General features: G+C 40.6%; 1 pseudogene; it reads right to left on the bottom strand.

The window, feature by feature from the left end:
- Nucleotides 1–16,321: 16,321 nt before the first annotated feature.
- LOC121828223 (60 kDa heat shock protein, mitochondrial pseudogene) lies at nt 16,322–147,570 on the bottom strand (annotated as a pseudogene).
- Between the last annotated feature and the right edge of the window lie 85,402 nt (nt 147,571–232,972).

Genomic DNA, 232,972 nt, shown 5'->3' with positions numbered 1-232,972 from the left:
GAACCAAGATTTTATGCACACTACATATGCACTCTACCAACCTTTTAGCCCTGACATTTCATTTTTAGGAATCAGTAAAACAGAAAAATAGGCTTTCAGTTTTCTCTGACTTTTTTTTTTGTGTATGAATGTGTGTGTGTGATGTGTACACATTTATGTGTGCATGTTTGTCTATGTGTAGACATACTATGTGCACCGGTAGACTGGAAGTTGATGTGGGATGACAGCCTTGATCACTCCCCACCTTCTATATAAGTCAGGGTCTCTCAATCAGCTAGTCTAGCTAGTCAGATTGCTGGGATGGGGGCATTTCCATCTGGGCCTCCCAGGAGGACTCCAGTATGCTAGCATTACACGCAGATCACCACACCCACCCAGCATTTATGTGACAGCAGGAGACCCAGACACTGGTCCTCAGGCTTACATGAAAACCACTTATCCACAGAGCCCTCTTCCCAAACCATTGTCATTTTTTTTTAAATGTAGCTCACAGCGGGCCTCAAACATGCTACATGGCCAAGGGGATCTTGAACTTCTGACTTTCTCACTTTCTGAGTGCTGGGATATAGTCATACCCTGCTTAACTGGCTTTCTTTGACATTTTTTGGTAGGCTGGATTCAATGATGAAATTAGAATTCAGTAAGTAAGGAATAAGGCATTGTCCTATGCCTCCCCACCTTTTGTTACCAGACGAGGCCAGCAGGACTCAAGTTACAAGTTGTTTAGTATACCTGAGAATTATCAAACACATCTTAAAGGGGATGTAAGTCATGGTCAGCATTTGGTAGTATAGGATCAGCATCCTACCTAGTCATGTGATTGTATAGGACCAGCCATCTGCTATCCTCTGGATTATCAGTTACCTAGACAATATCTATCTATCTATCTATCTATCTATCTATCTATCTATCTATCTATCTATCTATCTATCTATCTATCAATCATAAACTACTCATCCATCCATATTCTATTTATCAATCATCTATGCTTCTATACAGCCATACATCTATGTGTGTATGTGTGTGCAGGTGCACGTGTGTGTGTGTGTGTGTGTGTGTGTGTGTGTGTGTGTGTGTGAGCACATGGATGTATGCATGGACCAAGGACAGACAACAACTTTGGGCACCATTTTTGTTGTTATCTCATTGAACTGTAACTCAGCAAGTAAGCTAGCTGGCCCAGGAGCCCCAGGGATCTGCTTGTCTTTGCCCCCTCAGTGCTAAGATTCAAGTGCATACCACCACACCTACACCTGGATTTTGAAGATGTAGGTTCTGGGAATCAAATCAAGGACCTCATGTTTGCAAGACAAGTACTTCACTGACTGAGCCATATTTACAGCCTTTTCATACCTTTATTTTTCTTAAAAAAAATTTTTTTTTGAGACAGAGTCTGACTATGTAGTCCTGGCTGGCCTGGAACTCATTATGCATACCAGAGTAGCTAGGAACATCTGCTGTCCCCACTCCCAGAGAACTGAGATTAAAGGCATGCACCATATTCAGCCCAAGGCCCAAGATGTATTATATTATTTGTGTGTATGTGTGTGTGGGTGTATGTGTAGGTGCCTGTGGAGTCCAGAAGAAGGCATCTGCTCACCTGATGCTGGACTTACTCTTGGCTGTGAGTCACCCAATGTGGGTGCTGATACTCAATTTAGGTCTTCTTCACGAGCAGCAAGTGTTTTTAATTGCTGAGCCATATTTCCACTCTTTTCTCGTTTTAAAGAAGAGGTCTCATTATATAGTTCAAATTGGCTTAGAACTTACTGCACAGCACAGGCTAGAAATGAACCCACAGCAACCCTCCAGTTTCAGCCTCCTGAATGGGGGAATCACAAGCATATGGTCTCACACTCAGTTCATATGTTCTGAGGAACAGTTTTCAGCTACCTCTCTTACTGTAATGAAATAAAAATTCCTTCTCCAGCCTTGTTCTCTGTCTCCCTGTCTGTCTGTTTGTCTGTCTCCCTGTCTGTCCATCTGTCTCTCTCTCTCTGTATCTGTCTCTATTTTTCTCTCTCTGTCTCTCTGTAACTGACAAAATAGACTATACTTGTTGATTCCTTTTGGATAAAATATTTCTATATGGGAGGAAAATATTTAAAATATCTTCAACCTAAATTGCCTTAATTGATCAGTCTATATCTATAGCAGGAAACTGTCAAAAAATTCCCGTTATTTCATAGTTTCCCTAATATAAAATATTGTTAAGGATTCTTGTCTGAGAAACTTAATCAGTGTCTGATAACTGTTTGAAAAAGACCCAAAGATGCAGATCAGCTAAGGTGTGGCTTGTGAGATGGTCTTAGACCAACAAAGCTAGATTGTGCCTGCTGCCTCTGACCAGAGGACAGAGTACATTGGGGGAGTGTGTGTTTTTGTGTGCACTTTCAGAGTTTATACCAATAGCCTATGTCTATTTATAGGTGAAGGACAGCCACAGACCAGATCACAAACACAAAACAGGACAAAAGTTTCTTTCTTTATCTAAACATTGTTCTTAAGAAAAGATAATATAATCTACTGTAACTTGTTTCCATTGGATTTGAACAATATACTTATTCTGCTTTCATAGACACCAAAGTCTTATTTTCAAGGACAGTTTCTCAGAAAGAAACACATAGAAATTGCCTAGAGAAAAACTGTAACAGTCAACATAGTTGAGCATTCAGAATGTGCACTGAACAATAGGAATACAACTTGCATCATCTCAGCATGGAAGAGAATGATGAGCTATGTCCTCTTTTTATAATTTAGATCCAAGAGATAAATGCATGGTGGTCAAGATTAGGAAAAGTTTGTGTCTAGATTCTGTTGTAGATTGTGGGTGTTGGGAGCCATGTTTTATGTCTTGGTATACTGCTATTCTTCAGCAATCAAAAATCTTAAGAAAAAATTGCATTCAATCCTCCTAGAATTTAGAAATAGTAATAGAACATTATTATTTATTTGCATGTATATGTGTCTGTCTGAGTGTGTGTTTGTGTATGCATACACATGTGTGCACCTGAGTGCTGTGTCCAAGGAGGCCAGGAGAGGGCATCAGATACCTGGAACTGGAGTTATAAGAAGTTATGAGCTGCCTGACATTGACCCTGAGAACTGCTTTTCGGTTCTGAGAGAGAACAGTGTGAACTCCTAACTGGTAAACCATCTCTCCAGTCCCATCAGTATGATATTTAAATAAATAATAGACCCAAGTTGGATGTAAGTAGTGTTATTATTTTTGTTATAGCTTTGAATAAATTATATAAGATTAGAATAATTATACTTATCACATTTATTGCCACTTGACCTATTTTTTCTTTTTTAAAAGATTTATTTTTTTTACATTTTTTCCTTTTATTTTATTTTACAATACCGTTCAGTTCTACATATCAGCCACGGGTTCCCCTGTTCTCCCCCTCCCACACCCTCCCCTTACCCCTAGACCACCCCCCATTCCCACCTCCTCCAGGGCAAAGCCTCCCCCGAGGACTGAGATCGACCTGGTAGACTCAGTCCAGGCAGGTCCAGTCCCTTCCTCCCAGATTGAGCCAAGTGTCCCTGCATAAGCTCCAGGTTTCAAACAGCCAACTCATGCAATGAGCACAGGACTTGGTCCCACTGCCTATTTGCCTTCCAGACTGATCAAGCCAATCAACTGTCTCACCTATTCAGAGGGCCTGATCCAGCTGGGGGACCCTCAGCCTTTGGTTCATAGTTCATGTGTTTCCATTCATTTGGCTAATTTTTTTTGTGATATATATTTTTTATTTTACAATACCATTCAGTTCTACATATCAGCCATGGGTTCGCCTATTCTCCCCGCTCCCACGCCCTCCCCTTACCCCCAGCCCACCCTCAATTCCCACCTCCTCCAGGACAAGTCCTCCCCCGAGGACTGCGATCAACCTGGTAGACTCAGTCCAGGGAGGTCCAGTCCCTTCCTACCAGACTAAGCCAAGTGTCCCTGCATAAGTTCCTGGTTTCAAACAGCCAGCTCATGCAATGAGCACAGGACTTGGTCCTACTGCCTAGATGCCTCCCAAACTGATCAAGCCAATCAACTGTCTCACATATTCAGAGGGCCTGATCCAGCTGGGGGACCCTCAGCCTTTGGTTCATAGTTCATGTGTTTCCATTCATTTGGCTATTTTTTTTTTTTTCGAGACAGGGTTTCTCTGTGTAGCTTTGCGCCTTTTCCTGGAACTCACTTGGTAGCCCAGGCTGGCCTCGAACTCACAGAGATCTGCCTGCCTCTGCCTCCTGAGTGCTGGGATTAAAGGCGTGCACCACCACCGCCCGGCTCATTTGGCTATTTTTTTTCAATAATTGAATAAAACCGACATTTATTATAAGCCACAGTCATCCTAGGGACCTCCATGCTATATATATAGCCTCCATGGTTCCATGGGTTGTGGTCTGATTGTTCTTCATTTTATATATCTAGAATCCACTTATGAGTGAGTACATACCATGACTGTCTTTCTGGGTTTGGGTTACCTCACTCAGGATGATTTTTTCTAGTTCCATCCATTTGCCTGCAAATTTCATGCTTTCATTGTTTTTCTCTGCTGAGTAGTACTCCATTGTGTATATGTACTACATTTTTTTCATCCATTCTTCCATTGACGGGCATCTAGGTTGTTTCCAGGTTCTGGCTATTACAAATAGTGCTGCTATGAACATAGCTGAGCATGTATCTTTATGGTATGAATCAGCATTCCTTGGGTATGTGCCTAAGAGTGGGATGGCTGCATCTTGAGGTAGTTCGATTCCTAATTTTCTGAGAAACCACCATACTGATTTCCACAGTGGTTGTACAAGTTTACATTCCCACCAACAGTGGAGGAGTGTTCCCTTTGCTCCACATCCTCTCCAACATTGACTGTCATTGGTGTTTTTGATCGTAGCCATTCTGCCACTTTACCTCTTACACGTATTCCCACTCAGGCCTTTGAGAAGGTGAGAAAGAACTTAGACATTCTTTTTTTTTTTTTTTTTTTTTTTTTTTCGAAACAGGGTTTCCCTGTGTAGCTTTGCACCTTTCCTGGAACTCACTTGGTAGCCCAGGCTGGCCTCAAACTCACAGAGATCCGCCTGGCTCTGCCTCCCGAGTGCTGGGATTAAAGGCATGCGCCACCACCGCCCGGCTGAACTTAGACATTCTTAAAGGTCTTTCTATCTCCTTTGGTGATGGAAGGGGATGGATATTGGTTGCTTAGATGACTTTCTGCATTGTTGCATTGTTTGTCTTTTCCTTTCCCTGTTTACACCATTCTTGCTTCCCAACCAAGCAACAGAGGCAGCAAAATACTACATAGGAAATGGCCAAACAGAAACTAGGTCTCCAAGCAAGTCTCCAAGCAGTCCGCCCTTTGGTTTAACTCAAGCTTGCTTTTATCTTTTAAGATCACTACTGGTCATCAGCTGAAGGCAAGAAGGCAATTTATCTCATTTGCACTCTAGGGCAATGACAAATTTATCCCAAGCAATGCCTTGTCACGAAGGGCAATTTCATTAGTTCTTCAAGACATGTGTCGATGAATGTGGACATCATGGGGACACACTCACATTCCTTATGCCATCACCTTTACTTTTGTTGTGTTTTGATTGTGGTTGTTGTTTGTTTCCCTCCTGAGACAGGTCTTGCTGTGTAGTTCAAGCTGGCCTGGAACTCATTCTGTAGCCCAGGTTGGCTTTGAACTCTAGGTGATCCTCCTGCTTTAGTCTCCTGAGTGCTCAAATTATAGACATGAACTCTCTTACCTGATTGGAGAAAAACAATGTTTAAATTAGGTACTATAGACATTTCTTAAGAAGACAAAGATTTTTAGAGAGTTGAAGAATTAAAAAAAAAATCTCTGTATTTCACTAACTATAAAGAAATGATCCTTTATCAAAAGCCATTTCATAAAACAAAGCTCTGGAGACTCAGTGGCTTCACTGAAGTCTTACAACACTGAAGAAAAATGCATGTATGAGGTCAGGGGTTCAATCCCCTGCACTACATTATTTTTGTTTTTCAGTGTACAGAAATCAAGGTTTAAATGCATTTAAAATTATTTTATTTATCATTATGCATGTGTGTAGATGATGTCAGGGGGGCATGCCTGTCAAGCATGCCATGGAGTACATGTCAAGGCATACCTGTGGAGGTCAGAGGACAGCTTTGTGGAGGGTATTCTCTCCTTCAACTTTAAGTGATTTGGGGGATCAAACATAGGAGGCCTCATGCTTGCATTGCTGGCTGAGCCATCCTGCTGGCCCTTGAATGCATTTTTACACTTAGTTTCAACAAAAGTTAAGTGAAAAAAAGCACCATCATGCCAAATAAAATCCTTGTTCATTTCTACATGAATTCCAAGCAAATACTAAGTTGGAATAATCACTCCTGGCACAAATTAACCAGCCACATCCTTTACATGTTAAAGGCACTGTAGTCACACATACACTGGACTCCAGCCTCATCTTTGACATGTTAACGGCACTGTAGTCACATATACACTGGGCCCCAGTCTCATCCTTTACATGTTAAGGGCACTGGAGTTACACACACACTGGGTCTTGGGCTGGCCGTTGATTCTTTCCTTTCCCCCCAGATTTACGTTTTGAACTTATGACTATCCAGTGCGATGGTTTTAGGGGAGCAAGGCTTTAGGAAGTCATTAGTTCATGAGGCTGAAGCCCTTTTGAATGGACTGGGAGCCTTATAAGAAGGGGCACAAAGCTGGCCCTCTCTGCGTCCTCCATCGTGCGAGGCTCTAATGAGAATGTGATTTGCAAACCAGAAAGGAGGTCTTCACCACAACCCAACTGTACCCTGGCACCACAATCTGTCAGTTTTCAGCTTATCGTCTTTTCTGTGGTTTGAACCATCCAATTTATGACATTCTATTAGAGCAGCCAGAGATAAGATCAAATATAACCTCTGTTCCTAACTGGCATCATTCCCACGGATGTCCTTCGGGTAGTACATTAGTTACTTTTTGTGTTGTTGCTGTGATAAAACACCATGACCAAGGCAACTTATAGGAGGTTGGGCTCTTGATTCCAGAGGGATCAGAGTCCATCACGGAGTGGGGACATGGTGACAAGTGACAGCCATGGCAGTAGGAGCAGGGAGCTGAGTTCACACCTTTAACCGCAAGCTCAAAGCAGAGAGAACAAACTGGAAATGGCAAGAGGCTTTTCCCCCCCAAGGCTCTCCACCGGTGATGTGCTTCCTCTAGCAAACCTCTCCAAAGAGCACCATCAACTGAAGACCAAGTGTTCACATGCTCATGACTATGGGGGACATTCCTCTCTCAGACCACTACAGATAGTGAGGGTAGATGAACACAAGAACGCTGATTTCCAGACAGGAAATGTCCTTGAAGTAGATTGCAAAGTAGTTACAAATCCTTTCCCTCAGGTGACACATGTTTCTTTCTCTCAGTCAGCATGTTCTCCTGTTAGAGGTCATTTATTTCATTGCTGAACCTGGTCCGGATGACTCACCTTGAACCTTAGGAAGATAGTAAATATGACTGGAAATAGACATTTGGCTCATTTGGACTTGCCTCTCTTATTGCTCTTCAGAACTCTGCCTTTACTACTGTTTGAATACACCTGGGCAAGCCTACTGTGGTGGCCATATTTGTGTTTCACTTACTGTGTTGCATAGCAGAAGTGTAGCTTTAAATACCATCTGACCATAGGAACATTCGGGGTCAACAGCTTTTCAGTGAGCATGCCCAGTGGTCTCACTAAAGTTTCTAGGTCCCAAGAACATCCTTACTCCCTGGAAAACCAAGATGACTGGTTATGTTAGACACATGACTGAGTCTAATCCAACAGGTAGAGGAATCACCATGTAAACTCAGCCCAGATTTCTCATGCACAAAATCATGACTACCTTGTTTGTAAGTAGCAGAGTTTTGAGATAGTTTGTTATGCAGCACAAGCTATGTAATACAGACTCTGAGAGACTTAGTTCATTTATCTCATTTTGGAGATGAGAAATAAGATTTTAAGAGATTAAAAGACCTCCCTGTTTGGTTGGAACCTCAAGCTGGCCCCTGTATGATCTGGAAAACCCCATGCTTGTCTGTTTGTCTGTCTCTGTCTCTCTCCAAACCCCACCCTCTCAGAGAATCTCCAATAAAGAAAAGGCACCAAAAAGCCCAGTTCCTCATCCCTGGAGACTATTGCAGCTTCCTACCCTGTTGCCACCAGCAGCTCAAGTCCCTGCCTAAGCATTCCAACTCTTGACCATACTTGGGCACAAACCCAGCTTGTGGTGGACACATCATCACCCCTTGCCTACAGGCTATATAATCTCCCTGCTATAGTTTGGGCATGTGGCTTCTCCAACCTCAATCTCTGGGACTGGAGAACCCATCTGAGAGTTGCTTTGCTCAAATAAACCGGTTGTTACACTTTTTCAATTCGGCTTCATCTAGCTTACTGCATTGGTGGAGAAACCTATCGTTGGGGTACAGAAAACCTATTACTACCCAACATCAACTATCTAGTAAGTATTGATTGTCAAGAAAAATCAAAGTTAATATGAAGAAATGTCAGGAGAGACTGTCTAAAGGACATTTGAATTGTAGTATATAAACACACCCACAGTTCATGCATGTTCTGTTGTACATATAAATAGGGGAAGGCTGTACAATATAGCACACAAGAACAAGATGGTTTAAGTCAAGAGGATGTGAATTCAAATCTTATTTGATTGCCTTAGATGTTAAGTAGTCTGTGTAGCCAACTTTATCTGTATGGTATGCACGTTTACAAACACCTCATGGGTATAATAAGGAAAGAATTAAAATGATGCCTAAAGTATTATGTACAGTGTCTAGCATGTAGTAAAGTCTTCATTATTGGTTACCATTGATATTATAAACATACAGGTTATAGATTTATTAAAAATGCTCAAGTTCATGGTGTTTCGATGTCTAGTTTTGAACAATCCTGGTACTGACCTGGAAGCAGGGAGCCCAGTTCTAGTTATTTTATGCCACATCTTTTCTAACTCCTTTGTAAATGTAATAGACATTTACAGCTGCAGTATCTAGAAACTACCTTTAGTGAGTAATTCCATTTTAATAATTTTTTCCTTTTGAGAAGCATCTCATGTAGCTGAGGCTGGCCTTGAACTCCCAAAACTTCACCTGTCAAGTACTGGAGTTACAGGTGTTGGTAGTCAGTTTGGAAAGAAGCATTCTTTAAACACAGATCTGTTAAAAAAAATTTCAGTTATTTTTATTTCTAACTATTTTACTCACTACTCTATCTATCATGTGAGTCTCGGCTCTATCTCAAGGAAAGCAATTAAGGGCTTCAACAAGAACATAACAAAACCAGCTTTCAAACTGTTTCAAAGGAGAAAGGTAGCATAGAAGCCCAAAGATACTAAAATATTCTGACTGCTCCTTTTGCCACAATGGAAAGCTAGCTGGTACAGTTAAGAAGCGGAAATCTATTCAGGTAACTGAAAAAAGAAAAAGCCACCAGCTGTAAACCCCCAGCTGCAGATGGAAGAAAGAAGCATCGCAGAAGAGGCATCTCCAACTTCTCCGTACTGTAGTTTTTGTGAATGACCATTGTCATGTGTCTGGTATGGGATCACATTAAGAAGAAAGGACGAGATCATCACCGTGACCACACCGCAAGCCTCAGGAAAGCCATTGTCTGTTTCTTGTTGGAGGCACATTGTTCAACATTTCACCGAGGAAAATATCCCTTGGCATTTCAGGGGCCGAGCCACATCTCTGAAGCTCCCTCAGCTTACAGTTATCTGCTTGTGAATCCCATGGTTATCAGCTCAACTCTCAAAAGGTGGCACCTCCCTGGACATCTGCTTTCAATGATTAGCATGTACAATCCATGCATGGGAGTTATTTGAAGTGAGAACTTATAATGTGAACATTTAGCATTAGCTGATTTCATACTGTGGAATAAGACCCTATTTGGAAAATTTAGACAGGATTTCATCTCAGATCTCTCAGTAACTCCCCACTCCCTACCCTGAGACAGAGCGTCCTGTTGCTCTGGCTGGCCTCCGACACCCTATGTAGCCAAGAATGACCTTGAACTTCTGACACACCTCCTGAGTAGGTCTTTGTTTACAGGTGTGTACCACCATGCCTGGTCTCTGCTGAGCCAGGGGCAGAACCCAGAGTTTTGTCTGCTAGGCAAACACTCTACAAGCTGAGTTATCCCCAACCTAGGAGCGGAATTAAATGTTACCAGAGAAGATAATGTAGTTTAGAGTGAAAACTAGGTTCTTTGAAATCTAGTCAATATATTTAATTTTAATTAAAAAGATTTTATCTCTTTGTATGTGGGTGTTTTGGCTATGTGTTTGTCTGTCTACCACGTGTGACTGGTTTCCATAGAGGCCAGGAGAGGGTGTCAGATACTCTAGAACTAGAGTTAGAAATGGTTGTGAACTGCCATGGAGTGCTGGGGAAATGAACTTAGGTTCTCTGCAGGAGCGGCAAGTGCTGCTAACCGCTAAGCCATCCCTCGAGCCCATATATATATTGAGATAGGGCCTTAATTTGTGGCTCTGACTGATTTGGAATTTGCTATGATTCCTAGACAGCCTTAAAATTCACATGTATCTTTCTGATTTGTCCTCCCAAGGGCTAGAATTGCAGGCATGAGCCATCATGACACACTCCCTCTGCCTGTCTGTCTCTCTCTTTCTCTATCCATCTGTCTGTTTCTCTGTCTCTGTCTCTGTTCCTCTGTCTCCCTCCCTCCCTCCCCCTGCCCCCCCATGTGTGTGTGTGTGTGTGTGTGAGAGAGAGAGAGAGAGAGAGAGAGAGAGAGAGAGAGAGAGAGAGAGAGAGCGAGCGAGAGAGTGAGAGAGAGCGAGAGTGAGATTACTATCATACAGATAAAATAAAATAAATAAAGAAGCTCATGTACATTTTTTTCAAGGAGACCATAAAGGAGAATTGCTTTACTAGGATCCTTGTAGTACAAATGACTTGGTGTTTTTAAGTTGCTCAAGTGTGAAGTGTACAGAGGGAAGCTCTCTGTAGATCTGTGGGACAGATGTAAAGCACAGTAGTTTCTCCCAAGAGCCATCTCTAGCCCTGATGAGGGAGACCAGAGTGAGGTGGCAGTTCAAATTCCGTTGCTCAGCCAATCTCCTGAGACTTCAGGCAGGGAGCCGCCGTTTTTGACAGTGGGTGCTGTTGTGGACTTATGTCTACGATTAACACAGATGAGGTTGTGTCCCTTTGACGGTGCATACTCCAGCAAGGGACATTCAGGGGACGAGGCCTTCAGTCACTAGCTCAGCTTCTCCAGTTCCCTGAGTTGCTCTGAAGCCATAAACTACTTCCTTGGAGGACAGCCTACCCACATTTCTTATGGCTTTTTAAAAAAGAGGGAGTAATATTTGTAAAAAACAAACAACTAAAAAAAACCCAAAGTCTCATGATATCTAAGAACTTCAGTGCACATGGCTAAAGAATGGTATGTTTTCTGGATGAGATGATGACGAAGTCTTATTTTTTTTCAAACAACACACACACACACACACACACACATACACACACACACACATACACACACACGATTTAACTAAATGAAAAGTAGTTATAAGTTTAGAGTTGTAAGAGAGTTCCATTTCAGTAAAGCCCAACCGTGAATGTCACTTAGTTACCTCATGCTTAGTTGTTACTGAAAATCTATATTAATTAGAAAGTATCCCCAGAGATGCTTGCACACCATGGAAAACTGTAATTCAACATTAAGTTATTGCCTCCCTTTAAAGGGAATAGAGTAAGAAGATTTTGTCTTAAGCCTTTCCAGTAATTTATTCTAAAACTCTTTTGATTTCAAGTTATTTTTTTTAGATTGATTAAAAAAAAAAAGAAAAGAAAAACAGGGGAGAAAGAAATCTGGTTCACAGCCTGAATTATGCTAAAATAAACTAGTAATTTAAACACAGTGTTTTTTTCCGAAGCCTGATTAGTGCTGGCCTAACTTTTGCTCCTAAAGTGTATGCGTGCATTTCATGTATTGATGACTCTTTTAATCTTGTAAGAACCACATCCAGCAATGAATCACATTCTTCGAGTGAATAATTCAGTCCTGACGCCAACCTCAGAGGGGGAATATTGTGGTCATGCTGTCTGAACAGTGTGGTAGCTATGGCTACCTATATAATTCTTCCCAATGGAAAAAAAAAGTGACAATGACATTAAATTTAATCAGGTTTCCCTTTTCTGTGGTTCCCACTGGGATGAGCCACTAGTGTCCTGCCTTAAATATTCAAAGGCCTTCCTGAGTAGTTTGCATGTGTTCATGTACCGGGACAATGTCCTGCTACTGCAGAACAATAGATCTGTCACATAGTGCCCTTGCAACTGGGTGTGAGGCTGGCTAGCACCGCTGAGCACTAGGTTTAAGGGCTGGGCTTTAATCCAGGGGACATCTTAAGTCTCAGCAAACACCAGTAAGGAAATGTACATAGACACTGAGTGTCCTTGCGTAAAAATCTGCAGGTGCTAAATGAGGATGCCACTCAGTTTTTCAGCCTCAGGGCGGTGGAGGACCTGGTGCTGAAGCTCTCACGGTTGAAAACCTTTGGAAAACAAACTAAGCAAGTATTTAGGAACTGAACTCACATCTATGCCCCTGTACTTCTGCAGAACACTCAATAGAGAGCACTTACTTTTAAATTACAAGCATAACTTAAAAATATTTTATATCCATTGTGTGTATCTAGGAGGATTTTAAGCTGGATGCTAATTTTCAAAGGATGAAAAATACCCAGACAGCCTGACTTCAGTCTTAGTAAATGTTCACATTGGACCTGTGACATTCATCTAAAATATCCCTGTTTGCTCATAACTTTGGTACTTGCAGATACAAAGGAAAGCACAAATTAATTTCTATCTTTGCCCCCACCACCCACAGGAGCATAAAACCAATTGACCATTAAAAACAAAAACCAATAAGCACAATTCTGTATTTCTAGGAAAGAATTAAGAATTGTACTTGATACTTTCTGCTTTGTAGACAGAGTAAGCCCATCTTGGGCTATGTTTAATTCTAAAACCTGGCCAGGAAAGTTTTTGAATAGTGTTAATGTCCTTGGGCATCGTATTATATAACTAAATGCAGTGTTTAAGTGTTGTACAGTTATAATATAATAAGATACTTACATATTACTTTCTACAAATATATATAACAAAATATGTACTGGAGGTAGAAATGGAATGTGTGGTAAATAAAACGTTTCTTTGTTTCTTGTATTTCTAACCTTATTTTAAATTACAAGCATAACTTAAAAATATTTTATATCCATTGTGTGTATCTAGGAGGATTTGTTTATTTTTTATCTTTTGCTAAGTGTTGTTAGGTTGCATTGAAATCAGCTCTTTGTCTCAATCAATAGGCATGTTTAATTTCTACTAACATCAATTTCAAGACATGAAAATTATTAGTTCATTGCATAGTTAAGAGGAAGATTCTTTTGCAGATTTGTGTTTTTATTCACAAGGTAGTTGTTTGAAGATGGATAATTTGAAATTGTTTCGAATGTCAAGATCATAGTCAAAGAAGCAAGCATCTCATGCATGGATGTATCAGAAAATCTTTTTCTAATGACATATCAGTGACCTCAGAGTCATGGAGGAGTTCAAGGTCAGCCAGTGAGATGCTCACGGTGGTCAGCTATTTTTGACTGACTGACACTTGTTTTTTAATCTTTGAGAATGTGATTTCATGTTTATCAAACTTTGACATAAGGCATTGTGTACAATATAGAAATGGGGACCCTGTGCTATGGCTTTCCAAAATAAACTTGACACACAATATATTGGCATCCTCTTTAGGACAGATCAATGTCAAAGGGCAGGAGGTCAGGAACGAATGGTCTTACTGAATAGGTTTCAATCAGAGAAGTCAGGGTCCCCAGGAGAAATGCCCTTCCAGAGAGCCTCATTTGTGGACTCCAGGCACCGCAGCTCAGCTCTCTCCACTTCTATTATTTGGTGGCAGGATGTTAGAGTGAATCAGTAACTAGTGCATCTATACAAGGGTGGCGTGAAGTCATTATTTTGTGTAGAATGGAAAGGAGTCCAGAGAGTTTCACCAAACCTAGAAAAGATAGTAGTAGGTAAAGTTTATCCATTTCCATGTTTCTTTCTTTCTTTTTATGTTTTGAGACAGAATCTCACTATGTAGCCCTGGCTAACCTGCAACTTCCCATGTAGGCCAGGCTGGCTTCACACTCACTAAGATCTGCCTTGTACCATCATACCTAGTCGCGTTTTAATTTTTGTTTGATTGTTTAATTTATTTTGGAAATTTTCTCAAGGACCCTAGCTGGCCTTGAACTTGCTGTGTGGCAGAAACTGGCCATGAACTCCTGATTATCTTGTCTCTGCTTCCCAAGTGCTGGTATGGCAGGATTGTGACACCCACTGCGCCTGACAAAAGTTTGTCTTTATGTCACCTTGAGCCTCCTTCTGATTCCTCTTGACTCTTTCATGCATTTTGACCACAAGGTGATAGATAAATATTTAGTGTATAGTCCAGTACACAATGTCAGAAAGTGTCTTGAAATTTCTTTTTTTTTTTTTTCTTTTTGAGTTTAAAGCCAGCTTTATTGGTTGTAGTATTAAGGCAAGTCCGCGTAGTTAAAAGGGAGGTTTATTTTGTGGGGTAACTTACAAGTGAAGGGATAGGTTACAGGGTCCAGGAAAGGTGTAGCTCAATCCAGCGGTGTTCTCTGGAAAACTCTGTTTGGTCTACCTCCAGCGTCCAGGGTCCAGGAACCAAAAACGGAATTTCTTAATTTAGTTTGAAGATGCACTGGCTGCTGACTCTTTAGATTTTGTTTGTTCCTCTCAATCCTTATTTGGATGATAGAAACCACAGTCTGAAGAAAGCAAGTTACTTCACTTGTCTGGCTTATTACTGGATTTGATTGCACAAAATCCTTGACTAACAAGGAAGAGACCAATAAGAAATTGGAATGTTGCCCTGCACACTTCCAGATTTGTGCACTAGGTTGGCATTTCTTTGCTACGTCTTACACTGCAAAGAAGTCATTTTAAAATTATTTCACTTTGAGAAAGCAAGTTTTTGAAAAAGGTCACCTTACATAAAACATATTCTCTGGACAATAGTATGATCAAAAGTCTAAGGATATTATAATGTCCATTCTGGTTGCCAGACATTTACACCCAGAATATTTAGAACACAACTATTTTCTTCTTGTTTACTAATGGTTTAGTTAATGTCTCATTCAAGAGTGTGTTGTTACTGTTGTCCTGAACATTTAGAATAAGTGTTGTCATGAACATTTATGCTCCCCTGTCCTAGCATGTATCTTAGAAATGCAAGAACATTCTTCTACAAAACCTCAATACTGTCTTCTCAATCATTAAGCATTACTATAACAATGGGCTCAAATGTATAGTTTATATTCAAGTTTCCTCAATTGACCTCCAAATGACCTTATAGAGCTATATAGCTTCCTGGTGTGCCTTCTCCCTCTGTCCCCTCCCTTCCCTTCATCGCTTCCTTGGTGTCTTTAAAGCCAGGATCTAATCAAGTATTATACACTGCATACATTTATCATGAAATTATTTAAAAATTACATCATTTATTTATTTTGTATGTACATGTGAGGGTGTACCTGTACTGTGGTGTATGTGTGGAGGTGGAGGACAATTTATAGGAGTTGGTTTTTTTTTCCTTCAACCATGTGGGTCCTGGGGGCAGAACTCAGGTTGTCAGGCTTAGTGGCAAGTGTCTTTACCCATACAGTCATCTTGATAGTGTTCATTAAGTTAAAAAGGAATATTTAATTTTCTTTAACCTAGAACACTCCCATTCTCAGTATTCTCTTTTATAATTTTTTTTTTGTGATAAATTCTTCTTGCTCAGGGATAATACTTTGGGTATTATGGCCTTGCCCTCATAGCCCTGCTTATGTATTTATTTTTGCTTTTTGTAAAACTTAAACAAAATTTTCTTACAGAGGTCACAAAATTGGATACTTCTTTATTTTGTACATAATTGTTCTTCCTCTCTATAGAGATTTGCTCCTGAACTTTTCATCTAGTGGCAGCAGGCACAAAAATCCTGACTGTAACAGAACTGCAGTAGAATTGCCTCAGTGATTTAAGTTGAAAGTAGGACCCTGGGGTATGGTTCTTGCCCCTAGTACCAGGAATGTACAAATGTATTCATTAAAAAATACAAAACAAATTATCTATAGGCATGGACAATGACAACAGTAAACAATTGTACACTGTCAACTGAAACCAGTAACTGATGGATGGACCAGTCCTTCCTTCAGGCATTTTTTTCAACTGAATTCTTGGAAGTTATTCTTGGTGATCAGTTTGTTTTGAGCTTCCTTAAGTTTCCTGCTACAGTTACAGGGAATGACAGAGCATTGTTCTGAGAATTCAGATATGTCATCTCCCATGGTGCCCATCCTCGGTTCCTTCTCGTAGGTATTTCTGTCACTGCAGATTCTGCTATAGTCAATAGAGAGGCTTCCCCACAGCAGCCAGTAAAGCAGCTCTTATAGTCTTTGTTGGATCAATGATTTCCTTTCCTACCTGCTGTGGGATGTCTTTCTGTATGTTGTGAATATGTGTTGCTCCCATTGGCTAATAAACAAAGCTGCATTGGCCTATGGCAGGACAGGATGGAGCCAGGCAGGATATCCAAGAGAGACAGAGAGAAGAAAGTCAGGGTCAGAGCAGATGCTGTGAGCTGCTGCCAGGAGAAGCAAGATGTGAGAGAACAGGCAATACCACGAAGCCACGTGGCAAAACACAGAATAATAGGAATGGGTAGAGTTAAGATGTAAGAGCTGGGTAGTAAGAAGTCTGAGCTATAGGACATACAGTTTGTAATTAATATAAGCCTCTGAGTAATTATTTTATGATCGGCTGCTAGAGCCTGGGTGAGAAAGATTCATCTGGAGTGTGGGGCTAGGCGGGACTGAGAAACTTCTCCCTACACCTACCATGTTCACAAAACTTCCAAGAATGGCACCATAACCAATTCTGAGAAACTGCAGAATTTTCTCAACTATCAAATATCCTTCAACACCCAATTCTTTGCAATAGACACTATAGGACTTTTCAGGACTCTTTGAATAATTTACACACCAAGTTTCTGGTCTTCATTAGCAGGCTTTAATGAGTAGAAGGCTGGAATACATCAAGGCAGAGTGCAGCCCCCTCCTAGAACAATGCCTTCTCCAACAGCAGCTAGTGTAGCGCTCAGGGCATCTATAACTCTTCCTTCTCATTCATGGCAATATCACTTGTTCCTTCCGCCTTCAGCACAGCTATTTCAGCTATTCATTCAGCTTTTCCTCTTCATATTCACTAGCTGTATCATCGCCCAGTGATTTCTTCAATGCGGTTTTCAATTTGAGCATTGTCATCTTTGGTGGCAATGACCTCTCTGACTTTTCCTAAGTCCTGAGCTTGACAATCTTTAAGATTTAGATTCAATCCATCTTCTCCAAGTACTGCACCACCAGTAGCAACAGACATATATTTAAGCTGGTTCTTTCTATTGTCCCCAAGTCCTGATGCTTTGCTGCAACCTGAAGACCAACTTAACCTGTTCAAAACCAGTGTACTTAGAGCTTTTCTTTTTAACATTCCTAGCAATTCCTAGAACAAGGTCTTCCAGTGAGTACTGGAAATTTCTAGAGGAGGTACAATGGACAGAACACTAGAAATATTCTTTCACTCAACTGAAGGTAGGCATCTTGGGATTCACATTTCTGACCTTTTACTGTGTTAGCAAAATATGGGGAACTAGGACTTTTGTGGCATAAGAATGACCTCCATAGGCTCATACATTTGAATACTTAATCATCAGGGGGCAGCACTACTTGAAAAAGATTAGGAGGTGTGGCTTTGCTGGAGGAAGTGTGTCACTGGAGGTGGGCTTTGAGATTTCAAAAGCCAAAGCCAGCCCCACCTAGCATGTCCTTTTCCCCTGATGTTTGTGGATCTGGATGTAGAACTCTCAGCTACTTCCCCAGCACCATGTCTGCCTGAATGCTGCCATGTTCCCCTCCATCATGATAATGGACTAAAGCTTTGAAATTCTAAGCAAGTCTGAGTTAAATGTTTTCTTTTATATGAGTTGCCATGATCATGGTGTTTCTTCACAGCAATAGAACAGTGACCAAGACATCCTCTATAAAACTTCATGCCTTCAATAACTTCTAATTTATTATCCAGTGTTTTTTCATCTTTCACTGTGATGAAACCCTTCCTTCTGACCTTTTTCAATGCATCAGAAATGGTGTTCCCATTTCTTGATCTCCCTTTGCAGAAAATTTAGCAATCTGAACAATTTGTTGCAGGTTTAGACTGCTTTTCAAGTTTAGCAGTTACAGCATCACTAGCTAGCATGGTGCATATTCTGATTCCCACTGCATTAGCTGCTTCACTGTGTTGTGGATATTGCTCTGTATGCTGTGTTGTGTTGCTCTGATTGGTTAATAAATAAAGTGCTGATTGACCATTAGCCAGGCAGGAAGTATAGGTGGGACAAAGAGAGAGGAGAATTCTGGGAAGAGGAAGGTTGAGTCAGGAGTCACCAGCCAGACACAGAGGAAGCAAGATGTGAAGGCAGAACTGGGAAAAGGTACCAAGCCACGTGGCTAAACATAAATAAGAATTATGGGTTAATTTAAGTGTAAGATCTAGCTAGCAAGAAGCCTGAGCCATTAGACCAAACAGTTTAAATAATATAAGCATCTATGTGTTTATCTGGGCCTGGGCGGGACTGGAGATAACTCCAGCTACATTACTGGTCCTTTCAAAGCACTCCTTGCAGTGGAGTGTGCCACATCAGTAGCAATGTTGTGTCAGCCCTAGGCTCTTTATTTGTTCATTTCAGGAACACTCACACTATCTTTTCTTACTTTGGGACTTCTCCAGCTCTGTTCATAATCACTGCTTTCCCCTTTGACCCCACTCTCAAGGCTACAGCATCACCTAAAAGGTTTACACCTTGAAGTGTCAGGGCAGAGCTGTCCATACCAAGTTTTATATCTTTGGCCTGAGCCTGAGTGAGATGATGAGCCAGTGCTTGGGTGATACTAGTCTCATCAGGTAAAACAGTGAGGCAAGCCTTTGGCAGCTGGTGTTTGCTTTCTTTGACACAGGGTCTTCTGTAGACCAGTCTGCTCTAGTGGTGTTTACATAGCTGAGGATGACTCTGAACTCCGGTCTTCCTTTTCCCATGTTCCCGGGTGCTAAGGTGACCGGTGTGTGCCACCACCTCTAGCTTCCTTGTTCCCTGTTTTAAAAGCCTGACTCTTACCTCTTCAGGCCTGTCGCTTTGCAGATAAGCTTCTGTTAACGTCAATCAGAGTCAATTTCTGGGGCTGGAAGCCAAGAACCATGAATTCTGCAAAAATAGTAACTTCTTTTCGTTTCATTTTTGAAACAGTCATTCTCAGTGTAGACCTGGCAGATCTGGAACTTGCTTTGTAGATCAAGCTGGCCTCAAACTCAGAGATCCATCTGCCTCTGTCTCCTGAGTGCTGGGACTAAGAGTGTGTGACACTACATCCAGTTCCAAAATGATAACTTCTTCGTGTTCTAAAAAATGAGAGCTAGTCTCTGAATATATTTCTGTTGAAGAAAGTAGAAAAATATTAAAGTTTACATAAGTTGCAGAGCTAAAGAGAGAGCTTAGTAGACAGCGGCATTTGCTGCCAAGCCTCATGACCTGAGCTTAGTTCCTGGAACCCACATGGTGGAGGGAGAGAGTTGACTCCCTCAAGCAGTCTTTCGGTCTCCACTTGCATGTTGTGATACATGTTCTCTCCCACACCTCTTTCTTTCAGTAAATAAACAACAAATTTCATAAAAATAAAAAAAAAATCAATCCAAGGATGAGGATAAAGCTCCATACTTAGGAGAAAAGAACACAGCCCTGTGAAAATCACTCATCTAATCTAATCATAATTATATCAACCAACAGTATAAATATTTGGAATAAGCACTGCATACCCAGTGCTGGGTTTTTATTTGTTGTTGTTGTTTTGTAGTGGCAGGGCTTTTTTTTGGACACAGGCTCTTAACTGTCTTATGATGGTCCCTGATTATCCTCTGCGTCAGCCTCCTGAGTAAGCTAGAATCACAGTCTTCTGTGACTGAACTTCACTCCCCTCTATGTCGATACCTAACTGTCTCATAACTATTTATTGAAGAGACTGTTTTTCTCCATTGAATAGTTTGGACACACACCTCCAATCCCAGCACTCCGGAGTCTGATGCAAAAGAATCAGTTCAAGTTCCAAGTCAGCCTGGGCTCCATAGCAACACTGGTTATTTATAGCTGTGTTAGTTACATTTCTACTGCTCTGATGATATCCATTCTCTAAGTCTAAGGTAGTTCCAGGGTGGGGCTTGGAGGTGTTGGTATGTGGTGATGGTGATAGTGAGCTGTGTGAGTGTGTGTGGTTTGGGGACATCCGAGAGACTGAGACACAAGGAAGAGGAGGATTTTGAGTTTGAGATCAACCTGGCTACGTAGCCACATCTGGGTGCAATGACTTGTGTCTGTAATTTCAACCCCTGGAAAAGAACCTAACGCAGGCCTACTGTGAAGGGAAGGCCATCTTGGTAAGTTCTCATTACAGAGAGCTCAAACTGCCTCATACTTGCTGTGTAGACCAAGCTGGATTTTGGATTTTCAGGAGGTGATCTTCCTGCCTCTGCCTCCCCAGTGCTGGAACTGCAGCCATGTGCTACCATGCCATGCTTTGCACTGAGTTTACTTGTGAAACTGCCATGTTAGCAGCAAAGTCCACAAGGAATAGTAGAGGTGACTTTCTCCATGGAAGACCTCACCAATTGATTGTCTAGTGCCCAACAGTCAGCTTTGAGGTTTCGGAAGCCCATGCCATGCCCATTCTCTCTCCGCCTGAAGATCAGGATGTACAGCTATTAGTTACTCTTCCAGTGCCATACCTGCTTGCTTTCCACCATGATGATCTTGAACTCATCCTCTGAAACTGTAAGCAGGCTCCCAACTAAATGCTTTTTTAAAAATAATAGTTGTGTTGGCCATTGTGTCTCTTCACAGAAACAGAGTAGTGATTAAAACAGGTATCTTTCTATTTTTCTAGTGTCTTTCTGTATTGCTTCCTTCTTAGGACTGAAGTTTTCATTGTAGGAGTCTTTCCCTTTCTTGGATAAGTTTGTTCCTAGATGATTTGTTATTGTTGTTGTTGTTGAGGCTGTTGTGAATGGAAATGTGCCTATGATCTCCTCTGTGTGTTTTTTGTTGGTGGATAGAAAAGCTATTGATTTGTGTAAGTTGATTCTGTGTTTTGCCAAAGGGCTGAATTTGTTTATCATTTCTAGAATTTTTCCGATAGGATTTTTGGAATCTGTATAGCACGATGTCATCTGCAAATAATAGTTTGACTCCTTTCCCCATATCTGTCCCTTTAATATCCACCTCTTGCCTTATTGCTCCCCCTAGTACTTTGGTTACAATGTTGAAAAAGAGTGTGGATAGTGACCGACCCTTTCTTATTCCTGACTTCAGTAATATTGCTAAAAACTTTCCTCCATTTGGGATGATGTTGGCTATGGGTTTCTCATATATAGCTCTTATCACTCTGGCCATATATCTAGGACTTTTATTATAAAGTTATGTTGGATTTTGTCAAAGATTTTTTTCTGCATCTGTTGAGGTGATTATGTGATTTTTTTTTTTTTTTTTTTTTTTTTTTGGTTTTTCGAGACAGGGTTTCTCTGTGTAGCTTTGCGCCTTTCCTGGAGCTCACTTGGTAGTTCAGGCTGGCCTCAAACTCACAGAGATCCACCTGGCTCTGCCTCCCGAGTGCTGGGATTAAAGGCGTGCGCCACCAACACCCGGCTGTGATTTTTGTTTTTAAGTATGTTAATGAAGTTTATTATGTTGAACCATCGCATATGTTGAACTATCCCTGCATTTCAGGGATAAAGGCAACTTGGTCATGTGGATAATCTTTTCCAGAGTATATCTGTATTCTGTTTGAAAGTATTTTAATAAGCAATTTTGATTCTATGCTCGCCAGGCATATTTGGCTGTAGTTTTCCCTTTTTGCTGTGTCTTTAACTGGTGTTGGTACTGGACTGGTACTGGCTTCATGAAAGGAGTTTGGGATTGTTTCTTCTCCTCCTCCCCCTCCTCTTCCTCCTTTTTCTTTTGAATAGTTTAAGGAGAAGGATTGACTATAGATTTTCTTTGAAAGTCTGGTAAAATTTTCCTGTGAACCCATCGGGCTCTGGACTGTTATTAACTGGAAGGATTTTTATTACTACTTCAATCTTATTTGCTATGGGTCTGTTTAGGTTGCTGACTTTTTTGTTTAAGTTTAGAGGTTTGGCTAAATCTATAAATTCATTCATTTGCTTTAGATTTTCCAGCTTAATGGGGTATGGGTTTTAAGAGTATTCCCCTATATTATTCTGAATTTCTTTAGTGTTTATTGCAATGTTTCTCTCTTCATTTCTGATTCTGGTAATTTGAGTCCGTTCTTTCTTACTTTTGCTTAGTTGGGCCAAGAGTGTGTCAGTCTTGTTTATCATCTCAAAAAAGAAAAGAAAGAAAGAAAGAAAAAAAAAACCAGCTTTTAGATTTATTGATTCTTTGTATTGTTTTCATTGTTTCTATTTTATTGATTTCTGCTCTGATTTTTATTATTTCTGGACTTAGACTAGGTTTGGATTTGGTTTGTCCTTGTGTTTTCAAATTTTTGAATTGTATCATTTGGCCATTTATTTGTTTTCTTCCTGATTGTTTAATGTAGGCAATTAGAGCTATAAATTTCCCTCATAAGACTGCTTTCAATGTATACCAGAGGCTTTATTTTGTTTTGTTTTCACTTTCACTTAGTTCCTGAAAGTTTTTTTTTCTTGATTTCTTCTCTGACCCAGTCATCAGTCAGTGATAAGTAGTTTAATCTCCATAAGTTTGTGCATTTACTAGAGATTTGTTTGTTGTCAATTGTAAGTTTTATTGCACCATGGTCAGATAGGATACAAGGATTTCTATCTTTTTGATTCTGCAAAAATTTGTTTTGTGTCCCAGGATGTGGCCTAATTTAGAAAACCTTCCTTGTACTATTAAGTAGATTGTGGAATTTTGTTTGTTTGTTTTGGTGTTTGAGTGGGAATATTCTATAGATATCCGTTAGATCCATTTGATGTATGATGTCAATTAATTCTGATGTTTTTCTGTTTATTTTTTGTCCAGAAGACCTGTGTATTGGAGAAAGTGGTTTTTAAGTCACCTAATATTGATGGAATGATATTAATTTGTGTCTTCAAATTCAGCAGTATATTTTTAGATAAAACATAGCACCCCTAAGTTTGATGGATATATGCTTAGGATAGTAATGACTCCTTAGCTAACTCTTTCTCTGATTAGAATGAAGTGTCCCTCTCTCTTTTCTGATTAGTTTTAGTTGAAGTCTATTTAGTTAGATATTAGGATAGTGATGCCTGCTTGCTTCCTGGTCCCATTTGTTGGGAGAACTTTTGCCCATCCTTTTACTCTAAGGTGGTGCCTGTCTTTAAAACTAAGATGCGTTTCTTATAGACAACAGATAGATGAATTTGGATTCTTGACTCACTCATTTAGCCTGTGTTTTTTGAAGGAAGAATTGAGGTCATTGATGTCTAAAGCTATTATTGAAATGTGTGTATTAATTGTGGTCACTATTCTGTTGATTTTTGTGTTATTCGTGTTCTAGTGGTACTTTGTGTTTTAATAAGGATGGTTTCGTATCTCTTTCCACAGTCTCTCTGCCATGCTCATTCCTTCTTTTGGCTAGAAATAATGCTTCCTGTGTTTTCTAAAGTTTGGTTTGGTTATCCATTTCTTAGACTGCTTATACTATGAAATTTTTTCTTCTTTAATTATGGTAGATAGTTTTGCTGGATATATTAGTCTAGGCTGGTCATCATAGTCTTCTAGGACTTGAAATGCATTGCTCCAGGCTCTCTGGCTTTCAGAGTTTCCATGAGAAGTCACCTATTATTCTGAATGGGTTTTCCTTTATATGGGACTTTATATATTTTTTTCTCTTCTACCTTTCAATACACTTTCTTTATCATGCATACTTACTGTATATTTATGATATGCTGTGGAGATTTTCTTTTCTGATCTTGTCTATTTGGTGTTCTGTGTGCTTCTTTGTATCTATATAGGTGTTTCTTTCCTTAGTTTAGGAAAGTTTTCCTATGATCTTGTTGTGAGATATTAGCTGAGGATGTGTTACATTTATTTTTGCTGTGGAAAATTTGTTTAATGATGCAAAGATGTGTTTCATTCTTTTATGTCTCATTTGCTAAACTCTGTGTTACTTTGCCTGTCTAAAACACCTAATTGGTCTAATAAAGAGCTGAATGGCCAATAGCTATGCAGGAGAAAGGATAGTTGGGGCTGGCAGGCAGAGAGAATAAATAGGCGGAGAAATTTGGGAAGAGAGGATTGAGTAATGAGAAAAGGAGGCAGAGTCAAGCAAAGGCCTGAAAGTTATAAGTAAGAAAAAGCCTCTGGTGTGATTATTTGGGAGCTATGTGGAGCCCCCCCAAAAGGCAAAGGGCCAAAGACTACAGAATAAAAACAACCAACTACATTTAATCTAGTCCATGGTAGTGAGTTGGGAGTCTTCTTCCTCATCTGTGCCTATTTGAAGGTTTGATCTTTTTGCATGGTGATCCACATTTCCTGAATATTCCTTTCCTGTTTTTTGCTTTAATTTTTATATTCCTTGCTTATTTCATCTAGGTCTTCTACTGTTCTTCAAGCCCTGACATTCTATCTTCTGTTTGATTCTTCCTACTTGTAAGGCTTTCCTTTGAATTTTCAAGTTAAGTTATTGGGGTTTTCAATGCCAACTTCATTTTAGCTTGAGTCCTCTTCAATGATTCTATATCTTTATTGAATTCTCTTCTCAAATCTGGACTGTGTTTGCCATTTCCATCAGCTTTATGTTTATGTTTTCTTGGGTATCACTCAGCTGTTTGTTCTCCTTAAGCTCTTTCTCAAGTTCCTTGAGTTGTTTCTTTGAATCTTCTTCAAACTCCTTGAATTATTTGATGAAGTTTATGATTCTTCTTTTAATTTCTATGTCCTGGGATTCATCTAGGTATTTCTCATAGGCAAACATTCTACAGGACTGGTCAACTTTAGAAATAAGATACTGGCTTGGTCTTTCATATTGTTGGTATTTTTGTGATAAGATCTGGGCATGTGGCCGAGCGGTGGTGGCGGCGCACGCCTTTAACCCCAGCACTCGGGAGGCAGAGGCAGGCGGATCTCTGTGAGTTTGAGGCCAGCCTGGGCTACCAAGTGAGTTCCAGGAAAGGCGCAAAGCTACACAGAGAAACCCTGTCTCAGAAAACCAAAAAAAAAAAAAAAAAAAAAAAAAAAAAAAAAAAAAAAAGATCTGGGATCTGGGCATGTGTTCTTTTATTAGCTCTGAGTCTGATATTGACTGAAAAGGTTGGGAAAGAAGAGAGCATCTGAAGACTGGGCCTAGAGGTTGGAAATGGCTTGGGTGGGATGCAGTCAGGTGGACAGAGGGGGCTGAGCTGGTGTATAGGATGTGCCTTCTGGTCCAAGCCTGGAGTGTGGGGATAGGTCTGGTTGGGTGGCAAGTATTGATGTGGCATGGGAGGGGCTTGTAGGTTGGGAGATAGGTAGTGAGGAGCCTGGCAGAAGCCTAGAGATGAGTTGGGATTCAGGCAGGGGAGGCCTGGCTAAGCTACTGCACTGTAGGACCTAGGCTAGACATGGTGGGCTGGAGAACAGGTATGGATGGGAGGTTAGGGACACTAACTACCTGGACTGGACCCCAGAAAAGGAAATAGGAAGTCTGGCTGGATGGAGGAGTTGGATGCTGTGAACATGGGACCTGTGGGTGGTGGCAGGTAGGATGGGTCTGGGCTAGACGCTGGAGAAGGAAATTTATTTACTTTCTGAGCATAAGCATGTAAGTATGTGTGTGGGTAAGCATATTTGAATATCAGCCAACTTTCAGAATTCAGTTTCTTTTCCATCATTCAGGCTTTGGGAATTGAACTCAGATCATCAGGCTTGATGACAAATGCCATTACACACTGAGCCCTCTCACCAGTCCAGAAAGTTCTCAAATTTCTGTAGAAGAATGAACTCTAATGTTTGGAGTAAAATGTGCAGTGCGAAAGATAATGGCAGACTAAACTCATCTGAAGAAAACAGTGAACTGGAGACAAAGAAATTGTCCAAAATGACACATGGGCACACTTAAAGGAAAAAAAGTGCTCCTGAGATCAGTTCATTACAGCACAACTTCAGACAACCTATCATCCTTATAATTTAAGTCCTTAAAGGAAAGAGTGGAGAAAAAACATCTAATAACAGTGGCTGGATTTTCTCCGTTTTATGAAAACCGTTTGAGAGCTCTAAGAAGCTTGACAATCCATAGTCCCAGGAAACAAGAAGAAAATAACAGTGAGGCACACCATAGTCAAGTTGCTCAAAATGAGTGATAAGAAGAAAATCTGAAAATCAGCCAGAACAACAGCAAAAAATGATGGCTGATTCTTTTTAAAACCCACTGCATGTGAGACTGACTGCAACAAGGTAGCATCATTGAGGGAGATAAAAAAAGAACATAATTAGACTTCCATACCTAGTAAAAATGTCTTTCCAAAATTGAAGAAAGGAGGTTGGAGCTGTGGCCAGAGAGAGGGATCATCCGTTGAGCGTATTTGCTGCTGGTTGGTGGTGCATGCCTTTAACACTAACACTCGGAAGGGAGATGGGTCTTGAGGCCAGCCAGGTCTACACAATGAGCTACATAGTGAGGCTCTATCTTAAAAACAAAGAGCAACAGCAGCAACAACGACAAAAGAACACTTGCTGTTCTTGTGGAAGACCTGGGTTCTGAACTGAGGGCTCTCCTTGTGGCTCACAAGCATCTGTAACTCCAGTTCTGGAGGATCTGCTGCCCCCTTCTGGCCTCTCTGGGCACCAGGCATGTTATTGGTATATACATAATCTTACTAATTTTTTGTTTGTTCTCTGTGTGTGTGTGTGTGTGTGTGTGTGTGTGTGTGTGTTAGAGAGAGAGACGGACAGATGGAGGGAGGGAGGGAGGGAGGGAGGGAGAGAGAGAGAGAGAGAGAGAGAGAGAGAGAGAGAGAGAGAGAGAGAGAGAGAGAGAGAGAATGAAGTTGGAGTAGCGAGGGAGGATCTGGGAGGCACTGGGGAAGGGGAAAACATGATCAAAATATGTGGTACGAAAATATTTAAAATAAATATTTACAATAAAACAATAAAAATTAAAACAATCTCCTCAAACAAAATACATCTTTAAAAAAAAAACGGAAAAGAGAGAAATTTTTGTTTTAAGGATGTACACATTGGAAGAATTAGTTACAAATCTGCAGACCAAGAAATACTATGGGTCGTGCTCCATGATGTGTCAAAACTATACCACACAAGAAGTAGATCCAAAATTGCCCACTGCATGGGTAATACACGATCTACTAGGATTTTGTAAAGCTTTGAAAAGGTAATTGACTAGTAAGAAAACAGCAATGTCTGTGGAGGTCCACATGCATGGAGAAGGACAGCAGAGAGGTCGGAAGGGAAGACATGGAAGCCCTGGCTTCTGGTGACATCATCGTGGTTAAAGGTTGATAGCCGGAAGTGGACAGTTAAGGGTGAGTGCTCTAGGCCCTTCTGCCATGCTACCACACTGCAACAAGCTCCTGCCACAGAAAGAGGCGGGATAGGAAAATAACCTGAAAGCATTCGGAGACAAAGAGAACCAAGAATAGTGGGCCGAATAGAAAGCCAGTGCGAAATTGGTCACTTAAACCGGCCCTAGTAATAACTATGTTTCAGTGATGTACAACTGTTGCTGAAGTTCCCAGCAGCTGGCGGGGATGCTGAGATATGTACCAATTGACTTTCTTATTGTTGGGTGAGTTTCTTTTCTCCCTTTCCCCTCCCCTCTTCCCTTCTTCCTCTTTTAGCAGTACTGAAGATCAAACCCAGGGCCCTGTGAATGCCAGGCAAGTACTCTATGGATTGAGTTTTATTTCCAGTCTCTCTCTTCCATTTTGTATTTGTTTTATTTTGAGACAGTGTATTACTAAGTTCTTCAAGCTAGCCTTGGATTTACTCTGTACTCCATGCAGGCTTTGAACTTGTGATATCTTGCCTCAGTTTTCCTAGCAGCTTGGAATGTAATCATTGTTTGTAGGACACGTCCTTCCATTCCTTGTTAATGTTCTGGAAGTTATTGTTCATTGTGCACTGTTTATGGTGAAGAACTCTGGGATGTAGCATGTCAGCCATGAAGTCTGAATGATATACTACTATTGTCTTTTATTTTTATTTGTATGTATGTGTGTGTATCCTGTGGGTGTATGCCACATATGTGTGTATCCAACGAGGACAGGAAGAGGGTGTTGAATCTCCTCAAGCTGGAATTACAGGTGGTGCTGCAAACTGAACTCCTGTACTCTGCAAGAGCAGTGTATGCTTTTAACCTCGGAGCCATCTCTCCAGTCACTAGTATTACTCTTACAAGCATATTTTCCCCAAATATGAGTCATTCAATTACTAATAAAGAAGTCATCATTGTTTGCTATTTTGATACTGACAAATAGGATTCCTTTCCACAAAACACACACAACATCAAAATGCTGCTTTAGAGAAAGAACAATCATTATACAGTATTTTATTTTAGCCATAAAGTCTTACTTATTGATGTCAACTATACTTGAAAAAGTTGGTGTGGAAGCATTTAACTTGTGGCATTTATAATTTCAGCAATTCACAGCTGTTCTGTTATCTGTCTACCTACTGTTTTCAAGGGGACCAGTTCACTGTCTGTTGGAGACATTCTGGCCTCATACATCATCTAACCAACCATACTAAAAAAAAAAAAAAAAAAATCTCAGGCTTTCATTTGTCCTGCTGCAAATCCTCAGGCACCGTGATTTAAAGTTTTGACTAGCAAGCACAAAATCTGGTCAGGTTCCAGTGGAAGTTGCATGCCTAGGCTCGGCCTTTGGCTTCTAATTGAGCGGCCCAGTGGGTGTAAATTAATACATCCCAGCAGAGCTCTGCTGGGGGTGTAACTCCCCTGTGTCCGCAGCTGGTTTGCAGAGGGAAAATTCTTTCTCGTGGAGCCACCACTTGGTGCTTGGGCCTAAATTGTGAAGATTCCTTCCCCGGCTGCAGCCTGTGTTCCACTTCCAGATTCTTTGTAGGAGCTTTTAAGAGAGGTCCGATGCTTGGTTCCAGGTAAGAAGTCATTGACGGATTGATTTTTACATTGCTAATCATTAGGTAACTTTTGTTACTGAGGTTTGAAAATTTGTATTTGGGGGAGGTATTGGCCGAAGGTCTGGCAAATATCTTGAAGTTATTTTAAGGAATATGAGGAAGTGCTAAAAGGTTCTTTGATTCTATATTTAGGAAAAAAAGAATGAAAGTGGAAATCGATGAATATTACTAGAACCAATAGCAACCTATTTTCTAAAAAATTGTCTTTAATGGCTGCATCTATGTGTGTGTGTCAACCAAGCCATTCTAGCAAGTCACCATAGAGTCTGAAAATTAGAATTTACAGCCGTCCTGTTCAATATAATGGGGTGACAAAAGTCCAGTTGTTATAAATGCCATAGTTAATGCTCAAGTTGTACCTTATTGTCCAGGGTTCACATCTCAAATATTCAGTACTTAAATATCAGCTATTCAACAAAGGAAACATTTCCGGTAGGAAGGATAACATGAGCAGACTCACGACCAAGGTGCATGGTGGTGGAGCTGAAGAGGAAAGGGTGCTTGCTTCTGTTTGCACGTCTGTCAAGGTGAGGTTGTATGAGACGAATTATTTCTCCATACTATCCATGGAAGTACCAACTGGGGCAAACTTACATCTGGAGTGACTTAGTAATATCTTCAAGAATTAGCTTGCACGTGCTGTTGGCTAGGGTATGCCAATGTTGCAATTTTATCTGCCAGGAGCTAACTCTCAAGAAAATATATGCACAGATGTTGTTTTCAGTTAAGTTACAAGGAGAAAGCTGGAAGCAACTTACACATGCATCAGTAGAGATCTGCTAAATAAATTATGGTGCAGTCATACATGCAATAATAAAATAATATTGCAAAGAATGAAGTTTAGTTTTATAAGAGGCAACTGAAGTTTCTCACCCTGTATATCTTAAGTGCAATGATGACTCAGAATAGTAAGCACATTATGTTTTTATATGGCAAAATAAATGTCCACATGTGTATCTGTGTGTCTATGTATTGGTATTTTGTAAATCTTTCCCAGATTTTTGTGACAAGATTCAGTTCAGGGTGTAAGACGGAAAGTTGAAGTGGAGAGAGATATCTGTGGTTTATTTTATTTATTGGTCGATGGTGCTCACCGTTGATCCCAGTACTCAGGAGGCAGAGGCCAGCTTGGTCTACATAGCAAATTCCAGGACAGCCAGAGCTACAAAGTGAGACCCAGTCTCAGAAAAACAAAAATAAATAAAAAACTTAAAGTAAAAAATAATAAAATAAAAATATTTGTTTCCTTTTTTTAAATAAACAATTATAATCAAATGAAAAAATTGAGCTATTTTTATACAACACAGTGATAAAAGAAGTCAGGAGAAACATAGACACACAAATTCACTAATATTTTATTCGAACATAGGACCTTAATGGTGAGGCAGGTAAACTGAGACTTGACAATTTTCTGCTGTGACTGGGATCTTTTAAATTAGCTTGATCTTATTGTTTATTTTCGTTTTCTGAAGACAAAAAACCATTTGTTCTGATCTGTTACAAAATACTTCTGCTTCACTAAGGAAATCTTATATGTTGCTATCAAAGTGAGAAGAATTGATTTAGTACTTTTTCATCATGTTAAGTTGTTGAAAAATGATAAATGATTAAAAAGTGACAGTCACGTTTAATCTGGGAAATACCACCACTATTTGTGCAATTAGATGGAGAGTGGATGGGGTACCGCAGGATGCTGGCCATTGTCCTGAGGGACACGGGTGGGAGGAGAAGTCCTCCTTTCTTACTGAACTTATCCTCCGAAGATGGAGCCCAGGATGCTGTGATTTACATAAACATTCTTCACTTTTGGTTATTAGAGTAAATTCAATTCAAAATGAGCAAGCCCATTTATACTTATATTTATTATAATGAATGCCTCCATAACCCTTGTTATTTACATAACCCATGTTACAGTCTTGATTATTATTTTATTTCTTATCATCTTTTTCATTGTATTTATTCATATTCTTCATCTTTTCATTTTGGAATTGTGTTTAGTCATTCTAGAATGGCTAGGGTTAAAGTGAAGGAGCATCTATAATAATCCTGAGTGTTCATAGGTGAAATGTCTACCAGTTGTTCTTAACTAGAAGCCATTTTTATTCTCTTTCCTTTCTGCCCAACCAAAAACATGTAAGAATCCCTCCTCTTTCCTTCATCCCTCCTCCCTCCTCCACCTCCCCTCCCTCCTCCCTTCGTCCTTCTCTTCCTTTCTTCTTTCTTTCCCTTCCTTCCTTTCATTGCTGGTATCAAACCCAGGACATGACATGAACTATGATGTCCTTCTCCTCTTGAACTTCATACCCAGTTCCTTAGGTCATTTTTGGTTATAAAGACTCTGGAGTGGTGCCTGCTGCTCTGACCGAGTGGGTGGAAGCCGGGGACGTTGTTCAACCCATTCTACTGCACAAGAACAATTCTAACAAAGAATTAATCAGTCCTGACACTTTACATTAGTTCTGAGTTTGAGACCCTACTAATTGTGTGTGGATATGTGTGTGTGTGTGTGTGTGTGTGTGTGTGTGTGTGTGTGTGTGTGTGTGAGAGAGAGAGAGAGAGAGAGAGAGAGAGAGAGAGAGAGAGAGAGAGAGAGAGAGAGAGAATAAAGTTTCGAGGTGAGACTTAAATTTTTTTTTGAAGGTCATTGCATAAGTATCTAACCAGGCTGACTAGACATCTCAGTTGAATTGACAAGGTTTCAGAACTTCCCAGGATCACTTCAACTGAGTGTATCTGCAGTGATTTTTCTGTGTTTATCTGAGTGATGATTATAAGACAGGAAATGACCTGAATGTGGAAACTCAAGAGACCATATTCTCATGAACAGGTACCAAGTCTTAAATTCCCCACTAATCAGATATAAGGAAAGGCACTTTAAGAGGAATTCTCATTGACTGTTAGAAATTGTTGCCTTTCAGGTTTCATTGGTGTAAAAGTCTGACTGTTTAAAACTTGGTGAAGGACCGTTAAAATGAAATTTGACTGACATATAACAGTGTTTAGTTTTTTTTTTAAACAATAAAACCTGGCTCATTATTTATGTTATTTGCCTCACAAGTCACAAAGAAAGCCTTTTTAAAGGGGATCAGGGAATAGTAGTACATACTTAAGATCTAGCGTTCAGGAGAATGTTAGGGTCATGAGTGCAAGGTCAGTCTACCCTATCAAGCAAGATTCCATTTTATAATAAATCCACAAAACAGAATAAAGGAGGGGACAGAGTACTTACCCAGTTTCCACACATGTAGGTTATCTTATTTTTAAAGTTTAATTTAATGTTTACGAATTTTTTTCCTGTATGAGTATCTGTGCATCATGTGCATGCCTGCTGTCCTTGGAGGCCAGAAGAGGGCATCAGACCCCCTGGGACTGAAGTTATAAGAGTCTATGAACAGCTATGTGGGTGCTGAGAATTGAACCTGGGTCCTCTGGAAGAGTAGCCAGCTCTCTTAACCACTAAGCCATGATCCAACTTCTGGTTTTCTCATTCATATACAAGCAGTTCTGACGTTGTATTGTAGCAGGATAGTAAATGTGCAAAATGATCTTCATGTTCAATGGACAGTGGCTGTGCTGTGATCTGCTGGTGTTTCATCCCGTCTTCAGCATCTGTCTACTGGTTATACATGCACTACACATATGGTTGTGAGGTATACGGCTGTACAGATACATGGGTATACACATAAAAAGGCAACACACAGTAAGATTAAAATTTAGCACACAAGCTTAATACATTGGAAATATCGTCGAGAACTGAGATGTTTGGTTTGTTTCTAAAAACTTGCCAAGTTTTAGGACTGGGCAGATGGCTCAGTAGGTAAGAGCGCTTGTTATGTGAGCATGAGGACCTGTCTTCAAAATCCTCAGCATGCATGCAGACGCCCAACATTGCCCATAGCCATGCATGCCTGTAACCCCAGCACTGTGGGAAGCAGAGATGGGAGGACCACTGGGGCTTGCTGGACACCAGACTAGCTTCACATCCAGTGAGAGCTCCTGTCATAGGGGGGTGAGGCAGAGTGACAGAGCAGGACACCCAATGTTCTACTCTGTCCTCTGTGTGCACATGCACTTGCAAATCTGTGAGTACTTCCCACCCCACCCCTGATTACCAAGTGCAGCTTACACCATGCTTGTATTCTTTGGTGACTTCTAATAAGGGATAAACGTCCTTTTTATGCCATGTGAACAATTACACTCTTTTAAAACTTGAGTTAGCTATTAACGTGTTATCTATCCCATATACTCGAAGTGTTTCCAAATCTCTCTGAGGACTACCTTTATGTGAAATATTTAATGGATTTATTCTCTCTGGGACATGCACTCCACGTGTTTTGTGTGTGTGTGTGTGTGTGTGTGTGTGTGTGTGTGTGTGTGTGTGTGTGTGTGTGTGTTTCTAGTGCCAATGTCTCACTATGAAGCTGAGGCTGGTTATAAAGTTAACCTTGAATTTGTCTTCATCTTCCTGCCTCAGTCTCTGTGATATAATTCATGGCATAAGCCACCATGTTCGGCTTGTGCATGTTATTTTTTTGATGTGATATCAGGGTCAAATGTTTTGGCTTATATACTATCTACAATTTGTGTGACTCACTGCTGTGAGAGTTCTTTAAATATGAAGTATCGAACAGATAGCACTGAGAAATAATCAAATAATACTAAAAGATTTTGTACTTTTCTTTAAATACTTTATTTTTGTCTTTAACTATGTAGATATGTGTGTATCTGTGTAGGGATTTGAGCATGAGAGTGCATTGCCCTTGGAGGGAAAGTGATGATATAAAACCCGTGGATTTGGAGTTCTGCGCAGTTGCCAGTGCGGGGACCTGAACTTGTGGCCATGCAGGTAGTGCTTTTAACCCCTGAGACATCTTTCTAGTTCCTACTTTTCTACTTATATCTTTAGTAAAACCAAGACTAGCATTTAAAAAATGAAACCATTTGTTTTGAGATACAGATCTACAATATGTAGGAAGTCATAAAAAGATAGGATAGAGTTCATGCCTTTTCATTTCCCACCCCTTCCTCTTCAGTATTTACTACTCCAGAAACTAATGCAATGGCAAAACATTGAACATGCATTGCTACCATGTACATATGTAGTTTAGGCACTGAAAAACATTCTAAATTACATTCACGTATTTAAAGTTTTATATGTATGCACACACTGGTGCACCCGTGTAGGTCAGAGGAGAACCTGCAGGAGTCCTAGGAAAAGAACTCAGCTCATCAGGTTTGGTGGGAAGCTCCAGTATTTCAAGAGTGATCTAGCTGGCTATGTTGTCTCATTTTTGCTATGTGTGTAGATTGATGTCACCACTGCTGAGATCAAGAAGTAGCACTCATTCCTCATGCCACCAGTACCCTCTTGCCTTCCTTCTAATCACATCCAACACCCTTCCACACCAAATCCCTGGCAACTAGTGATCTGTGGTTTTGTCTTTTCAAAAATGACTAGAAATTGTCTCTCTCTCTCTCTCTTTTTTTTTTTTGCTGGATGTATCCCGTGCTAAGAGTTAGTCTAAATGTGTGATAAAAGCTTATGTAAAATGTATCATGCTATTTTTGCTACTTTGTAACTCTTAGAAAATTCAGCATCCACAAAGTACATACATAATTTTGAGATATGGTTTCACTGTGTAGTCCTGGCTGCACTAGAACATAGAGATCTGCCTGTCTCCATCTCTTGGGTGAGATTAAAAGGGAAGCTGCAGAGGTGGGATGTGATGGCATGGTTGCTGGGACTCGAATTCTTGTCCTTTAGAAGTACGAGATTTAGCCTTTAATGACTGAGCTGTCTCCAGCCCTCAGTATATTTTTGAGATTTTTTTCATATACATAGATGTTACCTATTTCATAAGTAGCATCTAGAGTCAGTGTTTTCCTTTTCTTCCTTTCCTCTCCTTCCTTCTTTCCTGTTCCTTTCTTCCTTTCTCTCTCTCCCTCCCTCTTCTTTCTGCCTTCTCTCTCTTTTTTTTTTTCTGAGCACATCTTACTATATAGTCTAAACTGGCTTTATAATCCTTTTGCCTCAGATTTCCAAGTGCTACAATTCTATGTGTCAGTCATGTGGCTTGACAAGGGGTGACACAGACTTTTGTTTCATAAATACTGTAAACTGAAAAAACTATTTAATATATAATGCTGAAAACAAGGTGCTAAGCCAGGTGGTGGTGGTGCATGCTTTTAATCCCAGTACTCCTGAGGCAGAGGCATAGGCAGGCAGATCTCTGTTTCTGATTTTGAGCTGAGTTTGAGGCCAGCCCAGTCTACAGAGTGAGTTCCAGGACAGCCAGAGATACACAGAGAAACCCCAGGGATACACAACAAAACCCCAAACCAAACCATACTAAAACCAAACCCAGAAAACAAGGGCTGTGTCTTTCAGAATTAGAGAAATATAGATGACATTTTTCATTGCTTTTGAGATAAGGTCTTACTGTGCAGCCCAAGATGACCTAGAACTCATCTTAGAGCCCAAACTGTCCCCAAACTCATGGCACTCTTCCGTCGCTGCCCCCTGCATGCTAGGATACAGATGCAAGCCACCACATCTGACTACCAATGTAGTTCTTTATATTTAATTCTAGGAAATGAGAAAGCGGTTGAGTGACCGCTATTGCCATCAGTCTTTCTGATCCAGTGTCGTGGTTGGAGATGTAATGACAAGAACGCAGATGCTTGCTGATGTAACTGTGGACCTTGTTACTTTTCTTCCTTTGACAATTATGACCTGACCTAATTTTCTGGGTTGGAGATGCATGCAGGTCCCCTGGAAGGAAAATGTTTCACTTTCTTTCTGGGGAGGAACAGGTACACGAGGATGAGACCGACCTCATTTCTAGGAAAAGAAAACCAGATAAAAATACTGCTTTATCAAATTTGACATTTTAAAAGCAGCTATATAATGGGATGTTCTAGAAAAATGAAATGAATTACCATGTGAAAGAAATTAGATTGTTTCAAAAATATAGCCTAAAAATGAGTCAGAGAAAAATGCCTCAGCTTTTGATTTTAAGAGAGCAGTCATATAGATACAAATTTATCAGCACATGCTTTCACATTATAGTCACTCAGACTGAACAACAAGTGTATACTTTCACATCACAGTAGTTCAAGTTGTACAACAAGAGTGCACTTTCAGTACTGGAGAGATGGCTCAGTGGTAAAGAGTACACACTGCTCTTCCAGAGGACCTGAGTCCAATTCCCAGCACCTGCATCAGGCTGCTTACAGCTGCCTGTAACCCCAGTTCCAGGAGGTCTCACATCTCTGACCTCTGTGGGCACTTGCATTCATGTGCATATACTCCAGCCCACACACATATACATAATTAAAATAATAAAAACAAGTAAAAAAAAAAGGGTGTACTTTCGCATGACAGCCATCCAGATTGAACAACAACTCAGCTACCTAGTTAGCTCTGTTGCATTTGAGCAGATCACATTGTGTCCAACCCTCAGCTTATCGATAAGGTAGCTTTATAAGCACTCAGGCCATGAGCAATGATCACCGATGCAAAAATAGCTACATTTATGAAGCCAATACAGAGATCTCCTGAGTCCCCAAAGTGAAGAGGATCCAAAAGACGGGGAACTAACTGGCTCAGAGTCTGGGTTGTCTAAAGACATAATGACAAAGACATTATCTCTGGAGCTTGAGCAGCTTGTGGGGACTGTTCCCATTCCGCAGGTCCGAACTTACAGCACAATAGCACTGCTGAGGCGTGCCTTTGCTAGCTAGGGAAGCACCCGCCCTCTCTCTGTTGTGTGTTAATGTGCTGGCCGCAACAAACATGTCTACTGGCAGAAATACTTTTACCTGTAAATGAAAAGAATGTATTAGGGCGGAAAAAAAAAAACCCTCTTTTTGAGTTTGAATAAATCTCCTCTCTTTCCCTTCATCAAAAATTTCAGAATGATTGTAACATATTCCCAATGAGAAAAATACTTTATTCTTCACTTTCAACTTTTCTACCCGTTTTTTTTCCTAAGAAAATTTGCATTATCTCTGTGAGGCTTGGGAAACACATAACTATCCTATTCTTTGAAACAACCGCTGGTAATTGCGTCGGGTTACCTGAGTCCCTGCCCTGAGTAGCAGTGACAAATGGTCACTCTCAGTGCAAAGATCAAGTACTGAGTGCAGGAGGTCAGCTTCTTTACACGACACCTAATGGAACTGTCATTTCTCAGGGTCCCCAGCCAAAGTCAGGGTGGCGACAGGGTGTGCTCATCACTAAGGGGCCATGTCTGGCATCTAAATAGAACCCAGTAGTTCTGGTGGAGCCAAGTTATTAGAGTCTAATTGCCACTGTCTCGTAAATTCTTTTGAGGTCTTTGTGTATTGGTTCTCTTAAATATTCAATGTATCTAGCTAGAGGCAGTTATTATAATGTAATCATCTTATAAATTTTTATTTTCAATTCCAAAACACTCTCATGCATTAATAAACAGCATTGAGATAGAATACTAATACGCATGAATAATGCAAGATTTTTCTGTGCTCTTGGGGGTATAAATCCGACACTGTTGCTCAAGAGCTCTGGGGAAATAAGGAATCTCCTCTCTTTACACAGTAGCTCATGTTCATCTGGAGAATTTGTACTTTGAGCAAAAATGTTTTTATTAATATGTTCTTTGCAATAGAGTTATTTGAACTCATCATCATCCTAAGTTTATTTCACGTTATTACTTTCTGGCTTGCCTTCCCAAAGCGAGCTATGAATACACAGTGGACTCCCAATGAGCAAAGCTCGTTTTTGCTGGAAGGCTGCAATGATGCTCTTGTCCCCAGCTCAGGAACACAGCATGGCCGGCCCTCCCAAGACATTTAGACGCTGCTCGGAAAACGGACACAGAGTCAACAACCAGAGAAATCCACACACTTTCCTTGAGGGGTTAGTGCTTCCTTAAGTCTCCTGATTGACAGCTCTGGACTTGCCCAGTGACACTGTCATCTGAGGAGTCCTGCACTTTCTTTCCCAGGTTTTCTGAAGTCTCTTTGGTGTCAGAAGGGGACAAACCCCTGTGGTACTGCCAGGCCCCTCTCTGTCAGAAGGCGAAGACCTGGACTAATTCATTGCAGTGCGGTTTAATTAAACTGCACCGGAGTTGTTTCCCTGGTAAAGTAAGTGTGGGAAGAGAATGTGTGTCAAAAGGGACATGCCCCTCACTGTGTGTGCTTTATTGTCACACCGAAGCTAATATATTGTGGGAATTCCACGGAGTCGATGATAAACTGTATTACAGAGTGCCATAAAATAGCATTCTACTAGTGCAGGCTACTGTAGCTCCCAATTCAATTAATCCTTCTAACTTATTATATTTGAGCTGTATGTGAGGTCTCATAAATTTATTATACTCCCTTTCATCTAAAATAAGCTGCACGATTGTTTCTCCTCTCAAATAAAGCTCTTATTACTTGTTGTGTCTGTCTCTAAAAATGTAATAGCCACTTGTAAGAAATATAGTTACTGGCTGAGAAATGTAAACTGCATTTGACATGTCGTCTACTCGAAAATTAAAAAATTTGATTAAGCCTTGTATGAGTGCAAATCCTGGAACATGAAGACCCATTGGATTTTTATCTCCAGGTTTCTGGAGCTACTAAGGTCATGTCAACAATGTCCTTATACTTTTCACTTTTTATATCTTGTGCATGATAAAAAGAATTTACTTATAACACTCTTTCCCTTTATCACTTATGTAGGAAGGCAGAGGTAACATTGTATTTTTAAGGCCAAATGCACTTGATACATAGTGGAGGTATATAAGTATGTGTTAAGTAAGTTGGAAGATGAGGACAATAAAAAGTTATTTCCTTGGTGTATATCCTTCATAATCTCCACAAATACATTTATGGGCATGTTGACAGACTGAAGCTTTGAATAATTAGTAATAGTAGCACAAAGATTTATGTTTCTACTCAAAAGGGTAACATCTAGAAATACACAAGAGCAGTTTCATCAGGTTGGGAGGTTTTATCTATTGTCTGTTTTTGCAATAGAGAGACTTGAACCTGGATCCTTGCACAGAGTAAGCAAGTGCTTCATTATGGAGTGCACTCAGCTCTCAGGATATCTTAACTACTGCCTACAGGTTGCAGTTCTGCTTAGTTTCAGAAACCGAGGTACCCCAAAAAGTGAGAGCTGGGATGTTAATACTCTAGAGATTCTATGTGCTGACACTTTTATAAAAGGAGTTTTATGAAACTGAGCGGAGACCACTTATCTTGGGGGTCAGAGTGGTACCTATGCATTCATCAGTGACTTGAAACATTCTTTCTCTAAGAGATGTGAGCATCAAACACTTAGTTCTTTAACCTGATTTTTAAAGGATGGTGCTGAATGGAACAGGAAAGCAGGATGGACATGGAATAGAAAACCATCAACTTGACATTTCTCCCTAAATATGAATGACTCGAAGTGGCTTTGGTCAGTTCTTCTTCAGAATCTGTGGGATGAAGGGACATAATTAGCTTCAGTGTGCATGGTCACAATCAAAATGATGGAAAGAGCAGGTCAAGCTTGTAAATGGGACTGCTGATTTCTCTTGTCACAGTTGGGTGACAATGAGACAGGTTAATTTTCTGATATTGACTAAATTTCCAATGTTTCTGTTTGGAAATGAAGACAAATATTTTCTTCCATATTGCTCTGTTTTTTTTTTAATTAAAAAAATCAGTAAACGCTTTAAGATAGGGTCTATAAGTTTGCCACAGCTGACAGCATGGGTGGCCCAGTGCCCTTGCTGTATTACCTTGATTCCCAGCACCAGGTGAGTATTTGTCATGCAGAAGATTAAAGTTGTTCAGTTTCCACCAGGGAGTTATGTGGTATTGTGGAAAGAATATGATTTGGGAACTCACTGAGCCTAGATTTGGATTCCTGTATTTCTTTTTAATAACTGCAAATTCAAAAAAAATTACTTGTTTTTTTTTCTGAGTCTCCATCATAGGATTTTAATAAAAATTATGCTGCCTAACATATGCTGTATGCTTAGCAGAGGTCTCTCTACACTGTACCACTCAGAAAGCCATTGTAATCGCCGTTATTATCTGTGTTGCTCGTGTCTAAAGAGCGACCCTGCAGATCTGCCCCTGAGGCACTGTTAGGCTAACACAACTTTCTCAGCACTGGATTCTCAGTTGGCTTGCATTGGTTTGGTCTTGCGCGTTGTATTTCCAGACAATGGTCAAGTAAATAGGTTCTAAGTTGAGGGACCTGACCCTGCTGCCTAACTTGCTCTGGGATTAGACCAACTTGTTCCTCTCTTCACTTGGTCCAGAAAGCACGATGAAAACATGCTTCTATCCCTAGTCACTAGAGATACAGCACTAAGGAGAGCGTGGTTACTCATTTTCTGCTGATGGAATTGTGTCCAGAGAGATAAAAAGGGATAGCTAAAAAGGGCCTGAGACTCTTCTTTCTCACATCTCTCCTACTGGGTATCATAATTTATTGTAAGTGCTGCATAAAGTATATAGTACAAGAACTAACTTGCTGAGTCTTTACAATAGACCCAAGGAGTGCGCCATTATCACCTCCCACCAGTGGTTGAGGATGCTGATGGTGAGAGATGTTAAGTGACTTGTTCTAGATTATATATGTGGCAAGTACTCAAGCAGGCATCAAACGTGGGGATCACTTTATGTTAGGCTTCTGATTGCAATAGCTGCATCCCTCAATACACACACCCACACACACACACACCCCACAGCTCTTTCTATGTTTCTAGATAGAGCTAGACAATATATGCTTTTGGATAACTCAAAGCACAAAAAGGTACATGGGAAGTTGGTTAGTCTTGGTCATAGAGCTGAGGTTGATTTTACTTTTAGAACCATCTTCCTAAAATTTCCTTGAAGATGAAAGTGCACATACTAGACAAACATGCCCCCTTTTTTTGTTTTTTGTTTGTCGAGACAGGGTATCTCTGTGTAGTTCTGGTGCCTGTCCTGGATCTCGCTCTGAAGAACAGGCTGGCCCTGAACTCACAGAGATCCACCTGGCTCTGCCTCCTGAGTGCTGGGATTAAAGGCGTGTGCCACCATCATCTGGACAAACATTCACTTTTAAGTTTTTATTGAAGTATAATATGGTAAATTAAACACACGAGTGATTTCTCCTGCATTTTGAAGTGTCATTGGAAATCTATAAAATGCATTTATTATTACTGATGTGGTGTGTGTGTTTGTGTGTGTGTGTATGGATATGTAATTGTGGGCATGTGGGTGCTACAATACTTAAGTGGAAGTCAAACGATAACTTTTGGGAATTGGTTCTTTCGTTCCACTGTGGGTTCCAGTTTTTGCACTCAAGTTATTTTGAATTATCTCACCAGACCTATAAATCTTTTAAAAGTATCAAGTGGACTGTGACAATATATAAAGAAAAAAAGAAAAACAAACAACTAAGTAACTTAATAGGCTTGAGTCATTAAAATTATAGATGATAATATGTTTGTAGTTTAGAAATACAGGGAACATTTCAATATTGGAAAAAGTCTTCATAAAAAATCCATTGTTTTAGTTTTTGCAAGAAATATAAGGTAAAATTAACTGATTTTATAGTGTTATGTTTCATTTAGGTGGTAAAACAGAATCTCTGGAAGAGTATACTACACAAAAGAGGCTTCATCATACTCTTATTAGTACCCCAGCAAACACTGATTTTGTAGAAGTATATGTGAGAAAAATTCCTACAACAAAGGAATAAAGCAATTTTTACCCCCTAGATACAAATGTCACTGAGATGTGGACTAAGTGCTGTAACTGAACTTTTCTCCAGTTCTGAAGAGCCCCAGAGACCCTGCATCCACTTAAAAAATAATCACTCAGAAGCTTATATTAATTAGAACTGTTGGCCATCAGCTCAGGCTAACTACTGACTAGCTCTCACATTTAAACTCACCCATAATTCTTATTTATGTTTAGCCATGTGGCTTGGTACCTTTTCTCAGTTCTGCCTTCACATCTTGCTTCCTCTGTGGCTGGCTGGTGCCTCCTGACTCTTCCCTGCATTCTCTTCTCTGCTTGTTCTGCCTATACTTCCTGCATGGCTCCTGGCCAATCAGCACTTTATTTATTAACCAATCAGAGAAACACATTCACAGCATACAGCGTGATATCCATAGCACTCCCCCTCCTTTTTTTAAGAAGGAAGGTTTTAATTTTAACATTGTAAAATTATATCTAACAAAACAATTATCAAGCAAGAATTACAGTTACAATATCCAGTCTATTTATAATATCTAGTCTATTTGTATTTGGCAAAATTAAAGAATATATCTTATCTATCCTATATTTGTGAGTCTAAGGTTTCATATCTAACTTATCTTTTATCATAACTAAGGAAATTATAACTATCTAGTCTTTAACTACATCAAAGATCTCAGAAAGATATAATATTACCTAAGTAAACAGGAAGTGCATTATAAGCAACTTTCAAAAATCTAGAATGACAGAGACAGCTGGCTGCCTGGACAGTCATCCAAAGTTTTAATTAATATAAGCCTCTGTGTGTTTACTTGGGTCCAAGTGGCTGCAGGACTGGCAGGTGAGAGAGAGTTGTCCTGATCATGGGCCAGGTAGGACACAGGAAAACCTCAGCTACAAAGTGCTTGTCATATTTCAGAAAGTGTTGTGTGACATTCAGCAGGTATATGAAAACATTAAGCAACTTTTTTTCAATGCTTAGGACAAGAGTAGCTATTATTTGGAAATATACTGAAAGTGGTTCAGGATTTTTTTTTTTTAGTTGTGGAGAAAAATAAGATTGATAAATGCCAAATTCTTTTTTATTTTTTTATTTTTTTAGTGGCAATGCTCATTTCTAAATAACATCAAGGCATGAGGTTTTTGGTCTAATTCTTGTAATTTTTTTTGGGAGGGAGATATCTCATGGGGTCACATTAAAACAGAACCCCATAGGAACAACAGTAATGTTTAGAAAGTACAGAAACCTTGTGTTATTCCTGCCTCCTTATTTGGCTGAATGAATGTATTGTTCTCCAATGATAAAGAGTCAACTACATGGAATTCTGCACATTACCCCGTTAAGGAGGTCCACATTGACTGACTTTTGCCTTTCTGTTATTTATGTCTCAATTGCTTTTTACTTGCTATATAATGCTATGTAGTTAGACAAAATTACAGCTGCAACTCAGAACTTTGTTTTCATGCACCAGAGTTATGTTGAAGCTCTGGCACACTTCTGTCTTCTGGTCCATAGTGCAGACTGTGAGGAGCATCTATGGAATGAGAACTGGCAGAAGAGTAATGCAATCTTTGACCTGTTTGTGACATATTGTACAAAGATTTGGGAAAATGCTGTCTAGGATAATCCATCATTGAGTAACTTAGTATAACCTTGATGACCTTGTTCTTCTAATACATGGCAAACAGTACTGTGAGTATTCTAAAAGAATGTAGTATGTGAAGACTCATACCTTAAAGAGTAACAAAAACATGCAGTGAGTGTTTGTTAAGCAAATTAAAGAGTGTGTACATGAAAATTGATGATTCCTATAAAAGTTGCTCAGTGTGGTAGTTTAAATGTAATTGGGTCCCATAATTTCATAGGGAGTAGCACTATTAGGTTGTGTGGCTTTGTTGGAGTGAGTATGGCCTTGTGGAGGAAGTGTGTCACTGTGGAGGTGGGCTTTGAGGTCTCCTATGTTTAAGTTATGTTCATTGTGGACACAATTTACTTCCTTTTGCCTGAAGATCAAGATGTAAAACTCTTAGCTCCTTCTCCAGCACTATGTCTTCCTGCATGCTGCTCTGTCCTGCCATGATGATAATAGATTGAACCTCTGAAATGGTAAGCCACCCTAATAAATATTTTCCTTTGTAAGAGTTGTGAGGTCATGGTATATCTTCATACCCATAAAACCTTAATTAAGACAAAAGTTGGTACCAGGGACTGAGGTATTGCTGTGATAGGCCTGATCAAGTTTTTGTTTGGACTTTGGGAGATTGGGTTAGGAAAGCACTGCTTAATGGGCCATTCTAGTAGGAGCATAGAAGACAGTGGTGCTGAATGTGATTTGATGAACTGTAGGGACCAAGAAGTTTCAGAAAAAAAAGAATGTTACTATGTGGCCTATAGACTGGTCTTGTGATATGTTGGTGAAGAAAGTGGCTGAATTTTGCCCTTTTCTGAAGAGTCTGCCTGAGGCTAAAGTGAACAGCCTAGTATAGACTCTATTTGTGGCTTTTAGTGTTAATATTGATGAAGATTTATAATGAGAAGGAGCAAAGTGAGCAGAATAATTATAGAAAGTAAATTTTGAGGAGAAAAATAAGTAGAATGGAGCTAAATCCTAGGTTCAAGGAGATAAGCAGCTTAAGAAATGGAATAAAGGGAGTGCTGACCTCAGGGCAAGATCCCACCCAGCTAAGTTTCCAACTTGTGAATTAAAAAGAGCTTAGAGTCAGGTATGGTGATGCATGCCTTTAATCACAGCACTGGGAAGGCAGAGGCTGGTGGATCTCTGAGTTTGAGGCCAGCTTGATCTACAGAGAAAGTTTCAGGACAGGTAAGTTTAGGCAGTGAGGAACAGAAAGCTAGTGAAGATGTAATTGAATGAGAGGTCCATGTTCCAGCCCCAGTAAGGAACAGAATTTGACAGCTTTGGCCATGTGGTTCTTTGGCCATGTGGCTTTTGAGCTAAGGATAGAAGAAATGGATTATGTACCTTGTCTTTGTACCTAAAGAAAGCCACTGAGGCCAGACATGTGTCAGGGATGTCCCTGAACGGAGGCCTAGTAGAGAGGTCATTGTGTGAAGCTGTGAAGTAGAAACCTGGATTGCCTTGGAGGATCCAAGATGTTAGAGATGCCAGAGTCATGGATTACCTGCTGAGGAGAGGTGCTAATATGGAGTGGAACCTTCCCTAGAGAAAGAAATATGTTGCAGTCAACAAAGCTGAATGGAATTGGAGATGTGAAGAGTGTTTTGACATCAGACATAAAGATGCAGAGTCTGGAGTTTGCCAGCTGGATTTCAGTCTTATTTTGGTCTCATGTTTCCTCATTATGCCCCTTTCCCTATGTTTTGGAATGGTAATGTATATCCTATGCCATTCATTATATGTTGGAAGTATGTGATCTGTTGTTTGATTTTGATTTTACAGGGCATTATAGTTAAGAGATTGTGTGGATCTCAGAAGAGACTTTGAACTTTGGACTTTAAAACCCTGTTGGGACAGTTGTAGGCTATAGGTGTCAGCATTTAGGCATTTGTACTGGCCTGCCCTTAGGATCCTGACAGGATATATCCTCAGCTACAGCTACTATGAGCACCCCCTGTGTGCATTTGCTACATTTCCCATCTCTTTCTCTTTCTCCTCCTTCTCTCTTGTCCTCAGGGACTGGTCTCTGCCCCTTCTCTCCCCTCCCCTCAGTAAACCTCCCACATGAGCCTGTTGTGTGGTATGACCCCTTCCTGCTGCTGAGCCTTTTTAAAATTACAACAATGGGAACTTTTGAAGTTGGACTGAATGCATTTTTGCATTATGATATTGTTACAAGCTTATAGGGGCTAGGGAGTGGAATGTGGTGGTTTGAATGTAATTGGCTCCCATAATCTCATAAGGAATGGCACTATTAGGAGATGTGGTTTTGTTGGAATGGGTATGGCTTTGTTGGAGGAAGTGTGTCACTGCGGGGAATGGCTTTGAGATTTCTGATGCTCAGGATACTGCTTAGTGTCACAGTCAACTTCCTGTTTTCTGCAAGATGTAGAACTCTCAGCTCCAGCTCCAGCACCATGTCTGCCTGCACTCTGCCATGTCCCACCATGATGATAGCAGACTGAACCTCTGAACTGTATGTAAGCAAGCCACCCCAATTAAATGTTTTCCTTTATAAGAGTTGCCATGGTCATGGTGTCTCTTCACAGCAATAGAAGCCCTAACTAAGACAGACACTTAGTAACTATTGAAGTCTACAGACACTGGGAATAACTTTCCCAAACTTATCAACCATATCTTGCAAGTGAGGTTTATGCCAGTTTCCTCTAGACTGTCAATGCATTCATGCATATACACAACTCAAATATACTAATATCTAAGAGATATTTATAACCATTTCCCACTTGGATGGGAAAGGTACTTAGAGCACATTAAACATGAATCTATGGGAAAAGAAGACACAGAAGCTGCAATGTGGTATGGAAGCATGTAGCAGGTGAACAAGAAGGCAGGACATAAAGAAAAAGAGAAAGCAAAGGGGAAGAGGAGGAGTTTGGGGGAGAGAGGTGCAGGAGGAGACCTATCTACAGTTTTAATCTTAGGGTAAATTGTGTGTCCTACTACTGATCCCTAGATAACCAGTGGCTTCAGATCCTTTAGTGCTTTATTTCTGTTTGAAAATCATCTGCTGTGATCAGGAAAGGTGCCACAGAACAAACAGTAGAAACAGTGCCCACCTTCAATGTGCTCAAGTCTTGTTGAAAAGATGAGGATGTAGCAGGAAAGAGACTTAAGACTGAAATCTATGGTACTACAATGAAGAGCACATGAAATCCAGTAGCAAATCCCCCTCCTGATGGTTCTGCACACTGTGCCTGTAAGCATTGTTGCCAAGTAATGCTCTTCATCGCTTCAGTATTTTGAGGTCACTATGGGCTGTGGGAGGAACATCAGTATAGATCGATTTGTTAGGAGCAAAAGTCATGTTTAGGAGACCATTATACTAGGGACAGGATGTTACAAAAGTTTAGGAAACCAGTTTTAAGCAGACAATGCTCAGGTCCAATGGACAAAATTGGTGTGGCGAACTCACTCTGAGGAAGCCAGGATCATGGTGAAATTTGGTGACAAAGCCAAAATTTCTCTCCTCACTGCTTAAACCTCACTAATTTTAGTGACACAATAAAACTACTAATAAGCCACTCAACATAAACTTATTTGGTGCTCATTCATGTTCAGAGTATGGTGACAGAGCAGAAACACACAGTTAAACATATTAGTGCACAGTCTGTTGGGAGAGCTGAACAGCGCACAGGGCACAGTGAGAAGAAAAAAGTGAACCATCTAGATGAAGGCAGATGCACTACACCATTCTTTTGATTATTAAAAAAATGGCAAATCTTAAAAATTATTTATGTGTATCTGTATGAGTATATGCACACATACATGCTCACACTTTGTGCACTTACAGATGAGAAGAAGACCTTGATATCCTCTACCTGCCTCTGCCTATTCCTTTGAGGCAAAGTCTTTCCCTGAACCTGGAGCTCATGCTTTCTTCCCTAGGCTGTTGGGCAGCAAGATGATGATCCTCCAGTCTCTGCCCTGCATGAAGCTAGGATTGCAGGTATGTGGAGGACATGTATTTTCTTATGGATATTTTCAAATAATGTGAACATCTTTGAGGCAAAATATTAAGGTGTTGCAAAAAATCCTTCTTTGGGAGAAATGTGAACATCCCTCTCCCTAAGATCCCAAAGACAAAGTGAGGTTCAATTCTACCAAAGTTCACCTAGAGAAACAAGAAGTTTACTAGACTTTCTTTCAGATCACAGGGGGAGGGGTATGGGCAAGAACATTATAGGAGCCATGCTGGAAGGTCTGCATCCAGAGGGGTGATGGCTTCCCCATGGCTATGTAGATTGAACCCCCTCCCCTTATCCTTCCCCGAATACATCCTCTATCCCCCTCTCCCAAACCAAGTTCAATTAGGGCAGAACTGCATGCAACTGGTTGGAAGGAGTGAGTGGATACTCAGGTGAGGGCCCAATGATCATCCCTCTTAGAAGGAGGTGTCTGTTCCATTTATGAGGGATGGTAAATGGCCAATGGGTTTTGCTATGAGAAGCTTTTATGAGCAGCCCCCAGATGAACTCCTGAAGATGGCAATTTGGCTTGGAGGACAGTCCTGTACAACAAAGGGTCTCACAAAGGAGATTCTACAACTCAAAGTGCCTGGTGAGCATGCCTGCAGGGTAAAAGCAAGAAGGGCAACCAGACCCTGTGACAGCAGCACACGAGGAGAGGATTTTTATTCTCAGTAAGTGGTAAATAATTTGAGTGATTAAACGGGACCTTGGAAAGCAAGCTGAGAGTTGAAGTTGGATTCTGTAGGCTGGTAAGTGCTATTATTTGGAAGGAGTGTCACTTTATAAATAGTGTTAGACATATTGCTTTAGTTAGGTTTCTTTTGCTGTGAAAAGACACCATGACCACAGTAACTCTTATAAAGAAAACATTTAATTGAGGTGGCTCGCTTACAGTTTCAGAGGTTCAGTATACTCTCATCATGGTAGGCACCATGGCAGTGTGCAGGTAAACATGGTGCGGGAGCTGTGAGTCCTTGACTCAGAGGCAACAGGAAGTTGACTGATTGTCATACTGAAGGAAGCTTGAGAAAAAGAGACCTCAAAGCCTTATCCACAGTGACACACTTTCTCCAACAAGACTACACCTATCCCAACAGGGCCACATCTCCTAATAGTACCAGTTCCTTTGAGGGGGGGCATTTTCTTTTGAACCACCATATTCCACTCCCTGGCCTCCAAGGCTTATAGCCATATCATAATGCAACTTCATAGTCTATAGCAGTTTCAAACTTGTTTTAAAGACCAAAGTCCAAAATTTCTTCCAAGATTAATGTAATCCCTATAAAATTAAAATAAAAAGCAGATGACATACAATATACAATGTCACAGGATATACATTACCATTCCAAAATGCAGGGAAAGGAGCATAGAGAAGAAATACTGGACCAAAGTAAAACTGAAAACAAGCTGGGCAAACTCCAAATTTTGCATTGAAAAATTCTTCAGATCTCCAACTCTGTTCAGCTTTGTTGAATGCAACATACTTCTTTCTCTTGGGCTGGTTCCACTCCTTGTTAGCAGCTCTCCTTGACAGGTATCCCATGACTCTGACATCTCTATCATCCTGGGTTCTCCAAGGCAATCCAGGCTTCAACTTCACCACTTTATGCAACGGACTCTTTACTAGGCTTCCATTCAGGGACATGCCCAACACATGTCTGGCCTCAATGGCTTTCTTTAGGCACAGAGGCAAATTCCACAATCTGTTTCTTCTATCCTTATTAGCTCTAAAACCAGAACCACATGACTGAAGCTGTCAAGTTCTGATGCTTACTGGGGCTGGAACATGGACCATTCACTCAATTACATCTTCATCAGCTTTCTGTCCTTCACTTGGCTATCCTGAAACTTGCTCTGTAGACCAGGCTGACCTCAAATTCAGAGATCTGCCAGCCTCTGCCTTCCAGTGCAGGGATTAAAGGTGTGCCCCACCACATCCAGCTCAAAACTTAGGTTTAGTTTCTTTCCACAAGTTGGAAACTTAGCTGGGTGGGATCTTGCCCTGAGGTCAGCACTTCCTTTATTCCATTTCTTAATCTCTTTATCTCCGCGAACACATGATTTAGCTCTAATTCCACTTCTGGGTGCTCTTTTTCTCAAAATTTACTTTTTATAATTTACCCTACTCAGCTTGCTCCTTTTCATTATAAATCTCCACTAGAGTTAGCACTAATATCTGCACAACAGAGTCTATACTAGGCTGTTTTGAAATTTCTTCTCCTGACAGAATTAATCTAAAACTCTTTACTTTAGCCTCAAGCATCCTCTTCAGACAACCTATATGTAATTCTTCACAAGACCCATGGGGTTTCAGGCATCATCTGGGTATACAGATTGTGGATGATTGACTGACAGGACTCTCTCTATGCAACCATGGGGAAGTTGTCTTTGCTGGAGTGAGATTTTTCAAATGAGGTGTTTGCTTTAGAATCACCTGTAGCAATAACGCTGCGATACCACCACTGTTCACCATGTCCAAGTGAGGGGCTGTGGATCGAAAAACAGAGACAAAAGACAGCAGGTCATTCGCCTCAGCAGAATGCTGAATGCTGTTTATTGAAAGAGGGAGGAAACCTTAAATACAGGCTTACAGCACAATGGGAGAACCCCAGAGGGCAGAAGTTCGCTACTGATGTTCACAATCTTGCATCTAAGCTGTTAAACGCCCAATATGCAGGATACACAGACAAGGAACTTCCCTTAAGCATTCAGGAGGGTGGAAACAGGCAGGGAATCAGCATAGGGAGGACACCTGGTCAAGGTCGGCAAGCAAGGCGGCAGTTACCCAAAATTGGGGGGCCAGAGTCCTACAGTCACCCACACCTCTGTAAGTTATCCCTCATTTACACTCTGTTAGTAAGCCAAATAAAGCCATTGGTTCACCAAATTGGATTTTGATGAACTCTTTGGTCTGTTGTTCATGCCCTGTATGGGGTATGTAGACATCTATTTACATCTTCCAGAAAAAGTTCCATGACATGTATGGTGGTTGGTTTTAAATGCCAACTTGCCACAGAGAACAAGCAGGGAGCATCAGCCGAAGAACTGTGTATATCAGGTTGGCTGGGGTGGATTCTCTTGATGGCCTTAATTGCGGTGGGAAGACACACTCCAAATGTGGCTAGCACCTTCGGGTAGCAGCCCAGACAAAAAAGGATACAGATGCCGGGCGGTGGTGGTGCATGCCTTTAATCCCAGCACTCGGGAGGCAGAGCCAGGCGGATCTCTGTGAGTTCGAGGCCAGCCTGGGCTACCAAGTGAGTTCCAGGAAAGGCACAAAGCTACACAGGGAAACCCTGTCTTGAAAAAACAAAAACAAAAAAACAAAAACAAAAACAAAACAAAACAAAAAAAGGATACAGAGAAAAGACTACCTCACCTAGTCCTTGCTCAGCCTTCCCTCTTGCTGCTGAATTAATTTAGCTTGCTGCTGCTGTTGATTCCCTAACTAAAATCAGAACCAGCTTTTCCAGTCTCCCACTGGAGACTGGGGACCAGCAGTTCTCTAGGAGTCATTTAGGATTTTGGCACCGGATTAGGATTGCTGAGGTATCCAGCCTTGTGGACTAGGTTACTACTGGGTCTTAGCCTGTAGGTGCGAGACAATGTATTGCATATGCTGACTGAATATGGTTGCTACTAATATACATTTGTTCTATTGCTTCTGCTCCTCTAGAGAACTCTAATGAGTAAAACCTGTTAATCTATCAGAACACTGACCTCTCAGCCCTTCACAGTTCCTGTGTTTCCTCTGTATCGTCTAAGTATTTTCTTGTGTCTTTTAAGTTGCACATTTACATTTAAAATGTTTATTTACTTAATTTTATGTTTTTGAACGTTTTCCTGAATGTATGCGTGTGTACCATGTGTGCTCCTGGTGTTCAAGGAGGTCAGAAGAGGGCATTAGGTCCTCTGGAGCTGGAGTTATGGACTTTAAAGAGAGCAAATTGAGTCACTGGTCCTTGCTATGGGTGGAAGCGAAGGGAATATAAACAGAGTTTAAAAACACCCTGGAAACCTGGAAGCCTTGTTAGTCACAATGTCTCCCCAGACAACTTTTATGGAGGATCTATGGACAAGATACATTTTGTTTTAGTCACTTTTTAATCCTCTACAGCAACATTCTGAAAGGCAAGGATTTAACAGAATATGAGCTTGTCCCAAGACATGACAATTCACATGTGGACAGGCGAGTGAGTTCTTGGATGGTTGGATATATGGACAGTTGTTAACCATCATTTGGATGCTGGGAATTGAACTCAGATCCTCTGTAAAAGCAGCAAGTGCTCTTACTACTGAGCCATCTCCGCATCCCACATTTTAATTTATAAAGCTGGCTTCCAGTTCCCCTTCCCCAGAAAAGGCCCTTCTTCAATAGCTGTGGTTCCTCTGCAGCTGTTTCCAGAATGTCCTGTTAAACATTATGGCCTTTACCAAGGAAGACTGGCAAACTCCGAGAAACAGACTTGTCCAGTGTGTTGCAGCTATGAAATATCAGAGCCCGTCTGTTACATGACAGACACTATTCCTTGAGAAACACAAACAGGGAGGTTCCAGTCTAGCCTGAGCCCTATGAGCTCCTTTCTCAAAAACAACACAACAAAGCCTTGCACAAAAGAAAAGCAAGCAAGCAAACAAACAAACAAAAAACCAACCAACCAAACAAACCAAAGATGACACCAAAAACAAGTAAGGAACGCCAGATTGGAGCAGCATTAAAGCGGTCGATCATTAGATTCAACAAAGGGCTGGAAACCAGCATATTCTTCTCTGACTAGCAAATCTATTATAGAATTCACATTTTTTTTTTTTTTTTGAGAACAACCCAAACATGACAAATGGAATTCAAGGAAGCAGCCTGACCAGGCGTTTCTTGGTGTGACTTAAAAATTAACTCCTTGGAAACGGCAGCTATCTCTCCAGTCAGAAATGGGAAAGTGCTATCAGTTAGCAGAAGCTGTCCTCCTGGGAGCTTCCTGATTGTGTCTGGTCCCAGATAGAGGATAAGGCACTCCTCCCGCCCAGAGGCCATCCTCCTAAGTACCCACTTGGCAGGCATCCTGGAAAATGGCAATGCTGTGCCGGCTAAGTTACTCTTCTCAGAGATCTCTATTGGACTCGATAAAGGGAAAAAACCCTCTGAAAGCGCAAGCTGTATACTGTTCAATGTACACTTTAAAAGATGTGCTAGCGGGTATTTACACAGTGGGTCAGATTTTTGTTCTGAGAGACTCGAGAGAAGAAAAGGCCCCTTTGAGTGGAGAATCTGCCTTTTTGTTTTCAGTGAGGGCACATAAAGACAGGTGATCCAGAAGGCATCGCTTTCAAAGACGAACATTTTATAAGCAGTGGAAGTTTCAGGTGTTGCACCGAGGGTAGCGTGTCACACTGGCTCCCAGCAACTGTTGACAATTATTTCAGAGCCCCTTATCTGTTGTTGGTAGAAAGCAAATCTGAAGCAAGCTGTTGCTGCAAACAAGCCCTTGGCGAATCACAGAGAGAGAATGTCTGTTGTCAGAGAACTGGCAACAGAAGAAAAACCAAGAAGAACCCAGCCTTCCTCTCCGGCTAGCTGGACAGTTTGTATCTTCACACTAAGATTGGGCAAGCGAATATGGTTAGTGTAAAAGCTTCCTGAAGGAGTAACTACAAACTGTTTCAACAGTAAAAGCTGTGCTAGGTCACATAGCTGATCAATTTACTTTGGACCTTTTTAAACTAAAAACAAAACAAAACAAAACACTATTATGATTAATGACTAGAATAAAAAAGCTTATATCTTTGCAGGCTTATTATTTTTCAGATTGATGTTGTCATGGAAGGTTTCAATACTTTTCAGATGATGTAGAACATAAATTAGATGCTTTCAAGAATGGTTATTCTTTTAAACAGGGCTCATGTATTTTTGTTTTAGAAAGATATTGATACAATGGCACGTTTTTTGTCACAGAGTTGTAAACTTAAACACCTCCCCTGTGAGAGCTGGTGAGATAGTTTAGTGGGTAAAGGCCCCTGCTGCCAAGCCTGACGACCTTCAGGTCAATCCTGTAAACCCCGTGGTGGAAGGACAGTGAAGACTCCTGAAAGTGCTCCCTGACTGCTCCCTCATGCCACTCCCTCGTTGCCATAAGTTCATATAAAAGATATTTTTTTAATTAAAAGACTCTCCCCGTAGGGACATTTTGGTGTGCTTACAAGTATGGATAATATTTACTATTATCTTTTTAAGTTCTGCTCTACATGTGCCTAGAATTGTTAGTCACATGTTACTATTATTGAAAAGGGCCTTACTATTTCCTGGAAGTATTTGTCTCCTGAGCCACTGGAGACAAATGGTCACACCATTCAGAGCAAGAGAGCCTCTGATGAGGACTGCGGTTGTTCCTGGCTAGAGAGAGAGAGAGAGACATTTGCTCTGGAAAGCAGGTTTGCTGCCTGCCTGTTACATCATGACTAAGAAATAGAGTTGCCATAACTAAAACTTAACTCAGAGGCACACAGGTGGTAGTGGACAAGCTTCCATGCCCCAGCCCTGAGTTTTACTTTGAGTAAACACTGTGCATACGGATCTGGCATCTGGAAATTTAAGAGTCCTTTAAAGGAAAGTGTCTATCTGGGTGTGGTGGCTTATACCTATGATGCCAGTGCTACAGGGGCCAAGACAAAAGGATGGCTGTGAAATTGGGGCCACCTTTGACAACACAGTGAATACCAGGACAGTCAGGGCTGCATAGCAGGATCCTGTCTCACTGGACCTATCAACTACCAGTCACATATTTTAGAGGGGCTCGTAGGGCGAAACCCCTCCTTTCTGAGCTATGGACTTACTGATGGATTCTGGGGCATGAGAAATCAGTATCTTCAGATGTGCACCCGCTGCTGATGCTACCCCATTCTGCCATCACACAGGGGACCTGGGTTATACTAACTGGGTCACAAAATGAGAAAAAGACATGAACAGACACTGAGAAGGAGATGTGGAGAGGGGTACTGACAGGGTAGGAAGGGAGGTAAAAGAGGGTAGAGAGGCAAGAGCAATCAAAATTAAGGACATGTTCAAAATTGAACACCTAAAGCAGATAAAGAATGACTGAATGCGGACAATGGACACGAGTCATGAAAGAGGACACGGGGCTAGCTGTTTCTCTTCTAACTCTGGTGGAGTGCTCTGTGTTGTTCTCAGTCCATAACTTCATCATACTATCCCATGGCTCACAATGTATTCTTTTTCCTTTGAAGAGGAGGTGATCATTTGAAATTTCAGTTTAATTCATAGATTCAGACCATATTTTGTCTCAGGAAAATTCTATCTATTTAGCAGGGAAACAGATAAGAAGAAAACGCAGCAGCCATGAGAAAGAGGAAAGGACAATGATATACACAGGGTGGGAATCTGGTGTCAGTTCAGGGCCCCGCTCTGTCCAAGTCTAAATACACTTAGGTGGAGAAACAGAAATGACTGAGGACTATTTTACTATAAGATCACATTAAGACATGCACCATTGCTGTGCATTTAATGATAGCACAGACATTAGAAGTCTCTGTCGTTTGTTTTCATTTCCCTGAGACACAGAAGAGACCCTGGTGTAGTCAGAAGATTACACAAGCTTATCAGAGTTTTCTTTTCTCTTTTTTTGAGAGCATCTCCATGTGCAGCCTTGGTTGGTCTAGTACTCAGTGTGTAATCCACGCTGGCTTCATACGTAAAGTTATCCTCCGGCCTCTGCCTCTCTAGTGCTGGGACCACAGATATTGGCCACTACACCAAGCTTTACTTCTCTCAGGGTTTAAAATTTACATTTGCTTATTTTATTTGTGTGTGTGTGTGTGTGTGTGCATGTGTGCATATGTATGTGTGTGTGCATGCATGTGTATGTGCATATGTGTATGTGTGTGCATGTATGTATGCACATGTGTGTGTGCATGCATGTGTATGTGCATATGTGTGTGTGCATGTGCGTATACACATGTATGTGTATGTGCCTTCACGCGTGCATGTGTGTGTGTGTGTGTTCTTACAGGTAATTATGAGCATGTGAATGTCTGAGGTATCTGCTCTCTCCTTTCACTGTGTAAGTCCCTGAGACTGAGCCATCTCACTAACCTTTCTTTCAATTTTCATTTGTATCATCACATACTTTGCTCTACTAAATAAGACACTATCTAAAGTATGACTAGTTACAGTTTGTGAGGAAACTAAAAAAATAGTACAAAGCAGTTATTTTATTATTGTTGGGTCTCAGGTCCAAGATTAAAAATAAATCCATAGACATAAATCTTAAGTCTGTGTATGTGGGGTTGTGAAATTAAAAAAAAATTAAGTTCTACTTTGAATAACTCCCTTTAAAAAAGAATAATGAGAATCCCAGGCTTTGCTGACTCCCCATGGGAAGTCTTACTTTTTTGGAGGAGAGGATGATGGGTGGACTGGGGGAGAAGGCTGTGCGGGGAGCAGGAGGAGGGATTAGAGGGGGAATCTGTAGTTGGTATGTACAATGAATAAAAAATTTCATAATTAAAAAAGTGAGAATTGCATATGCTAGAAAACAATGCATTTCTATGAGCACAGTCCTTCCATTCAGAAAGGCTTCATCAGGATTCAAAGGAAGGACACAATTGTGAGCCACTGTGACCCACATGAAGTAAAGACTTCAGGAGGATACAAACCTGAGGGCAGGCAGCTGCCACAGGGACCTTGAGGAGAGGCATGTTGGAGCCTGGTGGCTGGATGGGACAGAAGAAAGAGTCTGTCTTTGATGGAGACTTTCTCCTCCACCTTCACTTATCCCAGTGGTTTATGTTTACAAAATCAGTTCTAGTTCTCGTTCTTACCAGGTAGGGGCGAGCCAAGATTTTGTCCTTTGTTTTACTTTTGTGTGCTCTTTTCACTACACTTCTGGATTGACCAAGAGAAAGAGAAACTGGGCTGTGCTTAGTTCCAACCTGTTTTTTTTAAAAATGAGCCTGACCCACAGATAAGCATAGTCTTCACCCCTTATCAAGGGAACATCACTTTTCAACAGTGGGAGACCACGACAGAAAACCACAACTAATCAAAATGCCACGTGGTAGAGCCCAGTCCCAGTGGACACATCTACAAAATACTTCTGTACCTAAGGTTCAGGGGACACTGGGAAAGGAGTGAAGACTGTAAGCACCAGAGGAATGGGGGTTTTGCTAGAGCTATGTCTCCAAGTGACATCCAAAGCTACACTCTTAAAGTCTTACCAACACAACCATGTAAATATGAGCTGAACAAGGATGACACCAAGTGACATGCCAAACCCGACGGAGAAAGGCTGTGAGGCCGGAGCCCTACACAGAGAACTCTAAGTAACTGAGTAAAGCTGGGAGCGGGAGGGGAGGTCTTCCCTAGGGCACACCAATTGGTTATCCACCGCCAAAAGGTCCGTCCTGAAAAATACATACAAGTAACATTATACTTACCGAGCAAGTTGCATTTAAGAATATGTATGCATGTACACATTCTCATAAGTATGCAGCAGCAAATAATGAAAACAGAGGCCGTGAATTTTAAGGAGAGTAGGGAGGAGTATATGGGAGGGTTTAGAGCAAGGAAAGAGAAGGGAGAAATATAATTACATTATAATCTTAAAAATTAAAAAAAAATGTTGCCTCAAAAGAAAGTAAAAAAAAAAAAAATAGTTCTAGTCTCTTTTCACCGTCTTGGTACCTGTTAAGCCTGCTGGGAACAGCCCTCTAAAAGGCAAATAGTCTGGAAGGCGGTGCTGCAAGGCCATTTTGCTGGCTATCAGTGAGGTCCTCAGAACCAAAGAGAACAAACAGCTCTTCTCAAAAGGGAAGGTGGTTGTGCTGGAGATGAAACTGAATTCTACTTAGGCAAGAGATGTGCTTATGTGTGTAAAGCAAAAAAAAAACAACATGGTGACTCCTGGAGATAAACCAGACAAAACCAGATTATTTTGGGGAAATGTAACTCAGGCCCATGGACACAGGCATGGTTCATGACAAATTCCAAAGCAACTTCCTGCAAAGGCTGTTGGATACAGAATCGGTGTGATGCTGTACCCCTCATGAATTTAAACTAACGAAAAGCAAACAAATAGGAATGGTAAGAGAAAGCTATTTCAACTAATGAAATGTAAATAAATAAATGCTCTCATTAAAAAATGAAATCATCAGAGGGCTGGAGAGATGGCTCAGTGGTTAAGAGCAGTGGCTGTTCTTCCGGAGGACTCTGGTTCACTCCCCAGGACCCACATGGCAGTTCAAAACTCTCTGTAACTCCAGGTCCAGAGGCTCTGGTACCCTTGCATAGACATATATGCAAGCAAAATACCATGCACATAAAAATCAATTTAAAAAATTTCAGTTCTGTGTTGGTAAAGAGAATCAGTATGGGATACCCCTCAAGTCATCCAGCCACTCAGTGACTTTGTGTCCTACTCACAGAAGGCTCTGGCCGGAAGGTCAGTGCTTTTATTTATTTATTTTTAAACTAGCTATCACCAGGCAGGGACCTTATCAATGCCAAGTCTTTCTGAAATGGTGAGTAAAGAATAGGAGCAGCTGGAGTGTGTTAAAAAAAAAAAAAAGGAAGATTCTCAGGAAGATCTAGCTTAGGATGGAGAGAAAAGGGAATTCACTCCTTCACTCTGTAAGCAACTGTCTTTCAAAAAAGTTCAGGCAGTGTTTTATTCAAGAGGTAAGATGACAAAGTTTTATTTGATTTCACTAGTATGAAAATTGCAATGACATCACTAATTGCTCAGTGCATGAAGACTGAATGTAGGTGTTTTTGAAATGAGGAACCCCTGAGTCCTACACCACCCTCCAAACACTGCAGCTTTGGAAGTCCACCTACTCGCTCACTGGATTTTGGGCAGGGACAAAAGCATGCAGGATCTGGCTAAACCAGAGAAATATCTGCAATGTTCCTCTTTTTTAATTAATTAATTTTTCTTTATTAAGAAAATTTTTATTCATTTTACATACCAACCACAGATCCCCCTTTCTTCCTTCCTCCTGCTCTCCCACTCAGCCTTCTCTCTGAACTCACTCCCCATTCCCTCCTCCGAAAAGATAAGGCCTCCCATGAGGATTCAGCAAAGCCTGGTACATTCAGTTGAGGCAGGTCCAAGCCCCTTCCCTTGCATCAAGGCTGTGCAAGGTGTCCCACCATAAGTAATGGGCTCTAAAAAGCCAGCTCATGCACCAGTGATGGATCCTGATCCTACTGCCAGGGGGGGCCCTTAAGCAGACCAAACTACACAACTGTCTCGCTTATACAGAGGGCCTACCTAGTCCAGTCCCATGGAGGTTCCACAGTTGTTGGTCTAAAGTTCATGAGTTCCCACTAGCTTGGTTCAGTTTGTCTCTATAGGTTTCCTCATCATGATCTTGATGCCCCTTGCTCATAGAATCCCTCATCCCTCTCTTCGACTGGACTCCTGGAGTTCAGCCTGGTGCTTGGCTGTGTATCGCTGTATCTGCTCCCATCAGTTACTGGATGAAGGTACTATGATAACAGGGTATTCACCAATCTAATTACTGGGGTAAGTTAGCTCAGGCACCCTCTCCACTATTGCTAGTAGTCTAAGCTGGGATCATCTTTGTGGATTCCTGGGAACTTCCTATCGCCAGGTTTCTCCCTATCCCCATGATGTCTCCCTCTATTAAGATATCACTTTCAGCCGGGCGGTGGTGGCACACACCTTTAATCCCAGCACTCGGGAGGCAGAGCCAGGCGGATCTCTGTGAGTTCGAGGCCAGCCTGGGCTACCAAGTGAGCACCAGGAAAGGCGCAAAGCTACACAGAGAAACCCTGTCTCGAAAAAGCCAAAAAACAAAACAAAACAAAAAGATATCATTTTCACTGTTCTCCCACTCTATTCCTGCTACAGGTTGACCATCCCATTCCCTTACATTCTCATCTCCCATCCCTTAACTTCCATTGCCTCCTTCACCCCCAGTTTACTCAGGAGATCTCATCTATTTCCCCTTCCCAGGGTGATCCATGTGTCCCTCTTAGGGTCCTCCTTGTTAACTAACTTCTCTGCAGCTGTGGGTTATAGTCTGGTTATCCTTGGCTTTACATCTAGTATCCACTTATGAAAGAGTGCATACCATGTTTGTCTTTCTGAGTCTGGATTACTTCACTCAGGATGATATTTTCTAGTTCCATCCATTTGCCTGCAAATTTCATGATATTATTGTTTTTTACTGCTGAGTAGTACTTCATTGTGTGTATGTACCACATTTCCTTTATCTATTCTTCGGTTGAAGGGCATCTAGGTTGTTTCCAGGTTCTGGCTACTATGAATAATGCTGCTTTGAATGTAGTTGGCAATGCTCCTTCCTCTTTTGACCCCAACATGGTCTTGACAAATGAAAAGTTCATGTAGTAGACTTCTTCATTGTTCTACTTTCTAAGCAAAACAAAAAAGAGAAGCTGTAAAACATGAAAAGGAGGGAAGAGAAGACAGCCAATTTGTTAGCAGGAAAAACAACCAATATGTTAGCAAATGTTCTCACTGAATCGTTTCCTGGACAGTCATGCTTTTCAAGCCAATTAGGGAAGCAGAAATATCCTCTTCAACAGCAAATAAAGAGAAACAGTGATGTTGGGGAGAGAGGGACCTAGAAAGATTAATCCTTTTAAAAGTCATCTTCACTGCTTTTCTCTCTTGTCCCCCTCAACAATCTGTTTACCCCAAGGGATATAAAACACATTGAACAGTGCAAGGGAAATAGCTTCACTAGTTAATACAGAGGACCCACTGTTAGCCGGTGTTGCTATGTGTAGTCTTTCCTCATTAGTTTAAGCTTAGTTCTTTCAAAATAGCTCTGACAGCAAAGCATGTTCTGAAGATCTGAGACCCTGAAGGGAAAAATGCCAATAAAACACACCTGAGTGCTGACCTGAAGTGAACATATACCATAAGAAAAGTTTTAAGTAGATGTTTAAAACTCTTATCTTCATAGTATCCACAAACTAAGCAATGTGTTAGAAAAAAATTAAAATTATTTCCTTATTAATTGCATCCTAATTGGGGCCTAACTCCAAGAATACTACTACTTCGTGTGCCTTAGGAAGCAGTAGGAAGTGGGTCCTGGGGCTGGTTGTATTTTGCAGAGAACAGTCAGGCATTGGTAGTTTAATTACCATGTTCCTTGTTTCATAGCTAGTTACTGGAGGGTAAGGCAGATCTGAACACAGGCAGGCTGGCTCTAGAGCTTAGGGCAACCACTATATAGCAATTATAAAGAGCCTATGCTAACCACTACACAGCAATTAAATGCACACTTCATTCGAACTTTGGAAAAGCCATTCGGTCTTGATTCATTATTCAAATAGTTATATCAGTTAGACAGAGTGGCCCATGCCTAAAAATCCAGTGTTTGGTAGGCAGAAGCAGGAGGATTGCCACAAGTTAGGGGCCAGTTAAATCACAGTGAGTTCCAGGCCACCCAAGACTGCACAGTAAGAGCCTGTCTCAAAATACACACACACACACACACACACACACACACACACACACACACACACACACACACACAGGAGAGAGAGAGAGAGAGAGAGAGAGAGAGAGAGAGAGAGAGAGAGAGAGAGAGAGAGAGAGAGAGAGAGAGAGGACACGAGCAGATGTACAACAAGCATGGGAATCTGAACTGAACAAAACAACAAACCAAATACAAACTAGCCCATCAAAAAGTTTCTGGGTGTGAAGAGTCTCAAGAACTCTCCATCCTCTTGACTGTCTTCCACGGGGGTGGTGGGCTTGCTGGTCTTAGTAACAGCTCTCAGGAAAAGAGCTACCCAGGAAAGGAGCATGGCGGGTGGGGTTGGGGTTGGGGGTAGGTTCTGTTTGTCTTTCAGTCAGTGTATCGGTCCATAGCAGTCTTCAGCAGTCTTCCGCTCTCAATGTGAATAATAAAGTGTGGAATTAACTAAGCAATTGTTGGGATTTGAGAGGTGCAAAGGGGGCAAAGGTTACAGTGAGTAAATCTGGTAAATTACAAAGGGAAATGAGTCTTTCCCTCAATTCTAACACACTTCATCGTCTTTCAGGTACTTCATAGTGATGCCCACGTCAGACAACAGAACATTCTGTGTCAGTATCTGCTTGGACCCCCACCCACTAGGGTTAATGAGAATCCATCTGAGCAGTAATTTCCTATGAAAAAGAAACCCTAGCAGGCCCAGGTCTGGGTCTGTGCAGCTGATGGATTGCTTCTTTTTTTATAGAGCCAAACCATCTTCATAGGAATCAGCTTTCAAGTATATAAATTTCAGCTTGGAAATTATTTCTCTTGATGCTGCTTTCAGCCATTCTTTTTTAAAAAGAGACATTAATTAGCTGAATAAATCCACCAAGGAACACAAAGTGTTTCTGCAAAATAATACGATAATTTGTATTGAAGATGTGATTGAAGGTTGGAAGAAATAAAAGAAGCATGAAAATGGCAAAGTTATAGTTATTGGGAATCTGGGGTAAGTCACTTTCCTCTATTTGATCTAATGTATCTGATTTTCATCTCCTTCCCCCACCCTCCTTTCCACAATTTAGACTGTGTCTCCTCTGTTAATTTGTCACAAAAATTGTGACTCACAGTTTAAAATAAACACTGACAGCATACAGAAAAAAAAATTCTCAACTGTGAGACGAATTTCAACGTTTATAAAAAATAGGTCTTTTCCTATTGTTATGTGTTGGCTCATCATTAAAGGTGCAGGCAGGACTCTTCTTTATAGACCAAGCAATTTTTATGTCAGATGTTCCTTTTATCATGCATTTGTGACTTAAGGAACATGCCAAGATAAATGTAAATCTATTCCACTAGGATACGAAGAACGCCATTTGCTTCACTTTGTTGTTGCTTTGAGAAAGAGTCTTACTATGTGGCCTGGCTGCCCTGGATCTCCTATGTAGACCAGGCTGGAATTCTGGAGTTACAGAGAGTTGTAAGCTGCCGTGTGGGTACTGGGAATTGAACATGGATCTTCTGCAAGATCAGCCCATGCTCTTAACCACTGGGCCATCTCTTCAGCCTCCTTCCCGTTACCATTAGTTTCATATTAAAGAATTGATATTTTACATCAAGAGAGAAATTGAGGCCAATTAGCAGTCAGATGTTTTCTCAACTTGTTTTGCTGGTTATGCTAACAGATCTTCAGGGATATAAATTCATTAGTTAATTCATCCACTAGTAGGGTGGCAGTGGAGCTATGGCTAAGTGGGCAGGACAGCAGCAGAGCTGGGATGTTACTGTTTAGATTTGGATCTGCTAATTTACCCATTGCTATCAATGCCTTACTGGAGTAGCTGCCCATGCTCTTTTTCCTTTCCTGTTCAGTGACCGAATCCTCACAGGGCTCATATGTGTGCATTAAATGTCACAACACACACATTAATGTATTACTATGAATTTTAAAGATGTGGTAGCTGAATCAATGTCCATATACCTCTAAAATATTTTCTGAGTCAGATAAAAAAAAAAAGACACTGAAATGGTTTATCAGAATGGAAGTAGAATTTTTTTTAACTTTTATTGATTCTTTGTGGATTTCCCATCATGCATTCCAATCCCACTTATCTCCCTGTTCCCTCACATCCACCCTCTGCCCTTGCAACCTCTCCGAAACAAAACAAATTTTTTTTTTAGATTCCTTTTTTTTTTTTTTTTTTTTTTTTGGTTTTTCGAGACAGGGTTTCTCTGTGTAGCTTTGCGCCTTTCCTGGAGCTCACTTGGTAGTCCAGGCTGGCCTCAAACTCACAGAGATCTGCCTGGCTCTGCCTCCCAAGTGCTGGGATTAAAGGTGTGTGCCAACAATGCCTGGCCAAAAACAATTTTAAAAGAAAATAAAAAAAACCAAACAAAACGAAGAAACAAAACAGAAATCAACACAAAACAAAACAAAAAACAACAAGAAAAAAGAAAAGGAAAAGAATCTTGTTTAGGAAGCTGTAGTGTGGCCCATTATGTCACACAATTTACCCTTAGTCCATTCATCTTTACTTGTAAGTGTTCATTGGTCTGGCTGGAGGCCTCTGGCTTCTGCTACACCACCCAATGGCTCTCATTGGGACTCCTCTTAGATAGCCTGCTGTTGTCCTGTGTCATGGAGATCCTGCTGTTTTACATCTGTAGGTGCCTCCTCTTCACATGCTCCAACAGTTCATGGATGGGTTGGGTGTTGGGGTGGGCCAACTCATAGCCCTGGTTCTCGGCCTGAGTGGAAGCTGGGTTGGTCAGCCCTCCAGCTTTCTCTCATTGTCAGTACCTGGGCGAGCTCTCCAGCATTGCCTTGGCTAGCTCACTCATTGCAGCCCACAACAAGGTGCAGGGCCAGTTCTCCTGCTCTCAGGTCCTCAGAGCTGGGTCATCCACACTCATACTGTCAGGGCCAGCTCTACTGTTTTGCCCAGTCGTGGTATAGGGTCCTCTCTCCTGATCGCTGTAGGAGGCATACAAGATAGGGTGTGTGTGTGTGTGTGTGTGTGTGTGTGTGTGTGTGTGTGTGTGACCTGCGGTCCCAGACAACAGGGTTAGCTATAGTGTGCTGCCCAGACAAGGTGCAGGGCCTGCTCTCCTGTGTACTGCAGCTGGCGAGGGGCAGGGATGGTCCTCTCATTCTTGTGTCCCCATGGCTAGCTCTCACAGGTGATATAAGCAAGGGAGGAGGGCATCTTTCTCTCACCCATGCCACCACATGGCAGATAAAGGGAGGTGGGGTCAGCTCTCCTGTTCTTAATAGTCAGGGATAAATTCCCGGAAGTCTAAGTACTGGGTCATAGAGTAAGAGCAGTTGTGATTTATATTGAGACCGATAAACTTTTTCAGAACTACTCAAATCAAGATTTACTGCTAGCAACAAAGAGGCTTCTGGGAGTTTGTTCTAGTTTTCTTCAGATTTTTTTTATAGTTTTAATTTTGCATTTAGATTTATAACTCATTTTGAGTTAATTTTTATATAACCCATGTGTTAGATTGAAAGGTCCCTTTCTGCATATTGGCTCTTCACTAACTCAAGAAACACACTACGATATTGCTGTTACCAGGTTCATCTGTATTTTGGGATGTGGAAGAAAGGCTTTATTTCATCTCACAACTCTCAGGTCACCATCCATCACAGTGGAAAGTCAGAGCAGGAACTCAAGGCAGGAATCTGGAGGCAGGAACTGAAGCAGAAGCCCTGGAGGGAACATTGCTTTCTGGCTTGCTCTTCATGACTTGCTCAGTCTGCTTTCTTTCTTTCTTTCAATGTATTTTTAAATTTTAAGATAATAATATAATTACATCAGTTCCTCCTTCCCTTTCTACCTCCAAATCCTCCCATATAAAACCCCTTGGTCTCTTTCAAGTTCACAGTCTCTTTTTTTTTTTTCATTAGTTGTTGTTACATTTATATAATGTATGTATTCCTAGATACATAAATACAACCTGGTCAGTCTGTATAATATAATATGTATGTTTTCAGAGCTCACCACTTGGTGCTGGATAACCAACTGGTGTGATTTTACCTGGGGAAGACTGTTTCTCCCACTCTAAGTATACCTTAGTTGCCTGTAGTTCTTTATGTAGGGTTGAGGCCTTGTGAGTTATCATCCCCCCCTTCCCACATGTCCTTAGCATGTCTATTTGTGTTATCTTCATCCAGCTCATGGTTAGGCAGCCATGTTGGTGAGACTTTAATGTGCAGCTTCTGACATTTTGTAGATACACAATCTCAGCAAACTCCCTGATACTTTGGCTTTTACACTCTTTCCTCCTCCTCTTCCACAATGATTCCTGAGCCTTAGGTGTGGGAGTTATTTTGTAGATGTATCCACTGGGACTGGGATCCACAATTCTGCATTTTGAACTCAGATCCACCTGCCTCTGCCTCTACAGCATATCCTACCGGCCTGAGCCACCAGAGCTGGCAACTCTTCATTTTGAATGGTTGTGGATTTCTGGATTAGCCTCCTTCTTTGACAAAGAAACATTCCTTTGATGAGGCATGAAGACTAAGTTACTCTGCTAGTCACTGGAGAAAGAGGTGCAGGATCTGGCTGGATAGAGAAGTTGGAAGTCACACTTGCATCATTGTGAAGAAGAAGAAGAGGAAGAGGAGGAGGAAGAGGAAGAGGAAGGGGAAGGAGGAGGAGGAGGAGGAGAAGGAGAAGGAGAAGGAGAAGGAGAAGGAGGAGAAGAAGAAGAAGAAGAAGAAGAAGAAGAAGAAGAAGAAGAAAAAGAAGAAGAAGAAGAAGAAGAAGAAGAAGAAGAAGAAGAAGAAGAAGAAGAAGAAGAAGAAGAAGAAGAAGAAGAAAAAGAAGGCAGCTCAGTGTGTAAAGGCATTTGCTGCCAATTCTAGTGACTCTGGGAGCTATACAGTGGAAGTGGAGAACTGAAAATCTTTTTTTTTTTTTTTTTTTTTTCACATGTACTATTTTATAACAAGTGTAAATCATTTAACAAACCCTTTCAATGAACAGTGTTTTAAGAGAACAGAGAACTGAAAATCTTATAAGCTGTCCTTTGATTTCTGCACACACACACACACACACACACACACACACACACACACGAGAGAGAGAGAGAGAGAGAGAGAGAGAGAGAGAGAGAGAGAGAGAGAGAGAGAGAGAGAGAGAGGAGAAGAAAGAGATACTAAATAAACAAAAATAATTGTGAATATTTTATACAAACACCTTTCTGGATTAAGACTTTATTTCTGTATTGATTTTTTTGTGCCTATCTCTTCACTAATACTATTGTCTTGATAAATACAGCTTGATATAAAGTCTTAAAATAGGGTAGTATGATTCTTTCAACTATAATATTCTTATAAAATGGCTTAAGGTCTTCTATTTATTTTTTAGAGCTGAGTTTTTAAAATGTATAAAAATTCCTTATGGGGTCAAACAAGGTGGCACATACTGTCAGTCATCGAGGTACTTGGGAGGATGGAGCAGGAGGATGCTGTGTGTGAGATCAGCCTAGGCCATCTAGCAAGTACTAAGCCGGCTTGGACAATACTATTTATTTATCTTTTTTTGACATGAGGTCTCACTGTGTTGCCCAGGCTGGCATCAGTCTCTCATAGTTAACACGATCCTCAGACCTAATGCTGCATCCTCCTGAGAGCTGGGACAAAAAGCAAAAGGTACCCATCACCATTCCTGGGCCTTTTATTTTAATTAATTATTTATTTTGAGACAGCATATTATGTAACCTAGGCTGGCCTTGAATTCACTCTGTAGCTGAGGCTGACTTTGAACTCCTGACCCTTCTGCCTCCATCTCCAAGTGGTGAGTAGACTAACATGTTTTTGACCTGTCAATCCTCTGGCCTCAGCCTCCAAATGTTTGATACAAATTGAAGATCTGGCTTCTCTGGTACCTTCACTCCTATCCTCTCAGGCACAGAACTCTTTAGAATTTTGAAAGGTAATACATTGAATCTGTAAACCAACTCAGGGGACATGTCATCTTAAACATATTATTTTTAACTACATGGACACAGATGTCTCCCATATATTCAGATCTTTAAATTGTCTTTCAATGAGATTATGTCATTTTCAAAATATATCACTTATGCTTCTGTAATTAAATTTATTCCCAAATATTATACTCTTTTTGATGAGTAGATTTTTTTATTCTATATAAAATTATAACTGATTTTTGTGTATTGAGCTTGGATTTTGAAACTTAGTTTGTTAAACTTCTGATGTGAGGTCAATAATTTTAAAAGAATGTTTTATTTTTTCTTTGACAATTTTATACAAGTGTAAATTTTTCTTGATCATAATCACCCCAAACTTCTCTGGCTATCCCTCAATACACCCCCTTCCCACTTTCATGTCTCTCTCTCTTTTTATAACTACTGAGTTCAATGCATGCTGTCCACATATGTGTGAGTAGGGGGTGAAAGACAGACAACATTCTAGGAGCCACAGAAAAAAATGACTCAATTTGTAGACTTAATTTTTTTTTTGAGACAGAGTTTTGTGCTTGCCAAGCTGTCTTCTAAATCCATATGTAGCCAAGGATGACTATATTTCTCATCCTACTGACTCTAACTCTTGATTCTTATCAACTAAGCCATATCCAACCCCACCCCCTATTGTTTAGTCTTTCTCTCCCTCTCTTTACATATAGATATATTTACACAGGGTATTATGTATTCTAGGATGGCTTAAAGGTACAGCCAGGAAGGTGCTTCAAACTCTCTCTGTTTTTTTCTTTTGAGACAGGGTTTCTCTGTGTAGCCCTGGCTGTCCTGGAACTTGCTCTGTAGATCAAGTTGATCAGGCTGGCTTTGAACTCACAGAGAGGCTTCTGCCTCTTGAGTGCTGGGACTAAAGGGGTGTACCATCATTGCCTGGCTTGCCTCGAACTCTTGAACTTCCTGTCTATATCTCTTAAAGGCTAGAATTTAGAATTGCAAGAATGTGCTAGCACACCTGAATTTATTTGTTTGTTTGTTTGTTTAGTGTGTGTGTGTGTGTGTGTGTGTGTGTGTGTGTGTGTGTGTGTGTGTGTACAGATGCAAGCATGTGGAAGTTAGATGAGAATGAGAACTTCTGGCAGTTGACTGTCCTTTCACTGCGTGTTCTGATGACTGAACTCGGATAATCAGCCTTGCACAGCAAGTGCTTTTATTCGCTGAGCCATCTATCTCTCCAGCCCCTTTGTAGATTTTATAAAAGGGGTTCAGCCAGGCATGGCGATGTATGTCTGTAATCCTAGCACTTAGGGGGCAGAAGTAGTATGATTGAAGCAATTTCGGGCATCCTGGTCTATGTAGAGAGTTTCAGGCCAGCTAGGGCTACACAGTGAAACACTTCCTCAAAAACAAAACTGTTTTGTTTAGGTCTCATATGGAAGATCATATCGCCTTTGAATCAAGACAGCTTTAGTTTTTCTTTTTTCCTTTCAACCTAGATATCTTTTTCCTTCTTTTTATTGTCTAATGGCCTTGGTCAGAACCTCTAACAGAATGTTGATTAGAAATGACAAGGGTGGACTGCCTGTTCTTTCTGCTCTTAGTGAAGGCATTCAGTTCTTCACCATTAGGTGTGATGTTAACTGTAGGGTTTTTGTTTGTTGGATGGTACATGATCTTTATTTATCAGGTTGAGAAAGTTCCCTTGTCTGCCCAGTTTGTTGAGTGTTTTAATAGTAAAAGGGAGATGGATTTTGCCAAATTCTGTTGAGCACAGTAGAGCACTGCATGCATTCTCGCTTTGTTTCCATTGAACTAGTCCATTATGCTGATTGATTCTGATATGTTGAAACAAGAATGTATGTTGGACAAGCCTCACTCAATCTGGATGCACTCTCTGTGCAGCTGGATTAGGTTTGCAGCATTTTGTGAGGACTTCTGATTCACATTTGTAGGGGATGTTTTCCCTCCGTATTATGTCTTTACTTGGCTTTGGGGTGAAGGCAGTATTAGCCTTATAGAGTGAGTTAGAAAGTCTTCCACCCTCTTCTATTTTTTGAATAAAATTGAGAGGGTTGAAGTTAATTGATACTAAATTTTCTTTAAATATTTGAGAGAACTTGCCAAGAAAGTCCAGGCTTTCTTTGTCCAATGTTTTCAAATTACAGATTTTCTTTACGTGTTACAAGTCTGCTTTCTTAGTTAGGGTTTTATTGCTGTGAAGAGACACCGTGATCGCAGCAACTCTTACAAAGGAAAACATTTAATTGAAGCTGGCTTCCAGTTTCAGAGGTTTAGTCCATTATCGCCATGGTGAGAAACCTGGTGATGTGCAGACAGACATGATGCTGAGGGGTTTATTTTGAACTGCAGGCAGCAGAAGGAGACTGGGTTCCACCCTGGGCATAGCTTGAGCATATGAGATCTCAAAGCCTGCCCCCATAGTGACACGCTTTCTCCAACAAGACCACCCCTCCTAATAGTGCCACTCCCTAAGAGCTGAGCATTCAAGCACATGAGTAAAACCACCACATCTGCTTATACTTGTTATTTCTTCTGGAATTAGTGTTGGTAATTTGAACGTCTTTGGAATTCATTAATAGTATCCAGGTTATAGGAATACTGTTTTTCAGAGTAGTTTCTTTTTGTTTGTTTTTTGAGACTGTATCTTGCTCTTGATGATGCAAGATGACCTTGATCCCCCAGTCCACCTACCTCAGTTTCCTCAGTGCTGGTGTTACAGGCGTGTGCTACCACACTCAGCTAATCCTCTCATACAGTTAGCAGTAATGCCCCTGTAGCATGAATCTTAAAAGGTCTTATTAATAAAAACAAACCTGGAGCCAGGTATTCGGGTGAATGCTGGAAGATCAGGGAAACAGAACAAGCCACAGCTAACCTCACCTCACCAACTCCTCAGCTGATCTCGTTTCCTCAAACTGGAAGCCTCTGTGTCCTCATCCAGAATGAATCTCAGCTGAACTGCTGCTAAAAGCCTAAAAGCTTAACAGGCTCTAGTTCCTGGTTCTCAAGCCTTATATACCTTTCTGCTTCCTGCCATCACTTCCTGGGATTAAAGGCGTGTCTTCACCCTGCCTGGCTGTTTCCAGTGTGGCTTTGAATTCACAGAGATCCAGACAGATCTCTGCCTTCTGAATGCTAGGATTAAAGGTGTGTGTGCCACCATTTTCTGGCCTCTATATCTAGTGGTTGTCCTGTTCTCTGACCCCAGATAAGTTTATTAAGGTGCACAATATATTGGGAAACACAATATCACCACACGTCCCTACTTCCATTCCTGATTTTAGCTCTTTTTCTTTCCTTAAAATAAGTAAGTCAGGTTGAAAGTCTGCCAATTTTGTCAATATGAGAAAAAATTAACTATTTTTCAATGCTTTCTTTCTTTTTCCTTTTCTTTTTTTCTTTCTTCCTTCTTTTTTCTTTCTTACTTTTTTTTTGTTCTGTGGATTGAATTCAGGACCTTACATATATTAGGTAATTATTTTTGCAACACAAGAGCCAATTAATCAATTTTCCTCTGTTATTTTTATATAAGGACGATTGGTCTAGAATCATCTTTTCTTACAATTTCTTCTGCCATATACTTCTTGCTCCCCCCCCCAACTTCTATTTTTGTAATGAAATAGAATGAAATGAATAGTGGGCAAGCAAAGGGTCTGACAGTGGGAGCTATTCACCCACTGAAGTCTATTGGCCAAAGCTTTTGGGATTCTATTTAAGGAGCACATTAGGGAGTTCACAAACTAAGTGACTGCCCTCTTGAGTTCCTCCCTCTTCTCCATCTTCCAACACACAAGGCTCCCACAGTGCTCCTTTCTTGGTTTCTGTGTTTGTCAGTCCGTGTCATGGTGAGGAACACGCTGAGCCAATGAGCTTACGGTAAGAAAAGGTTTATTTTTGCTCATAAATTTGGAGATCCGGAATGCCCCACTGCTTTGAGACAGTTTGTGAACATCTTGGCTGGGGCCCATGGCAGAGCAAAACAACTGCTCTGACCAGCCATCCTGGTGGCTGGTCAGCACTCAGGAGGCTGAGGCAGGATGACTATAAGTTTGAGACAGGCCTGGGCTACAGTGAGGCTCAGTCTACAAGGCAAGATGACTAATCATAAAAACAGAAATGAGCAAACCAACAAAACCTTTGCTCACCTCACTTGCCAGCTACAAGAATAAGAAGACTGACTACGATCCCTCATTTCTTTTCCAAGGCACTTTCTGTGTCTTATGGACATCCCATAAATTCTTCCTTTTCAAAGTGTACCAGTTCCTGTAGTACTACCCTGTAGATCAGTGGTTCCAACTTCCCCAGTGCTGTGATCCTTTAATACAGTTCTTCATGCTGTGGTGACTCACAACCATAAAATTACTTTTGTTGCTACTTGATAACTGTAATTTTGCTATCGTTATGAATGATAATGTGTAGCTAGAGTTTTCCTGCCTTGCCCACAGTCAGGACAAATCTTTGTCACCTGCCAGTCCCATAGCCGATCAGACCCAACCAAGTAAACACAGAGACTTATATTGCTTATAAACTGTATGGCCATGGCAGGCTTCTTGCTAACTGTTCTTATATCTTAAATTGACCCATTTCTATAAATCTATACCTTGCCACATGGCTTGTAGGTTACCGGAGTCTTCACATGCTGCTTGTCATGGCGGCGGCTGGCAGTGTCTCCCTCCTCAGCCTTCTGCTTCCCAGAATTCTCCTCTCTCCTTGTCCCACCTACTTCCTGCCTGGCCACTGGCCAATCAGTGTTTTATTTATTGACCAATCAGAGCAATTTGACATACAGACCATCCCACAGCAATAATGTAAATATTTTTGGAGACAGGTTTTTTCAAAAGGGTCAAGACCCACAGGTTGAAAACCAGTGCTGTAGATCAAGGCTTTGACTTGACTTGTCTGGGAGACACACAGCACTCCTTTTGCTAGAATGTTGGCTATGGTTATGTGCAATATCTCATAACTGTTTCTTCCAAGGGCAAGTGAAGAAATGGGAGTGTGGGTGGCGGGTGTGACTTGATAGTTCCAATCAGTTCCAGTCCCTGTCACCTTTCCGTGGGGAGAGGTGGACACCTGCTGTTGCAGCCATTTCTGTTGCTTCCCGGCATGTGGTTCTGGGTTGATGCCTCAGTATCCCCATTAGTAGATGTTAGAAGAAAAAAAATTTGTGGGCTCAAATCTGGTTTAAAGGACTTTGATTTATAATTTCTTTTCCACTCTATGTATCTGTTTAAGGTTTTGATCTGCTTTCAGTGGGTAGGACACAGTAGAATGTTTATTTCCCCTTGAATTGAGCTGAACTTTTCTCTTCCACTTACTTTAATGAATACATTTTTAGTAATTCTTTGGAGTGGTGATAGGCTAGATTCAGGGTTAAATAGAAGTAAATCTGTGTCTTAGTCAGTGTTCCCTTGTTGTGAAGAGACACTATGACCACAGCAATGATTATAAAAGAAAACCTTTTACTGGGGCTTGCTTAAGTTTCAAAGGTTTAGTTCATTGTCATCAATGGTGAGAGCATGGCAGCATGCAGGCTGACATGGTGCTCGAGAAGTAGCTGAGAGTTCTACATCCAGATCTACAGGCACCAGGAAGAGAGCCACTGGGTCTGGCTTGGGATTTTTTGAAAACCTCAAAGCCCACTCCTAAAGTGACACACTTCCTCCCACAAGGCCACACCCACCCCAACAAGGTCACACCTCCTAATCCTTCTCAAGTAGTACCACCTCCTGATAACTAAGCATTCAAATTTATGAGACTATGGGGATCATTCTTATTCAAACCACCACAGTGTAGAAGAAGTAAAAAAAAGTCCAAATATTATTGGATTTTATCATACCATTAACAGAAGGTTTTGCAGAGAAACTATTAGTGTAAAGTAACATGATATGGGCAGCTGTGGTGACAATACTTTTAATCCAAGAACTTGGGAGGCACAGGGAGGCAGCTCTCTCTGAGTTTGAGGCCAGCCTGCTCTGCACAGTGACTTCTAGGCTAGCCAGGACTATATAATAATACTCTATCTAAAGATAAAATACATGTAGTAATAATAAATAATCCTTAAATAAACAAATAAATAACATGGTTTACATTTTAGAAACATTTTTACAGTGCTTTATTGAGAATGTATCGGTAGAGGGAGAAAAAATTAGAAGAAAAAGTGGGTGAGGACTGTCTTGGTCTTTGTGAGAGAACAAATTATACATGGGTGTAGTTTTATGGGACCCCTTTTTAAATGTGTCACTTTGACCTTAAAAATGTTGACTTTGGGCTGTGGGTATAGTTCAGCAACGAAGCATTACCCTAACATGGAAGAGACCCTGGATTTGAAGCCAGTGCTGAAATACAAGTTTAACTTTATATTTAATTAAATGTCAAAATGTCAACGAACTTGTAATGTGTATATTTTTTGAAGCAGACAAGTAAGGAAAATTAATTTTTTAATTATTTTGCAGAGGTGCTGGATTGTGTCATTTCCTTTATAGCTGAACTTTGGCTATAATTTTTAACAATTAGTTTTTTTTATGTGAATTTTAAAGGGGGGATTGAGATTTGTTTCCTTTTTTTGGATTTTGAAATTTAAAATGTATATTCTTACTATGTCATTTGGCTCTGACTTGGAACTTGATATATAGACTAGGCTCTTTTCAAACACAAAGATCTACTGGCTCTGCCTTCTGAATTCTGGGCACGTATCTCATGGCCAGTTATGGACATCAATTTTTTAAGATTAGCCAATGTAAGGTTTCATCTGAAATTATTTCCTATTTTAAAAAAAAGAGTGATTTTTTTTCTCTATGAAGTTTTGGTGCCTGTACTGGATCTCATTCTGTAGACCAGGCTGGTAGTGATTTTTTTCCTTTGAGTGGGGGCAGTAGCAGGCTGGGAAGTACTTGCTGTATAAGCACTGAGTTCAAATCCTCTGTGCCCATGAACATGCCCATGACTCTGACACTATGAGGAGCAGAGACAAGAGGATTGCTTTGGCTTCCTGGCCCTCATTGTCACTCCAGGTTCAGTCAGAGACCTTGACTCAAGATAGTAAGGTGGAAAGTGATAGAGTAGGACACAACATCTTTTTCTGAGCTCTCCACGTGCATGCAGACACGTGTCCACAAACTCATTGGCAAACATCACAAACATGTATACCACACTCATATATAAAATTAAATAAATAATAAAATGCCCTTAAAATTTTTGACAAGATTTATGCTATTTACTGTGTATTATATAATAAGGTGCTTTACAAATTGTGGAGATGGCTATCAAGATGGTCAGCAGGTAAGGGTGAAGCAAGCAAGCATAGGACACAGTGTAGCACCCTGGGACGCCCATTTGTTTTAGGGTTATGCACATCCCCCTTGAAATAATGGCTTGGCAGCCTAGTTGCTTCACTTGTATGTACTCTCTGTGTGTGCACACACAGACACACACAGACACACACACACACACAGACACACACGCACACACGCACACACGCACACACGCACACACGCACATACACACACTCCTTTCCAAACAATGCACCTTACTACCTCTTGACTTCCCATAGACTCCCATATTTGAACAACAGTATGATTTCCTGCCCTGGTAACAATCAAATTTAGACAGGTTTTACTTAAGTATGTTCCCAATGTCTCTGTGTATGAAGAATAGAAAGACTGATCTTGCCTAAACCAGTTTGGGGTATGTCTGCAGTAAAGCAAAATGGTGCCCTCCAGTAACCTTTTAGGGAGAATCTCCTATTTACCATCTTTGGTAGTTTGAATGCAATTGACCCCCATAATCTCATAGGGAGTGGCACTATTAGGAGGTAGGGCCTTGTTGGAGGAAGTGTGCCACTGTGGGGGTGGGCTTTGAGGTCTCCTATGCTCAAACTACTCCTTGTATCACAGTCTATTTCTTGTTGCCTTCTGATCAAGATGTAGCCAGCACCATGTCTGCCCACATGCTGCCATACTCCCCACCATGATGATAATGGACTGAACCTCTGAAACTATAAGCTGCCACCTCAACTAAATGTTTTCCTTCATAAGAGCTGCTGTGGGCAAGGTGTCTCTTCACAGTAACACAAACCCTAGGACACCATCTTAGGCCTATGCATGATTGGGTATGCATATAATTAAAATTAGATACATTATGGAAAGGCCTATGTACAGAAGAAAAAAATGAATGTGTAAGCTAGCCTATCAATTAAAACAGAGAACCACACAAACTATCCCCCTTAGTAACAACTTGTCCTTCTCTTGAGCCCATGAAAGGAAGCCCTGAATAATAAATAATTGGGCTGTAGAGTGCTCTCACTCATGTGACCTGCTGTCAGTCTTGACAGTATATCTTCATCCTCCTGTATTTTAAACTATCTCTTTGCACCAAGGAAAGTTACTTTGCTTCTTTTGCAAATTTGTGTGAATGCTCGTTTTCAGTTCTTTACAAATGAGACCAAGAACCTGGAAACACCTGGGCTCCTGGGTAGGACCTGGGCTCCTATCACTGATAGCAAAGGCACTTGCTACCAAATCTCACAACCTGTGTTCTCTCCACAGGGCACACATTGTGTAAGGAGAGAACGAACTCCCTCAACATGTCCTCTGGTCTACACACACACACACACACACACACACACACACACACACACACACACACACAGAGTAAATTGAAAGTGGGGTGAAATATGCATTACTTGGCATTTTTAGCCATTTTGAAGGAACTGAAGTTCAGTGCCATTTAAGCGCATCCACAATGCATAAAATGTTACAAGTGATATCAATAATAATAATATTTCTATATCTATTCAATAATATTTCAGTAAGTTATGTTTTACATTAAGACTTATAGATCAGTTTTTACTACATATAGATTAAATTATTGTTAGTCATACTTCTACAAAGTGGAATAGTTAAAAATGAGTAGAAGATGATTTAGTTATTTTTTAGCTAACCCATGGCAGACTCTGAGTAACTACCTTTGGATTTCACATGCTCAGGATGTTGTAATGTCTTACTGCTTCTTCAGGACACTTCAGACCACAGCTGAAGATGATGTTAAGATGGCCATGCTGCTAAAACAGAGCTCCCAGGAAATTCCAGGGTAGAAACAACAAGGTCAAATGCTTTGAAGTCATAGGCTAGAAGTCTTCAAAATACATTTTCAGAATTCTAGCACTTGGAAGGTGGAGACAGCAGGATAAGAAATTCAAGGTCATTCCTCACTGGAATTCAAGGTCATTCCCCACTGCATAATGAGTCTGTGGCCAGTCTGGGTTACACTAGACCTTGTTTCAGTTCCCTCACTCTCCACAAAAACCCCATCTCAAACACCAAAGTGCCATTTTGCTTAGACTTCATCTTCATTTTGGCAGGAATTTTTATGAGACTTGATCTCTCCTCTGAAAACTGGCAGTTTGGTGCTGCAGAGACTCTCTGCAAGCTGCTGTCATTGTGGAGAAACAAACAGCAGCAGGCTGGTTAGCTGCAGCAGAAGGATGGTCAAGGCCTGGGGCTGTTGGAAAAGCTTTCATTATTTGTCAGTATCGACAGTCACCATTGGGTCCATTTTACATACCACAGGGGCACATATACTTTGACAGAGGTGTATATTTTTTTTTTGGTTGTTGCAGCCAACCCACTCACGAAACCTGAAGTACAAGTCTTAGATCCCACACTCTGGGCTTCAATTATTAATTCCAGGCAGAAAGAGCAACATGATGTTATCTTGGTAGTTAATATTATCTCCTGTTAAATAATAACTGAAATGCAAAATTCATTTATTCTCTCAACAGATAAATAGGGTCACTTATTATTTAGTAAGAACTACATTAAATAAGTTGAATAGAAGAGTGTATAAGGCAGCATTTATGATTACAAAGCTAATTCTCTGGAAGGAGAACAGACAGGAAATTCAAACCCCAACACAATTTCAGATAATGAATGTGGTGATATAAATAAAACACACCCACTGGATCAACGTGTCTGGAGGCTAAATTCTGTTAGGTAGATTAGGAATGATGGCTAACTTAATGGTTAGGAGGATAGCTATGGGGAGAGCCAGTAGAAGATGCTAAGCAGGATGAAAAGCAGCTTCAAAAGCTCTGAACTGAGGAGTTGGTGGTTTGAAAAACAACACAGGCCAGCCGTTAGGATCACAGTGAGGAAGGATGACTGGGTATGTGGTAGTCATAGAGACAGTTTGTGATAGATAATAAAAGGGCACCTTGGTGAGCAAAGATAACAATGTTGATTCAGTCTCTCTCCCCTCTCCCCAGGTTAAACCTAGGGCCTCATAATGTTTTACACAAACATTCCACCTCCAAGCTATACCCCCAACTCTCTCTTACTTTTTTTTTTTTTTTAAAACAATTTCTCACAAAATTGCCCAGGCCTCAAAGTATTTCTATAGTCCAGGCAGGCCTCAAACTTGTGATCTTTTTGCCTCAACCTCTGAAGTCATTGGGATTACAAGCCTATGCCACCTGGCTAGGCTTGAAAAAAAATTTTTTTTTTCTACATGCAAAAAGAAACAATTGGCAAGCTTTAAGAAACAGGATGTTCTGTATATTTCAGAAAGTCTCCTAGGGTTTCTGTCTGGGGAATGGATTTGGGGGTTCCATGTGGGAAATAGGAAGTTGTGAGGCTTTTGTAAAAGGTGCCAGTGGCAAGGACAGTGCTGGCAGCAACCCAGCCGAGAAGTGGGCCACTCACAGGTCTATTTCTATGCCAGGGTTTATCGACTTCATTCATATTGTGAAGATGGTGTAGGGGGCACAGAAGATAGTGGGGACATAAGGCAGACCTTGGGGAAGTCTCTTTGAGCATTTAAGTCAAAAGAGGCGTGTTCTATCCGTGAGGGAGGACAAGAAGAAATCCAAGTTATCTTGGATGGAGAGGTCAAGACAAGAGATTCAGATGGAGAACCAGGGTCACACAGTAAAGCCGTGGACTGGGAGACACCCCAGCTGACAGGCTAGCTAGCTAAAGAAATGAAGGACAGCCTGGCTGAGGCAGAAGAGGAGAAGAAAGTTCACTCTGATGGAATATATATCAATATAAAAGTATTGATAAGGTTTTCCCTGAGGGGTTAGGGAATGAGGAAATAATTGGAGGGTGGTATAAATGTTAGCTAAGCTGTTATGGATAGCTTGTATGTTTATGCCTACAAGAATGATCCAGTAGTCAGCGTCTAATGAGACAAGGGTAATTGCTGGCTTAAATTTCTTTGACACAGGGAGAGGAGATAAGATCCAGAAAGTCAGGAGATGGACTGGTATTTTTTTAGGCATAGGGAAGCTTTTTCACGGCAGGTAGAAGGCAGAGAGGGAGAGTGAGACGAGACACGGAGCCAGCTTGGTGCTGGGAAGTTGAGGCGTTTCCCAACTGAGTGCTATGCTTTTCTCAGAGGAGAATGAGGCAGGTGCCCGAGCTCTGGAAAGCTTTTGGAGGTTTGAGGAGAGAAAGGAAACTCACTCTTCTCTGAGGATGAGAAATGCAGTGAGTTTCCTGGAGACTGCTGAGTGCAGAAAATTACAGAAAGAGGAGAGGAGGATGGGGGAGTTAAAGGAAAGTTGATCATAACGACGACGACCTAGTCACAGAATCCAGACTGGGAGAGATGGAATGAGTATGCCCACAGTAAGAAGGGAAAGCTCTTTCTCTCTACTCCACTGAGTAATTGCTGACATTTCAAGTGGAGAAGGGAAGAACTAGGGAGGAAATGAAGCACAAAGAGGTGCTCTTGCAGTGGTGGTTTTCTCTACTGTGGTGTCTGCATTAGTGATTGCCACGTTACCCATGGTATTGGGTATGGCTGAGTGAGACAGATAGAAGCAAAGATTGGAAAACTGATCTAGCAACTGAGAAGATAAGGGATTGAGAAAAGCGATGCCCGCCCCCACACACCGTGAGACTGTCTCTGAGCAAACAGTGTTCTGGCCGCTTCTGACTCCTACAGGAGCCATTGCTCTGGGCACAGAACAACATCATCCTCCCCATTATCATGACGTCAGTCAGTGCTCAGGGACTTCACTGAACTTGCAGATAGTGTACAACAGGGATCAGAGTATATTGTTTCCTCAAGCCTACCCCTCAAGGTCCAATGTTCTAGGCAAAAACTTAGGACCAATAATCCTACAGGTGTTAATTATGAAAAATGATAATTTTAAACCTTCAAATGGTAAGGGTTGTAAGATCCGAAGATGTGTTCTATTAAACACAGCTGATCTTTGACTTTTCTCCAGGAAAGCTGTTGAGCTTCAGATGCTCTTATTTTAAGTACATCTTGGGAATTTGGAAGAAGAAATATTTGTTGGAGCAGACCTAAATTATTTTTTGGAAAAAAGAAATTTTCTCTAAATTATAGTACCTTTTGTGGGTGATCAGTAGCATTATTTAACATTTTTTGAAAACTCTGAAGATTCATTTTTCTGTCTTCTAATATAGAGAAATTAAAAAAAACATTAAATGTGGAAAATGGAATAGGTTTTTTTGTGTGTGTGTATGTGTGTGGGTCTTTGGTTACACTGCCAGAAAAGTCCCATGAATGTGAGTTCCAATCTATATCATCCTGCAAACAGAGGGAATGGGAATTCTCCTTACTTCACCCTTCCACTGTTCTGTTTCAAACTTCTATGTCTAGAGAAAGGTTCCTTTGCTATTACTTATTTATTGTATTTATGTACCTTTCTCCTAGGCATTAGGATCCTGGAAAGGGGAATTGCAGCCTGTTAATGTTTGTAACTTTTATCATTTATCACAGACTCGAAATATAGGTTTTAAGAATCTTTCAAATAAAAAAGCAACTTATGGTCATAGCCATGTATAGATAAGGGAGAATCTTAAAGGCATTTTTGCAATGGAGGAAGCCAACCTGAAAAGGATCATGTGAACTATAATTTCAATTATAAGCTATTTTGAAAGCAACAAAACTATAGAGATAGTGAAGAGATCTGTGGTTGCAGGAGGTTAGATGATGGATGTGAAGGAGCGGGAACAGGAGAGGCACAGACAATCTTTAAGATGCTGCTGCTGTAATTGAGGATATTGGTGCATTTGACACCAGCAATAAATGTACACTTTGAAGGCCCTTACTTACACTGCAGAGTACAGGTAAGAATAAACTGCCATTATTAGTTCATCAACTGTAAGAATGTGCAACTTGAATGCAAAGTGCTAATAGCTGTAGACACTGCAGTAGCAGAGGGAGCAGCTATCGGGAATGCTCTGTGCTATTTGATCAATTATTCTGTCATCCAACCCTGTAACAAAAAGGTCTACACTTTTTAAGAAGAATGAAATTTGTCATTAAAAGTAAGGCTCAATGTGGGAATCAGGCAATATGCTACATTTTCTGAAAATAAATGCTGTAACACATGCTACTAATACAGATAGAAAGTAGAAATGGAATCCTTGAGGACAAAGTGGTATCAATAGATCTTTCCTGAGGTCCATGACCCCACTGGCACTGGGAAGCTGGCTAGGTTTCCAGTGCCAGGCATGATTTACTTCCCATTGAATGGCCCTTAATTGCAATTAGACAGTTGTTGGTTTCTAACAAAACATGAGTGCCACGTATCTGTTTACGCATTTCTTACCATGTTCATAATTGCCATGGTTCATAGGTGGTGAAGGACTGCTAATTCCCCCCCCCCCCTTGGCAGCTTGCATAGTATTTTCTGGAACCATGGAAACTAGACTGCAGGAAAGAGGCTTTCTGGTAGGATCTAGCTTGAGTCATCCAAGTTGAGTGTCCAAAGTGCATGATGTCTTCAGCAATAGGGGCCACCCTCAAGCTCCGAGAGGCAACTAAGGGCCTACGTCTATAATATACATTGTTTTAGGAGTCACTTGGACTATCTGACTAACCCTTCAAAGGGAAGTTTCTTGTCCTTGGTACTGGAGATTTTGTTAGGGAACTAAGCAAAGCATTATCAATAAGAGAAACGGAAACAGTGAAAAAATACCACAAAAAGTGTTCATCATCACTAGCCATCAGGGAAATGCAAACCAGGACAACTTTGAGATTTCATCTCACCACTCTTAGAATGGGCAAGATCAACATAACAACTGACAACAAAGGTTGGTGAGTGTGTAGAGAAAGGACCCTCATTCACTGTTGGTGGGAACACAAACTGGTGTAGCCACCATGGAAATAGTCTGGAAAACCCTCAGGAAACTAAAAACAAATCTACCATAGGACCCAGCTCTACCACTCTTTCTTTGGCAATGCCCGAAGAACTCAGCAACCTCTCTTACAGAACCTGTTCCGCAATGTTTATAGCCACCCTATTCACAATAGCCAGGAAATGGAAAATGACCTAAACATCTTGTGGTGTAAATAGCCCCCATAGGCTCATAGGAAGTGGAACTATTAGGTATATCCTTGTTGGAGTAGGTGTAACTTTGTTGGAGGAAGGGAGTCACTCAGGGGTGTGCTTTGTGCTCTCAAATGCTTAAGCTAGGTCAACTATGACATTCACTTCCTGCTGCCTGCACATGCATCAAGATGTATTTTCAGCTCCTTCTCCAGCACCATGTCTGCCTTCATACCACCACGCTTCCTGCCATTGTGATAGTGGACTAAACCTCTGAAGTGTAAGCCAGTAAATGTTTTCTTTCATAAGAGTTGCTGTGGTCATGGTGTCTCTTCACAGAAACAAATTCTAAGACACAACCTTCAACAGATGAACGGATAATGAAAATATGGTACAGATACACAACGGAATACTATTCAGTAGTGAAGAAAAATGAAATCATGAAAGTTGCAGACAAATGGATGGACCTGAAAAAGATCATATTGATAGACCCCAGACCCAGGGTACTACCTTCTCGAGGGGGTGCCCCGCCCCAAGAACCCAGACTCTGATCCAGTTGATGCAACAGCAAGAGGTGTTTATTAATGCGGCTGTACAGTCGGGCAAACTCTGCTCCAAAGAGCAAGAGTTGCATCTTATTGCAGCCATATGAGTGCTTTTAAAGGAAAAACCCACAAAAGCCATAAGATTACAATTCCCATACAATTTCGTTTCACAAGATCATGGTCTGATCACAGAGTGGGTACAGTCACGTCCACAGGTACATTCTTCTTGAAACCTCAAGGGGGGTATCAGGGCAGGAGTGGAGTTTACACAAAGGTCACAGTGGTCCTTCCTGGAACACTTGCAACTATCCCAGTCACAGTTGAGCACCTCTCTCTCTCTCTCTCTCTCTCTCTCTCTCCTTTTTTTTTAGAGACAGGGTTTCTCTGTGTAGCTTTGTGCCTTTCCTGGAGCTCACTTGGTAGCCCAGGCTGGCCTCGAACTCACAGAGATCCGCCTGGCTCTGCCTCCCGAGTGCTGGGATTAAAGGTGTGCGCCACCAACGCCCGGTGAGCACATCTCTTAACAGAAATCTTTTTACATTGTTACATTACAGGGGTGATTGAGTAGTGGCTGAGTCAGGTGGCCCTTGGAACTAGTTCCCTTTTTAGTTCCTTATTCTCCTGGGGCTTGGGGGGATGTAAGCCTGAAGGGTTAGGGTCTTTCAATATTAAGTGAGGTAACCTAGACCCAGAAAGACAAATGCCACATTTTCTCTTTAATCTCCAGTTTCTAGCTCAAAATCCTCAGATGTGAGTACACAACACAGAACAACTGAAGAGACCAGGAAAGTGTGAAGGGATCACAGATAAGGGGAGGGGCTGTGAAGGAGATACCATGATGCAGGTGACAGGAAGTGAGAAACAGGAACATGGGAAGGGCTCTGACTGAGGGTTTGCGGGGAGGTAGATCAGGATAGAGGGAGGAGGGGACAAACAACACCTAGGTTGTTCGATAAAGCCTCAGAAAATCATATTATTTTATATTTAAAAATTATATAAAGTACATATATGTACACAGAGAGAGAGTGAGAGACAGAGAGAGAGAGAGAGAGAGAGAGATTAAAGCAAGTCAAGTCAGTTAGTCATTAGATTGACACTGTTCCCAACAAGAACTAACAACAACAACAAAAATTCTTAAAAAATGTTTTCCTAAAGGAACACCCTGGAAGCTCCTTAGTGGGAAGCATGGCACGGCTTTGATAACAATACATGCACACATTTTCATTGTTTGGCTACCCATCTTAATCACCATACCATCTGTCTGCCATCCTTTGCTCTGACTTTTCCCCTTGTAGTCTAAGCTTGAGCCCTGGGTACTAAAAAAGTATTTTTTTTGAATTGAGAGTTACACAGTTCTTGATGAAAAAAAAAAATCCATGGTTTATATAAAACCAAACCAAACCAAACCAAACCAAGGAAACTTGCCCGATAGATCCTCGGCTATCCAGACAAGACCGACAGAGGTAGGAGCCACACAGCTCAGTTAGCAGCATGTGTCCCCACAGACACACAGGTAAAACTAAAGTGTTAATCTGGGAACATATTTTTCAACTGTCTTTTGTCAGTTTGCTTTGGACAGCACAGCCAAGCATCTGCAGGTTTAAAGTCAGTTCATAGTGGGCATAGAAAGAAATTAGCTTTTACGCCTCTCAGCCCGGTGCCCATCCTTCGCCCCGGAGCCTCAGAGAGGAATGTGGAGTCCATGATGCCGGGTTGTACAGGAGGGCGGGAATGTTACAGTGAAATGCGAGACTGAAGCAGGTCATTCCCCATTGTTGAGCGTCTCCTTCTTGTCAAGCCACCGGGCTGCACGTTGTAGCTCTTGCTTGTCACTGGGAGCCTATCACAAAGCCCCCTCTGTTACGACACCACACCTGAAACTCCCACCAGCCAGCCGAGCATAAACAGTAAGGTGGAGCCAGGGTCCCAAAGCTCCCGTGCACAATGGCCTCTGCTGTCACAGAGCCACAATTCCTGGCTCTTAGGGTGGTATATTTTTCCCCATCATATGCATGACAGAAAGTCTAATGGAGCCTGGAGTAGCTTTTAAGATCCTATAAAATGGGCTGTTATCAGTTTCATCGCTGTCCCAAGATGTCTCCCTGGATGTCAGAGAGCCCACAGCCGCTGTATTTTCAGTCCTGGGGTCAGCAGGGAGCAAAAAAATAATTAGTTGGAAGAATCAGGGAGAGCGGTGGGAGCAATGGGGAGGGGCCGTTTGCAAACCAGAATACAAGCGCGCTACACACTGCGTTCAGAGATGAATGAGCGCTTCTTCAATTCCCTTTTGATTATACTTTATTTCAGTCTTCACAGCTGAAACATAAAATGTACTGTTATGTCCGTGTCTTTCTTTTCTTTTTTCTTTTTTTGGTTTCTTGAAACAGGGTTTCACTGTGTAGAACTGGCTCTGTAGCCCAGGCTGGCCTCAAACTCACAGAGATCCACCTGGCTCTGCCTCCTGAGTGCTGGGATTAAAGGCTGCACTGCCCAGTATGGATGTGTCTTAACCAACAGTTTGATCTCTGTTCTTAATGACAAAAATCTTAAAAACCTGAAAATATTTTATGTCCAAGTTTGGAATACATAATTTTTAAATTACACTGTGGTATTGGGGAAAATATAAAACGTGAAAGAACATTGAAACACCAGATAGTCATGCCTGCCATTTTCTAAGATTTAAATGTTGTAGTAAAATCGCAAAGACATTTTTGGTGTTTTAAATTTTTATTTAATTTATTGTTCAGATAAGATCTCACTCTGTATAGTCCAGGCTTGATGGGAACTCACTGTCCAGCACATGTGGTCTCAAACTCATGGTATTCATTTTAGGAGGCCTCAACCTCCCAAGTACTGAGCTCAGAATGAGCCACCATGTTGAGCTGGAAAGGCCTGTAAAATTTCTTTAAACCCTTATTTCTTTTTTATTTTATGTGTATGAGAGTTCTGCTGGCATGTATATCTGTGCACCACACACATGCTGTGCCCACAGAGTCCAGAAGAGAGTGTTGAATCCCCTGGAGCTGGACTTACAGGCAGTTGTGAGCTACCAGGTGTGCATCTAGGAACCAGACATGGGTCCTCTGCAAGAGCAGCCAGCTCCCTGAACCATGGAGCCACTTTTCCAGTCCTCTGGAAAGGACTTTGATATGTAGAAAGTAGCACTCTATCTGACCTAGATATTATAGTCTAGTACGAAGTTAAACTACAATGTTCACATGCTGGTTCCTAATAGCATTCCCAAAGTTCCCAAAATCTTTGTCTTTTCTCTTGAGGTGATAAATAATATTTAGGACTCACCGAGTGCATGAGCTTGGGGTTCTTTCTTATTTTAGGTTATTATTGAACATAGTTCTCTGCCCACAAGGTCAGCTGTACAAACAATTTTGTGGACCATTTCCACCTAATCTAATGATCCTATTATCTTGCAGGGAAGGTGTTAAAGTCGGACAGAATCGCATCATCTAAGGCATTTGAGTAAGATACATCTGACCAAGGTGTTATTTGTGGGTGATAGCATTCTCCACATCACCCTTAGAAGCTACTAACCACTTGCCTCTCATGCACAGTCCCTGTCATACAAATGGTCCTTCCCTTGGCTTCTCTTCTCACTGTATGCAGGTCTTTATGAGCATCCTAAGGGGCATGAATGTGGAGGCTTCTGAGGTGCCAATGGCCCAGCTTCTCAGGTTCAGGGTACAGCATTTCCTTTCTGGCTGTTCAGAGATCTCTCTAGGAACACAGGGATCAGCACCTCTTTCCATGAACACAGATCTCTGCTTCCACAGCCTTCTTCTGAGGTTTCAGCCTCCCACACTGAGGGACTCCTTTGTGAGCCTTGGGAAAAAGGCCTTCCTCATTCCATGACTTTCCCCTTGCTTTTTCCCAAGGGGATAGACTTCAAGACACCATAGTGGTATAATTAGCCACTTTCTTTTTATCATGCCTTTCCCTTTCTTCTGGTGAGTGAATTGAGCACAGACCTGGCTATCTGATTGGATAGGGGAAAGAAAGGTGAGATTCAAAGTGGAGGAGGGTAATTTATACTTCAAATCTATTATTCTGCCTTTCATGACCAATTACTTTTTACTCAGAATAATGCCCAACAATTTAGCATTAACTTATATAATGCTCAAATGTTTGTCTGTTCTCTTAAATAAAACCCAGAAATCCAAGCACATAAGCTCGGATTTCTCTATTAAAGCAGATTCTCTGTGTTAGCTTGGAGAATTTCTCTTCTTAGTATCTGGCTCTTTCTGTAAATGTTGGTGGGCACTTTGCAGTCACCTTCTCTGTATAGCTAGACAGCCTGCTTGCATTAATGTTACATTTATTTATTTGTGTGTGAGGGCCATACGTGGAAGCCAGGACAGCTTGTGAGACTTGGCTCACTCCCTCATATAAGTTCTGAGGATAGAACTCAGGTCTTTAGGCTTTCGCGGAAAGTCTTTTAACCCCACTAAGTTATCTAACTGGCTTTTAAATAACATTTCTTAAATTTATGAGTAGACATTATGATCAGGGGTCTGTGATGCCCAGCTGTTTGGGCACAGAGCAATGAAATAGTGCATGACCTTAGGTTGTGATGAGGAATTGAAAGTGCACAGCATAGGACTGTAGGCTGAGCTTTGGATTGAGGAATGTTGTACCTAGACTATTAAGAGAACCACTGGGAAGTTACTAGCTATGCATGAACCCCAGAAATGCTAAGATAATATGACATAAACATGGTTGTACTCTCACAAACTTTCAGTATAACTCTGATGTGTATTAAAGTCTGGGAACTTCTGAACTTAAGCAAGTGATGCTGGACAGTGGAATTTGCCCCTAAGACTCAGTTTTTTCATTTAGGATTAAGGAACAATCTCTACTTAATCTGGATGGAAGTTGTGTGCCCAGGGAGCTTTGCACAGTTTTATGATTATGACATAGCTCCTTGATCCTTTCTCTGTAGAACACAGACACACCCAAGTGTTTGGAGACATCATATGTCCCCTGAGAGGTAAGAGAACAAGATGAATACGGCTCTGCCTCTCTGAAAGTCAGCCTGCAGTCGAAAGCTGAGCTCCATTTCTTACTAAGTTTTGTTCCATTTCTTACTCCATTTCTGACTTATGCTGAGCTCTCAATTTCTCAGTGCCTTGGTTTTGTCACCTGTGACATTAAGATCATGCAGTAAGAACTGCTGTGCCACAGAGACAGAATGAGATAACATTCATGTGAGAATGAGGCTGCACAGGGTGGATGCTTAAGAAGGGCACACTGTGTTGGTGTGCAAGAATTGGCCATAAATTTTTAGTTAAGCACATTTCTAAGGGTCAGGGCCAAAGGACACTATTTCTGCCTCGAGGGGCCTTCTAATAAGTACTAGACTTGTAAATTTATAATCTCAGAGGCACTTGAGACTTCATAGTACTATTCTAAAAAATACATAATAACAGATAATTCACAGCTGAGGATATAGCTCTGTAGCTAGAGCTTTCCTGCCTTGCCCACAGTCAGGACAAGTCTCTGTCACCTGCCAGTCCCACAGCCGCCCAGACCCAACCAAGTAAACACAGAAACTTATATTGCCAAACAAACTGTTTGGCCGTGGCAGGCTTCTTGCTAACCGTTCTTATAGCTTAAATTAATCCATTTCCATAAATCTATACCTTGCCATGTGGCGTGTGGCTTACCGGTATCTTCACATGCTGCTTGTCATGGCGGTGGCTGGCAGTGTCTCTCCCTGCCTTCCTGTTCTCTCAATTCTCCTCTCTGTTAGTCCCACCTATACTTCCTGCCTGGCCACTGGCCAATCAGTTTTTTATTTATTGACCAATCAGAGTAATTTAACATACAGACCATCCCACAGCATAGTTCAGTGGTATAGGGATTACCTAACAAATGAGAGATACTGGGTTCAGTCTCTAGCACTGACAAAAAAGAGGCAAACAATTAATTGGTATGGGAAACATACTTTAAAAATGAAAGAAAGGGCAAAGAAATGATCAGATAGCAAAGAAAAGTTGTTTTATTCAACATAATGTCACAAACTGAAAAATGTCCTATTAGTTAGGCATGGCAGCTAATACTGAGTAATGGTGCTCTAGTCCCAGCACTTGGCCAGCATGGGAGGTGTGTATGTGTGTGTGTGTTGGGGGGGAGGAGGTCACTGAAGCAGGAGGATTGCTAAGAGTCTGAGGCCTGCCTAGGCCACAGTGGGTTCCAGGCCAGTAGGGGCTATGCAGAACTATACCTCAAACTAAAAAAAAAAAAAAAAAATCAAAGCAAACAACAAGAAGAAAATAAAACCAAAACAAACAAAAAGCTAAGACCCCAAAAGTTTTATTTAACATAATTTTTAGAGGAATAAATCCTTGAGCAGCCTTTCATAAAAGCCTGTTTTTGAAAGCACACACAAATGGTGCGGTTTGTAGCTTATAACGAAGGCCTGAAGCCTGTCAGAAGGTGGACACCACCTTGGAAATGCAGACTGTTGCACTCGGGATGAAAAATATGTGGACACTCTGTATTCCCCTTTGATTTCGAGAGTGTCACGATACATAGGTCACCCAAGTGAACAATATCTAAAGTGTTCTAAGATTCCCCAAGTCTCCTGGGAATGGTAAAACAGGATACAGCCTTTTATTCTCATTTCCCTCTGTGAAATGCTCTCTCCTCTTCTTGGAACACAGGTTGGTTGCTGTGCATGCAGATAGGTGCTCACAATGGGGAATGACATTTAAGCATCTCACCTTCTATGGTGTACAGCCTCTCTGTCCTTTTAAACCTTGCTGCTGGGCCAAATGCAAAGGAGCCTCTGTGTGACTTTCTGTTTATCTTCTGTACCCAAGCTACAAAGTTAGTGCTCAAGTGTGTCAGGTATCACCTGGGGACTTGAGAGCGAGGCTTTTTACAGTGAACCCAATCCCATGACCTGTACCACATTGCCTTTGATTTGAAGGCGGGTTAGTTGACTACCAAGACAGCCTACTACATTAATCAGAATCAAGTTCACCTGAAATGTGGGCACACAGTAATTACTAGTTTGCCACATGATAGCTTTCGGCATACTCTGTTACACGCTGGGTACATGCACCAGTGGGAAATGGGGATGCCTTCCTCCTGTGTGTGCTGGTTGGGCAAGGCTTTCAATTCCCAACATTAGCAAATCAGAAACTGAAAGAGTAAGAACGGTTCATATAACACCTTCATTTTTTTTAAATCCATGTTCCCGCTTCTCATTTTTCTCATAGTTCATTTTCTGTTTCTGTATGTGCAATGAAGTCTCAAAAACAGATTTTGAACTGTTTTAAGGTAAGTCATCCATATGTTGCCTTGCCTCTTAATACTTTAATGGCTATTACCCTTTCACTTTCTGCTTTTGTATTGCTTATTGAGACAAGTTCTCATTATGTAACCCAGGCTGCCCCCCTACTCCTGATCCTCCTGCCTCAGCCTTTCAAGTACTAGGGTTACAGGCACGTGCCACCATGCCTGGCTTTCAGAGATGTTTCTTAAGAATAAGATACTATCTTACATACTACAGTTCATTTATTTCCTTTACTGTGTTTTTCATTTTTAATATTTATTGTTATTTTTAATATTTAAAACTATTTTTAAATTTAAATATATTTTCAAATATTCTTACCCTCCTCCAATTCCTTCTAGATCTTCTGCCTATCCCCACCCAGCCAACTTTAAGTTCTTTCTTAAAAAACAAACAAAACTCCAATACAAGAATAAAACCCCCCAAACCAAAAAAAAAAAAAACCAAAACAACAACAAAAAAAAAACAGCACTCAAAAAGAAAGAAGAAAGAGAGCAAAAAACGAAAGAAAACAAAACAAAAAACCAAACTGTAACAAAATAAAAGCACACACACAAAAACCTATGGAGTCCATTTTAAGGTTTTTCACCTACTCCTGAATATGAGGTCTGCCCTGGAGTGGTTGATAACCCAATGTAACTCCACCAGAGAAAAATGATGTTCCCTCTCCCAGCAGGTGTGACAACAGTTCAATTGTTAACCTTTACCCTAGTGGCTAGGTTTTTGTCCATCCATCCATCCATCCATCCATCCATCCATCCATCCATCCATCCATCCATCCATCATAAAGATAACAAAATAGAAACCATTTATATTGAAGATGGACAAGACAAACAAACAGAGAGAAAAAAGCCCAAGAGAAGGCATAAGAATCAGAGACCTACTCTTACAAACACTCAGGAATCTCATAAAAACACTAACCTGAAAGCTATAATATATATGCAGCGGACCTGGTGCAGACACATGCAGTGCCTGTGCATGCTGCTTCAGTCTCTGGGAGTTCATATGAGCTCTGCTTATGTTGGTTTAGAGGGCCTTGTTTTCTTGGTGTCCTCCATCCCCTGTGGCTCTTACACTCTTTCTGCCTCCTCTTCCATGGGGTTCCCTCAGCCCTGAGGGGAGGGATTTGATGGAGCTTCCCATTTAGGGTTGAGTGTTCTAAGGTCTTTCACTGTGTAATATCTGGCTGTGGGTCTCTATATTTGTTCCCATCTGCTGCAGGAGAAAGTTTCTCTGACGATAGCTGAACAAGGTATTGATTTACGAGTATAGCAGAATATTCTTAGGAGTTATTTTATCACTGTTTTTTTTTTTTTGAGCAGTATTACTTGGTTTTTACCATAGGTCCCTGGTCTATCTAGTCTCAGGTTCATGGTCACCTATGTAGTGTTGGGTATGGGTTCCTTCTCAAGGAGTGAGCCTTACATCAAATGAGTTAATGGTTGGTTACTCCCACAAGCTTTGTGCCACCATTGTCCTAGCATATCTAGGAGGCAGTACACCATTGTAGATAAAGGGTTGTGGCTGGCTTCATGTTTATGTTTGTCTTTTGGTAGCATATGGAGTCTCTCCTTGTACCAAAGATGCTGGAATGTAGGGGTGAAAACTCTATGTAGGCACCAGCTCAACTTCTCCATGTTCAATGGGTTCTGTAGGTGTCTTCAGCCTTGCGTCAGTTGGTGGAGAGCAACCTATAGTCTTGACAACACCCTGGGTTGTTGGGGGATTCCTGTAGGGCCCTTTTGGCCAACAATTCTATTAGATGTAGTCCAATCCTAGTACTGGAAGTTTCATTTGGTGACAAGAGATGGCCACTTGGGCCTCACTCTCCCCCATTATTTGGCCTTTTTTTAGATTGCTCTCCTATATGTATATATTTTAGGATGCTTCTACTGTGTTAGATTTCCATACTACCCCTCAGATGACCCTTACTTTTAACTACCTCTCCCTATCTTCCCTCCCTTGTCTTCCTTTTCCCTCCTCCTCCTTACTTGTTCTTCATGTTCAATACCACCCATGGTTCATCCATAACTCCATATTCCATTTCTCTTTTTTAAGGAGATCAATCTGCCTCTTCCTAGTTCCTTACTTCTATGGTTCTATACTTTACAGCTTGCTTACCATTGACTTGAAAGCTAATATCCACATAAAAGCAAATACATGCCATATTTGTCTTTCTGGGTTTGGGTTATCTCACTAAGGATATTTTTTCCAAGTTCTAACCATTTACCTGTAAATTTTATGATTTTATTTTTCTTATAGCTGAGCAATACTCCAATGTGTAAACGTACCACATTTTCTTCATCTATTCTTCTGTTGAGGTTGTTTCCAATTTCTGTCTATTATAAACAGAGCAGCAATGAACATCATTGAGCAAGTGTCTCTGTGGTAGTATGAAACATCCTTTGGAAATATGCCTAAGAGCAGTATAGCTGGATCTTTCCCCACATTCCTGAGATACTGTCACACCTATTTCTATAGTAGCTGTATGAGTTGGCACTCTAACCAGCAATGTATAAGTGTTCCGTTTATTCCATATCCTCACCAGCATGAACTGTCACGTGTTTTGTTGATCTTAGACCTTCTGACATATGTAAAATGAAATCTCAGAGTAGTTTTGAATTGCATTTCCCTGATGCTAAGGATGTTGAACATTTCCTCAAGTGTTTCTCAGCCATTTGAGTTTCCTCTATTGAGAATTCTGTTTAGATCTGTATCCCATGTTTAATTGGGTTATTTGCTTTCTTGATATCTAGTTTCTTAAGTTCTTGATATATTTGGGTTATTAGCCCTCTATTGGATGCATAGTTGGTAAAAAATCTTTTCCCATTCTGTTGGCGGCTGCTTTGTCCAAATGACAGTGTCCTTTGTCTTACAGAAGTTCCTCAGTTTCATGAGGTCTCAGTTTATTAATTGTTGTTCTTATTGTCTGTGCTAATTGTGTTCTGTTCAGTAAGTCTTCTCCTGCACCAACAAGTTCAAGGATATTACCCACATTCTCCTCTTTCGGGTTCAGTGTATCAGGTTTTATGTTGAGGTCTTTGATTCACTTAGAGTTGAGTTTTGTACAGGGTGATAACTATGGATTCATTTGAATTCTTTTACATGCAGACATCCAGTTTGACCAGCAAATTTTCTCCCAATTTGTAGGCTACCTTTTGCAGCATTAATTCACTTTATTTTCAGCAGTATTTCTTTTTATTGAATTCACTTTCATATCCTGAATTGACTTCCTTATTTCATCCAGCTCTTTGTGTGTGTTCTTTTGTAATTCATTTATTATGTTTCCACATCCTCTCCTTTTCTTTGAATATGTTTATCTCCTTCCTTCCTTCCTTTTTTCCTTCCTCTCTTTCCACAAAATCTTACTATGTAGCTCCATCTGGCCTGGAACTTACTGTACGTACCAGACTGATTTCCAACTCAGAGATCCATTTGCCTCTGCTTCCCAAGTGCTGAGATTAAAGGTGTGAGCCTTCCGTTAGAGAGTTTTTACAAGTTGGTGTCATATGTTTATTGGCTTTTCTCAGTAGAGACATTTTAGTAGCTTCCTAAGGAAATGAGACTTATTTTTAGTTTGAATGTTTGGTGGAGAATTACAAATAAAAACACTTTCAACTATAGGTAAACTAGAATTTTTCTATCTGTAATTGGACAATCCATCTCTTTGTATTAATACCAATAGTCATTTAAATAACAGCAGCCTTCATTGCTACACAAGTAAATAGGCTTCCAGTGCATGAGCTCATAAACTCATATCAATTTAGATTACAACAGAATTGTGAATACTGCCTTGGATTACTAAAGACATATAGATAATGAATTTGGGGGAAAGTAGTGTTCTTCTATGAACTACAGTGTGTTCACAGAATAAAGAGCAGTAAGCCAGTTCCTACATGACTTAGCTTACTTTTTGTGTATGTGACAAACAACACCATGTCAGAAGCAACCTGGAGACAGAAGAGTTTATATCCTCTTGTACTTCCTGGTACCAGCTCATCACTGAGGGAAATCTGGGTGGGGAACCTTTAGGCGGGAACCTGGAGGCAGGAACTATATAGCAAGGATCATGGAGGAGTGCTGCTTACTGGCTCATTCTGCATGACTTGCTCAGCTCCTTTTCTTATTCATCTCAGGCCAGCTTGTCCAGGGATGGTACTGTCCACCATGGGCTGGTCCCTCCTATATCATTCAGCAATCATGAAAATGCCCCCACACAGGCCCACAGGCCAATCTCAGAGAGGCAATCTGATACCCTCTCTTCTTCCCAGATACATCCAAATTTGTGTCAAATTGACAAGAACTAACCAGCACTGTTCAGTCATGAGCTACATTAAAGCATCAAAAATATGAATAAATTCACAAAATCATAATCGAGTATTAGTAATTCTCATTTCCTTGGAAACAGAACTATTTAGCCTTATAATACATAGACAGTTCTTGATAAATAGTTGAATTCCCCAGGGTATTATAAATCACCAGGAGAAATGAACACATACAATATGCCATGCCATAAGAGGAGTTATGAAATGAGGGACTTGCATCTGAACTGCTTAGGAATTGATTCATAGATTTTTCTCAACATAGTTTAACAGTCAAGCAAACACTAACAATTGTATAGTTATATTGCAGGAAACTGTAACTAAGAACCATATAGCTATATTAGATATGAATAATATTTTAGCAGAAAGACAATTTTAATTTATAACATTTTGAATTTTAAAGATTTCTTAAGCCTCTTTTATTTTTATATATTTAAAAATGCTATTAGATTTTGAATTTTTGTTCACTCAGTGTTTTTGATCATCATTTACTTAGTACTTTATTTTACTGTTGTATTGAGTGGGTATGAGCATGCCACATTGTGTATGTGGACATCAGAGGACAACTTGCAATTGTCAATTCCCTCTTTCCATCATGTGGGTCAAAGGGGTCGAACTTAGGTCATCAGACTTGTCAATAGGCACCATGACCCATTTATTTAGTATTTTAAGTCAAATAATTGAGCTAATAGGAGGGAGTTTTAATTATCAATTTAAATTAAACTTTAATGATGATATTTTTCCAAAACACATGGCTGACTCAACATATTTCACAGCCTGCTTAAATTATGACAGAAAGCGTTTTTCAAATATTATGGTGTAGGCTGAATGCTAATAGGAACTGGATATGGTTTAACTAGGTTTCATGTGTTATGCAGTTGATCCCCAGTTTGGAGAGATTATAAAGTGATGGGACTATTTTTTTTTTTAAGAGCAAAAACGTTTTTATGTCTGAATCTTTTGCCTGCATGTATGTGTGTATACCACATGCGTGCCCTGTGCCCATGGAGGCCAGAAGGGGGCATTAGCTCCCACGGAACTGGAGTTACAGATGGTTGTGAGCTACCCTCTGGATGCTGGGAACAGAACCTGGGTCCTCTGCAAGAGCACCAAGTGCTCTTAACTGCTAAGCCACGTCTGCAGAGTTAAGAGGCTGGGACCTGTAGAATGGGGCGTCTGTTGGGAGGTTTCTGGGTAGTTGGGGACACTGCTGTTCGAGGGACTGCCGCAGCTCTTTTGTGACCCTGCTTAGTTCTCAGTAAAGGGTTCTCAGAACATCGTGGTACCATTACTTTTGCTCTGACTTCTTGTCTCACCGGGCTTCCTCTCCTTTTTGCAGTGCTGTGATCCTGTTGGCTTTTCTCTGTGACCAAAAGGTCTTCAGTGGAGCTGAGCCAGTACCAGCTCTGTGCCTTGAATGCCAGAATTGTGTCCATAAATAATCCCCTTTCAAACAAAACATCTAGCCCCAGGCATTTTATTTTAATAACAGCAAATAGAACACTGTTTATGTCACTCTCCCCAATGGATGTTGCGTACTAGGGTGTTAGTATTAGGAAACGGGGCCTTTGGAGGCAATTAGGTCATGAAGACTCTGCTCTCACAAATGGACCTAATGCCCTTATAAGGTGGATGGAGGGAAGCAGCTTGGCTCATTCGTTCTTGAATCTCTTTTGTCCTGTGAGGTCATGGCATTTGCTGCTTTCGGAGGTCCAGTGATGGTGCACCAGGACACCATCTTACAAGACACCGTGAGCCTGTATCAGACAGTTTACCAGTGGCTTGATCTTGGACTTTCCAATTTCTAGAAGTGTGTGAATAAACTGTTATTAACTATGTCTTGGGTATTTTCTTTTAGAAGCCCAAGCAAAGGAGATAGTGATGAGTGTATAACTTTGTGTCCACGCCCTTGCCCAGCTACACTACCTGCTTGTCTCCCGCTACTGTGTGATGCATTTTCTCTATCTTCTTGAAGATTTACGATCTCCATGACTGCTTTAACCATCACAGCATATCTGAGTAGTACCATGAAGCTTCTCTTGAAGTGTTTAAGTGGCCTTGTAGTCTCTGCATATGTCTACTGTAATGGAAGTGTGAATCCCTGAGATTATCAGGCTACGGAAACCCAAATTATTTGAGAGACTCTGGAAGATGAAAACTTAAGTAAAAGGGAAGTGATGGAAAGAAAGAAGGGAGAACGGAGGGAGGGAGGGAGGGAGGGAGGGAGGGAGGGAGGGAGGAGAGAGAGAGAGAGAGAGAGAGAGAGAGAGAGAGAGAGAGAGAGAGAGAGAGAGAGAGAATAGAGAGAGTTGCATGAAGTGTGACAATAGATGCTGTCTCAGAAGAGGCAACAGTACCCTCTGCCACTCTGGCTAAAACAAGTCTTGCAGTTCAGAGATAAACTGCTGTGCTAAGCCCCTTTGAGATTTCTGAGTCACAAAATCATGAACAAAGTAAGCATTGCTCCAAGCAATTAAGTTTTGAGTGACTTTCTTCGGCAGTAATCCATAACCAAAATGTAAATATTGAACATGTTCAAGTTTTATTACCTCCAAACTGTAACGTATGTTTGTCTCTTCCTCTGGGGCACAGAGCCAGGCTGTGTCACAAGTGCTGGCCATAAATGTTTTTAAAGGCAAATTTTCCCTGGTCCTTAGTAGTCAAAAACTAGACACAGAAACAACTCCCTAGTGTCCATGTGACAAGGGAAATTATAAGATAATGTAAGAATATAAAAGGAACAATTAATTATTACATTAGAAATTAGACACTGCGGGGGGGAAAAAGAATTCTTTATGTCACATACCAAGTACCATGAAACGTTAGATGCATCTGGAATCAGATTCTGTTTCTCCCATCTGTCTGTCTGTCTTTGTATTGTGTGTGTGTGTGTGTGTGTGTGTGTGTGTGTGTACAGTGCTGGGGATTAAACATGGCCTTGGGCATATTAGGAAAGTGATCTACACTCTCCAACAAACCCTTGTTGAATTAATAAGATAATGAATGAGGGAAATGATGAACTGTGAGCTATGGACTTGGAAAAGACCCCTGAAAGAATCAAGAAAGGACACGATGTGAACCAAATATCAATGAATGTTTAGAATTTGGTGAGGAAGGATAGTAGGAGAAAAAAGAGAGTGGCTCCAACATGATAGGAACTGAGGCTGTCTATCACACACCATCAAAGAACACTTCATGGTCAGCAGTGGAGAAAGAGAGCAGTGAGGCTGGATGGGATCTCTAAATGGAAAAAAATCTTGGCATCCTACCCAAATGGTTTGAATGGAGTTAATTCCTGAACAGAGACATCCTCCTTCACATTCAGGATCCCAGACATCCCTTAGACCCAGTACTACTGTTATTCAAAATTGATTCTTAAAGATAATTACCACATTTCACCCACTTTTAAAAGCCCCTGGGCTTGTTTTATGGACAGTCTTACCTTTATCAATAAAATAAGGTAAAGCTTACATCTCATTTTGCCTTCAAGAAGTCCAAAATAATTTTTTTTCTTTCATTTTTCTGATCCCAGGTCTGTGTATTCCAGGTCTGTGTACCCATGCCTCTGTAATCCAGGTCTGTGTACCCAGGTCTCTGTATCCCAGGTCTGTGTATCCCAGGCCTCTGTAATCCAGGTCTGTGTACCCCAGGCCTCTGTATTCCAGACTGGCATTGGATTCTGTGTATAGCAGAGCATGATCTTGATTTTCTGGTCCTTCTGGCCCTACTTCCTAAATGCTTGGATCACAGGCATTTACCACATCACACCCAGTTTATTGGATGAGTCCTGAGACTTCAACCTCGGGAACCCTACAGCTAGACAAGGACCCTCTCAACTGAGCTGTCTCAGTCCAAGACCATTATTCTTGGTGACTGGAACTCCTAGCTTTCCTCAGTTGCCTGTAATTCATGGGAGCACCCTGGGATGCCCTATACATCCTAGTTCATTAATTCACTGGCATATTTGCTCATATTTGCCATGGGTAGTATATGAAAATATACCCAAGTAAGTTACTAATTCCTCAAAGATTTTGACCCCTATTGAAATCCCAACAAATAAGAACAGGTAGACTCCAGCCAGGAAGCAGATCAGTGCATTGCTCAGCTATCATTTAGAGGAGCTTCCTACTACAGCAGATGGGAACAAATACAGAGACCCACAGGCAGATACTACACACAGATATCTTGGAACACTCAGCCTTAAAGGGGATGTATCCATCAGATCTCTTCCCTTAGGTATCAGGGAACCCTGCAGAAGAGGAGACAGAAAGAGTGTAAGAGCCAGAGAGGATGGAGGACACCAAGGAAACAAGGCCCCCTAACTCAACATGATCAGCACACACAAGAACTCACAGAGACTGAGGTAGCATGCACAGGGCCTGCATGGTCTGCACCCGGTGGGGCCCTAGGGCTGAAAGAAGTGGACATGAGTCCCCATCCCTAACCCAGAAGCTATCTCCAAGTGAAAACCATTTGAAAATGAACATTTAGTTTCCTCCAAAGAAGTCTCACTGGGAAAACAAACTACTCTTGAGGGTGGGGTGCATGTCCAGCTGCGGATGGTCAACAGAAAACGAACTCAATGGCATCTTTGTCTTACAATGCCATGCCAGTGCTTTTCTTTTGCTTTTTAAATTTTTTAAAAAAGATTTATTTATTTATTATGTACACAGAAGAGGGTGCCAGATCTCATTACAGATGGTTGTGAGCCACCATGTGGGGGCTGGGAATTGAACTCAGGACCTCTGGAGGAATAGTCAGTGCTCTTAACCTCTGAGCCATCTCTCCAGCCCCCTTGCTTTTTAAATTTTATCTCATTTTTTTTTCTTTTTTTTTAAAGATTTATTTATTTATTATTTATACAGAAGAGGGTGCCAGATCTCATTACAGATGGTTGTGAGCCACCATGTGGGTGCTGGGAATTGAACTCAGGACCTCTGGAAGAACAGTCAGTGCTCTTAACCTCTGAGCCATCTCTCCAGCCCCTCATTATTTTTAATATATTTTTCTTCTTTCTTTCTACTCTACATGTCTTTGCATGTATATTATGACTTCTAGTTTTTTTGTCTTTATGGAATTTCTGAGTGTGTGAATGAATGGGCCTCTGCTTCTTATGCTTTCTCTTGGGCTTTTTTCCTCTGTTTGTTTTGTTCAATTTTGATGAGTTAGTTTTTGTTTTACCTTATTGTATATTATTATTATTTATTAGAAGTCTATTTGTTTTCTAATGGGAGACAGAAAGGGGTGGATCTGGGTGGGAGGGGAGGTCAGGAGGCTCTGGGGAGAGTAGAGGAAGGGGAATATATTATGTGAGGAAAAATGTTTTTAATAAAAGGGAAAAATAAAAAATAGATTGGTAGAGAAAAAATGAGACTATTGATCTTGAAATGGAATTTGCACAAATCACTTGAAGAAACAGGGTAAAAGGTGGACTACATGGATTCTATTTGTGTTATTTAAAGAAAAGCATACAGAATAAGCCCAAATAAATACATATAAATGCAAATCAAATGAGGAAATAGATATTAAATATAACATGAATGTACTGATCGTATTAACTTTGGACTATTTCCAAGCTATGCACAGAATTAGAATTGTTCTTATTACTTTTTCCTTTCAGACATGGTCTCCCTAGAACCTACTGTCCTGGGACTTGCTGTGTGCCTAGAACTCGAACTTGTATTCTCCTGCCTCTGCCTTCTAAGTGCTGGCATTCCAGACACTTGCTACCAGGCCTGGCTACAATTGTTCTGCTTAGATGTTTGTGGCAACCCATCTGAAATGGTGAAAAGATGGCATGCCTCTGTGAGATGCAGGAAAGTGAGCGGGAAAGCTAAAGGCCTTTGCTAGGGCTTTACCCATTAATTACTACCCAGCCACATTCCTAAAGAAAGCTTAAGAATTAAACTGGCAAGTTTCAATATTAAATGAAAATCTAGGAAATTATGATTTTTGTTTCAAATTTCATAGCATGATCTATTTATTTTCTAAAATGTCTTCATAAGGTACTTTTTTCCTATGAATTATCTCTCCCAATAAGCATAATTTTATGAACTTTAATAAAAATATGGATGAGCTAGAAATCATTACAGTGTTTTATCCTTATTGAGAATTTTATGGGTGTCTTACCTGCATGTATGTCTGTATACCAAGTGTGTACAGTATTCACAGAGGCCAGAAGAGGGTGTTGGATCCCCTAGGACAGAAGTTACTGATAGTTTTCGGTCATCTTCTGTGTCCTGGGAATTGAACTTGAGTCCTCTAGAAGAAAAACTTGTGCTCTTCACAGCTGAACAATCTCTCCAGTCTCCATTATGATTTTTTGATAATCCAAGACTGAAGTTATCAAAGGAAATGGTGCCAGACTCTTGTAAGAGTTAATTTTGTATGGAAACTTGAGTGGGGTACAAGATACCCACTGTTCTGGAAGTGTTTGTAAGTATTTCTGGTAGAGATCAGCATTTGAATTGGTGAACTTTGTAAAACAGATGGGCACCTCCAGCATGGGTGGGCATCCTCAGCTTGTTGAAAGCCTGAAGCAAGACTAAAAAGGTAGAAGGAGGCTGAGATTTCCCTGTTGGCACTTTGGCCTTCTATTGCTCTGTCTCAGCCTGTGAACTCTATCACTAGCTTGCCTGGGCCTTCAGCTTGCACATGGAAGATTAGGAAATGTTTCATCCTCCATAGTTGTGTCAGCCCATTCTATATAATAAATGTATCTCTTTGTCTCTCTATCTTCCTTATTAGTTCTTGAGAATTCTAACTAATAGCATACTATGTGCTAAAACACTCCCTGGGTTAATATGCCCTTCAAAGCAGATCTTGGAAGTACTATACATATGGCTTCATACGATAACAGATAGTCATTAACATTAAATTTTATATCAGTCCTTGGAAAAACTCTTAAAATCAGCAGGTGACTTGATTCAATCCTCAGACTCGTCCAGCCTAGAATGAACTGCCTTGTGACTGTTAGCTGTTTAGAATGATTACTCACTCAATGGCATTTGGTATCAGTCCCACTACTGTTAGGAGACAGGTGTTGGACTATAATCTGTGCACAACAGCCAACCTTTTTATTTTGTTTTATCATAGCCAATGGACCTATGGTTGAGTAAAAGACTTTATGACACTGACTGGAAGGCTGCAGATTACTAGAGCTCTTGATGGCGGTGCATTTTCCTAATAAGAGTAGGTGATGTTGTTTGATTAAATGCTATATGCCATAGTACTGGGAATTTCATAAGGAATATGTAATTTCATGTTTAAAATAATCATAAATGATATATACCACACACACACACACACACACACACACACACACACACACACACACACACTTGCACACACATGCACACACACACACATTTGCTACCTCCTTTTTATGGAACTGAAACTGAAGACTAGTCTCACCACTACTAACTAGTTGCTCAAAACTTTAAACCTAGGTTTTTGCTCCAGAATATCTACCTATTGTTTTAACCACTATGTTGACATTTATCAATTTTTGAGGCTCCTTTTATATGAGATTAGAATCAAACATTATTTAAAGATTACCCTTAGATGTTGGATACTAGTGGTAAATTTCACTTAGGATAAGTGACTGAGATCAAATTGACGGCTGTGTTTTGAATGAGTTGCATGTGATAATTATAGGGAAGCAAACCTGAAGAAAACTGCTAACACATTTCAGAGACATAAATTCTAATCACACCAATATTAAACATAAAAATTTCACAGCAATTGTTCCAAAGGGTGGCATGACAGATGAACTCACTGAGCATGAGAAAGAACTAATAAAATCATTTCCCACTGTTTAGGTAAGAAAATAGCAGTGTAAATGGGAGGACGAACGCCTGTAAATCCACAGTGGATGATATCTTCTTAAAAGGCTGCATGATTCAAAAAAATCACAGAAAGCAATGCAGTTCAAAACTCTGAAAAAAAATTCTACTGGTCGGTCATTTCAGATAAAGCAGTCTTGACATAAAGGTCAATTGTAAAGACATTTAGGAAGCTGCGTATAAATTAAAAGCAGTATAAACATAAATTAAAGATTTTCCAGCATCACACACACAAGTATAAATCCATACGCAATTTGATTTCTTATAAAATCTTTCAGCATGACATCAATAAAACCATTCAACATCAAAAGGGACAAAGCTCAGAACTCCCCCCATGTGCCATGTGCTACACGGGCCGTTTCACACACCTGCTGTGGGTGTGTTTCTATTGCCAACACAGAAGTCATGGGCAGAAATCCATTCTAGGAACAGTTTATCCAGAATTAAAAAACCTTTCTTCATGCTTATTTCTAATATTGACCAGGATAGCTAATCCTACTTCATAGACTACAGAAAAGGTTTATGATTTTTTAATTTTTCTTTTGTTTTTGAGATTATAATATAATTCCATCATTTCTTCCCTTTCCTCCCTTCAAAGCCTCCCACATACTCCTCCTTGATCTCTTTCAAATTCATGGCCTCTCTTTCTTTTCATTATTACATGCATATATTTAAGTGTATATACACACATGTTTCCAAACAATCTTGCTCTGTCTGTAAAACGTTACTTGTATATATGCTTTCAGAGCCTACCATTTGGTACTGGTCAACCAATTGGTGTACTCTTCCCCTCTTCCCTGGGGAAGACAATTTCTCCCCGTCTCTGAGCATTCCTCAGTAGCCTGTAGCTCTTTGTGTAAGGTTAAGGGAGCCATAGGAATAGTATTAGAAGTATTGGATAGAAATTATGACTTTATTTTTGCGTGCAAATTTTAGTAGCTAGTAGATTTTAAAAAATCATGATCAATAGTTTGATTTGGTTCCATGAAAAACACAAGTAAAATAATTCAGATGAAAAATTATAACAAGAGAACTCTTGTTATGTGTAGATGTAGAAAAGTCATTTTTTCACATTCATAAAACTAATATCTCTATACGTTGTTGACTAAGTATACTGTTATAAACATTAAAACTGGGACAGTGTGTGGAAATAACAAAATGCTAGTCCTTCAGAAACAAAACATTTCTTTTATTTATTTATTTATTTATTTATTTATTTATTATTTATTTATTTATTTTTAAAAAATTCTTGTTATTTTACTGTTGTTCATGGTGGTTGTCATGATGATGATGAATATGACTATGATGATGTTGATGATGGTGATTGTGGTGATAGTGGTGGTGGTGGTGGTGTGTGTGTGTGTGTGTGTGTGTGTGTGTGTGATTCCCTTCTTTTGCTTTTTTTTAATTAAGAATTTTTTTCATTTGTTTTACACACCAAAGACCCCCTCCTTTCCTCCTCCCACCTCCCCAGTCTCCTCCCCTCAACCTACCCCCCACAAGAAGGCAAGGCCTCCCATGGGGAGGCACATCCAGTAGAGGCAAGTCCAAGCCCTTCCCCCTGCCTCAAGGCTGCATGAGGTGTTCCATCATAGGTAGTGGGCTCCAAAAAGCCTGCTAATGCACCAGGGATGAATTCTACCACCAGGGGACAGATCTCACTCCATAGCTTAGGCTAGCCTCAAACTTAACGAGTCCTTCTGCCTCAGCCTCCTGAATGCTAGATTACAGGGGGAGCCACTATGCCTCCCTGCCTCTTTCACACTAAGAACCCCCTTCTACTAGCATTTCTGGAAGAGTCTGGATAAGAAAATGTTGTGAGTCAGAACAGGCAGAAGGAACTTGCCTGCTCTTCTGTTAGAGGTGCTGGGACAATTTCTTAACATCTTTCAAAAATGCTATGTGTTGATGCTTTAGCAGGATTTAAATGTTGGCTAGTTTGTAAACTTCTATTATTCCTATAGTTCCTGCTGGAAGAGTCTCAGGAAAATTGGGAACAGTGAGCCCTTTCAGTCCTGGGAGAATTACCTGGAGTGCTAGCCTCCAATGAACACAACTATTGTCATTTTCCCCTTGTGGTCTCCTGCTCTTTGGGGATATTTTCTCTTTCACTGTATTTCTCTGCACTTGAAAAAATGAAGAGTGATTACAAAGTGTGCTTTAAAGTGTATTAAATATAACTTATGGTAAATTAGTAATATCTCTTGAAAAACCCTGCTCTCAGCTCCCCGACGTGCTTCCTCTGGGGGAAGATAATGCGATTGTGTTGATTTAAAGGTTCTGTCTAGTTCTTTTAAGCATTCCTCTGATGCTGTGTCGCTGTGCTTGTAATAGACTGTTATTGCCCTATATTGAGTTTACAGAGTGAGGGTAAATCTTTGGTGATGTGATTGAGCCTCTGCAAACTCAATATTGCTCACCCGGCCTTTATAACTCTCAGTTACACTGCAGCAGAACAGCACACATTTTCATTTTTACCTTTTTAGATTTTCATTCTTTGCTCCGAAGCTGAGAGTGTATATGCTTATATATGGTCTTCAGTGTCTATTTGGGGAGGCAGTAGCTCATAAACAAAAAGAACACTGTCAAGTGGGTTATTTTTCTTTTTCTGAAATTATTGATTTTGTGGTTGATCTTTTTTATTGTGTTCCATTGGGTTCTCAGCTCTAATATTAAAAAGAGAGCAGCTGGGGAAAACTTAACCCAGACATCTAGCCAAGGTCTAGTTGAAATGCCATCTTAGAGGATCCAAGGACATGCCTCTGGAGCCCGTTCCTACCTGGAGACCCAGAGAAGCTGTCCTCTCCATGGTGATGACAGAGAGGAGGACTAGGTGACTGGAAGTATCAGCATAAATTATGGGGAGTGGGAGGAAGCCCTGGGTTAATGAAGTCCTGGGTTGATGGTTGCTGTTGACATGGCACGACCATGTCAAGGATCCTAGCTCTATATCTACAGGAAAATGCAAAAGCCTCCCCACCCTGACCCCATGAGGCTCAGAGAGACGGCAAAGTCTTCCTCTTGTCAGAATGTGGATGTTGATAGTGTGTGCAGAATATGTCTACCATAACTTGCTCCTCACAGCATGGTTATGGCCTGAAGACTGCTCCACTACATAGACTAGGCAGTTATACCTGCCTTCTTGTTCAGCTGTATGCAATAACTCCACCTCTCTGTTAAACTGTTTATGACAAATACTGAGCTTCTGGGAAGTTAGGGTTAGGCTATCAAAGAGCCCAATCCAATTGAATCCAGCTTCTTTATCTGTGTGTCTGTACATGTCTGCCATTTCTTCATTCCTTCCCCTCCCCTAGTCAGGTCAAGTCCCTAGGATGTGAGCATGGACATTGTAGTTAATAACCTCTCCCCTGGGATGTGAGCATGGACACGCTGGAAAATAATGCTAACACTGATGTTCTTTTCAGGTGTCTTAAATAATTACCAGCTTCTTTGGTTAAACTTCTTGCAAAATTAGTAGTTTTTACTGACATATAATTCAAATCATAGTTTAAAACTGTTACCAAGACCAGGGTATACAATGCTTGTGTAGCATATACAAAGCCCTGGGTTTGATCCCTAGCATCACAATAAACCAAGCCCTGTCACCTTGCAAAACCCACTTGCCTACAAACTGAGGTTGTATTACTATGACTACTACTACTATTACTAATACCATTACTTCTACTAAATTATCTAAGACAAGGTTCATGTATTCCAGGCTATCCTTTGAACTCACTATGTATTCCAAATAACTTTAAACTCCTGATGCTCCTCGCTTCACCTCTTAAGTGCTGGGATTACAAGCATGTACCACGATGCCCAGCTTACAGAAAGGTGTCCTGTGCTCTGTTAACATTGCTTTTTCTCCTGTTGTTTTCAGAGATATGATAACATAGTTTGCCAGCAGATATTAGTGGATAAGTCCTTGGCAATTACTCCTCCTTCCATTCCTTCCCCACCATGATGGACTGCATCCCATTTATAATTACCTATTTGTTGTGATTTGAATATGAAATATCCCCCAGAGGCTCATGTGTTCAAACACTTGGTTCAAAGTTGGTGGGGCTGTTTGGGAATATCATGGAACCTGAAGGAGATGGAACTTTCCTGGAGCGAGTACATCACTGGGGCAGACCTTGAAGTTTTATAGCCTGGCTCTGCTCTCTGGTCTCTCTCGCCCTGTTTCTGGACTTCAAGTACCATATGATGGGCTGGCCTCATGGTCCTGTTGTTAAGTTGCTTTCATCAGGATATTTTTGTCATAGTAACAAAAAGGATATTAAGGCAGAAATTGGTGTCAGGAGTGGGGCAATCATTACGATAAACCTGATTATACGGCTTTTAGTGTGTTGGAAATGTTTTATGGGAGGAAAGTGGAAGAGTTTGTAACTTTGGGTTAGAAAAACATCACAATAATGCAAGTAGAGCTTAAAAAGCTATTCTAGTGGGAGCTTGGAAGACAAGTGTGTTGCATTGTGGGGGAGCTGACTCATGACGTTTTCCAGAAGAGCAAGGACCTTATCAGGACCTGGGATAGGGGCCATTTATGTTGTGTTCTGGCAAAGAATGTGGCTGCATTCTGGTCATGTCCTGAGAACTTGCAATAGGCTGACTTAAAAAGTAATGGACTGATTTGTTTGGTGGAGGGGATTTCAGGATAGTATAACATTGATACAGTGGCACACAGTGGAAAAAAAAAGTGGGAGAGAGACATTCTTACAATGTGCAGTTTGGAATGGAAAAGATCACAAGGAAGCTTAAGGTTGCAGCTGAGGCGGTGTGATGAAAGATGATAGTTGTTAAGGAGATTAGCTCTCTTAAAGAGAAGCCTTCTGTTTTGCACTGTAACAATAGGAAAGGTAACCGAGGTCCAGACCCCCATCAGTCAAAGGTTCCAACTCCTGAAAATGGAAGTTTATTTGAAAGAACAGAAGGTCAGACTATCAAAGTACATTTCTGTCCCTGTAAATGACTGCCTAAGGAAGTACCCCATACCCTCAGCCTCAGCATAGAAAAGCTGCTGAAACTGTGGTTCAAGAGAGCCAGGCCCCATCCCTAACTGTCCTGAGAACTTGGCAGTATCATCCATGAAACACTGGTTTTGGAAACATGCAAGACACAAAGTTGAGGAGGTGATGGATCTCTTCCCCAAAGGCTGCTGAGCCCAAGCAATGAGCGGCGAGGTCAGAGTTCCTGCAAGGAGGCCCTGAGAGGTCATTGCATGAAGCCCTGAAGGTGAAACTTTCGTTACAGTGGAGACATCAAGATGCTGTAGATGCCAGAATTGTGGGATGCCTGCCAAGGATGAATATATACAGGAAATGGAACCAGTCCATGAGACTGAAGTGTGTGGCAGGCAGCAAAGTGAGAGGGGAGTAGCTATCTAAACACTTTACAATTGGGATGATTTTATCCTGTGTCCCATATGCAGGGTATAGAGTGGCAGGATCTGCTCTTTGCCCTACTAGGTTTCAATTTTGCTTTGATCCAATCTTTCTTTGCTGTGCCTCCATTCCTCTCGTTTGGAATGGGAATATTTACTCTGTGACATTGCATGTTGGAAGTGTTTTTGAGGATTTTAGCACCAGATATATGCAAGGGAGAGCACAGTAAAGAAACTGCCAGCATGATCACTGCATGATATAGTTCTGGGGAAGGTTTTTGTTGTAGATATGAGACAGAGAGGACAACCAGAGGCATATGGAAGAAGCCAGAGAAGAGAGAAGAAGAAGTAGATCAAAATGACCAGCAGACTGGATATGACCAGGGCTATCTGCAAGAGAAGGGGCATAAAAATAGAGAGAGCATAGTGAGATTAACAAGATCAGAGAATATTGTACTCATGGGGGGCTCGAAGAAATCAAGGAACCTGTAGGGATCTGACCTAAGTCCTCTGCATGTGTGTTATGGCAAAGTAGCTTGGTGCTCCTGTGGAGTTCCTAACAGTGGGAATGAGGGTGATCTCTAACTCTTCTGCCTGCTTGTGGGACCCTTTTCCTCCTACTGGGTTGCTCACCCAGCCTTGATGTGATGGTATGCGCCTGGTCTTTGTTATGCTGTGTCTGATGGAAGTCCCTGGGAGGCCTGCTTTTTTTCTGAGGAGAGGCAGAGGGGCTGGTTCTGGGGAGAGGGGAGGCAGGGAAGAGAAACAGGGAGGAGTGGGGCTTATGGAGGAGGGAAACTACAGTTGGGATAAAATATATGAGAGAAGAATGAAAAATGTTTAATATATATACATTACATTCAGGCCACCGGAGGTTCCCACACCCATGTACATATGTGCAACACTAAGTAGACTCAGTGGGTTAAAGAAATAAAAATTATGAAAGGACAATACGAACCTGAGATGGAGATGTGATGGGGAGTGTGGTGGTGGATAGATGAAAGCACACTCCATGTATGTTTGAAATTTCCAAAGAATAAAGGTTCAAGTAAAGAAGCTATATAAAAACATGGCTTTGGAGTGAATTTAGTTGCATTAGTTTGGCTTTCTTCACAGAGGGGACAAAGACATGAATCCTGACTATTCTGAACTCCTTAGCCTGTGTCTCTTATTTTAGCTAAGCATTGGGTTCTCCTTTAATGTGTCACATGTCTTATATTCTTTACTAAGAGAAGTCAGCATCTCTGCCCCTGCCTTTGGTGTTGTGAGGACTTCGTTCATACAATACAGCTTTGTATCTATGACCTTTGCCTTAAGTATTGGGAAACTCATGCACAAGGTTATTATTAATGGGTATTTTACTGGATTTACCTTTATTATCTAAAGCTTATTTGCTTTTTCTATCATTTTGTTTTCATTATCCAATATCTACCTTAGTAGATTTTGCTTCTATTTATTGAGGAAACAAAACCTACGGGGGTTACTGTGAAAACTGAGTCAACTCTATGTGCTGGCTTACAGTATCAGGGAAAGGGCTGTTCTTTGTTCTGTGTTGTTATTTTATTAGATCAGGCTGGCCTGGACCTGATAGAGACCCACCTGCCTCTGCCTTTCCAGTGGTGGGATTAAAGGTGTGCGCCACCAATCCAGACAATGTTCTAATTTTAGGCCACCTCTATTCCTCACCGCCTTCTTCTTTTTGGGAGAAAAATGTAACAAAAGCTAAAGAATTTTTTAACTACATGTTAATTCTATGAAACCAGGGATAAATCTGGAGCAAAAATCCACAGTATATTGTGATGCATATAACATATATTTTGTAGTGGGTGTGTATGGGAGGGAGGGGGAGTAACTGTACGTGTATATTTGATCTTGTACATGCTCATTCATATGAGTGTGTGCATGTTGAGATCAGAGGACAATCTTTGAATGTTGTCCTTACCTTTCCACCTTCTTTGAGACATGGTTTTTCACTGTTATTGGAATCTTAGATGTTGTTCAAATCTTAGATGGTCTTTTAATAAAAAGAAAAAACCCAGAGCCAGATATCAAGGTGAAAGCCGAAAGATCAGAGAAGCAGAACAGTCAGGCACTAGTTCTTACCTCTACAAAATCCTCAGCTGCAAGGGAGTGTGTTCCTGTTTCCTTACACCTTATATACCTTTCTCTGCCCCGACATATTACTTCCTGAGATTAAAGGCATGTGTGTTTCCACAAGCAAAGGCATGAGAGCTCAAGTGCTGGGATTAAAGGTGTGTTCCACCACTGCCTGACCTCTATGTCTAATCTAGTGGCTGGCTTTGTCCTCTGATCCTCAGGCAAGTTTACTAGGGTACACAATATACCACCACAGTTACATAAGTTGGGCAAGCTCCTAGTAATTCCCATCTTGCCTCTGGTGCTTCCCATGAGGTACAGAGATAACAAATACTTTCACTGCTGTTTCTAGCTTCTACCTGGCTTCCAGGGATCTGAACTCAGGTCATCAGGCTCTCACAGCAAGTGCTTCTATCCTCTGAGCAATTGCTCCAGTCTCAGTCATTTTTACCTGTAAGACCACTGAAATTTAAACTTTCCATTCAAGTTGTCAAAGAAATAAAGTGGAAGAAGGGTAAGGAACACTAGCTATTAAATGTTTAATAGCTAGCATTCAGATCAGTAATTATTAGGTGAACTATTAAATAACAGCTTGAAACTCTTTGGTGAGTAATATTAAAAAACAATTTTCTTCCATTTTACCTCCTATCTGTACATTAACTGTTGGCCATTTAGCATTGTTCTCACCTTCGATCTTTCCCCTTTGGGTATGGTGGAATGCTCAGGAACTGCATGCTGAGAATCCTCAGGCTTTGCATTGCATTCTACTATGAGATGTACCCAAGTCAAGACTTGCCTGGTGGACCTCATTCACTCTCCCACCCCCATCTCTGGGTTTTTACAGCTCCAGCTCTTGTAATCTCTGTCCCCTTGCAAAGGCCACCTCTCAGTGACTTGTCACACCATCTTCCTTTGATTCCCTCTGCTAACCGTAACCATGGATGACATGTCATGTTATTCAAGTGACTGAGACTGGGCTGGGTTCAAGGCTTTGGTGAGTCTCAATTCTTCACAGCCACAACACAGCACCTGAGACACCCTACACTTCTGAAACCATTTTTAGGGTCTTGTCCCTTAGATAATGTGGGTAGTGCTTTCACAAAATAACTGTACAGTGCAAGGAATGAAGGTAGCATGGATTTCCAACAAAAGATACTTGAAGATTAAAAAAAAGTTCTGCATGGTGGAAGAGTGGTGGAACCAGGATTTTTTTTTTTCCATCTGGAAACAGGCAGACAGGGGAACTCTGCAGATGGGAGCCTCAGTGCCCTTATTCTAAGAACTAGTTAACTTTCTGAGTTTAAATTTTGAGCAGTTTCTGTTTTCCTGGATACTTTTAACTTTCACTGCCTCCCTCTGAGAAGAAAAGAGCCAGGAGGGTACCATTTCAATGCCTGTCATGTAGTAAATAGCAAAGAGCAGAGGTTTAACATTAGCAAATGGTGTGAATGGGTAGCTTTAAAATAAAAAAAGTGTACGTTTCCCTCAAATACCACAGGTTTTCACTGGATCAGTCACTGGAAGAATGTTTTCTTGATATGTAAGGAATTATTTGCAGTGCATCTCGGTCTTCTCTGTGGCTACTCTGTGACCAAAACAGGAAAAATAGACCTTGCAGGTTAAGGGCCCTGTTTCCAGTTAAGACAGTTTGTCCTGTGCAAGTTAAGGTTTCTGCAGGTAGTTAAAGAAGAAGTCCCTGTTTGTCCTGTGTTAAGTCTTTGTGAGTTAAGGATTCTGTTTGCAATCAAGAATAAGTTCCTGTTTCTTAGATCTGAGGTAAACTTGTAACCCCATTTACACGATGTCTATCCTCACCCTTGTTCATTCTATTTCATTGTGTCTTTCTAACAACATATAACAGCCGGCTCTCTCACCTCTCTGCAGACCTTATCCCTCCTACAAAAGGGACTTCAAGAGGCCAGCAGGAGCTGCTCTCTCAATTCCCAATGACGGTAAAACAGCTAGATGGCCAGTCCCCACTGCACCCCAAATTGGACAATCACAGATTTTGTCTTTTCTCCTCAAAATTCTCAGGTTTATCAGCTACAACTGAATACCTAATGCTCAGATTTTATGAAGAAAAGAGTTTTACCTAGATGATGGTTCTGGAGGCTGAAGATCCAAGCTCAGGTGGTCTTATCATTTCAGCCTTGGTTGCATCATAGCATGGCAGATAGCATCACAGTGTAAATACATGTGAGGAGAGATCTCATGGTGATACAGAAAGTTAAAGATATTCAACAGCTGGGCTCACTTTTTTAGTAATAACTTACTCTTACAAGAATCATTGGGAATTCCAATAATCTCCTCCTAGGGATTATTACTCCTACTGATTTAATTATCTTCCACCAGGTCCAACTTCAAAGATTTCTCCACCTTCCAACGTTGCTATACTGGAGACAAAGCTGCAGGTAAATCTTTGGGGATAAGGGATGTTAGCTGAAACCAAATCCAATCCATAGCACAATAAGAAGAATGTTTTTAAAAAGTGTCTGTCTTAGTTAGGTTTATTATTCCTACAAACTGACCAATATCAACTTGGGAAGGAAAGGCGTTGATTGGCTTACACTTCCAAGTTACAGTTCATCATCAAAGGAAGTCAGGACAGGAACTGAGTCAGGGAAGAAACCTGGAGGCAGGAGCTGATACAGAGGCCATGGAGGAGTGCTGCTTACTGGTTTTCTCCTCACGACTTCTCAGGCTGGTTTCTTGTAGAATCAAGGACCACCAGCCCAGGGATGGCACTACCCACATGAACTGTGCTCTCCTCCTTCAATCACAACTTAAGAAAATTACCTAAAGGTCTGCCTACAGCTGGATCTTATGGATGCATTTTCTTCGTTGATGTTTCCTCCTCTCAGATGACTACAGCTTGTGTCAAGTTGGCCTGGTACTAGGCAGTACATTGCCACAGGTTATGTTTAACCAGTGAAAACATTCACAACAGACTATTTGAAGCTAATGAAAATCATGAACAGTTCCTACTCTTGACCTAATTTCAACAGTCAGCAAAGTATTATGTATATCATACTTATGCAATAAACATTTACTGATTTAGATACAAAGAAAGAGAAAAGGCCCTGTTTATTTGAATAAAGCTCCTTCTGTGAAACCATTTGGAAGGTGTTCATTATTTGGCTTTCTGGAGCACAGTCGATGTACTGAATACTCTGACAAATCTCTTCCACGTCTTCACTCCTGGATGTTAGCTTTTCCTTTGGGCCTTGGGGCAGCTTGGGTTTTGGTAAAATTGCTCCTGTAAACTTACTTAAATCAGCATGAACCACAGTAAGAAAATTTCCTGGGATGGAGCCATATGTGGTCCAGGAGGCTGGTGCACTGAGGTCTTCAACTGCCAGGTAGAGGGTGGATAATGTGTCCACGGGCCCTCCCCTCAAAGTGACCCAGTACACAAGGCAGATGTTTTGATCGGAATTTAGAGTAGTTCTTCTGTGAGAAGACAGTAGGTTACAGAGTTATATGCTTCCCCACCTCAGCGCTTGTATTTGTACTGGGTCCCTGATAGACAGTTTGCCCCAGACCCTGATTCTTCTCTGAGGTGACCATGCAGGTTCACTATGCACAGCTGTTTCAACTTGCTTATTACATGTTTTTTTTAAAGATTAATGACAAAATTGAAAAACCAGCATCACTTCGTATTATAAAAGTAAGTTGTTATGAAAAATGAATTGATAATACACAATGAACCACTTTGAATATTTGCTGAAAGCTACTGGTAACATGAAGTTTCTTAGGAATCTCTGTGACAACCAGGTTCACTTTTTTAAAGATACAAAGCAGGTTTTCTTTTTTCTTCTTCTCTCATATGGTACATCCTGACCACAGTTTTCCTCCCTCTATTCTTCCCAGTTGACACCCCCCCTTTCTTCCACAGATCCATTCCTCCTCTGTTTCCCTTAAAAACAACAACAACAACAAAAAAGGGCCTCCCAGGGAAATCAAGATGGCATAATGAGTTACAATCAGACTAGGCACAAACCCTCAATCGAGGCTGAGCAAGGTAACCCAGTAGGAGAAGGGTCACAAGAGCAGGCAAAAGAGTCAGAAACAACCCCCCCCCACTTCCACTGTTAGGAGTACCAAAAGAACATCCAGCTATATAACCATAAGGTATATGCAGAGGACTTGGCTCAGACACATACAGGGTTCATTGTAGCATGAATCATTAGAAGGTCTTATTAATAAAAACAAACTCAGGAGCCAGGTATTAGGGTAAATGCTGAAAGATCAGAAAAACAAGACAAGCCACAGCTAACCTCACCAATTCCTCAGCTGATCTTACTTCTTCAAACTGGAAGCCTCTGTGTCCTCATCTGAATGGACCTCATCTGAACTGCTGCTAAAAGCCTAAAAGCTTAGCAAACGTAGTTCCTGGTCCTCTTGCCTTATATACCTTTCTGCTTCCTGCCATCACTTCCTGGGATTACAGGCAGATCTCTTTTCCAAGCAAGGACAAGAAATCTCAAGTGCTGGGATTAAAGGTGTGTGTCACCTTGCCTGGCTGTTTCCAGTGTGGCTTTGAACTCACAGAGATCTGGATGGATCTCTGCCTCCAGAATGGTAGGATTAAAGGTGTGTGTGTCACCATTTTCTGGCCTCTATGTCTATCTAGTGGCTGTTCTGTTCTCTGACCCCAGATAAGTTTATTAGGGTGCACAATATATTGGGGGACACAATATCACCACAGTTCATGATTGTTGCTTCAGTCTTTGTGATCCCCTATGAGCCTGCTTAGTTGATTTTGTGGGCAGTGTTCTTATGGTGTCCTTGACCTCTCTAGCTCCTAAAATCCTTCTTCCCACTCTTCTGTGGGGTTCTCCTGGCTCCACGCAGTGTTTGGCTGTGGTTCTCTGCATCTACTCCCATCAGTTGCTGGGAGTAGAAGTAATTTTTAAAAATGATTTCTTTTGCTTTTTGATATAAATATAACCACACCATCTTTTCCTTCCCTTTCCTCCCTACAAGCATTCCCAGGTACTCCCCACTGTCTTTCAAATCTTAAAAACAAAAGCACATTTTTTTCATTAATTCTTGTTACACACACACACACACACACACACACACACACACACACACACACACACTTAAACACAACCTGCTTATTCTGGATGTTCCCTGTGTGTATGTTTTCAGGACTAACCATTTAGTACTGAATGACCAGTTGGTGTGTTCTTCCCTGAGGAAGACTATTTCTCCCATTCTTCCTTTAAGCAGGTGGTTTGGGAATCTGCCTGGTGATCACGAGATGGCATGTCACATGATGACATGACAATGTTGCCTTTCTCGCTGTGTGATCTCTCTTTTATGTCCCCACTTCCCCTTCTGCTTTCCACTATGTGTGGAACAACATTCAGATCTCATCAGGAGCTGAGGTCACTGATGGGACTGATCTCACTCTTGGGACTCCTTCTAGGACTTGGAAGTGAGCAAATCTCTTTAAAACAAAAACCTACCTAGCCTCAAGCATTTTTTAAAACAAACAAAAACAAAAAAAAAACCCTCAAGCATTTTTTGCTATTTCATAAAAATAAACAAATAATGAACTAAAAGCTTGGGGAATGTAACTCAGTGATTAGTATTAGGTCCAATGTGGGCCCCCAAAATGGCAGCACTGCTGACAATGTCCTAAACAGAAGGACTCTGACCAGGTAAACAGTAGGATTGTTATTGGGTAAACAGAAGCCTAAACTCAGTATTCCTCAGGAATCCCATATTTATTTATTTATTTATTTATTTATTTATTTATTTATTTATTTATTTATTTATTTATTTATTTATCACCATCCCAAACAGTGGGTTTCTGTTTATCAGGAGAGCCACTACTTCTGTTATCCACCCCAATGGTCAAGTCAACTACCTTGGGAAGGGCATCTAGTTCCTGATTACTTCAGATATATCAGCTTGAAGACCTGCTGACCATCAGGTAACATCCGCTTGCTTTCCTGCCAAGCAGCTGTCCTCTACTGTCTAAGGCAACCTGGTAGTTTGTTTCCTTAAATAAACTTGTCTTTCTACCCACAGAGTGGTCTAGTTTGGTAGTTCTTATGCACTTCGATTATGGGTAGAATGCTCAAAGCCCTGTGTGATCTCTGACATTACATAACGACTCCGTGATCCTAGCAATAGCAGAAGTTCAGAATTACCCTGGGTTCCTTCAAGAGCTTGAGACCAGTCTAACTAATGTGAGACCTTATCTGTAAAAGAAAAAGAGAACTAAGACAACTTCCCAGAGATAATTATTTCGAGAAGATGTCTGAATGGTAAGTAGAAAAGGGTAAGAAGAAGGTCGTGGCTGATAGAAAATTTGAGGAAGTAAGAGGCCCTAACATTGAATTTACCTTATATTTTGGAAAGGGCTTTGGTGAGAAAACCTTGCCAAAGAGTGAAGTCCTCTGTGAATGAGGAAGAGCAACATGAACTGCTGTCTGGATGGCATGAAGCTGGATGATGTGGGCTTGTGCTAATCCATGTGTTTCATATTGTATTTAACTCAATGCCCACCCCACCTGGCCCTGCCTCCATTCTTCTTTCCAGCAGTACTGAGGATTGAACCTAGAGTCTCATGAATATTAGACAAGTGGTTTCCTGCAGCCAGAAGGTTTCTCTGGTCCCGCTTGACCCCAAGGTCCTACAGCCGCTTATAAAATAATCATTCAGAGGCTTAATATCATTTACAAACTGTATAGACTATGGCAAGGCTTCTTGCTAGCTAACTCTTTCATGTTAAATTAACCCGTTTCTATTAATCTATGTTTTGCCACATGGCCGTGGCATTGCCGGTCTTCTGGCATCTTGTTTCTCCTTCGGCTGCTGGTGTCTCTTTCTCCTCTCTGTATATCTGTTTAGATTTCCTGCCTGCCTCTAAGCTGCATTGTCATAGGCCAATGCCCCTTTATTTATCAACCAATCACAGCAACGTATCTTCACAGCATACAGAAAGACATCCCACAGCAGTCTACCACTGAGCTACAGCCCCTGCCATTTAAATTTACTTAAAAATAAATCAGAGAAATACTGGACTAACAGTTGCATCAGAGGATTAAAGGGCACCAGTCCTAATTTTGAAGTCTGTGGAGGTATGAAAGATTAAAAGGCTATAGCTAGAATTTCAGTGACTGAGAAAACAATTTCAGCCTTCCAACCCCAGAGCTATTGAACTCCGGGCACACAGGCTGTCCAGTGTTGCCCGGGAGACAAAAATGCCACAGCAAGCCAGTTCTAGAGAGACATAACCTCCATCCATGGCTGCCCTAGTAAAGGGCTCTCAGGGACCTTGCTGCCCCTTCCTGTCTATAGGATGGCTGAAAGAGCCTTCACTCAGCTGCCCCCTCCTTTTTCTCCATTCTAGCCAGGCAAGGCATAGGGGCTCTTTCTGCCTTTCTATCTCCTTCCCAATTTTCTCTCCATAGGTATTGTCCCTAAGAGTCTTTGCCCTTCAATCCCATCTGAGAGTAAAACAAAGACAAGAGGTGACTCCATGGGAAGTACTTCTGTGGTAGTGGTTTGAGGATGATTTTCCAAAGTTACTAAGAACTGTTCTGTTTGGCAATATGAATGTTCAGCAATACGAGTAGGTGTAGTACGCACCGACTTGAATTTGGAAAATTCCACTTTCCGTATTTGATAGAAAAGAAGGTGAGAAGACATGTCAAGAAGAGAACATTAACAAAGGTGATGGGATGAGTGAGCAGAATCCCAGCGGGTCTGAGCATATTTTAAAAGGATTGGAGACTTCTGAACCACCTTCAGCTTGTGGAGACTGGTTCTGTCTGGTCCACAGCAGCACTGGTGACAGCAAGTGAGCCTCAGAACAGACCATAGCATATACCTGCCCACCGCTTATGTGGAATGAATTTCAGCATCCAGGGACTTCCAAGGGCCTTCCTAAATGTACAAGCAGCTTGAGTAGGAATAACTAGCTACCAATGGTAAGTGTCTTAATCAGAGTCTGTTGCTGATACGTTTGGGCGCTAGGACATCAAGCTCGAGGTGTGGTCAGACTTGGAGTTTGGAGATGAGATGTCTTGTCAATGACCATCTGCTTTTTTGTGTCTTTCCATGTTGGTCGGAGCGTTCATTGCTTTAAGTCTTTTAGAAGAGCACCCATATGTAAGATGAATTGCTAAATGGTCTTATTAATTAAAAAAAAAACAAAAACTTGGAGCCAGGTAATGGGGTGAAAACTGAGAGATCAGAGGAATAGAACAAGCCAAGCCATAAGTTCTTACCAACAGGAAATCCTCAACCCAAGAGAGAGCTACTTCCTGTATACTCACGTCTATATACTTTCCTGTGCCCTGCCATCTTACTTCCTCACTCTGCCCAGCTACATCACTTCTTTCCACCAAGCTCTATCACTTGCTGTCTGTCTGTACAGACCTCCAGACCTCTATGATTAACTAGTGCTGGGATTAAAGGCATGTGCCACCATGCCTGGGCTCTGTTCCCAGTGTGGCCTTGAACTCACAGAGATCCAGATGGATGTCTGCCTCCTGAGCGCTAGGATTAAAGGCGTGTACTACCACTGCCTGACCTCTATGTTTAATATAGTGGCTGGCTTTTTCCTCTGATCCCAAGATAAGCTTTATTGAGGTGCACAAATAAAATATCACCACACTCATATCCTTTAAAGGGCTCTATTTTCTGGCCCTAATTACTTTCCAGAGACCCTTCCTCTCAACACCATCACGGTGAGGATTTGTGCAGGACACATTCATTCAGTAATGGTGAGAAATATTGTGCAGTGTCACAGCAGGGTAAATCAACATCTAAAGCATTGGCATGGGTTTGCCAAGTAATTGCTTTCAAAATTACCCATCACTTATGTCAACAATCATTTAACTCTGCAAGAAGGCGAAGAGCGACATTCCAGATGCAAACAGCACTTTCCCCAGGAAAGAAAGTTGGGTAATTTCACAGCTACCTCTCCTGCTCGCTCACACAAGTATCCCCTCACCCTTCACCCACTTAACTTTGTTGTCAATATTATTGATTGAGTTCATCGATAAGCACTCGGTCTAACCTACTTTATAAAAAGCACTAAGATGAGATGTTCTATAAAGATGTATCTATTTACTTAAATATTTATCAATGAGTATCTTTTTAAAAAATGCTGTTCTGGCTACAGAGTTTTCATCTTGCTTTAGAAGACAAGGTCTTCCGAGGAAACCCTAGTTGTCTTTCTATTCAAAATCCTCCTGTGTCTGCCTCTGAGTGATTGTAGGCATGCACCACCATGCCTGCTATGACTGGAGGTTTCTAAAAGATGTGTGCCAAATACTGACTGCTTTGACATGCTTTGACTTTTTAAAACTGAAGCAGGAGACTAAAATTTCCTAAACTATTTTTTTTCCTTTTGGCTAGAGACAAAATAACTTGTATGCTGATGTTCCTTGAATAATTGTTAGATAAAATTTACACATTTTCTTTTGCAAAGGCTGGGGGCAGACACGTGGTGGTCTGCTGTTTTAAGATCAATGTCCCATCAAGTGGAACATTAGACACAACAGGCCTCTGCTGGCATGCCTGTAGAGTTCGGATGTGAATAGTGTGACCCAGGAGGTGAACTGCACGAAACATAGCAGGGAGAAACATCAACAGTCATCATTCAAGCCGAGTCATTTATAGTTCTCTCCTACAACACACCTGTTACTCCAGATGAGTTGGCTATTCTGCGAAGGCCCTGATTTGCATGGACTCTCGGTGACCTGTCGGTAAGCACACAGCAAGCACACACCTGCCTTGAAGGGTGGCCTTTCTGTTTATATGTCATTGCTTATTGTCGAGAAAAACAATAAAGCAGATATTTAAAAGGGCTTAGGAATAGCAAGTGCTCTGGGGAAGAAATCAGATAGCACAATATAGAACCAGAGGCAGACTGATTTAGATCCAGGAAACCCTCTGTGAGCTCTGAAAAGTTCTTTCGTGGGGTGTAAAACAGCACAGAAAGGTAAAGTTCTTTCTTTTTAGAACAAACTGAGCTTGTCAGGAAAATCTGGAAGCTAAGAGAGCCTGAGAGTCTCAATGGATAGTCAGTTTATCATTTTTGTTGACCCAAGGCTCTTCATTCACGGAGGAATGCTGAGTTCAGCAGACCAGGACTTCCTGAACATCCTAGAGGACACTGACCCTTTGCATCTTGGTGGTGCCCTCAGCTTTGGCTGTGAAGTATGAGGATGATCTTTCTTGAAGAACCCAGCCAAACAACAACAACAACAACAACAACAACAACAACAACAACAACAACAACAAAAGTTCTAAGAGGAGAGTGACAGCTTCTCAGGACACTTCATGTACTGAATTGAAGAAAAAATGTTTAAAAGAGATTTATTATTTCCTTGGTATAGATCCCAATCATAAAGAGGAATACAGGCAGGAACTGCACCACTGGAAGGTGGGAAACCCAGACGTGGAGTCCGGAAAGCTGGCTCTTGGCTCTGCTGAGCACCAGTAATATGTCGCTATGGGAAAATCACTACTATCTCTGAGTTGTTACCTCACATTGTAAAATGAAGGGTTAGATTTGATTTTTAAAGTCCCTTCCAGCCCTAACATGTTATAGTACACATTACCCTCCCCAAGGAAGCTTTTCTCATAAATGTTAACTTCGTTGTGGCGTGTTCTGCTCTGATAAGAGTAGGAAATCTAGACTAAAATCAATACACAGCACTTCCTGGTGTGAAAATTCCAAGAAGTAGATCAAAGTGATTTATGAAGAAGATTCATCATAACACTTCAAATAGCTAGCCTCAAATAAGCATACAAAGCCATGTGGCTAGCTAGAATAAAGCCGACTACACCTGTTATTGCTATGGAGAAAGTTTTCCACGAAGATATCTCTCCATTCATGTGATGGCTTAAATCTGAAAGCCCAGTCCAACCTCATGGTTTAAATACTTGTTCCCTATTAGAAGTGCTATGTTTTAGAGCCCAGTAGGGCCAAGATTGCAGCTTCGGGTCAGCACACGTAGGCTCTTGAAGGGTCTCGCCTGGCACCTAGTTGTGGCCTCTAGCTATGCTTCTTGGTCTACCATGATGTGAACAGTCTTTGTTTGCTACACACTTCACCCGCCATGACTTGAGCTGCTCCGCCAAGCCTTGAGTTGTTTTTCCTCAGGTATTGCACAAACAACGTAAAAGGCGGAACATACCTTAGTTTTAAATTTTCCCCTTCTGAAATGTTTTCCCTACTGGCCATTTGTATTATATTGGTGATTCATCCTACTGAATGCATTGTTATTGAGGCAGGATGGAGGAAAAGCTTTCAGCCACAAGAAAGCAATTTTCATGCACTCAAGGCTGAGATTCGAGCTTTCATTCTTATTCCAGAAGGAGAATGATTTCTGTGATTCTGCATTTGGAATCCTACCATCAGTTGTATTACTGTTTTCTTTTACTTTCTGTCCCAAGACCGTGGAAGGGGCAGTGCTGACTCTTAGAGGCAACACCACTGTTTATTTGGCCCTTGCTTTCTGTAGGGGTTCATTCTAAGGGGTCAAGGGAAGAAATAAACAGATGAAAGAAAGGGGCACATTGCCCCCCCCCCCCCGTCCCCATGGCCCTGGCTGTGTGGTTGCCCTCTCATAGGGTAGCATTCTCATGTGCTCTACAAAGACAGCCTTTTCCACTCACCCAGGACCCTCCCCATGGTAATGTGCCCCCTGCTCTTGCTGCCTTTTGTCTGGGTTCATTTTGGTCCTGAGCATCTTGTTCTCAATCCTGGAAATACCACCTTCATTGTTCTTAGTATCCTAGAGGAGAGGTCTGGCTACAGATACCCTACCATGCTCCCTCAAGAGTTTCTAAAACTGGTCTCTAGCAGAGATTTGGGGGAAATATATAATTAAGGCAGACTTTGATTTTAAACCCAGACTTGCAGTTTGTATGAATTCTTAAATACTGAAATCCTCTGTGAAAGAAAACACGTTTCTTTGCAATGGTAACAAACATCGTATGTATTAGCTTTGTTGTCCAGTTGGACGGCATACTCATGGTCAGCACTGATTCCAGGAAAATCTCTACTATGCTTTTCCTTTTCTTACAACTTCTTTCTCACCCCACTGAAAAATAAGCCAAGCTTTTCTCCACCCTTCTCCCCCAGAGGAAAAAAAAAAAAAAAGAATGCATGCCAATCTTTCTGGATACACCAGTTCTTATCAGTGCCGCTTTATACCTGAGAGAGAAGCAATTTCTAGTTGGTGATTTTTTTTTCAGCCTCCATAGCATGTGCAATCGATGGTATAAGATTGACTCTTCAGTGTTACCGCACATCACATCGTAAGGTGTGCACAAAGATAAAAGACTCTGGAATAGGCCAGCTGATAGCTGAGCCTTGATAGCCAGCGTCGCCATCTCTTCGCTTAGCCAATGCTTTGAAAGGAAGTGGGAATAAAAGACAAGGAGCAAAACGCCCAGTTGTCCAGCAGAGATTTCTTTGGACTAAAGATCACCTAACATGCTTGTTTCTGCTTCCTCCTTCCTTGTTAACTCTGTCTGGCCTGCTCCACAGATGCTGGCTCCTGCTTCCTTCCCCAGTGACTCTGCTTTTTCTCCAGTTTTGACTTTTCCCTATTCCTATTATTTTTGAGATCTTACCAGCAACATATTTTCCAAGCGTGGGCTGTGAAACTCCTACAGAAAGAAGCAATATGATTGTATAAAGTCTTTCTGTGTGCTGCAGTATGGTGGCAGTGGGTTGAATATAAACTAGCAAAATCCAACAGGGAAAACAGCTTTAATTTTGATGGGCACTTTGGAACACCATGGAGCTTGCTCCTAGGATAACAGCATGCTGAAAAAAAAAATGATGAAATCAATGCCCATGGTATACTACCTGAGGCTGTTTTTTTTTTTTTTCTCCTGTCTCCCACTCTACCTGTTTCTCTCTTCTCTCTCTCTTTTTTAAGGGGTTAAAGTGGGTGGGCTTTAGAGTTTTACAAGAGAACTATTAGTGAAAAACAATCTGATACATTCAACTTACGAAGGCCCTACTCCTTCCCTCTAATCTTTCAGCGGGACCCAAGGGAGGCTAAAGTTTAGATCCGTCTATTCTCCACAAGAACTTTGATTCACTATTAAATTCCGTCTAATGAAGATGACTTTGCCATCCCACGGCCATCAACAGGCTATGTGTAGGACAATGCAGAATCCACCTTGTATAGAGGGACATTGTTCTTTCTTCTTAGTTCGCCCCGTTGAATAGAATCCCGTGGAAGTTCACATGCAGAGGAGATCAGTGAAGTCAGCCACAGTGCGTATCTGTGCTGTGCCCTGAGAGTGGCCTTAAGGAAATGGCTGTTTTGCTTAAGTCCACACTTGCTCATGTCCTGCAGTGTGACATGCTTAGGATAAAAGCAAGCAGGTGAGACAGAAGGAGGGGAGGAGGAAAGATGGAGGCAGATGGGGAGGAAGAGAGAGGAGAGAGGGCAAGAGATGTCTCCCGATGCTAAAAGTTACATCGTGCGTTAGGAGTTGCACAGTTACTGACTTCTTGCCTCGCAGATAAAAAAGCCAAACCGGGGACTGTTCCAGTTTGAGAGTATAGAACTTGCTTTACTATGTAATGAATTCCAGGTGTATGACACAGGAAACATCATATCTTACAGAATAAAATTTGATTCTAAGATCAAGCTGTTTAATACAATTCTGTAATCGTGTTTTATTTACTTTTACTTATTATTTATAGTACACATTAAAAATCAGTGAAAAGTTTCAACAACACATTGAAAGTTAGGCAAACATTGTCACAGGCCTGCAATCCCCGTTACCATGGAGGATGAGGTAAGAAGGTAACAAGTTCAAGGCTGGCTGGGCTACAGAGAAAGTTCAAGGCCAGCTGAGGAACTTAGTGAGATACTGTCTCAAAAATAAACATAAATAGAGGGACTGAGGCTGTAGCTCATTGGTAGATTAAAGTCTTCCCTATATTGTACGAGGTTCTAAACTCAATTCCCAGAGGCTCGAAACTCAATTCCCAATACTAAAGAAATAAAATTAGAACAGCACACCCATATCCAGGACGGGTTTTCCTGTGGTCAATGATGACTAGGGTGGAACCCAAGATGCAGATTTGGGCTTTCAGGGTACAGCACAGGATGTAGTCATTTGCTCTGAGCATAGTTCTTCCCCCACCCCCCAAATTCTGCCACCTACCACCAATGCAGCTAAGAGAAAGCGTTTAACCTCCTGAATTTCAGTTTACTTGTTTGTAAAATGATAATTACTCCTCAGAGAATGAATGTTTTGTCTGCAGTGCTGATATGAAGATTTTTTTTTGAGATAATGCATACAAAGAACCTGGAAGAAAAACTGGAGCCTAAGTAATATGTGAGCTGTTTCTCCTCCTGTTTAATTTACCAGACACCATGAGCATTGTTAGTTAGCAGAACACTTGACTGCTTAGCAAGGAACAACAATTTCACATGCTAAAGTAAAGACTTGGATATGTGATTCATAACCACGAGTTAACATGGAGTGAAATGTTAACTCTAGTATCATTTCCCCCTAGTTAATTGGTAAGGAAAACATGTGACTCTACTCCTATTTGTGGTGAAGTAGATCCCATTAGATCGAACTGATAGCAGCTGCACACTTGCTGGGAGGTGATTAAGGAAGACGCCTGCCATAGACTTGGTCTAGCAAGTTGACCAGTGGATGAAGTCTGGAGGCCTGGAGTCTTGGAAGATGGCTTAGCTCCAACGAGATTTTGGCTTGGAGATTTTGCCGGAGGTAGGCCCAGTCGGTGCTGCACACAACTACAACCTGGGTAGACATCTGTATTTTTCATGATTCAAATCTCAGAAGGTAGATATTGTGGCTGCCTCAGAGAAAGGACAGTGAGGGAGTATGTACTGAAGTAATATAACCACCCCGACCGAATTCAGGTCTAGGGGGAGTTTGTGAACTTACCTGTAAAGGATGAAGGTTTCATGGGAATTCTTTGTACTATGTAAACTTTACATATAATATTTAAAATAAAAGGTTTATAATTTTAAAAGTTTTAAAGCATCCAGTAGGCTGAGGCAGGAGGATCACAATTTTGAAGTTAGCCTGTGCTACATAGAAAGATTCTGTCTGAAAAGTTTAAAATTTAAAGAGAAAGGAGCTCTTGCATGTAGCTTGCTTCCCATAGCCACAGAGTTATTTATGGGGTGTCCATTATCTGCCAGTATTTATGCTAAATTGGTTACAGACACAGTCTCTGAGTTTTTAGAATTTTCATTCTGGTAGGACATTTACTAAAAACAAAACTACAGGAATATAAATTGATCTATTTCACTTGGGATTCTTTACATGGATCCAGCTTCTCGGACAGAAGTTAAGTGTCCCATAACTATGGCTCTAATATCCAAGACTTCCATCCCAGTCTCCAATGTCAAATTTGTAGTCTCTTTCAGTCTCCACTTAGAGCTGTTCTGTTCAACATCTCTTTATTCATCTTCTTTTTTTTTTTTTTTTTTTTTTTCTGAGACAGGCTTTCTCTGTGTAGCTTTGTGCCTTTCCTGGAACTCACTTGGTAGCCCAGGCTGGCCTCGAACTCACAGAGATCCGCCTGGCTCTGCCTCCCAAGTGCTGGGATTAAAGGCGTGCACCACCACTGCCCGGCGAGGAAGAGATCTTAAAGAATGGAGGGGAGCAGTGGAATGAATGTGCTTAAAAAAAAAAAAAAAAAAAAAAAAAAGCAGAATGGAGACAACCCGGGGACAGAAAACCAGATGGGAAATGGGGAAGGGTCCATGGGAGAGAAGAATGAATGAAACAAAGTATAATGATCTATTTCAAAAAAGCCATCATGAAACCCACTACTTTGTATTCTAACTTAAGAATTAATTAGATTATTTTGAAATTCACAAAGTAGTGATACAGAATCCTAAATTCTCCAAATGCATGCAAATATTTCACCTGTTTGGTAACAGGTGTTTCAGTAACACCTGCAGTTTGGAGGTTGAGGCAGGCGTATTGAGGGTTCTATGCTATCCTAGACCACATAGTGAGATCCTGTCTCAACTATCCCCAAAGAGCACCATTTAAAGTTTATGTGCATATGTATGGCTGAGGACACCAGCCAGTAGATACTGATTGCAAACATATTGACAGTCTGCCTGTTCGAGATGTCAGAAAGAAATTGACTAGCCAGTGACCAGTCTGTGTGTGTTGTCAGAGTCTGTGCAAATCTTTGAAGGAGATGCACTGCTCTACATGGAATCGCCTCGCAAAAGCACATCTGGCCTTGTGATGAGCACTGCAGCTTTTTCATGCTGCTTTTCAGTTTTGTCATCCAATCAAGTGTCAGTGGAACACCCTGGCTGCTATCTGTGGTCATAAAACTTTCATTGAGCTAATGCCAGAACCTTAACCTTACTAGAACATTCTCTGACCAACTGAGTTGAACACAATTCCCATAAGCTGTCACTTAGCACAGAAAAGCAAAGACAAGAGGTGGGAGTGCACTGGTAGCCGCCTGTGCAGCAGCTCTGATGCTCCAGAGACCTCTCTGCCTCCTTTGACATCAACAGAGCAAGCACAAGTGCAAAGGAGATGCTCTGAGGCAAGACTTAAAGTCCTTCATGAAGCATCTACACTCAGACTTGATTTTCTTGCTCAAGTGGCAAATGACGCCACAAACACAGGGTTTCTTCAATTTTAATGGCATGCTTTTGCATTGCTCTTCAAGTAACCCAAGGCACAAACTCTTAAAGTGAATCCTTTCATCTCTATATGATAATCTGAATCATCAAGTGCCTCTTTGGGTCAATTGTTCACTGTGAGAAACAAAGTTAAAGACTGCATTCCCCCACGATTACTTTCACCTTTCAGTAAGCTTTCAAATCTTTGATATGAGTAGACTTTTTCTCTTTTTCAGGCCCTTTTAATTTTTAATCACTTGTTGTCTCAAATGCTGATCATATTTCTGAGAAATTATTTTGTGGAAAAGACAGAGCAAGATAGAGTTGCGATATAGTTCTTTTTTCTTTTCTGTGAAATCGTTTGGACCTAAATTTGTGGTGACAAGGTCGCTTCTCTCTAATAGGTTCCACTGCCACGAGAGGAGGCTGTTGAAAAGAGCAGTAGCCAAGGCTTCCAAGTCTTTCTATACTCACATCCTCTTTCATAAATACACAAAACTTGGCTTTGCATGGGAAAATGTGTACCGTGACTCTTATTGATAACGTAGTGAATTTAAAAAACAAACATTATAACTTCCAGCAAAGCTGACCAGTGCCACACAATCAGTGTTCTTTCAGTGTTCACATAACTACTGGTGATTTGAAATATGTCTTTAAAATCTTTATAGAAGGAGAGTAACTGTCACTCAAGATCTGAAATGAAAAAAAAAAAGAAAAGGAAAGAGAAAACAGACACAATTATTTATTCCCTAAGATCCATGTTTACCATGCTTTCTTTCTGAATTATGTTTCTTTTATTTAAAATAAATTTTTTTCATACAATATATTCTGATTACTGTTTCCCTCCCCCAGCTCCTCTGAGATTCTTCCTCTCCCTTCCCATCTGAATCTACAACTTTCCCATTTCTCCATAGAAAATGAACAGATGTCCAAAGAATAATAATGAAATAAGATAAAACAAGAAGATTGGAATAGGACAAGACAGAAGAAAAGAAGCCAAAGAAAAAGAAGGAAAGTCCTGAGAACAATGGGCCACTCCAGCCAGGATAACAGATAAACTGCAGCTCTTCACCTCTTCCTCCTCTCCTCCATATCCAATCTCCCAGTCTCATCCCCAGCTCTGTAGCAGACTATCTGCTGTGGCTTCCCCTCACTCTCTTCCCGCATTCCTAAGGGACTAAGCAGATCCTGGTAGAACTCCCTGCTTTCCTCATTCCCGTGGAAACCCTCATCCCCACTCCTCCTAGCCCATTCCAATTTCTAAATATCAGCTCCCAATACCTAGGAAAAACATTTTACATGGAAGTTAGGAACTTGAACAGGAACCTTTAGAGGCAAACCTCACCAACAGATTAGAAGAGACAAGTCTATAAAAACACGAACAGTGGAATGGAATAATGAAAACATTTCAGGATATGAAAGTAGAATTTAACAAAAGAAGACCCAAACTGAAATAAAGCTGGAAATGAAAAATATAGGAAGTCAAACAAAAATCTCAAAGGTAAGCCTTACCAAGAGAGTAAAAGGCAGTGTTTGTTGATTCTTGTTATGGTGTGGGTCTCCCATCCTTTGATTCACTGGGCTGGGATTATTTATTGTTTACATTTCTTGAGTGTGATTTATCTCTTTGGGTAGAAGTTTTCCTTCTAACACCTTCTGTAGAGCTGGATTTATAGATAAATACTGTTTTAAATTTGGTTTTATTGTGTAATGTTTTTTCTTTCTCTAGCTAACTGTGACTGAAAATTTTGCTGGGTGTAGTTGTCTGGGCTGGCAGCTGTGGTCACTTAGAGTTTGTGAACATTCAACCAGGCTCTTCCTGCTTTCAGAGTTTCCATTGAGATCAGGTGTTATTCTAATGGGTCTGACTTCATATGTCATTTGGTCTTTTTCCCTTGTAGCTTTTTACATCCTTTCTTTGTTCTGTACATTTAGTATTTTGGTTAACATGTGTCAATGGTCTCAATTTCCCAATAAATGTATACAGACTAACAGACTGGATTAAAAAAAAAGCAGATCAGTCTTTCTGCTGCATCCAGGACAGACACCTTAACGTCAAGGATAGACATGACCTCAGGGTAAAAGGATAGAAAAAGATATTCTGAGTAATATCTGAACACAAGAAGCAAACAGATGAGGTGATTTTAGTATCTGACAAAATGGACTTCCAACCAAAACTAATTAGAAGAGATACAGAAGAGATACATCCACCAAGGGAAAATCCACTGAGAGGGTTTTGAAATTCTAAACACTTATGCACCAAACACAAGGATACCCAAGTTCATCAAAGAAACACTACTACATCTTAAAGCACATATTGCATCCCACACACTATAGTGGGAGATTTCAATACTTGACTAAAAAATAGACATGCCATCCAACAAAAACTAAACAGAGAAATGTAAGAGCTAAATGATGTCATAAATTAAATGGACCCAGTAGGTATTTATAAAACATTTCACCCAAAGACAACAATATACACCTTCTCAACACATCATAAAACTTCCTCCAAAATTGACTGTATACTCATATAGAAAGCAAGTTTCGACATATACAAGAAAATTGAAATAACATTCTTCATCTGATCTGACCACGACAGATGAAATAAAACTGGATATCAACAACAGAAAAAACAGAAAGCTTACAAACTCATCAAAACTGAACAATTCACTACTGAATGAAACATGGGTCAAGACAGAAATTAAAAACACTTGAGAATTGAGTGAAATGAAATAACAGTATTGTGGTGATATTTTATTTATGTGCCCCAATAAAGCTTATCTGAGGATCAGAGGAAAAAGCCAACCACTATATTAAACATAGAGGTCAGGCAGTGGTAGTACACACCCTTAATCCTAGCATTCAGGAGGCAGAGATTCATCTCAATCTCTGTGAGTTCAAGGCCACACTGTGAACAGAGCCAGGCATGGTGGCACATACCTTTAAATCCCAGTGCTAGTTAACCATAGAGGTCTGGAGGTCTGTACAGACAGACACAAAGTGATAGAGCTTGGTGGAAAGAGGAAGTGATGTAGCTGGGTGGAGAGAAGAAGTAAGATATCAGGGCACAGAAAGGATATAAGAGTGAGTATACAGGAAGTAACTCTCTTTCGCTGAGGATTTGCTAGTGGTAAGAACATGGCTGGCTTTGTTCTGCTTCTCTGATCTCTCAGTTTTCACCCCAATATCTGGCTCCAAGTTTTTTATTAATAAGACCATTTAGCAATTTGTCTTGCACGGTATATCCAAACTTATAGGATACATGAAGGCAGTCATAAGAGGCAAGTTCATAGCACTAAGTGCCTAATTCATAAAAGTAGATCCATCTCACTCATATTAGTAACTTAATAGCACATCTGAAAGCTTTAAAACAAAAAGAAAAAAATCACACAGAAAAATAGTAGACTGAAAGAAATAATCAAAATCAGGGTGGAAATCAATAAAATACAAACAAACAACAACAAAAATAATTCAAAGAACCAATGAAATACAGAGTTAATTCTTTGGGAAAATCAATATGATTGACAAACCCTCATCAAATTAATGAAAAGGCAGAGAGATAGAAGATCCAAATTAACAAAATTAGAAATGAAAAGGGGGGCAGGCAAAACAACAGACACCAAGGAAATCCAGAGAATCATAAGGACATACATTAAAAATTTGTACTCCACCGAATTGGGAAACCTAAAAGAAATGGATAAATTTCTTGACATATATGACCTACCAGAGTTAAATCAAGACCAGAGAAGCAATTTAAACAGAAACATATATATTAGTAGAATAGAAACAGTATTTAAAAATTTCCCAACCTCCCCTCCCAAAAGCCAAAGGTATGATACATTCATAGATTTAGTGAAGAATTCTTCACCAGGAAACTTCAATAGCTGTTAAGCACTCTCAGCAAGGTAGCATTATATAAAATTAACTAACAAAAATCGTTAGCCTTGCTATATGCAAATGATAAATAGACTGAGAAAGAAATCAGGGAAACAATATCTTTCACAGTAGCCTCAAAAAATTATCTTGGTATATCTCTAGCTAAGCAAGTAAAAGACTTGCATAATAAAAAATTAGATATGGAAGAAATTAAATATGGAAATATCTTCCATGCTCATGGATTAGTGAAAATGGTCATATTACCAAAAACAATCTACATATTCAAGGTAAACCCTGTCAAAATTCCAACACAATTCTTCACAGAAATTGAAAAGACAATTTTCATCTTCATATAGAAACACAACAAAACTGGGACAACTAGAGCAACCCTGAATAATAAAAAAAAAAACTGCAGGAGGTATAATCATCCCTGACCTCATATTGTACAGAGCTATAGCATTAAAAAAAACCATGGTGTTGGCATTAAAACATTCATATTGACCAATGAAAATGAATTTAAGACTTGGATATAAGTTTGTACAATCTGATTTTTGACAAAGAAGCAAAAAATATACATTAGATAAAAGACAGAATCTTCAAAAATGGTGCTGATCAAATTGGTTGGCTGTGTGGAGATGAACTCAAATAGATGATTCTAATAACCCTACACAAAACTCAACTCCAAATGGAAGGCCAGATACTCTGAATCTGATAGAAGAGTGTGATGGCTAGTTTTAAGTCAATTTGACACATACTAGAGTAATTTGAGAGGTAGTAACCTTAAATGAGAAAATGTTTCTATAATATCAGGCTGTTGGCAGTCCAGTATGTTATTTTTCTTGTTTGACTTGGGTTCTATTAGAAAGCAGGTTGTGCAAGCCATGAAAAGTAAGCCAGGAAGCAGCACCCTTCCATGGCCTCTGCATCAGCTCCTACCTTCAGGTTCCTGCCCAGTTTGAGTTCCTGACCTGACTTCCTTCAGTGATGGACTATGAGGTGGAAGTGCACGTCAAATAAATCCTTTTTTCTCCAAGTTGCTATAGGTTGTGGTGTTCGATTACAGCAATAGTGATCCTGAAAAAATAGAAAATAGTACCAGGAGTGGGATATGGTGCAACACACCTGACTATGTTATTTGGGTAGGGTTGGGGGTAGATTGTGGAAGGCCTTTGGAACTTTAGATTGGAAAAACCATCGAGTGTTCAAAGCTTGGTGAGATTTTCTCTAGGAGCTTGAAAGATAAAAATGCTGAGAGCGTTGCAGATGATGGAGGCCTGGCTTGTGAAGTTTCAGAGGGTAGTAAAGGTTATACCAAGCAATTTGTGTGAGCAATCTTGGTTATGGTTAGCTGGGACTAAAGAACTGGCTGTGATGAACAAGAAACAAGATACCAGAACCACTAAAGAGAAGTCTTTGTTTTATTGGGTGAATACTGGTTAGCTGGAGCTGAGATATTATTAGCAGTAATTAAGAAGAGACCAGTATAACTGAGGTGAAACCTTCTGGGGAGTGTTTCCTTAGAGTTAGCATAAGAATGTGTTCCAAGGGTAGCCACAGTTGTACATGAGGCTGTCAGACACATCTGCCCATGTGCAAGAGTCTCCCAGAAGGCGGTACTGCTTCGGAAGACATGAAGGGGTCATGGAGAATAGCTGAGGCCGGGTGTTGCTTCTGAGGGCAGTAGAGGTCATTGGTAGAGGTGCAGCTTCAATAACTGTTGGAGTCCCAGGATTGGAGGGATCTTGAAGAGAAGCTGAGACTTGGCACTATGGAAGGAGTCCCAGGGATACTGCAACCCCTGCTGCAGTAGAAGATCTCAGTATCTTTGCAGATACAAGTACCATCAAGAACAGCAGCTGCCTTGGAGTGGAGCTGGACTGAGTTTAGAAAATAAGATGTGTGGGCTGCAAAAGGCAGAGCCAGAGAAACAGCCCAGGCCCTTTGCAGGAGCCCAGAAGATCACAAGTGGATCCAGGATGTTGGACACTGAATTGTTTACACAGTTGGGGTTTGTTTAGTGCTTTCTTCAAGTTGTGACTGTGCCCTGGTTCTTCTCTCTTGAAGTAAGAAAGTCTTTATTTTTGATTTTACAAGAGCCCACAGTTGAGGGGCTTTGAACTTTTAAAGAGATTTTTGGAATTCTACAGACTTTGGATTTTAAAGAGACTGTATAAAGAGACTAAATTTTTAAGTTTTTTAAAGACTGGCAATTTTAAAATTAGAATGTTTATATTGTAATGTTGATATGAATGTGTGTTCTGGGTGATGAACAAGGAAGGAAAGGCTATGGCTTCACAGTGATATGTTTGTGCGTCAAATTGACAAGGTGTCAGTTGTGCTGGCTCGTTTTACATCAACTTGATACAGGCTGTCATCATTAGGGAGAAGGAAACCTCAACTGAGAAAACGCCTCTGTAAGATCAATCTGTAGTCAGGCTGGTAGGGCATTTTTTTTTTAAATTAATGATTGATGTGGGAAGGCCCAGCCCACTGTGGGTGATGCCATCTCTAGGCTTGTGGTTCTAGATTCCATAACAGTGCAGGTTGATTAAGCTATGAAGAGCAAGCCAGGAAGCAGCACCCCTCCATGATATCTGCATCAGCTCTTGCCTCAAGGCTTCTGACCTATTTGAGTTCCAGACCTGACTTCCTTAAATAATGAAGTATGATAAGGAAATGTAATCCAAATAAGTCCTCTTCTCCTCAAGTTGCTTTTGATTATGGTGTTTTATCACAGCAATGGTAACCCTGACTAAGTCAAAGAAATTAGGGAATAGTCTTGAACTCATTGGCACAGGAATAGACTTTCTGAACAGGACATGGATGGCGTAGACAATAAGACCAACAATTGATAAATGGTACCTCATGAAACCGAAAAGTTTCTGCATGGCAAAGGACAGCATCATTCAGACAAAGCAGCAGACTACATGGGGAAAATTCTTTACTAATTACACATCTGATTGTGGGTTAATGTCTAAAATATATAAAGAACTAAAAATATTGGACATCAAGAAAACAAATAACCTATTTTTAAAAAGGGGTACAGAGCTAAACAGAGAGTTCTCAAAATATGAAACACAAATGGTTGAGAAACACTTAAAGACATGTTCAGTATCATTAGTCATCATGCAAATCCAAATCAAAACTATTTTATGCCAGTAATAGTGGCCAAGATCAATAAAATAAATGGCAGCCCGTGTTGGTGAGGATGCAAGGAAGGAGAACTTTACTGATTGTTAGTGAAAGTGCAAACTTGTACAGCCACCATGGAAATCAGTACAACAGTTACTTAGGAAACTGGGAACAGCTCTACATTAATATCCAGGTATATTATTCTTGGGTATAGACCCCACTTGGTCAATGCTGCTCCACTCATAATATCCAGAAATTGGAAACAGCATAGATATTCATCAACTGATAAACAAATAATGAAAATCTGATACATTTACACAGTGGAATATTATTCAGCCGTGAAAAAGAAAACACAAATTATGAAATTCACATGTAAATGGATTGAGCTAGAAAAATCATCCTAAGTGAGGTAACTAACCTGTACCAGGCTTTTTCTTTTGGGTCACTAACCAGCTCCCAAATCATGACACAGAGACTTAGTATTAGTTTTGAATGCTTGGTCTAGCTTAGACACATTTCTTGCTAGCTCCTTTAATTAATCTGTTTCTCTTTATCTACCTTTTGCCTCGGGCTTATTACCTTTCTTACTTCTGTATATCCTACTTTCACTGCTTCTTATGTCTGGCTGGCATCTGCCTGGCTTCTTGCTCCGGGTGTGTCCCTTCTTCTCTCCTCCTTCCTCTTGTTCTTCCCCCTTCCCAAGCCTAGATTTCTCCTCTTATTTATTCTCGCTGTCTGCCAGCCCCACCTATCCTTTCTCCTGCCAACTATTGACCATTCAGATCTTTATTAGACCAATCAGGTGCTTTAGGCAGGCAAGGTGAAACAAATGTAACGTATCTTTTCATAATTAAACAAATGCAGCATAAACAAAAGTAACACACCTTTACACAGTTAAATTGATATACCACAGGCTAAACAAATGTTGAATATCTTTGCCTAGTTAAAACAATATTCCACAATAGTAACCCAGATCCCAAAAGACATATATCATATGTTTTCTCTTATATAGTAATGTTAACTTCTAAGCCATTGATAGACATGTTACCATATGCATATACACAGAGGTTAGGTGTAGATTAAGGGGCCAAGGGGAATGGAGGAAATCCTAAGGTGGGGGAAATGGAATACAGAGTTATGGGGAGACAGTAGGAAGAATGGAGCAGGAGGATTAAATGGCGAGGGGCAGAGAAGAGGGGAATATGGTAGGGTATATGGGGAGGAACAACTAACACTAAAGGCCATTTGAAGGGTCATATGGAAACCAACTACTGTAGAAGCTCTTTAAAAATAAATACATTGACATGCCCTTTGCTCAAATAACCAAAAGAAAGAAGAAATGACCCATATCAACAGAATCAGAAATGAATAGGGGAAATATTGCAGCAAACACCAAATAAATTCAGAATACCATAAGGGAACATTAAAAAAAACTCTTGTACTCTACTAAGTTGTAAAATCTAAAAGAAATGCATGAATTTATATTCAGCCAAACCACGAAAAGTAAAACAAGGAGAAATAAGCAACCCAAACAAGCCCATAACAAAGAAGAGATTGAAAAAATATCAAACATTCAAATAATATCTATAGCTAATCCTTCTTAAACTAGTCAAAGAAAAAGAAACAGAAGAAACACTCCCAAACTCCTTTTATGAAGCCAGTCTCATTCTAGTATCCAAACCAGGCAAAGACACAACAACAACAAAAAATAAACAAACAAACAAAAAACTGTGGGCCAATATCTCTGATGAACAGACTCAAAAATACTAAATAAAATACTTGTAACAGAATACAGATGTAAGTCAAAGAGACTTGCCACCATGACCAAGTTGGCTTTATCCCTGAAATGCAGGAATAGTTCAACATACACAAGTTAACAAATATAATAAACTACGTAAGTGGACTTGAAGAAAAAAATTCACATGATCATCTTAATAAGTGCACAAAAAGTGTTTGACAAAATCCAACATGCCTAGCCGGGCGGTGGTGGCGCACACCTTTAATCCCAGCACTCGGGAGGCAGAGCCAGGCGGATCTCTGTGAGTTCGAGGCCAGCCTGGGCTACCAAGTGAGTTCCAGGAAAGGTGCAAAGCTACACAGAGAAACCCTGTCTCGAAAAACCAAAAAAAAAAAAAAAAAAAAAAAAATCCAACATGCCTTCATAATAATAGAATGTAGGACTAGTGGCAACATATCCCAACACAATAAAAGCTATATATGAGAAACCAACAGTCAACATCATCATCCATAGAGAAAAGCTTTTAGCAATCCCACTGAAGTCAGGAATGTACCAGGACTGCCCACCATCCACATTTCTTTTCAATTTTGTGCTTCAAGAAGCACTAGATGGAGCAATAAGGCTAAGGAAGAAAACTAGAAGGATACAAATAGAAAAAGAAGTTAAACTACCCCCATTTGCAGATGACATCTTACTATGCATCGGAGATCCCAAAAATCCTACCAGAAAACTTCTAGATATGAATAAACAAATCCAGCAATGTGGCAGGATACAGAATCAACTTGCACAAATCAATAGCTCTTCTAGACACCAACAAACAAGGAAATCATGAACACACTCCCATTCATGAGAGCCTCAAAGAAAATAAAATATCTAGGAATAATCCTAACCAAGGAAGAGAAAGGTTTCTATAATGAATACTTTAAAGCCCTGAAAAAAGAGAGAGAGAAACACTTTCTAGTGGGAAGACACCCAACGCTCAGTGAATGGAAGAATGAACATTGTGAAAATGACCATTCTACCAAAAGCTATTTACAGATTCAGTGCAATCCCAGTAAAAATACCTACGGTGTTTGGAAAGAAAATGGCCCCCAAAGGGAGTGGCACTACTGGGAGCTGTGGTGTTGTTGGAGTGGGTGTGGCCTTATTGAAGGAAGTGTGTCACTGTGGAGGCGGGCTTTGAGATCTTTTTCTTAAGCTTTTTTTCAGTGCCACAGTCGACTTCCTGTTGCCTGAAAGATGTAGGACTCTCAGCTACAACTCCAGCACCACCTGTGCCTGCATGCTGCCTTGCTTTCTGCCATGATGATAATGGACTGCACCCCTGAGACTGTAAGTGAGCCACCCCAATTAAATATTTTTACTTTATAAGAGCTGCCATGGTCATGGTGTCTCTTCACAGCAATGGAAGCCCTAAGACAATCCCCATCTTATTCTTCACAGAAATATAAAGACTATTCAAATGGAGTCACAAAAGACCTCAGACAGCCAAAACAGGCTTCCACAAAAAGAGCAGTGCTAGAGGGATTACTAGATCTTAAGACATATTGCAGAGCTATAATAATAAAAACAATCTGGTACAGACACAAACAGACCCACAAAAACCAATGAAACAAAATTAAAGACCCAAACTTGAGTGCCAAACCTTCAGGCACTTAATATTTGGCAAAGCTGCCAAAAAACATAAGCTGGAGAAAAGAAAGCATCTTTAAGAAACAGTTCTGGGAAAGCTGGATGTCCACATGCAGAAGAATGAAAGTAGACCCGTGTGTAACACCTTGCACAAATACTAATTCCAAATGTATCAAAGACCTAAATGTGAAACCTGAAACACTGAAACTATTGGAAGAAAACATAAACAGTATCCTAAATGATACAGGTGTAGGAAAGGATTTCCTGAATTGGACACTATTTGCCCAGGAATCAAGGTCAATAATTGACAAGTGGGATTTCATAAAACTGGAAAGCTTCTGCACAGCTGGGCATGGTGGCGCACGCCTTTAACCCCAGCACTCGGGAGGCAGAGGCAGGTGGATCTCTGTGAGTTTGAGGCCAGCTGTGGCTGCAGAGTAAGTTCCAGGAAAGGCGCAAAGCTACACAGAGAAACTCTGTCTCAAAAAAAAAAAAAAAAGAAAAGAAAAAAAAAGAGTGGTCCTGGAATTTGAATAGAGAATCTTCAAAACAAGAAAAAAAAATGACCAAGAAATATCTTTAAAAAGAAATAAAAATCATTGTTCCTAGCAATTATGGAAATGCAGATCAAAACAACTTTGAGATTTCATCTTTCACCAGTCAGAATGGCAAACAGCAAAGGAACGACTGACAACAAATGCTGGAGAGGATGTGGGGGAAAGGAATCTTCACTCGCTGTTGGTGGAACTGCAAACTGGTCCAGCCACTATGGCAATCTGTGTGAAGGATTCTCAAAAAGCTACAAATAAATCTATCATATTACCTAGATAAACCACTCTTTGGCACAGGCCCAAAGGACTCCACATCCTGCTCCACAGATGCTTGCTCAGCATGCTCATTGCTGCTCTATAACTAGGAAATGGAGACAATGTGAATGTCCTTCAGCAGATGAATGCACAATGAAATGTGGTGGATGTTCAGCTGTGAAGAAAATGAAATCACGAACTTTGCAGATAAATGGATGGGACTAGAAAAGATCATATTAAATTAGCTGACCCTGACCCAGAAAGACAAACATTGAAAATTCTTTCATCAGGAGCTCCTAGCTCCAAATCTTCAGATAGGAGTGCATCCCTATCAAGGAACAACTTCAGAAAGCAGGAATGTAAAAGGGCATGGCAGCAGGAATGCAGCCAGGGGTGGGGGATGGTTGTAAACAATACCAAGGGGAATACCAGGATACCGGTGATCTTACCAAGGTAGAGGAAATGGCTAATTTTCTAAGGAGGGGCCAGAGAAGTAAATACAAATAGAAAGGGGATAAGACGGTAAAGGAGAATAGTGGGGTACATATAATCTGATCAGGGAAATGGGAAACAGGGAGCTCCTTAGGGTAGGGAGGGTGGAAGTAAATACCAAAGAAGAAAGAAAAAGGGTAAAATAACAAAAAGATTCTGAAAAAGTTATAAGGAATCATACTATCAACTACCTGCAAAAAATATATCTAATTCTGGTTATAAGCATCCATGTATAGTTTAAATGAACTTTTCTCACCTAGGCTGATGGTGGTGCTTCCTCCAAGAGCCAAGACCACCTAACAAAACCCCCAATACCAGACATGAGAAGCCTTCCTTTGAGTTGTTGGTCAGTGCTGCCCAAGGGACTCCCAAAACATCCAGCCCATGGGTATTGCCTTTAGTTGCCCCCTAGAGGTGGAAGGCAAGTCCCTATTACTAAGGATACCATGCACTTCTGAAACAGAGTGCAGGGTTCCCTTAGCTGAAACTGACCTGATTGCATTCTTCATTAGAACTAGCTTTCATGGTACCAGAAAGCACCATGAATGCTTCCAAAGGAGGGAGGCAACCAATAGTTCTACCCAACTATAACACCAATGAACCACATCAATTACTAATAGGACAGAATAATCCTTAGGGTTCAGTAGTGGTACACATACTTTGGAAATAACCATCAGTTCTATACTGTTGAGATTTCATTGGTGCAATCTCCTTGTGATATGTAGAAGACATTATTGCAGCAGACGTCTTCACCCTCTGGCTCTTACAATTTTTCTATTCCCTCTTCTGCTGTGTTCCCTGAGCCTGAGGTGTAGGGGTTGTGATGTAGATGCGTCCTCCCTCAGTCAGCGGGGCATCCCTCACTCAGAAGCTCTTTGCATTTTTCTGCAAAGTTGTGTCTTTCTGTAATAGTTTGCTGGAAAAAGAAACTTCTTTCATGAGGAATGTGAACTATCTTTACTCGTGGGTTGTAAGAATGAGGATTTACAATGCAGTTAGCAATTATACTGGTTTAGAGAAGAAACGGTAATAGTTTCCCCTCTCGAAACCATGACCTCACCAACCACAAGTTATGGCCTAAGTTACAGCACAGGCATTGCTTCCTTGCTCTTATGTGGGTCTTAAGCACAATGAGATGGCTGTTAGCCCCACACTATAAGTACCACTGCTGCACCTTTCAGGATGTCTTATTCTTCCTGCCACTTTGGGGGCACATAAGTTTCATGTCTCTTAGAGAGCACTTGATCTCGATCTTTCTTCTTCTTTGTTCTCCAGAGATGGTGCCATGCTCCCTGAATTGAACGTCTGCCTTCCATTCATCTCTCTCAAACACCTATTTATGATGACTTGTCTTCATTAAGTCCACTTGAGAGACTGCACCCTACCTCAGCACCCAACACTGCTTCATCCCCTCTCTTAACCCTGATGCTTTGTGCTAAGTTAATTTGTTCTTGTTTTCATGTCCCTTTTGCAAGAGCTGTTATACTTTTCATCCGCATTTTGTTCTCCTATTATATTGTAAATTTCCGAGAATGAGAACAATGTCTTTGCCTTCATTTGCATATCTCCATGGCATCCAGTCGAGAATGCCATTAGAAGGCGGCACTCATTAAATCAAATTTTCACTGATGAAATAATGTCTAGGTTGAAAAAAACACCATTCATGCAGCATCAACATAGTACTTACATATATTTTCTTTTGAGGTCTAAGAAAAATACAGACATGTAAATGCCATGTAAAAGATATATGTTAAAGAGTTTTATTTTTAAAATTCCACAAATTAGCATGTTCAAATATAATTGTGACCAGCTCTCTAATTTTTACAATGTCTTGTTAAAAACAAAACAGTCAGACTTGGTGCACAGCTTCCTTAATCCTGGTACTTGGGAGGCAGAGGCAGGTGGATATCTAGTTCAAGGCCAGCCCATTCTGTAAAGTGACTTCCAGGATAGCCAGGACTACACAGAGAAACCCTGTCTCAGGAAAAAAAGTTTCATTAAAGAGCTTTTAAGGGCATCTAAAATGCAGCATAAACTTTCTCTATTTTAAATCAAGAATAAAAACCCAGAAGCATAGGAAACACATCATTCTCAGGAGCGCACAAAATGTAAAGCTTTGTGAGTTTTGTTGTTTGGGATTTTTGCTGTTGTGAGTTTTTATTGGTTTGTTTGTTTTGCTTAGCCAAACTTCAACTGTATTTAATATGAGAGACTTAAAAGTTAAGACATTGAAAACTAACAAATCAACTGTAGGTTGGGGAGATGGCTCAGTAGATAAAGTATTTTCCATGCAAGTGTGAAGAATTGAGTTCAAATCCACCAAATCTACATAAAGCTGAATACAGTAGCATGCATGTCTATAATCCCAGCACTCCTATGGAGACACTACAAGTAGAGACAGGAGAAACTCCAGAAGCTTGAGGTCAACTAACATGGTATGTACAGAGGAAAAGAAGAGAGACACCCAAGGTTGGCCTCTGACCACATGCACACACAAGACACCTCATGCAAAGACTAAAAAAATCAGTGAGGGTAGTGGTGATGCAGCCAGGTGGTGGTGGCACAGGCCTTTAATCCCACTACCTGGGAGGCAGAGCCAGGCCAGTCTCTGTGAGTTTGAGGCCAGCCTGGTCTACAGAGCAAGATCCAAGACAGGCACCAAAATTACACAAAGAAACCCTGTCTTGAAGAGAAAAAAAAAAAACAACAAACAAAAAGCAAACAACAAACACATTAGTTTCTAAGCTGGACATGTCCTGTGGAATAATCTTCTTGTAAACTGTGAAGATTTGTCACTCAAATTGGTTTAATAAAATGCTGATTGTCCAGTAGCCAGGCAGGAAATATAGGCAAATTAAAGATGTTTATTAGTGACAGTCATCAGTCAGTATCCCAGCTTAGGCATGCTGGGAAATTCTGTAGCTAGCTGAGTCACAGAGTAACAAAGACATCCTGTGATTTGCGGAAAAGAAATGATGGGACCTGGAGACAGACACTCTACAAAATCATCTTGGAATCAAAGCCTGCATCAAATACACTAGATTTAAGATTTTAGTTTTCTTCTTCTGATTCTAATGCTGCACATTCCTCATCTTAAAATACTCACTTGGGTGGCAAACAAACTGTGCTTATATCTAACTCTCCAAAAAAAAAAAAAAAAAAAGAGCATGGTAACTAAACAAACAAAGTTAGAAAAAAATCTCACAAGAGCCAAAACATCATGGTTGGTGAGGAATACAGCTTTCAACTGCTTTCTATGTTTATATCCACTACTTCATTTTATACATACACAGTTCATAAATACCAGGCCTGCTGGGGGTATCTGTACTGGTTTTTCATTTTAAAAATAGATATGAAAATATATGTTTAGAATTAAAATCTGCAGCATTGCTGTAGTGAGACTCTTTTCAATCACCAACTTGCACATTTTGCTCACTAAAGACAAAGGCAATTGGTGTCATTTATAGAATCTTAAAGTTGTATCTGAAATGGTCATGAGTGTGATATTTGAAAATCCTTGATAGTTTAGTAGAGACCCAGAAACTGGAGGAGGACCAGTCAAATAAATAAGCCATACTGTGATGAACAGAGCTGTACTCTGAAGACCCCAGTGTACCCCTCAGAGGCCTAAGCTTACTTGTCTATTAGAGAATTGTGGCAAAGAGTGATTAAATGAATACACTACTGATATGAAAGGGGTCAAGGGCTGGAAAGATGGCTCAGTGGTTACAAGCACTGATTGCTCTTCCAGGGGTCGAGTTCAAGTCCCACAAACCACATGGTGGCTCCCAACAGTCTATAGTAGGATCTGATGTCCTCTTCTGGTATAAAAGGTATACATGCAGACAGAGCACTCATATATATAAATAAATAAATCTTAAAAAAGAGAAAGGGGTCAAACAAATTTGCTAAAATTTGCTAAGCTAGATTCCAGAGTGTTAAACAACCTCTGGTCTCTGACCTCATTGACAGACAGCTAAGCCAATGGCAGCTATCCCGTCTGTCCATTCAGTAAAAGCCTAGTAATATTTCTCAAGTGGGTACAAGTTTGGAAACCTGGAAAATTAACACACTAAAGAACCATGGAAGAAAATACTATTTCTGTGGAGGAGATTGGGACAAGCCTGGCTTCTAAGTAGTTGTTTTTAAAAAATGCTTATGTATTTCCCAAGATTATATTTAACAAGTTTAAAATTATCTTTAAATACTGAGGTTTTGAGGCTGAAGACATGGTTCAGTAGTTCAGACACTGACTGCTCTTGCTTAGATCCAGGACCTGGTTCCCAGCACCCACATGGTGTCTTACAACCATCTGTAACTCCAATTCCAAGAGATTTGGTGCCCTCTTTTGATCTCTGTGGGCACCAGGAACACCCATAGTGTGTATTTTTGCATATATGCAGGCAAAATTCTCATGTACACAGAAATAAATACTTCTTTAAAAAAAGAACAGTAAAGAATAGAAAATTTGCAACACAACTCAGCAAATTATAATCAAAAGATGTTTTAATGAAACACCTTTTGAGTGATAGCATTAATAGATATTAAAATACACTTAAGGATTCCCAGAAAGTGCAGTGGATTGCACTATGAGAAGATAACAGGGGAAGAGGACCCGGGCTTGATCACTACACTTTATGGAACTGCTATGATAATTTTTCTACGTCAAATTTGCTAGAAAGAAAATATGATGTGTAGAAGTATATAATGATCATCTTTTCACCCAAATGAGCACTTTTGCATAAGTCTATGAGAACATGTGCCTTTATTTCAATAACATATTTGAAACATCAGGGCTGAGAGTGTAACTCAATGGTAGCATGTGCACCAAGCATGCACAAAGCCCTTGGTTCAATCCATACTATCACAAAATGAAATGGAATCTCAGTATGTTTTTAAAAGCAAAATAGTCTCATCTTCAACATGTGAAAGGAATTCACACAAAGTGAGTTGTCCTCCAGGTGAAAAGGCATCCATGCAACTTTACAGTTCACTGGTAGTTTTGTAGAGCTCTGTACCACAAAATTAGATATCCAGGTACGAAAACTCTGCAGAAGAAAATCCTCTTTGCTGATGTGATAGTTTACCACTGAACCTTACGAACTCAATCACTAGGCATGTTGGGTCCCTCCATACAGCAGATGCTATCCTTGTCATACCTGAAGCAACTTTTTAGGCATTCCATATGGCTTGCAGAACTGTTAATGAGTACATGTAAAAGCCTGTGGGCTGGACTAAAACTGAACTGTTCAGACAATTGATTTATGTGTGAGAAGTGTCATGGATAAGGAAATTCATGACATTATTGCAATTAAATAATTATATGGTGACTTTTAATTCTAACTATAAAATTCATCAAATATAATTTCAGAATTACACTGAGAAACAAAACACAGTATTCCCTGGACAACCATTTTTTAGAGCTCAGGGTGGTATTTATCTTCTAATATTCATAAGCTTGCTGGTAGGTATTTGTTATATAAATAGAAAATGACATTAAGTACAGAATTCTATAAATGAGGAAGTACTTATGTTTGCATTATTATGCTAGTTCCATGGATACACTCTGTAAAGAGAGCTATCTGGTTGGACTGATGCACATATAACGACAATTTCTAGCATGTTCAGAAAAGAGATCAGGGCCAGGAATAGAGAAAGTTGGGTTATGGTCTATTCACTTTCTTCACGTTACATCCTGAACCAATTCTTTAATCTCTTTAAGCTTACATTTCTCCATTGTTGGGTATTGTCTGAGGTTGTTAATATTCTATCCACTTCTAAAATTGGAAAATTCCTTTTGTCTTCTATTTCATATTTTTGTTTCACAAAGAGCAAGTGTAGAAGAAATGATGTAATGTTAGATGTAGAGAAATATGTACCCATGTATACACACACAGTAAGTGTGTATAAAGAAAGAGACAAAAAGGAAACAGACAAGGTAAAAGCTAGGGATGCAGGGTAAATTGCGAAATACAGACCAGAATTCTCGTCCTTCATCGAGGAGGTCACATGAGCCGCTTAGAATCCTTCTTGTGCATTCTTTCCTGTTCTTAGTCTGGATTAGGAGGGGGTGGGGTTTGTTTTCACTCTCATACTAAAGCATTTGATCAAAGAATTTTAAGAACAATGTGGATGAGCAGGGTCAGTATTTTATAACCAAAACAGTTCATACAGGCAATAGACACAGAGTGCATTCTCCATCACCAGCAGATTAGATGAAGCCATACCAGAATGGGACAGACTAAACCATGACACAAGCTAGAGATGGGGAGTTAGCTCTCCTGTTAGGTGCATAAACCATCAGAATCAGCACTCAGAGGTTAGGTTCCATACACCAAAAACAGTGCATTTCATCTGTATTGGCATCCTATTTCTAGAGACGTACCTTAAGATAAAATCCTGTGCCGGGCGGTGGTGGCACACGCCTTTAATCCCAGCACTCGGGAGGCAGAGCCAGGTGGATCTCTGTGAGTTCGAGGCCAGCCTGGGCTACCAAGTGAGTCCCAGGAAAGGCGCAAAGCTACACAGAGAAACCCTGTCTCGAAAAACCAAAAAAAAAAAAGATAATAATCCTGCAATTTCATGAAGGAGGTCTTTTGTTTGCTAAAGGATGTTAATTGTGGAATTTACTAAAACAATGAACATTTCCAGCAAGATGTCCATCAAGTCTAAGAGCCTTCATTTCATCCCAGAACACATGGAAAGAGAGAACTGACATGCATGCCTACTCTGTCTCTCTGACTCTGTCTGTCTCTCTCTCCCTCTCACATACAAATAAAAACAGAGAATATGGTTAAATAACATTTATCAATGGTGAAGGTAAATAAAATCATAGAAAACAAAAGGGTGAAGTAATTTGCTTTTACTTCACATAATTTAAGAAACGTTTTTTATTGCCTGTTTTACATCACTTGTGCGTAGACAAAGCTTACAAATACAGAGCCTTTGTTATCTTTCTCTTTGTGTTTTGTACCTCTGACCAAATCTGACAAATTGTTAGGAGATTAATATATGTGGATGAATGAATTTATAAAGGCAGAATATGAATATGAAATATATTCATAAATACTAACTTATTGTAAACTGTTAAAGATAATTAAGATATACAAGGTAATGGTCAGTCATGCTAAGTACAAATGTAATTTATTTACAGAGATGAGCTTGAAGGGTGAGAACAACTTTTAATTTCCCATCATAGTCTTCTGTTATTAGCCATCATATAGAATCTTTACGTGTTGTCAAAGCTAAGCCTGAAACAAGTACATCAAAACAAGTTTAAAGTAAACTTCAAAATCAAGTATATTTAAAAATTGGTTATAAAAGATTGAATGCTTGAGTAAAATGGATTAAATTTACAATACAATTGCAATGGCAGGTAGTCCCCAGGCTTAAGTCATTCCCATGGATAAAACACCATCACCAGAGTGAGTTACACGATAACTTCATTACAGGACAAGGATGTGTGGAAACTAAGACCAACCAGAAATCTGCTTTTTTACTTTTGGCTGCATAGGCCAGACCAGCTTTGCCATGAAGACTAAACCAGAAAGAAACCTCCTTATCCAAAGATGAGGTACATGATAGCAGGATGGATTCTCTTGCCCAGTGGAAGACCTCAGTCTTCACCCACACCCTAAATGCCTCAAACAACAGGGAGGCAAATAGCAATTACTCTGGCCTCAGTGTTTCCCAAACTGACTTATGAAACTGCTGTGAACAGGGGAATCTTGTATCTAAGCTTACCACAACTGAACTGTATGCTAGTTCAGTTGGCCATGCCCTTTACCTTGGCTTTCAGTTCTTCCTCTTAGCAAAAGCTAATTCTAGGGTTCACTCCTTAGCCACCCATATTCCCCGATCAAAGGAGGATACCAGACACCCTGTCATCAAACTCACAGCTTTGGAAAGTTATTCAGAATATCCAAGTGGTGTCTTTGACCATTGGTTTTATATCTGTAGAGTCAACAAATGATTCTATTAAATGATGTCCCGAGCTCTCAGATTCCTCAGGAGGAGGTGACTTAGATGAAGGAGATCCTCTCCAACCTGCACTCACCTGTGGTGCTGTAGGAATATAAACTAATCTCTACCCAGAGGGAGAGCTCCAGGGCCAGTGACTGAGCTCTCACCTTGAAGCATACAAGGAGTATACAGGCTTTGGCAGTGATGGGATGTTTTCTAAAAAATTTTAAAAGTCAGTATTTTTTATTATTTTATAATTTAATTTAATTTTACATATCAGCCATAGATTCCCCTGTCCTCCCTCGTCCCGCCCCCCTGCCCTTCCCCCAGCCCACCCCCCATTTCCATCTCCTCCAGGGCAAAGACTCCCCTAGGGATTCAGCTTAGCCTGGTAGAGTCAGTCCAGGCAGGTCCAGTCCCCTCCTCCCTTCACCCAGGCTGAGCTAAGTGTCCCTGCATAAGCCCCAGGCTCCAAATAGCCAGCTCATACACTAAGGACAGGTCCTGGTCCCACTGCCTGGGGGCCTCCCAAACAGTTCAAACTAATTAACTGTCTCACTTATCCAGAGGGCCTGATCCAGTTGGGGGCTCCTCAGCTATTGGTTCATAGTTCATGTGTTTCCACTAGTTTGGCTATTTGTCCCTGTGAAAAGTCGGTATTTGTTAACGCTCACTGAATCTTGTTATCTTGCTTTACAAATTATGCTGTATTTTTTAAACAGAATGACGTTAAATAATATGCCTACTGCTGTTAGTATGTGCTGACCTAGAGATTTGCCCATAATCAGGAGTAAAGAGTGAGCTTCACCTGTCGAGGGCTGCCTGCCCTGGGTGAGTAAAAGAATCCATTGGCCTGCATGGTACTTTCCAGTGCCAAGCAGTTGGAGCCATTATGGTGAGCAAATATACGGTGGGATATGGAAGAGAGAGAGAAAAGTAGAATGGTTCACATCCTGTGGAGAGAGGCAGATTTGGAGAGGTGAAGGCAGTATGGAATGGGCTGATGTGGGTGGCCTGCTTGCCTGGTGCCATGATGACATCTAGGCCTGAGCTGCAGCTTAGGATCATGTCTGGGTCTGTGGCCTTGCTGCGCAGCCTGGGTCTGTGTTGATATCCATGGTATCTGTTTCCATGGAAGGCCATGTGGATGCCTGAGATCTGGGCTGCCACCTAGGGCCATGTTAGTGTCCAAGGACCACTCTGCAACTGGGGCAATGCTGATCTGAGTGGCCTGAGATGCCACCTGGGGCCATGGTGAAAACTGAGCCTGGATTACTGCTGAGGACCATGTCTGGGTCATGTTCCTACTGTAGCTGAGGTCTGTGTTGATGTCCGAGGTCCCTGATGCTACCAAAGGCCATAAGAATGCCTGGGTTCTGGGTCGCCACCTGTGTCCATGTTAGGACCCCAGCCAATGTAGGTGCCCTGTGCTGTTACCCGGGGCCATGGAGTCATTTGGGTCCAAGCTGCTTCTGAGGGCCCTGTCTGGGTCCATGGATGTACCACAGCCATTATCTGCATTGATGCCCATGGCTCCTGATACCACTGAAGACTGTGTAGATGCCCAAGGGCTAGGCCAACTCCTGAGACCATTTTGGTGTTAGGATCATGCTGCCACCAGGGCCATACAGATCAGAGTGGCCTGATTATCACCTGTGGCCATGGTGATGTTCAGGCTTGAGCTGTGGCTGTGGGCCATGTCTAGGTCCTGCATTGATGTGCATGGCTCCTGTTGCCATCGAAGGCTATGTGACTGCCTGGGGTCTGGGCTAACACCTGAGGCCATGCTGGTATTTGAGGGTCATGCTGCTACCCAGGCTACACAGATCTGAGTGTCCTGCACTGCCATGTGGGGCCGTGGTGATGTTCAGGCCTGAGCTCTGGCCTAGGGTCATGTCTGGGTCCATGGTCCTGCCACAGCCAGGGTCCGTATGGATATCCATGGCACCTGTTATCACTAAAGGCCGTGCAGATTCCCTGGGCCTGGGATGCCATCTGAGGAATATTAGTGTCTGAGGTCCACCCTGCAGCCAGGGCGATACCTATGTGAGTGTCCTGTGCTGTCACATGGTGACATCTGGACCAGGTTGGTGCTGAAGACCACGTCTGGGCCCATAGTTCTACTGCAGCTGTCGTCTGTCTTGGTGTCCATAGTTCCTGTTACCATTGAAGGCTGTATGACTGCCCAGGTTCTGGGTTGTCACCTTCGGCCATGTTGGAGTCTGGGGACCAAAGTGCTTCTGGGCCCATGCTGATATGGGATCCCCTTGTTGCCACCAGGACCATGGTGATATCTGGGCCTAGGCTGCTGCTGCAGGCCATGTCTGGGCCCATGGTCATGGTGATATTTTATTTGTGCTGGAATGTGATTTTATTTGTATGTTAATAAATAAAAGTGCCCGGGCGTCAGAACTAATAGCGAGCCATTTAGCAGAAGTCTGGCAGTGGTAGCACACGCCCTTAATCCCAATTACATGGCAGGCAGAGTCTGTGTGTTCAAGGATACAGCCAGCATGGAGACACATGCCTTTAATCTCAGTACCAACCATAGAGACCTAGAGGTCTGAATAGACAAGCAGAGACAAGGAGGTCATGTGGTGGGTTTATAACCAAGGGGACGGCAGAACAGAAAGTCAATAAAATGACAGACACACAGGAAGTAGTTCTCTTTCTCAGGGGAAGGGCAGCAGCGGCAGTGGGTGGTAAGAAGATGGTCTCAGCTTTTGGCTACTGCTCTCTGATCTCTGGGCTTTTAACTCTGCATTTGGTTCTGTGTTTCTCATTTAATAAAACCATTCAGAATTACATCTACACATGGTCTTGCTGCAGCCAGGGTCAGTATTGATGTCTGTTGCCGGTGTTACACAGTGGCCCATGCAAACCGTGTTTTTGAACCATATGTTGAAGTATGAGGGCCGTGCTGAGCTGGCCCCGCCCCTCACTGGCCTAGGCAAAGCTGCACCCTTTCTCACCAGAGAGCAGACTCCTCATTGACCATGAAACAGGGGATCCTGAGGACCACAGCAATGGGAGAGCTTGTCTTGCCCCTCATTGGAGAGCTGGTCACTGTGTTTGGGAAAGCTGACTCCACCCATCACCTGAAAAGGGTAGTCCCTGCGACCTGGACTCAGGTACCACCTAGGTACCCATTCAGGGCCTTGAGTTAGCACTCCCAACATCTACCTGATCTATGATTTGCTCAAGTGTTTGAAGGGACTGGTCCTACAGAACCATAGCCATAGGGTCTTGATGATTGGGGGCAAGAGCAGGATATCCAAGAGGAGATTCAGTGAGGGTCCAGTATTGATGATGTACCAGAAGCCAGAAGCCTTGACCCTGACCAACAATACATTACACAATGAACATTTGCACGTAAAGCCGTTGGGACCAAAGGGAATACTGAACAATGTACAGCAGCTCTCAGTGCCACTACAACAGATGAAGAGTTAATGGAGAGATGGGAAATATGGAGGAGTGAAGTGGTTTTTTTTGTTTGCTTTGAGGTTTTGGTTTTGCTCATTTTTTTTATTTTTAAATATTCTTATTAGTATTTTTAATTTTGTTATTTCTTTTTAAGTTTTCCTTTGGCACAGGGTGAAGGGCTGATATGGAGGGACTGGGAAATGCGTGGGACTGGGGTGTGCATGATGTGAATTTTTCCAAAGAATCAAAAAGAAAAAAGATTATATTATATAAATAACTAAGAGTTGGCTTCAGTCTTCTTTGCTAATTCAGTTCATGTTACATGTATGTTGTTTGTTACAGATTTGACATGACTGACAGTTTCATCTTTCATCTGTTGGTTGAGTGTATGGAATGAGAAAGTAAAGAGTTTTAAATGATTCCGTTAATAGGGTTAATTTAAAAAATTCTGGTTGTTCAGAGTAAACTTTGTAAAATAAATCGTTTCCTCTTGACAAGGCAGTCACTCTTTCAGGGAATACACATTTTAAAACTGAATCTTAAAAATAATTTCTTTTGGGCAAATGCAACTAAGAATTAAGTTGTTTCTCTATGTAGTTAGAAGTTTTCCTGTGTCCCAGTCGGCCAGCAGTTGGGACAAATCTCTCCCATTTGTGTCCCCAAAGTAAACACAGAGAGGCTTATATTAATTATAACTGCTTGGCCACTTGCTTGGGCTTATTACTGACTAGCTCTTATGCTTAAATTAACCCATAATTCTTATTTATATTTAGCCACATGGCTTAGTACCTTTTCTGAGTTCTGCCTTGTCATCTTGCTTCCTCTGTGTCTGGCTGGTAACTCCTGATTCTGTCCTTCCTCTTCCCAGAATTCTCCTTGTCTGCTTATCTTGACTATACTTTCTGCCTGACTACTGGCCAATCAGCATTTTATTTATCAACCAACCAGAGTAACACACTTTCACAGCATACAGAATGACATTGCACAGCATCTCTATGTAGCCTGACAGTATAAAATATATTAACTGTAATAGGTATAACAATTTGATGGTAACAAAAAATATGTGTTAAATCATGTTTTCAAATAATGGATATGGTCAATTGAAGCAATAGTCCCAATTTTTAAAATGTCAGCTTTTCAGATTGTTTCTAAAAAATTATATGTAACTTGAGATTCTCTGTTTTTGTTTCTTAAATAACAGCTGGTTTTGTTAACATCTGGAACAAATATAGAAAGTTTATCCTATGTGGAAGCGAGGGATACGACTTAGACACTTTCTGTTCAGATTCATCCCTTGGATGCTGACTTTGACTCCTTTTACAAAACTCTAGCTGCTTGTTCCTTATGCAAGAGTCTGATGTAAACAGCTGATCAGAGTCACCTTATCCCTCTCCAGAGCTCCAGTGCATGCTCCAGCCAGTTGGACAATAATAAATAACCAATGTTAATGTTGATACAAAAGCCTTCTTCATGTGATTTCATCTATTAACAGAGTGGCACAGTTAATACCCCCGGCTCACGTTCTGGATTTTGCCAACTGTTCCATTTTGTCATAACCCCTTGGGTGGACCCTCTTCTGAGGGACTCTATCTGCTGCTCCCCTCATGACCCTTCTGTCAGCCTTGACCAAGAGATGAATACTCCGAATCCCTAAAAGCAGTCTAGGTGACCTCTAAAAGGGGAACTAATGGTCAATCCAACTCATCCCTCTTCTTGTCACTCTGGTCTTTGTTTTTGGGACTCTGAACTGAAACAGGTGGGCTGATGCCTTGTTTGCATCAATTAACCTCTCTGTCTCAGCAGCTCAGACCTGCTTACCACCCTTCAGGACCAGCTTGGCTGCTGGAATCCTCCGAAGTTTAAAAGGACTAGCTCTGACCACCATTGAGGATAGGATCTGTGCCTTCCTTGGACAAAGCTGCCCACACCAACACATCCCAACTGTCTGAAATGGGGCCTAAAGACACAGAGACCAGACACTTCCATCTGGCTGCCTCCCACTCTGCTCCTCCCCCCTGATGACTCTTCCTTCCTTCTTATCCTCATTCCTATGCTCTTACTCTGTTCTTTAAATGTTTCACTTACTGCACTTCACCTTCCAACCAAACACAATGTTCCACATAAGCTCTCCTAGTAACTTTCACCCTACAACAGCTCCATTTGTTCCCGGACACATCAGCAAAACGTGTAAGGGAGGGTGGCCCCCTCCGAGTCTGTACAGGACACACCCAGACACCAAATGATCAGCACAAAGGAATTTTCTAACCCAGAAGGGCAAGCAGTGGGGTGGGGGTGGAGGGGAGGCTGCAAAGGCATCATCATCATCATCATCATCATCATCATCATCATCATCATCATCTGCAACAGCAAGAGCAGCAGCAAGCAAGAGGAGGTGCCCTTAAAGGTTTTTAAGGGGAAAGGGGGTGGGGTCTGTGCTAGGGTGAGTTGGTAAATCCTGATTGGACTTATTGATTAATGAATTTTGTTGTTGGACTTTGGTGTTTTGTCTCATGAACGAGTCAGTGGCCAAATAAGAGAATGGACCTTAGAGGCTAATTTTAGGAACACAATCTAATGGTTTTTAGCAAGGGAGAGAAAACGGGGTAAAAGGGTAAAACCTATTTGTACCACGTTTGCATGCTTGGGCCTGTGTTTGCCATACTCAGGCCTGCTAGAGCCCCTCAAAAGACCTTTTAGATGCTGTGCAAAATTGGCTAAAAGGGGCCTTCATCCCGTTCACCCTAGGCCAGATACAGTTCTTTACATTTGTCCTCTATTTTCTCCTGTTCCCTTCCTTTGATGGTCCATAGCTCCCTTTTAATTCTGCTAGGTTATCTTGGTACAATAGTCCTGGCAAATGGGACCAGTCACAGTCACTCTGAATCAACTTTATGCCCACTTCCTTTCATCATCCAACTCTGTCTCTCATGCCTTGGTTCCTCCCCCATCCCCAGCCTTCCCAGAAAATCTCTCAGTTTTACTATGTAGCAAAATCATCTGCTTACAACCCTCTATCAATTATTTTTCAAGTCTTTTCAGCAATATAGGTTGGCAATTGCCTGATCCATCTAAGCAGATTAAGTTAAGACCCTTTCCTTGTTGTATGAGCAGAAGACCCCCACTTCAATGTGTTATGCCCAGATCACGGGGACCCCCACAAGACCACTACAGGGACAGAACCCCATATGTAAAAGCAAAGAGCCCTTTTTCTTTTTTTCCTGGAACTCACTTGGTAGACCAGGCTGGCCTTGAACTCACAGAGATCCACCTGCCTCTGCCTCCCCAGTGCTGGGATTAAAGGCGTGCGCCACCACTGCCCGGCTTCAAAGAGCCTTTATTTTCAAGCTCTGAGCTTGGGCTCTCTGTATGAAGCAGTGGTGAAACCAGAGAGCCCTGAGCCCAGGCAGGGTGGGGTTTTTATTGTAGCAGAGGTTGGGGTGAGGGGATTTTCTGGATTCAGGACACCATAGGCTGACATTTGTCTAGGGGTATAGTGAATGTTTGGAATGTCAGGTATTTCCTCTTAGATACAGGCCCCACTGGGTGAGGACAGCTTATGGCTTTTCCTGGGTCCAGATGTTGCCTGTCAGAACCTGTGTCTGGGCCTCTAAGCCTGTCATGGCAAATGTGTGGTCAAGCAGTTTTGCCCCCCCCCCCATGGACCCAGAATCACCACTCCCAACAATGATCCAGCAGAAAGCAGCTATCATACCCCTACCCTGCATTTTTATGTCCTCTCAGAGTTAGGAATGAAAGCTTCCTACTGAAAATCTTCCCAGTTTCCCCTGAGGAGTATGGGAGTCACTTTTGCCCCATAAGGGGCCCCATCCCATCTTCTTTTGACCACCTGCACATGTGAATGACAAAGATGCCCTCTTGTAGTGACTAAACATGGCCCTGCCTAAGATCCAAACAAGCCTACCCCAGCCCTCTTTCTGACTGCTTTAAATAATCTAACATTGTGGAAGATTTTGGAGCCGTGGGTTAGAAAATCCTAGATGGTTGTAAGGAAAGTTTAGTGGGCTGTTCTGATAGACGTTTGGAAGACAGAATGCGGATGGAAAGAGAGACAGTGAAGGCGAGATTGTTTGTCCTGTCCATGAATTTGAGTGAGTCTGAATCCAAACGTAATGACACAATTCTTTTTTGTAGAGACTATTTCAAGACAGCACAGCGTTCAGGTTGTAGAATGGTTAATGCTTGTGACCCTTAGCCTCACTTACAGAGAGAGATTAAAAAAAGAAAGTGGAACAAAAAGATAAAACTTGTGCATTTGGGAGAAGAAAGTGGGAAGAGCAATTTAAGGTTGTCAGGAAAACCTTGGTAACTATTAAGGAGACTAGTGCAATCAAAGAGAAATCTTGACAATAGAAATGGTATCTTGCGGGCAAGACCCTGCCCTACAAAGCCTCCGAGCAGCAGTTCTTAACCTGTGGGTCACAACCCCTTTGTGGGGTCAAACGATCCTTTCACAGGGTTCACCTAAGACCATCAGAAAACACAGATATTTACATGATGATTCATAGCAGTAGCAAAATTATAGTTATGAAGTAGCAACGAAAATCACTTTATGGTTGGGGTCACCACAACATGAGGAGCTGTATTAAAGGGTCTCAGCATTAGGAAGGTTGAGGACCAGTGCACCAGAGTTTAACATGCGAACTCACTCCCTGAGCTTTCATTTAAAAAGAGAGTGCCTGGGCAGATGATAACTCAGGCATTTTTCCTCAGGTTTGACCAGGCAGGTAATCCAGAGGCCTCTGCAGCTTTGGTGAAATGGGGGGCCAGTCGTGAGCTGGTAGGAGAACTTGTCATTGTCACTCACAAAGTGCTTGTTTTCAAACACGCAGAACTCAAGAGTTACAGGTTCAGGAAAGTTCATGCCGAGGTTACAAAAACCAAAAACCAAAATGGGGCTAAGCAATGTTTTGCAAGGCCAGACTCCCTGAAGGTAGCCCTAGAGAGGCCATTGTCTGTAACTGTGAAGGTGAAGTTTAAATTATAGTGGAGCCCCTAGGATGCTGGTGAAGCCAGGTGTGTTAAGAACTTGCAGGAAGAGATGGAAGTACCTTCTAGGCTGCCTCAAGGGAGAGCCCATGCAGGAGCAGGAAAGCTGAGCTGCAGGGGTGAGGCTACCAAGCCACCTGAGCCTGGAGGCTGCAAACAGCTTCAGAGCTGGGCATGGAACTAAGGGCTTGCTGTTTGCCCTGGTGTTTACTTTGGTTCTGGTGTTTCCTTGCTATCTGCCCACTCTTTCCATTGGAAAGGGAATGTTAACTGCACTCTGTTGTGTATAGGGAGTGTGTAACCTGTGCTTTCATTTTACAGGAGTTCTTAGCTGAGTTTGAGTCTCAGAAGAGACTTTAGACTCCCCATTCCCCTCAAACTGTATTGTGTGTGTGTGTGTGTGTGTGTGTGTGTGTGTGTGTGTGTGTGTGTATGCAGGCCCCTGTAGGGGCCAGAAGAAGGAGTCAGTTTGCTTTTTTACTGGCTTCAAAAGGCCCCACAGCTTTAACAGACCTACCACTATTCAAAGGTTCAAAATTGAAGCTGGAGAGATAGCTCCCCCAAATTTTCTGAAGTTGTCTGACTATAGTGTGGTGTGTGTGCATTTTGCCAAGTGTTGCACTCGTGATCAGAATGTGTGTACTAATGCCAGAATGCATACTCTGGATCTTCTACAGGTTGTATGGATGGGAATGGGTGGGAGTTGCTGGTGCCAACTGGTGGGTAATTGTTGCCCTCAAGTTCTGTGCTGTTGTTGAGAAGTCTCTTTTTCCCTGAATCTCCTGGTCCTCACTCCTGATTCCATCCTTGGGAGCTTTTGGCAGTCTAAGGAAACCATCCATCAGTGCCCATGGACCAGCGCATTTTCCTAGGCAGCGCAGACAGTCAAAAGTAACACTGATTGTTGCACACCTGGAAGATTTCCCCACATATGTCACGACCTCCTTATTTTATAAACTCCCCTGTATCATCCAGAACTTTCATCACTCGTAGTTTGATCTTTTTATCTCCTAATCATCTGATCATCTCAAATGTGTCACCTGGCTAAGTGTGGATGAAAAGGTGAAGTAACAGTGTGTCTAAAATGGATGTTCTGATTGGTTCATCAGTCTGCTTCTGAAATTGCATGGTGTTTTAGGGTCTTCAAATTCTTTTCTTCCCTAAACCTTTCCTATTGACGACAGAACACCACCAGGTATGCTGGCCTTTATGGCTTTGTGGGTTTTATATCTAAGTTTATGATGGGTGTAATCTGAGGCCACAGCATGTTGTTTTTACCACCTAGCAAGACATCTTTACCAGAACTCTGTGAAAAGCAAGGAGGTGTTTCTCAATAGAAGCATAGCTATTCAACTGAAGAAAGATGACGATGACGTCACTCCAGACCTTTGGGGACCTGTGCTGAGGTACTTGATGGATTCTTGCCACAGTTTCCAAATACTGACCTGTTTCTCCAGCCACTTCTTAGCACCACTGAATTTTCCAGCATAATGCACTGCAGCCTGGCTATATTGGATATGGTTATCAGCATTATTTTTAATACTGCTATTTTTACTCTGGCCTCCAGTCAACCTAGAAGTCTATTTGATAAACATTTCAGATATTGTCATTGAAGTTCAGTACTTACTTTTTTCTTTTTCCAAGCAGGGGCATGTCTCTCATCTCAGTAGTTCCCAGACCATTGGATCCCCAGGAAACTTGCTGATGTGACTGTCCTCTGTGTGCTCATGGAAATTTTCTACCATGCTCTGGTGTGCATGTGATTTTCCAAGAGTTCTAGCTGCCTGACAATGCATACAGATCTCTAAAATCTAGAACTTTCAATGGGGTTTGGCTCCACAATTCTGTCTGCCTCCTGTTAGGCAAATTACCTTCACAAAGAGAACTGAGTGATGGATGCCTCACTTCTCAGGGGTGGGGTGTAGTCAAGCAGTCAATATGGACCCAGAAAGAAAAGGTCAATTTCTCAGTATTGTGAAATAAGTCAAACTGTACTGCGTGATTTTTAGTAGTTTTTTTTTTTTTTTTAGAAACATTTACTTTGAAGGAACATGGAAAAAATGATTATGATTATTCTTCAATACTGTTGAATACTCTATAGATTAGATAAATAGAGTTCAAATGGTACAATTTTGTCCTGAGAGGATACAGGGTAATGGCTGGAGACATTTTGATTGTCATGAGTGAAGGCTGTTACTGGGCAGAAGCGACAGACTCTAATAAAGGTGTTTACCTTTGCTCAATGACCTGTCAGACCAAAGCATCAGAGTGCGGAGGAAATGTCTTACATTATAATAGTCAAGTTTCCCTCTTTAATAGGGCTCATTTGTATTAAACCTCAAACAAAATCAAAATGACTGAAGCCTTACCAGTGAAGACCACGGCTATGAAGGCAGAGCAGCCAACCCCTTTTCTAGGGTTGCATACTTCTGCATTGTCTTAGTCTCCGTTTGCAGGATGGAGCATAGAACCCTAAAGATTCTAGGTTTTTCCAAATGTCTAGCAAGGTGAATTCAGACCTCTGCTTCTAATACAGGAAACTTCAAAAAACGGGTATGACCATGTGAAAGGCGGCAAGTGACAGTCATAGTCACACTTGACAACACAGTCTGGTAGGGAGAAAGTCCAAATCTCCTCTTGGCTCAGTCTTTCTAGACATCCACAGCTGTTTAGAGGGGTCACATAATACATGGTAAGAAGCTTATCCAAATGTCCCAAGAGTTCCCCTGGGACCAGAACTGTGGGAAGCTGTGAACACACAGCCAAAGAAGGCACACAGTACACTTGCCCGTTGTCTTAGCCAGTCCCTCCGTGACTTTAGAGAGTCTCACCCCTGCTCACCCTCCTGGAAAAGTGTTAAAAACATAAGAACAGCCTGGCTCACCTGAAAGGTTTTCTTCTTTCCAATTATTCAAGGACACTGAAGTTTTGGAGTGTGATTCAGACCTGTCAGTAACGAATAGTTGGTTACAACCTTCCTGTCAGATGCGGTGTTAAAAGACGGTACAAAAATTCACTCCTATCTTGGGAACATGTGTAAGGTGGTCTTTATTATAGTTGTCACTGAATTTTCATAGTTGAAATTAAAGTACTACTAGCTTAATTTGTGAACCACAAAATCAAAAGTTTTGTTTGTTTGTTTTTGTTTCTTTTTTTCTTTTAGTTTTTTTAAATAAGAAGACCAGGACAAGAAACTTAGAAATAAATAAAATCACACCAATGCATCTGCCACCTATATCCATCAAGGCAAATATTTGAATCAAACTTGGCTTCTATTTTTCTCATTTCTCCCACCTTCTAGAAAAGTCTAGTCAATAGCATCTTTCTTCCTTAACAAGGAAGATGAGTCGTTTAGTGATGCTGCTTTCCCAAGGATGCCGCAGGTTCTGCTCTGGTCTTCAAGGTGTGTGTGTGTGTGTGTGTGTGTGTGTGTGTGTGTGTGTGTGTGTGTGTAAAATCTGGCAATGTAGTACTCACTCAATGAAGTGATTAATTGCTCAAAAGCCAAACTTTAGTTTGTAACATCAGTTTTTCACTTACAGAAAAACACCATCAGGCAAAATGTTCCCACCAGTGCGATGGCAGCCTGACTTCCAAGGGGATGTCATTGCCTTACTCCAGAACTGCTTTTTGATTGGATTTTAGGACCACATCGCAGTGGGAACTCATACTGAGTGCTCTGTCAAAGCTGGTCAAGCCAATGGGCATGGAGGTCCTAGACTATGGGGGATTCTATTGGCTACATAAATGAATATGGTGTCAAACTGCCCCATATATATATGACTACAGCCATAGAACTGTCCTCCTCTTAGCCTCCGTGGGTGTCAGTAGTAGAGAGACTCATCACAGGGCAGTATGCTGAGAACAAGTGACAGTTGGGTGCTTAAATATAAATGATCATCTATGTCTCTCTTTTGAGTCTCAGGGAAGTCACAGAAAGGAACTGGAAAGAATGTTATAGCTTAAGGAAGGGAAGGAATGGGAAAAATGCTGTCTTCCGGACAGGATATGGCTGTTGCACACATTACTCATAGCAGCAGTAGCTACTTACAGGAGACGTGCACAAGACTGAGCCCATCAACATCCCAGCACAGATGGGTGGGCGGTGTTCATAAGGCCTCACCCCTCACAGAGGAGATATAGACAGTTCCTGAGGGAGGGGCCATCTTATTCCTCACTAGTTGTAGTCACTGGTTCACTAATTATTCCAGCAAATAGCCTCCTACCCATGCTCATGTAAGTAACCCTAATTAAATGCAATTGGACACCAAAGCAAAAAGACATGAAAGGATTTAGTGAAAAGGGAAGGGGATAAGAGAGGAAAGAAAGGAGGGACTTTGATCAAAGAAAGTTTTATATATATTCATATATATTTGTTTGTGCTTTCACAATTCCATATGTATGCATGTATATGGAATTGTGAAAGCATAAATAAATGTTCTAATTCTAAAAAATGAAAAACCACAAGATTTGGAATAGTATGTCAGCAAGTTAATAGTACAAGTAAGATTAAAAAATAAATATTAGCCCTGCAGTGATGGTGCAGAAGCAAGTGGATCTTTGTGAGTTTGAGGTCTGGTCTACAGAGCAAGTTCCAAGACAGGCTCCAAAGCTACACAGAGAAACCCTGTCTCAAAAAACCTTAATCTACTTACATAAATAAAAATTGCTAGGTGACTGTGGCGTATCTCTGAGTTTGAGGCCAACCTGGTCTAAAGAGTGAGTTCCAGGACAGCCAGTGATACATACAGAAACACTGTATATAATCCCTTCTCAAATAAAATAAATAAATAAATAAAATATTTTGTTGGACATTTATAGTATATTAAACTGATATGCAAATGCAAAATAACCTCCAAATCCGGAGATAACACATCACATTTGTAATTTTGTTGTTTGGTTTTTTTAAAAATAGGTTCTCATTATACAGCTTCAGGTGGCCTCAACCTTGTGATCCTTCTGTATCAGCCTCAATGATATCAGGGTTACAGGTATGTCTCACCATACATGGAGAATCTTAGATTCTACTCCAGTGAGTGTCATGTACTAGTGTGAAATGAACAGTGCAGGGATTCTCAACAGGGACGCTTGTTGGTGCATCATGGATAATTTATTCAAATGCTATTCAAAGGACTCTTTTTAATCTTTTAATGGTATCTTTGATCTTTTTATATTGAAACATATTTTCATGCAATATATTCTAATTATGTTTCCTCTCCCTCATCTCCTCCCAGATCCTCCCCTTCTTCTTAACTTCCCGCTTGCCCAACTCCATGCCTTCTTTCTTTCAGAGAAAGAAACAAACAAAAAAGAATTAAAAAAACACAAAAACAAAAGAAAAATGATGAGAACACACAACTGCACACACACATATACCATAAAACATAGAATCAGAAAACATAATATATAAACAAAAGACAGGTAAAGTAACAAAGCATTATGAATGAAGAAAATCTCCAAAAACATCATTGAGTTTATTGTATGTTGGCCATCTATGGCTAGGTGTGGGGCCTGTCCTTACCTAAGGTTTGTATACCCAATGAGACTCTATTGGAGAAACTGATTTTTCCTTCGAAAGCTATTGACACTTGGAGATAGCTTCGGGGTTCAGGATGGGGCCGAGTGTCTACTTCCCCTCTCAATGCTGGGACCCTGTGCTGTCTAGGCTTATGTCAACTTGGCAAGGCTTATGCCAGTTTTCTCAGTTGAGGAGGTTCCTGAAAGGAGGGCTTCTCATTTGAGAAAATGTCTCCGTAAGATCCCACTGTAAGACTTTTTAAATTACTGATTGATGGGAGAGGGCCCACCCAGCCCATTGTGGATGGTTTCATTCCTGGGCTGGTGGTCCTGGGTTCTATAAGAAAGCTGGCTGAGCAAGCCAGGGGAAGCAAGCCAGTAAGCAGTATCCCTCCGTGGTCTCTGCACCAGCTCTGCCTCCTGCCCTGTTTGAGTTCATGTCCTGACTTCCTTTGATGATGAACAGAAATATGGAAGTGCAATAAATAAACCAAATATACCCTTTCCTTCCCATCTTACTTTTTGGTCATGGTGCTTCATCACAGCAACAGAAACCCTAACTAAGACAGACTCCATCTGTCTTGAACCTGTGAAATTCCTGTCAGTGCTGTGCCAGTCTCTGTGAGTCCATATGTGCATCAGTCCTGTTGTGCCTGGAAGACACTGTTTCCTTGGAGTCAACCATCCTCTCTGGCTCTTACAATCTTTCTGCCTTTTCCTGAGCCTTGAAGGAAAGGGTTTGATGAACACTCCTAGTACTGAGTGTTCCAAGGTCTCTTGCTGTCTGCACATTATCTAGTTGTGGGGCTCTGTGTCAGCTCCCATCTTCTGCAGAAGGAAGCTTCTCTGATGAGGATTGATTAAGACAGCGATTTAGGGGTATAGCAGACTGTCATCAGGAGTTATTTTATTGCTTTGTTCTTTTAGCAAAACAATAGTATTTGGTTTTCCCCTAGGCCCATGACCTATCTAGCCTCAGGTTCTTGGTCATCCGAGCAGTGTCTGGCATGGGTTCCATCTCATGGAGTGGGCCTTATATAAAATCAGGTAGTGGGTTGGTTACTCCCATCACGTTTGTGGCACTGTTGCACCAGCCTATCATGTAGGCAGGTCACCACTGTAGACTGAAGGTTTGTAGTTGGATTAAGAGCTACCTTTCTCCTCTGGTAGCACGCAGAGTGCCTTCCACTAGCCCATAGGGGTGAAAGCTCTAGTCGTACACCAACAGGACTTAATTATTTGGCTTAGAATGCAAATGTCCTTAGTTTTAATATCTTTAGGAAATTTTGATGGCTAGGCAGGGATGAAATCTACCTGATCATAATTATCATGAAAATTAAATACAATATAACAGAGGATACTTAATATATACAAGGCAGTGAAGTCAATCTTAATTTTTTTACATTTTGTATTGATGATGTTTTGGATGTCAATATTTGGTTGCAAGTATTTATTAAGTTTCAATATAAAATTTGTTTTTAAATTATAGGTTGTTACTAATCTGATCATCTGAATTGATCTACTTACAAACTGAATTAATGGGGGCTTATCTGAAACTGTTTTCCTGTTACTAAGGATCTTCCTGGTTTTGCTGTACATATGTTAAGAACACAGACTATAAAACAAAATATCTGAGTTGGGATCTGAAATAGACTACGAACTAAGTTTCGGTGGCCAGAGCAAAGTACTTGATTTTTCTGTACCTCAGTTTCTTCACATGCAGAAAGCCATTAGTTGTGATGTCATAGGCCTGTGATGAAGACGGTGTTAGGAGAGCAGAGCATTTCACCACCATCAGGCAGCTATGCACAGTGTTCAAATATAGTTTACTAAACAAACAAGATTAAAGACCGTTGTGAGTTTTCAGTCATTTTATCCTAGAGCACAATGCACATCGCTATCAAAAAAAAAAAAAACCAGAGTGAATAATTTTTAATTAAAATAAAATATGTTAACAAATAAGTAAAAAAAAAATTAGGAGCAGAGTCAAAAGTGTGGTATTTATAATCAATGATTCACAAATCATAACAAATGAGAAAGGTTTAAAGAAATCACCTCTGTATAATAATATACTGGCTGGAGATAAAGTTCTAGAAAGTTTGCCTGAAGTTTTGTTGGCTTTGCTGTAGAAAACCTTCAAGTTCAGGTTTCATTTATGCCAATCCACTGAAAGCTTTAAACTTCAACAGTGAAATTAACTTCTGTCCTTTGTCAGATTTGGAGTGATGTTGTGTGAGCGTTCTAGCCTCTGCCCATGCGGTCGTCACTTGACTGAAAGCTGCTTCTCTTAAAAACAACGTCCTCACTTTAATCCTGAGAAAGAAGCACGGGGGGCCCTGAGGAGTTCGTAAAAAGTCAGTTCCTGTGCTCGCCGGAGTAGATGTCAGTTTGGGTTTAGGAAAATTATAGGATCCATGATAAATATTTCAGGCTGCTGACTACAATGAAAAGTAATTAAACCAGCCAGGACAACAGGTGCTGTATGGGGACGTGGTGCCTTTTATCAGGAGGCTGTGGGTGCGTGTGCTAAATGTGCTCATCGTTTTCTCTGTTCTATTCTTCAACGAATGCCCTGGGGAGGTTATTCTATTGCCAGCATTTATTGGATATAATGAAACCACATTAAATATGTATCTGATTGCTACCAACTGTGGAGAAAGAGCATGCTAACCATGGTTATGTGTGGCAAGCTAGCCTCCGAGACCAGTGATGTTTGACTTCACTGTGGCTTCTTTGTCCCTGACCTACAGGCCTTCACTCTTTCATTGACCTTTAATTCAAGCATGAGATGTCTTTTGATTTGTTTCTTTTTAAGTGAAAATTTCAGGGGGGTTATAGTAAGACATATCATTCTTTAGACATGTTCCACTCGGGGAACTCCTTAACATATGGCATATGAACAACCGAGATGGAAAATGACTTTAATCTGATCGGTTTTAATTATATATTTCTTTGAAATATTAAGCACCACATTTCGCAACACATCTCATTTTAACCTCATGCAATTCATGAACTTCTCCTTAGAAACCAAAAGAAAATGTTTTCAATAGTTTACTGCTGCTTCCGTTTGATTAAGAAGGAATTGTGTCCATGTTCAATATGTTAAGTGAGGTAACAAATGTGATTTATGACATGGTTTTTAAAAACTCTCTTATAAGACAGACAGTTTCTTGTCTGCTTCTGTAGAAGATGAGAACCACGTAGAAGCCAAACTGCTGCTTCAAATGTAGAAGTAACTTCTGTGTTTGTATTCCTGTTTCTGTGTTATAACTTTTCCCATGTGCAAGGATGTACATGTTCCTAAAATCATAAAGATGCGAAACTCCTCTACATATACAGAGCAATCCTGTTTATCAGTAGCAAATATGTGGTATGTACATTTTTACAACAGGAAAATTCAATTACGATAATGCACAGTAACCTTTGCTTATTTTCCACTAATCTAATGTAAATTTAGTTATTAAATTTTTTGTTTGTTTGCTTTTTGGAACACAGTTTCTCTGACCATCCTAGAGTTCGCTCTGTAGACCACGCTGGCCTTGAACTCAAACATCTGCTGGCTCTGCTTCCTAAGTGCTATGATGAAAGGCTTGTGCCACCATGCCTGGCTAAAGATGAAATATCTTAAAGTCATATACTATTGAAATGTATACGTGTTACAAATAAGTTAATACAGGAAATTTCTAAGTTCTGGTAATACCATATAAAATTTGCTAGGAAACTGCACCATTTTTACTTTGTAACTGTGAAAGGGGGAAAATAAAAGTATTTCTAATATATGAAAAGAAGAGTTTTGAGTTGATTCTGAGTTTTAAATAACTTATTGAAGCAGTTGTTTACTATTGAATCATGCCGCCCTGGCACAGGTCTAAACACTGAAGTGAACTCGGAAGAAGTGCTGAGCAGGGCATGGCTATGACAAAGTCACAGAAATGTGGTTTTCTTCTTAATCGGGGTGAGAGTTACAAAAACATTTCCCCAACTCTCTGAAGTGTTTGGTGTTGTTGGTACAGCTCTACTTTCTAGAAAATTCCCTAGGCTTATGCTTCAGGCTCTCTGGGTTCAAATGCACAAACTCTGTCATGCAGAAGGGAATTGTGAATGATGTTTGGAAAAACCAAGTTAGAACTGTGTAGGATCCTAGCAGAACTCTGCAATATGACGAGAAGAAATCCCATCCTGGTTGGTGAGAGCTCTGTTTAGCCTAGTTTTCCTCATTCTTTGACTCCAAGTTACAGGCAAATAAGATGACTCCAACTAACCCTTTCCCCATCCCCATGGGGCAAGACTGTGTCAAGGCGAGAAGACAGGTTAGAAAGCAGTGATCCTATCACAGAATGGCAAACTCTGTGGAATGGACACCAGGCTGCTCACCAGGATCCTGAAGATTGACCCTAGGGCCCTGCACATGCTAAGCAAGCACTGTACAAGTGAGCTGTATTTCAGCCCTATTTTTATGCTCTTATGCAGTGACCATCTCATTAACTTGCCCAGGCAGCCCTTGTCCAGAGAGTCTTTGCATTCCTCCTGCTTCAAACTCCGGAGTAGCTGGGAATAGCCTGGTGTGAATAGCTAGGAGTAACGTGCCTCCTGAGCCCTGATCAGCAGCCAGCCTGAGCATCCAGGAAAGGGCATCCCAAGGAATCCTGAGCAAGCACTTATGGAAATTAGTAGGAAATTGTGGAGGACAAGAGGGATGGAGGGAAGAACTCCATTCAAACAGTGTGAAAATTGGTGCTATTATTTTCTGCCCAAGCTTGGCTTGGAAATCTATTTAAAGCTCCAGCCTTGCTGACATTTGGGACCAAATCACTATTTGATGAGGGTTACTGTCAGGTGTGCTGTAGGATGTCCAGCAGCAGCCCTGGCCAGTGGCCATCAGATGCCAAGAGCACAAGCTTGTCTCCAATCATGGTATGACTGTACATCTCCAAATGTCCTAGCAGGGCAAAGACACTTGGAGAATCACTTCATACGAAGTCAAATCCCTTTGGAGGCTGATAGTTTGTCTTATTTTAATCCACTTTTGTTTCTTCACCACCACTACAAAACTGGAATCCTGCTTTTGCCCACTAAGTAGGTTGTTGTGATTCTTGTCCTCAGTCAACACCTGTCCCTCTGCCTTGGATTCTGGTGAGTGACTTCCTAAGGCTCTGCTGCTGCTGCTGCTGCTGGCTCCACCTGCCTTCTGGCAATAGTGTTACATCATCTAGATTGGAACCTCCCACCTGGAGGCCTCTGTCCCAGCCTGTCTCCTTTGCTCTGTTGTCAAGCTGCACCTCTTGTAACGAAGTAGTAGTAATTACCTCCCCAAAGTTCAAGACCTAAATCCCCTTCTGCTTTCTGTCCCTTCTATACTTCATTGGGAAGTCTCTCCGCGAATCCTAAGACATGAGCATCCGTAATCTTGTTGACAGCACAAAAAGGTGTTTAAAGCAGAATCTTGGGCAGCCTCGTGACTGTACCCAAAGCACCCCTGCTTTCCTTTAGACAACCTCTTGTACCTTCAGCACCCCTTTCCAAATTTCATTTCCTATGTGCTCTTTTGTTACAATATAGCAAGGAAAGTATGCTCAGTGAACAATTATTATGCATTTAACTGCTTTTCTCAATGCTACAGTTTCCTATTAGGTTTAGAATTTAGGGATCTGGCAAACAAGGCATTGCCTTCAGCTCTGGTTGCTTCCCTTACAGATTTGTGTTTCTATTATTTGGCTTTTCCCTTTCTTTCACTACCCAGGAATACTGTTCTCTTTTGGAGAGTTTTAGTTGCTATGGGTCTAGTGCTCTCCCTTTTTGAGGTGTGTGTTAGGTGTGGCTAACATGAGTTTAATGTTCTAAATGCAGGACAGCCAGAGCTTCGGCTAAATGTGGGTGAAATAACACTTTCTGTTAACGTTGTCCCTGCTGACTCTGGTTCTTATCACTGAGATATGTCAGATAATTCCATTAAAAAAAAAAAAAGACAGGTTATCCATTGAGTCACATTGTTGGTGACAATATCAAATGATTTTTTTCCCTAAACTTGTATAATGAGATAACTGCAATACCTGGTCATGTGAATTTTTAACATGAACATTCACTGACGTGTTTTTGCCATGTTCATCACATCTGAGATGGGCTATGTTGTGTACTTCAAGTGTTTAGTGGTCCTTGATGACCAGTGGTGACTGGCTTAGCATAGCTGTGTGGTGTGGTCTCAAAATTGAGTTTGGACAATTTATACTTTGAAGACTATCTTGTTTTGTGCAGTTTAATCTCGCTTGCGTGATTATTCTAGCCTTGACTATTTTAATATTTGAACCATCCAGCCGTGGATCTAATGTGCTGTGAGGAATTAGAGTTGGTCAAGATCAATAAACCACCCCCTCCCACTGGGAATCATCAAATCTACCCCGCACCAAACCAGTGCCAAAGCCCCAACAACAAAAGCAGCAGCAGTCTTCCTCTTGACATGTTATAGAGGCCTGGTCAGAATTTTGAAATTTCTAGCATTGTTTTATTTAAATCTATCCTAGAAACAAAAATTAAGCAACCAGGTAAGAAAACTAATCTCCCATAGGACCGATACAAATTGTTGCTAAGAGGGAATTATTAAAACAGGAAACTAGACACTCGCAATGAGCAGCTTAGGCAAGGGGTACTGTCATCCCTAGTGTATTTAAACATTGTCAGTGATGTAACCATGAACCCTGGGAAAATAAAGAACATTAATTAAAAATTTCTGAGTCTTACACTTTGTTGTTTGACTGTTCCTGGCAAGATATAAGCAAATGCCTCTTCACCACAGATAGGACACTGATGACAGTCTACAAAAGTCAGCTCATGTTCTAGATGAGATGTTGAGTTCACTGGGGTTACCTATAAGAGTGTAGGTGAGCGTGACTGCAAAAGTATGGCATCGGCATCACTGAAGTCCACCGGACCTGGGTCTGAGAAGCTGCGTTGATGGAGCTTGGTGTTGTGTTTCCAGGCAGCTCCAGGAGCATCCCCTTCCCAGCATCCTTCACTGTTTTTGTCATGCTAGGGAGGGACCTGGGAAACTTGAAACTTTCTAAGCTTTTGGAGCCTGCTAAGTTTTATTAACTTCCTGAGTCTTCAGCCCTCCTTCTTGCTTCTAAGAGGGAAGGAATAATAATAATAATAATAATAATAATAATAATAATAATAATAGTGCAGAGGAAGTAACTACACAGCATACTGTTGTCATTTAATTACAAATAGAATCATATGGGGAAACTTAGATTCCAATAATCAAAACAATTTGCAGCAGCAGACATTTCTGAAATATCTAAAAATATGTCCATAATAATATTAATACTCATTCTCACATCTGGATGAAACCTTTGAAAGGTTTTTCCTTGTCTTTATTCTTCTTGGTTTGCATACATATATACATAAAACTGACACATCCATGTGATTCAAGTTTATAAGCCGTCCCTGGTATGAATAGGCCCTGGGTCTCACCCTGGCCCTGGAACATGAATGGTTGCAATAAGCAGAATCTTCAGGTGGAGAGGTTCTCTATGTCTCTGAGGTGACTGGAGCTGTATGGTGGCTTAGAGGATGATGGGCACCACAGCAAAGACACCAGGAAGACACAGAAGAGAAAAGAGGCAGGATTCATGAGGAGGCACACTGTGCTTTCTTGCCTCAGCAGCTGGTGAATGGAATTTTAAGCTCCATTTCCACTATTTCTTGTATAGACAAAAATGGAAAGCAGTTGACTATTAGATGTTTCTGAGTCTCTGCAGATGTTAATCTGGGAAGTGTTTCATATTCATCTCTCAGCGTGTAAGGTTCTGTTCTGATGGATTTTCCTAACATATCCATATCTGTGAGATCAGGTCACGGAGAGCAGGTCATGAACATAACAACAGAAAGGATGCTGAGACAGGAGCATGGATCAGAATGAGCACAAAGATCCTCTCACCTTCTCTTACCCTCAGTGGGAAGACCATGGAGTATAAACAAACAGACAGACAGACAGACAGACAGACAAACAAACAAACAAACCAGACAAAGAAATAGACATCAAACCTTTCCACATAAGCCAATAAAGTTGATAGAATGTGGGGGCTGGAGAGATGGCTTAGCAGTCAAAGAGCACTGGCTGCTCTTCCAGTGGACTCAGGTTTGGTTCCAAGCACCCACATAGTGGTTAATAACCGATAACACCAATTCCAGAGGGTCTGATGCTCTCTTCTGACTTCTGCACCAAGGGCACACAGACATCTATTCAGGAAAAACACCCCCCCTACACACACACACACACACACACACACACACACACACACACACACACACATTAATTTTCTAAGTTGATAGAATTTTGTGTTATGTTGTATTAACAAATCTTTGATCTCAAATATTCTTGAATGGAGTCCAGTTCCTGATTACTGACCTCTTTTTTTTTTCTTTTATCACTGCGCCTTAGTTAGCACTTCTATTGCTCTGATGAAACACCATGACCAAACGCAAACTGGGGAGGAAAGGGTTTATTTGGCTTACACGTCCACATTGCTGTTCATCATCAAAGGAAGTCAGGACAGGAACCTGGGGACAGGAGCTGATGCAGAGGTCATGGAGGGATGCTGCTTACTGACTTGTTCTTCATGGCTTGCTCAGCCTGCTTTCTTACAGAACACAGGACCTCCAGATCAGGAGTGACACCACCCACAAAAAGCTGTGCCTTTCCCTGTCAATCACTAATTAAGAAATAATCTACAGGCTTGCCTATAGCCTAATCTTATATAGGAATTTTCTCAAATGAGGCTCCCTTCTCTCTGATGACACTGGCTGTGTCAGGGTGACATAAAGTTAGCTGGTCCACACTGTTTGGGAGATCCACACACAATCAGCTTGGAACTGGAGGGCTTGGAAGAGTCGCAGCAGATGGGTAGCCTGTGTGACAGTCTTCTCCCTCTTCACTGCTCACTTCTTCAAATGCAAGCAGTGAGAATGAGCATCTTTATGTGACCCACCACAGTGACCATCTTAAGATGACCACTTCTCAACCCTTCACTGTTGGGTTTTGGTTTTGTTGTTGTTGTTTGTTTTTATTGATGCTAAAGTTTACAAAAATTATGTTGGCAATTGCAGGCCACTTTCTCAGTTCACAGAACAGCTTTGCCCAAATTAGATATCTCTTTGGAAAACATTTTTCAACCTTTTTGAAGAGACCTGGTTTTACCTGGATAATTCATCCCTTGCCCTGGGCTGACAGCAGCAGGCCAAGCTTTCTGCATGCTCAACAACATTCCACAATAGCACACACACACACCACCAGACAGGTTTTATGGCTGTTCCTACTTGTTCCCATGGCAGATAGGGATATTTTTCACTTCTCAAAACTTCCATGAATTTTTTTCTTTTCTTTTGTGTGGAGATTTTGCTCATCTATGGAAACATAACATAAATAAATTGAACTTTTAAAAAATCAACTATTTAAAATGGCACTACAATGTCTGGTGAAGCCATTTCACTCTGTCCTATTTCAGAGCCCTGGGGCTCTGTATGAATCGTAGTCCTAGGTTAGATGGTCTTCTGGTTGTGGATGGCAAGGGGTGTGAAGAGCCAGATGTCCCAGCCTTACTGTGGACCAAACCTTTCTTGTGAGTCTTTCTTGAACAGAAACTTATCAAATCCTTTGTTTCACTTAGAATTAGATAGAAATCTTGCCTACATAGGACAACCACTTGAAGGAATTTGTAGTCTCTATGAACAATTTAGAAGATTGATAAACACTGCGTATATTGTATCGAGTCATTTGTTATTCCAACTATCTAACAGTGAGGAAGAGCTGAAGGCAGGAGTGTCTCCATGCCTACCCACCCTCCTGTTGAAGTCAAAGGCCTGGACTGGGGCGTTCTTAGTCTACCTTCACATCCTTGCACCTTTCGACCTTTCCAAGGAAACACGAAGTTACCTTATTGTATACAAAGCCATTCAAGAGAAGATTTCTGAAAACAACCCATTTGTGGTACATCTTCTTGGTGGAAATGTTTTCCTCCTCCCTGCTTAAATGGAAAGTCACAGTGAAAACAACCAGAGGGATCATAGAGGTGTGAAGAATAGTCAGAGTGGACTGAATCTCTTCGAGAAAGTCTAATTGTAGTGTTTCCTTGGTGGTAAAAATTATAACCCAGAATTTCTTCAGCTTTTGTAATAAAAAGTTTATGTGCGTTCAGATTAGCATGCACTTGAATATAATCTGTAACAGTGACATCTTGTGGCTTTTATTATAATGCTGTAGCATTTTCTGGGCAAAGTCATGGCATAATTAAAGAGAAATGAACCACAGATTGTGTTTTGTGCTCAGCTAAGTGCACATACACGTGCCTTAGCTTTTATCAGTATAAGCCTTTGGAACTCAGATCAGTGAGCTGTCAAATAAGTTTTTCAAGTTCAGAAATTATAAATGATTAGACAGGCACATACACACCGATAACCTAACATTAGATAACTTAATCCCACTACTGTAAATTCATTGCCTTCACATTAATATGGTTGGAAATTTTCTTCATCTTCTCTGTGTTGTGGGAGTGGAGCCACCTACCCTAGTCTGTCACTCAGTAGCTAAAACCCCAGAACTCTCAGGATTTCCATCTCTCTTTCTAGTGTTAGATGCTATTGACAGCCTTGATTTTCGGTGTTCACCTCCCTTTCCCCCAGCCCTAGGGTCTGGCAACCCATGACCTGGAAATCTCCCCAGGCACAGAGGGAAATGGGGAGAATACACAGTAGCAACAGAAGTTCTTTAAAGCCTTTTTATATTTAGCTATAAAGCTTTCAAATACCACCTTCAATCTGCACCTTATTCACTGCCTGGAAGGCAGACAGGAGGCTGATCTCTTTGGCAATTCCCTTCTCTTGAATTCGCTGACACTCTTTGTAAATGTTGGCTGCAGCACAACACCAAAGCTGCAGTTCCAGCATAATGGGGCTTTTAACCTTGTATTTCAGCATGTTGGGCATGCAGGTAATAGACATTAAATAATCTGGTTTAATTGCCACCACTGAATCTAGAAAAGAAGTATTGAGCAAAAGCTCTAGTGTCTGTGTATATGAACTGAAAATGTTCAAAGCACTGGTCTTGAGGTTAGTGTTTCCCATGATAGAAAGCTACATTTACAAATATGCAAATAAGCAAACCCACAATTCCTACTTTGTTTCTGTTGAGGTACATCATTTGTGACAGGTAACAGAACTAATTGAAAGAGGCTTCATTAGAAAATTAGGAAAAGGAATAGTCCACACACCACCATGATTGCCTTCAACTAACTTAATTGGAGAAATAATAAGCAAAGGCTTTGAGAACACTCACTAGAAAGTACTGTTAGGGAAAGACAATACTGGATACAGACGTAATTTTGTAATAGGGCAGTGAAGTCACCAATTCAAAGAATGAGTCAATACCCATCAGTAGGTTTTATTTTGTCTTCTTCCTTTATGGGGATAGGGACTTATTTCCTTATCTGTGTCTAATTGTGGAAAGGGGTAAAGGTTAGAATCAGGCTGCCCCTCTTAAATGATTATATCATTTTCCACATAAAGCATGAGCCTGCTCGATGAATCACCTGAAAACTCCCAGTTGGCCATGGCTTCTGTTTAACTGAACTGCAGAGAAAGATAACGACTATTGAACTGGACCACGTTTACTATGGTAGTAGAACTGACTTCCCATTGAAGCACCATCTCCACAGCACTCACCCTCCGAGTTGCTCAAACTACACGATCTTCTAGTGTCCATGTCTCCTTCCCTTCCTAGCCCATAACTGTACAGCTCATTAGTAAATCCTACTGGTTTTCTGTCACTAAAACACCCTCCATTTATTCATGTCCTATCTCTCCACTATTACTCTTTGTCCAAATCACTAATTTAATTTGTTTACTTGATATGCATAATATTTTAGTGTTGTAATCTTAATTAGTGCTATATATTCTATAAAATGTAGGATGCTGTACATTTTCATTTCAAGATTTTCATTTAAAAGCCAAGATGATTTTTTTAAATTTGACTTACAAATGTTATGCTTTTGTTCAAATCTTCCTAAGACATTCACTTCTCATGCAGAGTAAAACTATAAATTCATGTAACTGTTTAGAAGACTATAAAAAATCTGGTTTTTGCCTTCTCCTGTGTGTGTGTGTGTGTGTGTGTGTGTGTGTGTGTGTGTGTGTGTGTGTGCGTGCGTGCAAATATTCACAGGATATGTGTAGGGGTCAGAATCAAACTTCACAGGATTTCATTATTGCTGTGGGATGGTCTGTATGTCAAATTGCTCTGATTTGTCAATAAATAAAACACTGATTGGCCAGTGGCCAGGCAGGAAGTAGGTGGGACAAGGAGAGAGGAGAATTCTGGGAAGCAGAAGGCTGAGGCAGAGAGACATTGCAAGCTGCCGCCATGACCAGCAGCATGTGAAGACGCCGGTAAGCCACCAGCCATGTGGCAAGGTATAGATTTATGGAAATGGATTAATTTAAGCTATAAGAACAGTTAGCAAGAAGCCTGCCATGGCCATACAGTTTGTAAGCAATATAAGTCTCTGTGTTTACTTGGTTAGGTCTGAGGGGCTGTGGGACTGGCGGGTGACAGATTTGTCCTGACTGTGGGCAAGGCAGGAAAACTCTAGCTACACATTATCTCTTTCTATTGTGGGTTCTGGGGATTGAACTTGGATTATCAGACTTTTGAGGCAAGTGATTTTACCCTCTGAGCCATCCCACTGGCCCCCACCTCTCTTTGTGGCTGATGAATTTTTGTTACCATGCTTGATTTTCTTGAAACAGGGTCTTGCTAATGTAGGCTGAACTAGAATTCCCGACCCTCCTCCTTACTCTCTGGATGTGTGCTACCAGGCCTAGTCTTCCCTACCTTGTTTTGGGTTTTTTTTGTTTGTTTGTTTGTTTGTTTTTTTTAATTTTACTCTTCTTTTATTTGCTTTAGCAGCAAAAATATCATCTTGCCATTTTGAGAATGAATGACCATTTTGCTGTTTCCAGAGCTCTGTATTTCTGTCCTCTGTGCCTTTTCCCAAATAATTGCTGCCTCTTTCAAATCTGTCTTCGGCCTGCCGCACTACATAAGATCATTAACCTCTAACACCAATACCCTTTTGGTGATCTGTTGCATTGATTGCCCATGGATATTTCTGTATTTTCCTTTTATATATGGTCACTGTTTCTTTGTCTCATTTTGAAAAACAGAAACACTAACATTCACTCTCTCATTCCCAGCATCTAGAATACTGCCTGGAAGATAACCAAACATTTATTGAGTGAATGGATAAAAGATCATCTGTAACTGCATTTTTGCATAACTTTCTTAGGGAAGGGAACTTTATCTCCAGCTCATATGGTAGGCAGCATTGTGTTTTGGATTAATCTGTTCTGAGATGGTGGTGTTGGTGTCCCAGAACTTCAAAACTACTAAATTCTTTACTATGTGGGTGAGCCTGAGACCCATAAGCTCACATGCACTGGTATCTACCTTTATCTCTATTGATACCAATATATACTTCATCTGCTTTTGCTTCCTTTTTCTTGAGTACAAATATTAATTTGCAAATGAAATATTTTTATTTTTTGTTTAAACTACAAGGTTAGATAATACTCACAAGTGTAGTCACCAACTGCTTCATAACAAACCACTCCCAAATTTAGTTCCTTAAAAAAAGTTAGAGTACAGTAAGGGAGAGAACAAGGGAATCTGTGGCTGTTATGTAGAACTGAATAGTATTGTAAAATAAAATAAAAAAATTAATAAAAAGAAAGAAATAACAAACCCAAAATTGGAAAAAAAAAGTTAGAGTACTAATTTGCTCAGGAAGCTCAGTTGAAGAAAGGCTTCGAAATGATAACTTGTCTCTGCACACAGCATCATCTTGGGGACCCCAAGACTGCAGGTGGGAGCTATCTGAAGGCCTGCAGTGATGCTCCCTGCCACCTGACATTCACCTGTCAGGTAAAAACACTTTGGCATGACTTAGCACAGAGTTGGGCATCCAGACTAAATGGTGGCTGTGTTTCCAATGCCAGTATTCCCAAGGGGCAGCTTAGACAGAAAGGCATGGTGCCATCTGTGGACCAGCAATGCCACCTCTTCTGCCTCCTGCTTGTCATAGTCATTGCCAAGTTCTGCTTTGTTTCCAAGCCAAGAGAAAAGCTTCACCTTCTTGGCCTAGAAGGTCATGATTCTTAAGAAGCAAGAAGGATCAGAAATATTGTGGCTATTTTCAAAACACACAGATTGTTACAGCCACTACAAAATATTTGAGTTTTGGGTCCCTATCCATTAAAATCCTGTTCTACAAATAGATCTTATTAGGTCTAGAAATTCCAGGTCCCTTCCAAACAATCTGTGTACTGCTGGCAGAGACTGTGGAAGTTTTAAAGTATGTTCACAAATACTTTATAATCATTTCATCAAGAAGTGGCCATTTTATACCCTCTTCTGATTTGTACTATGCTTAGAAACTTGTTCAATAAGAATATGACACCACAGGATTTTTTTTTTTTTGTTTGTTTTTTTTTTTTTGGTTTTTCAAGACAGGGTCTCTTGGTGTAGCTTTGCGCCTTTCCTGGAACTCGCTTTGGAGACCAGGCTGGCCTCGAACTCACAGAGATCTGCCTGCCTCTGCCTCCCGAGTGCTGGGATTAAAGGCGTGCGCCGCCGCCGCCGCCGCCGCCGCCGCCGCCGCCGCCGCCGCCACCACCACCGCCACCACCACCACCACCACCACCCGGCTCACCACAGGATTTGTATTGTGTGAACTCTAAGCCATCCATTGTACTTGTGATCTGCCCCACAAGAAGTCCAGATGCTAATGAGTACCTGAATAGTGTGAGCTGGGCTCTGGTTGGGAGGCCATACTTCGCTGCTCTGGTTGTCATGCCAGCATCAAGTGCCAGCCACTAGAACAGTGGTTCTCAACCTGTGGGTCATGACCCTTTTAAAGGTTGAATGACCCTTTCACCAGGGTCATTTAAGACCATTAGAAAACAAATATTTGTATTACAATTCATAACAGTAGCAAAATTATAGTTATGAAGAAGCAACAAAAATAATTCTATGGGACTGGAGAGATGGCTCAGAGGTTAAGAGCACTGGCTGCTCTTCCAGAGGTCCTGAGTTCAATTCCCAGCAACCACATGGTGGCTCAGAACCATCTGTAATGAAATCTTGGTGCCCTCTTCTGGCCTGCAGGCATACATGAAGGCAGAACACTGTATACATAATAAATAAATAAACCTTTAAAAAATAATTGTATGGTTGGGGCTCACCACAACAGGGGGAACTGTATTAAAGGGTTAGGAAGGATAAGAACCGCTGCACTTGGGTGACCATCGAATGTGGCTGGCCCAGGAGAGCTTCAGTGAGTGCAACCTAATCTGTGTCTGACGTAACCACATGAGAGATCCAGGTCTGACCAGAGAACTGATCAGGAGAAGGAGAGTCTCCCCATTTTTTCTGGCCTACAAAACCAATGCAAATGAAAGGGCTCAATGACAGACAACCAACTAGGTAGATATAATTGTCAAAATAATATACTTTTCATTTGAGAAAAAATTTTAACCTTCAATTTCCAATTGTTTAGAAAACCAAATAAAAACTAGGTTCATATCAAGGGTTTTTGGAAAAATATATCTGAAGGATTGAGACAAAGTTTATATATACAATATATATATATATATATATATATATTATTTTACAATACCATTCAGTTCTACATATCAGCCATGGGTTCCCCTATTTTCCCCCTCCCACCCCCTCCCCTTACCCCCAGCCCACCCTCCATTCCCACCTCCTCCAGGACAAGTCCTCCCCCGAGGACTGCGATCAACCTGATAGACTCAGTTCAGGCAGGTCCAGTCCCTTCCTCCCAGACTGAGCCAAGTGTCCCTGCACAAGTTCCTGGTTTCAAACAGCCAACTCATGCAATGAGCACAGGACTCGGTCCCACTGCCTAGTTGCCTCCCAAACTGATCAAGCCAATCAACTGTCTCACCTATTCAGAGGGCCTGATCCAGCTGGGAGCCCCTCAGCCTTTGGTTCATAGTTCATGTGTTTCCATTCATTTGGATATTTTTTTCAATAATTGAGTAAAACTGAAATTTATTATATGCCACAGTCGTCCTAGGGACCTCCATGCTATATATATAGCCTCTATGGTTCTATGGGTTGTGGTCTGATTGTTCTTTATTTTATATCTAGAATCTACCTATGAGTAAGTACATACCATAACTGTCTTTCTGGGTTTGGGTTACCTCACTCAGGATGATTTTTTCTAGTTCCATCCATTTGCCTGCAAATTTCATGCTTTCATTGTTTTTCTCTGCTGAGTAGTACTCCATTGTGTATATGTACCACATTTTTTTCATCCATTCTTCCGTTGATGGGCATCTAGGTTGTTTCCAGGTTCTGGCTATTACAAATAGTGCTGCTATGAACATAGCTGAGCATGTATCTTTATGGTATGAATCAGCATTCCTTGGGTATATGCCCAAGAGTGGGATGGCTGGGTCTTGAGGTAGTTCGATTCCTAATTTTCTGAGAAACCGCCATACTGATTTCCACAGTGGTTGTACAAGTTTACATTCCCACCAACAGTGGAGGAGTGTTCCCTTTGCTCCACATCCTCTCCAACATTGGTTGTCATTGGTGTTTTTGATCGTAGCCATTCTAACAGGTGTAAGGTGGTATCGCAGAGTCGTTTTGATTTGCATTTCTCTGATGATTAAGGATGTTGAACATTTCTTTAAATGTCTTTCAGCCATTTGTAGTTCTTGTTTTGTGAATTCTCTGTTTAGCTCTTTAGCCCATTTTTTAATTGGACTGTTCAGTACTTTGATGTCTAGTTTCTTGAGTTCTTTATATATTGTGGAGATCAATCCTCTGTCAGATGTGGGGTTGGTGAAGATCTTTTCCCAATCTGTTGGCTGTCTTTTTGTCTTATTGACTGTGTCTTTTGCCCTGCAAAAGCTTCTCAGTTTCGAGAGGTCCCATTTATTAATTGTTGTGCTCAGGTTCTGTGCTGTTGGTATTTTATTTAGGAAATGGTCTCTGGTGCCAATGCGTTCAAGAGTACTTCCTATTTTCTTTTCTATTAAGTTTAGTGTAACTGGATTTGTGTTTAGGTCTTTGATCCACTTGGACTTGAGTTTTGTGCATGGTGACAGATATGGATCTATTTGTAATCTTTTACATATTGACATCCAGTTATGCCAGCACCATTTGTTGAAGATATTTTCTTTGTTCCATTGTATAGTTTTGGCTCCTTGAGACAAAGTTTTTCAGCATCAAATTTTTCTAGAATTTCTTATGGGCAGAGGATAGTAGAAGACAAGACTTCAGTTACATATAACAGTTTAAGTTGAGTTATGACCAATTCTGAAAAGAAGTTGTAAATTATACCCATTGTCCACAAAAGACTTCCATCTGCTCTTCCCTTTCTAAATGGAAGGTACACCCATCAAGACATGAGGTTTTCATATTTGTTCCTTTGTAAATTTCCAGTACTCAGAGAAATATCCAGCCCATAGTTGTCTTGGAAAGTATTTCTAGATGAATGAATAAATACAATTTGATGAGCTGTGGATGTAGGTCTGTGGTAGCACACTTTCAAGTATACACAAGTACCTTGGCTCACTCCCCAGCACTTTAAAAAAAGGAATATAATTTGGTAAAAATAAAAGTAATATATTTATTTATGTTCTGAAACATGCATGTGTGTATTTTCAAATAAAATTATGTTCCTTCTACATTGAAGAAAAAGTCATTCAATATTTTTTAATTAACACTTATTTTTTTCTCCATTCTCTTTCCTTCCTCTAATTCTTCCAATATTCTTCTGGCCCTGACACTGCACTCCTTCCCAAACTTCTGGTCTCCTCCTCTCCTCCACATTGCTATGTAATATTTATATAGATATGCACAAATGCATGTATAAACTTGTTGAGGCCATGTACGTGATTTCAAAGCTGACCACTTGGTACTGAAGAGGCAATTAGAGAGCTCCACCAAGTGGGGAGACTACTTCTCCAATTTCCAGAATGTCTTAGTTGCTTACAGTTCTTTGTTTCGGGGTGGGATCCCATGAGCTTTCCCCTCCCACTTTAGCAGACCTATTGATATTGTCCTTATTAAGGTCATGATTGGGAAGCCATGTTGTTGACATACCATGGGTGAAAGTCCTCTGTCATTTCTTGTGACACAATCTCACAGAGGATGTTTTGGTGCTCTGGCTCTTAAGAGCTCTTCCCCACCCCGCCCTGCCCTGTTCTGTGGTGTTCCTGAGTCTTAGGGGCAGGAGTTGTGTTACAGGTGTATCCACTGGGGTGGCGCACCCCAGGTTCCACTGTTCTTTGCATTTTGACTTAGTTGTAATGGTCTGTAATGGTCTCTGTTCCAAAGAGAAACTTCTCTGGTGAGGGTCAGGAGCTATACTTATCTGTGGTATAAGGATGAGTATTTTATTTTATTGTATTTCCTGCCTACTTTAGGAAATATTTAATTTAATTTTGTTGCTAGAGTTTTCCGCCTTGCCCACAGTCAGGACAAATCTTTGTCACCCGCCAGTCCCACAGCCGCTCAGACCCAACCAAGTAAACACAGAGACTTATATTGCTTACAAACTGTATGGCCGTGTCAGGCTTCTTGCTAACTGTGCTTATAGCTTAAATTGGTCCATTTCCATAAATCTATACCTTGCCACGTGGCTGGTGGCCCACCGGCATCTTCACATGCTGCTGGTCATGGCGGCATCTGGCAGTCAGTCCTTCTGCCTTCCTGTCCTTTTATTTCTCCTCTCTGTTAGTCCCGCCTATCCTTCCTGCCTAGCCACAGCCGATCAGGTTTTATTTATTGATCAATCAGAACAACTTGACATACAGACCATCCCCCAGCACAGCCAAGTGCAGACCATCTCAGACACCTGCACTCAGGCCCATGGTCCTAATCATCCTCTATGTGGACCTGCTGGGTAACGCCACAAAGAACCCAAGAAGGGCTCCCACAGGACATACAGAACATCCCACAGCATAATTTAATTTAACTATTTTTTTTTTTACAGGGTTTCTTTGTGTAGCTTTGGAGCCTATCCTGGAACTTGCTCTGTAGACCAGGCTGGCCTCGAACTCACAGAGATTCACCTGCCTCTGCCTCCTGAGTGCTGGGATTAAAGGCGTACACCACCATTGCCCGTCCTTATTTAATATTTTTTATAATATATTTTGATCATGCTTCCCCCTCCCCCCAACTCCTTCCAGATCCTTCTATTTCCCTATTGACCCAATTTTATGTTCTTTCTCTCTCTCTCAAAAAAGTAAAAACACAAGAATAAACAAGAAGCAATGAGATAAAAAAAAAACAACCATCAAAACAAAACAAAATAGAACAAAAAACCCCACAAAACAAAAATCAAAACCCACTTAAAACAAACAAACAAAAACCCACACATATGAAATTTGTTTATGTTGGCCAAATCTTCCTGGGTATAGGACCTGCCCTGGAATGTGGCTGATATACCCTATGACACTCCCTTTGAAAAACTCTATTTTTAGCTGGGTGGTGCCGGCATACTCCTTTAATCTCAGCACTTGGGAGGCAGAGGCAGATGAATCTCTGTGAGTTCATGGCCAGGCTAGTCTATATTACCAGTTCCTGGACATCGAGGGCTGCACAGAGAAACCCTGTTTTGAAAAACTGAAGGAAAAAAAAAGGAAAAAGAAAAACCCTATTTTCCCTTTCCCTGTATGCGCCAATTGCTAACAGCTTCTTGGCTAGGGGTTGGACCTTGTGTCCACTTCTTCTCAGTGCTGGGATCCATCAGCTTGAACCTGTATATCATCCCATTTAGGACTGAATGCTCCAAAGTCTCTCACTCTCTGCACATTATCCAGTTGTGGTAGATGAGTTAAAAGAGTCTCCGATGAGGGCTGAGTGAGGCACTGATCTGTGGATCTAGCAATGTCATTAGGAGTCACTTCATTGCTGCCTCCATTTAGCAGAGTAATAATGTTAGGTTTTCCCCCACTAGGTAGTTTTAGGTTCTTGTCCACTTTAGCAATGTCAGGTTTGGATTCTATCTCATGACCTTAAATCTAATCAAAAAGTGGCTGGTTACTCCTCTAACACTTGGTACCATTATTGTACCAGTATATCTTGCAGGCAGGTCAATGTTGTAGGTTACAGGGTTGTATCTGGGTGATATTGATGATTATCTTTCTCCTCTGGTAACGTGTAGAGCACTTTCCAGTATCATGAACACTGGACAGGAGGGGTAAAGCAGCTCAATTTCTACATGTCCAAGAACATAAGTATGGGTTCTCTTCTGCAAGAACCTTACCATCAGGTTATGAAGAATAACCAATACCCTAGGCAATAGTTTGCAGTGCTTGGGTTTCCCATGGTATTCTTTTTTCCAATGAATCAACAAGATATAACCCATTCCTGGTACTGGAGGTTTTACTTGGTGGCATAAGATGGCTAGTTGGGGCATTGTCTCCCCCCTATTACATGGTGACTCAATTTAGATTCACTTCATATATGTATATATTTTAGGATGGTTCTATATTAATAGGTTTCTATAATGGCCTTTCAAAAGGCCTTTGGTTGTTCCTCCCCATATTCTCTCCTGTACCTTGCTTTCTTATCTCAACCTCATTTAATCCTCCATTTTAAATTACTTTGAGATTTAGTCTTGCACCTGTCAGAATGGCCAAGACCAATAAAATATTTAAATAACAGCTCATGGTGGTGAGAATGTTGGGAAAGAGGAACACTTTTTCATTAGTGGGAAAGCAAACTTGTATAGGCTCTGTGGAAATCAGTGTGTTGGTTCCTAAGAAAATGGAGAATAGATTCACTTCATGATTCAGCCAAACCACTCTTGAGCATATACTCAATGGTTTGTACATTCAGCTGCAGAGACACTTGCTCATCCATGTTCATTGCTGCTGTATTCATAATAGCCAGAAATTGGAAGCAGCTTAGATGTCTATCAACTGAAGAATGGTACATTTACACAGTAGAAAAATCATTCAGCTGCTAAGAAAAATGACATTATTACATTCACAGGTAAATGGATGGAGCTAGAAATGATCATCTCACACACAAAAAACAAATATTATATTTTTTCTTTTATATGTGGATGGTAGCTTTTAAGCTTTTGATATGTGTGCTACAATCCAAATAACCAGAGAGTTTAGGTGCGTAGTAAAGGACTAGTGGGGAGCAGAGCGTCTCTCAAGGAAGAGGAATTAGAATACAGTGTTAGGAAGAGCCAAAGGGGAAGCTGGACTAGGAGGAGCATTTAGAAAGCAGTTAGGAATTATGCTGATTTAGAGAAGTGTGGTAACAAGTTCTTCCCTGAGATTCCTGCCCTCACAAGGCCTCCTTAGGTGCTTAGGTTCCCCATGCTGAGCAAACCTTAAATCCAATAACTCGCTGTTGGTTACCACCAATGTATCGGTGACACTGCTGCCCCTTGAGGCTATCTTGCCATGTTGGTTGTTGTTGAGGGTCTTGAGTTTCACAGCTAGCTAGGACCATGGATTGCTTCCCTCTCTTGGTAGCTTACATAGAATCTTCTGGGTCTAGGAAAGATAATCCTTAGGGAGTAGGCTTTCAGGTCAGATCCAGCTTAGATTGTCTAAGTCCTGTGTCTGAATACACAGTGTCTTAAGGAATAGAGACTTGGCTTCAATCTCTGGGAGGAACCAAGGTGGAGGGCAAAGCCTGTTTTTCTGGGGGCAGTCTCTTGAACTTCCCTGCACAACAACTTGAAAGAGGGTTTCTGCTACTGGAATTTTTATTGAATAATCTATGGCTCTTGAGGGGATCACCCAATTGTTTTAGCTTCATTTAAATTGTGTGTATGTATATATGTACATGTGCACACACACATATTTGTATATATTGTACAGAATTTGGGGTAAAACAAAAGTAATGTGATTCCCAATGGCTTTTTCAAACATGTTTAGTGTTATTTTTCCCTGTCCCTCCCTCTCCTTCAGTATTGACCTCTTTTACCCTCCCCAGTGACCCCTCATCATTTTTCCCATTTCTTCCTTTGCGTTACCAGTATCTGGCTAGACAACTTGTGAAGTATATAGAGCTCTACTTAAGAGCTTCACTATGGCCTATTCTGTGCAAGATGTGTTATTGGTAGCTGGGCGGTGGTGGCGCACACCTTTAATCCCAGCACTCAGGAGGCAGAGGTGTAGCTGGAGTTTTTTCTCTGGGTCCCGCCTAGCCCCGGCAGTCTGACAGCCCATTTATAAAATAAACACACAGACACTTATATTATTTACAAACTGTATGGCCATGGCAGGCTTCTTGTTATCTACTTCTTCTATCTTAAATTAACCCATTTCTATTAGTCTATACTTTGTCACGTGGCTCGTGGTTTACCGGTACCTTACATCTTTCCTTGTCATGGTGGCAGCTGGCAGTGTCTCTCTGCCTCAGCCTTCTACTTCCCAGAATTCTCTTCTCTGCTTGTCCCACCTATACTTCTTGCCTGGCTACTGGCCAATCAGTGTTTTATTAATAACCAATCATAGCAACACATATGACGTACAGAACATCCCACAGCATAGAGGCAGGCAGATCTTTGTGAGTTTGAGGCTGGCCTGGTCTACAGAGCGAGATCCAGGAAAGGCACAAAGCTACACAGAGAAACCCTGTCTCAAAAAACAAAACAAAATGAAACAAACAAAAACAAACAAACAAAAAAAACCCAAAACAAAACAAAAAACCAAAAAGATGTGTTACTGGGATCCTAAAAGGATGTAAGAAGAAGCAGACAGAACATGGCTATTGATCTGGGAAAAGAGGGACAAGATCCAATCCAGTCCCATGGATGACAGCAGCCCAGGCAGTGATCCTGTATCCTTTGTTCTCACAACAATGCTGGTGATATGTGCCTCACCACAGTTTACAGATGAAGAAACTGTAAGATGAGGCTTAGGGGATGTTAGAAATCTGCAAAGTCATACAACTGTTAAGTCAATGCCCAAGCTAAGACCATGTCCAAATAGCCACATGCAGAAGGCCATAATAATTCCTGAGATGCACAGGCTGAGTGTTACAGAGGTTCTTCACATGATAAAAGACTCTGAATTCTGTTAAATTTAAAGAAAGCTTCTGGGGCTTGGTCTGGTCAGTTTTCAATGGCATGGATGAGTAAATGCCATGTAAAAAGACGTTGCTTTCAATGATTATTGTTATTCTTTTAGAGTAAAAAATGAAAAGGCAGAAAACTTGAAATGATTGACTCATCCATTCTTTTGCCTTGTGAGCATGTTGATCAATGCATACTACATCTAATTCCCTTCTGTGGTTGGGAAGCCTCATCAAAAAGCAATGAGTTAAGGCAAGCAGTTAAAATTCACCTATAATTTAACTGTTCAGTCATAGCAAATATGTATAGCTAGCTACAGACACTTGGAAGCAAGTATATATGTCATCATATTAGTTTAGTAATCTTTTACATTGAATGTCAAACTTCTGCTAAAGCATTTAAAAATGTTAGACTATTGGTAAATGTGGATGACCTTTGGAAATTGTTGCCCTCAAAACATAGATGATGAAATGGATCTCAAGGTCAGAGAAATTTTGGAGTGGTAGACTGAAAAAAAATTTTATATTAAAAATAAATGGAATCAAGTATTAGCTTAAAAAAAAATCCGCTGTTGTTCTCTCCACTGATTAAAGGAAGCCTGAAAGACTCACAGTAGCAATGGTGTTATTTCCCTCATGTCTTGTTTCTCATTTGGGTCTGATGTTTTTTGGGTCTACAGAATTACTGTTTCCAACTGCAGACACTATCTACTCACCTTCTCAGGATGGCAGCAAAGCCTGTGTGACGGGTTCGGCTGGGCTTAAGAGAATACATTCCTGGTATGTTCACAAAATGTAAGCGTTCCCTAGAAAGTGAACTTTGGGGGAATATATACTACAGTAACTTCTAATTGGCATAGTTATGTTAAAAATAAAATCCACCATACATCTAACTCCCCACAAATATACAATTTGACAGAATTGTATATAATCAAGCAAACTTAATGCTCAAATGTTATTATCTTTTTTTAAAAAAAAACTGGCTTTATTTCCCTTGACTTTTCATATAGAATATGTTTGAGACTTTCATTTTCCAAAATGTCCTCTTTTTAAAATTTAACACATAAAATGCAACTAAATTCTGTTACTCTTAGGAGATAGCTTGGAGGGTTTTCAGTTTCAAACAGCCCTGCATGTCTAGGGTGTGTGTCTGTGTGTGTGTGGCTGCACGTGGACGCCTGCCTGCGTGGGTAAAGGAGCATGCCAGACAGCACAAAGCGGCCACTCAAGAGAGGTCCTGAGCCTGGCTTGGCAGATGAGGATGCCACTGTGCAAGGGTATTACTTACACGCGCGGCAGCTGTTCTGGTGACTATAAAGTTAAACACGCTGGCCCGGTGTATTCTGAAGCCAGTGATAAACAAGTGTCTCAAAGATACGTGCACACAACAGCACATGTTTAGCCTTTGATGCTCGACAATGGCTGCCCCACACCCCCAGGTTTCCTGCCGCCCCCCTCACTGTCCCTGTCACCCAGTGCCAGATGGGAAGTGAGAGCTCAGCTGATCCACCTCTTTGTGGTGAAAACCCCCAGAGCTTCAACTCCAGGCTACAGGTTACCGAAGCCGTCATGAAAAATTCACAGCTGATATTAACAAGTCGGCGGAGAGGAACGCGCGTCACATGATCCCCGCCGCCCCCGCCCCCGCCGCCTCTCTGGTCGCAGCGGGAAGAAAGGCACACTCTCTGGGCTGGTGCTCCAAACTATTCAGGTTGTGTAGAATGGAAGAGAAAGAAGTAGTTTAAAACAGAGGAGGGAGCGACCTGACAGCTGAATCACTGAGCGCCTTGGAGAATGGAGAGTCAGGTTTGGAGTCCCAAGGAAATGACCTCTGACACCCAGAAAGGAATAAGATTTTTTTTTTTTTTTTATTTACCGAAGCTCCAAGCTTGTACCTTCCTTTATTGACTCATACTCATATTTTTTTTTAATGTCGCATTGCCTCTAGACTTTTCTTATTTTAAAATATCTTCATTTCTAACTGACCCAAAGTTACTGTATGTACTCGTGGGCACGTGCACACAATGCGTGATGATCAGGGACTCAAAATCCCTCTCTGTCTATTATGAAACATTCAATTAACTGTTAACGCTAGACATCCAACTGTGCTAGAAAATATTCTAGGCTGTGCTTCCCACCCATTAAACACCCTTTCTCCATCTCCTCATGAAGGCTCCTTTTTCCTTTGGTTTACAATCCACAAATCTTTTTTTTTTTTTAATTATTACAAAAAGTTTACCGTCCAGAAATTTTGAGATATCAAAATCATTGATCGCTGTAATTTTCATACAAGTATTTTCAAAGCACCCCTCCATTCGTTAGCCTTTCCTTCCTTCTCACCGTTTCCTCCCCGCCCCCCCCCCTTTTTCTTTTCGATTTATTGAAGCAGGGTCCTGCTCTGTAGCTCAGGCTGACCTCAAGTTCGTGGTAACTCTCTCACTTCAGCCTCCTCTGTCCTGGGGTGATAAACTTGTACTTGCTCCTTGCTATAGGCACTTTTCATGTGTTGGCTCATTTACTTTTCACAATAAGCAATACACCAAGTTCTAATCATTAATACCATTAGACAGATAAGTAAACTGAGCACCCGAAGTTGAAATGATTGTGTACTGGGTCACACAGAAGGGAGACATTTAAACTCAGACTTGTTTAATGTCTCTTGAACCTTGTCCATTCATTATATTTCAAACAGTAGAGGTTACTATACACACATACCCATCCCATACTGTAGTTACTGTTCTAATACCCCCACTTCCTCAGTCAATAGAGATTTCACACTCTAAAATAAAATAAGACAGGCTTGGTGGCATATCTCAGCCTGAGGAACCTGAGGCAGGAGGATCACTAGTTTGACACTAAACTTAAAAAAAAATTTAAAAGGACAAAATACACATTTACAGATGAAGTTAAAGTCCCCTTTGGCAGCCAACTTCAGTCCTGTCCCTTATGAGTCTTCTCTGGAAGCAATGATTATTAATGAGTTTGGTGTGGGTTTTAAAATATTGCATTGCATATGTACTTCTCACTATTTCCTTTTACTCAACATTGTATATTTTGAGATCTATCCGTATTCAACGAACAGTTTCAGAAGGAAAGCCTTTAGGAGGGCGTGAGTTTGTGAGGCTTCAGCCGAGGCAAACGGCACTAGACAGTGACAGGCTACAGCACACATATCACCTCATGCTGAATGGGTTTAATGGGAGCACATAGGAGGTCTTAGTATGAATGCAATGATTTACTGGCTAGACATCCACATCAGCCAACTGTCAACCTCCTCCGATTCCCCTCCCCCCTAATGAAGTGAGGGAGCCACACCTCATCAATAGCATTGAAGGAAAGGGTCTGCCTCTTTTCCAATAAAAAAATCCAAACTTTGTTCTTTTTTTTTTTTCTTTCAAAAATTGATTTGTTTATGTTACTATCAAATCACAGGAATATGCCTGAAATTTCATCGTATATAAAAACTTTCCATTGCAATGTTGCTAGCTCGTATGTGTTCACTAAAGAAAACTAAATTATTGTGCAGTTTCTATCATGGCTTTTAAGTAAGTTAGAGTTAAATTGCTACTTTGTCTCCGTAAGATGAGTGACAGCCTACATCAAGAAGAAAAAAAAATATGTGTATTGATTATACATGATTTATCCACAACCATACCCTTTTGCTAATCAATATCAGACCCATTTAGTTGCAAAAATCCAGAAATTATTTGGGAAGCATCATTCTTAGCTTAACTCTGCCACTGCTACAAACCAGTCTTTAAAGAGAGGAATAAGAAAGGAAGGGGGAGGGGCAGGAAGAGGGACTGAAATATCTGTAGGTGATGTAATTGTTATTCTTTAGCATTGGTGAGTTTTATTGGTGTAATGACAACACATATGAGCTATTCACTATAATAACATATTTCACCAGGAATATATCATTAAATCTAATGTATGCTAACAACTGTGTTACTCAAAATTCACCATTTAAAGGTCAAGAGAAAAGTTTATATTAACTAATCCCAGTGTCACGTGCATTTATTGTCTCATTTTTATCAAAGTTACTATAACCATTTGGTTTTAAGAGGATAAATACACATGGGGGAAGCATGATCTTTAGCTCATCTCAGGCTATCCTCAAGTTTACTTGGCAGCTGGGAAGCCTCCATAGTTTGAGGAGAACCAAATAAGCATTGATGCTAAAGTCAAAATAAAATGGAAACAGAAATTTTAACATGGTCTTATTGTCACCTTGTAGACTTTATTTATTTAAATACGGCAATGTTTGTACTTTTTGACAACATTTCAGTGAGAGCTGGCCAAAGTACAACCTAAAATACTAATGAGCAAGTGAAGCAAAACTTGTTTCTTAAATTTTCCTTTATTTTATAAATGATTTTCAGTTACCCTAATGCTCTGCAAGGTTGGCAAGACAGACTCACTAAATACCCATTGGAAACATATGAAGTAGAATGTTGTGCAGCGTCATGGAAACTGTCAGCTGAATACTTCTCAAAAGTGCGGAATTCCTGACAGGATAATTTTTACATTAATTTTTTAAAAGTTACCATATGAAACAAATGGTTTCATTGTGGCCTTTTCATGTGTATTTATTCTTTTCTGTCCCATCCCCCATTCTCCCTTTCCAGTCTTTGTTGTGGGATGTTCTGTATGTCCTGTGGGAGCCTGTTCTTGGGTTCCTCATGGTTTTACCCAGCAGGTCCGCATAGAGGATGATTAGGACCACAGGCCTAAGTGCAGGTGTCTGAGATGGTCTGCACTTGGCTGTGCTGGGGGATGGTCTGTATGTCAAGTTGCTCTGATTGGTCAATAAATAAAACCTGATTGGCCGTGGCTAGGCAGGAAGTATAGGCGGGACTAACAGAGAGGAGAAATAAAAGAACAGGAAGGCAGAAGGACTCACTCACTGACAGCCACCACACTGACAAGCAGCATGAAAAGTTGCCGGAAAGCCACGAGTCACGTGACAGGATATAGATTTGTGGAAATGGATTAATTTAAGATATAAGAACAGTTAGCAAGAAGCCTGCCATGGCCATACAGTTTGTAACCAATATAAGTCTCTGTGTTTACTTGGTTGGGTCTGAGTGGCTGTGGGACTGGCGGGTGACAAAGATTTGTCCTGACTGTGGGCAAGGCAAGAAAACTCTAGCTACAAGTCCTCTTTCATGGAGGAAGATTTAAAAACCGTATAATGATGTAAGAACACCAATAACCTGAGATAAATCCTACCAGATATTAGAGCATCGATGATAGACATTCTCTTTCTTTTCCCTATCTGCCCTGAGGACTACTGATTCATTTAGGAGTCTAAGTGTTCAGAGGGCTGTTATCCTTATGTGAAGGGTTAGCATTCTGTTTGTGTGACCAAGGTGTAAGTTATTAGAGAACAGCCATAGGAGTCAACAAAGCATGGTACATCAAGTTGAGGCAGGACTAAGTTCCTCCCTACTGTATCAAGATAGGAACCATAGAGAAGAGGTTCCAAAAAGCCACACCTACTCCAAAAGGCCAGCTCATGTGCCAGGGATAGAACCTGGTCCCACTGCTAGGGGCCCCACAAGCAGACCAAGCTACACAACTGTCACCCACATGCAGAGGGCCTAGGTTGGTCCCATATAGCCTCCCTAGCTGTTGGTCTAGGGTCTGTGAGCTCCCAAGAGCTTGGGTCAGCTGTGGGTTTCCCAATCATGATCTTGACTCCCCTGGCTCCTACAATCTCTCTTCTCTCTTCAACAGGACTCCCAGAGCTCAGCCCAATGCTTGGCCGTGGATCTCTGCATCTGCTTCCATCAGTTACTGGATGAAGGTTCTATGATGATAATTATATCACCAATCTGATTATGGGAGGCCAGTTCAGGCACCCTCTCCAATATTGCTGGGAGTCTTAACTAGGGTTATCCTTATGGTTTCCTGGGATTTCCCCTGGCACCAGGTTTCTCCCTAAACCCATAATGGCGCCCTCTATCAAGAGATATTTTTCATTGCTCTCCTTCTCCATTCCCTCCCAACCATCCTGATCCCTTATGTTCCCATCCCCTACTTTTTCACCTGTCCCCCTCCCCTGCTCCCAGTTTACCCAGGAGATCTCATCTAATTCCCCTTCCAAGGGTTATACATATGTCCCTCTTAGGGTCCTCCTTGTTATCTAGTTTCTCCAGGGCTGTGGATTGTAGTCTGATTATCCTTTGCTTTACATCTACTATCCACTTTTGAGTGAGTACATACGGTGTTTGTCTTTTTGGGTGTGGGTTACCTCACTCAGGATGATTTTTTTCTAGTTTCATCCATTTGCCAGAAAATTTCATGTTATCATTGTTTTTTCATTTACTTTTATGGGGTCTTTTTTGTTGAGAGAGAGAGAGAGAGAGAGAGAGAGAGAGAGAGAGAGAGAGAGAGAGAGAGAACAAAGTTGGGTGGGGAGGTGGAAAGGATCTGGAAGGAGTTGCAGGAAGGCAAAACATGACCAATATATATTGTATGAAACAAAATTTTTAATTAAAAAAATCTATGTGGAAGAATAAAGAACCTGGTTAAATATCCTGTTTCCCTTGCCACTATTTTATGGAACTCTATTCACAGAAATATTTATTAAAATGCACTTGTGACACAGAAATCATGGCAGAGATCATAATAGCTATCATAATAAAAGCATGAACTGAGAGAAAAACTTTCTATTGAAGTGTTGCCCTTTAAGCTAAAACTATGATGTAGTTTTCTTATATCTGGATTACATGCCTGATCTTTAGAAGGGCATTTGAAATAATGCCTTGGAATAATCTCTTTTATAAGGGAGTTACTGAGCTCAAATACAACAGATGATCTACAGAACACTGTTAAACTTTTGTTTTTCTAAAAATCTCCATGATTCATGTTACATTCTTCTGTCAAATGTTGACACAATTAACATAATTAAACCAATTAATATTTCATTGACTTTTTAAATTTAAGTCTGTGATGGTTATGAATAAGACTCATTTATTTTTTATTCTTCCTTACTACCTAGGTTTTTAGTGATTGTTCTAGATGCACTTATCATCTATTCCGTACTGAATACACAGCTCACAGAGAGTACTACATCTATCTGTCATGGTCATACTCCTTTACCCCTGGAGAAGCCAGCTTTTGGCTACTTTCACCAGCTTAATTTATAATTCTGGAAGTAGGGGGAAAGTCAGGTAAATGACAGTGAAGGAAGTCTAGCATGCCAGTGGTTTCTTTTATCTTGAAAGTTTGATTACCTATGACAATTCAATGCCTTATTGCAATCTGCTTACAGGATTCTCCTCTTCCCACCATACCCATAACTCACTGGGGACCTCACTTATAGGTGTGAACAGGAACCCCTTATCTCTTTCCTGAAGTCCCTCTCAGGCTTTTCTCCTAGCCTGCCTGTTTTCCTCTGCCACCCACCAACCTGCAGAAACACACCCTAGCAGGCAACCCACAACCATTACACTTTCCTAAGACTCAGAGAGTTCAACAGAACCTAAGGAATGAGACACCCACCCAACAAAGACAAGACCAGATATCAACACCTAAAATCACCTCAATCATCCCAACCCCAGTTGCCTAGACATAAACACAAAAACACAGTTAATAACAGAACAATATGTTTCCACCAGAACCCAGTAACCCTGCTAGAGTAGACCCTAAGAAATATAACTGAAGCACAAGACAAGGATTTCAACTATCAATTAGAAATATTTTCAAGGGCTGTAAAAAGAAAATGAATAAATCTCTTAATGAAAACACAAGCAAACAGTGGAATGAAATTTTAAATACAGTTCAAGACATGCAAGTAGAAATAGAATCACTACAAAAAACAAAAACAAAAACAAAACAAAACAAAACAAAAAACCCAAACTAGGATAAAAACTGGAAATGAAAAATTTGGGAAATCAAACCAACACCTCAGAGGTAAGCCTCACCAATACTCTATAAGACATGGAAGAGAGAACCTGAGGTGTTGAGACAAGATGGAAGAAATAGATACTTCTGCCAAAGAAACTGTTAAATATAAAAGGAAAATTCAGGTACAAAACATCCAGGAAATCTGGGGCACTATAAAAAGACTAAATTTAAGAATTGTAAGAAGAGAGGAAGGAGGGTTTGGGGAGATGGCTCCATGGTTAAGAACACTGGTTGATGTTGGAAAGGTCCTGAGTTCAATTCCCAGAATCCAAATGGTGTCTCACAACCATCTGTAACTCCAGTTCCTCTTCTGACTTCCATGGAACACACACATGCATGCAAGCCATATATATATATGGTAAAATAAAAACATCTTTAAAAAGTAAAAATAGAGGAAGGAGAAGAAACTCAGATTAGAGACACAGAAAGCATTTTCTTTTTTTAAAACTAACTTTTTAATTTGCTTTATATACCAACCACAGTTTCCCTTCCCTCCTCTCCCCTCGTTCTCCCTCACCTCCTTTATACCCCTCCATCCACCCCTCAGAAAGGGTAAGACCTCCCATGGGAGTCAATAAAGCATAGCATATCAAGTTGAGGCAGGACCAAACTCTTTCCCCCTGTATCCAGGCTGAGTGAGGCATCCCTATATAGGGAATAGATTCTAAAAAGCCTGCTCATGCACCAGGGACAGATCTTGGTCCCACTGCTGGGGGCCCTACACACCGATCAAGCTACACTAAGGGGCCCACATGCAGAGGGCCTAGGTTGGTCCCAGGATGGATCCCTAGCTGTCGGTCTAGAGTCCCTGAGCTCCCATGAGCTCAGGTTAGCTGTGTCTCTGGGTTTCACCATCAGATTATTCTTGACCCCCCCTTGCATATATCATCCCTCCTCCTTCTCTTTAACTGGACTCCTGGAGCTCAGCCCAGTGCTTGGCTGTGGATCTATGCATCTGCTTCCATCAGTTACTGGATGGAAGTTCTAAGATGACAGTTAGGATAGCCACCAGTCTGATTAAAAGGAAGACCATCATCTCTAGGAGTCTTAGCTGGGGTCATTCTTGTGGATTCCTAGGATTTTCCCTGGCACCAGGTTTCTCCTTAATCCCATAATGGCCCCTCTATCAAGATATCTCTTTTGTTGCTCTCCCTCTCCATCCTTCTCCCAACTCTACCATCCTGATCCCTCATGTTTCTATTCCTCATCCCCTTCCCTTTATCTCCACCCCCCCAACCAGTTTATCCAAGAGATCTCATCTATTTCCTTTTCCCCGGAAGATCCAAGTGTCCCTCTTAGGGTCCTCCTTGTTACTTAGTTTCTCTAGGCTTGTGGATTGTAGCCTGGTTATTCTTTGCTTTATATCTACTACCCACTTATGAATGAGTACATATTGTGTTTGTCTCAGTAAACATTTTCAATAAAATTATAGAAGAAAATTTACCTAACCTAAAGAAGGAAGTGCCTATCAAGATATAAGAAGTATACAAAGTAGGACTAGAAAAGAATTTCCCTATGACACATAATAATCAAAACACTAAATGTACAGAATAAACAAGAATATTAAAATCTGCAAGGGAATAAAGACCAAGTAACATATAAAGGTAGATATATTAAAATAACACCTGATTTCTCAACAGAGACTCTAAAAGCCAGAAGGGGAGAGAGACAGGTAGATCCATGATGCTTGGTCAGCCACCCTAATATTATCAGTGAATTGCAGGCCCTAGTGAGAGATTCTGTGTCAACAGCACTGGTTCTGGTCCTTGAAGAATGACACCTGAGTTGACCTCTGACCTCCACCCACATGTGCCCATATTCCTGCACACACACACACACACCCAAAAATAATTAAGACATGCTTTAAATGCTTATATCTTACTACATTCTAATTTCTAAAGGAAAATGCATGAGTTTCTAGACAGGTATAAGCTACCAAAATTAAACTATGATGATATAAACAAGTTGAACAGGTCTATTGAAAGCAATGAGATTGAAGCAGTAATCATCATCATCATCATCATCATCATCATCATAATAATAATAATAATAATAAATCCCAACCACAAAAATCTACTACTAGAAGAATTCACTGTTGACCCCCACCTTACAAGTCACAGTCCATCATTGAGGACTTAAGCAGAAGCTCAAGGCAGAAACTTGAAGCAGAGACCACAGTTGAATGCTGATTACTGGCTTGCTCTCTCTGACTCACTCCAGAGACCTACCTACGCAGGGGGGAATCTACCTGCCCAGGGTTGGCACTGCCCATGATGGGCTTCAGTCCTCCCACATCAATCAACAATCAAGACAATTCCCCACAGACATGGCCACAGTCTCATCTGATCTGAGAAATCTCTCAATGGAGATACCTTCCTTCCAGGTGACTTCTGGCTGTATCAAGTTAGCAATAACTGACCAGGACAGCAGGGCAGGAAAAAGCAAAACCTTTTTCTTTGAACCTCCTTACACTTGAGCCACTGCCAGGAGGTATCGTCCATCCTGGGGGAGAGTCTTTTCTCCTCAGGTAAGCCTTATAGGAAATACCATTACATATCTGCCTAGACACATATTGCTTTTGATTACAGATTCAATCAAGTTGACAACCAAAATTAACCATCATACCAGGATTCATGGGTCCAAAAATCAAATGGTGCTGCTGAGCATCACTCATAGGGACTTACTAGAGGAACGTTTGCATTCTGCTCCCATGACCTATGCCCCACTGGCCTAGAAGCTTTGGTTTCAGAGAAGGCATAACAAATGTTTGAACTGGAACCTAAAATTGGCAGTGGTTGCTTTTGGCTCCTCACATACTTGAGTCAAAAAGCTAAGGAAGGAGGAAGAGTGTTGGGAGGGATGATTGGTCCAGACTACCAAGGGGAGATTCGACTGCTTTACAATGGAGATAAGGGCAGTGTGTCTGGTATGTAGGAGATCCTTTAGGGAATCTCTTGTTGTTCCTATGCCCTGTGATTAAGGTCAATGGTAAACTATGACAATCCAGTCTAGGTATGATGATAAGTAGCCCAGATCTTTCAGGAAATAAGGTGTGGTTTATCCTTTCAGGTAAAGAACAAAGACTTGCAGAGGTACTTGCTGAGGTTGGTGGAATTATGGAATGGATAGTAGAAGAAGTTATAAATACCAGCTAAGGCCACATAACAAGTTATGGTAATGGGGGGTCGTATTTATCATGGGTATTTCAGTTATATTTTTAAGGAATATTTTTATGCATGTATACATATGTATGTATTAAGTAGATATTTGTGATTTCAGTTCTCCATTTCTTGGATTTTTCTTCTTTTTTTTTTTTTCTTTTTGGTTTTTCAAGACAGTGTTTCTCTGTGTAGTTTTGGTGCCTGTCCTGGATCTCACTCTGTAGACCAGGCTGGCCTTGAATTCACAGAGATCTACCTGGCTCTGCTTCCTGGGTGCTGGGATTAAAGACATGTTCCACTGCTGCCCTGTAGTTCTCTATTTCTTTAGCATGTAATATAATGTCAATTAGGATAATGTCAATAGTTAAGTGTTGTAAATGTATTTCATCATATTTAAATTATGGAATACTAGAAGACTATGAATTCCTCAGGAGATTTTGCTACCTATTCTGGTTATATGTGGAATAATTATATGATATTAGGGAGGATTAAGGACTTGTTGGTATTTTCATTTAGAAATTAAGCTTGGCGAAAGAAATATGATTGGCTGTTGACATGAGATGGACAAGTCAATTTGCTTGTCTACTTGACTGGATCCAGAATCAACTAAGAGATATGTCAGTAGTTGGGTGTATTTCTTATAAAATTTGCTGACAGGGTAAGACCTTTACTATAAGTGGTTAGAACTTTTGGGTGGCAGCTCAGATATCTAAAACTCTGAAGAAAACGTAGTGTTAATTCTGTCCTTGGTTTCTTCGATCCTTGCTTGTGCCTGTATCTTTCTATTGCTGCCACTACTGTGGACATTCAACAGCTTCCCAATGTGGACTAAACACCAAAACATTTTCAGACCTTTAACACCAGATTGGTACCGCTGAGGCACCCAGCCGCATGGACTGAGCAGAGACATTCTCAGCCTCTCTAGCATTCAGCCATTAAATCTCCTTCGAAATGTATATTCATTCTATTGTTCTGTTTCTCTAGAGAACCTTCGCTAATACACAAGCATATTGATAAAAATATTTTAGCCGTAAAAGAGATAAAATAAGTTGTTTTCAAAGAGAAATAGATCAAAATGTACTCAAGAGTGCACATTAGTATGATGTGCGATTGTGCCCAGCTTTATTACTGCAATGACACAGAAATATCATGCCGAGTCACTGGTCCCCAAGCAGCTCCCCAGAGAGCCAAGATTCCACCAAACTTCGTCTTTCACAGTGTAACATTGTAAAATGCTAATGTCATAGTTGATCTCCTTGACATTTAACTTTGACCATCAACTTGGTGGGATTTATGATCACCATGGAAACAAATTTCTGTACATGTCCTTGAGGGATTACTTAGGTTCCGTTAACTGGGGTGGAGATATCCAACCAACGTGGGTAGTACCATTCCATGGGTAGAATCATAAACTGAATAAAAAGAACAAAGTGAACTGACCAACAGCATTCCTCTCTCTCTGCTTTCTGCTTCAGGTTCTATGACCAGCTGCCTCACATTCCTGTCCATGACTTCCCCACCATGATGAACTGTCCCCTTGAATTGTGAAACAAAATAACTCCATCCACCAGCACCCGCAGGCACATACTCAAGGGGTCTCAGAGGAGGGCAAGGGCTCCTTCAGGAACTTCTTTACAGACCATTTGAATTACGTTCTGGCAAAGAATCCAGCTTCATTCAGTCCATGTCCTGAGAACTTAACTGAGGCTAAATTCACAAATAATGATCTGAATTGCTTAGTAGAGGATATTTAAAAACAGAATAACCTTCAGGCTGTGGTATGGCTAATGCTCAGTGCCCTATTCAGGTCTACAGTAAGAGAAGGAGCAGAAAAATTCCACATGAAAATAAGGCTACCTTGAATCGTCGAAACACAGAATCGCAGCCCTTCAACTGACTTCAGAGAGTTCACAAACCCAGAAACCATTGCATAAAGGGGAGGCCAATGTCCCCTTTGGGAAGGATTCTACTTCAGTACCAAAAGGCTTTACTATTAATCTTTCTCTCATCCTTCCTCAAAGAGATCTATGGCATTTTCCTAGGGTAGCTGAATATTGGGGGCACAATTAGATCGTTTGAGCTCTACCAGGTATTCACTTTGATTGACATTGATTCCTCGAGACCCCAAACAGCATTGTGGTGCTCAGCCAAGTAGTAGCCTCTGGGTATCAGGTGGAGTGACCAATGGAGTTTTAGACAGTCAGACTCACAGTGGGTGCTGTTCCACAACTCATTCTATAGTTATTATCCCAGTGCCAGAATGAATAACTGAGAGAGTGGGTGATGGTTCCCACCCTATTCCCCTTAACTCTCCCATGGGTCACATAGAATGATATAGCTGAGTACCAAAAACTTAAGCAGCAATTCCAGTTGCAGCTGTTATATATCAAGTGTGGTCTCCTTACTTCAGCAAATTAACACATCTCCTTGTGTCTGATATGCTGCTTTGATCTACCAAACACTTTTTTCTCAATACCTACCTGTCCATGAGGACCATCATAAATAATGCTTTCAGCTAATGAGGTCAGCAGTATATTTTCACTAGTATACCTTAAGGGCATCAATTCTCCAGTCCTATGTCACAACATAGCTAACAGGTATCTTGATACCTTGTCTCTTCCACAAGGTGTCATACTGGTCCATTATACTGATGACAATATGCTGATCGGATCAACTGAGAAGTTAGTAGTAAATACTCTGGACTTGTAAACTATGTGTGCATCAAGAGGTGGGAAATAAGTATTATCATAATTCGAGGACTTTCTTCAGCAAAATTTCTAGCAGTGTATTGGTGTGGTAATGCAGAGGTCTTCCTTTAAAGGTGAAGAATAAATTGTTGCATCTGGTCCTTCTTAATGCCAAGAAAGAAGCATAATGCTTAGTGGATCTATGTGGACTTCAAAGGCAGCACATTCCTCACTTGTGTGTATTACTATGTATGTAGAACAGCAGAAGGCTCTGCAACTCATTCAAGCTACTGTGCTGGATGGCAGACTGCTCTACCACTTGGGCCATACGATCCAGCAGACAGGTTGGTACTTGAGGTGTCAGTGTTGATAGGGGTATTTTTGAGGCCTTTGGTAGGCCATTTTAAGAGAATCAAAGTAAGACCCTGATATCATCTACAGACAAATCTTCTTTCTTTTAAAGGGAGTTCTTGACCTGCTATTGGGCATTAGTAGCCACTGAACATTTGCCAATGAGCTTATGAAAAAAATGGGTGGAAGGTTAGGGCTTAAAGGTGATATATTTGAGTGTTGAGTTGACAAGGAGTAGACTGTGACGGTTAATATTGATCATGAATTTGATAGGAAAAAAATCCTCGACACATATGTGAGGAGTAGCTTGACTGGGTGAATTGAGGTAGGGAGACCTACCATCATTATAATTGATACCATCCACGGGAGGACTAAAAAGATGATACTGAGTTGAGAACCAGCATTCATTGCTCTCGGCTTCCTGACTATGGATGGCATGTGACCAGCTACCTCACATTCCTGCTCTCATGTTTTTCCCACCACAAAGACTATGAGAAAACAAAACAAGAAAAAAGCCACCTTCATTTCTTGAATTGCTTTTGTCAAGGATTTTGTCACAACAAGAGTACCCAGTTCATCCTGCCATCTTCACAATACACACTGTACTCAGACAGCTGTAGTGAGATGTGGGTAAGTATGTCATCTATTGAAGTCTGGTTATAGTTTTGGTTTTCAGTTAAAGAGCTCTGTATTTGCATCATCAGTTTTAATGGGCTTTTAAACATTTATCTGTCACCATCCAGTAGCCTTGTATATTCTACTTATAACAGCCAGAGTCACAGTTCTTTCCAATTGTGTTGTTAGGACTATAGTAAAAACTGGCCAAACAGTACCTTCAGAACTAACAGAATATGTTTACAATGTGGAAAAACTAAACAGTGGAGAAACAGTAAGGTACCCCAAAATATTAGAGTGAGAGAGAGGGGACATGAGGCTTCACTCATATCTGCAAACCAACTTTCAGCCCAGTGCACCTTGCTATGCCTTGTGGTTTATGTGACGAGGGCTGTGACCTCCGCTCAAGCTGCAGCTTCCCTAGAGCAGGCCACTGCAATCCTATGGGTAGCAACAGGGCCATCTCTCCCCTAATCCTCCCTCTTTTCCAAGAACTCCTTGGTCTTCTCCTTTCACCCTTCCTGAAAGTTGCTTTCCACATATTCTTTAAAGTACCTGATCTCTGTTTTTTTCAATACAACAATTTTCCTATCCTTTCTGCACTGGTCAGTTGTCTACAAACACCTGATGTAATCCTCTTCCCTATGTGTGTGTGTGTGTGTGTGTGTGTGTGTGTGTGTGTGTGTGTGTGTGTGTGTGTATTTTAACCTTTGAAAAATTTAACCCCAGAAGTAGATTGCATGAGAATGCCAGAATGCTGATCAACTCCAATAGATTCTTTAACTCTTCATCAATTTGTTTCTCAGTTTCCATTAAGGATCCATACTAGATGAATGAGTATGGTTTTATTAGGGAAGTTGACTTTCTTAGTGATGGTGACTAAGAAGTCATAGCAGGCATGCTGACTCTAAAATGACAACATTATGGCTCATTTGAAGTTCTTAGACTTTAGACTCAGAGAAGCCAATATGTGATTCAAATCAAAGATCAGTGCATGAAAATATAGTGCTTACTGGTGCTAAGTTTCGAAGTTCAAAGGCAAGCTAGTCTAAATCTGTGATGGGCAATGCAGCAGATGCCCTGTCTAGTTTCCCGTCAGAGACCAGGTTGGTTTTATTTTTTTGTCCCCTCTGGGACTCTGAGGATCTACAGCACACCCACACATACCAGGGATTTGTCCCCATCTAGTCCAATTAGTCTCCAACTCTATTTTGGAAACACCCTCCTCTAGACACCCTCAAGGTCGGGCTTTCCCAGGTCCCTAAATGTGAGCCGATGGTCCCCAATACAACAGTGCATGTATCAGTCCCTTCCTTAAAAGTCAGTGTTTTACTCTCTCACTCTCTTTGTCTGCCTCTGTCTCTGCCTCTCTCTCTCTCTCTCTCTCTCTCTCTCTCTCTCTCTCTCTCTCTCTCTCTCTCTCTCTCTCTCTCTCTCTGTGTATGTGATATGCATGGATGTGTGTGGCTGCACACATGCCAAGGTTCATGTGTGGATATTAGAGGAAGACTTTTGGGAATGATTTTCTTTTTCCACCTTGTTCAGGTGGGATCTTTCTTGTTTCTCCTGTTCTGCATATGCCATGCTAGCTGGTCTGTGAGCCTCCAAGCTGTCCTGCCTCCCATCTCCCCATAGGAGTGCTGGGATTAGGAATGTCAGTCACAACATCCAGCCGTCTGTGTGTTCTTGGGATGAAACTCAAGCCATCAAGCTTGTACAGCAACATTTTTACTTGTAGTGCAGTCTCCCGACCCCAGTCCCTATTGCTCAGCTCTTCGGCAGTAGGGATTCTGATTTGAAGGTATTTCAGTTTTCAGGGTTTCAACATTAAGGTTTCAAACTTTGAGATTCCAATGCTGAGTATTTTTGTTTAGATTTATTTGTATTGATGTGTATAGGTGTTTGCCTGCTTGTATGTTCTTATACACAATATGTGCACAGTGCCCACAGAGGCTAGAAGAGGGCATTGGATCCCCCATAACTGGAGTTATGGATGGTTTGTTAGTCATCACATGGGTGCTGAGAATCAAAACTGGGTCTTCTAAAAGAGCAGTCCGTGTTCTTAACCTCTGACCCACCTCTAGCCTCAAGTATTTTTAGACTTTGGGGATTTTGACCTTTGATTTCAGCATTTAGGAGTATGCTGTTCAGCTTGGTGCATCTTACACTTATCCTGAGCTCCACAATGAAATGAGAAAAGTAACAGAAAAATGAAAAGTGGCTATGGAAGATGCAGAGAATCAAGAAGAGAGGCTAGTGATGTGCAGACCTGCACAGAGAGGTTTCCAACTGCTGTCTAGAGGTCAAGGAGTTCAAAGATTCAATAGTGTCACAGGAGGAGGAGGCTGCCTTGTCCTCACTGAGGACTTCCAATGTGGTGATAGGGTGAGTCAGAGGTGGAGGAGAGCTAGCTTATAGATTGTTCATCTCATACTTAGATTAGAGAAAAAAACCTGAAAGCCAGGCATAAAATTTTTTTTAAATCTGTTTCTTCAGATTTGTAATTTAAATAAAGTGTAGGTAAAGATGGACCAAGATTCCCAAAAAGTTGAGATGGGATCTAGAAAGCCCATGGAATGATTCTTAAATCAGTCATGCTTCATTTTCTTATGATGCTTTTCTTAGCATTTCCAAGTTATTATTTAATTCAACTTCTAAAAATAGGTAAATTTTAGAGGATTTTTCAATTTTCTCATGATACTCTTTTAACTTTTAGACATGACTGCTAGATGTAAAGAATTAGACATGCACCCGCACACCTTACCTCACATTCAAACAGAACACAAAATCTCAGAGACAGCATCAGCAAGCTTTGAGATGTTTCATTTCAAACTCTAAGTTATGGGTGTTAGGCTTCCCCTAGAGCGATAACCATGTTTTGCTCACATTTTACATGTCTTTACTTATTTGTTGGTTTGTGTGTGTATGTCTATGTAAGTGGGTAAATAGCATTTTATAGAACAACTGCAGAGTTCATAGAACCACTTGAGGGGTCTTTTCTCTCATCATGTGGGATCCAGGAATCAAAGTCAGGTCAGTAGGTGTGATAGAAAGTGCCTTTACCCACTGAGCCATCTTTCCAACTCCTAACATGTCATTTAAAGTCACATCTTCTGCCCTGGAATATTAATAGTCACCATCTATACATCAGATTTGAGAGTTTTATTTTGAGATTGTGCAGATGTTTATCAGGAGAGGGAACACACATATCCATTCACAAGGACTATTGGGACACTTGGGGTCCTTGGAACTCAGAATACTCCTCCTCTCAACACCTGTCTTCTCTAGGATCCATCCTAAACTTAGTTTGGGCTCCTTAGAAAATTTGGGGCTTTTAGTATTTTTTTTCCTCTGGAAACCATGTAACTACATGACTGGACTCTTTGTTTTGGGTTCTCATCTGCTTATCCCTGTGGGCTGTGGACAAGCCTCTGCTCAGTCATTTATGTACAGACCAAAGTCTGGGTATAACTCCTGGGTGTGGACATCTTGTGCCACACTTAGCTTGACCAGCTGCATTTCCTTACATCCTTGATAACACCATTCTTATGGACCAAGGAGATATGGTCCTCCAATTTGCCCACATTTAGTCCTCATATATTAATTGGGAGATTCCCTTGTCTAATGTATCCTGCTTCTTGTTCAGTTTTTGAATATCCAGGTGAAAGGACTCTTTGAAGGTCCAGTCAGGCTATCCAGACTTTGGAGAGAGTGAAAGAGATCAGAAGGCCTCTAGGCAAATTAAATTCATCTGACTAAGTCCTCCTGAGCCCTGGAGTATGATGTTCCCAGGCTAGGGTTGTCTGTAGTGCGATATGATCCAGAGCTGGGGTTGTATGACAGCCACAGTTTTGTTAAATAACTAGAAAGCCAGATTTGAATTTTAATAAATATTTATATGCTGATCATCTTTTGTGCTGGTTATTAAATCCAGAAAGAATCATAGTGTTTCATTTCTGAAATATATAGTGAATATTTAGGTGCATTAATAGGTGTCTTTGTTTTCCTTGGCCTTCTCTGACCAGTTGAAATCACAAGAAAGATCTACTCTGATTCTATCTTTTGCTTTAAAAAAGTTTTCTTTTAGTGGAGCTGCAAGCATGCTTATATACTCAATTATGAGAATTGTGGCATGGAAAAAAGAAATCAGTGGTGTGGAACTGGAAAGGGGTGAATGCAAAAGAAAAAGATTCAGGGCTCAAGTAAAAGAAGGGGCATCATTGACAAAGGCAGATCATGCCATCCTTCATAACAGAGAGCATAGCTTTGGATACAGGGAGCACAACTCATGGCAGGAGGCTGAGACAGCTACACTTTCGTTGACTTACAAAAAGAGTTAAACTATAGCATCAGCCACATGAGCAAGAGAAATGTTATAGGAAGGAGGTTGGGCACTTGAGACTAAAATAGTCATTTTGGGGAGAGAAATAAACTACAGATTATGGTGGGTTGGAACTTGGTGTGGTCACATGCACATAATCTCAATATTTAGGAGGCTGAGGCAGGAGGACTATAAGTTTTCAGCTGGCCTCAGTAGATAACGATGGTTATTATGCAAACTTAGCAACCTGCCTTCAATTCCCAGAATTCCTGTAAAGATGGAAGGAAAGAACTTATTCCACAAGACTGTCCTCTGACCACACATGAGCTGAGGCATGTGCATGCCCACACACACATCATGTATACATATATAATATAAAATTTGAACATTTAAAAAAAAGAATGATGGAGACTTGTGGTTATAGTTATGATTAATATGACCTTACAGTTATGATTAATAGCACTTATTGTTTTCCTTTAAAAAGAAAAAGCCCAAAGATAAACTTGTAAACACCACTTAGTTTAAATGATGATTAGCTTAAACTTGTGTACCAACTTAATAGGTAGATGGAGTAGTGAAGGTCACCATATTCACAGGAGAGCATGTTGTTTATTAACATAGATTTTCAGAGTCACAAAACTCTGCCCCTACACATGACAGGACCCAGACCTTGTGAACTGTATGTTTCACTGTGTAAAGTGGAGATTAATTCATGGTGTTGCTGTGAAGATTGTGCATGTGGTACAATGGGTTGAGCACTGACCAAAAAGATTGACTGACCATGGGTAGCCAATTAATGACAGCCATTCTTATTACTCATAAAATGGCTGGCTGAGGTTACAAAAGCTTCAGTTCTCAATTTTGCTTTAACCTATGTGTTTCTAACCTGCAATGTGGCCCAAAGCAAGGACTAAAAGAAAGCAAGGTACAAAAAAAGGTTTCCTTTGGCTTCATTTTTTATTTTGTAAATATTTGTTGGGCTGATGTATATGCTTTCTACTTCAGGGATGGTATTGGTAATCAAATGAATAGCAACTGAAGTGATCACTACTTACAATGTAAACAATAATTATTATCGTTGGTGTTTCCTTTAAGTTGAGATGGACTTCACCCTTGTAATATCTTAAATATCAAATTGTTTTATAATAACATAAAATGAAATGCCAATAAACTGTATTAAAAATTACTTATGGTCTAGAAAGACAACCCAGTCAGTAAGGTGCTTTCCTTGTAAACATGAGCATTTGATTTCTATCCCCAGAACCCAGATTTAAAACAACAATAAAACACCAAATATGTTGGTACCCACTTTTTTTTTTATTTTTATTTATATATTTATTATGTATACAGCATGTATGACTTCAGGCCAGAAGAGGGCACCAGATCTCATTACAGGTGGTTGTGAGCCACCATGTGGTTGCTGGGAATTGAACTCAGGACCTCTGGAAGAGCAGTCAGTGCTCTTAACCTCTAAACCATCTCTCCAGCCCCTGGTACCCACTTTTAATCCAAGTACTAAAGAGACAAACAGGCAGGTTCTTCAGGTTGTAGACCTACCCAGCCTAGCCTATCTTCTGTACTCTAGGCCAATGAGAGACTAGTGTCTTAAGAAAACAAAACAAGGGCTGGAGAGATGGCTCAGCTGTTAAAGGCTAGGCTCACAACCAAAAATATAAGAAAACAAAACAAACAAACAAAAAATAAACAAGAAGGAAAAGTATTTAAGGTTTTTAAGACTGACCTCTGGCCTCTACTTTCACAAAATGTACTTGCTTATCTGAATTCATACTCGCATCCATATTTGCATGCCCTGTACAAAATTGCTTACATAAAGTTAAGGAAAAATAAAGGTTATAAAGGTAGCCTGGTGGCAAACTATTTATCTAGTTTAGGCTAAGCCCTGGTTTCAAGTCCTGACATTAAAAAAGAGAGAGAGAGAGAGAGAGAGAGAGAGAGAGAGAGAGAGAGAGAGAGAGAGAGAGAGGTAAATAGAAGTTAGTCTGCAATCAACACATAACTGCCTCTTTAAGTCAGTTTTACACATCACATGAGTTCAGTTAAGATTTTATTAACCAACTCAAAGAACATTGCTGCACTCAGTTTATTGATATTTAGAAAAATCAACAGACCCACCTTCAAGATCACCTAATGATCTAAACATAGAGCTTTGCTCCTGGTACAAAAGCACAAGACATAGTCCAGACACGATAAGCTTATGTCAAATGGTAGTCACATATCATTGGCCAAACAATATCAATTCAAAAAAGAGAGAAAATCCATTGCTAAAGCTGACGTCTATTGAAATAATCTTATCTAAATTGCAGAAACAAAGATTCGTTTACAATGTGCACTTTGCAGACGGAGTTGAAGTCATCCCTAATCTAACCAGCAATGACAGAGGTCTTGATAGAGGATGTGCTTTGTTCCCTCTCTGTCTTCCTTCTTGGCCTTTTTGATGCTTGAACATTTAAGAAATCATTTTAAGGAGGAAAAAAAGGGTAAGGCACACATCATTTAATGATGGCAAAGCATGCAAGCACTCTCCAAGATTTCCTGGCGCTGGCTGTTTGATCTTAGTCTGGCTCTTACAAGAGCAATGTTAGACAGAGGCACACCTAGTTAAAAACATAAGAAAAATGCTTTAATTCTTAGAATTTAAATTCTTAGAAGCACAAGAAACATCAAGTTAATCACAATTGCTTGGTAAAAAAAAATCAGTGTAAGGAGATTGAAATGAAACTACAAATGAGAGTTCCTTAACAGCTAGGACGGGTTGATGCTCTTAAAACCCTAGAGCTGTCTTTGTTCTTTAATTGACTCCTTCACGGATGAGGGAAAGCTCAGCCCTCATCCCCGCTGTTTGACACCTCTGTGAGCTTTTGTGCTGTTCCAGTCATGTTCCTACAATGCTGGCAGAGAAACCGAGCAAGGCGCAGTCAAACAAGAGGAAGCTGCTTTTGCAGCCCCCTCGCTGCCCACCCGGACCAGCAGAGACTTCAGGGACCTGACAGTCCCAATGCCGCCAGTGATGCTGTTGTCCGTGACTGTTCTGTACTTGGGGTTTCGATCGCTGTTGAACAATACCTTTAGCTTCCTTCGCTTTCTTTTCAGCCCTTATATTTTTTTAAAGTGAGCTCAGGGTAGAGATTCTAAGAAACAGCAGGAAAAAAAGGAAGTTGTCCAGGCAGCGAGTGATGTGGTTTTGCCTCACTGAAGACAGGCAGCCTGAAGCTCAGGCTTTCTTTTGCAGACAGCCTGATTTTCCTCCAAACCCAACAACCTGTCCCGACCTTTGATTTGCCTCCAGGGCGCAATGGAACTTCAATTCATGATTATGATACAGAAAGATTTAATTTACATCATTTTAAGTGTGTCAAACACTCATGATGGATGAAAAGGTGTCTTCATAATAACAACAACAAAAGCACTCCTTACACATCATATGAAAAATCTCAGTTTGTCTGTAACTTGTTATAACTAAAATAGATATACTTGACTTCAATAGATACACTTATCTTAAAACGAGTTTTGTGTATTTAACCTCATTTAAGTTTCACAATGTTTTGTAACCCAGTGAAGGCTAATCCTGTTCTAGTTTATAGGAGGGAAAGCAGAGTTTCAGAGGGATTTAACAGTTTCCCAGATACTATTCTTCTGGGAAGCCAGCAGCATGGACTTGGGAGTCAAGTCCAGGTCTTCTATAGATCAATGTTCTTGCACATTATATGCTGATGGAAATGACCTATGTTTAATTAAACCCATGGTTTAATAGCATGATTTTTTTTTAATCAGTAGAAAGTAGAATGATTTCTTTAAGGGAAGCAAAGCTGTGAATGGTCTATACTTCAGAATAAATTTTTCTCACCTGGAACTTTGTATTGGAGGCACCGAGGGATACAGTGCATGTTGTCCTCAATTATATCATGGTTATGAATAATTTATTACATGTTGTAAGTTATCTCAGAGCTTTGCTTCGTTCTCAGGGCTTGTGGCTGAAGTGCCATTCAGTAAAGCCAAAAAGCAGAGGGAAAGCACAATCATTCGGGAAGGCTGCCTTCTACAGGCACTTATTTCTAGGATGTGATCCAAGGTTAGCCCAAGAACATCACAGTGCAGTAATAATTGTACTCAAGACACATGCTAGTGTAAGAACATAAATTAAGCTTAAAATTCCTTAGAAAAATGCAAGAGATTGTTAGTTTGTATAGGCAAACTGCAGAGAGCAGGAAGATCTGGAACCCAGAGGGTGTTATAACAGCTCTCCCATTTTGACACGTATCCCTCCACCCATTGACCTCATCCTCAGAGACTGGTTTGCGTTTCCTCGAGGGTCCTGGTTACAAACACTAATGAAGCTCATGCTCGAAAATTTTCACTTTGTCAGTGAAAAGAAAACATCAAGCCAACTCACTAGTGTAGTTTTAAAACGTGTGTATGTATGTGTGTGTGTGTAACAGAGGTTTTCCTGCCAGCTTTGAGAACCACATGTGTTCTTTCCTCCACTAGATTCACACTGAACAGCAGTGCCATTTGCTCCAAGTATTTGGTTTCATTCTTTTTAATATAGTGACATTTCTTCATTAACTACCCCTTCTACATAGATTTTTCCAAAAGATATAGAATGTATCAGAAATGAATTATTCTCAGAAAAGAGTAAACCCTAACAAAGAAAGTTGGTTGTTTCAGCAGCTGTAAGACTATGCCCCAAAAGCTCTGGGAGTCTAATTAACGAGAAAGAGGAGGGTCTTATATGAGCAAGAATTGCTGAAACCAAGGTTGGATAAAGAACAAGGACAAATAGCCAAATGAATGGAAACACATGAACTATGAACCAAAGGCTGAGGGGCTCCCAACTGGATCAGGCTCTCTGAATAGGTGAGACAGTTGATTGGCTTGATCTGTTTGGGAGGCATCTAGGCAGTGGTACCGGGTTCTGTGCTCATTGCATGAGTTGGCTGTTTGAAACCTGGGTCTTATGCAGGGACGCTTGGCTCAGTCTGGGAGGAGGGGACTGGACTTGCCTGGACTGAGTCCACCAGGTCGATCTCAGTCCTCGGGAAAGGCTTTGCCCTGGAGGAGGTGGGATTGGGGGGTGTGCTGGGGGGAAGGGGAGGGGACAGGAGGGGGGAGAACAAGGGGATCTGTGGCTGATATGTAGAACTGAATGGTATTGTAAAAAAACAAACAAACAAACAACAACAACAACAAAACCCCACTATGCTCCACAGAGAAACCTCAGGAGTTTTTTTGTCAGTCTTATGGGCCAGGGGCACATTATCCAGTCCACTCACCTGAAATGGTACAACATTGCTAATGCCTTTCTCGGAGTATTGTGAGGATTGTGGAAGATTATTCCACTACATAGGTAAAACAATGACACACAGTAAAAGTTCTAAAAATACTCACTTGTCCTGTTATCATTGAAAACAAATGCTAAAACTCCAACTTGGGACAGAACTTAACAATGATGAGGGGCACAATTTCTAAGGACTAGTGACATTCTGAGATGTCAGAAAATAAGGCGAATCATGATGTGTGCTTAAGCCTCCTCCTCACTCCCATGCTCTGAGGAGTTACAATACAACAAAATTAAGAGAGGTGCAAAAAAAAAAAAAAAAAAAAAAAAAGGCCGGGCGGTGGTGGCGCACGCCTTTAATCCCAGCACTCGGGAGGCAGAGCCAGGCGGATCTCTGTGAGTTCGAGGCCAGCCTGGTCTACCAAGTGAGTTCCAGGAAAGGCGCAAAGCTACACAGAGAAACCCTGTCTCAAAAAGAAAAAAAAAAAGAGAGGTGCAGAGAGATACAGTTGCCAACTCATCCTCAGTGATGGCAAATGGAGCTTGGATGTGGGATGACTGTGCACATATGTCCTCAGGAAGGCTTTCATCTTCTGAAAGGAAAGTGTTCCCCCTTGTTGAATGCATCCTAGAATCCCAGTTCAAGAATGTTCAATTATGGCAGCAAGACTGACCTTTAATCTTGCCTGTTGTCGGTAAAATAAGTATGGACTATCAGTACTCAATATGTTGATCATCTGTCACTAAACTCAGAATCCAGTTTTTATTTCACATTTCCTTAAAAACATAATGCGTAATGGATTGCCTTGAAATTTACCATACGTCAACAAATTTCCTATTAAGTTCTTCTTCTCCATGTATGTCTGATTTACCTGATTCTCCCAGAGAAACTCTTTTGCTTCTTTCACTGTTAGTACTCTGACTTCCACATTCTCATTACAGCTATGAGAAGTAATGATAAATCCATATAGCTCTCTATTTTCTCATGTCTTTATTTCATTAACTCTTCCTATCTGTCATCTACATATCTACCTATCATCTATCTCATCTATGTCTCTATCCATCTACCTATCTACTATCTACCTATCTACCTACCTATCATCTATCAACTATCTATCATTTGTCTATCTATCATCTAGCTATCTATCTATGATCTATTATCTATCATATATAATCTATTATCTCTCTCTATATATATACATACATACATATACTTATATAACATCTGTCAAGTAATTGTCTATTCATCTATCAATTTGTTGACTATCTAGGCATCATCTACCTGTCATTTGTCTATCATCTATCATCTACATCCACACATAGAGAAATGGATACATTCATACATACATATATATACATATATATATATGTATGTATGTATCAAAAAACAAGTAATTTCCCAAGCATTACCTTATTTTGTATATTGTTTTAAGACAACAATCTCATTCTGTAGACCTGGATGGCTGATAATTCAGTATATAAACTAGGCTTATTTCAAACTTATGGTGATCCTTCAGTCTCTGCTCCCTGAGTGCTAGGATTACAGGCATATGCCACCACTCCTAGTTCAAAAACACCATTATCAAACAATATCCCATTTGCATTTTGCTACAATAAATAATGATAGCAATATTTTTGGCATTTAAGGAATATTCAGGAAGACTAGAATGATCATCCTTCAAATGATAAGTGGCAAATCCAAAATTCAAATGGGTCATCTTGTTCTTAATCCCATGTTCCATGTCTGTATGCATGGGAAGATATGTGATCATGTTTCCTAGTGGAATAAGTAAGGTGGCCTGGCTATCTGATTGATGGTTAATCAAAAAAGCTAACATAAATGGCTGGAAATAATGAAACTAACCCCTGAACAACTCAGAAGATGGAGGCACTGAGCCTTATACAGTGAAAAATATCTGCATATAACTTCAAAAAAACAATGCCAACAGTCTTCTGCCAACTGGAAGTCTTACTGATAATATAGATAGCCAGGGAAATGTTTTGTTTATATTTATTATGACAAAAAGTATGCAAGAAGTTGAACAGTTGCTGCTCACTGACTACATGAAATTTGCTTGAGAGATAGACTGCTCTCCCAGGGATCATCAGTATTGCAGGATATTTTAAGTGGACTTAGGAGTTTACCACACTTGAGTTTACCACAATAATGATGAAGTGATCACTATAGTCAAGTACAGTAGTGTTTTATGTACAACAGTTAATTCTCTGCATTTATGACTTAATATTGTATCTTTATAATTGTTTACATTTCTCTTGAAGGCAAATGGTATCATGCAACATCTGTATATGCATAAATTTTGATACATTTGATAATTCTTATATATTTTAGCATCTAAAATGACACATAGACTGTTGTCTCTGTATAATTTTTGACATTGGTAACATGCTTTTTTCTTTTCTTTTTTTCCTTTTATTGAAATATAGTTTTTCATACAATATATCCTGATTATAGTTTCCCCTTCCATCTACTCTTCCCAGTTCCTGCCCACCTTCCCTCCTGTTGTGATCCACTCCCTTTCTGTCTATCATTAGAAAAGAATAGACTTCTAAAAGATAACGAATCATGACAAAATTAAATGTAATAAGATGAAGCAAAAACTATCATAGCCAATCAATGTCTGATTTGACTTAAGGCCCACTCCATGAGAAGGAACCCATATCTGACACTGCTTGGGTAAACAAGAACCAGAGACTAGATAACCCAGAGACCTAGGGTAAAAACAAACACCTTTGTCTTAAAAGCAACAACAACAATAAAACCATCAATAAAATGAGTCCTAATGATATTCTGCAATACTCATAGACCAGTGCCTTATCTAGTCATTGTCAGAGAGGCTTCCTCCTACAGCAGATGGGAACAGGTGCAGAGACCCACAGCCACACATTATATAGAAAAAGAGTTTAAATTGGAAGTCTCCATCAAATACCTCCATGTAGAGCTCAGGGAATCCCTTTGAAGAGGAGGTAGAAAGACTGTAAGAACCAGAGGGATTGCAAGACACCAGGAGAACATGGCTCTCTGAATCAACTAAACAAGATGCACATGAGCTCATAGAAACTGAATCAGCAAGCACAGGGCCTATCTGGGTCCACACTAGGTCCTCTGTGAATATATTATAGCTATTAGCTTAGTATTTTTATGGGACTCCTGAATGTGAGAACAAGTGGGTCTCTGACTCTTGTGCCTGCTCTTAGGACTCTTTTTCTTCAGTTGGGTTGCAGTGTCCAAATTAGACATGCTTTTTTTCTTAAGAACTTTCTAGGCTATGAAGTTTATGTGAGAGCTATTTCAAGTTGTTATGAATAACTTTTTAAAAAAATCTATATTTAAGTGTTAACCAAACATAGTTCAAAGGTCAACCTTAGATACAACAAAGAAAACTGAATCCATGCATGATTATGTATACCTACAATCCTAAGATTGGGGAGGTTGGGGTAGGAGGATTGCAATTTCAAGACTAGCCTGGTAATAATAAGATTCTCTTTCAAAAAAATAAAATAAGGCAAATATAAAGTCTTACACTGAAGTTGAAATATCAATTGAATATTTATAAGACAGAGAAAATCCTAATTTAATCATTTGTAATGCTTCTTTAAAATTCTCTGATCATCCTATTCAACAGAAAGGTCAATTTGAGTCCAGAATGTAACCAAGACCTTAAGAAAGCCAATGTAAATGTTGACTATTTTAATGGCATATTACTCAGGTCAATAAAACTAACAAATGTCAAACTCCAGTGGGCCATGCAGAATTATGACTAATATTATGTGCTTCACTTTAAGAACATACGGAAATCAACAATTATTATTCATCACATGAATAGACTCAGAGTTATAAATCACATGATCACCTCATTAGACACAGAAAAAGCTTTCAACAAAATCCAACATCATTTTATGACAAAAATCATAGGTATGGGGGCAGCATGCCTCAACATAATAAATGTTATATATGAGAAATCCTTAGTCAGTATCATATGTAATGGAGAAAGAATTCAAGGTTCCCACTTAGATTAGGAACAAAGATACGAGTATCCACTCTCATCACCACTATTCAATATAATGCTAAGAGTCTTAGCTGCAGCAATAAGAAAAGAGAAAGAAATGAAAGTGACATGAACAAGAAAAGAAGAAGTCATGGTATCACTGCTTGCATATACTATGATTCTTTACATGGGCTACCTCCAGCATGCCATCAAAAAATAGAGTTGATAAATAATTTCAGCAAAGTTGCAGGATACAAAAGTAAACCAGAGGCCTTCCAATACACCAGTGACAGACTAAAATAAAAAATCAGAGAAACAACCCCATTCCCAATAGCCACACACACAAAATAAAATGTCTTGGAATAAAGCTATCCAAAAAAAATGAAAGAACTTTGCAATGAGAATTCTAAGACTCTGAAGAACAATGTTGAGTACACACTACAATATGGAAAACACCCCATGCTTGTGGATTTGGAGGATTTATATTGTGAAAGTGATTGTCCTACTGAAAGCAAACTATAGATTTAGCTTAATACCATTAAAAATTCTATGCTTCATAGAAAAGACAGTACAAAAATTGTTATGGGGGAACAAAAGACCAATGATACCCAAAGAATCCTGAATAAAGAGAGTACTGCCAGAGCTAACAGTATAGCTTATCATAAATGATCCTGTAGAACACTAGTAATAAAACTTGCATGGTACTGGCACAAGGTCATGTAGGTCAATGGAGTGAAACTGAAAACACAGATATAAGTCACACAACTAGAGTTACCTGATGTCTTATAAAGATGCCAAAAATACACACTGCAGAAAAAACATTATTTTCAACAAGTAGCTTTCTGAAAACCAAATTTCAGCATGTAAAACTAGATCCTTATCTCTTACTCCGAACTAAACTCACCTCCACATATATCAAGCATCTCAGCATCAGACCTGATACCTTTAAACTGCTAAAGGATCAAGTAGAAAGCACCTCTCAATTAACAGGCATAGATAAGGACTTTCTGAGTAAGATCCCAGTAGCATAGGATGTGCATTATAAAAAAATGACATGAGTTTGGAGGGAATATGGTGGGATTTGGAGGGGGAAATAGGTGGAGTAAGAACAGCAGTCACCAAATGGGACCCTATGAAATGTTAAAGCTTCTGGGCAGTTGAGGGAGAAAAGACATTACTAGTCTTACCCAGCACTGCATCCTGCATGCTACAATCCTGACTCACCAGACAAGATATGCCTACTGAAACAGCAGTGATACACTTCAGTTATATATGTTATAAAGTGTTATGGAGAAAATCAGTTGCTTTCTGATTGGATTCGAGGTCTGCCCCACAAGACAGCATTCATGCTTCATACTGTATTCCTGGTCAAAAGTTAATGGTGGGGGAGGTCACAGGCCCTGGGGTACGATCTACCATAGTTATTCTTGTAAATGATTATAGTGTCAAAAATTGCCTTCAAAATATTTGTATTAATACTCATGGTCTTGGTCTGTTGTCAGCCTTGGTCACAGAAGCTTCTTTGTGAAGTGGACAGCTATCGGTGGACAGATTATAACTAGTGAAAGTGCCTACAGGAGTGCTAATCCCCAAACAGGATGTCTATATTCATCTCATCACCACCAAGGCTCAGCAAATACTGCAGAAGAAGGAGACAGAAAGATTGGGGGAGGAATGCTGTATGGTGCTGTCTTCTGGGCATGACACAGCTATGGAAATCATAAGTTCAAATCAGCTATGGTTACTTTCACAAGATCAAGCCAGCCCCAAATCAAAGCACAGATGGAGTAGATGATCTCTGAGTTCCACCTTTACTGAAGCAGTAGATAGTTGCTGAAAGAGGAAGAATTTTTTCATAAGTAGTGGCCACTGGTTGGTTTCCCAAACTCTGATGGCCCCATACTCATGCACATATGGCCAGCTCTAACTGGACTTAGTGCATTATGAAAAAATAAATAAATAAAAATAAAAAACTCACATAAGTTGGTAGGAGCCATATTGGGAGGAATACGGTGGAGTGTGGAGGGTGAAACAGATGATAGATTTCATTGGTACATATTTTATTGGTACATTTACGTAATTCTTGAAAATAAAGAAAATAATTATTAAAAGACACCAGTAAAAAGACATGCATATGAAGGGTACTGCAAGTGATCAAGACACAATGCCAGAAGAGAAATTACCCAACAGACAGAGATGTGTCAGAAGGGCTAGGGAGGAACATTGAGGTGAAAGGAATGCAGAAATGTCTAATAGGCGTCTCAGAAACTGAAGAGACTTGGTACTGTTTTACAGAATACTGAAAATGTAGTCTTAATAAACAAGCCATAGTAAACTTCAATCCAGTGTGAAGATGGACTGCTCAGTTTCTCAGCAGGGAAGAATGCCTTCACACCAAACAATGAGCTTTGTTCATTTATTTTCACAACTCGTGTCCAAAGAAAAGCCAGGCTAAGCGTGATAGCTCGGGTCTGTAACTCTGTAACTTGAAAGATTGAGACAGGAAGATTGCTGTGAGTTTGAGACCAGCCTGGGATATAGAATAAAACTTGCTTTTTTAAAAAGCTTCAAATGACTATTCTATAGGATTATATCAAATAGATTGTTGAAAACTACCCATCAAACTGCCTTATCCAAAGAAATCAAACTAAACAGTCTTTCCAATTTTTAGGTAAAACAAAACAAAACAAAACAAAACGCTTGTCTTGCCCAATCCTATTTCCTTATGATAAATTCTACTGGGAGTAATAATATTTTACCCTCACTGTTGCAGGATCTCTGCTCCATTCATCAATATCCTAAAAAAAAAAGTCATATAATATGTCTGTGAAATTATTCGAGCTGTCACCGTCTGATTTTTTCTACAAGTACAATCTGTCTTTGTTTCTATCTGCTTTGAGTCTTTCCTTTAAAACTTCACCCCTGGTTGTGTTTCTCACTCAAGAAGTAATTTGCACATCTCTCCAACTTGTGTTTAAAAAGACTTGAGAATGACTATTACCATGCAAACTTTAAAGTTTTAGCTAACCACTGAACACAAATATTAATCCTTATGTATTTTCATCTGTCACTCAGTGACAGCATGGTGGGATTACAGGAAGCAAGCACTTCACTTGAAAAGGAGCCTACAGCTCATGAAAAGTATTTATTAATCTTAAAGTTGCTGGAAAGCACAGAGTCGAGCCGTTTTGAATACTTCTGGAAGCTGGAAGTTAATGTTTAATATTACTGAAGAAAAGGTGGAGCCCCTTGCCAAAGCCATAAACACTGACACACCATAATCTGCACTGTTGCTGCTGAAGGATGGCAGCTTCACAGTTGGCTCCATGCCTCAGAGGCCTGGCACACCCGGGGAGCATTGTAAAAGCTGCCCAACGCACAGCCTGGCGTGTGTGCCCACTTTTACAACGAGCAATAATCTTAAAGGAACACACAGTACCTACCAGGAAGCGTTTTCAGAAGACCTGTTGTAAATCCCTAAGAATACAAGCCTCTTTTTACTCATTAAAAAACCATGGCAAGTGTTTGAAATGCTAAAACAGGTAGTGATTATAGACTAGAGTGCTTTCATATCTTCACTATGTGGTTAGACTCTAAACTTGATGGTGAGATCAAAAAGATGTGACGCTCTAGATTGATAAACTTCTTATCTTGGAAATGCTCTTCTGCTTCTCAGTCTGGAGTTGTCAAATTGCCATATGGGATCACATTTTTCAAACAGGAATGAGTAAGGGGCTTTCTTCTGTATCTATATTATGGTAATTGTGAAAGAATTGCTGATAATATTTAGACTTGATTTTTTTTTCCAAATGACGATGCTGAAAGCATGTTTTAAAAATCCCTGAACTGTATCAGCATAAACAACCCATTACATGCTAGTGGTCATTTGGCCCTTTGACTTGACTTAATAATTAAGGGATGAAAAATATGACAGTCTTAGATAACTTTTTGCTTGTTGGTGGTGAGTGGATCATCTGACACATTTACAAGAGTCAAATCTCCATCAGGGATATATTCAATTTGTGTGTATGTGGGGGTGGGATGGTATTTTAGTGTGCAAAGTCTGGTGGTTTTGGAGGCAGCCTCTTTAAAAGTAGATGGTTCGTGACTTAAATGTGCTTGATGCTAGAAGGAAGTGAGCCCACCGTTTGCTCTGCAGAGTCTTTTCTTTGGATTTTGGACTGTGGTCTTTTTTCACCCTACAGCGATGCTTTACCTTATTGTTTATGGTGCTGTCACTGCCTAGTCCTGAACAATGTGCCCCAGCTGCAAGCCATCCTCCTGACCGCAGGGTAGACAACTGGCCTGTAGCAGTGGGACTGTGCTGCTGTGATATTTAGGAGATTAGGTGTATATATGTAGTTGTCACTTATGATGTTTTCAACTTATGATGAGTTTATAGGCCTATTCTTTTCAGACAATTTTTTTTCCCAAAAAGTGCACAGAAATATTTTGTGATCTTAAACCTACACCTCAAAATCTCCACACCTCCCGTGCCTCCAACTACTCAAGTTGTTTGTGCAAATAAGAGGCCCTGAAGCTTTTTAGTTTTATGATAAAATTTTACCTCCCTGTCCACAAACAATATTGGTGGGGGAAAAGAGGTAAAAGTTATTTATAACTTGCCCTTTAGAGACAGTATTTCTACACTGAATTTAAGATTGTGTCCAGGAGTTAGATCAGTGTTTCTCAACCTGAGAGTCGTGATCCCTATGGGGGTCTGATGTCATATCAGATATCCTGCATATCAGATGTTTACATTAGGATTCGAAACAGTAGCAAAATTACTATTATGAAGTTGCAGAGCAATAATGTTATGTTTGGTGGCCACCACAACATGACAGACTATATTAAAGTGTTACAACATTGGGAAAATTGAGAACCACTGAGTTAGATGAGAGTATAGACCCACTCTTAGGAGGAAATGTTTAGAATGTCTTTTTTACAACCTGTGTTTCCTTATTTCATTCTTATCAAGTGGGCTCAGGCCTTTACTCAAAAGCAAAGTGGGTACTAGGAATCTCAAAATCATTTTTACTCTCAGCAGCTCATAGTATATACATTAAAGCATAGCTCCATATGTAATAACAACATATAATAAATGGTTTATAATTCCTGTCAATGAATCTTCTAAGAAACCAGATGTTGTTCGATGAGATAGACAAGAAGGACTAAACCTTTGGGAGGTAAAATGTGTTTCAAACACACTCTACTTCCTCCCTCAGGTGGGAAATGTGTAGGTGTTGGGGAAGGGCTGGGAACCTGTAGAGGGTCTGAGACACTCTTGTCACATCAAGGAAATAGTCTACATCCAAATATCTCTGTCAATGTTTGTTACTGAGGTGGTGACACCTCATAGAAGTTGGCAACATTGTTCTGCAGTCAGAAGGTCCTTAAGCAACTGGGTTGAGCATCAGCTATAGGGTAGGGAGCCATAAGAAGGGATCCTCATTGGAGCAGATTGGGGCTATGGACAACCTGTGGAACTTAGGCAGGGTGGGAGGCCAGGGATCTCCCCAACAGTGAAAAATAAGTAAAAATAAATTTTCTGAGAACCAGTGCTCACTAATTTGAAAATAAAAGTACCATAAAAAAAAGAGGATGAGGAGGAGAGAAAGAAAGAAAGAACAAAAACAAAACCTAATTTTTGTGGAGATTAGTAAGACAGTTGCCCAGCACTGCAGTGTACCCTAAGATATCAGAAACGAACTCTATGACTAGGCATATGATGCCTCAAGTTCTTTAAAAAGTTTTATTATTATTATTATTATTATTATTATTATTATTATTATTATTATTATGTGTTCATACGGTGTGTGTGTGTGTGTGTGTGTAGACATACATAATTGCCAAGGTGTATATGTAGAGGTCAGAGGACAGCTTTCTATTGCCAGCTCTCTTCCTCCAGCTTTGCATGGGTCTTGGATATAGAACTCAGCTACATGGCTGTCAGAACATGTTTTTGTTTTTTTGTTTTTTTTTTTTTGTTTTTTGAGACAGGGTTTCTCTGTGTAGCTTTGTGCCTTTCCTGGATCTCTCTTTGTAGACCAAGCTGGTCTCGAACTCACAAAGATCCGCCTGACTCTGCCTCTCGAGTGCTGGGATTAAAGGCGTGTGCCACCACCACCCGGCTCTCAGTACATGTTTTAACTGCTGAGCCATCTCCCTGTCCTCCTCTTAAATCTCTAATCACTGACAAAGGCAAGTCATGGGGTTAAGGCTATAACATAGACCTGGGACCTGTTTGTCATCTCATGAAGAAGGAAAATAAGCAAAAGTGAATGCTTGCTCTTACTTAATCTAGCATGGTACTGCTATCCACTCATCATGTACTCCATCTTGCCTGCGCATCAGCCCATCTGAACTGGCTGCCAGCAGCATTGCGTGTCTCTGCAGTTATCTGTCCTCTAAATCACTCTGTCTCTGTGTGCCTTGTGCTCTCTCATGCTCCACTTTCTAACCTGTGTCAGAAGCAAGGGCAGAGCTTCTCTACTTAGATCCCAAATGATGCTCAAGAGTCTACTGTTTCTCCTCTAGGAAAGCACTTTTAGTCAATTTCAACCATACCAAGCCAGTCCGTCATGTTATCTGCATCTTATTATATATTACACCTTAGTCTTGAGCTGAATGCCTGACATGTACTTGACATGTATTATGATTGCTTTAATAGGCAGCAGGTACTGCTCATTCTCTCTGTTCTTTGATGGGGAAATTAAGATTAGAGATAATATATCCCTGAAGGTCATGATTACAATTTCTGGAAGAGAGCCAACCAGGTTTGTTTGATTCCATAATTCTCTGTCCTGGAAATGTCTGTCCTATATTACTTCTCCTGTTGCTTTTTTTTTTTTTTTTTTACTCAGGATAAGTAGTTCTTAAGAATACACCACTTGACAATAATAAATAAATTTGCCAGTTGGTTGGCCAAACTTTTTTGCTTTCATGGTTGAAAAGCTACTAGTGTAACCACTTTTTCTTTGTAATAATTTAGATAATGTTTCATATTAAATATCCATATCAAAAATTTCTAAGAAGAGTTTTTCTGAAAGCGAGATTTGCTTGAGGATGATCAATAGTTCTTTCAAAGCAAATGACAGTCCCACTGTGTTCTGTGTGTTGTCAACATTTTCTACTCTTTTATGCCAGAGTTAGAAAAAATACATAGAGATTAGATTAATGTTGGATATTTCAAGCTATTTGTTACTGAAATTTGGTTTGAATTCTTTATTTGAAGTGAATACAAAGACAATCTTTACAAATAGTCATTTAGTGAACATTTATAAGAACACATGGAGCATTATTAAGGGCTTTCTGATTTCCCTCATACTTAAGTTACCAGTCAAGTTCATTTGGTGATATAGTAGTTAAAAACATAATTTTGACTCTGTACTCTGCCTTCAGCTTGACTGTGGGTATAAAACTGCTTCAAAATAGTCTATAAAGTATTACCAAATTTACAACATTTTGAGAAAATGGTAATCTGTTGCCTATAGCTAACTTGACTAGTCTCGATGTCTAATGATTTGCTATATGTAGCTCAAATATTTTTCTGAGAGGTTGATTGATGACCTTTTTTTTTTTTTTAACTGCAGCATCAGGAATCAACAGAATCTACCAAAAGGATCTGGACTGGCAGATTTTATTTCTTTGCAGGTACAGACAATGCAGCCTTGCAGTGATGTAGCACTAATAAGAACATGGTGGGTGATGTCCAAGACACAAGTTCACTGCTGGAAAGTAAAGCATCACAATGGAGCATGTGCTCTGGCCCACCCTCTCCTCTTTTGCTATCCCATCATCTAACCTTCCAGGTACTCACCATCTTCAAGAGACTCATCTGCTCCCAGAGCTTGCTCAGACCTGCTTTCAGTTAATGATCTGGCTATGGGTACAGATTCTATTAAAATCCAGCAAGAGTTCTGCACAGTAAATCCCAATCACCTCCCTTATGCTGACTTCTTCCCACAGCAGCATTTAATTCAATCGAGGAAACATTATTTCTCAAAACAGATTGACTTAAGCCTAAGCATGTACCCTAATTTAGTCTCATCCAAGTGGAGATCAGAACTTCTGTTTAATTATTGGAGAAACTCACACTTTCTCTCTCTGGGTTTAAGTGAGGAAACATATTGTTATATGGGAGGCTAGCTTTGGAGGAGACAGGATGAGAGTCTGAGAACAAAGTCAGCCTGTAGAGGTGGGCAAGGCTAATGTACAGAGGCCTAGAAACACAAAACTCAAATCAGTCCATGCCTAAAGCTTAGCTGATGCAAGATCTTGACAATTAGATGAGACAATGCCATCCATCCTTTTCATAGAATCCTCTTTAAGGGTTATTGTCTGTCCCTTACACACAAAAAAGCACCCTTACACAAAAAAGATTCATGGTTCTACATGTAACTATGTGTGACTAGTTACTAAACAAATCACAACTAAGGACCGATATAATATTTTGTGGGAAAAAAAAAAGCTTATTTTTAAAATAAATATGAAGTGAATAGTAGCTGGGCGGTGGTGGCGGCGCCTTTAATCCCAGCACTCAGGAGGCAGAACCAGGAGGATCTCTGTGAGTTCAAGGCCAGCCTGGGCTACAGGAAAGGCGTGAAGCTGCACAAAGAAACTCTGTCTCAAAAAAAAAAAAAAAAACCAAACCAAAATAAAAGAAGTTAATAGGCTTTAGCCCTTTAGGTTGAGACTTAATGATAAGGATTTCACATCTGTATTTCCTACCCAGCTTCAATGTTATATCTAGTAGGATGTTCCTTCCCTTGTATAATTGTTTCTACTAACTTTTTTAAAAACTGGTTTCTACTTCTCTATTCACCGTAATTACCCTGAAGTGTGCAACTTTCCTCTCTTTCCATCCCTATATTGTGTTACCCTGATTCAACCTGACCCCCACTTTTGCTCTGAGAACTCAATTAATTTGAGCTTACCCTTTAGATCAAGAGGGTCTTCAACGTCTGTTCTTAAAACCCCAAGTACTTATTAAACTGATGCCAGTCAGTAATCTAATATTAGGCTACATGCTTACTCAGTTACCACATTAATTTTTAATAATGATTAATATCTTTCTGGTTTAAAGATTACCCTTGGACATGATTCATCTGAAGAAAAGACCAAGCAACATGGGGACAGCTTTTAACAAGACTCACAAGCCACCTTGCAGAAGCCAATGTGACCAGACTGGGCTAGAAAATGCAGAAGAATGGAAAATGTAAGCCCTCCATTTTGAAAGGAATTTTTACTTCAGTGCTTGGAGGCTGGATAATGACTAGAGGACCTGTCTGTAGACTGAGCAGGAGAGGTTAAAGAAGGTCCTTACAAATGAAGAGCACAATGAGCAGGAGAAAGCTCAGGTGTGGAGAAGTGGAGCAGGAGCCCGTGACTTTGGAAAATGGGCAAACTCGCTCTAGCAATTCAAACAGTTATTCATAAATTTGGTATGTAAGCACGGCACAGAGAGATAGAACAAAAGGCCTGGAAAGGTTAGTGTGCACGAAGCCACGCGTTGGTGGGTCAGATCAAATGCAAGCTTTGAGAGGAAGGGCGACAAGTCAATGGAGAAAATATGTCAGGGCAGATTTTGCCTTTGACCTTCTCCATCCTTGGCTCTTTTTGCACAGTTACACCTTATTTCATTCAGACACTACAGTGGAGACAGTTTTATCTTTACATTTTTTACAATGATTTTTAGAACTGTTTAGATTTCATGCCATGGAAAAGCTGCATCCTTGAAAACACCTGCCCTTGCTGTTAACCGATTATTATTAAGCAAGAACAAATGTCATGAAGTCAGTTACAATAAAGTGTAAATAAAAAACTTTATGGCAGGGTGTGTAAAGTTAAAAAAAATGAAATTAATCACCCAGGTGAAGTGATGGCAGATCCAAAGGTCACTGTTTTATTCACTCAAATACTCTATTAGATACCTTGATCAAAAGCTGGGCTCATGTTTCAAGATCTTTTGCTTCTTGGCATCACCTTTCATTGCATTTTGTGAAACAATTACATACTACATACATTGTTTTTATTTTATACAGTAATTTATTTATTAGGAAAGGGGCTTGCATGTGCCATGGTGTAATTGTGGGGGTCAGAGGAACAACCCATGAGAGTCAGTTTTCTCCTTCTACCCTATAGGCCTCAAGAATGGAACTCAAGTCATCAGGTTTAGCAGCAAGCACCTTGACCTGCTGAGCCATATCTCCGGCCCCTGTAATTCAGTGAATTTGGGTATTCTCTCTCTTTGTTTTAATTAGCTTGATTACAAGTTTTAAAGTTCTTCTCATCTTTTCAAAGGACCAACTCTTCGTGTGTGTGTGTGTGTGTGTGTGTGTGTGTGTGTGTGTGTGTGTGTGTTTACAGTACCATTTGCTCTATTGATGCCCTGATCTTAATTACTTCTTTTTGTCTTTGGATTTGGGGCTTGACTTATTCTTGTTTTTCAAAGATGCTAAGGTCCACTAATGTGTTGTTTCTCTGGGATCTCTCTGATTTCTTTTTCAGTGTAAGCACTTAGAGCTATCAACTTCATTTTTATGACCTCTTCTGTAGTATCCAATAGTAGATTTTGGTATGCTGGGCTTTAACTTGAATTAGATTTTTTTTTCTTTAAATCTTTCTTATTTTTTGCAAACTTAATCATCATTAAATGGTGTGTTGTTTAATCTCCGAGTTTCTGTGGGTTTTATAGTTTGTCTTGCCATAGGTGTCTTCTACTATTATCACATGGAACACAAGGAATTATTTTTGTTTTCATATGTTTAAGACTTGAATCCTAAATGTCATGTATTTTATAGTAGGCTCCATAGGTTACTGGGAAGACTGAACACAGTGTTTGGATAGAATATTCTGTAGGTATTTATTAAGCTATGTGATCTACAATTCAGATTTTTGTATGTCTATTGATTGATTAATTGGCCAGAATGACCAGAGTGACCTATCAATTGTTGATAATTGAGTGCTGAAGTCACCTACTATTACTGTTTTGGGATTAATCTGTGATACTTTATCTTGTAACATTTTTTTTTTTTGTGAAATAGGATTCACTAGTGTTTGGTGACTATGTTTAGAATTATAATGCCCTCTTATGTTCTATTCCCTTGCTCTTTATAAAGCGACCCTCCTTATCTCTTCTTCGTAGTTGTGAAATCTTTGTCAGATGTTAAAACAGTGAGAGTTGCTTGTTTCCCATTCTGTTTGTTTCAAATACCCTTTTCCATCCTTTCATCCTAAGGTAGTGTCTGCCTTTAATGTGAAGTTGTATTTCAAAAGACTAGTATGTGTCTTCTGATTAGGATATTGAGACCATTAATGTTGATCTTCAATTTATTATTGAAAGTGTGTGGTCATTCCTGTTATTTTGCTGATTTGGTAGTGTTTGGTGTTTCCCTATTAGGCTTAATCATTATTTTGCCATAACTTTTTTTTTCCAACATAAATTTTTATTGATTCTTTGGGGATTTCACATCCTACACACCTATCACATTCCCTTCCCGGTCCTTCCCTGTCCACCCCCTCCCTGCCCTTGTGACTTCCTCCCACAGCAAAAAAGTAAAAAAATAAAAAGACCAATTTGTGTTACCTGTATACTCTCTGGAGTATATAGATATAAAACTCAGTGGCCTGTTCCTTAAATAGAACTGAGTCCTTCCGCTCCTGCACCCCTGCCAGAAGCCTTCCCTTCCTGCACCCCTGACAGAAGCCATCTATCGTGGAGAGCGACACTTCAGCATCACATCACAGTTCTTAAGAGTTCCCTTCCATGGCTTCCTGTTTAGGCTGTTACTATCATGGGGTTGGTTGGGGTGAAGGTAGGGTTGTCACAGAAGTCTTCCATGTCCCTCTTTCTCAACTGTGTGCCTGCAGTCATCAATATCACTGCCAAAGTAGCTTATTTGCTCTTTGCAGTCTGCGGGAACCTCATGGGCTTCCACATGGTTTCTGGTGTCAACACTCACCAAGAACAGGGATCCCGGTTGCAGTAAGGCCAAGGATTCAGACAAGGTCCTCCAACGCAGCTGGGATCATGAACGTAAAAATGGCTTCAGGCTGTAGCACAAACCATGGACATCTGCTCGATCTTGGTGGCAACACAGGCCATGAACATCAGCACAGACCTGACCACAGTAAGGCCATGGACCCAGACATGGCCCTCAGTGGATACATGGACCCAGACCTTGCACGCCACTCATATCAGTATTGCCCCTGGCCGCAGCATGGCCCGTGAACATCAACATAGCTTCAGACTGCAGCACAGACCATGAAAATCCCTGGCTTTCCATGGTAGCAAGGGCCATGAATATTAGCTCAGGTCCCGGCTGTAGCAGGACCTCGGATGGACCCAGACATGGCTCTTGGCAGTAGCTTGGACCCAGACACCACCATGATCTCAGTTGGCAACACGTCACTCGCATAAGTGTGCTCCCCTGCGGCAACATAGCCGTGGACATAAACATGGATTCAGGCCACAGTACAGGCCATGAACATTGGCATGTTGTTAGGTGATAACATGGTCCTTGGACATCAACCCAACCCCGGCCACAGCAGGGCCACTGACCCACACATGGCCCTCAGTGGTATCCTGGAACACTGTGGTCCTTTGAGAAAGTCCAATCTAGAAAGTGGACTATTCCTCGTCTCTGGCCTCCGTCATTGCTCAGAGGTAAGGTGAATCCGCGGCCTGGCAGCTTGTTCAGGGGCTGAGTCTGCATCGGCTTAAGCTCCCAGCTGCTGCGTACCATTTGGTAGACCCTACTAGGCAACAACACGATCCACCTTCAACCACAACCCTCTCTCCTGCCCATCACCACTGTCATGTCACCATTTCTGCCTCTCTCTAGAATGTGTACAGCTCCTCTATCATTCTCATTTCTCCATTACCTGTTCCTTCCTCACAGTGGCGCCTGCCCCGGCCCTCAGCATCGCTGGAGGCTGGGCGTTTCTGCCTGCCTGGCTTCTGCTGGGGTCAACCCAGCCCAGCATTTCTCCATAATTTATTCTTTCCTGTGGTTTTTATGGAGGCTTTTGTCTTTTTCTTCAGTCTGAAGAGTTCTTTCCAGTTTGTTCTGTAAAGTTGGATGAGTGGTTAGGAATTTTTTTAGCCTATCTTAGTTGTAACACATTTTTCTTTCTCCTGTAATGACAGATGGTATTGTGAAATCTGGATTGACAGTTGTCTTTCAGTACTTGAAATAAATCATTTCAAGCTCTTTTGGCTTCTAACGTTTCTGCTGAAGCTCTAGTGTTATTCTAATAGCCCGTCTTTATATGTAATTTGGTATTTCTTTCTTGCTATTTTCAATATGCTTTCTTTGCTCTATATATCTACCGGCTTAATTATAATATATTAAGGGAAGGTTCCCATCTGAGCTTGTATATTTGAGTTCAAGCATGTCCACTGTGTCAGTATTGGCAATCTCTTTCCCTGATTTTAGGTGACTTTCTGCTACTGCTTTTTAAATTTTTTTTCTTCACTTTCAGAATTAAATTGGTCTCCATTTATTCCTGATTGTTAAATTTGGTCTGGTATATCTTGAAAATACTACTTGTGTTTTCTTTTTTATTTTACCTTTGTGCTAGCTTGAATGTCCTAATTCCTTCACCTTGTCTTCAAGCTCAGATATTGTATCCCCTAGTTGATTGGCCCTACTTGTGAGGCTTTCCTGGAAGCTTTTTACTTGATCTATTGAATACATTATTTCTACCTCTGTACAAAATTCAACACATGTCTTTTTTTATTTTATTTTTATTTTTTATTTTATTTTATTTTACAATACCATTCAGTTTTACATATCAGCCACGGGTTCCCCCATTCTCCCCCTTCCTGCCCCCCTCCCCTTCCCCCCAGCCCACCCTCCATTCCCTCCTCCTCCAGGGCAAATCCTCCCCCGAGGACTGCGATCAACCTGGTAGACTCAGTCCAGGCAGGTCCAGTCCCTTCCTCCCAGACTGAGCCAAGTGTCCCTGCATAAGCTCCAGGTTTCAAACAGCCAACTCATGCAATGAGCACAGGACTTGGTCCCACTGCCTAGATGCCTCCCAAACTGATCAAGCCAATCAACTGTCTCACCTATTCAGAGGGCTTGATCCAGCTGGGGGCCCCTCAGCCTTTGGTTCATAGTTCATGCAACACATGTCTTATATTAACTTCCCCTGGATACCCAGAGAATTAGTTGAACTTCATTACCTCTAGACATTTCTCCAAAGCATTACCTCTAGACATTCCCCAGCAAAGCATGCCTTGGCCATGTAAAATAACATTTTTACTCTTCTTCAAAAGTATTTGCTTTTAATTTCTTACCTTAATTCTTACAATGGTCTTAACATATATTTTATTATTTATTTTTCTATTATATTTCTTTCTTCATTGAATACAGAAACCATGAAGACATTGACCTATTTTTTTACTACCTAGAAAATCAGAGATGTTTTATTTATTCTTTAAAATAAACACAGCCACATCTTCCCTTTCCCCCTTTTTCTTATTTTGTTTTCAGTTAGTATACAAAGTAATGGGTTGCACTGAGATATTCCCATGAATGTGCCATTCTATTTTTGACCTCAGGAGTCCTGTACGGCCCTCCCTCATTCCCCCCTCTCTCATCTTATTGGCTCCCTCCCTCCCACCAAATAGTCTTTCTTTCTCCATCCATGTCACATCTACTACATTACCATTTCTTATTTACCCCTCCTCACCCATAGATTTGTTTTTTTCTCTCATAATCCCCTTCTTACTTTCATGTGTTATACATTCGTGTCTATGTAGATATGAATGTAGACTGATATTCCACACAGGAGAGAAGACATTTGTTGTTCTGAGTTTGGATTACTTTGCTAAATAGGTTACTGTTTTTTCTTAAAAATGTCATAATTCATTTTGTACTTGATTAAAATTCAGTTGTGCTTATGTACTACATTTTATTCGTCCATTCATCTGTTGACAAACATTTAGGCTGGTCCCATATATTGACTGTAGCTCAGCAACATAGATGTCCTAGATTTTTATGGCATGCCAACTTACAATCCTTTCTGTGAACATCCAGGAATAGTACAGTTAGACCATATGATATTTTACTTTTATGTTTCTGAAGAACTTCTATCCTGGCAATCAATTAGCTGTACCAATATACATTCCTACCAACAGTATAAAGGGTTCCTCTTTCCCATTTCCCTAGCAATTATTATTTATTTTTAATAGGGTGAAAGGGTAGATTAATGAACTTACTTTTAAAGAGCAATAACTTATTTGAAATGTTCTGCATTCCTATGGATTTTAGTTTATTGGTACAAATTTATAGTTGATTTTGTTATATATATAATTTTTTTACTCTTGTTTAAGGTATTATGTTTATACAACTCATTTAAATTATAATGGATAATTAAGAAATACAGATTAACAATTAGTCTTCTATGATAGTCAAACTTATAGTCATGTTAAGTTTTCTAGGTATACATATATTTCTGGTAGATAGGTAATCTTCAAACACTTTAAAGATCTACAGAATATGGCATGTAAATGTTTTAAAAACTTAGACTTTCTGGACAGTGAGATACATTTGCTCCTTGCAGGACAGATTTATTTTAGAGATGAGGATGGGCATTGAAGACACTTCATATGGAGTTTATCTTCTTCTTGGAGAAAATAGCCATTTGGGCAAGAAACTGTTCTTGGCTGGATTGCTTGAAAAAATGTATCCACTGGACATGTAGCACCCATAGGAAGGTGACCACTGAACTTTGCAAGGCAAAATGGTCCTTCAGGTTCCTGCTTTGCAGAGGAAACTGCCAGACAGTCTATAGGACACAGAGAGAAGTGATTGAGAGACTCTAGGCCTGTGGGCTGAAGACAGATGCCCAAACTTTACAGAGGAACTTTGGATGACTGTCCAGGCAGCCAGCTGTCTTTGTCATACTAGATTTTTGAAAGTTGCTTATTATGCACTTCTTGTTTACTTAGGTAATTTTATATCCTTCAGAGGTCTTTGATGTAGTTGAAGACTAGATAGTTATAATTCCCTTAGTTATGATAAAAGATAGCTTAGATATAAAACCTTAGACTCACAAATATAGGATAGATAGGATATCTTCTTTAATTTTGCCAAATACAAATAGACTAGATATTATAATTCTTACTTGATAATTGTTTTGTTTTATGTAATTTTACTATGTTAAAGTTAAAACCTTCCTCTTTGAAAAAAAAAGTCGGGGGGAAGCGCTGTGGATATCACTCTGTATGCTATGAATGTGTTGCTCTGATTGGTTAATAAATAAAGTGCTGATTTGCCAGCAGCTAAGCAGGAAGTATGGGCAGGACAAAGAGAGAAGAAAATTCTGGGAAGTGGAGGGCTGTGTCAGGAGATGCTGCTAGCTGCTGCCACCATGAGAAGCAAGATGTAAAGAAACTGGTAAGCCACAAGCCACTTGGCTAGGTATAGATTTATAGAAATGGATTGATTTAAGATGTAAGACCTAGCTAACAAGAAGCCTGAGCCATCAGGCTATACAGTTTTAATTAATATAAACCTCTGTGTGTTTACTTGGGGGACACGAGTGGGAAAGATTTGTTCTGACTGTGGGTCAGGTGGGACACAGAAAAACTTCAGCTACCTATTTTCTTGATGATAACCATGGTGAACAGAGTAAGATGGAGCTTCAGTGATAGATATGGGTGTTGAATAGTCTTTCAAATATTTATTGGTCATTTGTATTTATTCCTTTGAGGACTCTCTATTCAATTTATTAGTCCATTTATTAATTGTATGGTCTGGGGTTAGCATTTATTTAGGGACTTCTTTGTAGGCTGTAGATATTCCCCCTGATAGACTTATAATTGGCAATCATTTTTCTCTCATTTGCAAGCTGTCTGTTCACTATGATTATTTCTTTTGCTGCAGACAAGCTTTGCAATTTCATGTAATCCCATTTGTCAATTCTTTGGATTATTTCCTTCAGTATTAGGGTCTTTTTCATTAATTCCTTCCCTTGTCTTTTGTCTGTGACTTTTTTCTAACAGTTTCAGAGTTTTAGATTTTAAATTCAAGATTTTATTTCCTTTTAAAGTGATTTTTGTGCATGGTGAGAGATACAGATCTCATTTCTTCATTTTACATGTGGGTATCTAGTTTTCTCAGCACCATTTGTTGAAGAGGCTGTCTTTTTAACAATGCATCTTTTGTTTGTTTGCTTTGTGTGTATGTGAATGTGCACTGGTGACTGCCCACACAAAACCAGAGGTTGGTGTTGAGTATCTATATCAATCGTTTCACCTTAGGTTTTTGAGACGGTTTCCCATTAAACTTGGTGCTCACCCATTAACTGCACTGGCTGACCGGTAATCCTTAGTGGTACTCCTGTCTCCACCTCACAAGCTCTGGGATTACATTTGCATGCCACTGTGCCTGGCTTTTTACATGAGTGTTTGGGATTTTAAAATGTGCCTTCATGCTTTATAAAGTGAGCCATATCCCCAGAACCCAATGTGTCTTTGTTAAAAATCACATGGTTGTAGGTGTGTGACTTTGTTTTTGAGTCCTCTGTCTGTTTTTGTACAAGTAAAATACAATTTTTCTTACTATGGTCTGTAGCATAGTTTGAGGTCTTCCAGAATTGCTCTTTCTGTTAGGTTACTTGGAGTCATTGAGCTTTTGGCGTGGGTTTGATGATTGTTTTTCTAGTTCAGTGGAGAATTTAATAAAAAAAAATATAACGTGAATTGTATTGGATCCATAGGTTACGTTGGGTAATAATAACAAACTCCACCCATCCACTATTGCCTCTGTGAGTACCACATGTCCTGAGCCTGTCTGACACTTTTCTCTAGTTAGGGAGCCCAGATGCCCATTTCTAACCTTACCCATCCCCACTATCTGCCTGAGCACTGTGTGTCCCACTCCCACCAGCTTCCCCCCTTGTGCCCCATTTGCCAACTTTTCCCACCCTTGCTTCCTGCTTGAGGACTAAGTGTCCTGTGTCTGCCCACCTCTCCTTTTGCCATTCTTCTCCAAGTATTAACCCCAGACTCCCACTCCAGATCCCCTACTCCCCACTGGCTCTCTGAAGATCACATGTCCCACCTGTCTGCCAGTCTCTCCTCCACAGATAGGATCCCAGACTCCCATCACCACTCCACATGCCTGTGATAATGGCTGACTTCCATACCCCACTCTCACCAATAGGTAAGTCTTCAAGGAAAAAGCAAAGCAGAGAAATTCTGGAGCTAAGTGATATCTAAATCCAACAAACCCAGCAGATATGTTCAGAACATTTTCTCCAAACACCAAAGAATACATTTTCTTCTCAGCATTCCACAGAACTTTCTTCACAACCACCCACATTTTAGGCCACATAATATTTTCAACACAAACAGGAAAATCAAAACAACATTCTTCATTCTGTCTGAACAAAATAGAATAAAGCTGAATATCAACAATAGAACCACAGAAGGAACACAAACTCACTGAGACTAAACAACACATTATGAGTTACTACTGGATTAAAAAAACCAAGGAGGAAATTAAAAATTCTTAGAGTTGAATGAGAATAAAAACAACATACCAAAGAAGACAGCCTTAAGAGGAAAGTCCATAGTACAAATTAATGATGCACCTGAAAGTCTCAGAAAAACAAGAACAAACAACACCCCCTTCCAAATTAAACTTGAAAAGATCATCTAAATTAGGGCACAAACTAGTAAAATAGAAACAAAGACTAAACAAACCCAATACAAAGAAGCCATACAAGGAAAAGTTGTTTCTTTGGAAAGACTAACAAGAATGACAAATAAATAGACAAATTCACCAAAAGAAAAAAGAAAAGAGGATTTGAATTAATAAAATTGGAGATGAAAAGGGAGACATTACAAAAGACACTGAGGAAATTCAGAGAATCATGACATACTTGAAAAATCTATTTCCCACTGGAAAATCTAGAAGAACTGGGTGAATTCCTAGATATAACCAAACAAAATTAAATTGAGATGAAGTAAATGATTTAAGTAAACTCATAACAATCAACAAGATAGAAGAAGTAATTTACTAACCCCAAAGTTGAAAAAAAAAAGTCCAAGGTTGGAAGATTCAGCTAAGAATTTTACCAGATTTTCAAAGAAGTACTAACATTCAACCCATTCCATAAAGCAGAAAAAAAGTACAATCTCCAAATTCTTTAAAAAAAAAAACCCAGCTCTACCCTGATACCAATGCCATACAAAGACTCAACAGCAACAACAACAAAGAAAATTATAGGCTGGTATTTCAAATGAACATAGACACAAAAATTCTCAATAAAATACTTGTAAACTTAATTCAGGAACACATCTACTTAATTCTTGCTTATACAGAGAACAAATAGAAACTATTCTTTCCATGGAAAAATATTAGTCTAGTATGAAGTAATACTACTATAATGTAAGTATTAGTTTAATGTAGAATTAATTCTTCTGAAAAATAAGTAAGTTAATATTAATTGTATATGTATTTTTTATTTTTTCCTTTTATTGAAAATAGATTCCTTTCTTACAACATATGTCCTAATTGTGGATTTCCCTCCCTTTATTCATCCTAGTTCCTCCCCATTCCCTTTCCATCTAGACCCATCCACTTTCTATTTCTCAGTAAAAAAGAATGGGCCTCTAAAGGATAATAACAAAATATAATAAGATAAAATAAAAACTATCATATTGGAGTTAGATAGGACAAACAAGCAGAAGGAAAAGAGCCCAAGAGAAGGATTACCCATTCACACACTCAGGAATCCCATAAAATCACTAAACTGGAAGCCATAAATATTCCATACTGTGGTGCAAGCTGAATGTATATTAACACAAAATTATCACCATTTATATAATATTATTTTGAATTTATAATATGAAAATAAAACTGAAATGAACTCTTTAAAAAGAGCACAAAAATTATTGACCCATGATTTAGTTGACTTTATCCCAGAGATGCAGGGATGGTTCTACATATGTAAATCAATAAATATAATCTACCAAATAGACTCAAGGACAGAAACTAGATGACCATCTCATTAGATGCAGAAAAGGTCTTTGAGAAAAATCCAGCATCCTTTCTTGACAAAGTTCTAGGTATTCTAGGGATACAGGAGACATATCTCAACATAATATACATAACTTACAGCATGCTAAATAGAGAAAAACTATAAGCATTTACATACAGTTAGGAAGAGGACACACTCTCTTGCCTCCTGTAGTACATAGTGTTTGATTTCACTTCTAAAGCAATAAGACAAGTGAAGGGTTAAAATGAGATACAAATAGGAAAGGAAGAATTTAAAGTATCCTTACTTGCAGATAACATAATACTAAACATTAGAGTCTCCACTATAAAATTACTACAGCTGACAAACTTATTTAACAAAGTAGCAAGATACAAAATCAACATACTAAAATCAACAACTGTTATCTCTATAAATGGCAATCATACAAAGAAAGAAATCAGGGAAACAATACCTAATTCAAAATAGCCTAAACACACACACACACACACATACACACACACACACACACACAATTAAATAGGTCTAATCAGGTGTGGTGGTTTAAATAAGATGTCCCCCATAAGCTCACATATTTGAATACATACTCACCAGGGAATGGAACTCTTTGATAGGATTAGAAGGATTAGGAGGTGTGGTCTTGCTGGAGGAAGTGTGTCACTGGGGGGTGGGCTTTGAAGTTTCAAAAGCCCATGCCAGTACCATGTCAGTCTCTCTTTCTCTGCTTGTGAATCAGAATGTAACTCAGCTACTTCTCCATCACTGTATCTGCCTGCATGCTTCCTGCCATAATGATAATGGACTAAACCTCTGAAACTACAAGCAAGTTCCCAGTTAAATACTTTCTTTAATAATACTTGCCTTGGTCATGGTGTCTCTTCACAGCAATAGAACAGTAACTAAGATGTCAGGGAAATGAAAGACCAGTACAAAGAAAACTTTAGGATACTAAAGAAAGAAATGTAATAAGATACCAGAAGATGGAAAAACCTTTCTTTCTCATGAGTTGTTAGGAGTAATAGTATAAACATGGCCAGCCTATGAAAAGCAACCCAGAGATTCAATGCAATTTCCATCAAAACTGCAATGTAATTCTTCACAAAAACTGAATATCTTAAATCTAATATGGAAGCACAAAATACCTAGGATAGCCAAAGCAATTTTGAGCAACAAGAAAATGCTGAGGTTAGCACTATCCCAGATTTCAAACTGTACTATAGAGCTATAGTAATAAACATGGTGCTGGCATGAAAACAGACTCATTGGTTAATAAAACAGAATCAAAGCCCCACATACATGCCCACCCATACAACCACCTTATTTTTGACAAAGAGGCCAATTATATACATTGGAGAAAAGACAGAATTCAACAAATGGTGTTGGCAAAGCTGGATAGTTATACGTAAAGAATGAAAATATTCTTCCCTCTTACCTTGCACTAAACTCAACTTCAAAGAAATTAAGGACTTCAACATAGGACCTGATACCTTGGATCCGATAAAGCAAAAAATAAAGAATATGCTTGAACTTATTTGCATAGGAAATACCTTTCTGAACAGGATACCAACAGTGCAGGCATTAAGACCACTAACTAAAAAGAGGGACTTCATAAAACAAAACCTTCTGTATAGCAAAGACACCACTATTAAGTAAAAAGGCAGCTTGCCTCATAGGAAAAACTTTTTACAAGTTATATATCTGACAAAGGGTTTGTATCTAGAACATAGAAAGAGCACGACCATTTGAACACCAAGAAAACAGACCAACACATTTAAAATGGGGCATGGAACTAAACAGAGAGTCTTCACAGATGAAATACAAATGGCTGAGAAAACTTTTCAATATACTCAATCATAATGGAAATGCAAATTAAAACTACTTTGAGACTGCATCTTACCCCAGTCTGAATGGATAAGACCCGAAAACCAATGACTACACATGCTGGTGTGGATGCGGGAAATGAGGAACACTTATTCACACCTGGTGAGAGTACAAACTGGTGCATCCACTATGAAGATTAACTGAAAAGCAAGAAATAGACCTACCACTGGTCCTGTTATACCATTCTTAGGAACTCACCCAAAGGACTCTATATCCTACTGTAGAAATATTTGATCATCCTTGTTCATTGCTGCTGTAATAACAACTGCCAGGTAATTGCAACAATCTAGATATTCATAACTGATGAATGGATAATAAAAATAACTGATGAATAGATAATGAAAATATTCTACTTTTTGCAGTGAAATATTACTCATCTGTTAAGGAAAATGAAACTATGAAAGTCACAAGTAAA

The sequence above is a fragment of the Peromyscus maniculatus genome, chromosome 3 (genome assembly GCF_049852395.1).
Source record: "Peromyscus maniculatus bairdii isolate BWxNUB_F1_BW_parent chromosome 3, HU_Pman_BW_mat_3.1, whole genome shotgun sequence".
NCBI classification, from domain to species: domain Eukaryota; kingdom Metazoa; phylum Chordata; class Mammalia; order Rodentia; family Cricetidae; genus Peromyscus; species Peromyscus maniculatus.
Note: the sequence above shows the minus strand (reverse complement) of the source record. Positions and strands in the feature narration are given on the sequence as shown.